The 284204-nt window shown below is 39.7% G+C and overlaps 2 protein-coding genes, 1 long non-coding RNA gene and 1 pseudogene across 6 annotated transcripts; 1 reads left to right on the top strand and 3 right to left on the bottom strand.

Annotated features, from left to right (window-relative positions):
• Nucleotides 1-58038: 58038 nt before the first annotated feature.
• On the top strand, nt 58039-184277 carry Tlk1 (tousled like kinase 1). 4 transcript variants are annotated; one of them, XM_048345257.1, is made up of 22 exons: nt 58598-58710; nt 96741-96840; nt 104919-105037; nt 114576-114647; nt 127180-127255; nt 130080-130126; nt 132624-132713; nt 136630-136719; nt 137719-137811; nt 139241-139351; nt 139496-139632; nt 141986-142177; nt 153760-153826; nt 168707-168804; nt 172116-172197; nt 173970-174061; nt 174142-174231; nt 174375-174544; nt 174700-174835; nt 177019-177130; nt 177868-177975; nt 182494-184277. In XM_048345257.1, exons 3-22 carry the CDS (start codon nt 104924-104926, stop codon nt 182668-182670), a joined length of 2154 nt encoding a protein of 717 aa, XP_048201214.1. In that variant the 5' UTR covers nt 58598-58710; nt 96741-96840; nt 104919-104923; the 3' UTR covers nt 182671-184277. The 4 variants fall into 4 exon arrangements, with proteins under 4 accessions (XP_048201213.1, XP_048201214.1, XP_048201215.1 ...); XM_048345258.1 differs by lacking the exon at nt 58598-58710 and adding an exon at nt 91944-92014; XM_048345256.1 differs by lacking the exon at nt 96741-96840 and having other exon boundaries at nt 58039-58710.
• LOC125350567 lies at nt 166729-167391 on the bottom strand. The gene is made up of 2 exons (XR_007210768.1): nt 167077-167391; nt 166729-166848 (listed from the first exon to the last, which is right to left on the bottom strand). It is a non-coding gene; the product is annotated as an uncharacterized LOC125350567 (long non-coding RNA).
• Nucleotides 184278-196214: 11937 nt separating the features above from the next.
• Nucleotides 196215-196785, bottom strand: LOC125350569 (annotated as a pseudogene).
• Nucleotides 196786-204525: 7740 nt separating this feature from the next.
• Nucleotides 204526-236432, bottom strand: Gorasp2 (golgi reassembly stacking protein 2). Its single transcript, XM_048345260.1, has 10 exons — nt 236245-236432; nt 223708-223788; nt 221587-221790; nt 220538-220624; nt 218636-218766; nt 214921-215053; nt 213227-213350; nt 208352-208438; nt 207080-207190; nt 204526-205819 (listed from the first exon to the last, which is right to left on the bottom strand). The coding sequence occupies exons 1-10, from the start codon at nt 236305-236307 to the stop codon at nt 205491-205493; spliced, it is 1350 nt and encodes a 449-aa protein (XP_048201217.1). The 5' UTR covers nt 236308-236432; the 3' UTR covers nt 204526-205490.
• Between the last annotated feature and the right edge of the window lie 47772 nt (nt 236433-284204).

Genomic DNA, 284204 nt, shown 5'->3' on the forward strand with positions numbered 1-284204 from the left:
TTAGACTTTTTGCTGGTTTCATGTTACCACTTGAACTACACCTCCACTTCTGACTTTTTTGCTGATTAATTGGAGATAGGAGTCTCTTGGATTTGTCTACCTGGGCTAGCTTTGAACCTCAGATCTCAGCCTCCCGAGTAGCTTTGCAGGCATGTGCCACTGGCACCCCTTGCAAGACTTTCTATATGGTGTTCATATGTTTTAATTATATAAACTCAAGTTCTGAGTGTTGGATTATATGTTGTTGAAACCTACATGCTCGCTATTCAACATTACGTATATGACTTATGACTATAGGAAGTTGTTTTCTATGTTTGTAAAATAGAGGATTGGGGGCTGGGGATATAGCCTAGTGGCAAGAGTGCCTGCCTCGGATACACGAGGCCCTAGGTTCGATTCCCCAGCACCACATATACAGAAAACGGCCAGAAGCGGCGCTGTGGCTCAAGTGGCAGAGTGCTAGCCTTGAGCGGGAAGAAGCCAGGGACAGTGCTCAGGCCCTGAGTCCAAGGCCCAGGACTGGCCAAAAAAAAAAAAAAAAAAAAAATAGAGGATTGGTACCTCTGAATAGTTTTTAAAGTTCCTTCTAGCTTCTAGTCTATTTTGTCTTAATGAACTCATTAAATCATGAGCTTCAGGGTCTTGATCATATGGTCTATCTCCTTCCTACAGACTTAAAGGGAAAAATTGGTTCAACTTACATCGTTTTTTTGATAGTTCCATTTTTGAGAATAGTAATTATAAGGCATATAGACTACTAACCCTATACCTGTGTTATAATATAACTTCTTTTAAATGGTTATATTCTGTCGAGAAGTTATTTAGTGTGTGTTTATTTTTTTAAGGTGTTTCTTTGAAGATACAGCTTGGCTATAGCAGATTGTAAAACTGCAGGGTTTAGCAAAGAAGTCACTTGGGCTAATTAAGAAGTGATGAAGGAGGAAGTTAATTGAGTGAATTAGTAGCTTGGTTATAAGGTGCAGACTTTGGACAGTGGTGATGAAAAGTCAATTTTGGGGAAAAATTAGGTTTTATTCTGAATAGGAAGATGAGAAGGAGAGACTAAAGAAAAGGAATGCGCCCCATCTGGCACCACAGTGACTTCGCTGCCATGCAATGAGTTGTGGACACATGGACAGAGGTAGGGAATAGCTTTTGGTAAGGCTTTCCTTCAGAAGGGAGAGAAATTAACCTTTCTGAATGTTTCAACATTGCTGGAGCTGGGGCAGCCTTCAGGTGAGAGTAGGTGAGAGTAGGAACACCAACACACTAGGAATAGAAAGGGACAAGAAAATAAGGAAAGAGGAGGTGGAGCTCTGGCTCAAGTGGAAGAGCGCCAGTCTTGAGTGGAAAAAGCTGAGCAAGAGCGTAAGGCCCTGAGTTCAAGCCTCAGTACTGGCATAAAAAAGAAAACAGGGAAAGAGCCAGATTCTTTGATGACACTGTTAACTTGCAAGTTAGTCAATCTGTAAATTGGTGACTCCAGAATTCCTGTGTGGAAAAATAAATTCTTACTGTTTATGCCCCTTGTACGTGGGTTTTCTGTTCTATACAACCAAACAAGTTAGAATTGATATTTGGGTTCTCACCTTGTCAGCTTCCCAAGAGGAAATAACATGTTTTCCAGGAAAATCAGGTTCCTTTGTTTTATAAAGAAATAAGAATGAAAATGTTAGGGTGTAATAAAATCAACTACAGTACTCTAACCTCAGAATTACCTTGACCTCAGGATTACCTAGTATCTTTGATGAGCTGTCCCATGTAATCTGATGCCTATCCAGACTTAGCTCTAGTCCATATAAGCAGATGTGCATCTCTTTACAAGTACAGACAGCCTACAAAAAATATACACATATGCTTTTTTCCCACCTTTTCAAAGCAATCTCATTTGCCAATGAGACAGACACAGACATTTGAAATGCATTATAGCCTTCACAGCCCATGTGGGCATCTCTCATTTGGAATGCCATCTGCTGAGCTCTTCCAAAATTGCTCAACAGGTAATTCGATCTACGAGGAATGTTTTCAACTGACACACAGTTATTGGGTTTCTCTCGACAAGAATGAAGATGTCTATCTATCTAACTAACCTATCTATCCATCCATCCCACATTGATATCTTCCTTTTATATTTTTTCTTTACTATACACATTGATCCTTAAATATATTGTATGTGTTGCTTTAATTTTTTACCTTTTTAAAATGTCTATACTTATTATAAAAGTTACAATTTCATTCTTTTTTTTTTCCTTTTGACAGTACTAGGGTTTGAACTCAGGTCTCAAGCTCACTAGGCTGGCTCTGTTCCACTTGAGCCACACCTCCAGCAGCTCAGTGAAGACCAGTACTGACTGTTGACCCTAGGAGATGAGTTCTGAATGCACTTGAGACTCTATTTAGTGAAGAGCCAGACTTTGAAGTCAGGCCCCACTTTACCACCAAACCCCACTTTACCACGGGAAGCTGAGATAAGCAGGCCCTGTGAGCAAACCCAGGACAAGCTTATTAGGGCCTAGCCGGTCAAGAACGCTAACCACTGGGAATGCTTAACTCTAACTGCCCCCAGAATGCCTCAAGCCCTGAGCCAATCAGATTTGTACCGTATCCTAATCTTGCTTGCTTGAACACCTGATTGCTGTAACTTTGTTTTTTGTCTTGCTTGAACACCTGATGGCTGTAACTTTTTTTGCCTTTATAAGCCCTATGCAATCGCAGCTCGGAGCTTCCTCCTAACCTCCGCTGTGTCGGCGGGTAGGACGAGGCCGGAGTTGCAGCTCGCCTGAATAAAGTCTTGCCTTACTTTTGCATTTTGAAACGTCTGAGTCTCGGTGGCCTTCTTGGTGGTCGTTTCGCGACTTGGCGTAACATTTAGTATCCCAAGAATAGTAAATACATATAGTTTTACTAAAAGCACCATAATAATTGGCAGTAGCTTAAAGACGAAAGGAAAAAAATCTTCAAAGAGAAGGAATAATGACTACTGTCAATCAATAATTAGACAACAAAACACAAACAACAAAATGGAGATCAGAAGCAAATGAGCTAATGCCTTAAGAGAGAAAATGCCTATCAAAATATAAAAATATATAAAATATATAAAATTCAATAATTCAAAAATATAAAAATTCAAAATATAAAAAAATGAAAAACAAGCCTGGCACCAATGGCTCATACCTGTAATCCTAGCTACTTAGGAGGATGAGATCTGAAAAGCATAGAAGTCCGTGACACTCTTATCTCCAATTAACCAGAAAAAAAACTGGAAGTAAAGCTGTGGCTCAAGTGTAGAGCTCCAGCATTGAGCAAAAAATAAAATAAAATTACACATAACATGCAATATATTATACAAGATTAAATATAAATATTATATAAGATTTATATAATTATATAATATATTGCATATATTATATACTAATATCTAATATAACATATATATCCATGAAAAGAAGAAAAAGGAAGACACAAAGGAAAACCAAGAGTTTTCAGGAAGCCATCAGAAGCCAGGAAAGATACACAGAGCCAATGGATTCTCCCTCAGAGCCTCAGAAGGAACCAACCCAGAAGCATTAGGTTCTGGGCTACAGAAGATGAACCAGCATCCATCCACCTAAACAAACTGGCAATGAGCTGCAATGCCTTGCAGCAGGGATTAGACTATGAAAGACCTGAAAGTAGATTATTTCTGGTCACATGTGTGTCCTTTCAGCTCAAGAATCTACTGCTGAGTTGAAATTCCCAAGTGAGTGGATCTAATTACCTTGACCCAGCCATGTGCTCATTTCTGGTCCAGGCATCAAGGACTTTTGGAGTCAAATGGGCAGGTATGATAGGAAGGTCTAGCATTACATAAGCAATGCAGAATATTCTTATTACAAAGTTACGCCACTAAATGTGTGTGTGTGTGTGTGTGTGTGTGTGTGTGTGTGTGTATAGCTGAGGTACAAAATACTCTTTTCATAGATAGCTCAGCACAGCACAACACAGACTTTGGAGTGAACAGGCATGAATTTGAACACTGAGATGACTCAGTACACATGAACTGAGTCACCTTGGAAAATTAATATCTCTAAGCCTAAACTCCCTCATCTGAAAAGGGCATAATAATAAGAGTTGTACATACTAAACAATTCTTGGGACAAAGTCAATGCTGTTTGAAACTTTACTAACAAGAATTAGCAGTATTCTTTCAAGATGTTTAGTATTCTTCAGGATATTGTTCTCTAAGGTTTGTGAATGATTAAGGATTCTTTGGGAAAACATACTATATTTTGAAGAAATTTCATTTGTGCTATTTTGCTGGTTCAATGACTTAAGTCATTGACATAAGAACAGAGAGGACTGTAGTATTCTTCTGGCTGGCTGTTCTTAAATAGTGAGTGCAGTAATCAGAACTCTTACAGTTTCTAAGGCCCCCAAAATAAAAACCATGTAGCCTAAACAAACAAAAGAAATTTACTGATTTATGTAAGTGAAAAATCCCAAGAGGGTTGAGAACTTCAAAATTTTTGAGATCCGATTACCCAAATGTTGCTTTCCTATGGTGATAGTATTGTCAGACAGGATCTCCTACAGTGATAGCAAAAGTGCCAGAAGGAACTCTAGGCTTTCATTCTAGCCATTGGAAAGAAAGCATCGCTTCTTAATAGTTTTAGTAAAAATTGGAGTAGGGTTGTCTTTGCCCCCATTGGGTTACATACCTATTTCTGAACCAACCATGAAGACAGGCAATAGGGTATTCTAATTAGCCTGGTAATTTCAGATTATCAGCAGATCCTAAAGCCAGACTGGGGTCAGATTCACCTAAAATACATGAAAGGATGGCAGGAGACTTAAAGTATTATTGAGACATTTTTACCAAAAGAAAGAGTAGGGCAATGGTATGCCAAAAAGGCATACAAGTGAAGTAATCCCTATGGAGAAAACTGCAGCTCTAGGAAGAAAGGTTTAAATAAAAAGAAAAAGGACTACACTCAACTTTTATGTGTTACAAAATGAGTACAATTATCTCTCTCTATCTTCAGGCTCTGTATCCAAGATTCAATCAATCCTGGTGGAAACATCTGAAAAAAAATCCAGAAACTTCTAGAGAGAACAGGGTGTGGTAACACACATCAGTAACTCATCATTCAGGAAACTGAGGCAGAGATCAGTCTGAGATCAGCTTCGGCTACATACATAGTCAGATGCTTTCTCAAAAAAAAGTAAAACTTGAATTTCCACAAACTAGGCTGAATCCATGAGAATGCAGTGTTGTATAGGCACAGGGGCACCCTGCTGTTGTTTTTAGTCATTTTATCCATCCTCCGTATCTCCAGTACTTGGTGTTTAGATAGTGTTCACCTAGAGTCTCATTCAGGTCCTGTGTTAGGCATACAATAGTTGTGTCTGTATTGAAGATTTAGAAATTGTTTTTTCTTGTCATTACTACCTAAACAACACAGTATAACATCTATTTCCATTTATATTGCATTCAATATTTGTGATTTAAAGCATATAAAGGAATGTGCATAAATTGTATACAAATACTCAGGCATTTTGAAAAAAGGACTCCACCATCTGCAGATTTTTGTATTATCAGAGGTGGAGATAGAGAGGTCCTAGAATCAATTCTTCAGGGACCCCGAGGACTGACTACATCTCCCTCCAAGTGCATTTTCTAATTCCATTTGTTGTGTGCTTTGTTTTGAGCCAGAGTCCCTCTTCCCAGACCAGAGGAACATTTAACCTTCCTGCCTGTTAATATTACTGGTACTCATTTACCACATCTGGCTTCTAATTTCATTTGAGAGGAATTATGTAAATCTGACCAATAATGTACCAAAGCTGAAGCTGATTATATGAAGATTAACTTATCATCAGCTGAAAATAAATTAATTCCTTTACATAAAAGTAGTTTCACACTATCTGGATGATTTTTGTGTCTCTGACCACTATCCTAACCAGCTCATCTATAACAAAGGAAATCGCCATCTGTCACTTTGCTTGTATGAAATATTTCTGGAGGTGGCTTGCCAACTTCAGCCAAAATTATAAAACTAATGAGTTTTTAGCTACCATATGCACAGGGTGTAATAATAGTAGGTTCTAGGCAAATGTTGTCTCCTTGCTTTTGGAAGTGCTTTCCCTCCATGATAGGAGCAGATGCCCAAGGCTCTATTAAGAATTCTGTTTTCTTCATAAATCTGTACAGTGACATGGAGTCCCACATTCTCGTGAAGTGATTTTTATTTGGAAAACATGGCCCTTGTTACCTTGTTTCTCATGAGGTTTTCAATATCTGTTATTACAGAATGGCCCTTAATTAAGTCAGAATTGAGGACCAGATATCTCTCAGGAAATTTGACCACTTTTAAATTTCTAATTGGTCTTCTGCTGTTTTGATTGATGTCTTGATGATATATGTGAAAGCAAACATGATTTAAATTTCTTGATACTTCTTGCTACTTATATTAAAATGACTATCTATACCTAGCCCTGTGCTTTGTGCTATGATAGCTGTAGTCATAACCGGTCCCATTATACAGCTGTAACAAATGATCCTGAATATCAATGGTTTCTAACAATAACAACTATTTTTCTCATTTTTAAATGTATTCTACCACTTTCCATACTGTGAGAAAAGTAGTTTGCTTTCTTTCTGTTAATCTTGTGAAAATTGTTTTTCTGAAGGGTTCCTGCTTTGGCCAGGTAGCTTGGCCCTTGTTAATCACATTTTAGTTACAAACATCCTGTTCCTGAGCACTTTAAGACATCCTTTTAGAAGCACCTTGAAATTCAGTTACATCCTGTAAATTAAGCTACAGTCTTTTGCAGATTTTGAACCTGAGCTCAGCCAATGTGAACAGAGGGGCAAGGCTTGCTGAATTAGGGATTAAAAAGGGAGCAGCCTGCTTGCTCTGTGTGCTTACTTGCCAAATTTTTGGCTGATGGTGCACCCTTTTGCAAAAGTAAACTGTCATGCTGAGTTCCATTTGAATTGGTGTCCTTATTCCTATGCGATGCTCCAGTACAACAATACATGCCATTTTCTTCCTCTGGGCTCTAACCTGTTTTAACTCTACAAAGAAAACCCCAGAAATACAGATTACTAAGTGATCAGTAGGAGAGTTTGTGTAAATTTCTAAGTTGTATAAGTTTATTTTTATAAGTTTATGTTTTGATTTAAACTAATACCAGAAAACCAAGCTCGTTCCATTGACATAGCCCAGTAGCAATGAGTACACCTAATGCCTGGATCTTGGCTTCTAAACACCACCTGCCAGTGATGAAAGAAATCTATGTTCCTTAGAGAAATAGCTGGTTCTAGGTTTGGGTCCGGGAAAAGGCCATATCAGAAAATAAAAAAGTGTTAAGAAACTGAAAAGAAACTGTATATCCTCTCAAACCATTGATAGATAATTGGATTTTCCCCTCTATGAATAATAATGTATAAACAATTCATGCACAGTTTTTTGTGGGCATATGTCTTCAATTCTCTTTGACATGTACCATGGACTGGGAAATCTGGGTCATTATAAATCTGAATTTTTACCAGTGTTTTCCAAAGTGGCTGAAGCATATTATATTTCCACCAGCAATGCTTCAGAGTTCCCATTTCTCCACTTGGTATTTTCCCTTTATAACGGAAATGCCTTTACTTACAGTCTTTGGGCTGGAAGTTTGAAATACTTGTAGGACTGAGCTGGGCCTCCTCTAAATCCTTTAGGGATTAGCTTGCAAAAGCATAACTCATAACTTCTCGTTTGTAGGTACCTGGCAAATTGCTGTGTGTCTGTCTTCCCTGGTTGACTTAAGGGTCATAGGACTCCATTATGATGCCAGATTAATTAATTGCATTTGCACTGATATTATTTCCAAATAAGATCACAATCTGAGTGACTTACTAAAGGTCTTTGAGAAGGAGGGAGTGGCATACAATACAACCCACTACAGGTTTTAATTGGCAAAGTAGTTAAATAAAACATTTGGATTCTGGGTTTAAATAGTCTAGAGAGTTTTTGTTCTCTGTTGCTCTTCATGGTGGTAGTGTTTTGTTTTGCCACCCAATGATTAGTGTGCAACTCTGGAGCCAGAGCTACACTGTATTATGTTAGTCAGGAAGTATTCTGGGGCCAATTAACTAATGCTTTATGCCTCAGTTTCCATATTTTTCAAATGGAAATAATAATAGTATGTATGAGACTTATAAAGATTGAATAGATTAATACCAGGAAAGTCTTTATAACAATACCTGGTACACAGAGAATTTTTTTTGTTGGTCCTGGGCCTTGAACTCATGGCATGGGCACTGTCCCTGAGCTTTTTTCACTCAAAGCTAGTTCTCTACCACTTCGAGCCACAGCGCCACTTCTGGTTTTCTGGTGGTTAATTGGAGATAAAAGTCTCATGGACTTTCCTGCCTGGGTTGGCTTCAAACAGTAATCCTCAAATCTCAGTCTCCTAAGTAGCTAGGATTACAGGTATGTCACAGGCACCTGACATACAGAGGGTGTTAATGCATATTAGCTAATCTTACAAAAGTGAATGTCTATAGTGCTTAATTAAGGTGCTAACTTGATGGAATTAAGTAATGCCTAAAACTAGAGAAGCATTACTTTGGATGTCTCTGGGAATGTAAACAGTGGAGGTTAGTGTGTGGGTCTGAATGGATAAGGTAGAACCAATAAGCCTTTGACTTGAGCAAGCACCATTCAATCAGGTGGGAGTTTGGGGAAAAAATATATAGTAGGCAAATTGATTTCTACCCTTCCCCACCCTCACTTTACCACACTCCTCATCCTAGAGCTGGGACAAAAACCTCCGGCCTTAGACCTCAGAACTCTAGGCTTGTGGACCTCTGGATTTGGAATTTATACCAGCTCCCTCTTCTCTGGTTATCAGGCTTTCAGCTTAAGACTGAGGGTTATACCATTGTAACTCCATTGGCCTTCCTGTCTAAGCCCCTCAAAATTTAGCCTGAGCTTGCTAGTGGAATCGCTAGCCTGAAGATGGCCTGTCTTGTGACTTCTCAGCTGCCATGATTATGTGAGCCAGTTTCCCTAATAAATCCCCTCATGTACAGTTATATGCACATTCCATTGGCTCTGCTTCTCTGGAGAGCCCTGGCTAACATGATACCCATGAGTTGCTTATTCATGAATCCAATTCCATCAGAAAGAAGAGATTGTAGCTTAAAAAAAAAAAAGTAGGATGCATTATTCCACCACAGACCTTCACCTGTAATAGTCACCCGAAGACGTATAGGACCTGCAGTGGCTGAGAGAATCTCCCCAGTGCTCTTCTTGTGTAGGTTGGTGATGGTCTTTCTTGGCCTCTGACAAACTTGATAGCCAATATACTTCCAAAGCCCTCAAAGAACTCATTCTTTCTTCTGGACAACCAGCCTTTGAAGAGCAACTAACAGAAATATTTTCTGAGAAAATACTTCATTATTAGAAAAAACTATATACATAAATTAAACTTTCTTTGGTTCCTCAATTTAGGATGACCTGTAGTAAGACTAATATATCTTCAGGACAGTTATGACTATTCTCAGGATGTCTTGAAAATCTTTCTTTCTTACTTTTCTTTCCTTCCTCCTTTCCCTTCCTTCCTGCCTGCCTTCCTGCCTGCCTGCCTGCCTCTCTCCCTCCCTCCCTCCCTTCCTTTCTTCCTTCCTTCCTTCCTTCCCTCCCTCTCTCCTTCCTTCTATTTTAGGGAGTAGAGCTGACTCCATCTGATTAAAGAAACATGGTAACAATTGTTAAAATGACATTAAATATTAGGTCAACCTGACTGCATAATTCTGCTTGCTTAACTTGTTTGTTGCTTGCTCTACCACCTGCGTCAACCTCCTCCTGCGTCAACCTCCTACATCTGTGCTACACTTTTACCTTTATAAACCCCAGCTCAAGGACTGTTAACTGTCAGTGTTAGCTCCCCAGTCCGCACTGTGTCCCTGGCCAGTCAGCCTGTTTTCTACGGTCGCAGTTTCAGTGACCAAGTCTATGCTGCATCCCTGGCCAGTCAGTTCACTTTTTACTTCCCCAATAAACCCATCTTTTTACTTGAGACTGTGTCTGAGTGGTGGACTCTTGGAGGGACAAGGAATCTCCTCCCTTGAGCCCCATAACACCAGCCTTCCTTTCTATATATGTGGTGCTGAGGAATTGAACCCAGGGTTTCGTGTATACCAGGCAAGCACTCTTGCCACTAGGCCATGTTCCCAGCCTCCCAAATCTTTTCTGGGCTAGGGGATTTTGTTTTTCTTTTTTCTTTTTCTTTTCTCTTTTGCTAGTCCTGGGGCTTAAACTCAGGGCCTGAGTACTGTCCCTGGCTTCTTTTTGCTCAAGGCTAACACTTGAGCCACAGCGCCACTTCCGGCTTTTTCTATATATGTGGTGCTGAGGAATCGAACTCAGGGCTTCCTGTATACCAGGCAAGCACTCTACCACTAGGCAACATTCCCAGCCCCTCTTTTCTTTTTTTTTAAATGGAGTTTTGTTCTTCTTGCCTATACTGGCCTTTGACTTCTACCCTCCTACCTACACCTCCTATGTTGCTGGGATTACAAGTTCAGTCCAGAATGCTCATCTTATTTATTGAGTTAGAATCTTACTACTTTTTGTCTGGACTGGCCTCAAACTATGATCCGTCCCTGAGTAGCTGGGATTACTGACATGTTTCACCACTCTTGGCCTATTTGTTTGTTAGTTTTTAATTACTGATTCATTTATTAGCTGTAGTAACAGTTCTATCACTAATAATGGTGACTAACTGCTATATATTAGGTAGGACATTAAGTAAAATTGGCATGCAGCTGTCACATTTTGGCCTGTTGGATTTTGAGATAAAGCTTCACTACCTAGTGCAGTTAGGCCTTGAATTTGTGATCCTCCTACTTTAGCCTTTTCAATGATTTAGACATTCTTAAAAGAAAATTTTCTGTGCCTGGAAGATCCACCAGCTAGAGATATTTAAAACAAAAGATGTCCATTGTAATCAACAAAATGCAGAAAAGAATGGTCTATGTTCTGTGGTCATGAAGGAAGCGGAACACAGTATGACAGTCTTATCTCCTATGAAACTGCATGTTAGCTTTTGGTATGGCGGAGAGGATATTGAAACACTGAAAAAAAAAGAAAGCATTGAAGGAAGATATTATTGCAGAGGGAATTGAAGCATTGAACAGACCCATTGTCTTGCCTCATTTAAACATCATAGAGGTTTTTATCTGTAAGGCCCTTGAGAGGTTATTAATTCAGCAGATGATCCAAAATGTAGAAAGTAATAGGTTATAATAACAAAAGTGTAGTTTGTGATTGACAGATTGACTGATGGATAATAATTCCAATAGATGCAGTCTTCATCATTCAGTAACTCACAAAGGGAGATGCTGCATCACCTGGGAACTTAATAGAAATTTAAAATGTTAAGCTCTACTCCAGACTTACTGAATCAAAAGCTTCCAGAACTTGTGACTTCCAGGCAATGTTGATGTCCCCTCCAGTGTGAGAACCACTGTTAATGTGGCATGCATTTGAATCACTTGGCATTCATGGGAGCCTAATCAAGGGAGAGTGTCAGGGGGGAGGTATACAACTGGTGCCTGGGGAATGGGCTGTGAAAGTGTCCATGTAATTCTTGAATGTCTCATTAAGAGAAAAGGTGAACAATCGTGACCTCGTTAGACTCCATCTATAGAAAAGAAATCTGTGGTGCAGAGGGATAAGTGGCTTACCCAGGGCATGGGCACCACTAAGCAGAAAGATGAGAAAACCTTTTTATTTTGGTGAAAAGCATAATTTTACAAAACAATATCTTCTATGGACATAATTTCATAAAAGAAATGACACAAATGAAAGTATATTAGATAAGATACAGGGTAGAGTGTTAAAAATTATTTAAACAAGTATAGCTATTTGGGGAGGTGGCAGGGAGGGGGCTAGGTTTTGAGCTCAGGCCTTATGCTTATTTGGTTGGAGCTCTACCACTTGTCCACCCTTCTACCTCCATCTTTTGCTGGCTTATTGAAGAATTGGAGATAGAGTCTCACAGACTTTTCTACCTGGGCTGGGTTAGAATCTTGATCCTTCAGATTTCACCCTCCTTAGGATTAGAAACCTGAGCCACCATTGCCTGACACCCATCTCGCTCTCTTTCTCTCTCTTAAAAAAAATCAAGTTTTTGCTTTATTTCCTTGTTTCCCCATCAGAGCACTGAAGCTTTGTGAATAATCATCTGAGGCTATAGTGTCCTGCTTTAGTCCCTGATGAATGGGTCCAAGGCTGCTCACCTTGCCCTGCAAGCCACTGTCACCAAGTAGGCATTTGATGAATGTTCCTTGATAATAAAAATGATGAAGACAGAATGGATTTATGATATTTCTTATAGTTATGAAACTACCTGCTAGAGGTAAAGGAGACTTAAATTGCTTTTCCAAGGTCATACAAGTAGTTATAAAAGCAGTTGGTAAGGGAATTGGAAGCTTCTATCCCCTGGTTTAGAATCCTGTTTGCTCCAGATAGTTCTCCCAAGGACTTGGAAGAAACAAGCTTATTTATCCTGGCAAAAAAGATACAGGAAATCCATGGTTGAGACTTATTACCATATGTAAAGAAAACATCAGCGGAAATGATGTCATTGAATTTGGGAATGGTAGGTTCAAATGTCAACAAGACAGCCTTCGTAGGAGTAAAGAAACCTGGGGGAGCCAGAAATGCCTCTCTACAATGACATACAACTGCTAAAGAGGCAGACTACATTCTGCAGACACTAACCAAATTATGCAGCTCCAAGCTAGGAAGGATCATGAGGCATTTGCCCTGAGCAAAGAGAGAGAGAGGCATCCATTTAAGTCAAGTACCACTGGATGTATTCGCGAATTCTAGACTGAGTGTGGTCAGTGGAAAATAGCCTTGCAATTTTAAATGGTGCACACATCCATGTGGTCCCCTTACACACGGTATCGCTTGTGTTTTAAAATATGGGGCAACCAGACTACAGCAACTAAAAGAGCTTAAGTATGCAAGCAAAGGAAGAGGAAGTAAATTTACCACAATAAACTTTGAAACAGCTCCTGGTGAAAATGGAAAGTTTTCCCTACAACCAAAACCTATTCTAGGTGGGCTGGGGATATAGCCTAGTGGCTACACTAGGATACACGAGGCCCTAGGTTCGATTCCCCAGCACCACATATACAGAAAACGGCCAGAAGCGGCGCTGTGGCTCAAGTGGCAGAGTGCTAGCCTTGAGCGGGAAGAAGCCAGGGACAGTGCTCAGGCCCTGAGTCCAAGGCCCAGGACTGGCCAAAAAAAAAAAAAAAAACCTATTCGGGGGGAGGGAGGGGGGCATGAGGGACAAGGCAACAAACAGTACAAGAAATGTATCCAATGCCCAACGTATGATACTGTAACCTCTCTGTACATCAGTTTGATAATAAAAATTTGAGAAAAAAAAAAAACCTATTCTAGGAAGCAAGCTTGTAAAACGAAGAAAATAATACTTGGGACTGGGCATGTGGCTTAGTGGTAGAGTGCTTGTCTAGCATGCATGAAGTCCTGAGTTCAATTCTTTAGTACTACATAAACAGAAAAGGCTGGAAGTGGCACTCTGGCTCAAGTGGTAGAATGCTAGCTTTGAGCAAAAAAAAAAAAAAAAAAAAAAAAAAAAAAGCAGAACAGGGACAGTGCCCAGGCCCTGAGTTCAAGCCACAGGACTGGCCAAAAACAAAAACAAAAACAAAAAAAAATAATAAAGAAAAGAATACTCATATTATGCTTTGTTTTGCAAGAAAGGATCTGCAGCAATGTAAACTGTGTTATGGGGCCTGGCTACCTAGTAGGACTTGAGTTCTCTTGAATTGCAAAGCTGTCTTCAGAACACTTATTAGTTTCTAAGAACAGTGACATGGGGCCGGAAGTAGAGAAATCAACCTGAAATGAGATTTTCAAGTGCCAAAAGGATGTCACCACAAAGATGTGAGGAGATAAGGTAGCAGTGTGAAATATGTTCTGGGCCCATGGCTTGTAGCTGCTGTTGCTGATCCAGCTCTACAGACCAGCAGGGGAAAGTTGGAAGCTTCCCTTCTCTCTGCAGCTCACTGCCTCTTAACCTTCCATAGCATTTTCAATGACTTAAACTTGCCCCAACTTACCCAGATTGACAGTTTTCTGTGAAAATCATCCTACTTTGTGTGGGTGTACGTGTGTGTGTGTGCACGCACATATGTGTGTGTGTGCCTGTCCTGGGGCTTGAACTCAAAGTCTAGTCAAGGCTATCAACTCCACCAATTAAGCCACAGCTCCACTTTCAGTTTTCTACTGATTAATTGAAAATAAAAGGCTTAGAGCCATGATCCTCAGATCTCAGCCTCCTTAGTAACTAGGATTACAGGCATGAGCCACCAGCACCTGGCTGGTTTCTTTTTTTTGTTTGTTTGTTTTTGTTTTTGAATCCTACCTTTTAGTTAGAACCCAAAGTATCCCTAGACTTTAAGATCCAAAGGTTTTGTTTGGCATTGTTTTGGGCATAGGAGAGTTGTTTGTGTTTACTATGGCGCTCAGCCTGTTGATATTCTCGTGATGGCAATTTTTCTAATTGTTTGTAGGATTGAAATTTTTGCTTTCCCCAAATATTCACCTAGGTGTAGTCTCAGGGAGCTCAGGGGGAAGTGATATTAAAGGTGGACACAAAGCAGTGGGATTGAGTCCTAGAGGAGGTGAAAGAGAGGTGGAAGGAAACACAGCCAAGCTGTTCCACAAAAAAGGACATTGATCCTAAGAGTGTGGGTGACATTGCAATTTGGTTCTTCCTGCAGGGAGCTTCTTTCCACTTGAATCTATTCCTCCAAGAATAATCATTTGGTTCACAGATTGTGGTATTCCTGCCATTCAAATTTAGAAGACTAATATGACTCTTTCTCTCTCTCTCTCTCTCTCTCTCTTTTTTTTTTTTTTTTTTTTTTTTTTTTGCCAGTCCTCGGCCTTGGACTGAGGGCCTGGGCACTGTCCCTGCACATCTTTTGCTCAAGGCTAGCCCTCTGCCACTTGAGCCACAGCACCACTGCCAGCTTTTTCTGTTTATGTGGTACTGAGGAATTAAACTAAGGGCTTCGTGCATGCTCAGCAAACTACCACTAAGCCCCAGTCCCAGCCCCTAATACAACTTCTTTATTTATTTATTTATTTTTTTGGCCAGTCCTGGGCCTTGGACTCAGGGCCTGAGCACTGTCCCTGGCTTCTTCCCGCTCAAGGCTAGCACTCTGCCACTTGAGCCACAGCGCCGCTTCTGGCCGTTTTCTGTATATGTGGTGCTGGGGAATCGAACCTAGGGCCTCGTGTATCCGAGGCAGGCACTCTTGCCACTAGGCTATATCCCCAGCCCCTAATACAACTTCTTAACACAAGGAAAATGTAAATAAATGCAAATAAAGATAAGATAACCTATTTTAACTCACCTAATTAGCCAGCAGAAGGTATGAACGAGGCATTCCTATACATCGCTAATAAGGACAAGTCTGTGGATATTTTAAGATTAGATGTCAATAGTGAATTGTTTGCAAGTACCGCAAACCAGAATACAGTTCATACACTGTATTTTAGTATGAATTGTATTCTCACAATTCTAGAGGCTTGAAGTCCAAGACCAAGGTGTGACAGTGTTGGTTTCTTCTGAGATTTCTCCTTGATTTATAAGTGACATTTACATGTGTCTTTACATGGTCATCCCTTTGTATGTACACCATTTCCTCTTCCTCTAAGGACTTGTGATATTGGATGGGAGGCTGTGGAATGAGCTCATTTATTTGCCCTGTTGAAGACCTACATCCACATAGAGTCACAGTGTGAGATACTGGGGGCAATGACTTCAATAAATACATTTACAAAAGCATATTTTGCTGAATTGTTCTACTTCTAGGAAATTATATTAAAGAAATAATGAAAATTCTCAATTATAGGAAGTTACCATCTTTATGACCTATTTTTATCTTATATATTGTGAACATTTCTCTGTATTTAAACACCTACAACATCAATTTTAATCAGCAGTATTTTCACATACATCACAATAATTTAACATTCTCTTCTTTTAGTTTAGCTTTTTAAATAAGGAAAGGATTTGTATGTTTCAAAATGAAAATACATGAAAAGTAAAACTGAACAATCTCATGCTCATACCCTGTTCCTCCTAAGTTACCCATTTTATTAGTTTCTTGTGTTTCCTTCCAGTGTTTTCATAGGCAAGTAAAAGCAAATGCAAATACACTTTCTTATTTCCTCACTTGCTTACACAGAAAAGAACATGCTATTTTCACTGCTTTACACCTTGCTTGCATTTCTGAAACTTCTGCATTATCAGTGCAATAGAAGCTCACCATTCTCTCTAGGACCACAAAACAGTCATCGTGGCTGCACCATAATCTATTTTGCCAGTGTTAATCTTTTTTTTTTTCATTACAAATAAAGGGAGAAAGAACAAAGTCATACACTGTCATTTGGTTAAAGTGCAGGTGTATGGCTAAGATAATTTGAAGGAGTGGGATTACTGAGTTAAAATGCATTCGTAATTTTGATTGACATCCTGTGTAGAGGTCACTTCATGTTGCAGCCCACCTGCAGTGACCAGTGACTGATTCGTCACAGCTTCTCCAATAGGAGGAGTTGAAAACCTTGGGCTATTAGTCAAAGTCAAATAGGTCACAGTTGAACATTTAGATTGTTCCCAGTTTGGCCACATTTAGCAAGAAGAAGATTAATGCCTTTTTAGTTATTTCCTAAAGAAATTCTTGAAGTGGATGTGGCATGCTAGGAGTGCAGGCGTCTTTTGAGTTTCTAATCTCCAAGTCTTGGGAGATTTTAGTGAGAGAGAAGAGCCTTTTCTATACCTGTCAAGTAACTAGTGTTTTATATTCAGAAAGCTAAAAAATGAAACTCAGAATAAAAATCACTTTTTGTGACCATTGAAACAGTGATTCTAAACTCAAAATCATGCCAGTAGCTTCAAATTAGAAACTTAATATGAAGCATTATTTAGAGTATTTTGTTGGTTTTTTGTGTTTGTTTATATTTAGAAAATTTTGAATGCCCTAAACAGCAATGATAACAAAATTTATACTTACCCCTTTAAAATAGCAAACTATGAGTTTAGTTAATGATTAAACATTATCTCTATACTTGCTCAAGGTTGTGACTGTACTTCTGTATTTTCCCAGGGTTGTAGTAATTTTACCAGTGCCAAAAATTAAAAAAAAAAAGAAAAGACCAGGGCATACCTATAGTCACAGCTACTAAGAAGGGTGAGAAATACGAATCCTTCAAATTCTTTTCATGTCTTCCTATCCCATCCCTTTTAAAATATACTTTCTTTTTAGAGCACTTTAAGGTTCACAGAAAAATTGTCATATCCTCTCTTCCCTTTCTTTTTGTTTTTAGTTGGTCATGGGGCTTGAACTTAGGGTGTGGACACTGTCCCTGAGCTCTTTTTGCTCAAGCCTAGTGCTCTACCACTTTGAGCCACAGAGTCACTTCCGGTTTTCTGGTGCTTAATTGGAGCCAAGGGTCTCAGGGACTTTGCTGTCTGATCTGGCTTTGAACAGCTATCCTCAGATCTCAGCCTTCTAAGTAGCTAGGATTACAGGTGTGAGCCAACTGTGCCCAGCATCCTTTCTTACATATGTATAACCTCCCTACTGCCATCCCTATCCTAACAGAATGACACATTTGTACCAGTCATTTATTGACATACAGTGTTCAACTAAAGTCTGTAGTTTGAGTAGGACTTGATCTTAGTGTTATATATTCTATGGGTTTATATTTGTTGGCTATTGTAGTATGATACTAAGTATTTTCACTGCCCCCCCCCCCAATCCTCTGGGTTCACCTATTCTTTCCTCCTTCCCACTAAAAGGCCTGACTTTTTTTTTTATAGTTTTATCTTTTCCAAATTGTTAGAGAATTGTGTAGTCTTTTTTTAAAGTTTATAGCCATTTTAGTTCCTTCTTTCAGTAGTAGTAGTAATATGTACTTAGATTTCCTCCACATTTCTTTCAAGGCTTGAGTAATATTGCATTGTCTGGATGTACCATATTTTATACATTCACACACTGAAGGACATTTTGGTTGTTCCCAGTGTTTGGTAATTATGAAGAAACCTGATTTTTAAAAATCCATGTATGGGGTTTTGTGTGAATTTAAATTCTCAGTTCATTTGGGTGAATATCAACAGCACAAATGTTTGGATCATACTGTAAGAGTTTAGTTTTCAAAGTCTTCACTTTCAAAATGTCTCCATTGTTTTTGCAGCCCTACCATCAACGAATGAGAGTTCCCGTTGCTCCACATCTTCATCAACATGTGGTATTGTCAGTGTTTTTGGATTTCCACCAGCTTTTTTGTTTAGGTTATTTGGAGATAAGAGTCTCATGGAACTTGAACTTCAGATCTCAGTCTTTTGAATAGCTAGGAATACAAGTATGAGCCACCAGTACCCAGTGATAAAGTACCCTTAATAATAAGTAGATCAATGGTAACAAGGGTCTCTGCCCTCTTCTGTTGTCAGTCCTAGCTGAAATAAAGGCCTGCAATCACTTAAGCAGTAAACACATACACACACACACACACACACACACACACAACTTCAGTGTGATGGAGCAACTCTTGTGAAAGAACAGAAGAGTGTAAGTCAAAGAGTTACTGAGATTTCTTCACAGCTGTCAGAACATAAAATTAGAACCAGAGTTGGGAGAGTGTCTTAAAATGCAGCTTTTAAGCGTAGCTCACCCTAATCTTAGCTACTGGGTAAAAATGTTCCATAGACTCTATCTCCAAAATAACAAGCCAAAAACAAGGCTGGAGAATTGGCTCAAGGGTAGAGTACCAGCCAATAAAGCATGAGACTCTAAGTTTAAGCCATAATGCTACCAAAAAGATTAAAAATTTAAAAATAGAAGCAGCTTTCTAATCTACTAAAGCAGTAGGCTATATGATCTCCTGACAAATATGTCATAAAGGGTCTTTTCTAACTGAATGAATGTACATATGCCCCAGCTGTCCTTTCAAAGCATTTGAAGTGAATCAGGTAGGGTAAGAAATTTGCTGATATTCTCTCTCTCCAGCCAGTAATTTCAAAGGAAGTTTGATGATGATGAAATATTAACTGTAAATTGTTAAATAATGAGGTAGCATCTAAACTATAATTAACAAACATTGGTAAAATGAATTTAAATTTAATTGCAACCTTTACCAATGTGAAAGATTTAGTGATAAACTTAAGAAGAAAGACAGATAAATATAAAAATAGAGTTTCAAAGCTGAGGATGTAACTCAGTGAAAGAGTGTATGTTCTAGGTCTGATCCCCAGGTTTGAAGCCAGCCCAGTTAGAAAAGTTCATGAAACTCTTAAGTCAAATAAATGACCAAAATGTTGAAGCAGAACTGTGGCTCAAGTGGCTCAAGTACCAACCATGAGCAAAAAAGCTCAGGGACAGTGCCCAGACCCTGAGTTCAAGCCCTAGTATCAGCACAAACAACAACAACAACCCAACCAGAAACAAAGTTGTTCTAATCCATGATCGTTGACTAGATCAAAATTTGAAACATTTTAACCATTTTATTTGTTTTGTTTTATGCTTTGCAAGTCCTGGGGCTTAGACTCAGGACCTGAGCACTGTCCCTGAGCTTTTTTGCTCAAGGTTGGCCCTCTACCACTTGAGCCACAGCACCACTTCTGGCTTTTCTATACATGTGGTGCTGAGGAATCGAACCCAGGGCTTCATGCATGCAAGGCAAGCACTCTACCACTAGGCCATATTCCCAGCCCCCATTTTTAACCCTCTTAAGGGGTGATATTACTCAGCTGAACTATATTAATGCAAGACTGGGAGGACAAAACAGAAACAAATAAATGAACAAACAGAAACACCTGAAGGATAAACTGAAGCAGGTTTTGGGTAACAGTTAATTATGAAATGCTGAGCGATGACATTTTGGATGGGAGGAAAAAGTGGAAACTTCATTATTATTATCTACAAATTTCCCAAAGAAGCAATGATTTTATTTGTACATTTAAACAGGGCTTTATTTTCTAATAGGATTTGATCTGATTTAACTAGAGGGAAAACAACTTCTTGCTCCATTGGCCTTTTATTCCAGTCTCCCTTGTTTTCACAATGGTTCCCATGTTTTCAGGACAGGGAATCCATGAATCATCACTTTTATGGTAAACTGTGTCAAAGGTGTGCCATCTACTCAGCAGTTACCAAGTATCCATTTAGGACTAGGTTCTTTTCTCCCTCTTAGATTTATCTGCTTAAAATACCCATCAAATTTTAGGTTATGTGTTGATCAGTATTCTGTACAATGAAGACTTGAATTTAAAAAACCTCATGTTCCATAATTCTTGCCTCATAAATCCTTTACTAGGAAACTTGCCTCCCACATTTTCAGATTCTGTTTGAAATTTGACCCTTGTCCATGATCAGATACTTCCCAAGCAAAGTCATCCACAGAAATTTAGTACCTGACTGTGTCCTAACCCCCTGTACACACATGAAGAGGACCACAGCCTAAGGGCCTGTGAATATCAGAGGGATTCTGGGATTCAGGACTCATAGCTGGAAAAAAAAACCCAGCACCATTCCTTAAGTTCTGATTGTAGAGTGACCTTGATCTTGTGGCCTAACCTAGAAAACCCACATGACAGACTCACACGTCCATCCCTAAATAGAACAATATTCTAAGAGAAATTTCTCCTAAGTAGCAAACAACTTAGTGGCAGAGAACCTTAAAAAGTAACCCTTCCAATATTTTAAAAAGTAACTATTGGGCATATGACCCTCTCACTAGAAACTTACTAGATGAAAAGGAATTGATGTTTGTATATTAAGAATTTGTATTATAGGGCTAGGATATAGCTCAGTGGTAGAATTCTTGCCTAGCATGCCATGGGTTCAATCTCCTGTACTGCAAATAAATAAATCCATAAAGTCATGATATATAGGACCCAAAAACTTGGCTCTGATGCTGTCAGAGCCATACTTTGTTATTTTTTCTTTTTATTGTCAAAGTAATGTATAGAAGGCTTACAGTTTCATATGTAAGGCAGTGAGTACATTTCTTATCGAACTTGTTACCTCCTCCCTCATTTTTCTCCCATCTTCCCCCTTCCTCAATTCCCTCCCCTCCCCCAGTTGTAAGGTGGTTTTCAGCATATTGTCTTGTAAGTATTGCTGTTGCATTGGTTCTCCTTTTACCCTTTGTCCCTCCATTTTGATGTTCCCCTTTCCTTCCCAAGATCCAATACCCAGGGTACCAAAAACAGTTACAATGATATCATGGATAAAACCATAGGAAAGGAAAATAAAAGACAAAGGCATAATTTTGCATGTTATATTGCAAATAACAAAAGCAATGATAAACTGCTTATTTACATAACTTGGAGTTCATTTCATTTAGCATCACCTTATGTGTTTATATGTACATAGCTATTGAGGTATTGTGCTCTTCTGCTAGGACTATCCTAGTCATATACTAATTATTACCAATGAGGGAAACCATAGATTTTGTTTCTTTGGGTTTGGTTCACTTCACTTAGTATGATTTGTCCCAAGTCTTTCCATTTCCTTACGAATGGGGCAATGTTGATGGGAGTGCAAACTTGCTCAACCACTCTGGAAAGCAGTGTGGAGATTCCTCAAAAGGCTAAATATAGAGCTGCCCCACTTTTGAACATTTTTACCCAAAGGATCACAAGCAAGACCACACTAAAGCTACCAGCACATCTATGTTCATTGCAGCACAATTTACCACCCCCAAAATATGGAACCAACCCAGATGCCCCTCAGTAACTGAATGGATCAAGAAAATGTGCTCTTTTTTTTTTTTTTTTTTTTGCCAGTCCTAGGCCTTGAACTCAAGGCCTGAGCACTGTCCCTGTCTTCTTTTTACTCAAGGCTAGCACTCTGCCACTTGAGCCACAGTGCCACTTCTGGCTTTTTCTATGTATGTGGTGCTGAGAAATCCAACTCAGGGTTTCATGTATGCAAGTCAAGCATTAGGCCATATTTCCAGCCCCTTGCTTTGTTATTTTAATCAATATTGTGTTCGTTTTAAATAAAGCACTTATATGGAGAAATGTGTTGTACATTTAGTTTAAAATTGGTTGGCAGGTAAATAGATAGGAAAGGCTTTACATTATTACTGATGAAGAACAAAAACAAAATATTTGCTTAGCTAGTAGGTTGGAGGATACAATTATTTGTCAGATTTTTCTTGTCATGCAGGACTTAACGGCCATTTATAATAATTCCTTATTCCTATTCTTGAGTCAATCTGACCTATTTTCTAACACATCTTTGGTTCTGAGTCTAACTTCCCATTCTCATGACTGCCAACCAACCACCAACTCTATTTGGACCAGCTGCTCTCACAACCTGCTAATTGAATACTCACAATGGCCCTTTTACATCTATCCAAAAACACCAGTCTCTACATTGGCACAATCATTCTAAGAGGATTTTTCCATTGCACTTTTAAATGTGCTAATTTTTGCACTGGAAGTTATTGCATCTATAATATGCAAATAATTTACATTATTTTTAATTGAGATATAAAGGCCAAGTTGATCCACTGATATTTCTTAAATGGTGCTTCATGCTGTAATTAATTGAGCAGGTATACTTTTAGCATGTTAATTGAGCTTACACATTTATATCACACATTAAATATGCACATCAATATATTTACACTGTATTTCCAGCTGGCTAGCCAGAGTCCTTTGTCTTTCTCCTTTTTTTTTAATCTGCTCTCATTTCCCCTTAGTAACTACACAACACAGATGAAGGCTTTCCTTAGGTTAATGCTGAGTTTTAAGTTATTATTAGGAGAAAGACCACGTTCCCCAAGGAAAGACTACCTCTTCTATATGAATTGATCACATAGCATTATTTGCCCTGGGACAGACCCTAGGCTAGGCACTGAGGGTATAAAAATAAGCATATCAGGTCTACCCATGAGAAACTTTGGTACAGTGGTTCTTACCCCCTACTTACCTTTTCTCTATTTTTATTTTCTATAACCTCTATTGGGAGGAGACATACTGGAGTTTGAACTCAAAACCTTGAGCTTCCTAGGCAGGCTCTCCATCACTTGAGCCACACCTCTAGCCCAACCTCTACTATTTTTAATATTCGTGTGAGGGTCCCAAAAAAAAAAAAGGGAACTCTGTAGTTCCTGTATATCCATTTTTTTATTTAAAATTTTGGAATGGAGTCTAAGTATCTATGTTTTAGAAACTTTCCAGCTGATTCCGATATAAATTGACACTGCTTTGAAAATACCACATTAAATATTACCAAATGTTTTATATTTGTGTTTGTAGCCTGTGTTATTTGAATTATTTAAAACACATTTAAAGGAAAATGCTTTCTGTTTCTCGTCAATAACTGTTCTTCTGTTCCCTTCTTTAGTGTGTGTGTGTGTTGCATTGAACCCAAGACCTTATATGGCTAAGCACATGTCTTTCTACTATTGCCAATTCTTAATCTTTAATTAAAAAAAAACTATTCAGGGCTGGGGATATAGCCTAGCGGCAAGAGTGCCTGCCTCTGATACACGAGGCCCTAGGTTCGATTCCCCAGCACCACATATACAGAAAACGGCCAGAAGCGGCGCTGTGGCTCAAGTGGCAGAGTGCTAGCCTTGAGCGGGAAGAAGCCAGGGACAGTGCTCAGGCCCTGAGTCCAAGGCCCAGGACTGGCAAAAAAAAAAAAAACAACAAAAAAAAAAACTATTCAGATATTACCAGTCATGTATACAAAGGCTTAAAGAATAAATGCTTCACTAAAAACATAGAAGTGTATTGTATAATTTCCTTATTTTTTACTATTGTTAAACCATAAAATGAAACACCTTGTAACACTATTTTATGAAATTTTAGATTTCAAACATTAATACTCTAAGTCTGTTCTTTCTTCACTTTTCCTGTACTTAGGTCTCTTGCTTCTAGGAAGAAACATTTAGTTTTCCTAGTGTAAATTAAGGCCCAAATTATAATTTATTTAAGATGCAATTTCTAGTCATATGTCTTCTACTTAGAAAGAGACTCTGAAAATAAGTTTTAGCAAAGCAAAACATGAAATATCACCAAGTAAGCTTTTAGAGCCAAATTTACACAGTAAAATTAGGTCCTCCTTCTTTTCCTCTTCCTTTAAAAGGTTTTGTGATGTGGCTGGGCTGGTCCTGTGCTCCTTAATTCAAGCAATTCTTTTGCCTCAGCTTCCAGAGTAACAAGACTACAGCCATGTAGCATTAGTTAATTGGATTCTTTCCTTGATCACGCTTATGCTCAGTGCCCAATCCCAGACTTAAACTCTTTTCTAACTCATTGTGAAGTCTCATGTATAATGATTCTGAACAGTGGACTCCACACTGCCACTTTTAAGTATCACATTGGTGTTAATATTTCAGCTGCAAGGTGCTTGGTTGTTTGAGAGCTGTGGAATGTTTGCCTTACCAAGAGGAACTCCCTTCTTTTCTGGCATCTCCATAGTCTCGGTCCATGAAGCCAGTGGGAGCTGGGGGCAACAATGACATAGAAAATACCTAGAGACATCATGGCTTTGCCTAAGAAGCCAAGTGACTATGTCAATTTTTTTGAGATCATTAAAAAAAAAAATCCCTGTGGGTTCTATGTTTTCTAATTAGTAAGAGGCAATTGCCTACATTACACTTAAAGAAAATGAAATTGTCCCACTATGACTCTCTGAAGGCAACTATGATGCCTCTTAGCTTCTTGAGAGCTCAGTGGGTTTCACAATGATGTTCACTTTTAGGTGATCATTTATATGCTCAACGAACAACAAGAAGGCAGTGCCTTACAAAATGAACAGTGTTGATTATTCAAGGATAATATGCAGAATTTCAAGACAAGGATATGTTTTGTTTTTATTACCCATTGGAAAATAATAGATATTTAAATTTAGAACATATTACTGGTAGATCATTTATTATACTGTCTGTGTTCTTCTTAGTGTCTGACATCTTGTTGAGAAAAGGATGTTTTCAGTTGTGAAAAAGATTTCATGCCTTTAATGTCAAGGGATGGAAGAATTTCACTAGCTCTATCTCTACTGTCAGCAAATATATGAAATATATGAAATGCATCTCAGGGAAATCTTGCTGCTGACTCTGACACATCAGCCTAGACTGTCTATATTTTGAACTGACTGAGGAAATAGTATGGTAGGAAGGAGCAAAGACTGAGCAAAGTGACATAGGGTTGCTGCTTTAAGCCTCCCCTTTTTTTCTAATATGATGGCATAGATTTTTTCTCTTAATAGAAAATAATTGCAATGGTTCTCACTTCTTATTTTATACAAATTTTATTTCACTGAACCTTTTTCAAATCAACCATAAAAATTTACTGTATCCTATGATAAAGTGTAGAATGTGAAGTTAATATAATGACCTTGCTCAGATATTAAAAAGAAAAAACCCACAGGATTTTATAAAATTCTTTTACATACCTCTCTTCTTCAGTCAATTTATTTCAGTAGGTGTGGAAGATTTCAACCCAGGGCTGCTGTGTATAGATGTTTGGGTTGTGTATACCTCAACTTGCACAACCGTATGTGGCTTTTCTAACAGTTAAGGCTCATTTTCTTATACTTCCTGAGTGTTGCATTTACATATGTTAATATGAGTAGAGATCAAAGAAATGCAGTTCTTCAATGGCAAGCCTCACCTATGTCCTCTATGTACTGTCATGTAAGCCATTGGCTTTCAGCATAATAAAAGGGAAAGGAATCCACACATGGAGAGAGCAGGAAATCGCATTATTAAAGCAATATATAAATAATATAAGGCAAAAAATAAATCACTATGGAGATGTATTGTACGTGATGGAAGACACAAAGTTTTGAGGTTTATGAAGTCCCGGTGAGAGTAATTCTACTCCTCATGAAGTCGGACTTTCATTCACTCTTAGTCTTCATATTTCTACATATGACTGCTGGCTTCATGCATTTAATTTATGTCAGCATATGGTTGAGCTCACAGATTGCTTTTTTTTAAAGCAAATGTGTGGTTACCAATACTATGCAAGTTTATACCTGAGCAGAAGGACTTAAAGAGCTAATTTAAACAAGATTCCTTATAAGTCCTTAAAGGGCTTTATTATTAGCTACAAAAAATTAACAGGCTTTATGTCTTTATCACTTAACAGATTCTGTACCAGAAAACTAAAAGTATATATACTAAAGTTTATTGATCCACTAGTCTACTAATTCCAAATCTGATAATGATACCATGGAAATGTATAACCAGGGAGTAAATAACTTATTCAGTGTAATTGCTTGTTATGGACAGGCTCAAGACCTTCCTTTTCAACAACCAGAACAATGAGCAAGATGTCAAATCTGCAGCATTTAAAATCAGCTGGTTTTTCAGCTACTTCTAACTCGTTGGCCATGATACCTCAAAGTACAATGTACAAAGTACAATAATTGGTTTCTTTCATTACCAAAAGCTCTTTACAATACAAATGATCTTTGCAGGCTTGTCACTTATATGAGATGATGATGATGATGATGAGCCCATATATTTAGACCAAAAGTTCTCAAAATATGTGGTAAAAATAATACTAGGAAATGCTGAGTCAAAGTTAACCTACTTCTGGACTTTTTTAAGTTTTGAAGATTCTAGCAAGTATTAGGAATCTTTAGAGAAGATTCTAGAATGCAGCATTTCTCTTTGTAAAGGATCAGACAAAATACCCTGAGGGTAGTATACTGGCCTTTGACAGGGTAAACTCCTCTCTATGTCCAGGTAGAATTATTGTTAATGAAATTTGGGGCGTTTTAAGGAAGCAAAGTGACCAAGGAGTTTCATTTTCAGTGGAAGGAAAAGGGGACTTAAGATTCAGTTCTCTTGTGCTTCTAAGGAGTTCTCCTGGCTAGAATGAGATGTCCAAAGATATCCATCTTTCACTTAGGACTGTGAAATCAATCTAGAGTGTGACTTAGGAGAAAGGAGATGCTCAGAGATGCGTGAATGAGCATCTCCGTCCAGCTGATACAGACAGGAGAGCAGAGTAGTACTCTTCCTTACTCCTCCTGCTCCCAAACACATGGAAGTAGATCTGGAAGATGTCTGAGATTGCCTTTGCTAGGGCTCATTGGGTTCCTGAGGTGTGAGGGCAGAATCTAGAGTTTTGGTGCCTGAAAGCTACCCAGTTTGGAGATGGGGGTATTAGTTGAAAAAAAGAAAAAATTAGGACTAAAGGTAACTAAAGTGAAGAAAGAAATCACCTCAAATTAGACTTTTGCTAACTGACAAATACCATTAACCTCCCATAAAATTTCAGAAAAACAGCATACATTCTTTTTTTCTTCAAGATTGAATGTTTTGTTTGGTTGGTGGGAGTACTGGGGTTTCGTTTCAGAGCTCCGTATTTGCTCGGCAGATGCTTCACCTCTTGAACCATGCCTCTAATCTCTAAGGTTTTTTTGTTTTGGGTTCTTCTTTTGTTTTTTTGTTTTACAAATGCTTGTTGTTTGCTTCTTTGCATGTTTGTGTAGTCCCTTTTTTTTTGCCAGTCCTGGACCTTGGACTCAGGGCCTGAGCACTGTCCCTGGCTTCTTTTTGCTCAAGGCTAGCACTCTGCCACTTTTGAGCCACAGCACCACTTCTGGCCATTTTCTATATATGTGGTGCTGGGGAATCGAACCCAGGGCTTCATGTATACGAGACAAGCGCTCTTGCCACTAGACCATATTCCCAGCCCCAGCTTCTTTGCATGTTTGAAAGAACATTTGACATAGAACAGAAAGACTATGTAGGCGTTCCCCAGTATTTGCTTCAAACTTATATTTTATTATTGATAATTTTAGAAACTTAACCATTATTTTCTAAGCTTCTCTTAGCATCAGCCCTAATCTATTTTGTGTTGCTCTAACAAAATACATAAGGCTTAGTGATTTATGAAGAAAAGAGATGTATTTAGTTTTGAAGGTCTAAGGGCATAGCATGGTATCAGTCTAGCTTCTGATGAGTGCTTGTGACAGATGATGTTACTTCCGATGGAGATTTTACACACACACACACACACACACACACACACACACACACACACACACACACAGCTTTACCAAGTGGGAGAGGAGGAGGAAAGAGAGAATAAGAGTCAAAACACCACAAATAATCAATCTAGTCCCAAGAGGCCCACCTAACTCCCAAGAGAACAAATCTGCTCTTGAGTGATCTAACCTAAACCCTTGAAAAAGATGATAATCTCTGAGGTTGGAGCTTCCACACTAGTTATCTCTCAACACTATTACATTGAGAATCAAATTTCAACAGGGGCAAATCATAATTTCTGCATAACTTATTGGAAATGCCATGTAAAATTTTTCAGACTAATGTGTAGTTTTAGAAAACGTTTATCAAATTCATTTTATTTATCGATTTCAAGGCATTTGAAGTGTTCTGGATGATGACTGATACAACTCCCCTGAGTCCAAGTCACTCATTGAACAGTTTGTCACCAATGTACACTTAATAATGAGCCTTATGTTGAGTCCTAGTCCTGCTTCAGTGGGGGCGGTCCAGATGTTCCTTGGTTTTCTTTGCAACATCTAAGATTAGGGCATTGCCCAGTTGTAGCAAAAGAACAACACAGGGTGGGAACATAGTAAAGATAGTACAGATAGATTTGTTACAAAAACACAATTATTACTTTGAGGGGTGATGTGGGAAGTTTGGGTAAAGATTGGCTGCTGGGAAGCTGAGGGGGAACGGAGTTTCATCCAATAGAGTGGGGTTAGCAGATGGTGAAAAATCAGCGTCCTCTCCTTGTGGCCCTCTCCAAATGGTTTAGCAACTGTGCAGAAGCTGTCTAGGTGTGAGGAAGGCCTATGCCTGTGTATTTGATCCTCCTTGCCCTTCTAATCTGATCTTTTCTGCCCGTCTACCTTCTTATGGGCTCCATAAAGACGAAAGACAATTTGCTTAATTGGTGGCCCATGGTGTGAGCCACCTCAAGGTTTTAGAATGGAATATTGTCACCCAGAATATTACCTGTTTCTGCTTATGTCTTTTTATCTGCCTATAATCTTGGGGGCCCAGTGACTTAGCACAGTGGGCAGCATGTGTATTCCTTAAAAAAAAAAAAAAAAAGAAGATTCCCATGCCTCAATGTCTGACTCTAATTCAACTACATAGAAAAGTGACTTCAAACTCTCAGATACATCTCACTATCAAACTGAATGAATCCTCAATGTAGCTTTTCCTTAGCTTGATCTCCCAAATAGCCACTCCATCTCAAAGATATTCACCTTGTATTGTGAAAGCGGGGAAGCCAGAGTGAAAACAAAGAGCCAATCTTCCAGCTTAGTTTTTCACTAGTTATTTGGAAGATGGAATTCTGCCCAAGCTGACTTTGAACCACCATTCATCATATATCAACCTCCAGAGTAGCTAGGATTACACACTGGCACCTAGCTCATAGTGGATTTTAAAAGGTATGAATGCTGAAAGCAGTGACATTGACCAAGACACATTGTGTTCATAAGCTGCTCTTTGAATGACAACTCATTTGTACAACTATTTAAAGATAATAAAAAAATAATAATAAAATGTACGAGGGTTTGCTGGGTGCTGGTAACTTATGCTTGTAATCCTAGCTACTCAGGAGGCTAAGATCTGAGGATCACTGAAGCCAGCAGGAGCAGAAAAGTCTGTGAAACTCTTACTCCAATAAACCTCTCAGACGAAGCTGGAAGTAGCACTGAGGCTCAGTGTTAGAGAGCTAGCCTGGAGCACACACAGCTCAGGGATAGCACCCAGACCCTGAGTTCAAGACCCAGGATGGGAGAAAGAAAAGGTATGAAGCTTCTTCTTGCCAATAGAAAATCAAAGAAAAATGAAATCAGATTCTTTTATTTTTGGGGGAGGGCAGGATCTCTAGTTCAGTCTGGTCTATTTTGTAATTTATTTATTAATTAAACACAAATTTTTTGACAAGGTGTTGTGCACATAGGGTACAGTTACATAGTAGGGCAGTGTGTACATTTCTTGTGATATCTTACACCCTGTTTTTCTTTCCCTTCCCTAGGTCAGGTAGACATATATACAATACACAATATACCAAGAATATATACAGTAGCCACGTGGCCTACGCCCAAGAAAATTCGCCTAGGGCTTTAAATGTAATATCGATATTAGACAAGTAGTCTTATATGAATGTACATACATAGCTTTTGAGCTATTGTATTCCACTGAGAGGTCAATTTTTTACCTTTATGTGTTGAGTAGTTGTTTGGTTTTAGTTACATAATGTTGGGTCGCTGACCCAATCCTGTGGGAAATACCACTTGACAAGCAGTTTTTGGTTTCACAGACCTGGTCTCTACTGTCTCTCCGTCACCCTTTCTTAACAGTCATATATCAGGGAGATCATGCCCCTTTGTTTTCTGTGTTCTAGGCTTGTCTCAATCAACATTATTTGTTCAAGTTCTAACCATTTCCCTGCGAATAACAGTATTTCACCATTCCTAATCGCTATGTAGCATTCCATTGTGTATAGGTACTATATTTTTTTGGATCCATTCATCTGTGGAGGGGCATCTGGGTTGTTTCCATATTTTGGCTATTGTGAATTGTGCAGCGATAAACATGGAAGTACAAATGTCTTTTTTTTGTGTTTTTTTTTGCCAGTCCTGGGTCTTGGACTCAGGGCCTGAGCACTGTCCCTGGCTTCTTTTTGCTCAAGGCTAGCACTCTGCCACTTGAGCCACAGCACCGCTTCTGGCTGTTTTCTGTATATCTGGTGCTAGGGAATTGAACCCAGGGCCTCATGTATACGAGGCAAGCACTCTTGACACTAGGCCATATCCCCAGCCCCCTACAAATATCTTTTTGATATCTTGGGACCTGCTGTTCAGGATAGATGCCTAGGAGTGGTATGGCTGGGTCATAGGGCAGGTCTATATTGAGCTTTTTGAGAAATCTCTATACTGTTCCCCAAAGTGGTTGTACTAATTTGCACTCCCACCAACAATGGAGAAGGGTTCCTCTTTCCCTGCACCCCCTCCAGCATTTGTTGTTGCCTGAGTTCAGAGTATTCTAACTGGAGTGAGGTGGTATCTCAGGGTTGTTTTTATTTGCATTTCCTTTACTACCAGGGATGTTGAACATTTCCTCATATGTTTCTTTGCCATTTTTATCTCTTCTCTTATGAAGTCTCTCTTTAGCTCCTTTGCCCATTTCCTAATTGGTTTATTGGGCTTGGAGGGGCTTAGTTATTTGAGTTCTCTGTAGATGACAGATATTAGGCCTTTGTCTGTTGCTGTGCTGGTAAAGATCCTTTCCCATATGGTTGGCTGTCCTAGTTTAGTGGCTATGTCTTTGGCTGTGCAGAAACTTTTTAATTTGTAGTAGTCCCATTTGTCGAATCTCTCCCCTATTTGTTGTGCCCCTGGGTCACAGGAATTTTCTTCCTGTGCCTATAAGTTCTAGCGTCTTTCCTTCAGTAGTTTCAAGGATTCAGGTCTGATATTGAGGTCCTTGGTCCATTTTGAGTTGATCTTGGTGCATGGTGATAGGCTTGGGTCTACTTTGAGTTTTCTGCATATGGCTGCCCAGTTCTCCCAGCACCAGTAGTTGAAGAGGCTATGTTTATTGCATTGTATCTCTTTAGCTCCTTTGTCAGCTGACTGTAAGAGTGCGGTTTTATTTCTGGATCTTCAATTCTAATCCATTGGTCTTCCGGACTGTTTTTATACCAATACCAGGCTGTTTTTGTAATGATGGTCCTATAGTAGAGCTTGAAGTCTGGTATTGTGATACCTCCTGCACTGCTTTTTTTTTGCCTAGAATTGCTTTAGCTATTCTAGGTCTTTTGCTGTTCCATATGAATTTATGGATTGCTTTCTTTATTTCAGTGAAGAATGTAACTGGGATTTTGATAGGGATTGCATTGAATTTGTATAACAATTTGGGCAATATGGCCATTTTCACTATATTGATTCTGCCTACCCATGAGCATGGGAGGTCTTTCCATCTCCTTGTGTCTTCTTTGATTTCCCTTATTAGATTTTTATAGTTCTCATTAAATAGGTCTTTCACGTCCTTGGTTAGGTTGATCCCTAGGTACTTTATTCTTTTTTTGGCTACTGTAAATGGAATTGTTTCCATAATTTCTTTTTCTGTTTGTACATTGCTGGTGTACAGAAAAGCTGCTGACTTTTGTGGATTGATTTTGTAGCCTGCTACTTTGCCAAAATAGTTTATTAGGTGTAGGAGTTTGGGGACTGAGTTTTTTGGGTCCTTCAGATATAAGATCATGTCGTCTGCAAATAGGGATAACTTGATTTCTTCCTTGCCAATGTGGATCCCTTTGATGTCCTCCTCTTGCCTTATTGCTATGGCTAGGGATTCCAGCACTATGTTGAAAAGAAGTGGGGAGAGTGGGCATCCTTGTCTTGTTACTGAGTTTAGGGGGAATGATTTAAGTTTCTCTCCATTTAATATGATGTTAGCAGTTGGTCTGTTGTATATGGCTTTTATTGTTTTGAGGAATGTTCCATCTATTCCTGTTCTCTCCAAAGCTTTTAATAAGTATGGATTTTGTATTTTGTCAAAGGCTTTTTGGGCATCGACTGAGATAACAATGTGATTCTTGATTTTAGTTCTGTTTATGTGATGAATTACATTGATTGATTTACGAATGTTGAACCATCCTTGTGACTGAGGGATGAAGCCTACTTCGTCATGATGTATAATTTTCTTGATCAGTTTCTGGATCCTGTTAGCTAATATTTTATTGAGGAGCTTTGCGTCTGTGTTCATTAATGATATTGGTCTGTAGTTCTCTTTTTTTGTTGGGTCTTTGCCTGGTTTGGGGATGAGTATAATATTAGCTTCATAGAATGAGTTTGGGATTTCTCCCTCTGTTTCTATTTTGCAGAAGAGTTTGAGGAGTATTGGTATTAGCTCCTCACTAAAGGTTTTATAGAATTCGTTGGTGAATCCATCTGGGCCTGGGCTTTTCTTTGTTGGGAGGTTCTTGATTACCCCCTATATCTCGCTGTAAGTTATTGGTTTATTTAGTTGATTTATTTCTTCTTGGTTCAGTTTGGGCAGTTTATACTTCTCTAAGAATTGATCCATTTCTGTAAAATTATTGTTTTTCAGTGAGTAGAGGTTCTGGAAATAGTTCCTTATGATCTTTTTAATATCGTGTGTACTTGTTGTAATTTTTCCAGTGGAGTCCCTAATTTTGCATATATGAGTCTCTTCTTTATTTTGTAAGTCTTGTGAGGGGTCTGTCAATTTTATTTATTTTCTCAAAGAACCAGCTTTTAGTCTTATTTATTTGTTGAATGGTCTTTCTATTTTCAATCAGATTTATCTCTTCTTTAATCTTTGTGATCTCTCTCCTCCTAGTCATTTTAGATTCTATCATTTCTTGTTTCTCCAGTTGTTTTAGTTTCATCATGAGGTTATTCACCTGCTCTGTTTCCATTCTTTTAATGTGAGTGCTGAGGGCAATGATCTTGCCCCTCAGTACTGCCTTAGCTGTGTCCCATAGGTTTCTTTGTGATGCATTTTCATTGTCATTGTGGCTTATGAATTTGTTGATTTCATCTTTAATTTGGTATGTGGCCCAAGTGTTGGATAACAGTGAGGGGTTTAGCCTCCAAGAATATGTATAGCCTCTGTGGTAACCGTTGTTATTGAGGGTTACCTTTAATCCACTGTTGTCAGATATAATACATGGGATGACGTCAATACTTTTGTTTTTGCTGAGGTTCTTTGTGTGGGCTATGACATGGTCTATTTTGGAGTATGATCCATGGGCTGCTGAGAAGAAGGTGTATTGGGTCTCTGTAGGGTGGAAGATTCTGTATAGATCTGTCAGATCCATTTGGGATATGGTGTTACTTAGGTCCTCAGCTCCCTTGCTGATCATCTGGGTGTTGGATCTGTCTCTTGGAGAGAGTGGGATATTAAAGTCTCACACTATGATTGTGTTTGGGTCTATCTTGTTCTGTAGTCTGTGAGTATTTGCTTGACATATGTAGGGCCTCTTTTGTTCGGTGAGTATACATTTATCACCGTGATGTCTTTTTTTTTTTTTTTTTTTTTTGTTGTTGTTGTTTTTTTTTTTTGGCCAGTCCTGGGCCTTGGACTCAGAGCCTGAGCACTGTCCCTGGCTTCTTCCCGCTCAAGGCTAGCACTCCGCCACTTGAGCCACAGCGCCGCTTCTGGCCGTTTTCTGTATATGTGGTGCTGGGGAATCGAACCTAGGGCCTCGTGTATCTGAGGCAGGCACTCTTGCCACTAGGCTATATCCCCAGCCCCATCCGTGATGTCTTGATTCTGGATTTTTCCTTGTATTAAAATGTAGTGTCCTTCTTTGTCTTTTTGAGTTGATTTTAATGAAAAGTCCACTTGTCTGAGATCAGGATGGCTACACCTGCCGTTTTGGTAGGTGCATTTGCTTGGTTGATTTTGTTCCATCCTTTCATTCGGAGCATGTTTTTGTCCCATGCTGTAAGGTGGGTCTCTTGTAGACAACAGATGGCAACTTTTTGTTTGCAGACCCATTCTGCCAGTCTGCGTCTCTTTATTGGAGAGTTTATACTGTTTATATTCAAAGAAATCAAGGATAAGAGTTTTTTTTCTCCTTCCAGTTTCTTGTTGGGCTGTTTTTCCTGTTTTTTTTTTTTTTTTCCTTGTCTTTAGTGAGCTGCTCTTTTTCTGTTGGGCTCTGGCTATTATAGTTTCTTTCTGTTTCTGTCTGTGTGTCCTGTACAATTTCTGTTGGGTGGGAGTCCCCTCTTAGAATTCGCTGTAGGGCTGGTTATTTATTCACATACTCCTTTAGATCCTCTTTGCTATGGAAAGATCTGGTTTTCCCTTCGAATGTGAACTCCAATTTCGCTGGATATTTAATCCTAGCTTGCATATTGTTGGCCTGTAGAACTTGGATGGTGTTCTTCCATTCACTGCGCGCTTGGTAGGTTTATGTGGAGAGGTCTGCTGTTATTCGGATCCTCTTCCCATTGTAGTAAATTTCTTTCTTCGTTTTGGCTGCATTCAAAATTTGCTCTTTATTCTTAAGATCTGAAGTCTTGAATATTATGTGCCTTGGCGTGGCTTTTCTGGGGTCTGGCCTGCCAGGTGTCCTATAGGCTTCGATTACCTCGATGGGGTCCCTTGTGAGATTGGGGAAGTTTTCTGCAATAACTTTATTGAAAATATGTTGAAGCCCTTTGCTCTGGTATTCGGCTCCTTCTTCTATTCCAATTATGCGCAGATTATATCTCTTGTCTTTGTCTACTAGCTCCTGGATTAGTCTGCCCTGAAGCTTCACCGTTTCTTGGAGTGTGGTAATTTTCTGGTTGTTATCAGCTGCATCATCGTCCAAGCGAGAGATTCTGGATTCCATATGGTCAATTCTTTGTGCTGTGGATTCAATTGCGGCGTTTATGGATGTCAGAGGGCTATTTATGGTTGCCAGATCAGCTCTGATCGTGGAAAATTCTTCCTTTAAAGAGTTGTATTTTAAATCTATTTTTTCATGCATTTTACTTCTCAGGATGTTAAGGTCTTCTTTAATGGAGGTTTGCATTGTATCCATTTTTGCTTCCATTTCTTTCTTGGCTTCCTGGATGTCCTTCAAGATTTCTAAACTCCTGGAATTGTTTTCTGATTTCGTTTCTAAAGCTTTCCATCATTTCTGCTAACATGGCCTCAGTTGATTTTTTATTCTCCATCTCCTCTTCAGTCGTGCTGCTTTTTGTCGCCAGGGTCCCGCCCACCTGTGTGACAGGTGCCCATTACAGCGGGCGCTACCGCTGTGGCCCTGCCCACCTGTGCGGGGTACGCCTACCAGAGCAAGCCCCGGTTTGTTGGGGTGTGCTTGCGCCCTGCCGCGAGTCCACTGTGGGGGGCGGTATGTGTGGGCCCCAGTGGGATCAAGTGTCTGCGAGGCCCAGGTGCCTCAGGCGGGGCTTGCAATGCCTGCCTGCCCCAGGCCCCTGTTGGGAAGGGGGTGGGGCTGGTGCGGCCGGTTCAGGCTCCTCTGCTGCCTTGGCGCTGCTCCGCCCTTCCCCTGCTAACTCCTGTGTCTTCCCAGAGCCTGATGGGATCTTGTCACCTGGTTTGGGGGTTCTTTGTTCCCTCAGGGTGGGGAGGGGGAGGGAGGGAAATCTAGCTTCTTTGTAGGGTTTGGGTCTCTGATAGCTAGTCTCCCGTTGAGGGAGGGGGCAATAGGGGACTCACTGGTCCTGGATTGTGTGTGTGTCCCGCACTGCCATTGGACCTTCATGGGTGGAGTGCTGTGGTGTGGTGAAAGGTTGTGGTGGCGGCCCCCGCTCTCCCCTTCTGCGCCGCTCGGTTCCCTCGCCGCTCACGTCCGATCCCCGCCTTGCGGTCCCGAACTTCCTGTTGCCGCCGTGTGTCTTGGTCCACACTTTCCCTGGGGTCCATGGAGTCTTGCTGTCTGGACTCTGCCCTCCCAGTGTGGGCTTTCGGCAGTCCGTCTGCCATTCGCTGGGTCCCCTTTCCCAGCCTGGCCCTGTTCGGGCCAGGGTCGGCTGGTGGGAGGAGGGTACTCGGGAGATTCTCCAGCTCCATGCAGGTTATAGGCTCTTCTTTTTTTGCTCCTTTTTGTTTCCTGCGTTTCTCCACTGCTTCTGGCTGCTGGGTTCTTGATGGTGTGTTGGGTGCTGGAGTTCCCAGCTCTCTATTCATTTGGAGCGAGTTGGGGTGCCTCCCTACTGTGGTGGTGCCATCTTCCTCTCTTCCAGTCTGGTCTTGAACTTACAATCCTGCTCCAGTCTCTCAAGTGCTGGGATAACAAGCATATGTGACTACACACAACAAGTCAGGTTCTTTTCTTTAAAACAATTTTTTATTGTTATTACAAATGTAATGTACAGAGGGCTTACAGTTACACAAGTTGGGTAATGAGTACATTTCTTTTTGGACAATGTCACCTCTTCCCTCATTCTCAGTTTTTCCCTCCTATCTCTACCCACAAGTTGTATAGTTCATTTTCCACATAGTGAGTACCACTGCTGCTGCATTTGTTCAACCATTGTTCCTCCATTTCTGTGCACTCTCTTGCCCTCCCACAAACAGATAAATGGACAAACAAGATAAAAAGAAAAGTAAACAAAAGCAAGGAAAAAAACCTCTTGTTTCTATTTTCTGAAGAAGTCAGGTTCTTAATGGAATCAATGTGAAAAAATTGGGCAGAACATTTCTTGGTTGTTTGGGGCTATCCCTACATATATCAGAAGATATTTAGCATGTCTGACCCTTAGATATTCTTGACAGGGTCAGTTCTCCCTTCTCATTATGATAATCAAACCAGAAGTTTCCTGAGACATCCCTACCAGAGAGTTACTACTAGCAATGGAAGAGAGGCTTCATAGTGTGTTACACTTCATGTTTATATCCCATGCTGTGGAGCACAGTGGGGCGGGGGGTACCCCCACTAAATCTGCTAGTTCCACAGGAATTTGAATAAGGGTATTACAGTCAAAATAACCCAACAATGTCATTCCTACTCAAACCATTGAGAACTTCTCTTCTGGGTTTACTTTTAGAGCCGGAGGCATTTTTTTTTTTAATCTGTTAAATGGAGGAAACTTTATTTCTTTGGAAACATCCCAAAGTCACTGTAGCCAAGCCTTCTGAATAAGATGAGTGAACAAGCTGGACAGTATTATTTTTAGTTAAGAACATTTCACAGAATGCAAAATCATGAGATGACACTTAGCAGTTATTGGATTAGGAAAAGCACTTAGTCTCGTTTGTTTTGTTTTTTTGGTTTTTTTTGCCAGTCCTGGGCCTTGAACTCAGGGCCTGAGCACTGTCCCTGGCTTCTCTTTGCTCAAGGCTAGCACTCTACCACTTGAACCACAGTGCCACTTCTGGCGGTTTTCTATATATGTGGTGCTAGGGAATCGAACCCAGGGCTTCATGTATACGAGGTAAGCACTCTTGCCACTAGGCCACATTCTCAGCCCTAGTCTCAGTTTTAATAAGACGTATTAGTTCATTACTTTTCATATCATAAAGTTGTCAGTGTTCTGTTAGGTACTACAGATATAGAAATGAAACAAACAAACAATTCCTGCATTTAAGGAGTCCTCTATGGGGTAAGAGAGATAAACAGGGAAAACAGTAACTGTAATAAAATCTTCAATTCATGCTAGAAGAGGTTTACTATGTTGCTATGGAGTTCACAGGAAGGGCTGTAGCTCAGTCTAACAGGAGGACCTTGGTTTGGTGAGGGAATTGATGTGCTACCTGATATTGAATGTGGAGTGTTAACTGGCTTAGATGAAGAGTAGAAGACATTCTAAGCAGAAGTGGCAACATATCCAAAGATAAAGGATTCCAAGTGTGATATGCTTTATGAGCTTCACGTTATTGGATATCTAGAGCAGACAGTATCTGTTAGGGAGGGGCAGGAAATGACACTGGCAAGTAGGCAGGGTCATTTTTCATACCACTTTTATGTGCCAAAGCAAGAAATTTGGACTGTGCATTGAGGATGAAGAATGGCTGTGAAGGATTTAAAGGGTAGAAATCTGATGATACTCGCATTTTAAATAGTTATAGCAACACTGTGGGTAATGTACTGGGAAAAGTTCAATGAAAGATAGGAGAAAGGATGAGGTTCTAAATAAAGAGACAGGAACAGAGATAAAATGGAGAGGAAGAAATAAGCAGATATTAAAAATCATTTGTAAAGAAATAGTAATTAAAGTATGACAATAAGTCAGGAAATGAGATCCATTCTGATGAATGGTTCAAGATAGAGAGAAATTGGTAAGAATATGGGATAGATGGAGAGATAGGGAGAAGGGGGTATATAGACAAATGGGTAGCATTCTTAATAACAAATGCTATTTAGAAAGGCATGTTGGTTGCCTAATTAACAAATTACCAAAAATCTGGCTTATTAATTAAGAAGTTACCAAAAACTTGGATTCTTCAACATTACAGAAATGGAACTAAGTTCTTTGTGCATTTCAGTGAATGATCCATGATGTCAACTTACCCCATTTCTGGTGACATTAAGCCAGTCAGCTGATTAAGACAGTCTGTAGGTTTTTCTGCTGAAAAGTTACTTCCCTGTATATTGTAATTAATAAATATTTGGGGGAAACACTTGATAAAATCTATTGTTCATTCTATTTTTATCCACTAATATCCATTGGTGCTTCATCTAAAATTTTACTATGTAAAGAGATGTTCTGATTTCATCTATCTTTTCACATTTATTAGTACAGGCAGTGTGATTTCCTATAATCCTCTTCTCAGAGATATCCATCACTAACATAAACTTCTGTTAGTCTGAGGGTAGTTTTTCCTTAGAAGTTCAAATTGGTAAGAAGCCAGTGGATTGACCCAGAGTGGGTTCAGTGAATGACTTTCCAAAGGTCTAAGAGTTATGTGGCTTGACAAGAGTAGGGTTAGAAGGATTCATTATAGGGTCTATTGGGATAAGGAATGAAGTAAAGCCCACTAAAATATTACAAGGCACAGAGAGACATGAGGACCTCAATGATGCTATTGTGGTGAGTGGGTGGCTCTGGAGCAGCTCAGAGACATCAAAGCAAGCACTTGGGTAGAGCATCAGAGCAATCACTTGGCTTTAGGGTCTGGCTCATTGTTTTGGTTTGGATTTCTCAGATGCCCCCAAATGCTTTGGAACCTTTATATTTACATCACATTGTTTAATTGCATGAGGTTGGTTCACAGTGACTGAAATAAAGATAAATATCAGCATTGCCTTTATTTTTGAGTCAAGACAATTTTGGGGTATTGGTGATAGTGTTATACCATTCTCTGTGTGTATATGTGTGTGTGTGAGTGTGTGAGTGTGTGAGCCAATACTGTGACTTAAACCGAGAGTTTCACCTCTCCCTTAATTGGTGCTCTACCACCTGAGCTACTGTTTCTAGCTCCAGGATTTTGCTGGTTAATTGGAGATAAGATTCTTAAGGATTCATCTGCTTGGGCTAGCTTTAAGTCTCAATCAATCCTCAGATCTCAGACGCCTCAGTAGCTAGGACAGGAGTGAGCCACTAGTACCTATATACACTACCAATTTTGAAGTTCTGTTTCAAGGTCATAAAAGCAACACTATGTTTTGTTTCAATGGTGCCTTTAAATTTTTCTTGCTTGTTAATAATGAAATAGGTAAAACAGAAAATAGTGACAATTGTCAGACCTAGACCTTCTTCTTCCTCTTTTTCTTCTCCTTCCTTCTTTCTCCAGAACATTCAACCAAAACCAAACATTTTCTCTAATAAATTCAATGAGATGTTAATTCTTCCAATTTCTGCTGAAGAATCTGAATAAATGGAAAGTTTTTGGTTTAATTCATAATCAAAACAGTTTCTTGCAGTCAAATTTACTTACAGATTGAATCTATTCTAAATTTAACTCATCAGTCATCACCAGAGTTAATCATATTTGAAAATTTTTACCATTTTTATTAGGTTTATAGTTGTATATCTTATGAAAACCATCTTCCAACTTTGTATTGAAGATTGAACATTTTTCAAATCATTGTTTTATGCCCACATACCCCTAATACAGCAAATGACTCATTTGCAGAATTTATATGACGAAGAATTTAGTCTCAAACTTTGGCTGAGTAACAGTCCTTTATTTTTAAGCCAGTGCAGAAAAATCTCCTGTATTACTGAAACTGAAACTTAAAATGTATTGCAAAATTCTCAGTTCAGACAGTTTCTCCTGTTTCCAAGAATCGCAGAAGACAATAATCAATCTCTTTAGTCTGCAGTAGTCCTGTGCTGATATTCTGAGATTTCATTTGCCCATACGGAAGAAGAAATACTCATGTAGACAAAAGAATTGGTGATGCACTAAGGTTTTATTTCTCACCAAATAAGCATTTGCATTTCTATGACAAACACTTTCATTTGAGACCCTGGCATCTGGAAGACAAATTCTCTCTTCTGCTCTTTAATGGCTCCTTTAAATATTTTTTAGTTGTGAATAATGAAATTGATATACAGAGAAAATATCGTCAGCTTGTCAAACTAAAATGACTTCCGCTTCTTCTCCTCTTCCTTTTTTTTTTTTTTTAGTACAAGGAATGGAAGGAGCTAGTTGCTTAAATGTCAGACTCACAGCAATAAAGAGGCTGCCTGTGTTTCAAAGCCTCTCAAAGATGTTTAGAGGACACCTTCTCTACCCTATTTTACCTCTTAACAGAGATTCCAATTCATATTTATCTGATTCTCTTAGCTATTTGATTATGAAAAATTAGGTCTTTGAAATGAGAATGAAAAAGAAAAAAATGCCATCATGTATATTCATTTGGTTGGGAAATAAAATGGTGCCTTGTAATTTAGAATAAGAGACAGGATGACTCATTACAACAATGGAGGTTATTAAGGAAATGAATAACTCGGTCACATCACTCCAACTGTCATCACCATAACATTGCCAATCTTCCTATGATGTTGGTAATTGCTAGTCCACGTTTTCTCATGTGGAATAGAAGGCCCTTTCCTACGTAACAATAAAGTCTTCACATTCATCATTAGGTGGAGCTATAAAAAGCTGTAACTGGAGCAGGTGGAAACTACCTCAGAGCCACTAAAAATTACAGCATGAGGATGCACTGACTTACCCAACACAATAAAAACTATGTGTAAAATTTAATAGTCATCAGTATAAAAGGCCATAATACTTGAAAATTAAGACTGTTTAGACAATGTTAAGTTAAATCGATCACCCAAACCAGGAAAATGGTACAAAGCCTAAACTCACACTTACATTTCTTCAGTTTAATAAGTCTATAAATGCTTAACAAAAAGAGTGAAAGCCGTATACATGATAGCTGCTTTGTTTGACTATATTTAGACAAGGAAGAGCATCAGCCTCTCTGTAGTTTTTCTTATCAAGCTGAATCCACTTCAGTGGAAGAGCTGCTTGATAGGTCTCAGTTACTTTGGAATTCCTGTTCTGCTGCTGTTTGTGCCTGTTAGCTAGCCTAGCTTACTACCTATTGGCACCCATCCTAGCTTGTTCATGCCCAGTCAACAAAGACAGTGATAGTGGGGGGGGGGGGGGGCGGAGCGGGGAGAGTGAGAAGCGAAAGAGCACACTCCCCTTCAGCTCCTGCCTGATACTGAAAGCACCGTGACATTTCATCCCTAAATCAAGCAGCATATCTGTAAAAACAAAGAAATAAAAGACATGAAAGTGAAAACTGCTTTATGCAGTCTTGGGTTCCAGTTCTGGTTTCTCTCCTTAATTCCTCAGTAACCTTGGATAATTTCCCTCATCCCTCCAAATCTTATTTCTCTCATTTCTTATTTCTTCCCCCCTCTTCTCTCTCTCAAATGAAGATAATAGTAGCATCCATCTCCTGAGCATTGTTAGGATCACATTAGATAATGCATATAAATACAGATGGTAAGCATTCAGAAATGCCAGATAAAGAACACACTGATGCTATTAATACACAAATATATGTATTTTTTAATGTACTATACCATTAGTAGGATATGCTGCCACATCCTTTTGGGGGCTTTATGTAGCCATGATTTTGAACTTAGGGATTAAATTGCTGAACTTAGGTCAGTTTGTTAGTTGAGAAAGAATCAAGTTTGTATTTGATAGCTAATTCTGTTTCAAATTAGATTTATATTTCCAGTGATAAAGGAACTGGTGATACACTAAGGGTTTCTTCTCATCAGATGAGCACCCGAATTTCTGTGACAAACACTGCCCTTCGAGACCCTGGCACCTGGAAGGCAAATTTACTCCTATTCTTTAGTGGGCTCCTTTAAATATTCCTTAGTTGTGAATAATGGAATTGATGTACAGAGAAAACATCATCAGCTTGTCAAACCAAAATGACTTCTTCTTCCTCTTCTCCTTCTCTTCCTTTAAAAAAAAAAATACAAGGAATGGAAGGAGCTAGTTGCTTAAATGTCAGACTCACAGCAATAAAGAGGCTGCCTGTGTTTCATAGCCTCTGAAAAATGTCTAGAGGACAAATAAGGTGTGCAGTGTGTGTGTGTTGGTGGGGGGGGGGACGATTCTGCACTTAACATTGCATGTGAAATGACAATCATGAAGAGCACTTTGGCAGACTGAAAAACTGCTCATATAAAAATAAGATGGAAAAGCGGTGTACTCTGTAATTATAAACATGTAGAAATGTGATCCCCAAAGGTTTTCCAGCCAAGAAAGAGCTGACCTGAGTCTTGGATGATCAGCCAATGAAGGAATGGAATTCTGTGCTGGAAGAAGGCAAGAGGAGTGAAACCCAACATACAACCTGTTTGACCACTATAATAACTTTGGTGTGGCTGGATTGTGGGATTATCTGAGGGTGTAACTAGATGTGAAAACTGGAAAGACAAGCAAGTGATAACAAAATAAAGATAGATAAAGAAAAATCATGTAGTGCTAGAAAGTTTGAACATTACCAGTCACCTAGGAGTTGCCATATGAAAAAGCATGCGCATATTTGGTATTAGAAACACAAGGGAAAGCACCCAGGCCCTAAGTAAGTTCAAGCCCCAGAACCAACATAAAAGAGAGAGAGAGAAAGAAAGAGAGAGAGAAAAGAAAAGGAAAGGAAAATAATGAAACATACTCATGGCTTTTGAACTAAAATAGGGCAAAAATGAAGGCAGGAAAACTAGTTTGAAAGCTGGTTCAAAGCTAGATGCAATGGCTCATACCTAGCTACTTGCGAAGCAGAGATGGGAGGATTTCCAACTCAAGAACAGCCCAGGTTAAAAACAAAACAAACAAAAAAGGTAGAGACCTATCTCCAACAACAAGCCAAGTGGGTAATACTTTGCTTTGGGCCTGGGCACTGACCTTGAATTTTTGTGCTCAAGGTTAGCATTCTACGACTTGAGCCACAGTTCGACTCCTGGCTTTTCTTGGAAGTTAATTAGAGATAACAGTCTTACCGGCTTTCCTGCTTGGGCTGGCTTCTTTGAACCTTGATCCTCAGATCTCAGCCTCCTGGAGTAGCTAGGCTTACGAATATGTGCCACTAGGTCCAACTCCTTCACATTTTTAATCCCAGTTAAGCAAGAGGCAAGATTGTGGCCCAGGGTTAGGAACTCATGAGGCCTGAGAGAATGGAAAATGGAATATGGAGGAAACACAAATGACTCCCAGATTTCTGATTTTAATAACTGGGTCCTTACTGTAGCCCTTATTTCTAGCCATTTTTACCCAGAATAATCAATAGCAGAGGAAGAAGTTAAGGTACCTATTGAACATGAAAGGGAAATGGGTAGTGACCATTCTGACTATATTGGAACTCAGGAAGGATGTGGACTCAGGATACAGATTTAAGCATCATCATTACATATGTAATCCTTAGAAACAAAAGAGTGAGTGAGATTAGGCAGCAAGTTGTGTATGAATCATTTGCTTATATTCCTATCTAGTTATCTTATTCCCTTTACTTAGCTATAATAGTTGTTTGCACAATAAGCCTATCTTACAGATTGCATGTGGTTTTGATCAAGCATGGTATAAATGAATGAATAAATGCAATTTGTAAAAGAAAAAAAATTTAATTCCCATGTGCATTATACAGTCTATGTGGAGAAGCTCTCAGCCAATTTCAAGATACTGTCAATTTCATTTTAAATCACTGGTGTGTTGTCTTCTTTCCTTAAATTTGTGAAAATACTCATCCTAAAAAGCAAGTGATATCCAGAAAGTAAGATAAAAGTTAACATGATGAATTTAAGTGATACAGTGAAACTTTAGATATGTTGAAGATGGTGTATCTAGTGGGAGTTGGGTGGTGTTACGGGAAATAAATCAAGAAACACAGTACAGAACTAAACTGTCTACATCCTGGGCATTCATAGTTTCCTCAACTGTGCTCTTCAGAATCATATACCTGAGAATGGATCGAATGTATGTAACTTTCTTTTTCCTTGTTTGCCTTACATTATACCAAAAGTTTTTGTGATATTGAACCAGAACTTTCAAAGCAATCATAACTGTGGATGAATAATACTGAATTAAGAAATATGGTATAGTTATAGTTGAAGTTAGTGATATGATTAATGTTGAAAGATTCTCAGAAATAAGAATATATATGCTATATAATGTGTATTATACATACATATTCAAAAGACTTTCCAAAATGTTTACATCAGTTTAACTGGATACTTATCATAATGGAATGTGCATAATGTTATTATGTATGTTAAAAGTTTTATTGAAGTATAACATACATGCTTCAAAGTATACAAACCTAAATATATAGTGTGTTGAACTTTCACAAAGTAAACATTATGTAACCTGAGCCTAAAGCAGGAAACAACCAGTTCTGGGGACAAAGCTCAAGTGACTACCCAGCAAGTTAGAGACTCTGACTTCAAATCTTCCTATGGTCAAACAACAACAAAGACAAAAACCCAGCATCTCAGAAGCCTCACTTCTTCACTCTCAATGCAAATGCCTGTCATAATTTCTAATTGATATAAATGGAATTACACAGTACAAATTTTTTCTATCTTTTCTTCAACATTGTGTTTACACAGTTCATCTACACAATTGTGACCAGTTAATCCTTTGTATGTATATGGGTGTGCCAGTACTGGGGCCTGGGCACTGTCCCTTAGCTTTTTCATTTAAGGCTGCTGTTCTACCACTTGCTGGTTAATCAGAGAGAAGAGTTTCATGAGCTTTTTTTTTTTTTTTTTTTTTTGCCCAAGGTGCTTCAGATTGGGATCCTCAGGTCTCAGCCTCCTGATAGCTAGAATTTTAGGAATAAATCACTAGTGTCTGCTTAGTTCTTATATCTTTACACTGTTGCACGGTGTGAAAATTCTAGTTCTGGGCTATTATGAAGTTCTTTTTATGTTCTCTGACATATCCTTTGTGAATACATGTGTTTCTGTTGAGTACATACCTAGAAATATAATTAATGGCTTGGAGAAATGTTTATGTTAAGCTGTAGTAGTTATAGCTACCCTTTCCCCAAGGATGCTAATTCCCACTCCCACTAGTGTGGATGGGACTCACAAATGCTTCACTTACTTTCTGGTGTACAGTATTGTATTTAGCTTTAACTTATATGTTCTTGTTAAAGATTGTAGCATATTTTCATGTTTTTAGGCCATTTATTACTCTTTTTATGAAGTAACTATTCAAATTCCCCCCACCACTTTTCTACTGTATCATTTATCTTTTCTGTAATGATCTGTAGGTTTCATTTATATTTTTTACATATTCAGAATACAAGTTCTTTGTCAAATATATTTTGCAAATATCATCTCCTACTGCTTGTGTCCACTGTCTTAAAAGTAAGTTTTTTAATGATCAGAGTTTTTTCCTAATTGTACTTATTTTTAATTAATTTTTATTATCTTTAAGTAGTTTTACAGAGACCTCACCATGTCAATTTATAATCAATGTAACCTCTTTAATCAGTCTCCCTCCACCTTTCCAGACTCCACTCATCCCATTTTCCTAGTGCTATTTTCACACACACACATACATATACATACACACATTCATATAGTTATATATATATATATTTCTATTTCTATTTTCTCACCTATCTCTCCCCTTGAGACAGGATTTCATATATATATATATATATATATATATATATATATATATATATAAAGAGAGAGAGAGAGAGAGAGAGAGAGAGAGTATTATGACTACATTCTCCTACCCTTTCTCTCTTCATTTATCTCTCCTTTCCCTTCTACATTTGGTTAGCCTGTCAGTTGTTCAAAGGAGTTACATCATTGGATCAGAGTTTTGGTTGTGTGTGTGTGTGTGTGTGTGTGTGTGTGTGGTGTGGTGTGTGTGTATGTGTGTGTGTGTGTGTGTGTGTGTGTGTGTTTGCTGTACTGGAAATTGAATTCAGTTTGCTAGACAACTACTCTACCACTTGAAACATGCCCCAGTTCTTTTGTTTTGATTTTTCAGATAGAATTTCTTTTCATTATCCTTAAGTAGTTGTCATTTAACAAAGCAGTTTATGAATGCAGTGCATCTTGATCAGTGTCACTCCTTTCAACATTCTCACTCATTCCTTTCCTTCAGATAGAATTTGTACTACCTTTCTCCATGTTGATCTTGAACCTTGATCCTCCTGTCTCCATCTCTTGAGCTGCTGGTATTACAAGCAAATGTCACCATACCTGCTCTTTATCATAATAAAATTCAAACTGTCAGATTTATCTCTATGGTTAGCATATTTTACATCCCGTTTAAGAATTCTTTGCCTAACTTAAGGTTATGGAAATATTTTCCTATATTTTCTTCCAAGCATTAAAAAAATGCCCATTTAGAGCTAAAATCCATCTAGAATATATTTAGTGTTCAGTACGAGGTAGGATCATGGTGCATATTTTTTCCATGTGGCTATTCATATGACTCAGCCTCATTTATTGAAAATATTATTCCTCCCATACTGGATATTAATATTTTAAGTTTTTTCCATTTATCAAGTGGAAATTGGTAGTTCGTTGTTTAAATTGAATTTCTTGGCTATTTGGACAATACTGAGATAGAATAGGCAATTCTGTAATAGCAAACAAAGCATCAAATTTCAGAGGCTTAAAACAACATGGGTTTATTTTCTACATGTAAAGTAAGTGCCAGTGGGCCATATTATAAGGTACCTCCTCTCTCTTGAATGACTGAAAAATCCACTTTCATTTTGTGACTTCATATTAGTATATGGAACACTATGTTATAACTATCAGTGTGTTTTATGTAGTCAATATGTGCAGTATGTATATATTGAAATTATTTCCCCAAATGGGTTCATAATTCAAGCAGATATTATGGAAGGAATTTGATGTGTTGTGCGGACTGGATTATTTTGCAGTACTGGGGTTTAAACTCAGAACTTCACACTTGCTAGATGTTGAGCTCTGTCACTTGAGCTATACCCCCTGCGTGCTGTGTTGACTCTTAATTTAGCCTGCAGGAGATACCAAGATTCTCTCACATTCACTTATTTATACTTAGTACGAGGCCAAGGAAGTATAGTTTTTTGTTTGTTTGTTTTTGCTTTTTGTAGAAGAAAACTAAGCTGGGTGCAGGAGGCTTATGCCTGTAATCCTAGCTACTCAGGAGGAATATATCTGAGGATTATGGTTCAAAGTCAGTCTGGGCAGGAACGTTTAAGGAAGTAGAGCTGTGGCTTAAGTGGTAGAGCGCTAACCTTGAACAAAAAAGCTCAGGGAAGGTACTTGGGCCCTGGAAAAAGAACCAATAAGCAAACAAAATTAAAAAAAAAAAAAGAGGAAAACTAGATGCATAGAGGTAGTGGTTCCATTGTACTCATAATTAGCTAATTGTATTTTCCATTTTGTGAAGGTTTTTGTTTCAATGTAGTTTTTGGTGGGTGTATCTAATGTTTAGTAAATTAAAATAACCTTTAAGATTTCTTGCTTTGAACTCTATTTTAATACATTCATTGCAGGCTTGCTTACTACATTTTTACCTATCTATCCTTTACTCTGTAGTCTTTTTGTGTTGTTTTATTTACATGTATTTTTATACTCCACGAAGCCTTGGTTTTAATTTTAACACATTCAGAGAGGTCTTTTCTATTAATAGGAAATCTAAATTTAATAACTAAATTTACCTGGCTTAGTTCACTACTGCCTTTGTTTGTGCTTGCTGCATCTTTTCATTTTTGTCACTTGCTCTTACAGACTTGGTTTTCCTTGTTCTTCTCTACTATTCATCTGTTGATCAATCAACAGATGAGTTTCATTTTTGTTTTTGTGCTAGTACTGGCGTTCGAATCCAGGGCCTTGCATTCTCACTTGGGTTTTTTCACTTATAGCTGGCATTCTACCACATGTGCCATAGCTTCACTTCCGGCTTTTTGCTTGTTTACTGGAGAGAAGAGACTCATGGACTTTCCTTTCCAGTCTGGTTTTGAACTATGATTCTCAGGTCTCAGCCTCCTGATTAACTAGGATTACAAGGGTGAGCTCAGAAAGTATAATTAGAAGGATGTGGTGAAGTGAAGGAGGGCTCAGGCAAAAAGCTTGACATCATTCTTGGATAAAAAAAAAAAAGAAAGAAAGAAAGAAAGAAAAAGTGAAGCCAAAAAAGAAAAGGGTCATTTTTTTTTCGGGTAGATCCCTAAAATGAAAAAAATGGTTAAAAAAAATACAGAAATACATTCTTAAAGAAACTTTTGATTTATACTACTAAATTGCTCTCCCCTCAAAAAATCCCATATTATATATAATGTAATTTATGTTTCTTATGTACTACATAAATACATTATACTATCATACTATAACTATATTATGAGAATTTTAAACTTAGAGCACTAAGTCATCTCTCATTATTAGTGTATCTATTAACTTAATCTATAGCGAAAGTGTGTTTTATACATCTCTACCACCTCTTTTAACTTTAATCTTGCAAATCATAAGTTCTTTTTATGGTTCAGTGAGTCATGATTTTATGATTCACCGAATTATGTCAAATCTGTGAATGTTCCTGATATGCTTTTTTGTCACCAATAAATTTATGCTTTATTTAATCTAATTAAAATGTTTCTTTTCTGTATTTTGAGTAGTTAGATGACTTGGTTTCACTGAGGAAAATTATGTTTTCTTACTGATGTCCCTGTCCTCTCCTAACCCATTGCATCTTTGGTGCATGGGCAAAAAAATCATTTATAGGAGAGATTTGAAAGTGAATTGAAGTCTTTACCCAAGGTAAAAAGGATGAAGATTGAAATAGGAGCTCAAGACTACATGAAACTTAGAATGTGGTTAAAAATAGAGTCTAAAGTTGGTGTATGGAATGGATCCCAACTCTGACAGATAATGGAGAAGTTTGGGATCTTGAAAAGGAACTATTCTTACATTTTCATGGCCCAGATGAAATAGCCCCTCACTTACGACACTTATTTATCACCTTCTGAATTCTTCCTTTTACATGTTGCTCCTGGCATGGATGATAGTCTTTCCTCACCAGCTTGAAGCTTCCTATGCTTTGCTCTCCCACAGGACCAGGCAAACCACTTTGCTCAGCACAGATGCTCAACAAGTATCTCCTGCAAAGTATATTTATTAGTCCACACCTATTTATATAATTGATGCATATTCAGGTTACAAGTCACGACCATACAACTGTCTTCACTAAATGTCCAAAGTGAAATAATAAATTAGTAGGTAAATATTGACTCCAAGACTTTCTCATAATGATAGTTATGTATGTTCCTTGGAATTTTTGTGGCATTGAGGTTTGAACTCAAGGCTTCATGCTTGCTAGGTATGTACACTATCATTTGAGCCTCCCCTCCAGCCGTTTATTGCCAAATTGTCTTTTCCTGTTTTTTTTTCTTTTTATTATAAGAGTACAATTTGTTATATCTTCACAAACTGAACACATTTCTAACCTACGCCTGGATCAAGGGAAAAACAGTACTTGCGGCTAAAACTCCTCTCTCTTACTTCATAGTGACATTTTGACTGCTTGTCTTTCAGATGAGGAGGAAGAAATTCTCATCAATATTTGATATTTCTGCATTGTTCAGAAGTTTCTAACTATATAAAGGTTTTATACACAAAGATACACACATCTTTTTATATTTGCTATGAATCTTATTAAGACAGATGTGTTGAGGTGGGCATTTTGGTGTGTGCGTGTGCGTGTGTGTGTGTGTGTGTGTGTGTGTGTGTGTGTGTGTGTGTGTATGTAGTCGGAGATAGTTGGGAAGCTGAAGTAAGAACATTGCTTGAGTCTAGGAGTTCAAGGCCAGTCTGAGTAAAATAATAATACCTTATCTGGTGTGTGTGTGTGTGTGTGTGTGTGTGTGTGTGTGTGTGTGTGTGTTTTTCAAGCCTTGGACTTGAACTTAGTACCTGCCACTTTTGCTCATTGGCTGGTGGTCTACCAAGTGAACCATGCTTCACAAAAAGACAGCAAGACACTTTCTCAAAAATAAAAAATGTGGGGGCTGGGGATATGGCCTAGTGGCAAGAGTGCTTGCCTCGTATACATGAGGCCCTGGGTTCAATTCCCCAGCACCACATATACAGAAAACGGCCAGAAGTGGCGCTGTGGCTCAAGTGGCAGAGTGCTAGCCTTGAGCAAAAAGAAGCCAGGGACAGTGCTCAGGCCCTGAGTCCAAGCCCCAGGACTGGCCAATAAAAAAATGTGGTCTCAATATATATATGAAGGATGCATCCCAATAAGTTAACCTTGATTAGTCCAGAAGTCCTTATTTCAAAAGGAAAAGGAGGAGTGAGAGTTTGGGTTCACACCTGTAATCTCAGCTATTGAGGAGGTGTAAGATCATGGTCTGAGTCTGACACAACCCTATTTGAAGAAGAAACAAAATAAGAACATCTGAGAATATCAATGAAGTGGTAGAGTACTTGCCTAGAAAGTTTGAGACCCTTAGTTCAAACCCTAGTACCATAAAGAAAAAAAAGTTGGATTGACCTTTTTTTTAATGCTGGGATTCAAACTTAGGGCCTTGCACATGCTATGCATATACTCTACCACAGAATTATTTAACTCCAGCCTTGTGTTTGTTCTTTTTTTTTTTTTCCTTAGGAAAAGCATTAAATAATCCTAAAACTCTTTCAACCAGGGAGTTGGAAAGAAATGATCAAAAACACAAAGGTGTTTGATGTTATTTTTCATGAAATATCAATGTCTTTGTCTACAGAAAATTCATGCTTCAGCAACAAAGACTAGGCTAAAATATTGGCATATTTTGTTTTTTTCCCCTCTAATCTAATGAACATATATTTTAGTTTTAACAATAAAATTTAGCATGAGTAAAGTATAACACTCTTTTTAGTTATTATTAAGTAGTTGAACAAAAAGGTTACAATCCCATAAGTCAGGTTATGAGTACAATGCTTCTTGGTCAATGTCACCCTTTCCTTCATGTTTTGTTTTTTTTAATGTTTTCTCAATTGCGTTTTGAAGTTGCCTGCTTTGTTAAATGGTACATTGTTGATTTACAATCTGCTATATGAGCACTGTTTGCTTGTTGTACTTTGTTTTTGCAAACATTTCACAATCCTAGTGTCCTTGGAGGACAGCTTCTAATGCACTTTTGGGGGAGGGGATATTATTGTTCTGAAGTTGGTTATGACTTTTTTAGCCTCAGGCAAAATGAACCAATTTTGAGAATCTTGTAGTTCCGGTTTTTGTTATTTATGGACTAGGGCTTTCTTTTCCCCACATGGGTTGACAAACAAGGGAAACCATTGCTGTTGTTGGAGAGCTCAAAGGAAGTGTAACCCAGACTATTATGTACATACCAGGGAATGATCTTTACAGGGATTTGGACACCTGATCCTTTGTGAATTGTACAAACCCACTCAGAGCTGAAATGACAGTTCTCACAATCCAGTGTACTGCAGGCATTTGTCTAAGCATCTAATTAGAAAGGTGACTGAGGTAACATGTTGAGACGGTGGGCAGACATCTCCAGAGCTCCTATTGATGTGCACACAGTGGACAAAGAAAGGAGTCAAAATATAGGTTGAGTTACGGGGTGTGTGTGTGTGTGCTGTGTTGGCAACTCATTTAGATAAGAAGCAAGAAGGGCCAGGACTTCTCATTTTCCTGAATGTCAGATATTTCACATCTGCAAGGGTGGATCTAAAATATGCATGTGGTTGGAAGAGAAAAATAGGAGAATAGGTATATTCCTACCTAGTTTAGCAAGTAGTGCTATTAAGAAGGCCTTTGAGATCAGTATGCCCCCCACCCATTACATCCACCCTTTTCCCTGACAGAGGTAACCAGTATGATCTTGGCTTCTCATTCCCATTGTTTTCCTTTCTAGTTTAGACACACACACACACACACACACACACACACACACACACACACACACTCGTTTAGTTGTTTTCAAATGTCTTATAAATAATATTGTGCTGATTTATCCTTGTTACTTCTTCTTTCTCTTTTCTTCTCCTTCTCCTTTTTCTTTTCTTTTTCCCTTCCCTTCCTTCTTGGCTGGAAACTCTTGGACTCTACACATTATTTTTCCTCAGTTTCCCAAGTAGCTGGCAGTATAGGTTTGTGCCACTGCAGTGTTCTTAACAACTTGTTCCTTTTAATCAGCATTCCATTTATTTATGTTTATGTAGATTTTCATTGCTATGTAGCATCTCATTATATGAACACATATAACTAGTTCATTCATTCATTCTCCTGTCAGTGGCTATTTGGGTGGTTTCCAGTGTGGGACTACTACAACTACAAACATTAGTGTTCTGCACATTCTGCTTATGTCTTGATGCACATGAGCAAGAATGCATGTAGGATCTATTCTGTCCTTTGGAATGGAATTGGCAAATCTCTGTTAAACTTGAATATTAAATAATAAGTAAAGTAATTTTAGTATAGATATGGCCCACATAAATTTATATTTTGTCTGGCAACCCTACCAAGATCAATGATATTTACCAAACCTCAAACATTTGGCCAAGCAAGGGTGAGTGTGAGCACTTGGCCCTTCCTCTCTCTGCTAAGAAACCCAGCTGCTTATGAGCAGATTATCTTAGGAGACTCAAGTGTTTGCTACCCAGTTGTGTGGTAAATTTTTTGGCTTAACAATATTTTGTTGTTGCTGTTTGGTGCTAGAACTGGGATTTGAAATTGGCCTTGAGCTTTTTTGCTCATGGCTGGCTCTCTACCACTTGAGTCACACCTACAGTTAGGTGGCATTCTTGCTGGTTCATTGGAGATAAGAGTCTTAAAGACTTTTCTGCCCAGGCTGGCTTTAAACCTCTATCCTCAGATCTCAGACTCCTGAGTAGCTAGGATTACAGGTATGAGCCTCAGGTGTGTCTTGACTCAACAAATATGTATCACCCACTTTGTCAGTCAAATGTTAGATGTTGGAAATATAGAAGTAAACATAACAAATCAGCAACTTTGTCATCACTAGGTTTTTGTTTTTAGGAAAGGCAGGGAAATGGAAAACAGAGGACAATAATAAATGGGCTATGAGAGCAACTATACTAGTAAATGCTTAATAACTGGCTCTAATAGGAAGAAGCCTTGATTTGTAGCTTTTGCTCACTTTGGTGGTGTAAATAGTTCCACCACAGCTGACATCAAGCTACAATTATGACATCACTGAACATTGAGTTGGGAAGCAATGCATACAATTAGTTCTCAGGGCAGTAGAAACTGGTGCTAGTACTCTACTGTATGGGATTTCTTACAAAAGACACAGTTCTGGACCCATTTCTAATTATGCATTTTTATAACCTAAGACTAATCACTGTTAACTTATTGGAATACATTCTTCCAATATACATATGTATATATATATATAATTGAGACCACATCTTTTATTATTTTTTTAAATTTTTATTGTCAAACTGATATACAGAGAGGTTACAGTTTCATACGTTAGGCATTGGATACATTTCTTGTACTGTTTGTTACCGCCTCCCTCATTCCCCCCTCACATTTTTTATTTTTAAGTGTCTTGCTGTCTTTTATGCTGTTGCCTTGTTCTTTTTTTTTTTTTTTTTTTGGTCTTTTGTAGTTTTTTGTTGTTTTTTTTTCCAGAGCTGAGGACTGAACTCGGGGCCTTGCACTTGCCAGGCAGGCACTCTTCCATTGAGCCAGATCCCCAACTCCTTGCTGTCTTTTTATGAAGCCTAGGCTGACCTTGAACTTGTGATCCTCTTGTTTTGTCTCCCAAGTCTTAGGGTTTTAGATTTAGGCCATCATTCTACCTTGTTTGGTACTTTTCAAAGACATGATTTTTTTTTGGGGGGGGGGGCGGCCAGTCCTGGACCTTGGACTCAGAGCCTGAGCACTGTCCCTGGCTTCTTCCAGCTCAAGGCTAGCACTCTACCACCTGAGCCACAGTGCCCCTTCTGGCGGTTTTCCATATATGTGGTGCTGGGGAATCGAACCAAGAGCTTCATGTGTAGGAGGCAAGCACTCTTGCCACTAGGCCATATTCCCAGCCCATGATTTTGTTTTTGTTTCTATGCTGGTCCTGGGGCTTGAACTCAGGATCTGGGTGCTGTACTTGAGGGTTTTTGTTTTTTTTTTAAAGCTCAAAGCTAGCACTCTACTACTTGAGCCACAGCTCCACTTCTGTTATTTCTTGTGGCTAATTGGAGATAAGAGCCTCACAGACTTTCCAGACTGGACTGGCTTCAAACCACAATCCTCACATCTCCGACTCCTGAACAGCTAGAATTACAGGCATGAGCTACCAGCACATGGTTCCAAAGATATGATTTTAAATGAGGGCTTTTTCAAGTTAAACCATGGAGTGTTTAATGAGCTACTTGCTGATAGAGACATCTTTAAAAGTCATTTATCTTTATCATGAGCTAAAAGAAGGCAAGAATCAAACATGTAATTGTTTGGTTTTAGGCAGCACAATCAAAATATGTAAAGTAACTTGATGATGTGTATGCTGTTTTTCTTTAGTTACTATTTAAAACTAACAATCTAGTCTGCAATGCAGTTGGTATAAAGGATATTGAAAGCTTTGAAAATTTTTTGGAGGAAGATACCTAGGGTCATCAAACCTCTAGTTGGCCTTTATTCTTGAGGTCTCCATAGTCTTGGAATTTGTAGGAGTCACTAGTGACTCTAACTTTCTCATAGATGATGAAATTGAAACATTAAGTTACATGCTGTGAATAATACTCAGGTCTTTTGGGGCACCATGGCTCATTCCTATATAATCCTAACTACTTGGAGGCCCAAAGGAATGATTATGATTGGCAGTCTGGGCAAAATAAATATTTGTAAGCCCCTTATTAAACAAAAAATAAGCTGGACATCTTTGTGTGTTCCTGTCGTTCCAGCGATGTGGGAAGCTTAAATAGGAGAATCAAGGTCCAGACCAACTCTGCAATTCTGACTTAAACAAGAGATCTTACTAGAAAAATAACTGCAGCAAAGCATGGCTCATGTGGTAGAATGCCTACCTAGCAAGTGCAAGGTCTCAAATTCAAACCTCAGGGAAAAAAAATAGTACGCTCCCCCACCCCAGGTTTCCTAACTTCTTTCCTATCTTATGCTCTTTTTACCACAATCTGCAGACTTTGCTTACTCTTAAAAGTGCAGAAAGTGAGATCTGAGGATCTGGGTTCAAAGCCAGCCCAGGCAGGAAAGTCCATTCATCTCTTATCTCCAATTAACCACAGAAAGTAGCATGATGGTTTAAGTGGCAGAGCACTAGCCTTGAGCAAAAGAGCTCAGGGGCAGCTCCTGGCCCTGAGTTCAAGCCCCATGACCCACCCCCCCCCTAAAAAAAAAGTGCAGAAAAATGGGCTGGAGATGTAGCTCAGTGGTACGGCATTTGGAATGGTACATTTGCAGTGGCACAGCATACACAGCAGCCTAGGTTCCATCCTAGCACATAAAAAAGAGGATAAAAAGCACAAAGTATTGCACAGGCATGCACCCAGAAGCATTATTCCTAACAGCCAAAAACAAGAAAAATGCAACTGTCCACCAAAAGTTGAAGGGATAAAGTAGGCACATTCCTATAATGGAATACTACTAGACAATAAAAAGTGAGAATGGATAAATATAATGTGGATGAATCTTTAAAAAAGGCTGAACTGAAAGACACAGATAAAAGAATTCACGCACTATATGTCCATTTACCTTAAAATTGTAGGAAATGCAAAGCACTCTGTAGCAACAGAAGGCAGATCTGTGGGTACTTTGGTTTGGGAGTGGGTGAGGAGGAACTATAAAGGGGCAGAGGTACCTTGGAAGGGTAATAGTCACTTTGATTGTAGAAATGGTTTTAGGGCTGTATATACATCAAACTTGCCAACTTCTCTACTTTAAATATGTGCAGCTTATTGTGTCAATTATACCTAGGCAAAGCTACTGAATTTGTGAGATCTCTTCCAAGTTTGAAGAATAACATGTGAAGCACAAAACTAAAATTACTTCAGATAATGGACAACCAAGTTTCTATTCCAGTATGATAGCTTATCTGAAGAAAACATTACTATGAGAAATGTAAAGTCATAAAAATAAATAGAAATGACATTTTGGTCCCCCTGGTAATCATACCATTTCCTCATGTCTGTACAGTTGCTTTATATTAGGATCTTCTTAGTGCTCTGTTCCATTTGGTTTTTGGAAGAAAGCAATAACCTTGTTGTGTTTCCCTGAACATATTAGGCTGTTCTTTTATGTACAAGATGGCCTATGGCTGGTGTGTATACGTGGGTGGGTGTGTGGAAAGCTACACGGTATATAAATTTTAACAAATGCTGTAATTTGTTTTGGGATTTTTGTAGTCAGGACTCAACAGCGGCACTGGAAGCAAGTTGGAATTTTCTAGAAGCAATATTTTTTTTTTAAATCTCCAAGATGAACACCTTAAAAGAATGTGAGTTGAGTGATCAAAATTTGCTACTTACATTTCCCAGTTACTGTTAAAACAAAGGATTGTTACGACACATATAGTCTACAATACTGGTAGCATTTTTCCATCCATTTAAAAAAAGTTTTATTTTCCAGCCCCTCCCTCTTCTTTCCAGTCATTACTTCCATTCTGCAGATGGGTAGGCGCACACAGTTTCTCTTTTTCTTTCACCGTGCTGCAGAAGGGCAGGCAAGGAGAGACTCACAACTTTCCAGTTCCATTTTGAGCAAGGATCAGGTCGAACTCCAAGAGACTCGGCCGGCCGGGAGCGGCCGATTTCTCAGCTGCTGGGGTGTGGGTCCCGAAGGCCGGCACGCTTCCGCTGGGTGGGTGCGGGGTGGTGGTGGGGGGGAGTCAGGTGGCCGCGGCGCGGGAGCCGGGACGGCGCGGCGGGGGCGCGCCTCCCTCCGGCCGGCGCGGGAGCCGGCTCCGCGCACGCGAGTCCGCCGACCCCGGGCAGCGCGCCTCTCCCCTCGCTCCCTCCCCTCCCCTCTCCTCTCCCGCCAGGGGCTTGTCACCCCCCTCCCCCCCCCTGCGCGCCTGCTCCCGTGGCCGCCGCCGCCGCTACCGGAGGCGCAGGAGCCTCGCGATAGTGTTTGCACAGGCGGCGCGTGACGCCGCCGCCGCCTGTAACTGATGCAGAGGTTACCCCGCCGCCTCAGCCGCCACCCACCGCCCGCCCGCCGCTGCCGCCGCCACCCGGGCGACGCCGGGGGCCGACGCACTGCAGAGGTGCCGGCAGGTTCCGCCCGCGGAAGTCTCTTCAGCGACCGGCGCAGCCCGCGCTCCGCCCGCGCCCCGGCTCCAGCTCCGACTCCGACCCCGACCCCGGCGGGCGCCCCCTCGACGCCTCCGCAGCGGCCGCGCTCTCTCCCTCCGCCTCCTCCCGGGCGCGCCCGCCCGCTCCCTCGCGGCTCCCCCCTTCCCTCCTCCCCGGCCCCTCTCGCTCCCTCACCTCGGCCCTCCCCACCTCCCCTCTGCTCGGCTTCCTCCCCCATCCCCTTGACTCCCCCCCTCCCAGCCCTCGCTCCCTCGCTCGCCCTCAGCGCGGCCCCCGCCATGACGGAGGCGGGTGCCCGTGCCGTTGCCGCCGCTGCCGTCGCAGGGGGGGAGTCGGGTTCCCAGAAAGTAGCTTGATGAGTGTCCAAAGTAGCAGTGGAAGTTTGGAGGGGCCGCCATCTTGGTCCCAGCTCTCCACGTCTCCAACCCCGGGCTCGGCGGCGGCGGCCAGGTCCCTGCTGAATCACACGCCGCCATCCGGGAGGCCCCGGGAAGGTAAGCGCCGCGACGCCGCTCCCGCTCGCGTTCGGGTTCCCGAGCCTGCCTCCCTTCACCCTACCTCCTTTCCGCGTCGCGACCCCGCGCCCCTCGCCCGCCCCGACCTCGGCTGGCTGCGGGGGTGGCGCGGGGGACTCGAGGCCCGCGGGCCGCGGGGAGGTGCTGCACTCGCTTGCTGGTGGCTGGCGGGTGGCGGAGGGGACGGACGATGGGCGCGCGCCGGCGGGGACCGGGAAAGGCGCAAGGACACGGGCCCCCCCGTCCTGCGAGGGTAGGAACCCTTCCCTTCCTTCCCTGGACTGAGCCCCCTTCCTCTCCATTTGTCACTCCGCTTAGCCCTCTTAACCTCCCGGCCTCGGGTCTCGGGTAGGGCTCGGGCACCAGTCGGAGCTCTCCTCGCCGAGCCCCCTCCCCTTCCCCGCGCACTCCTCCCCCCCGGGGGCGGGCTTCGCGAGACGAGGTGGGCTGCCGGGGACCCGGAGGATCACTGGGTGCCCCCGGTATTGCGGGGATCGCTTTCCCGGGAAAGGGATCTAGGCAGACCTCGTTCCCGAGCGTGGCCCCCTAGAGCAATTCAAACGACAGGCGGACTCGTGGGCTGGCTGTTGGAACCACCTCTCCAGATGGTGGCAACTTTCTCTCCTTCGCCATCGCCTCCTGCCCCTCCTGCGTGTCGGTGCGTTGTCTTCGCCGGTGCCCGTAGGCTGCTGCTGCGTTTTCTGCTTTGACGCGGTCGCGGTGGTGGGTTTTGTGGGAAATAGCTGCGGGAAGGTTTCTGCAAACACGCACCAGATCGATAGCAATTGTTTTCTAAGTTTTCTGGCTGCTTGCAGGCAAGTGTGCCACCACCAGATGTAGCAGTTACACAGCTAGCTAGTAAGGCACCCGAGTGCTTTTGACTAAAATTTCAACTTGGCTGTATTTTAACTTTTAAGTATACGACCGAAATAGGAATTTGGGCGAACACTCGGTTTACGGGGTGGGGGGTGGGGGGAGAAGAAATGTGCATCGAATCTCTCCTAACGCCCTTTTGTCTGAGAAAATGCGTCACGGTATTCATCAGCAGTTGGTACAAGGGTTGTTCACTCCCAGTTGTCTTGAAGGATTATTATAGGCACGTTTCAGAAAAACGAAACAAGACAAAAAGAAAACGTGTGAAAGTCCATCCGCCTAGTGAATCCTGTGCAGAAATTTAGAGCTTCGATTTATGTAGGAATCGGTAGGATTTATTGATTTTGAAAATAGTATGTTGCTGTGTACTATTCAGAGCCTGGTCAATTGTTAAGTGTTTTGTGCCCCGAATCCAGTGGTTCAGGCAGAGCATTCTTTGTCATTTTGTTCATATGATCATGTGTGAAAGTGACAATAGGCTCAAAGATTGGCATAAATGTCCTCTAGAAAATTCATGGAAAGGTTTGATTTATGGCATCCATTTAACACACCGGCTTCATTGACAGACATTTCCCCTTTCATCTCACCTCCAAAGCTGGTGGTTCCCTTATTAGAAGAGAAAAGCTTTATTTATTGAATCATTAAGATTAAATACACCTGATGAGTTTTCTTTCTGCCACTTGGAACTTGCTAAGTGGATGTTTTAAAATATATTTTGTAAGTAGATCAGTTGGTGCTGTTAGCATATTTTTACTTTTGTCTGTAGTTTCATTAAGATTTAGTCTCTTGATGGGTTATGAGTTGAGGGCCATTATTTTTTGAAAGACCCCTTCTGATCTTTAACATTTTTTTCTCAAGTATTTATTAAGCCCATCACCTGTCCTAGATATTGAGGACATAGAATTTTGTTGTCAGTATTGAGAATTTGGGAGCCACAAGTTCTAAATTGAGAGTTTTTCAATAGCTGCAACTCTAAACCCATTTGTGTGTACTATTCTGCACTTTTCTTAGTTTAAAAACTTTTTTTTTTTTTTTTTTTTTTTTGCCAGTCCTGGGCTTGAACTCAGGGCCTGAGCGCTGTCCCTGGCTTCTTTTTTGCTCAAGGCTAGCACTCTGCCACTTGAGCCATAGTGCCACTTCTGGCCATTTTCTATATATGTGGTGTTGAGGAATCGAACCCAGGGCTTCATGTATACAATGTAAGCACTCTTGCCACTAGGCCATATTCCCAGCCCCTAAAAACTTTGATAATTAAAAACTTCGGATAATTAAACTTGAATTTTCAAATATCCAGAAATTTTTTCCCCAGCAAGCTTAGTTTACAATAGATTCTTTCGTTGTTAACTCATAGTAATCATGCTTTTTGTGAAAGTTTTACTTCACACCAAGTTCCTTTTTTCTTTTCTTGAGGAGGAGATGTTTTGGTGTGTTTTTTGTGTTTTAGCTTTTGGGATTTTCTTTCTTTTTTCCTTTTTGGTGTTGGGATGGAACTCAGCAAACACTAGGCCACTGAGCTACACTCACAGCTTCACTCCAGGTACTTCGGTGTCCAAAGTGGGGATATTTCTTCTTGACTAAGCAGCATGTAAGTAAAACCATGTTAATCCTCTAGGGGTATGTATTTGCAGGCTTGGAGCTGTACTCTCAGATTTCACTATTGCTGACAGGAATTGTATATAAGAAGCTCTGAGTATCAAGATGGAGGTGTTTTGAGTTGAGTGGAAACTCAGTTTTTATTTTAACAAGTGTTATCACCTTTTATAGGTAGGTGTGTTAATATGTTGAAGTTGGAGAGATCCTTTGGCTTTAGGTGACTGCTAATAGGAACTTAATGAACAATGAATGTAGGAATCAGAGAACAAACCTAGTTTCTTGAAAACATTGAGGCAATTTAAAATACAGTACTAAAAAATGTAAGTTTTAACATATATAAATGTTTATGATAAACTCTTCTTAAGCAAATTTAGCATTGAAATTGGGTTAAAAATATGCCCTGAAGTGCTGGTAAAAGTTTCTTTCATTGAAGTTTTTCAAGTCAGTCGACATATTTGAATAAAACAAATCTAGGATTCTAGTTTGATTGTGCAGGGGGAGAGAAGGGGAGAGGTGTGGTATGTTATTTATTTGCTTATTTAGTTACAGTGCTAGGTATTGATCCAAGTGTTCCACCCCCCCCCCGTTTTTTTTGTCCGTGGCGGGGGTTGAACTCTGGACCCCCAGCTCTTCAGCTCAAGGCTAGCGCTTTGCCACTTAAGCCACAGTGCCACTTCCGGTTTTCTGGTGGTTAATTAGAGATAAGATTCTCACAAACTTTCCTGCCTGGGCTGGCTTTAAACCATGGTCCTCAGATCTCAGCCTCCTGAGGAGCTAGGATTACAGGCTTGAGCCAGCAGTGCTCCGCAAGCCCATTATTTTTAATATTGTGTATTTTGGCTTTGCTCTCTTCCTCCCTTTGTTGCTTAATTGCTATGATCATATTTATAATTTGATTTGATTTGCAAATATAGCTTTAAATAGGAGATTTGGGAATCTATTAGAATTTAGGAATGTATGTGATAAATATAGTACAGGTTATTTTCTTTCCTCTGGGCTCCAAGTCTTCTTCATTAAAGTTTCCTTAGAGGACCTCAGCTGTATAGCTTGAGTGTTTCTGTTGGATCTTGTGAACCTGTAATCTCCATTCCCTTTGCCTTCTATAGTCCTATATTAAGGGAGGTGGGAGCTAAGTTTTCTGGTAAGGTCAGTTTTTCTTTGTTGAAGTCGAGGAACTTAGTGTCACATTAGCTAGATAAGGTTGGTTTCTTTTTCTTTTTTTTTTTTTTTTGCATGTCAGTATATGGGCACTTTTTGAATGGTGTATGCTTCTAATTGCTAATATGCTTCTAACTTAGTGTTGCATTAGATAAGTTTTGTTTATTTTTTCTTTTGCATGGACACTTTTTTGAATATGCTTCTAATTGATCATACAAATCACTTGCACTTTCTTCCCAGTTTCATCTTGCAAGTTATAAATGCTTTTACCTTTCTGTAAACAGTGGGAATATTTTATTCCAAAAGATGGCATCACAGTACAACTAAACTATTGCTGTCTATTCCCATACTTGAGAACTGCATTCCTTAGATGAAGTGTTTGACTTATAATGGAGTTCCTGTAGGGAGATGTTACAAGTAAAAGTGCTACAGGTCCTCCTGCAGGTCTCTAATTTCTTGAGTCATTAGATAGAGTAGGATTGGGTTATATGTTTTAAGAATTCTAGCACATTAGTGGAGTTATATTTGCAGGATAGAGGTCTGGAAATCAGCTCATGAGAAATAGGGTATATGTTTTAACCTTTTTGGTCTCAGAACCCTCGTAAATATTGAGGACCCCAAAGAGATTTTGTATATGTTGGTTATCTTTAATCATATTTGCTATATTAGAAAATTGTGCAGGGCATTGTGATTTATGTCTAAAATCCCAGTTACTCCTTGGAGGTGGGGATTGGGACTATAATCCTTAGAGGCCAGCTTGAGGGGTTGGAGGGCGGGGGGAGTGAGACAACATTCCATCAAATAAGCTTTTTAATTCCAGCTACTCTGGAGGCATAGGTGTGAGGATGGTGATCCAAAACTGGTTGAAAAATAAGTATAGCAAAAAGTACTGGGGCATAGCTCAAGTGGTAGAACACCAGCTTAGCAAGCAGAGGCACCTGTTTAGCACAGGGCCCTGAGTTCTATCACTGCTACCTCCAAAATGAAAAAGCAATAGAGATTTTGAAAGCATTATAAAAGTAATAATCTGATCATACTTTAATAAAATTTTGTAGGAATATGTTCTGAAACAAAAGTTTAGTGCAATTAGTGTAATTAGTTGTACTTTATATTATTGGAATTATTCTTAATAATGATTTATGAGAAGACTGCAGGATTTTGCTTCTATTTTCAGTCTGTTGACACATGCACACACAACACTACATACACATATATATTTTATTGGAGTTTAAATTCAGTGTCACATGCTTTCTTGGCAACTGCTTTACCACTGGAGTCATGCCCCCAACTCTTTTCTTTCTTTAGTTATTTCCTATGTAGGGTCTCTAGATTTTTGCTCAGTTGACTTGGGACCTATGGCTTCATCCTGAGTACCTGGGATTACTGGTATGCACTATCATGCCCAGCTTGTTTGTTGAAATGGCTGTTTCTCTATAACTTTTTATCTGGGCTGAGATTACAAGGAGAAAGGCCACCTTGTTCAGACTATTGTGATATATTTTGATTGAATGAAGTATGTGAATCATACCTCATATGATGGAAATAACGGAGTTTTAAAGACAGTGGTAGTTAATGAAATTTTCAGAGTGACTCCTGATACTATCCAAAAAGTCAACAAGTGGCAGTGTTTTAAAAAAAAGGTTACTTACCTTATGGAACTACTTTATACTTGAAAAGTGTCACTAGAACTGACAAGAATCCTGTGGACCATATATTTTGCCTATTGAAGAGACTAAACAATGGGAGACACTGGTGGTCTTCAGATAAGTATTTCAGGAGCATAAATAGAAAATAGTAGATTCATTCTATTTTAGGAAGCAGACCAGCAGGTGGATTAGGGATGTAGATTTAGTGTAGTGTTTTGAAAAGAATGTAAGAACTGTATAGACCTTTCCAGCAAAAAAAGTATTTAGCTGTAAGAATTTAAAGTAGACTATAGGAACAATTTTGAGGAAAAGTGGACTTGGATTCAGTGAATTCTTATATTCGAATTATTAGCGACTTTAAGGTTCCATCTAATTTAAAAATGTAGATATTCCATGATTCATTGGAAATCTCTGAATATAGTTAAACTGAGTACTTACATATCTATTAGCATTTTTGGATAATCTATCAAGTCAGTAGTTTGACACTGTTATAGACTTGAGGAATTCTTACTGTGCTTTTCCTCTGAGGATTTTCCTGTATTTTTTGGAGTCGATAAGATCAATCTTCCTGAAATGTTGTTAAATTCCTTGTGAAAACTAATAAGTTTTGAGAACATTTCAGGGAATCAAATGCTGTTTATGGTACAGTTTAGTGGAGTAATACATTTGAGTACAGCATTTTGGAATACTATAAGGGGGGTCTAATTTTCATTTTTGAAAGAGAAGCTATCAACATAGTCTATATAGTCTTTTATTTGTAATGGCTTGTGATTTTGAAAGTAATATGCTTGAGCTGTTCTGGCGTTTTTAAAGCTAGAGTCAGAAAAAAACAACAACAAAGGGACAGTGTATAAATCGACCTTTTGAATTAAAAACATTAAGCTGAGTGCTAGTGTTTTACACCTGTAATCCTAGCTACTCAGGAGACTGAGATCCAAGGATCGCTATTTGAAGCAGACTCAAAATCTCTTAATAAGCTACTCTGAAAAAGCCAGAAGTGGCACTTTGACTAAGGTGGTAGAGCACTATCCTTAAGCAAAGAAGCTCAGGGACAGAGCCCACACCCAGAGTTCAAACTTCAGGATTGCACCCCTCCCCCAAAAAAGAATGCACATTAAGCTAGGCACTGGTAGCTCACACCTGTAATCCTTAGATATTCAGGTGGCTGAGATCTTAGGATGACAGTTTGAAGTAGGGAAATCATGAAACATCTCCAATTAATCACCACCAAAAATCTGAAAGTAGAACTGTGGTAGAACCCTTGCTTTGAGCAAAAAAGCTCAGGGACAGCGCTGGGCCCCGAGTTCAAGCCTCAGTACCTGCATACACACAACACACACACACAGTAATTATAATTGGATAAAAAATAAAGAATTTTAATTCTTAAATTATGCCATGAAATACTCTTGTAATATTTATCATTGCTTGTAAAAATTCATATTTTATATGAAACAGTCTCTTCTGTGAGTTGAATTTTTAGGTGGTATGAAGTTAGACAATATATTCTCAATGCTTAAGGCCAATTTACTAAATGTAGTGATACCCCAGCTTAAGAATTCATGTGCTTGTTGCATTTGGGTTTATAGTCCATTTTCTGTAAACAAAAGGCAACTCATTTTGTTTCATAAACTTCATTTCTTGTGCTAAGATTATAAAGGTCTTAGAATGATTGGTGTTGTTTTAAAGGAAAAGAGGGATAGTATGTATAGATGAGAAAGTGATTGCAATCTTAGTGTGGCCTCTACTTTGCTATTACTGTGTGACCATAGGCAAATTGTCCCTCTCTGCTTCATTTTCATAGGATAAGGATTATATAGCTGGAGGGTACTAGCACCAATTTATTTACCATGAGGAAGTTTAGTTTGCCTAGGCTTTCACTGTAAGAGTGTTGCAAGCAAAAGTCAGTGTTGTGAGTCCCAGGGCAGTAGGTTTTCCATTACCTTTTGCAACTTCTTTTCTTCTGTGAATGTGTGTGTTTGGGCGTGATCGTGGAGGTGGGGTCAGAGGCAGTGAAATGTCTCTTCCATCTTACAAATTCTTATGATGAGCTGAGCTTGGTGGAACATGCTTGTAATCATAGTCTTTGAGAGGCTGAGACAGGAGGATTAGAAGATCAGGCAAGTTTGGATTACTTAGTATGTTCAAGGCCTGCTTGAGCTACATAGCGCGCGACCCATCTCAAAAAAAGAAAGAAAAGAGAGAAGACATTAGGAGCACTGTAAATAAATGTACTAGTAGGTGGTTGTGTTTTAAAAATGATCTACCTATTAAAACACTTATGAATATGATGTAAAACCATGTGATATCCTGAAATAAAATAACTAGATAATTGCTCCACTGAAAGTATTTCCTGTGTCTGTCATCTGTTAGATTTCTATGCTCTTAGCATTCCTTAGGATTGTCTTATTCCCATTGTACCTGCATCATGCTGTTACATAGTTTCATTTATATTACCAGTAGATAGAAAGTTCTTGAATTGAGACCTTTCAATTCCATACTTTCAGTGCATAATAATACTATGTCTTAAAACTAGCACTCAACTGAAAGTTTTGTTGCAGGTCTGTCTCCCTCTTTTCTCCCTCCCCCATCTCTACACACACACAGTAGATCCAAGAACGCACTTGTTTTACTAACTGGCAAATTATATTTTAGAGGATAATATGGATAACAGTAAAAATTATAGCCAAAATTTATTGAATTTGCATGCTCATTCATTTAATTATATAACCCAGTGAGATATATTCACTTATTACCATTTTATAAATAAAAAAACGTGAAGCTCAGTGTTACCTAGCATATGCTAGGCTGTGGTTTGAAGCAACTCTCTATTTAAACACTAGGGTATATTGCCTAAGATGAGTTATTTTGAATAACTTTAGTTGTTTTTGCTTAACATTTTACTTTACAAATTTAGATTGTCTGTACATTTTTTTTAGTGGTACTGGGGATTGACCTCAGGGCCTATGTTTGCTTGCTAAACAAGTTCTCCATCACTTGGACCAGGCCTTGGGTCCTTTTCCATCCCCCACGCCCCCCATGGTCTCTCACTAACTTTGCCAGACTAGACTTGAACTCTGAGATCCTACTGCTGTCCCCCAATCCCCCAAGTAGCTGGAATTACAGGTGTCAACCAGCACACTGGTCTTGTTTTTGAAATAGATTCCCACTATTTCTAGGTTAGGTCTCCTTAGTAGCTGGGATAATAGACGGGTGTCACCAGGCCTGGCTTTCTAAACTTCATTGAAATATTTTGACCCATTGTATATGGGTAAGATGGCAAGAGTGCTTGCCTCGTATACATGAGGCCCTGGGTTCGATTCCTAAGCACCACATATACAGAAAATGGACAGAAGTAGCGCTGTGGCTCAAGTGGCAGAGTGCTAGCCTTGAGCAAAAAAGAAGCCAGGGACAGTGCTCAGACCCTGAGTCCAAGGCCCGGGACTGGCCAAAAAAAAAAAAAAAATTACGTTTAAAAAAAAAAAAAGTGGGCTGGGGATATGGCCTATTGGCAAGAGTGCTTGCCTCGTGTACATGAGACCCTGGGTTCAATTCCCCAGCACCACATATACAGAAAACGGCCAGAAGTGGCACTGTGGCTCAAGTGGCAGAGTGCTAGCCTTGAGCAAAAAGAAGCCAGCGACAGTGCTCAGGCCCTGAGTCCAAGCCCCAGGACTGGCCAAAAAAAAAAAAAAAAAAAAAAAAAGATTCAAAAAACAAGCACCCAATATAGAAAGCTGTACCAGGTCTGCATAACTTATATTTCAGTTTTTTAAAATGAGTCCCTATATGGAAGATATTAGCAGTACAGTAGTGAAAATAGTCTTATTTTCATATTTGGTAATCTGATTTGGAGTTCCATTTATCTTAATATCTTGACCTCATAAGCCCCCAGAGCCATAGCTAAACTTTAGAATTTGAACCAAGAATTTTCCATTGTTGATATAGAAGCCATCCAGTGTTGTTGAGGCTTTATAACACAGTGCATTAGGCTATGTACAAGATTAATAGTATGGATATTTGGTGTATCTTTGAACTTCTACTAGTATTTAGCATGGTACAGAAAAGTAGGCTTGGTATGAAATCTAGCTCCTCTGTAAGAAGTATTTTTAGAAATAGTTTTCTTTCATTGCCTTAAAAACATCTATTGGTGGGGCTGGGAATATAGCCTAGTGTTAGAGTGCTTGCCTCATACACATGAAGACCTGGGTTCAATTCCTCAGCACCATATACATAGAAAAAAGCCAGAAGTGGCGCTGTGGCTGAAGTGCTAGCCTTAAGCAAAAAGAAGCCAGGGACAGTGCTCAGGCCCTGAGTTCAAACCTCAGGACTGGCAAATAAATAAATAAGTAAAAAATTTATTGATAACTTGTAAAGATATTCACAGTGAATTCAGGTGGCAGGTTGTGAATCTTGAATTAAATCTTCCCCATGTTGCTTCCTTGTTAGGTTTGAAATACTGTGAATTTCAAGAAAGCAAGTTGTTTCTGTATTTAAATAAAGGTGATTATATTCTTAAGATTTATTAGAAAGTCAAGTAAATATGAGTGGCTTCTTAGAATGACTTGTGATATTTGTTCTTCATATGATATGGATTACTGAATTGGTTATGCTTTAAATTTGTGCCTCTCTTGGGAAACTAATTAGATGGTGGAAATGACAAGAATTTTTAGATTTAAATTCTTAAGCCTTATCTGGCAAAAGTGCTGGTGTCTTTAAATGTGATACATTGTGTAAATTCAGGATTTCCTACTTGCACTAAGGTCAGAGAGGTTTGTGTAAAACTAATCAGATTCATACTATTGGATGAGATCTATTGCTTTTTTTTTGATGTATGGTCTGTGCTTCTTAAGAAAAGTTTTTCCCTTTTCCTGAACATATTTTTTTAATTATCAGTGTAATTAGGCAATTTAGTCAACTTTGTATACTTTTAAAACTAATTTCATTTAAACAGTATATACTGACATGTGCGGGACCATTATAGCCTCTGTGTAAATAGCTCATTTGTTTTTGGAAATCGTATGAAGTAAGTATTACTATTATCTTCATTTTGCAGATGAGGAGGTTGAGGTACCGGTTAAGTAAAGTAAGTACTCAAAAATACATAGAGAAAATGTAGCAGAACTAGGCCAGTGCTATATAATTGAATGTGGGTGTACTATATATAATTAGCTAGCCGTTCTTTAATGTTTTTTGTTGTTGTTTGTACTGGGTTTGAACTCAATGCACCACAACCTGAGCCACACACTCAACCCTTTTTTGCTTTTATAAGTCAGTGCCAGCTTTTTGCTGGGGGCTGGCCTCCCAACTGAGCTTCCTATTTATGGCCTCCCTAAAGTCAGGATTACAGGTACATACCACCATGCCAGGCTTGTTAGTTGAGACAGATTATCACCAACTTTTTGCCAAGGCTGACCTTAGACCTTGATCCTTCCATCTCTGCCTTCTGAGTAGGTGAGATTATGGATTACTGGTGTGCATGGCCACACTCACCTTTTTCTTTTTTTGTTCCCTTGAGCTGGCCTTCAATTCACTTTGCAACCAAGATAGTGCCAAACTAATTCTCCTGCCTCTGCCTCCTTAGTGCTGGGATTACAGATATGCGCACCACATCTGGCTTCATCATTATGTTTTGATTACATGTGTTTAAAACTTATCACAGCTTTTTTTTTTTGCCAGTCCTGGGGCTTGTGACTCAGGGCCTGAGCACTGTTCCTGGCTTCTTTTTTGCTCAAGGCTAGCATTCTACTACTTAAGCCTCAGTGCTACTTCTGGCTTTTTTTGTTTCTTTATGTGGTGCTGAGGAATCAAACCCAGGACTTCGTGTATGCTAGGCCACATTCCCAGCCCATCACAGCTTTTTTGAGCTAAAAAATAGGTGCATGAGCTTGTTGTGTCATTTACACCTGTTATTTTAACCACTGCTTTAGTGAGATCCAGATGGCTGTAGTTCAAGGTAAGCCTGGACAAGAAGTTGGAGATCCTGATCTAAACAGAAAAGGCTGGGCACAGTGGAGCATGTTTATAATTCCAGCTCTGGATAGGGGAGCATAAATGGGAGGACTGAAGTCTGGGCTGAAAAGAAAGGAAAAGGAGGGAGGGAGAGGAAGGAGAGAGAGAAAGACAGAAGAGGAAGGGAAGGAGGAAAAGAGGGAGAGGGTAGACGGGAGGGGAGATGGGGAGAGAAAGAACCTAGAAGGTAAAATGGGCTCTAGATGTGGCTTAATTGGTAGAGCATCTGCCTAGCAAGCAGGAGACTTAGAGTTCAAATCTTAGTACTGTCCCCCCATACTCTCCTTTTTTTTTTTTTTAAATTTTTATTGTCAAACTTATGTATAGAGAGGTTACAGTTTCATACCTTAGGCATTGGATACATTTCTTGTACTGTTTGTTACCTCCTCCCTCATTCCCCCCTCCTCCTCCCCTTTCCCTTTCCCCACACTCTCCTTTGAAAAAGAAAGGAAAGCCAGATCCTGTGGCTCAGGCCTCTAATCCTACGTACACTGGAAATGGAAAGAAGAGAATTGGGGTTTGAGGCTACTCAGGGCAAAAGTTAACAAGACTATCTCAAGGAACAAGTCAGCTTGTTAGGTAGGAGGAACAAAATCCAACGCTGGGTTTGGCACAAACCTTATCTGAAAAAAAAAAAAATTTAAAGCAAAAAGAGGGTTGGGTTATGGCCCAAGTGGTAGAGATCATGGTAGACCCTGAGTTAAAAAGAAAATACTTGTTCTGGTAATTGTTTGTGGAGGAAGATGGAATGGCTTTGGAAACAATTAGATCCCAAATCTCAGATATCATCAGTGGAGGTCTCTCTCTACTTCTGGGTTTTTCTAGCTTTTTGCTTCTGGATCCTCAGTGTGTATCTGTAGCTTAGCAACCACAATTGAAAGACAACCTCTTCCTAATGTCCACATGTCATTTTTGGGTTAATATCAATCTATTTGAATTGTCAGTTCCAAACCACATATTAGAATCTGGGAGTAAAGGTTCTAAGGCTGTAGGTAGAGTAAGAAAGGCGTGACTGGCAATTCCTTTGAGACTGCATAGATGGAATGAGGTATAGTTCTTCTGACAAAGCCAGAAAGGCTGCCAGAAACAAGTGATATGGAGTTTTTTTTTATTGTTTCTGGCAATTGTATTTTTTCTTTTATGATAACTAAATATAATAATATGACAATCTGAGTAAAAGCTTTTAAAAATAATTATAAGGACTAGATTCTCAGTGCAAATAACATAGAACAATTTTAGAGGTTTTGGTAAATATTACAAAGTTACTTATTTGAAGGTTTGTATTTAGTGTAAATGCCCACAACGCATGGGATAGGCATATATTTATAAGCCAGTTAAGTTTCATCCCAAAGTATTGTTTACATATGCCTGGCACTTAACTAAAAGGTTAAAAATTTGGCAGTGAGCAAGTACAATTTATCAAGAGTTCTATTCTCTCTCTCTCTCTTTTTTTTTTTTTTTTTGGGCCAGTCCTGGGGCTTGGACTCAGGGCCTGAGCACTGTCCCTGGCATCCTTTTGCTCAAGGCTAGCACCCTTTTGCTCAAGGCTAGCACTCTACCACTTGAGCCACAGCACCACTTCTGGCTGTTTTCTGTATATGTGGTACTGGAGAATCGAACCCAGGGCTTCATGTATACGAGGCAAGCCACTCTTGCCACTAGGCCATATCCCCAGCCCCAAGAGTTCTATTTTCTTTTAGGTGTTTCTAATTGTATTTGAAGATTTGTAGTTTTAAAAATAAAACCAGAAGACTAATAAATGGCAACACCTTGCAGGCGCCTTCTCTTTGCTACCAGTGTTTCCTATTTCTCTGATCTAGTTGACAACATTATGTAGTTCTGACCATTGAGAGACCACATAGAACTCTGAATGATGGTGTTGCCTTCGCTCTCTTGGTTTGTCAAATTGGCATAAGGCTGCAGAAGTCCTAAATGGTCTAAGAGCATGTTTTTTTTTAGGTCATCTACATTAAGGAATGCATGACTCCACTTACTTTTTGGGTATTGATTCCATGTGTAAAGACTATTTATTACATAGAAAGTTAATATATCAGATAGATTTCAAGTATATACTTTGTGTTGGACCTGTGTTGCACAGTTTAGGCAACTTACTGTAAGTGTGTACTATATATTTTTAAATGTGGGTTAAGTAAAATGATCTCTGTGTTACTGTTTTTCAAAATCTGGTATAAACAGATGAGTTAATAGTATATATTTGTAGCATCTGCTGTAGTAAGGTGCTATGTTCATTCATTATTCATTTGCTAGAAATAAGCTTAAGGAAAACAGATAGGTTATAGGGCTGGGTATCTCTTACCATGCAGATTGGAAAGTGGAGATTCAGAGCACTAGTGTCTTGTGGGATATAGAGCCACCCTTTACCGTACGGAAGTACAATTGTCTAAAGAAAGGCATTTATATTTCTGTCAGGGAGATATGAACAAAGTGCTCCCTCGAGAAAGGAATTATACTATCTTCCTCCAGTTTAACTACTATTAAATGGCTTATTTTAATTGATATGTGTTGTTTGCCAGTGTGATTGAATTTAATATTTGTATCAAAATTCCTTTGCTGATTTTTTTTTAGTTTATATATTAGACATTAGAAAGTATGATAGTGATCTCAGGCCTTGTTATAGTTGATGGAACCATTTCATGTTTAATCTTTTTATATATTTGTATATTCTCCATTGTATAAGGTTCTATTTTTTACTGAATTAAGTTTTTCTTTCTGTTACTTTTACATGTGTAAGTCTTTGAAAGTTATTCAAGTATTCCTTTGTAATTATGTTTATTTTTAAAGTTTTGAATAATATTTTACCTTTCATATTGAAGCACACAAATGCATACAGATAAAGTAATGTTCAGTGAACTGCTATAAACCCTAAGCTATGTAACTACTGTTCAGTCAAGAAATAGGACACTGGTAGCCTTTGTCCTTTCACCAGGTATACACTTCTATCTGCTCTCCAGTTAATCATTATTCTAAAAGTTGGGCTAGTTTTGAACTTCATATTAATAGACTCAGTATGTATTTAGTGTCTGTTCATGTAATACGTATACAATTCATGTTAATTCTTGAAACCAATTCATCTTTATTACTCCTAATATTACTTTGCATGAATATACTAATTTTTACACAGTCTGTCAATTGACGTTTGGATTTTGTTCCATGATTATTAATAAATAATGCTTTCTATCTGGATGCTGTTGGCTCACACCTGTAATCCTACCTAGTCAGGAGGCTCAGATCTGAAGGTTATTGTTTAAAGCCAGTATGGGCAGGAAAGTCCATGAGACTCTTATCCAATTAAACCCAGAAAACCACAAGTGGAGTTGTGGCTCAAAGTGATAGACCATTAACCTTGAGCAAAAAAAAGCTCAGGGACAGTGCTCACACCCTGAGTTCAAGCCTTAAGAATTGCAGAAAAGAAACAGAAAAAGAACTAATGCTTTCTACTGTTAGAAATAGCTTGGGATATTGGGGTGTCTCACAGGAATAAGGACACCAACTTGGAAGGAACTTAGCAAGGTAAAGTTTATTCCTGCAGAAGAATCAACCATCAGCCAAAAATATGGCAAGCAAGCACACAGTGCAGCAAACAGGGTGCTTCCTTTTTATCCCTAACCCAGCAGGCCTTGCCCCTCTGCTCAGATTGGCTCAGCTCAGATTCACAATCTGCTGAAGGATGTGCCTTAATTAACAGGATTTAACTGAAATTCAAGGAGATTCTAACAGGATGCCTTAAAGTGCTCAGGAAAAGGATGTATATAACTAAAATATAACTAACCAGGGCCAAGCCACCTGGCCAAAGCAGGAATTTGTTTCAGAAAAACAAATCTCTCAAGATTAACAAAAAGGAAGCAAACTACTTTGATAGAAAAGATGCTTTTCTCACATATTACTGGAGCTATGTATCCAACTCTACTAAGAATGACTCTTTTCTTTTTACTCTTTTATTATTATAAAGGTGATGGACCAGAGGGGTTACAATTACATAAGTCAGGGTAAAGAATATAATTCTTTTTGGACAATGTCATGCTTTTTTTTTTTTTTTTTGTAAATTTCTGGTGCTGGTCATGAGGCCCAGCTCAAGCGAAGTGCTCTAGCACTTGAGCCACAGCTCCACTTTTGTCTTTTTTGAGTGGTTAATGAGAGATAGTCATGGACTTTCCTGTCAAGACAGCTTTGAACCGTGACCCTCAGATATGTTTTATGAGGATATTTATAATTGTCTGTTCATGCACTATTAATATCTGTTGAATATATACCTACAGTAAGTTCATTGTTATAGCTTAGGTTATTTGTGTTACCTTTTAATGTAGATACTGCTAGTTTCCCAAAGTGATTGTAACAACTTATGTCCCCACAAATAGCATGAAATTTCCCATTTTTCTACATCCTTACCATCATTGGAACTGCTGGTATTATTCATTTCAGCTATTCTAATATATGTGAAGTAAGTATCTCTTTGTGGTTTTACTTTGCATTTTCCTGGTAATGAAAATTATACCAGTTTTTCATAGTTTATGGGAATTATGAATCTCATAAAATATCTGTTCTTTCCTTTATTTGTTCTTTGTGTTGTCTTTGAAAAATATATTTGAAGGTAGCTTAGGGGTATTGCTCGGTTGTAGGTTGCTTGTCTGGAATGTTTGAGGTCTTTGGTTCAATCCCCAGTAACGTATGTGTGTGCGCAAACATGCGTGTGTGCACGTGCAAACACATGCATATATATGTGAAGGAACTCTTACATTTTAGATAAGAACACTATTAAAATGTTTTCCCTTATTCTATGCCATGGTGTTTATGGTGTTTAAGAAGACTTTCCTGGGGAGCAATGGGTGACTCACACTTATAATCATAGCTGTTTAGCAGGCTGAGATCTGAGGATCACAGTTTGAAGCCAGACCAGGCAGGAACTTCTATGAGACTCTTTTTTTTTTTTTTTTGGCCAGTCCTGGGCCTTGGACTCAGGGCCTGAGCACTGTCCCTGGCTTCTTCCCACTCAAGGCTAGCACTCTGCCACCTGAGCCACAGCGCCCCTTCTGGCCGTTTTCCATATATGTGGTGCTGGGGAATCGAACCGAGAGCTTCATGTGTAGGAGGCAAGCGCTCTTGTCACTAGGCCATATTCCCAGCCCAACTCTTATCTCCAATTAACTACTCCCCCTCCCCCCCCAAAAAAGCTGAAAGTGGAGCTGTGGCTCAACACACACAACTTTCTTTTTCTCATTCACACACACACACATTTATTAAATTCTTAGGAGTATTTTCTTGCCTCTTAAACATTATCTTTAAATAGTTGTACAAAGGAGTTGACATTCAAAAATAAAGTTTATGAATGCAATGCATCTTTTATCAGTTTGCCTCTCTTCTTTTTTTTTCCCCCCGGCCAGTCCTGGGGCTTGAACTCAGGGGCTGAACACTGTCCCTGGCTTCTTTTTGCTCAAGGCTAGCACTCTACCACTTGAGCCACAGAGCCACTTTTTCTATTTATGTGATGCTGAGGAATCGAACCTGGAGCTTCATGTATATACGAGGAAAGCACATTACCCACTAGGCCATATTCCCAGCCCTCAGTTTGCCTCTTTTTAATGTAGTATTTATATCTGTAAATATTCCCTCTAGACATTGACTTAGTTGGTTTCATAGGTTTTGAGTTTCTTCTTTTTCTTTTATCTTTTTTTTTTGTGTGTGTGTGACAGTCCTAGGGATTAAACTCAATCAAGGCTTGAGCTCTGACCCTGAGCTTTTTTGTGCTTAAGGCTATCATGCTACCTTGAGCCACAGTTCTACTTCTGGCTTTGGTTTTAATCTTTTTGTTTGTTTTGCTTTTCTTCATAGCAGATTTAAAAAAAATCCTTTTTGATTTCTTTTGACCCATTACTTTTTTAGGAATATTCTAATTTCTACATAATTGTGAATTTCTTACATTTCTGTTAATAGTTTCTAATTTAATTACATTATTGTTGGAGAAAAAACTTTGTATGTTTTCTATTTCCTTTTCTTTTTTTTGCTTGGCAATGCTAGCTAGCATTTGAACTTCAGATCTTGTGCTTGCCAGGGAAGTGTTCTTATCATTGAGCCACATCTCCAGCTGCTTTCACTTATTTTTAATTTGTTGATTTTTGCAGAATATGTGGTTCAGCATGTATGGTCTTTCCTGGAGATGTTTTCATGTGTGCTTTTGTGAATGCTTTTACTGTTTGGTGACTGCTCTCTAGATTTGTTAGGTCTTCTGTAGTTGATTTCTAATCTTCCTTGTAGATTGACCCTTTCTTTTTCTTTGATGCTACTAGGGATTGAATTTGGGACCTTATACTTGCTAGACAGGTGCTCAGCTTGAGCCATGCCCCTGGTCCTTTTTACTTTAGTTTTTCAAGTAATCTCACAAGTAACTGGGATTATAGGCCTGCATCACCATGTTCAACCCATATCCACCCTTAAATTGTTATAAAATGTCCCTCCTTCCTTGTTGATTGTAGGGTTTGGGGGCCTGGACACTGTCCTTTTTTGCTCAACGTTAGCACTTTGAGCCACAGCCACAGGTTTTCTGGTAGTTAATTAGAGATACAAGTGTCAAGGACTTTCCTGCCCAGGCTGGCTTCAAATTGCAATCCTCAGATCTCAGTCTCCTCAGTAACTACTAGGATTATAGGCTCATGGTGTGAACCACCAGCACTTGGCTAAAATGTTCTTTATTTCTGAAACGTTCTTTAAACTTTTAATTTTTATTATAGTAGTATATCTAATTTAGCTCTTTTATGATTATTTTCCATAAAGAATTATTTTTTCCATTCACTTTCTTCTATTTATTATTTTTGTACTTGTAAGTCTAATGTTTCTATTTTTTTAAGTGTCTTCTGCCCTGACTGGCTTTGAACCACCATCCTTGGTGTTCAGTTTCCTGAGTAGCTAGGATTACAAGTGTAATATATACTGGTTTTGTTCTTCTTACATGTAATTGGATTATCTGTTTCTTGACTGCAATGTTAAGCTAGTTACATGTAATTTTATTGTTAGATTCATGTCTGTTATTTTGGTTTTTGTTTTCTGCTTGTCTCTTTCTTTGTCCTTTTGTTCCTCCTTTACTAGTATATTTTGAGAATTTAAGTACTTTAAAATTTATTTTAATGACTTAAAGATTATTTGTTTTTTAGTGATTGCACTATGGTTTATATTATATATTGTGGCTTAACAGCATTTACAATTTATATCAACTCAGTGATATGTAGAAATTTTACACATATGTCTAATCCAGTCCCCTCTTTTGTTATACATACTGATGTATGCTGCAAAAAACAAAATCATATTTAAAATTATTAATCTGGTTTTATGTATTTTATTTGTTTTGTGGAACTGGTATTTGAGCTTGGGGTCTTGTGCTTGCTAGGCTGGTGCTCTACCACTTGAGCTATGCCTTTATCCCCTCCTCCCTCTTTTTCTTTTTCTTATTTTTTATTTTATTTTATTTATTTATTTATTTATTTTTTGGCCAGTCCTGGGCCTTGGACTCAGGGCCTGAGTACCGTCCTTGGCTTCTTCCCCACCCAAGGCTAGCACTCTGCCACCTGAGCCACAGCACCCCTTCTGGCTGCTTTCCATATATGTGGTGCTGGGGAATCGAACCGAGAGCTTCATGTGTAGGAGGCAAGCACTCTTGCCACTAGGCCATATTCCCAGCCTCTCTTTCTCTTTTTCTTTTATGTTTTAGTTATTTTTCCAATAGAGCATCAGGTTTTGCCCAGGGGCAGCCTTGGGCCATGATCCTCCTATCTCGGCCCTACTAAAGAGTGAGGATTACATTTGTCATAGCTAGAATCTGGAACCAACCCAGATGCTACTCAGTAGAAGAATGTATCAGGAAAATGTGGTACATATACCCAATGGAATTTTATGCCTCTATCAGAAAGAATGACATTGCCCCATTTGTAAGGAAAGGGAAGGACTTGGAAAAAGTTATACTAAGTGAAGTGAGCCAGACCCAAAGAAACATGGACTCTATGGTCTCCCTTATAGGGAATAATTAGCACAGGTTTAGGCAAGTCACAGCAGAGGATCACAGGAGCCCAATAGCTATACCCTTATGAACACATAAGATAATGCTAAGTGAAATGAACTACATGTTATGGAAACGATTGTTATATCACTGTTGTAACTACTTTCAACGTGCCATATGTAATTGTAGCCTCTATTATTGATGATCTTCTTGTATCACCTTCCTGTGGTTGTACCTATACTTTCTCTGTATCTTATCTGAGTATATTTGGAAACCGGGTATATTGGTATTAGAACTAGGAAATTGGAAGCGAATACCAAAATCGAGAGACACAGGGTAAAAAAAGACAAACAACTACAAAAGCAATACTTGCAAAACTGTTTGGTGTAAATGAACTGAACAACTCATGGGAGGGGAGGGAAAGGGGGATGGGTGATGGGGGAATGAGGGACGAGGTAACAGTACAAGAAATGTATCCAATGCCTAATGTATGAAACTGTGACTTCTCTATAATTCAATTTCATAATAAAAATATATTTTTTTTTTAAAAAAAGAGTGAGGATTACAGCTGTGGACCACCAGGCCTTATATTTTGAAATAAAGTCTTGCTAATGTTTTGCGTGGGCATAGCTTTGATTTCCCCCATCCTTGCTTCACTAATAGCTGGGATTACTGGTGTGAGCCACTGCCCCCAGTAATTTTATGTCTTTTAAACAAAGTCAGACTGGGTATGTACAAGTCTATAAACCCAGAACTTCCAGCTATTGGGAGGCAGAGACAGGAGGATTACTGAGTTTGAGGCCAACCTGCGACATATATTGCGTTCTAGGCCTATCTGGCTATATTGTAAGACCTGTCTGAACACCCTCTGCCCCCAGGGGTGGATGGGGGGAATAAATAAGAAAGGAAAGAACATTCATATTTATAGTTTGTTGCAATAAGTTTATTACTTGTCATTTTTAGTTCTCTTTATTGCTTCCTGTAGATTTAGTTTGTTACAGTTTGGTGCATTTCTATTTTTCAGTAGTGAAATGATAAATATTATAGGCCTTATATATAGTATGTATATATAATATGTTCATGTGCTATTCAATTAGTTGAATAAGACTATTCATTTATACTGCCTTTTATATTTATCTATGCAATTACCTTTAACACTGTTTCTTGTGTGTAGATTTGAGTTATCTTTTGGCATGGTTAGGACTAATTCTAATTCTTCTGCTAGTTCTAATTTACTGTTCAGCTACTCTAGGAAATTTTTAATGTTCTTTATTATGATTCAACTTGAGAGCTTTTGTTATTATATGTTATTAAGTAGTTGTACACGGGTTACCATTCAACATGTCAGTTTATGAATACAATGTATCTTGATCAATAGCACCCTTTTATTATTTTTTAAAATTTTTATTCTTTCATTGATAGTCTTTATTTGATGGGGCATTATCATCTTCCTGTAATTCTTTTTCTTTTCTTTTTTTTTGGTCGTGGGGCCTGGGCATTGCCCCCGAGCTGTATTGCTTAAGGCTATAGCGCTCTACCACTGTGAGCCACAGGACCACTTCTGGTTTTGTGATGGTTAATTAGAGATGAGAGTCTGGTGGAATTTCCTGCCTGGGCTGGCTTCGAACCATGATCCTCAGATCTCCAACCTCCTGAATAGCTAGGATTACAGGAATGAGCCACCAGTGCCCATAGTTCTCTTAGAGAGCTTTTTTTGTTGGTCTGTTTTTTGAATTACTGATAATGGCTGCTTTGAGCTCTTCTTTGAATCCAATGCTTGGGCCCTTTTATAGGCAAATTTTGTTGTGTTTCACTGCCATGTAGTTTACACTTTTCCTCTTCCTTTGAATGTCTCACAAAGTTTTGTAGAAAATTGAATACTTAAGAGAGTCTCAGCCCTTGAGAATTGTTGCTGTTACTTGTTCATTTATTTAATGGAAAAGTTGAGCCAAATCTTTTCCTCACCCATGTATGAAGGTTATGGGACTGCTTTGTACAAGGTACTATTTGGGACATATGCCCTGCTTGCCTTTCCTGATACATCAAGGTTTTGGCAGGCTGACATTTGTTGCTGTTTTTCTCAGCTGTCAGCCTTCACTTAACATCCTCGGGCTTACATTGCTCCACAGTTTGATCTTGTTAATGTAGGCCTTTTGGCTTTTATACTTGTGATTATATTGGACGGACTCTTCCTACCTTTCTCTGTGGTACTCTGTTCTTTTTGTTAAACTTTCTAGTACAGCTTTGCATGTTGCTACTACTATTAGAACTGCCAGCTTCTTCTTAGTTGTTCACTCTTAAAATACCCAGTTTCTGACAGTGCTCTTGGAAATGAACTTCCCCAATGCTCTTGAAAATCTAGTTCCCATAGGTGGAATTACATAGCTGTTTACTTATTTAATATTTATATAAATAAATGTCCATGAATGTTTATTAATTTTTGTTTAAATTATAAATAAAAGTTAAAACAACTTTGATTTGTGTTTTATATATTTCTTGTAAGTAGAATAAATACATATTTTTTAAAAGTTTGTCCATATTTGTCCTTTGGATATAAAGATGAATATGCTTGCATTAAATATGCTTACTGATAAATTTGGGTTTAAATTGATATTCCTGGAGCTTGGACTTAGGGCTTGAGCACTGTCCTTGGATTCTTTTTGCTCAAGGCTAGCACTCTACCACTTGAGCCACAGCACCACTTCTGGCCTTTTCTGATTATGTGGTGCTGAGGATTCGAACTCCAGGCTTCATGCATGCTATGCAAGCACACCAATATTCCTAATAATTTCTACATATGTTGTTGGTTTGAACTTTGTTTTTCTGCTTTCTTTTAGTGTGTCTCTTGCTAGGTACACACTATTCTGTCGAATCTTACCTCTAGTCCTTTTTTGCACTGGTTATTCTTGACCAGGTGTGTGCCTGGGTGATGATCTGCTCAAACTGACCTCGAGCTGAGATCCTCCTAATGTCAGCCTCCCAAATAGCTAGGATTATAAGTGTGAGCTACTAGTACCTTAATAAAAACAAACAAAAAAACCCTAATTACTTAGCGATTAAGTAATGCCTCCTTGACACATGAAAGTGTAATATAAGTCAGTATTCTTCCTGATGAACGCATTAACTTAATTTGTTTGTTCATTCATGTGTGCTAGTACCAGTGCTTGAACTCAAAGAGGCCTTGCGTTCTTGCTCATGGCCAAGATTCACCCACTTGATGTAAACTGCCAATTCAGCATTTTGCTGAGTTTGGAGAGAAACCCTTGAACTTTTCTGCCTCGCCTGACTTCTCAGCCTCTTGAATAGACCAGACCAGGTATGAGCCACCATCAGGGAATGCATTAACTTTAGAAAATGTTGATGGTACATTTTTCTCTTTGGAATTAAATGTTATTACTGGGTAATCTTGTTCTCTATAACCTCCTATGGAATAATAATGTTTTATATAATAAGACATTTAAATTTATCTATATATTTACATTTCTTATTCTTTGGTGCATCTCCAGACTTCTAGTTGGGCTGACTTTGTATTTATTTCTACCTAAAAATGCCCTTTAGTGTTTTCTGTATTTGGACCTGTCTGTGCACAATTCTATTTTTTTTTCCTATGATAATGCATTCTTTCATCTTTATCTTTTTGTTTTTGTCTCATGACAGTATCTTCCTATGCAGTCCAGGTTGGCCTTGGACTTGTGATACCATTGCCTCAGCCTTCTGAATTTATGCTTTATAGGTATGTTTTACTACACTTAGGTTCATTTTTTTTTCTTGAAGGGTTTTTATAGTGCCAGAGTAGTAGAGTGCTCAACATAGAGTATCTAGGTATGCAGTTATCTTCATTTAGTATGTTGCTCTTCAAACCAAGTTTCTTTTGTCTTTGACATTTTTATTAGGCTATGTGTAGAACTCCTTAGGTCTGTGACATTGTTTCATTCTAACAAGTTCTTTCTGATATCACCCATGTGCCGAAGGGAACTTTTATCCTGGTTTTGTGTGTGCGTGCCTGTATGTGCACATGAGCATATATGCATGTGTGCATGTATTCATTCATTAGTGCCATTTGTGTTCCCATTCATAGTGGGGCTCAGAATCTTGAGTTCTCACTTGGTTTTTGCTTATCAAAGCTAATGCTCTACTACCTGAGCTACACTTCCATTTCCATCTTCCTGCTGGTTATTGGAGATATGAATCTCACAAAGTTTTCAGCCCTGGCTGATTTCTAACTGTGATCCTCATTCTTCACCCTCCAAGATAATTAGGATTATGGGTTAGCCAATAGTACCTGGCTCACCCTGTTTTTGAGAGTTCTCAAACCATATAATTTAAAATAGTACACATAACTATTAACTAGTCTTATTTCTTTCAGTTAGGTATTCTGTTTCCCTTTGTGGGGGTGGGCAGTCCTGGTGCTTGAACTCAGGGCCTGGGCACTGTCTATGAGCTTCTTTTGCTCAAGGCTAGCCCTCTACTACTTGAGCCACAGCGCTACTTCTGGCTTTTTCTGTTTATGTGGTGCTGAGGAATCATACCAGGGCTTCATGCATGCACTAGGCAAACACTCTACCCTTAAGCCACACTTCTAGCCCATCTGTTTACATTTTTAAAATTTTAGTTTTCTTCTAGTCACTAATTCTATGTCCAGTATACAGTCATCAAACTCATCTTAGGTTTGTTGTGTTTTTTTTTTAAGTGCAGGAATATAAATTTGTTCATATTATAGTTTCAAATTCTGTTTAATGTTTTAAAATCTTGGTATTCAACTCAACACAGTTATTTGCAAGTCTGTGATTCATCATTTCATTTTTAAGTGCCTTCTGGGTTTTGTGCCACATTTTATTTGTCTTTCATTTTTGGATTTTTTTTCTGATTTTTCTTATGTTTTGACATTTATATGAAAGCTATAGAAATAATATGGGGTCTAGAACAATGGTAGCCTTCTGTGATAGATATTCACATTTTAATTTGGCAGAAATATAGGCAAAGAAAATCTTAGATTTTCTTAATTTACAATTAAAGATTGAGATTATGCAGAATCTAAGCTCTGGATCTCATTTTTGCCTGCCTAGCCCAAGGCTGTCCTGTGTTTTGGTTAGTAGTTCGACCTCACTGTTACTAGTTCTTGAATCAGCTGATGCTTCTGAGGAAGAGAAAGTCCACTTAAGACACCAGACTCCCATTTCTCGAGTTTTCTTCTTTTCCTAAATTGTGTCATGGTTTTCCACTGCTTTCTACCCAAACACAGGTTTTTCACTAAGTCCAACTTCCATTGAGCAAGGTTAGTCTAATTCATCTAATCACTAATTGGTTTTGAATTTTTGGTGAATTTGAATTTTTAACTTCTCTCACTACTCCTTTCAATTCTGTCTTTGTTTTAAATTGTCAATTAGTTCTCTAGAGAGTTTGAATTAGAGGCAGAGTGTGTGAGCTATTTAGAGTTTCACGTTTACTACTTTAAAAGAGAGATATTTTGCCTTCCATGTCTCAAAGACATAATTTGTGTAGTTAATTTTTGGCAACCAAATAGTGCCAATATAAGTTATATTTTTGTTCAAATAAAATCTTTATAGCTTATGTGTATGTGTACACACATATGTATGTAGCTCTTTTCTTCATGAGGTAGTTATGATGCTGATTATAGTGGACATGATGCTGAGAAATAATATTGAATCATGAATTATCATTTACAAGAATTTGTGCCTTGATATTTGTATAATGTGTTTGGCTAAATAGTGTAAGATTCTGCTCATACTATGGAGAACCCTATAGCCTTCTTGATTTGGGGAAATTTTAAAAAACTAGCAAGGATTTTACTATACTAAAACTTAAAGTCCAAAGAAATGGGAAAGAAACATCTCGGGGCTGGGAATATGGCCTAGTGGTAGAGTGCTTGTCTTGTATACTTGAAGACCTGGGTTTGATTCCCCAGCACCACATATATAGAAAAAGCCAGAAGTGGTGCTGTGGCTCAGTGGTAGAGTGCTAGCCTTGAGCAAAAAGGAGGCAGGGACAGTGCTCAGGCCATGAGTCCCAAGCCCCAGGACTGGCCAAAAAAAAGAAAAAGAAACATCTCCCGCTCCTGCTCCTCAAGTGGAAGTGGGAGTTATAGACTCAGAGAGTGTGTGTGTGTGTGTGTGTGTGTGTGTGTGTGTGTGTGTGTGTGTGTGTGTTGGTCGGTCCTGGGGCTTGTACTCAGGTCCTGGGCACTGTCCCTGAGCTCTTTTGCTCAAGGCTAGCACTCTATCACTTTGAGCCACACTGCCACTTCCGGTGGTTAATTGGAGATAAGGGATTTATGTACTTTCCTGCCCAAGCTGGCTTTGAACTGTGATCCTCATATCTCAGCCTCCTGAGTTACTAGGATTACAGGTTTGAGCCACCAGCGCCCAGCAGAATGCCAATTTTTTTGTATAGTTTTATACTTTTTGGGCTAAGGGGAATACTTGTGGTCATACTTGTACTCTAGCAACTCTTAGTCCTTAGACTCATTTCTAGTTTTGAATGGGTATATGCTATGAGGCCAGTCCAAAACACAGAGAAACTTTAGGTTCTTTTTGGCAATTGTGTCCTTTTATTCTTTCTGTCTCTGTCCATTCATGGAGTTCCCAAGTTTTTATTGTTTCAAAGGATAAGACAGTTTTAGATAGTTTTAATATTCCTTCTCCTATCTTGTGATCTTATTTAATTTAGCATTAAATAAGGAAGTGTTGGTGGAAAGTTTCTAATGCTCTTAGTTTACTTTCTGATTTTAACTTCTGAGTCTGTTCTTCTTGCTATTTTTTTTTTTGGCCAGTCCTGGGGCTTGGACTCAGGGCCTGAGCACTGTCCCTGGCTTCTTCTTGCTCAAGGCTAGCACTCTGCCACTTGAGCCACAGCGCCACTTCTGGCCATTTTCTGTATATGTGGTGCTGGGGAATCGAACCCAGGGCCTCATGTATACGAGGCAAGCACTCTTGCCACTAGGCCATATCCCCCCTGGTCTTCTTGATATTTGTTAAAAATAATTTTGCTGTTTCTTCATTTACCTTACTTTATTTCCCCCCTAAACAACTTTGGTTTCCTTTGGTTTTAAAAGGGGTGCAAAGAGTTGATGGTCCATTGTCTATATCTGCATTCTGCTGACATTGGCTCTGCTTGGAAAAAGGGAAACAACAATTCGTTTCCCTATCTAATTTAGGGATGTAACATAGGAAGTTCATTTGACAGGCTGCCATGAACTGGACCAGAAGATGATAGTGATTTGTTATTCTTATCTGTTACTATCATGACAAGTTATTCTTAGAACTATAAGAGAAGGGATAGTAGCGAAAGCCATCCTTTAAAAGTAAACAGTGTTTTCTTAAAAAGAGTTAGTCGGATTTTTTTTTTTAAGGAACCATAAAACATTAAGGAATTGCAAGATTACTTAACATGTTGAGTATACCTGTCATTCACAGAAACAGTATAATAGGTTGATAGCTGTGGTAGAGATGGCAAACTATGTTTTCTGTTTCAGATGTAAAAGTTGTCTGTTATTCTTTTTGAAATAATTAAGTAGTTTTACTGAGGAGTTTCAATAGAACTTGTTCAGGAGTACAGTGCATCTTGATTAATGTCATTCATCAGTTACTGTTTTGCTTTAATACTGAGTGCATCCTGGAAAGAAGAGGTTGATGTTAAATCTTTTTGTCACTCACATGAATAAGTTCATTTATTTTTTGTTCGTTTTGTTCCTAGATGAATTTGATTCTGTTTCAGGAACTTAAGAAAAATAGGTTTAATGCCATGCCCTGTCTTATAACTACATATAAAATGACTCAAATTTAGTTAGTTCCCCTGGAGTTACAATGTCAGCTAGCTAATGTTACTCTTTGTTGAGAGTTATGTCTTTTGTAGAAATTTGGTCTCTAACAGAACTCAGGAAATTATCTGCATTCTGGAGTAAGACTTCACAGTTTATAAAGGTCTTAATTTCCTTGATAAAGTGGTTTTTGTTTTTGTTTTGTTTTTGTTTTTTAGACAGTTGTGGGGCTTGAACTCAGGGCCTGAGCACTGTCCCTGGCTTCTTTTTGCTCAAGGCTAGCACTCGGCGACTTGAGCCACAGCGCCACTTCTCGCTTTTTCTATATATGTGGTGCTGAGGAATCGAACCCAGGGCTTCATGTATATGAGACGAGGACTTTACCACTAGGCCATATTCCCAGCCCCTTGATATAAAGTGTTTATTAGTTGCTTAGCCTCTGATATGTACTACACTAACCTAGAGAGAACAGTTTTATTAATCTCCTTGGTTAGTTTTAGCATTGGGTTTAATGTTACCCCATATAAAACAACAACCAAGATTATAATAGTTAAAGAAAAAACAAAACTTGTCCTTACTAGAGTAGTTTCTACATGAGTTTGATCACAAATTCCTTAAAGAGGGATCTAAACTGTAGTTGACAAACCTAGACTATTTTAACTGGCGTTAAAAATTTGAAAACAGGCTGGGAATGTGGCTTAGTGGTAGAGTGCTTGCCTAGCAGGCATGCAGCCCTAGGTTCAACTCCTAGCACCACATAAACAGAAAAAGCCGGAAATGGCACTGAGGCTCAAGTGGTAGAGTGCTAGCCTTGAGCAGAAGGAAGCCAGGGACAGTGCTTAGGCCCTGAATGCAAGCCCCCAGAACTGGAAAAAAAAAAAAAAAAAAGAAAAAGAAAACAGCTTAGCAATTGACAGAAGTCTTTTGTTTCTATTGTGTGTCACATTTTAGGATAATCATTTTGATTGTCAGCATTATACCAGCACTATCAAGCTTCTTGTTACAATAAGGAGCCTAACTCATTTAGGAATCACTGAAAAAAAGTTTCTTTTTTCCCCCCTAAGCTTTGCATTTTAGAACTCTTACATATTTCTGGAACAAAAAAGTGTATTTAACATATACAATAGCTACCAACAATTAGAATCATATTTGTGTATTTATCACACAAATGAACTTTTAACTTCAGGAGTCAAATTTAAAATCTTTGACTAGGTACGATATATTTGCAACACTAACATTTAAAAGTTTTAGTTAGGGAGACTGGTCAGTGAACTCAAATTTACTTGTTTTTATTGCTTCTCTTATATACAACAGTGTCCATTTAACTCAATGTATGTTGTACAGAAAGAGTACTTCCTCAGTCATTTTGCCTGCATACATATCCTGTGAATTTTTGCATAAGACTTAAATTAAATAAGGCTTAGGCATGTAACCCCTATATTTAGTTGGGTCTGAAATTTTAATCACTTCATATAAGACTTACATAAACAAATACTTAAGTGAACTCTGATTTAATTAGAACTCAATTTCTTATGTAGTAGAGGCTGGATAAAATAAGCAGAAAACAAGTTTTATTTTGTGCGTATGTGTGTGTATATGTGTGTGTGTGTATATGTGTGCATGCGCACTAGCACTGGTCCTGAGGCTTGAACTCAGAGTCTGGACCCAATTTTTGTGTGCAAAAGATTAAGGCTTTATCATTTAAGCTATTTCTGGCTTAAAAAAATTTTTAGTAGTAGTTGTTCAAAGTCAACTAAGCAGTTTATAAACATAATGCCTCTTGATCGATGTCACTCCTCCCTTCCACTTCCTCTTCCCTCACTTTTCTTTCTTTTTTTTTTTTTTTGCCAGTTATGGGGCTTGAACTCAGGGCCTGAGCACTGTCCTTGAGCTTCTTTTTGCTTAGGCTAGCACTCTACCACTTGAGCCATAGTGCCACTTCTGGCATTTTCTGTTTATGTGGTACTGAGGAATCGAACCCACGGCTTCATGCACGCTAGGCAAGCACTCTACCACTAAGCCACATTCCCAGCCCCTCACTTTTCTTATTATAAGATATGCATTGAATTTTTTTTTTTTACTGCATTTCCTCTTTTCTTCTCTTCTTTTGTCTGCTCTCAACCCTTGACACCATCCCACTCCTTTCAAGTTGTACAGAGGGGTTGCAATTCCATAAGTTAAGTAATGGGTACAATTCTTGGACAGTGTCACCCCTTCCTCCTAACCCTGTTTATAAGTTACATAGTTGTTCATTTTTTACATAGTATATATTGAATACCATGACTACATTTGTTTTCCCTCCCTGCCTTCATTTCTGTGCCTCCACTTTGCTCCCATAAAAAAATAGCAACATAACAAAGCACCAAAAACAACTACACCAATACTAACAACCATAAACCATGTTTCCATCTCCTGAAATTCATTTTTATAAATAATGTCTTAAATGTTCAGAAGAGTTAGGCTTTTGATTCCTTTTCTAAGAATATCTTCCTGTGATCTCTTTGTGTGTTAGTTCATAGAGCGCTGTGTAAGTTGTCATGTCCAGTTGTATTTTAGATCTAGCTTCTACATGTGGGAGAAAAATTTTCATTTGTCTCTCTGAGCTTGGCTTAGCTCACTTAGCACGCTTTGTTCTAGGTCTATCCTTTTCCCTGCAGATTACTACTGTTGTTTCTAATGGATAAGTAAAACTCCAGTTTTTGATCCATTCTTCTGTTGTAGTCCATCTGGTATGTTTCTATAACTTGGTTACACTATTGAGTTCTCTTAAATCTACCATATTTCTGTAATATACTTGTGTATACTTGCAGTCCTCCCAAAGTATTTAGTTATATATTTATAAACTAATTTTAGGTTTGGGAATCTGGCTTCATGGTAGGGTGCTTGCCTAGCATTCTTGAAGCCCAGGATTCGATTTTTCAGTACCACATAAACAGAAAAAGCTAGAAGTGGTGCTGGGGCTCAAGTGGAAGAGTGGTAGCCTTGAGCAAAAGAAGCTCTGGGACAGTGCTCAGGCCCTGAGTTCCAAGCTCCATGACTGGCAAAAAAAAAAAAAAAAAGAAGGAGGGGGGGAGGAGACAAAATAAACGAAGTTTAGCTTCCTCATGCAGAAAACAGAAAACATGTAGCCTTTGTCTCTCGGGGCCTGAGAATGACTTCACTTACGTTCTTTTTTTCCAGTTTCTTAATATTTCTTTATAAATGATGCAATATTGTAATGGATGAGTAAAATTCCATTGTATATATGTATATATATATATATACATATATATATATACATACACATATATATCTCACATTGTCTTAATTTACTTGTCCATTTAGGAGCATCTGGGTTGATTTTATACCTTGGCTATTGTGAATAGTACAGCAATGAATGTGGTTGTGTTGGTGGCTTTTCTGTATTCTAGTTTGTAATCTTTCAGATAAATGCCCAAGAGTGGGATTGCTGGATCATAGGTTTGGTTTTTTGAGTAACCTCCATACTGCTGTCCTAACAGCCATCTAGTATTTGATAAAGGAGCCAAAAACATAGACTGTAAGAAAGACAGCCTTGGGCTGGGAATATGGCCTAGTGGTAGAGTGGTTGCCTTGCACAAAAAAGATAGACAGCCTCTTCAACAAATAGTGCTGGGGAAATGGATTATTCACATGCAGAATACTGAAACTGGGTGCCGTCTTATCATCAGTACCCATTCAGAATGGATCAAAGACCACAGCATAAGACATGAAACCATGAAACTATTAAAGGAAGGAGTAGAAGCTTGGCACTGGCAGGATCTTTCTGAGTAAAGACCCAGAGGCACAGCAAATTAAAGACATGATAAATGGGATTGCATGAAACTAAAAGGTTTCTGCACAGCAAAGGACATAGCTAAGAAGCTAAAAAGACAGCCTACAGACTGGGAGATTTTTGCCATCTGTACATCAGTGACCCTGATACCCAGAATACAGAGAGAGAACCAAACCCTCAATCATGAACTCAATTACTAAATAGGCTAATAAGCTAAAGAGAGTCTTCTCAGAAGTAAAAATGGCCAGTTAGACACATGAAATGGTCAACATTTCTGGTCATAAAGGAAATACAAATCAAAGACAGATTTCACCTCAACCCAGTTAGAATGGCCATTATCAAGAAAACAATAACAGATACTGGTGAAGATGTGGCCAAAAGGGAATCCAATACACAATTGATAGGATTGTAAACGGTCCAACCTCTTCTGACTTTTTGATGGTTAACTGGAGATAATCTCAGGAACTTTCATGCCCAGGCTGGCTTAGAACCGCAGTCTTCAGATCTCATAGCTGAATAACTATAATTATAGGCTCTCAGCTTCCACTTAGTTGTGATGGATAATTAGGTTGCTTCCATCTCTTAAGTATTGTGAATAGTGCTTCAGATATGTTCAAATATGTGTGCAGCTATCTCTTAGAGACCCTGTTGTTAATTTTTTTGAATATATACCTAAAAATGGGATTGCTGGGACATGTGGTAATTACAGTTTTATGTTTTTAAGTATCTTGTTTTTCCACAGCAACCATTTTGCAAGGGTTCCAGTATTTTCATATCTTTACCAACACTATTTTTAAATTTTTTTAGACAGCAGCCATTCTGCTGTGTATTAGGTGATAACTCATTGTGGTTTTAATATGCATTTCCTTAACTAGTAGTATTGAAAGCATCTTTTCATTAATATTTTAAGTGGTGGATAATTATTTTAACTTCTAAATACATTGTGATATTTTGATCTATGTATACAGTATGGAATGATTCAGTGAAGCTGACTTAACTTCTATCACCTTATTTTGAAATTTAGCCATTAACCGAAACTTTGTACCCTTTGACTAACACTCTTTACCTTCCTTATCCCCACTACCTCTGATAATGATAATCACTATCCTAAGATATTTCTTAAGGCTGATAGGATTTCATTGTGTATATATTACACATTTTCTTTCTTTCCTGGTTTGCTGATAGATACTCGTTTCTGTATCTTGGGTATTATGAATAATGTAGCATTGAACAAGAGAGTACAGATGTCTTTGATAAAGAGTTTAGTTCCTTTGGGTTTATAGAGGTGTGGTTGTTGGATGTAAGCATCTTCATAACTTGATGACCATTTACATATCTCTAGAGAAATGTTTAAGAGGAGTGTGTGTGTGTGTGTGTGTGTGTGTGTGTGTGTGTGTGTGTGTATACTGGGGCTTGAACTCAGGGCCTGGGTGCAGTCCTTTAGACTTTTCAATCAAGGCTGCTGCTTCTGCCTTTTTTCTGGTTAAGTGGAAGTAAAAGTCTTTCCTGACTGGGCTTGCTTCAAATGGTGATCCTCACATCATTGCCTCCTGAGTAACTAGGAAAACAGTCATGAGCCACCAGCACACCTCTTGTAGTCTTTATTTTCTATATATGGGGCTTTGCTTTCTTTGTACCATTTCTTTATCTTTTTTTTTTTTTTTTTTTTGCCAGTCCTGGGCCTTGGACTCAGGGCCCAAGCACTGTCCTTGGCTTCTTTTTGCTCAAGGCTAGCACTCTGCCACTTGAGCCACATCACCACTTCTGTCCATTTTCCATATATGTGGTGCTGGGGAATTAAACCCAGGGCTTCATGTATACGAGGCAAGCACTTTTGCCACTAGGCCATATTCCCAGCCCCACCATTTCTTTATCATCTCATGCTATTTGCTAAATGACAGTTGAATTATTGACAATATAACAGTCCTTTTATTGAGTCTCAGTCTACACTGCTAGGTAAATAGAATAAATAAGATCTAAGGATGAAAGTTATTGTCTTTTGTGCTTGATACCCTTAAACCAAACATTGTCTTTAAAAACTCCTATACACTATGTGGAGAATGAACTAGGCAACTTGTGAGCAGGGACAGAAGGAGGAAAGTAGGGGAAAGCAGAGGAATGGGTGATACTGTTTTAAAAGAATGGTACTCATTACCTGTCTTATGAAATGGTAATCCCTCTATACCACACCTTAATAATAACAATAAAATTAGATTTTAAAACCCTTCTGGTGTTCTCCCTAAACAAGAACTTTGAAATATCCTTCATTTTAGTGATTATTACTACTAACTATCCATGTATTTGCAGATAGGTTTTCCTTTCTCTTTTCAAAATCACCGAATTTGTTTTTTTGTTTCCTAGATGGCCTGATCTACTACTGCTCCAAGCTACTGTTTTCTCTTATCCGGATCACTGCAGTGGCCACCTAACAGGTGTCCATATATCCTCTTTGAAAATCTATTAGGCAGAAATCCAGAAGCTACATAATACTTTCTCAGTAACAGGATCTATTTTTTTTTATCTGACTAAAGTAGTTTGGCTTGTATACTTTATTTATCTAAATTGTTGAACTCCAAGAAATTATACATCATTGATATTATTGAATTATTAAGTGTATCTTATAAGCCACAAAGAATTTGTCCATATGGAGTGTTGCATTGATCTTTATGCTAGTAAATTAGACATTTTGTTTCCTTTTAGGAATAAGGAAACTGACAGTTATTAAGCAGTGGGACTAAGATTCACATTTAATTTTCTTTTTTAGAGAAATAGCTACAATTTGTGACTGACTGAAAATACACTTTTATTCACTTGAAATCCTTATTTAGAGGTTTCCTACATCTCAGGTACTCTTTGAAGCACTTTGTATTTCAGCGAACAAATAAGGTAAAAAATACTCTATAGGAGCTTTTAGTGTCATGAGTAAGGAGATATACTGGCTTCCCAGTGCAACTCAATTTCAGAACTCTGAAACACTGATCTAGAACAGAGGTGTTAAATTTAACTTACAGGGCTAAGTCTCCAATAGCTGAACAATTACTAGGTCTTGCCTAGGACCATGATCATCATGCATCACTGATGGTTACGTGTTTGTCTATTTTGGGGTAGTAGAATGTGCTGTAGATACTTTGTCAAGTTTCCTCAGGACCATCCCCATGTTCAGATAGCTACTAGCAGGACTCAAGGAGCTCAGCATATAGTATACTCAAGACTGAGGCACATTGCAGTGATGTGATATAAGGATTCACAACAGGATTTAATGAAAAAGGCATGGGTAGACTCTTGATGAATTCTGTCATGAACTTAAGAAAGAGGCATCATAGAACTTAATCAGCATGTGCGATGTGACTATCTGGAGAAGCCCTTTATGGAGTCTCAGTACTCAGAATGATTTTGAGGGATGCATCTAGTATGCACTGAAAGTTGGCATATGCTGAATTGTTTGTATACACAATGAAAGCACAATGAACCACACAGAGGGAAAGATGGAAATTCTTTGCACACATACCTTTCAAAACGTAGCACCTAACATTGACCTATTGTGGTTTTTTTTTTTATGCACACATACACATTAGCTCTGGCTGGAGATTCTAGAGTGGATCCAGGGAGGGATAAGTATCACTAGTACTTATGTGCCTTATTTATTTATTTATTTATTTAATTTTATTTGTCAGTCCTGGGGCTTGGATGCAGGGCCTGAGCACTGTCCCTGGCTTCTTTTTGCTCAAGGCTAGTACTCTACCTCTTGAGCCACAGCACCACTTCTGGCCTTTTCTGTTTATATGGTACTGAGGAATTGAACCCAGGGCTTCATGCATGCAAGGCAAGCACTCTACTGCTAAGCCACATTCCCAGCCCCATACATGTCTTATTTTTACCATGTTTTGGGAGTCCTTTTAAGGAACTTCAAGTGAAACATTTTGGGTACAAAGCTGTTTGTTGCAGCACTGATTTTACTTAATTGCAGTAAATTAGAAACCACATGAATCACCTATATTCTTCACACCCACTTATTGGAACGTTAGATAGCTGTGAAAATATGTCACAATATGGAGTATTGCTTATGGATAATAAGGAACAAAGATACAGAATAGCAGTTGGTGTGGACTCTTGATAGTATTGATGGCTGCCAGACAACTTTCCTAATTCTGAAATTTGCAAATGACTTTAAAAATGACAGGTTTCCTAAAGGAAACATTGGAAAAATATAGTAAGTTTTAAAATTTTATTCTGGAAAATTTCAGAGATTTGTTGAAGTAGTGTGAATTTGGTATAAACTAATGTATCTATGACACAGCTTTGACAGTTACCCATTTTAACACATAAGTATAAATATCCCTTCAAAACTTACACTTATCTTAGAAAGCGGATATTTGAAATGAAAAAATCAAAATTGTATTAAAACATAGCAACATTACTATATTATTAGTAATATCAACATGTAGTGAACTTACACAAATCTCTATGTTAATAATTTATCTGAATGTGTATGTGCATGCATGTATGTGTGACTCAGGCTTTGTGCTCCTGTTTGGCTTTTCTTGAGCCACATTTCTGGCTTTTTGCTGACTAATTAGAGGTAAAAGATTTATCTTCCCAGACTGGTTTTCAACCATGATTCTCAGATCTCAGCATCCTGTGCAGGCTTATAGTCATTGAGTCACCATGACCTCCCTGGTTCTCAGGCTTTTATGGTAAAGAACTGCCACTATTATTTTCACTCTTAAATTAACATTATTAAGGTTTTTTTGGAAGGGAATAATACGTTTTTGTGGGGAATGAGTGGGTAGGTTGAGATAATAATCATATGTTCCTGAACATAAGATTATCAGTTAAGAAAAATAAAGGATTAGCTGGCTAGAAGTTATATGTAAGTTCATTTAGGAGTACTTCAGCAAATGATAAATTCGGGGGTTTGTGTGTGTGTGTGTGTGTGTGTGTGCGTGTGTGTGTATGTGCACGTGCATGCATGTGCAAATGATTAAAATTGTAATTTTTAAAAACATCTGTAAAACATGATCTTAATTGTTAAAAGTCTGAAGAGAAAAGAATGAAAGAAAAGAATAAACTAGGAAGTTAATGTTGATTAACTTTAGGTTGTAGGGTTGTGGGTGGTTTTTTACTCTATAGGATTTTTTTCTACTTTCTCATTTTCTATTACTAATGGAAGTTTGGGTTCATTTCTTTATTTAATTTTTTATTGTTATTATAAAGGTGATGTACAGAGGGGTTGTAATTACTTAGGTAGAGAGTACATTTCTTTTTGGATAATGTCACCACTTCCCTCACTCTGGGGTTCATTTCTAAGCATAAAAAGTAAAAGTCAAATTGTTTTTATTTAAAAAATACCTAGTCATTTGTTTATATATGGAAGATAAATCGGCATTGAAGAAAATAATTATCTCCAGGAAGTTATCAAATATCAGCCAGGGTGGTGGTACATACCTGTAATTGCAGCAGCTTCAAAGGTGGAGATAGGAGGGTCATGGTTGGAGGCCAGCCTACGCAAAAACAAGCTAGGTGTGGTGGCAGGCACCTGTGGTCACAGCTATTGAGAAGGAAGAGTTTAGGCCAGACTAAATAAAAGTAAGGAAGAAAGGGAGGAGAGGAAGGAGTTAGTTATTAGAATCAAAGGAAAAGTTGATAGTATGTGTTTTAAGGTGATTATAATTTACTGAAAGACCATAGTATAAATTAGAGGACCAACCAGACTTAGGACTATAAAAATTTACATCTCCTACCCTGTTTTTACAGCTTTTAGATCATACATGCATACACAAAAAAAGAGAAACGAGAGCGAGAAAATTCACAATTTTGGGATACTATGCAAATTGGCAGTCATTTGTGGAAATTCTAAGTGATTTATTTTAACTTAGGATGTTTTGGTCACTAAGTAGTAGATTGAATCATATGAATCTATTGAAGTAGTTTGATTTTTCATTGATTTACATAGTATTTACTATATCTAAGGTTATAGATTTATATTTGCATTAAGGTTGAAAATAAAGACTGGATTTAAAAGTTGGGGTTTGGGGTGATTTGATCGTTAGAAATTGGTCTTTCCAGGGGGATTTTTTAAAATTTATTTTTTGCCAGTCCTGGGGCTTAGACCCAGGACCTGACTACTGTCCCTGGCTTCTTTTTGCTCAAGGTTAGCATTCTACCTCTTGAATCACAGTGCCACTTCTGGCTTTTTCTGTGTATGTGGTGCTGAGGAATTGAACCCAGGGCTTTGTGCATGCTAGGCAAGCACTCTACTGCTAAGCCACACCCAGCCCTTATTGGTATTTTTGTTGTTGTTCTCGTTCTTGTTCTTGTTTTTTGTCTTTGGTGGTACAAGGAATTAAACTCAGGGCATCACACATGCCATTTGAGCTATTTTGTCACTATGGAGAATCTTATGGGGATGTGGCTTAGGTGCAGAGCTATATCTAGATTCTAAACTTCTGACAACTTCTTGAGTTAAAGCAATTTATATTTGGGAGGAATAGTGAAAGAACATTTTTTTTCCATCCAGCCAGGTAATATGTGTTAAGATACATTTTATGTGGGCAGATAGAGTTGCCTGTTTTGTTAGAAATTGTGTTGATTAGATCTTTTTCTTCATTATTGGAAACTTTTGGCTAGATATACAGAAAGAGGAGTAGATTGGAATGTGTAACTGTCTGCTAATAAGATCCTTTTGTTTTCTCTTCATGTCACTGACTGGACACGTAAGTTTGGGCAATTGCTTATTTTCTTGGGACCACATAATAAAATGTAAAAAGTATTTTCTTTATATATTCTAGTAATCTGCCAAGAATATATGTGTTTACCTCATAATTCACAGTGTAAAATAACCCATGACCTCCTTAGAAACAATCCTGTAATATAAATAGTTATTATCAGGTTTTTACAATGAGGAGGTCATTAGCAACAGAACTATGATTTGAACTCAAGACAGTTTGGTTTTGGAACCCATGGTTTTATAGATAATATCTATAGCAGTCCATTTTAGGAATTTTGTGAGGATGATAGAGGTGATAGCAATGAAGTAATGATTGTAGCATAGAATATCGATGAATGAACATTTATACTGTTCTGCCCTTGTTTATTAAAATACACTGTTTTGGATTTCTTACATATGTTACATGCAGCTTTCTTCCTTTCCTGCTACAGATGGACTGTAAGAAATAAAAACTGTGGCCCTTCTCTCACCCTGCATTATTGGGATAGAAGGCGTACCATGGGGCAGTAATCATCACTGTCCTTTTTAAAGGTACATATCTACCTCTGAGGAGTGGGGTTTGGGAGATAGGGGAGTACTGGGACTTTTCACTTTTATATTTCTATGTTGTTTATTACAACAAACACTCATTATGTCAATAGTGAGGAAAAGCCATGAAACCCAAAAAGAAGCCTAAGTAATTAGACAGGATACCAGTGGTAGAGTAACTCTATAACTGATGGAATACAATGTAAGTTGACATTACTTAACTAAGCATATACCATAGTATGTCACACTCTCAGAAGAGTAACCAAAATTAGAAATTTTACAATGAAATATATTGTAGCATATCTTCCTAAACATAAAAATGAATGAAGCTGCCACCAAAAACAAGTTTCTAGCAGACTCATTTGTTAGCCAAGTAAAGAGATCCATTTACTGATGCTAATTGAGTTGTATTTGATAGCAGCTGTTAAAAAAAAATTATGTCCAAAGAAAATAGACTTGTTTTACGTTATTAACTTTTTGGCAAGATGTTGATTTAAGAGGTGAGGACATTTGAAAGAACATCAGTAGTCAATTAAGACATGATTTAGAGTGGTTTTCCTGGGCTCTTCATGAGTTGACAGATGTTATTGATACTATTCTTTTGTTGTGTATTTGAAGACTCATTGCCAAGTTTGAAGTGGTAGAAGAATTAACCTTATGAATATTCTTAATGGAACAACTACAGACAAGGATATTTTCAAAGCTGAGGAAACAGTAAGCACAATTTGAAATGGGCTCCACTAAGATGTAGTGCAGTGAATGCTGATAAAATATGTGTAGAACAAAACAAAACAGTCTTATTTGTCCAAATTGACAAAAGTGGTAGAGAAGTGTAAGGTGTTCAAGGTCAATGATCATTCACTAGTAGGCAATTTGCTGAACATGTTCGAATCTATTGTGTTCATTGAGCCAGTACTATGAACTGTGATTTTTTAAATTATTTTTTAAAATTATTTCTTGCTAGTGAAGTTAAACCAGTATCAACTATGTGAGTTTTCCTTAAAATAGGCTGATAATCCTGATGGATTCTACACTGGTAGGGATTTTTCCCATTTGTTTGAGGTAAAGACTGACATTAAATGACACATCTTTTTTATTTTTTATTTTTTTGGTACTAGTTCTAGGGCTTGAATTTAGGGCCTGGGTGCTGTCCCTGAGCTTTTTTAAGGCTAGCACTCTACCATTTTGAGCCACAGCTCCACTTCTGTGTTCTGTTCTGTATATTTGAGGAGATTTTTACATGAATTTAGTAGATTTTAATGGTTATTGTGGTGACATCTGATGTTTGTCACAAGTAATAGCATCCTGTGTTGTATTATACTTTTCATGCTGTCAAAGAAGGTATATCTTCATTCCCACAAAATTTAAGTAGATGTATTTTTCACTTCCAAACTATAGTTCTGGTAGCATTTTTGAGATGTTGATACAAGTGCAAACAAAGTTTCCATGTTTTGTAATCCACTTATTATGCAATTGAGCAACATTTCTTTCAATTACAAGTAATTAATTTGCAGTGTGATGACATGAAAGGCAAATATCAAAAGAAGAATCTAATAGAATCCATACCTGCTTTTCAAGTTAAAAAATACACCCAATTAAAAGCATATGATTGTAGATTGGTGTCACTGTTTGGCCATATATCTTTATGTGTAAAGATATTTTCAAAGATATAGTCTTATTACAGACCAGTGTTTCCAGATGAATATTTACAATATATTTTTTTTTTTTTTTTTTTTGGCCAGTCCCGGGCCTTGGACTCAGGGCCGGAGCACTGTCCCTGGCTTCTTCCCACTCAAGGCTAGCACTCTGCCACTTGAGCCACAGCACCGCTTCTGGCCGTTTTCTGTATATGTGGTGCTGGGGAATCGAACCTAGGGCCTCGTGTATCCGAGGCAGGCACTCTTGCCACTAGGCTATATCCCCAGCCCTATTTACAATATTTTTGATGATAAGAAACTCCACTAAAGTAAGGTATAACTACCCCTTCCCCCAAATTTCATTTTTATTCTCAGTCATTTAGTATCACTTGAGATTTTTCCTATAGGGAGTTAATAAAATTTTGTTCTGTTAAAACATCTACATGGTTATGCCTGTTAGATTTCCAGGACTAAATTACTTGCAATTTGTTTGTATAAATAAAAAGACTATGACAGTATTTCTCATGGTGAAGATTAAATGAAGATTCTGATTTGATGGGTCTGTGAGAGACCCAAGATTACGCATTTCTTTTATTTTTTTTCCCCCTTTCTTTTTTTTTTTTTTTTGGCCAGTCCTGGGCCTTGGACTCAGGGCCTGAGCACTGTCCCTGGCTTCTTCCCGCTCAAGGCTAGCACTCTGCCACTTGAGCCACAGCGCCGCTTCTGGCCGTTTTCTGTATATGCAGTGCTGGGGAATCGAACCTAGGGCCTCGTGTATCCAAGGCAGGCACTCTTGCCACTAGGCTATATCCCCAGCCCCCTCCCCCCCTTCTTAATAATACTGAAATTTGAACCTCTGGGCTTTGTGCTTGATTGGCAGACATTCTACCACTTGAGCCACATCCTCAGCCTTTTTCGTTTTCGTTATTTTTTAGGTTAAGTCTCAGATTTTTAGCCAGCATGGGCTGTGGTTCTTGTTCTTCTTATACCTCCTGCATGACTGGGGTGACAGATATGAAACATCATGACCAGCTTTTTTGTTGGGATGGTGTCTTGCCCAGACTGGCACTGAACCTCAGTGTTCCTGATCTTTGCTTCCTGAGTAGCTGCAATAGATAATGACAGTAACATTTGTTATGCACCTGTTATGTGCCAGATATATATTGATTCTTTAAATGCTTTTTATAACTTTTTAGAAAATGTTTAAAGAATTAAGACAGGATTGGGTGTGAGTTTGGGGCTAGAATGTTGTTTTCCCCCTTGGGTGTATGCTTTCTTGTCAACCTCATATGGGAGGACGGAACTTCTAAAAGGAACTATATAGATAGTTTCTGATAGAAAGTGAGAAACAAAATACCTATTACTGGTTGTTCCAGGTCACAGTAGGACCTTATGTCCTCATATTTCTAAAATCTAGTGTGCCATTAGCTAGTTATCAAGTCCGAGAGTGGGCATAGTATATAGCATATACATGTTTAAAAACTGTTTTCTCCTCCTAGCTTTTTGTGTCTTTTTTCATCTTATAACGGTGTTTTGAACTAGCAAAGTTTAAAGGTTTTGATGAAGTCCAGTTTATAGTTTTAATTAGAAAAAAAATGTAATATGCAAGGCATACCTCTATTAATATGCTCATACCTGTAATTCTAGCTGCTCAAGAAGCTGAGATCTGAGGATTGAGGCTCCAAGCCAGCCTGGGCAGAAAAGTCCATGAGATGAAAGTCTTTATCTCCAGTTAACAACAACAACAACAAAACTAGAAGTGGAGGTGTGGCTCAAATAGTTAGCTTTCAGTGGAAAAAGCCAGTTGAGAGTGCAAGGGCCTGAGTTTAAACCCTAGTAATGGCACACAGAATAATTAAATCTAGTAAAAATAGATATAAAATTGCCCATTTTTTGTTGCTTTTTAGGTTTATAGTTTAGTGGTGTTAAGTACATTCACATTATTGTATTATTATCACCCTCATTCATCTTTGGAACTTTTCCATCTTCCCCAGCTGAAATTCTGTGTACTAATTGACACTAGTACCCTATTCCAGCACATCTGCTAAGTGCTGACAACACTATTCTATGTTGTATCTCTGAACTGGCTACTCTGTCAAATGTTATACTCTGTCAAATGTTATAGTATCTGACCTACAGTATTTGTCCTTTTGTGATAGTTTATTTAGTCAGTATCTTCATTTTTCTCCACATCGTATCATGCATTAAGATTTACTTGATATTTGTCCAAATGATATTTTATTATACGTATATACATTTTGTTTACCCATTCATCCAATGGGTGCTTGGGTTGCTTCTACCTTTTGGTATTATGAACAGTGGTTCTATGAGTGTGTATGATGAATTCCTCTGTTGAATTCCTGCTTTAACTTCTATCAATTATAAACTCATAAGTGGAATTGCTAGGTCATATGTTAATTTTTAATTTTTTGAGGAACTGCTAAGTCATTTCCACAGTGGTCATACCTTTTTATACTCTGACATTGCAGAAGGGCTGCAGATACTTGTGTTATTTCTGTTATTGTAATAAAATACAAAAGATAACCTAAAAATAGGAGCGTCTTATTTTGATTTATGACTTCAGAGGTTCAGGCCATCTTGCTTAGGGCCTGTGGTAGCAAAGCTGTTCACCTTGTGGTGGCTGGGAAGCAAAAGAAAGAAGAGGGACTCAGGCCTCAATATTCCCTTCAAAGGCACACCTAACTTCTCACTACTATTAGATCTCACCTTTTAAAGGTTCACCTTCCAATAGTTCACTGGTTTAGGGATCAAGCCTTGGAATACATGGTTTAGGGAGTTATTCCAGATCATTACTTTAAAAAGTAGCACCTAAATGGATGTAAAATGATAGTACATTGTTTTGATTTGCATTTCCTTAACACCTTTAATGTTGCTGACCATTTTGAATTTACTGGCCATTTGTATCAAAATCTGGACCCATTTCTATTCTTGTCTTTTGCCCATTTATAAATTGTTGCTCTTTTTTGTTGTTGTTGTTGCTGAGTTGTAGTTTTTTATTCTGGATGTCAGTCCTTTATCATACTTGATCTGTAGGTTTTTCTGTGGTTTGTTCTCTCTGTTGCCTCTTTGACTTATAAAAGTTTTAATTTTCCAAGCACCAGTGGCTTACACTTGAAATCCTAGTTACTCAGAAGGATGAGAGCTGAGGATTGCTATTTGAAGCCAGTCCCTGAGTCTCTTACCTCCAGGTAATCAACAAAAAAATAAAACAACAACAACAACAACCAGAAATGGACTGTTTCTCAAGAGTAGAGTGAAACCTTGAGCTAAAAAGCTCAGGGTCAGCTCCCAGGCCCTGGAGTTCAAGCCCCAGGACTGGCGAGTGTGCATGGGTACATGGGTACACACACACACACACACACACACACACACAGTTTTAATTTTACTGGTGAGAATTTATATTATTTATTTGTCTCTAATTTTTTAGCTCTTTATTAGCTATATTGTTCTACAAATCATTGCCAAATTCAATGTCATAAGGCCTTTCTCGGTATTTGATCCATTTTCATGTCATTTTTATAAGCTATGAGTCCAATAGTCTACCATAATTTTTTTGCATATAGATATGTGTGGTTTTCCTACTGCCAGTTAAAATGACTTTTTTTCTTTTTTAATTTTTATTTCTTTATTGTTATTATAAGGATGATGATATAGAGGTGTTACAGTTATGTAAATCAAGTAATGATTTCATTTTTTTGACAATGCCATACCTTACAGACTATTTTTTTCCTTATCGAATAGTCTTGCTGCTATTGTCAAAACTCACTGCATCTGGGCTGGGAATATGGCCTAGTGGCAAGAACCGCTTGCCTTGTATACATGAAGCCCTGGGTTTGATTCCCCAGCACCACATGTACAGAAAACAGCCAGAGCGGGCACTGTGGCTCAAGTGGCAGAGTGCTAGCCTTGAACAAAAAGAAGCCAGGGACAGTGTTCAGGCCCTGAGTCCAAGCCCCAGGACTGGCCAAAAAAAAACCAAAAAAACTCACTGCATCTGAGAGTTTATTTTCTGTATTTTCCTTATGTCTTTAAATAACACTACGTATTCTTATTTCCAAAATGCTACTTAATGTTTTCAAAATAACCGTGTGCTAATGAAGAACTGCTACATTTTTTTTTTTTTTTTGGCCAGTCCTGGGCCTTGGACTCAGGGCCTGAGCACTGTCCCTGGCTTCTTCCCGCTCAAGGCTAGCACTCGGCCACTTGAGCCACAGCGCCGCTTCTGGCCGTTTTCTGTATATGTGGTGCTGGGGAATCGAACCTAGGGCCTCGTGTATGCGAGGCAGGCACTCTTGCCACTAGGCTATATCCCCAGCCCCGACATTTTTTTAAATATAAAGAAAATATATTATTTCAGTAGATTGCTACCTCCAGTGCTAAGTGGTGGTTAAGAGCCATCCAGATTGATACGTAATAAGTATTTGATTTGAGATTCCTAAATTTGAAGTAAAAAAGGAGTCTGAAAAGAGAACAGAAAGAAGATCAATGATTTACCAATCTGGAATAGTCACAATTCACAGAGAAAGGAGTAGAGGGACAGAAAAGGTCTAGTAAATTTTTGGAAACCACAACTATGCAATTTTGTAATTTCTGGTTTTTCCTCCAGTCAAAGATAAGTAAAGGTTTTGGTATATTAGTAGGATCAGAAAAGAAAAAAAGGAAGCAATGATGGTGCTTCCATAAGTAGAAAATAACTAAATAGTAATAGTAATGTGGAATTCAAGCTGAGGTGGACATTTATTTATTTGTATGCTGTTGAATGACTGGATGTTGTTTTGAATCAGGGTCTGGTGATAGACTGGCCTCTTAATTCAAAATCCTGTGCCTCAGCTTCCCAAGTGTTGGGATTATAAGTGTATGCCATTGCATCCAGCCTTTAAGGTATTTTTTTAAAAGGTAAAACAAACAGAAGAGAATAAGGAGTAAGATCCTGTGGATGTTGACTGAATACAATCAAAAGTAAAGGTTAGACTTCAATTTTTAAAAAGGGATATTCTTTTCTGGGAAGGAGAGGGAAAGATATATTCAGGATACCAATAGTATGGGAGGATGTTCTTTATCCATATGAGAGATTTTAAAAAGTAGCATGAACAGTTGTTAAAACTTTAGGAGTAGTATGTTATGTAGAAAAGGCTAGCAGAGTTTGAACATGTTCCCTAAGTCATTATAGATTTCAATAATACCCTCCCTGCTATTGTCAAGAACCAGTCTTTATAGTTCTAGTGTTCTATAAATGAAGAATTAGCAGCCATAAATTTTTTTTTTTGCCAGTCCTGGGCCTTGGACTCAGGGCCTGAGCACTGTCCCTGGCTTCTTTTTACTCAAGGCTAGCACTCTGCCACTTGAGCCACAGCGCCACTTCTGGCCATTTTTCTGTATATGTGGTGCTGGGGAATCAAACCCAGGGCCTCATGTATATGAGGCAGGCACTCTTGCCACTAGGCCATATCCCCAGCCCCCATAAAATATTTTTTTTTAAGAATTTAGTTGAGTTTTAACTAGGATTTGTTTTTAATCTGAATAGTTACAAGTACCTGACATGATAACTTCTCGCCCCTTTCCTACCCCTATGTTTTTTGGAGTATTTAGTTGGCTCTCTTTGTCCTTAGGTTCTACATTCATGACTTCATGACTTCAACTAGCTATATAGAACTTAAAATATTTGGTAGGAAAGCATATACAGGCTTTCTTCCTTGTTATTATTCCCTAAATAATATAGAGTAACAACTATTCTGATAGCATTTATACTTCATTAGGTTTTAGGAGCAATGTAGAGATGATTCAAAGTACATAGGGAGAATTGCTTAAGTTATATTCAAGTAACACACTTTTTTATGTAAGAGACTTGAGCGGCTGTGGATTAGGTATTCATGGTGGAACCAGTCTCACATGTATAGAGGGAGAAATACCAAAGGAGAAAGGATGTGCCAGTGTTAAAACAATCCCTCTGAGCTTAAAATATAGTCAGATAAGGTATGCATAAATTAAGACAATTAAGTGGTAATGTCACTTACTGCCTAAATTCTATATAAACTTAGAATAGGGAGATTATATTAATGAGAAAATTTTTTTTCCAGTGGTGGACTTGTGCTCTGTTAATAACTTGTGAAATCAGCCCCTCCTGCCATAACAGATTAAAACAGTCATTTATAGGACTCATTGCTGTAGTGCAGCAAAAGTTGCGTTTTGTGACACTTATGTGTACCGAATTGGATATAGTTTTTACTTTGAGTTATAATCCTACATGTTGTAAATTTACTGTAGGATGTTTTGATAAGTGGGTGTGGACATTGTAAAAACCTTACAAATGTTTCTTAATTTCATCTTGTCTATAGCATTCATTTATGAATTTGTATTGCCGTCCTAACTAAAAACATGTGTATGTACCTTTCACATGTCTTCTCTCCTCCCCCTTTTTAATAGGTGCAATGGATGAGCTTCATAGTCTGGATCCAAGAAGGCAAGAGTTATTGGAAGCTAGATTTACAGGAGTTGCAAGTGGGAGCACTGGGAGTACTGGTAGTTGCAGTGTTGGAGCTAAAGTGAGTAATTCTAATCTTTTAATAATCCTTCTTTGTATTGAATAGCCTAAAAATGTTTTGAAAAGGAACCCTACATATGTATTTAACAGCAGATCATTACATCTATGCCTTTCATAGTGTATACAAGAAACTAGAATCAGTATTTACAGACCTGATTTTATTTTTGGCATGGAGAGATCAAACTCATAGTAGGCAAGCACTCTACCAGTGAGCTACCGGCAGCTCTATAAACCAGATTTCTAACACAGCATAATATATTTTAGGGATTTTAGGGTTATAATACAGTATAATATATTTCAAGGGCTCATAGTACTACTGGAGTAATTAGTTAAGGGCCTCTCCCAGATAATCTGGGATAATGTGCTCAACTCTAAGTCTTTACATTTAAACACATCTAAAAAGCCATCTTTGCCATTTAATGTAACCAGTTCATAGTTTCTAAGCATTAGTATGTGGGTATCATTGGTGTTCATTAATAGTCACAAACTACCATTCTTTTGCATTCTTATCTTAATTGTTTTTATAATTTTAATGTGACTGAAAATAGTTGATGAACAATGAAGTAATTCCTACTTTGATGTTATAACAAAATATAGAAAAACAAGATCAAGAAGATGTCATATTGCATTTTAGAATTATGAAAGGATCCAATTGATACTTGATAGTTGTAAGATAGAACAAATTTTATTTTTGTTCTTTGTGATCTTTAAGAAAGAATAAATGAATCAAATATCAGTTTTTGTAAATACTGCATTTTGAATAGCTCAAAAAAGAAGCCCCCAAACTAAACTTGAGTTCTGTACACATCTCATATTCTGACAACTACAGATTTCTTCCCCACTTTTAGGCCACAGAATTACTCTGTGATTTCTTTTATTACTTTACAGTTTTACCATCACATTTTCCCTTCAACTCATGTAAAGCATGGGTTAAGCATAATATATGTAGTAATTTGGTTTGATTTTTCCTCCATCTGTTGGCTGGTTTTCTCTACGATACTCCTTAACCATCCATTTTTCCACTATTTTGTGGTGCTACTTTTATCAATATATGATTTACATTTCCATTGTGTCATTTGTTACATAGGAGATAAATATATACCAGTATGTGTTGGTGTATGATTAACATGTGTACATGTGGGTCTTTGTGTTCTTGTGCTAATATTACATTAAAAATTGAAGTGGCTCATGGCTCAGTTTGAGATTCTTCTGCCTTAACTCGCAGGTTACCATATCTGATTTTATATTGTAATCTTACAACATTGTTATCTATGATCATAAAGTTCTTTAGATTTGTTTAGGTGCTTTCTTTTATGATATTTTTAAATTTTGGTGCACAGGTCTTTTATGTACATTTTATTTTGTGAAATTCAGCCCTAATTTAAATAATTCTTTTCAACAATATTTTAAGTGGGATTTTTCTTGTTTTTTTTATCTTTTAGTTGCAGTTGTCTTCTCTTCTTCCTCGTCCTCCTCTTATTATTATTATTATTATTATTATTATTATTATTATTATTATTATTATGCCAGTCCTGGGGCTTGAACTTAGGGTCTGAGCACTGTCCCTGCCTTCTTTTTGCTCAAGACTAACACTCTACCACTTGAGCCACAGTGCCACTTCTGGCTTTTTCTGTATATGTGGTGCTGAGGAATCGAACCCAGGGCTGCATGTATGCAAGGCAAGCACTCTACCACTAGGCCATATTCCAGCCCCTGTTTTCTTAATTTTATTTTCAGTTTGTTTATTGCTGTCATATAATTGAATTTTTGTGTGACTCTTGGTCCTGAACTTGCTGAACTTGCTTATTAGTTTTGAAAGTTTATAGTCATGTTATTTTTAGAATTCCTTGGTGTTTTCTAAATGCACAATACGGTTTGCAAAAGTGATTAACTTAAGTCTGCTGTCAGTTATCTTTAAGCAGTTCTGGGACTGGTGATCTTCACAGATTTGATCAAAAGGCCAGGCTTGTTCCTACTTCTCTGTTCTATATTAAAAGTTCTCTTAACCTTGTTAACAGTGACACTAAAATGCTATTCATTTGTGAGTGGAGTCATTTTTGTGGTTGAGATTTTTTTCTTAACCATTCCAACTTTACTTCAACTTTGCACTATGTCACAAAGAAAGAATAGAATGTACACATTAGAGCTGTGTACATTGCTATTGAATTTTTACCGGAGTGGAATGTGTACTTACGCTGTCATCTTCCTAGTTTGATTTTTCTAAAATCATACCTGATTGCCTACTCTTTTGCTTAGAAATTTTAAAATAGTTTTACGTAAGTTTTTAAGTTTAAATTATTTAGCATTATAATGCTTTCCTGATTCTTGACTTACCTTTATGCCCCAGTTTTATGCCCCACCTCCAATCTCTTCACATTCATATTTTCTTGTAGTTATTATAACAGACTGTTTGTGGTTCCAAAAATAGATACAGATTTTTACTTTTCCTTTTGGACATACTGTTCACTTTGCTTCACATGCCTTTATCTCCATTTTTCTTTAGACTCATCACTGTTTTGAGTGCCAAAAGTAAGATGAGTAGCACTTTAAGAATGTTACTTTGACAAGATTGCCCAAATCTTGGGCAGTCCTATGACCTTTCTTTGATACTTGGGTATATTCAAACAGAATTTATCCTATTATTTTTACTTATTTCTGACTAGACTACTAAGATCTTAAGGCTAAAGGATTTATATCCTTATATCTTGGCTCCTCATGAGGTTTTGGGAAAGAAATAACCATAAATAGTTAAGAGTATGCCTTGATTTTAATTCTCTCTTGAAAACTTTAGAGACTGAGACAATTAGAAGGTTAGTTTTGAGATTTGCATATATTCTAAAGTTAAATGTTGGAGAAAGTAATTTGAATTGCATCTGGAGTTTTCATGGACTCATATGATCCTTGTGAACATGTTTTATATTTTGCTGTTAGTGATGGTTAGAACCAACAAGCTCCTTGCAACTGAAAATAGAACCAACATTTAAATTACTCATCTGCTTCATTTAATGCTTTTGATTTCAGACAGTAAATACAATTCTTGTGTTAGATATTACAGTCATTCTAGTAATAGCTAAAGCAAGTTAAGCATAGTTAGGTTATTTCTAGATGGAGATGCCTTGGTTTCTCACATTTATCATCTAGTCCATGAAAAAATTCCTATTAAAACATGAAGCATTCTAACTAAATCCATTAGCATAAGCTTTTGGTATTTTGAAATATTGTTATCAGTGAACTAAAGATGTTTGGGGAGATGTGAGTGGTGATACTGTTTTCTTTATATGCGTGGGTACAACCTAACATCTAAGATCTTTGATTAATATTTAGAATTAATTGATAATTAACAGCAGAATAATGAATGCTTAATTGGCAATTAACAGAGCCCAACAATAGAATAGTGGGTAGGGCTGATTGAGGTTAGGGGGGGAACCACAATCTCTATTTCACATTGCTGTTTAGAACTGGTCTTAGTTTTAAGTATTTGGTATACCACCTTAAAATTAAATGCAGTAAATGGAAAAATCATTTTTATCTTCAAAGACAGTGGCTTTGTTTTCTACTTTGTCTACTTCATATTTCTTGCCAAACCATTGTAAAATTATTTTGTATCAATGATTAGACTTTATTTGCAGAAGAATGAATCAACTCTAGCCATCTTAATGAAGGAAGATATTGGCAGAATATGGAGCAAATTCAAAAGATGGCTCAGAAACTGGAAATACCAGACTTGAATAGGAAGGGGGTAACTGCTCACTTACATTCAAACCAACAACACATTTTTCTGTCTCATACGTATATATCACTGTCAAGACCCAAAATACTGGGGAGAGAGTTGATTAGTATTGATGTTGTGCTTTCCCATTGCTTTCTTGGGTAGAGAGGATATATAGGAAAAAGACCTTCCTTAGAATTTCATGTAGTAAGTAGGCAAGTTGATTTATAGTCCCATATAAAATAATAGGACAGCACTGTTCTCCAAAACTATATGGTTTCTGCCTTGAAACTGGAATGAAAGCACATCTACCAGATATGAAGTGTTTTGTATTTTTTTTATTATTAGACTTGAATTTCAGATAGGGAATTTAAGACTGCTTTTTAGGGAAGCACAGTTTTTATACTGTGGTTAGGTGGGGGCATCTATTGGTGAAATACAGCATTGCACTCTTGGTTCTTTCTTCTCACCCCCTCTTTTTCTTTGTCTCTCTAACACATACATAAACACACACACCTGCTTTTTCTTTTCATAGGGTATCTAGAAAAGTTGGGGTAACTTTTTCTGTATAGGCAAACTACTTAATGTCTGTGGGGTTTGTGGTATCTCTCAGAACTTTTCTACACAACTGTTATAGTAGCATTCAACTTAAGTAGCTATAAGCTATATGTAAAGAACAAGAGTGGCTCTGTTCCTGTAATCCTTTGGGGGGAGGGATAGTTAGGTTTGGGTTAGTTAAAAAAGTTGAGGACCATAGTTTGCTGACTCTTGGTCTGTAGCTACTATGTTCAATAGAATTTTGTGATTTACTTGTTTTACACTACTAAAGACTTAAAATGTGACCAGTGTAGGCATGATAACACATATCTGTAATCCTAGCTATTCAGGAGGCTGTAGGAGGATCTCCACTTAGTAAGATTGTCTCAAATAAACATTTTATAAAGGGGGGTAGGGAATATGGCTCAGTAGTGAAGTGCTTGGCTAGCACACTCACATAGGTTTTTTTTTCTATTTCTTTTCAGAATTTACGTCAATTTTATCAATGGGTAATGTTTTTCTGAGAATAGGTGTTCTGATATTATTGGGAGAGTATGTATGTGCAATAAAAAATAGTATGGCATGAATTCATATCTTTTATTTACATGTAGGGCTAGACTGTTTTTATTTCTCTGCATTTTTTTCTGAGGATTTTGGCTCCTAATAGAATTACAATTTTTCATAGTTATTTAATCTTTATGAATAAGTAAGCAATATTATTGCTTGTACCACTTGCTTTATCTTACTTGTCATTAGGAAGGGCTTCTTGAGTACTAATCCCTGAATTTGTTCTGGTAATAAAATACAGTGATCTCTCACTTGTTACAGAAGTTATGTTCCAGAGACACTCGTGATAGTAGCAGCATTATATTTAATTATTTACATATATTTTAAGGCTTCATAAACTCTTTCCACTCTCCTATAAACCTTTCCCACTCTTTAACCTTTCCCACATTCTGTTATTTATATACACTTCATATGCTCTTAAACACTTTCTATATTCTTAAACCTACATAATTTTAACAACATAAAATTCTGTGTGTGTGTACTTAGCAGTGAAGTCCACGACTTGAATGATGAAGATCATGGATTATGTAGCTCTGCAGTACTGATGGTAATGAAGGTGGTGGTGATGAGATGAATGTATTCTGCACAGCCAAGAAGAGCACTACAGCTCTTCTGAAGGCACCACTGCATCAGGTGTAGATCAGGTAGTACACTATCTTTGCCCTGGGCCATAACTTCTATTTCCACTGAAGGCGTAGGTGTAACTGATCTCTCTATCAGAGTGACAAATATAGTTATGGGGAGTTGCTGCTGCTGCTTTTTCTTCTGAATGTGAGAAGGTTTTTATAAACTGACATGCCACTCTTGATTGTATTTATGAACTGCAAAGAATAAAACATCTGAGGGTTCCATTTTTCAGCCACTCGCTGAAGTTGTTTGGTCATTTTGACCATGGTTGCAAGACGATTGAAGATGATAGAGTGTTAGGCCAGCCTCATCCTCTTCAACCCATAATTCATCTTGTTCTTCATCCTCTTCTTCACTTGCTACTCATCTCATTCATGTTAAAAACTTGTTCAGGCTTATAGCCCTCCTTCTCAGTGATGGATTTGAACATGTCGTTCACGTCTTCCTTGGCTCCGGCTTTATCCACAGAGGCAGGCTTCTCTGTGCAGAGAAATGCACTTGAGGTCAAAGCATCTTTAAAATTTGTCAAACCAGCCCTTTCTGGCATTGAATGGGGTTGGTCTGGTGGAAGAAACACTCAATTATCTGCTTCTGCATCATCATCCTCATTTTCCTCCTCATCACCATCATGAACTTGTGTGCTTTTTGCAAAACACTCATAAACTTTTTTGGCCTTTTTCTCATCCAGAATTGGTATCCAGTGAGATCTTCTTCTTCCTGCTGCAGGAAGTGACCACCCTCTTTGAAGTCTTGTTAAAAGTTATCCTTGCCGTAGACCTAATATTCTTCTCATCTTTACGCAGTGAACAGTAGATTTGTTGATCCTATAATGGAGGCTACAGCTGGGTAGCTTTTGCCTTCCTTTAACATGTTGAGTTCCACCACTTCTTTGATGGTAAGCATCTTCCTCTGGAGCTTGGGGTCACTGCCAGAAGCTTTAGAAGGTATAGAACGTTTGGCTGGCATCATAGGGCTTGAAATAAATTCAGACTTTTACAGAAATTTCACAAAAACACAACACTGCAGAGCGATACTACGTGCAGCAATCAGACATCAATGTGAAGTGGACAAGGACAGCTGTATGGGCACAGTGCAGGAGAGCAAACAGACCAATGCTATGATTCCTGACCCAATCAGCACCCAGAATACAGAACACAGTGCTGCAGTTGGTCACCTTCCATTCCATCAGCCAGTAGGTGTGCTGTGTACAGGCTCTTGTTGGCAAACTTGCACAAGCAGTTGTAGCATACAGCATCCATTGTGTATAGCACCGTATGGTATTCATCAGCTGATGAAATACATGCTGTATTTTATTTTGATCCTTTTAATATGTTTGAATAAACATTTTTATATTTTAAATTTTTAGGCAAAAATAATTAAAATCATAACTATTATAAATACCTATATACCGCAGAATCCCGCAATGTAGCAAAAATTCCCCTATACAGAATGAGATATACATATTTTTTTAAAACCCGTGATACAGTGAAGCTGCAATAAGTAACACGACATAATAGTGAGGGATGATTGTAGTTAATGTGTTAAAGGTATTTTGTTCATATTGTTCCTTGAATATCTAAAATAAATTGTGGTTTTTGTGGCATATAATGTTGCTTTCAAACATTCTGATGTTGGCTTTCTGTGTCTGTTGCTCTTTTACGCGGCAGTTTTGTGGGGTTTTCTTTCTTGCTGTACTGGGAATTGAACTCAAGGCTTTGTGCCTGTTAATAAGTACTCTACCATTTGAGCCATGTACCAGTACAGTAGGTTTAATTTTTAAATTTTTTTATTTTTTTGGCCAGTCCTGGGCCTTGGACTCAGGGCCTGAGCACCTTCCCTGGCTTCTTCCCGCTCAAGGCTAGCACTCTGCCACCTGAGCCACAGCGCCCCTTCTGGCTGCTTTCCATATATGTGGTGCTGGGGAATAGAACCAAGAGCTTCACGCATAGGAGGCAAGCACTCTTACCACTAGGCCACATTCCCAGCTCGGTTTAAATTTTTTTTTAAGTTCAGAGATGGTTTCTCTAATTTTTTTCCTTTGGTTGATCTTTAAGGAATGTCTTTTATCTGAATATTACATCTTGTTGCTTTACTAGTTGTTATTCTCAGATCCTTTCTATCTTCTTTCAATTTCAAAACATTTCTAATAGTTTACAATTTTTACCTATTTTGTAGAGGCATATGTTTCTGATATGCTTTTATTATTAACTAGGATATTATTCTGTACCATGGCATTGAGCTCCACCATTTTGTGGCTTTAGTGTTTTGAAATCGAATGTTCCTTATCTCGAGATGGCTCCTGATGACTTGCCTCACAGCTCTCCCTGCTTTTGGTTTTGAGCTCATTTACTTTCTGAGATTTTTGTTTCCTTTGTTTACATGGACAGTCTCCTTCCTTTATCATCATTGTATCTGTTGTGTATCTTTGTGCTGTTTTAAGTCCACACCCAGTAATATATACTCAAATTCACTTCCCTGTATATTTCCAGAGTTCTTCTTAACTTTCAAAACTGTGGATTACTTGCACTTAGTCATTTTTGAAATGGTAAATCCCTTCCCAAAGATAGTTTCTGTACTCAGATTGGCTGCTTTCCACTGTTTGACGAGTATTTTGTTTTCAGTTCTGACTGGCATCTTTTTCTTTCTACTTCTTCCTGTGCAGATAATCAACCATGCAGATCATGTGGTTGGTAGTGATTTGTTCCCACATGCTGGGTTGTTTGTTTGGGTTTTTTTTGGGTAGGGGGAGTTGGGGATTGTGAAGATTTACTGTCACCTAGATTTGTGTATCTATGAATTTTGGTTTACTATTTAGTTTTGCTCATTTTCATTAGGATTTAGGAAAATATTGTCAAAGAAACAAGCCCTTGAGCAAAGTGATTAGGATAATCAGGATGATAGACTGTTTCTGAAATGATAAAATCAAAACAATACTTCCTAACATGTGGGTGTTAGATTTAAAATTCAAGGAGATTAATAAAAAGGAAACAATACTCAAGATACCAATATATAGTGAGACCAAAGAGGACAGTCTGAGGAGAAAAGCACCAAATAGTAAGGTCCAAGCACCTCTTCACATGTACACAAAATAATTTACAGACAGAAAAGAACCCCAAAGAAAAAGAAAGGACCTCTTCTGAAATTGTATTATTATTTTTAGATGACTCTATGTTCTTTACCATATGGGGTATGCCTGTGCACATCTGAGGGAAGCCTCAGGAGGGCACAGAATGAGTGGAAAGCAGGTTAAACAGCAGAGGGCCCCATCAGCTACATTGGTGAAGGGAACTAAACAGCTCAAGGGTGGTGATGGGAGGGAGGGAATGAGAAAGATGGAACAGATGAAACTAAAGGAAAGAAATGTACATATCACCCAATCTGGAAGAAATGGTTTTATTGTTAAAGCTCGTAGAGTTCATAAGCTTTGTATATTAGAATGATTGATGATTTTCATCATTGTGAAGGTTAAAATGTGTAATGTGAAATATATATAGTTACTTAATTTCAATTAAAAAATCAAAACAATAACAAAAGAAAGAGTAGCTTATTAATATGGAGAAAGCAAAATGGTTTATATGAGATATGCTGGAATTTGGTAATTGTGCAGGGAACTGATAAGCACAAGTAATACTTTTGTCAATGATGATTAATTCACTTGCTTTTTTTTGCCAGTCCTGGGCCTTGATCTTAGGGCCTGAGCACTGTCCCTGGCTTCTTTTTGCTCAAGGCTAGCACTCTGCCACTTGAGCCACAGCACCACTTCTGTATGTTTTCTATATATGTGGTACTGAGGTATTGAACCCAGGGCTTCATGTATACGAGGCAAGCACTCTTGCCACTAGGCCATATTCCCAGCCCATTCACTTGTTTTTTAACTGAAAAATTAGCTAATAGAAATATGTTCACAAAATAGGAATATGAACTTGATCAAACTTTCCATGACATTTATTACATTAAGAAGTTGATTTTTCTTATTTTGCTTCATTTGGCTTTCTGGCTTAAATAAGTCACACTTTACTGGCAGTTCTAAAGATAGATTGTTGTAATATGCTTATTTAAAATTACTCCTAATTTTTACCTCTTGAAAAATCTTTAACAGGCATCAACAAATAATGAAAGCTCTAATCACAGTTTTGGAAGCTTAGGATCTTTAAGTGACAAAGAATCAGAGGTAAGTAATTTCACTTTAAAAACAGTATTATTAAAGTATAAACTGGATTCAACTTTTTAACTAATAGTTTTTGGGACTTTTTGCCTTTCATCAGTGATGGTGCTAAAAGTCAACAATTTTAAAGTTCATGTAGGAGTATTTTTTTCTGTCTTATGAAGCACAGCATTCAAATTAAAGACTGTTTGGCATTAGAAAGAAAATACAGTTTTATGATTATGTAGATGAATTTATAAACATACACATTAGTGTTATATACATATTCTTAGTGGATGACAGTAGTCATTCATAATTTTATGAGACGACAGTAGTATTTGAAATATGTTATATTTCACAGTTTTCTGTTACTCTTTTTGTATATCCTCTTACTTCCCAAGTAAGGTTTTATGTGCTTTCCTAGATACAGATGTACATATTTAGTTATATGTTCTTTCTAGAATTACTTTCAGATAATATTTATTGTTTTCACTTTGCATATTCCAAAAAAAATGTGCTGTATCCCCTTCTCTACCACTGATTTATTGACCATACCAAGAAAATTCAGGATGTTTTATAAGTAGGCATTTGGAGCCACGGTATTTGTTTATTTTGAGCATGGTGTATTTGATGGCATCTTTTAAAAATGGGTATAGACAGTATTTTCTTCAATTTTTAGTGTTCATTTGTTGATGATTTAACTTCACTTTCTGTAAAAATAGCCTTTCCTTGGATTATATAGTTCTGTCACTTAATTTTTACATTTGTGTGTATGTATGCTTATGTATGTATGTATGTATGTATGTATATTTCTTGTCAATGAAAACTTACTTGCTCCATTTTAATCTCTTTTTTTTTTTTTGCTACTTGCGTTAATACAGATATATCATCTTGATAATTTTGGTAGGCTGTTAATGCTTAGGAACTCTCTTTAGCATTTGGTTTCTGTATTGAGTGGAAAGAAAGATTCAAAGGTGGACATATTTTAGCCCTTTGTTACTGAGTATCTAGGAATCCCTAGATGAGCAGTTGTGCACTTCTGTACAGGCACCCTGACATTCCAAAGGAGTGTGGCATAGGGTTCTCACTCATCAGGCTTTCCCTTCCACAGAGACAACTGGCAGGCAGCTGAAAGGACTGTGCAATGACGGGACTTTATCTGCAGTAGGTTCCCTTGAGGTAAGCGTTAGTAGCCCCTATAGCACCAGAATTCACAGGTTAGTTTTTTTGTTTTTGTTTTTGTTTTTCCAAATTAGCACACTTGCATGTTTAACTCTAGTCACAGTACAGTTTTTCAAAAACTGTATCACGAATATTTTTACTTTATATTTTCTAGACTTTTGAAAAGTCTTAATATTTTCATAGAATTGGGTATATTCAATAATTTGATGTTCCTCTTTCATAGTCTTGTGCTATGAAGGATGGTAAAATGATTTTAGATATCTTTCTTTTCTCTTCACCAAATATGGTGGTTTTATTTATTTTAGTGGCACTGTTTATTTTAAACCCAGCCTTACACTTGCTAGACAGGCACTCTGTCACTTGAGCCATGCCCCCTTTTTGCTTTAGTTATTTTGGGGTAGGGTTTTACACTTCTGCCTAGGCCAGCCAGGTCCATGACCTTCCTATTCTTCCCATGTAGCTGGACTGACAGGTACATTTCACATGCCCAGCTATGGTTGAGATGGCATTTTGTGAACTTTTTGCTTGGGCTGACTTTGATCTGTGATTCTCTTCATCTCTCTACCTCCTAAGGAGCAGAAATGATAGGCATGAGCCACAGTGCCTGATCAGTTCTGTTTTAGTTTTTAGGATAAAACCTAGTGTAAATTAGATCACTTTATGGCACTTACTTGTTTATGATGTTTGTAGGCAACTGTATTCTCATTATAAATTGTAGATTTAGTATTTTTTGTCTTTCAGAGGAAATTGGTCCATAAGAAAATTTCCTTTCCCTTTGAAGAAGTCCAAGTCTATAATTTTAGTTTAAATGCTTTTGGTTTTGTTTTAAGACCATAGTTACATTTGCAGTGAAATATCCTTGGGTAAGCTTTAGATATGCATACCTTTATTTGTATAGAAGCTTTGACCTTTGGGGAAGCCATAGAAAAATTTGAAAAATCCTTTAGCCTTTTGCTGTCCAATGGTCTGAAAGTTTTACAAATGAATAGGCAAATCTAGTGACATGTTATTTTGGAAATTACTACCAGTTGTATACTTTTCCTGAAGCATTCAGAATTATAACTTTTAATGTTACTGTTTCATCTTTCCATGTAAGAAGTTGCCTGTCTTCTGGAAAATTAGTCCCTAATTTTATCTCTAGAATAGGTGTCTTAGTTAATGAATTTGCCTGGGATGAAATTTCATCCATATCAAAATAACAGGAGTTGATAGATCATTAACATTGTTGAGAGTATTCTGTTGTAAATGGGTGTGTACTACTTCCCCCGGTACACTTAGCAGTAAATTTAAGTTCCAATTTCATTGTCTTCTGGTACCATTTATTGTTTTGATAATACATTCCCATGTCTGTTACATATTTTTAAATGACAAGTTTTGTCTTTGTGAGTAAATAGTCGTAGGTTTATTTTAAAAAAACAACAAACTAGCTGTCTTTTAGTACCCATCTGTATTCACGTTCAATTCTTTAGCTTTTCTTCTTGGTAGTATTTTTTTTTTTTTTTTTGGCCAGTCCTGGGGCTTGGACTCAGGGCCTGAGCACTGTCCCTGGCTTCTTTTTTGCTCAAGGCTAGCACTCTGCCACTTGAGCCACAGCGCCACTTCTGGCCATTTTCTGTATATGTGGTGCTGGGGAATCGAACCCAGGGCCTCATGTATATGATGTAGGCACTCTTGCCACTAGGCCATATCCCCAGCCCCTTCTTCTTGGTATTTCCTTTTTCCTTTCTTCTTTTCTCCTTTCCCCTTCTCCCTCCCTCCTCCTCCTCCTCCTCCCCCTGCCTCAGAGCCTCCTTCCTTCCTCCCCCAACTTCTCTCCTCCCCCTCCCCTTTTTGGTGTGAGTATGTGAGTGTGTGTGCCCGCGCATGCTGGTACTAGGGCTTAAACTGACATCTTATTTGGCTTTTTTTCCCCCATCTGGCACTCTACCACTTGAGCCATACCTCCAGTCTAGAAATTTGCTGTTTATTTGCAGACAGTCTTAAAGACTCCTCTGCCTGGGCAAACATCAAACCTCAGTCTTCTAGGTCTCAGCCTCCTGAGCAGCTAGGATTGCAGGCATGAACCAACAACACCCAGCTTATTTCTATATTTTATTTTATTCTATTTTCTAAATGAAAATATTTATCTATGTAGTGCCAATACTGAGACTTTTAGTTGGAGCCTTAGTACTGCTTCTTAGCTTTTTCCTTCAAGGCTGGTGTTCTACCACTTGAGCCATACCTTCACTCTGGGCTTTTTGCTGGTTAATTGGAAATAAGGCTTTTTTGCCCTGGTTGGCTTTGAATCACAATCTTCAGATTCCAGCTTCCTGAATAGCTAGGATTACTTCTGTAATCTTACTACTGTAAACTTACTACTTAGCAATGCTACTGAATTACCAACACTCAGCTATTTCTGTATTTTTATAAAAATAAAATTCACTTGGTTTTGATTTATAAGTTGGACATTAATATTTTGACTCCCTTTATAGTATTTCTGGGGTTTTTTGTGTTTTTTTTTTTAATTTGCTAAAATGTTACTCCCTTCTCTGCTTTGTACATTCTAATGGTGTTTTTAGACACCTAGAATCTTATTTTCTTCTGTCTTTTTACTCTTTAAAATAAAAAGCATCTGATATGTTAGGGTGACTGAATCCATTTCAACTAACTTTTATTTCTGTTCATACATGAATTACTTTATATATGAATTTAACTTATTGTGAACTGTACAATTGTAGAATAAAACATTTTCCTCTTGCTAGTGAAGCTGCCTGGTAGATAGGATGATTCTAGGTTTTTATATAACTAGTACGCATTCTAGTCTGAGTGTGCATAGGTACACACTCATATATATACATATTTTTCTAGATTTATGTCACTTTGGGTCTATTAAATATACTCTAGAAATTCAATGTTGTTTTCAGTAAGCATTTATTACATATCAATTATCTTCTCCCTGTGCCCAAACGCAAATGTAGATGAATAGGATACAGTCCCTGACTTCAAATTAGATCAATGTGTGGAAAGAAAGACATTTAGACACTGTTTCCATAAACAATGTGGGCTTTATAACAGGCTTAAATAATCATTAGGTACTATGGGAACAAAGAGTAAGCAACCTCAAATTTCATCTGTCTGCTGGAGAAAATAGGCAAGGAGGTCTTCTTTTAAAATGAAGATGATACTTGAGTTACTTAGAAAGGGTATGAATTCATCCTTGACACATAGACAAATTATAAAAAGCTGGCAGAAGAACTGCAATGAGTGTTGGCTTTTATATGGAAACATGACAAGTAGTTTGGTTCTGTAACAAGAGGATAATGATTCTCTCAGCTCTTAATGTGGTTTAGGTTGCCTGAGAAGCTTTAAAAAAAAAAATCAGCTGGTGCCAATGGCTCACACCTGTGATCCTAACTACGCAGGAGGCTGAGATCTGAGGATTGCAGTTAGTTCAAAGCCAGCTTGGGCAGAGAAGTCCCCATGAGACTCTTATCTCCAGTTAACTACTCAAAAAACAACAGCAGCAAAATGGAAGTGGCTCTGTGGCTCAAAGTATTAGAGTGCTAGCCTTGAGCAAAAGAGCTCAGGGACAATGCCCAAGCCCTGAGTTCAAGCCCCACGACAGCAAAAAGCAAAACCAAATGAAAAAGATCAAGCTGTTTAGGTGAGTCCAGTGGTTGCAAACTTCTGGTTTAGTGAGATGTATAGGAATGGTGATAGGCAAACTGGAGATTTTGAAGGTGAGATGTTATTGAGATTATCTCTACCAAGTGCCATGCTTCTCAAACTTAAATGTGAAAACAAATCACTTTTGTTTTAATGGTGGCAGGTCTAGATAGTATTTGTGGTGTTTTTTGTTTGTTTGTTTTTTAAATAAGCTTCCCTATTTACTGTCAGCAATGTTTTTTGATGGTGGATAAAAGGAAAGAGGAGTCTGGGATGACTTACTGTTAGCCTTAGTGCCTTTGGCAACATGGAAGGAAGCCAAATAAATTTGACATAGAAGGTAATAACTTGAATTCTGGATAAGACTGAGTTTAAATATTTATGGAATGATGGTATTGTAGGCAGCAGAAAATACCTGGAACTCAGGGGGAAAGTCAGTATAGAGAGATAGACCTAGGAGTCTTTGGTGTAGGTGTTAAAGACTTGAGTATAGATAACCACATCTAAAAGTATAGTCTGAGGATTCCTAGAGAGTTTATATGCTACTTTTTAAAGGAATCTACAAGGTCAGAATAGTTTTATCTATTAAATAACTGTTATTTGGCTTTTTTTTTTAATCCTTCATTTTGTTTACAGATAATTCCCAGAGATTGTGGCACATGAATTCAGGGCTTCAGTTTGGTAGGCAGCTGTACTATCATCATTCTACCAGTCCTTTTGTGATTGGTTATTTTTTTTTTCTTTTTTTTTTCTTTCTCAAATTTTTATTATCAAACTGACATACAGAGTGGTTACAGTATCATACGTTGGGCATTGGATACATTTCTTGTACTGTTTGTTGCCTTGTCCCTCATGCCCCCCTCCCTCCCCCCCTTTCCCTCCCCCCCCAGGTGTTCAGTTCACTTACGCCAAAGAGTTTTGCAAGTATTGCTTTTGTAGTTATTTCTCTTTTTTTACCCTGTGTCTCTCGAATATGGTATTCCCTTTGAATTTCCTACTTCCAATACCAGTAAACACGGTTTCCAATATACTCAGATAAGATTACAGAGATAGTGTAGGTACAAACATAGGAAGGTGATACAAAACATCATCAATAATAGAAACTACACATACACATAGGACGTTGAAAGTAGTTACAACTGTGATATATCACTTGTTTCCATAACATGGAGTTCATTTCACTTATCATCATCTTATGTGTTTCTAAGGGTATAGCTATTGGGCCTTGTGATGCTCTGCTATGGCTTGTTTTTGTTTTTGGCCAGTCCTGGGCCTTGGACTCAGGGCCTGAGCACTGTCCCTGGCTTCTTCCCACTCAAGGCTAGCACTCTGCCACCTGAGCCACAGCGCCCCTTCTGGCCGTTTTCCATATATGTGGTGCTGGGGAATCGAACCGAGAGCTTCATGTGTAGGAGGCAAGCGCTCTTGCCACTAGGCCATATTCCCAGCCCATTGTGATTGGTTATTTTTTGAGATGGTGATCTCACTTTATGTCTGAGTAGCCTGACCTTCCATCCTTCCATTTGTGCTTTCTTATGTAGGCAGGTTGACAGATGTTGATAACAGTGTTTTATCCTTCAACCACAATTTCCCTGAGCTCTACCTCCCAAGTAGCTAAGATTATAGGCTTGAGCTATCATACCTGGCTTTAATATTTTGTTCTTTAGTAGAGTTCGTATAACATTTAAAAAATATATTTTTATGTCAGGAGAATACAGTGAATATTTTACTTTCTTTAAAATTCTTATTTTCTAAAATAACCATGACAATCCATTGGACTTGTTATAGCATGTTAAAATTTTTGTGGTTCTTCTCAGTGGAAGAGATTTTGTGGTATAATAAGTATATGACATAGATAGATTGGATGGTAGACTGTTCTTTATCCTAACATCAAAATTACTACTGGAGCTTTTTTAGAAATAAAGATTAATTTTGCTGGGCTCTGGTGGCTTATGCCTATAATCCTAGCTATTCAGGAGGCTGAGATCTGAAGATCATGGTTCAAAGCAGCCCAGGCAGGAAAGTCCATAGGACTCTTATCTTCAATTAACCATCAGAAAATCAGAAATGGTGCCGTGGCTCAAAGTGGTAGAGTGTTAGCCTTAAGCACAAAAGTTTAGGGACATCACCTAGGACCTGAAATTAAGACCCAGGACACACACACACACACACTCTCTCTCTCTCTCTCTCTCTCTCTCTTTCCTGGTAGTAAATAATTGTGTGTGTATTTGTAGTGCTAAGAATTAAACACAGGGCTGGGAATATGGCTTAGGGGTAAAGTGCTCAACTCATATACATGAAGCCCTGGGTTCGATTCCTCAGCACCACATACATAGAAAAAGCCAGAACTGGTGGCTCAAGTGGTAGAGTGCTAGCCTTGAGCAAAAAGAAGCCAGGGACAATGCTCAGGCCCTGAGTTCAAGCCCTAGGACTGGCAAGAAAGAAAAAAAAAGAATTAAACACAAAGCCTTGGTTATGCTAGGCAAGTAGTCTGCCACTGAGTTATATCTTTTCAGTTTGAAAGTTTCTGGGAAGAATATTTGAGTTGTGGAGAAAGTTGAATTTCCTTCTAATAAGTTAAAATCTTACAGGAAAAGCCAGAGAAGGCAAATGCCAATAAATAGTTATGCTACATAATGATAAAATCTGACAAAAATCACTCTTCTGTATTGAAACTTACTATGCTTCTTTAAACATATCAAAATGCAAATTTAAATGATCCAAGTTATAGGAGCCTAATTTAGAATGTGATAGAAGTAACTGCTGAAAATTGAGAATAACAGTAATTGTTTTAGTATTATTCTTTTGGTACTGATAAGCTTATGGATTCTGAATATGTATGAAGAAGTTCAAATCTTCAGTCTAAAAAGTAACAACTAGCGGGCTGGGAATGTAGCTTAGTGGTAGAGTGCTTGCCTAGCATGCATGAAGTCCTGGGTTCATTCCTCAGCACCGCATAAGCAGAAAAAGCCAGAAGTGGCACCCTGGCTCAAGTGGTAGAGTGCTATACTTGAGTAGAAAGAAGCCAGGGACAATGCTTAGGCCCTGAGTCCAAGCCCCAGGACTGGCAAATATATATACATATATATATTACATATTACATATATATTACATATTAATATATATATTATATATATATATATATATCTTCAACTAGCATACTTGAAGTTGACCTGAAAGACAGGCTGCATTTTAGCTGGTGGTTACCTATGTTCTTGGTATGCTACCTCTAATATTGTATACTGTTAAGTAATAAAGATAATACCACAGAAAATATACTCAGTTACTGATGTGTTGATTTCATTTGTTTAAAATTTTGATGGTAGTATTTCAAAATATAGCATGAATAAATGTGTGTTTGTGTGCGCATGTGCACACACACATGTGCAGATGTGCCAGTCCTGCAGCTTGAACTCAGGGCAGGACGCTGTCCTTGAGCTTCTTTTGCTCAAGGATAGTGCTCTACCACTTTTGAGTTATAGCTTTACTTTTGGCTTTTTTGGCAGTTTATTAGAGGTAAGAAGAGTCTTACAGCCTTTCCTGCCCCATCTGGCTTCAAACCTCAGATCTCAGCCTTCTGAGTAGGTAAAATTACAGGTATGAGCCACCAGCACCCAGCTATGGATAAACTTTTAAAAATTAAACATTGAAGTCCTCAATATATCAAATCTTTGAGGATACAAAGGTTAAAGCAAGCTGAGAGCTTCTACAAATTTTCTCCTAAGTTTCAAATGTCCTAACAGGATAATCAACAAACTCAGGAGAATTGGCAATGTAGGGCTTCAGTAGGAGGGGATGTTGTGGTTGTTTTAGTTTAGTACAGTTGTTTCACAAATTATTCAAATTCAGAATTGATAAACTATTCAATGCACATTTTCATAAGGGTTGTTGGTAGTCTAAACCTCAGGTTCTGTGATCTGAATTCTAGAATATAATCAAGTAGAACCTTAAAAGGGACAATGTTGCCTTTGTTTAAGCCCTATATGTTATTGGTAAACTATTTGGGAAAAGCTGCTAATCCCTATATATAATGCATAAATGAAGCTTTAAAACATGAAATACATATATATTTGAAGTGATAGTAGGATAGCCATTGACATAAGAGATTGAATGCTTACTGATGTATTATTGCTTATCCCCACCACACTGCCAGGTACTGTGTTCTAAGTATGATTCTCATTTAATCCCACAGTTTTACTATTCCTATATTATTACATCTTAAACCGGTAAGAAAATGGATTCTTGTTTTGCTTTGTTTGCCAGTCCTGGGGCTTGAACCACGGGGCCTGAGCACTGTCCCTGGCTTCTTTTTGCTCAAGGCTAGTACCACTTGAGCCACAGCACCACTTCTGCCCTTTTCTATATATAGTAGTGCTGAGGGCTTCATGTATACGAGGCGAGCACTTTACCACTAGGCCATATTCCCAGCCCAGAAAATGGATTCTTGATTGGTTATACTGGAAGCAAAGTTTGATTATCATTCTGTTTGATATTGTAATCCATTTGTACTAATAGAACAACTTTAAATGTATCCATATAGATGGTGTATGAGGTGAAAACAAAATGAAAAATCAACACCAGCCAATAATAATTAGGACTACATGAAAAAGAACAAAATTCTTAGGAGGGGAGGGACATAAGGTCCTTTTTTTTGGCCGGTTGTGGGCCTTGGACTCAGAGCCTGAGCACTGTCCCTGGCTTCTTTTTGCCCAGGGATAGCACTCTACCACTTGAGCCACAGCACCACTTCTAGCCATTTTCTGTATATAAGGTGCTGGGGGAATCGAACCCAGGGCTTCGTGTATGTGAGGCAAGCACTCTTGCCACTAGGCCATATTCCCAGCCCCTAAGGTTTTTTAAAATTTCAGGTTTGTGAGGTAAAATCATATAATTTGTAGTTATATGGATTATAATCATAATAGATCTATTGAAATTTTATTATAGGAAGATTTTGAGATATATTTATATAGTTGATTCATATAATTAGTTCTTGAAGAAGGGCATGTGGCATGTCAAGGAAACATTTAAAGAACATTTTAACCTTGAAAGTATACAAACTGAATTTGATTTGAACCTTGGGTAGCACTGTATTTAGTATTTATGTATTTATCAAGTAATAACTTGCATATTATGTGCTGAATGGGAAATGAGGCGGAGAGAAGATACAATGCTCATCTTTTAAAGTGTTCAGCCTAGCCATTTAGGAGGCTCAGGTTTGAAACCAGGAGGATTGAGGTTTGAAGCCAGCCTTGAGCAAGGGTCTATCAGGAAGATTGCAGTTCCGGCAGGGCCAACTCAGACCAAAAAAAAAGTTCATGAGACCACATCTTAACAGAAAAGACTAGACATCATCTCAGCTTTGGCAAAATAAGAGGATCAGAATCCAGACAAAAATCGAGACCCTAACTCAGAAATAACCAGAGTAAAAAAGGGCTAGAGGCATAGTTAAGTGGTAAAGTGCCTGCCTAGCAAGAATTGAGATGTGGTAACATTCAGTACAACTTTTCTGAATCTGTTAACTTGTTCATAGAGTGGACGTTGGAGGAACTTAAAATTCCCAAGATACCTGAAGGAACAATATTTGATAACTTAGAATTAGGTTATGTATTATTTATGCTGTTGAATCACATAACTACTGAGATGTAAAAATGTGGATTAAATTCCTTCCTTGTGTATTGACCACAGTGCCTTAATAGATATGTTAGTTATTTTTTATGACTTTTTTTTTCCCCTAGTGGTCCTTGAGCTACTATGAAGTTCAGAAATTATTCTGGCACCAGAGCTGTTTATTTGCTTATGAATTTAGGGAGCTGGAGCCATTATTTTGTGCCTTTGGCTCTTAGCTTTAACTTTTGATTAAGTAAAACAGTTTGTCAGGCTCCACAAAAATTACTGTATTAGCTTAGTGAAAGTGCTTGCTTTGTGTTCAAGGAACAAACATAATTTGGGAACAGAGTTACTATCTAGAGCAGGAGTCTGCTAACTTTTCTCTAACAGAACAGATACTTTAGCTTTTATAAGCTGTATCATCTTTGTGGCAGCTGCTGTAAAGTGAAAGCAGCCATACAAAATACTTAACCATGTGGCTGTTTTCCAATCAGACTTTTATTCTGAAATTTGTATTTCTTACAGTTTTTCACATCACAAAATGTTCATTTGAGTTGAATAATTAAACATTTGTGTGTGTGTGTGCACACGCATGTGTATATGTACTATTATGGGGGCTTGAACTCAGGGTGTTGTGCTCTTGCTTAGCTTTCTACTCAAGGCTAGTTAGTACTCTACCACTTGAAGCCACTTTACTTCTGTCTTTTTTGGTGGTTAATTGGAGATGGAGTCTCACAGATTTGTCTGCCTGGGATGGCTTCGAACCATGATCCCTAGGTCTCAGCCTCCTGAGTAGCTAGGATTATGGATATGCGTCACCAGCACCCAATTAGACGCTTAAAAATATTTAATCATTTAAAAATTCAAAGGTTGGGCCAGATATAGTGTTGCAGAGCTTTAATCCCAGATCTTAAGAGGCCGAGGCATGACAGTTAATGAGTTTGAGTCCAGCCTGAGTAACAGTGACCTATTGTCACAAAACAACAAATATTTTTTTAAAGCATTGGCAGAGTAACAGTGAGGATGGGAATGTAGCTCAGTGGCAGAATGTTTACTATGTGCAAGTCCTCAAGTTTGATTCTCAATGCCAATAAGTAAATAAATAAATTTAGTGAGTAAAAGCAGTGCTCAGATTATGTATTATACAAAAACAGATGGAGAAACATACTTTCCTTGCCCCTGATTAAGAATATATATAATATGTACAAATATACTATAATTGTTACTAATCATTGCCAGGCATTTAAGTGAATGATCCTTTTTTAGTAGGGAGTGAATATGTCAGCATTTGTGTTATGCCCTTTTTTCCTCATCTGAGTTTTCTCTTACATACTGAATATATATGTGTAGTAGAAAATTAACAGGAAAAAGTTTAGGTGAATTTTTTTTTTACTCCCAGTAAGGGGGCTTGAACTCAGAGCTTTATGCTTACTTGGTTTGCTTGTTCAGTTGGCATTCTACCACTTGAGCCACACTCCCAGACCAGCTTTTTGCTAGTTATATTGGAGGTGTAGTCTCTTGGACTTTTCTTCCTGGACTGGCTTGGAACTGTGATCTTCTGGATCTCAGTGTATTGAGTACTAGGATTACCGGCACAAGTCACTGCCACTAGCCAGTCAAGAATTTAGAGGGTGGATTACTATCATATTTCTGATCAACTTAAAGTCAAATTCTATAAATATGAACTTATAGAAGATGTACAAGATCTACTTCACTTGAAATTTGTGTGTGTGTGTGTGTGTGTGCATGCTAGTACTGGGGCTTGAATTTAGGACGTCATACAGTCTTTTAACTCTATCCTTTGTGACTGACTCTCTTAACACTTGAGTCATATTTCCAGTACAGCTTTTTTGCTGGTAAATTGGAGATAGTTTTGTTGACTTTTCTGTCTTGGCTGCCTTTGAACCAAGTCTTAGACCCCTGAATAGGTTACAGATGTGAATCACTGACCCTTGGCCTATACATAATTTTTTAAATTATAATGGAAAGTCTTTTAATAATCAATAACTACATTTACATCCCTGAGCACTGTTGGACACTGGTCTTAAAAATAAATTTCTTTTGATAGTAAAATGTTTACATATTAAAACTGTAGCTTTAAATTATGTTAACTTATTTTCTGTAGACACCAGAGAAGAAACAATCGGAATCATCCAGGGGAAGAAAGAGAAAAGCAGAAAACCAGAATGAAAGTAGTCAGGGTAAGCACAGAAATATTTTCCTTCAGAGACCAGTAGGCATTTACAATGAACTATTTTGATTTTTAATCGATTAATATTATAATTATTTAAAATGTGATTTCATGTTTTTGTGGATTCTATAGCTCTTATGTAACTTCTGCATTTTTCTGTCATGAATTATGATATTGAAATGTCTTCTTGATTTTAAATAAAAACTTTAACTCTCACTGTAAAACAATTACCAAAACTTTTTTAAAACAGCATATGGGTAGTGTGGCATGCTCCTATAATTCTAGCTATGCTGTAGGCATAAGTAGGAGAGTTGTGATATGAGGCTCAATGACAAAACATGAGACCTTATTTGAAAAATAACTAAAGCAAAAGGGACTTAGGACATGGCTCAAATAGTAGAACACCTGCCTAACAAGCATGAGGCCCTCTGTTCAAACCTTACTACCATGAAAAAAACTATATAACAATAATTTGCAAGTATCTGTTTTTCTTAATACCCATTTCTTTTTTTCTTTTGCCAGTCCTGGGGCTTGGACTCAGGGCCTGAACACTGTCTCTGGCTTCTTTCTGCTCAAGGCTAGCACTATAACTTGAGCCATAATGCCACTTCTGGCCTTTTCTGTTTATGTGGTGCTGAAGAACCAAATCCAGGGCTTCATGCATGCTAGGCAAGCACTCTACCACTAAGCCACATTCTCAGCCTCAGTACACCCATTTCTTGTGTAACTACATTTTGTGATAAATGCTAAGAAAATTACTTAGATTATTAAAAACTTAAAATAATAGATAACAAAATAGTACTGTTTAATCTAGACACTCAAAATGTAATATGCTAAATTAGGCTCTTAAATGTTGTATATTGATTTTATACATAGTATTACATGCTTTAGAGCCAATGTTAGCTGTAAGATTTCGGGAAATGAACCCATGGCATATCAGTTTACACATAGTACTAGAATCAAGAAATATACTGTAGCATCTGATTTTGTTAGGAGAAAAGGGGGTTAGGTAAGGGGCTTTTCTTGATGTGTTTGGCCTTTTCGCTAGTTGTTTAGTACTGTACATCTCACTTTGTGTCATACTATAGCTTCTCCAAGTTGTAGTTAGTAGGCCAATAACTTATCAAATTAAAAGTACAATTCTTTCCACAGAAGATTAAGAAAAACTCAAAATGACCCCAGATGGTAGGAGGACTTTTGGGTTAGTTGAGCTAACCTGTCTTTAAGATTCTTTTTTTAATTTGACTGTGATCTGTCATCCACTGATCTGTCTGATTTTCTTCTGGTTTAGAATGGCTGCCTAAATTGGACTTACTTATTTCTACTTCCTTACTCAATATTTGTTTTAGAGAGAAGCTAGTTAATTTTTTCTCTCCACCTTGGAGTAAGCTTCTTCAAGTCAAATAAAATTCATGTCATGTCATGTTTCCATTCCAAAACTAGTAATGTCCAACATAAGTAGCATTGCCCTTGGATAATACAGGCCCATTCTGCCAAACTGAAGGTGAAGTAGAATGCTTTCCCCTTAAAAAAAATATAGGCAGTATGTTGAAGGGCTGATACCTAATAAGGAGGGGAAAGAGACTGGGAGTGTGGACTGGGGAGGAGCCAGCTTCCTTTGAAACTATATATGTGCTATGTATAGAAAGCATGTATTTCCACCTTGCCACCAAAAAGCTGAAAGTAGAACTGTGTCTCAATGGTAGAGTGCTAGCCTTGAACAAAGGAAGCTCTAGGATAGCACTCAGGCCCTGAATTTTAGCCCTAGGACTGGCACCAAAAAATGGGGTGGAAAATGAAGCATACTTTATAGGACTAGGGGTGTGGCTCAAGATAGAGCACTTGCCAAGCAAGGGCAAGGCCCTGACCTCAAACCCCAGTAATACCAAAAAACAAAAGTAAAACACATTTTCTAATTATAACATTGATAAGTATGTTGTCAGTTTGATAGAGATTGTGTTTTGGTTTATTGTGTTTTGCCATGGATGAATGTTTATCACTTCTCTTTTACTTCTTATGCATTGATTGATCTTCTAAAATGAGAAAACATTAAACAATATTAATGTCTTTTAAATAGGGATCCCTTTCCTAGAGGTAGAACTCATTATTATTAGAGTATATGCTTAACATGAGTGAGGCCTCAGATTTAATATCTAGGCCTCCTTCCCACCACAAAACAAAACACTCCATGAGATGTCTTTTTAAAAGTTTCTTTTATTGTTGTTATAAAGATGATGTAGAGAGGACTTACAGTTACATAGTCAGGTAAAGAGTGCACTTCTTTTTGGACAATGTCACCCATCCCCTTGCTTCATGAGATTTTTATTTATTTTTTATATTTTTGGTTATGGGTCTTGAACTCTGGGCCTAGGTGCTGGCCTTGAGCTTTTCAGCTGAAAAGCTCTACCACTTGAGCCACAATGCCACTTCTGGTTTTCTGGTGGTTAATTGGAGATAAGAGTCTTGTGGACTTTCCTGTCGGGGCTGGCTTTGAACTATGATTCTCAGATCTTAGCGAGGATTACAGGCGTGAGCCACCAGCATCGGCTTCATGAGATTAATAATGTCATTTGTTTATCTAATTTTGAAATTACTAAGACTTTGAATTATTAGCATGTTTTTATTAAAATGGAATTTGATGGAATTTTTAAAATGTGACTTAAGGACTATTAATATTTTTAATGGTCATCACAACCCTACTAAAACATATGCTTTTTAATTAAACATGATTTTATATGCATTTAGGAAATTAAGTTAGGCACATTCTTTTTCTGATGTAATATGTGGTAGACAATTATAACTGGCTTTTAAATCTATACTTTCTTTTTTTTTAGGAAAAAGTATTGGGGGACGTGGCCACAAAATTAGTGACTACTTTGAAGTAAGTTCATTGGGGATTATTTCTAGTTCTTAATTTAGTGTAATTCTTCTGTGAGCTGAAAATTGTTTGAGTACATGATCCACTTCTGTGCAGAGCTTTAGTACTGTGTGATATCCTAAGAACATTAAAATTTACTACTATGACACATCATAATTTCCAAGGTTCTCTCTCACAAAGTAGGCAAATTAGTGTTTCTGTTTAACAGGTGATGAAACTGAGAAGGAAAGATACAAAGTAGCCTCCCTAGAGGCAAATACTCAATATAGAACAAAGAATAGAACTTTTACCAAGTCTCTCTGCTCACTAGTAGCAATTACAGACCTTATTGTATGAATGGCAACATTGAACTGATAGAGAGGTGAATCTAAGATTCTCTGGGAAAGTGACTCATTTAGAGTCTTCTACATAGAAATATATATATGTATATATATATATATATATTTTTTTTTTGGCCAGTCCTGGGCCTTGGACTCAGGGCCTGAGCACTGTCCCTGGCTTCCTTTTTGCTCAAGGCTAGCACTCTGCCACTTGAGCCACAGCGCCATTCTGGCCGTTTTCTGTATATGTGGTGCTGGGGAATCAAACCCAGGGCCTCATGTATATGAGGCAAGCTCTCTTGCCACTAGGCCATATCCCCAGCCCTACATAGAAATATTTTGAGCTAACAGTTTTATAGTAGAAATCAATATCTTTGAAACAATCAGTGTTATCTGTTCCATTGAAAAATGCTTACAATTTGCTTTCTGAGAGTGAAAACAGAATGTGCTGATTAGGGGAACATCTGTTTTGTTTTGTTTTGTTTTGTTTTGTTTTTTGTCCAGTCCTGGATCTTGGATTCAGGGCCTGAGCACTGTCCCTGGCTTCTTTTTGCCCAAGGCTAGCACTCTACCACTTGAGCCACAGTGCCACTTCTGGCTTTTTCTGTTTATGTAGTACTGAGGAATTGGACCCAGGGCTTCATGCATGCTAGGCAAGCACTTTACCACTAAGCCTTTTCTAGATATGTGGTGCTGAGGAATCGAACCCAGGGCTTCATGTATACGAAGCAAGCACTCTACCACTAGGACATATTCCCAGCCCTAGAGGAATATCTAAAATAAAAACTTTTTAGTCCTCTAGTACTTCCTTTGAGTTTACAGAATCTGAGATAAAACTTTTGCTAACCACAAATTACCAACCTTCCTTAGTTGCAGTTAGTCATTCATGCTAAGTTTTGCTAAATGTAGGATTGAAACAAACAAACATCTCTTGAATATCCACTATGCCCTGGGCATTGTCTTAGCACTATAGATAAAATAAGTGAGATAAAGTTGTTAAGTTGCAAGTTTAATAAACACACTAAGCAAGCTTTCCTCAAAATTAAGTGACTGAATTTAGAAAAAGTTATATAGACAATAAACTAGACACTCAGAAGAAACCACTATCAACAAATTATTTTCCATTCTTTGTTTTTTTTTTTTTTTTGGCCAGTCCTGGGCCTTGGACTCAGGGCCTGAGCACTGTCCCTGGCTAGCACTCTGCCACTTGAGCCACAGCGCCGCTTCTGGCCGTTTTTCTGTATATGTGGTGCTGGGGAATCGAACCTAGGGCCTCGTGTATCCGAGGCAGGCACTCTTGCCACTAGGCCATATCCCCAGCCCCTATTTTCCATTCTTGATACAGAAACATGAGATTGGCACTATAAAACAGATTGTTTTCTCTTTCATATACAACTAAGTCATGAACTTTAGTAGAAAGAATTGACTTTTAAAGGTTTATACTGTCCTATATAATTATTTTCTATAGTGCTGTGAACATATGAGTGCCTAATATAGCTTGTAAATGAATCTATTTTAAGATAGTTGGTTCACAGGGTAAATATTTTCTAATTTATTGATTCAAAAAACATTTATAGAGAAGTGTGTAAAGCTTTGAGGGAAGAAATAAAACTTGTTCATATGTGTGTCAGCCACAACAACAAGTTCTAATAGCTAATATAGCAGGCTGGGAATATGGCTTAGGGGTAGAGTGCTTGCCTTCCATGCATGAAGCCCTGGGTTCGATTCCTCATCACCACATAAACAGAAAAAGCCGGAAGTGGTGCTGTGGCTAGCCTTGAGCAAAAAGAAGCCAGGGACAGTGCTCAGGCCCTGAGTCCAAGCCCCAGGACTGACAAAAAATCAAAACAACCTAAAACTATAAAGCAATAAGGATTTTAATATACACTTTTGTCGCATTCTTATGATTAATAATCCCTTGTTAGTGTAGGTTTGGGCTCTGATTGACCTTAGTTTTTTCTGACTATTTAAATAACAACTTGATCTGATTTTAAATAAGATCCATATAGGATTAGGGAAATAGGTCAGTGGTGGAGTGCTTGTCTGACAAGAGTTAATGTCCTGGGTTTGATTTCTCCTCAGCACCAGAAATAAAGCAAGGTACATTTAAATTAATTTCTTAATGTATTTTAATCTAAGCTTGCTTTAATCAACAGCAGTTTCCTTGTTCTTTCTGTCAGTATCAAGGTGGAAATGGCTCAAGTCCAGTAAGAGGCATACCTCCTGCAATCCGTTCTCCTCAAAACTCACATTCCACTCCTTCCTCATCTGTAAGTTTCTACCTTTCCAAGTTTTCATGCATAGTCTTTGTCTAAGAAGTTAGGTACATTGGATAATTTTTATAATTTATTGTTTTATTGAGAACTTCTGTATAAATTGCTATTTGTGCTTTTGTTTTTGTTATTTTGTACATGTGTTTGTTTTGGGCACTTGTAATTTAAACTTTGGACTTTGTACTTGCTAGGCAGATACTCTTCCACTGAGCCACACTTCCAGATCCTTTTTTCTTTTTTTTCTTTAACACTGGACTGTGGTCTTCATAATTTTTGTGTGTTTTGAGCAATATTGCAGTTTGAACTTGGAACTTTGCACTTGCTAGGCAGGAACTCTGCTAATGAGCCATGCAGCTCTTTTTTTCACACTGATTAAACACCTGGCCCATGATCCTCAAGTTTTATGCTTTGCTGATGTAGATATCGGGATGACAGGTGTGAAACACCATACCCAGAATATTCAGTTGAAAATGGAGTATGGACTAGTTTAGAACCGTTGATGCACCTAGTCTCAGCCTCCAGCATAGCTGTGATGACAAGCAGATTCAACTGTGCCCAGTATTTATTAGTTGAAAGGGAGTCTTGAGAATTTTTTGCCTGGGTTGGCCTCAAACAAAGAACCTCCTGATTTCAGCTTCCCAAGTTGTTAAGATTACAGGAGTATTTGTGGAGGGAGGGTGTTGTTTTTTCTTAAATCATTTCTGAGCTGGGTGCTGGTGGCTCATTCCTGTAATCCTAGCTTCTCAGGAGCTGAGATCTGAAGATTATGATTTAAAACCAGCCTTGCATACCCCAGGTGGTTACTGTATATGATTTTGGTACACTGGATATTGTATATATGCTTGCCTGAACTAGAGAAGGGAAAGAAAAATGAGAAAGGGTGTAACAGATGTAACAAGAAGTATACTCACCACTTTATTCTGTAACTGTACTCCCTCTGTATATCACCTTGTCAATAAAATTTAATAAAAATATAAAAAACAGCCTTAGCCCAAAAGTCTATGAGACTCTTATCTCTGGTCACCAAAAAAAAAAAAAAAATAGAAATAGAGCTATGATTGAGTGGTAGAGCACTAGCTTTGAACACAAAAGCTCAGGGATAGTACCTGTGCCCTAAGTTCAAGTCCCAAGAGCTGCACCAAAAGAAAAATAATTTCTGTGAGGCAAGTTGAATGTTTGTAGTGGCCCAGTACTACTAGAAATTTATTTTTGAAAGTGAGCTCCTTAATTGGAAGATTTTCTAAATTAATTGTATGTATACAAAAAGTACTGTTTTTTTCCCCCTGAACTTCAAAAGGTTTTACACAGGAGTCACAATTTAAAATGTCTGCCTAAGTGTCCAGTGCTTCTTTATCAGTTGCCCCTTCATCATTCTTCTTATCTCTTCTGATCCCTCCACCCAGGCTCATTTCACATTTTCTACTTCCTTTATCACATATATACATTGAGTATTGTGGTTGTATTTGTCTTCTCCTGTTCTTTTTCATTAATCCATTCCCCTCTTAATAGCTTCTTTTTTTTTTCTTATTTATTGTCAAAGTGATGTACAGAGAGGTTATAGTTTCATACGTTAGGCATAGGATACATTTCTTGTACTGTTTGTTACCTCCTCCCTCATTCCTCCCTCCCCCCTCCCTTCTTTCCTCTCCCCCCATGAGTTGTTCAGTTGGTATACACCAAACAGTTTTGCAAGTATCTTTATAGCTTCTTGATAAACATTTTGTTAAAGTTTTTTTTTTTTTTTTATGCTCGTCCTAGGGCTTGAACTTAGGAGCCTGGGCTTTGTACCTGAGTTGCTTCTGCTCAGGGCTAGTGCTCTATCACTTGAGCCACAGTGCCATTTCCAATCTTTTCTGAGTAGTTTATTGGAGAGGAGAGTCTCATGGACTTTACTTCCTAGACTGGCTTCAAACCACAATCCTCGGGTCTCAGCCTCCTGAGTAGTTCAGGATTACAGGCATGAGCTACCAGCATCTAGCTAAAGTATTTTTTAAGAGTTCTGTTGAGCCTGTTGGAACAAAGATAAATCCTCTTGTGTCAATTTGTACTTCATTGGTTGATTTCTGTCATCAATCAAAAGGCTCTTAACACAGGATTAGTACTAGGCACAATAATGCATGGCCAATAAGTAATAGTTAAATTTCTTCACCACAAAAATGTAGCCAGAATCATTTCTGAGAATACCAGAGAAAAAGAAAGGCTGTTGAGTTTAACATAGAAGTAACTTGGGTATAAATGTATAATATAAAAATTAACTTTTTATTTGTTCCTAAAAGTTGAAGACATAACTCTTTTATGTAGTTGTTTTCCATATGTTAGACCTTAATTTTTATTTCTTTTTTTTTTTTTTTTTTTTTGCCAGTCCTGGGCCTTGGACTCAGGGCCTGAGCACTGTCCCTGGCTTCTTCCCGCTCAAGGCTAGCACTCTGCCACTTGAGCCACAGCGCCGCTTCTGGCCGTTTTCTGTATATGTGGTGCTGGGGAATCGAACCTAGGGCCTCGTGTATCCGAGGCAGGCACTCTTGCCACTAGGCTATATCCCCAGCCCAATTTTTATTTCTTTTCATTGTGTGATGTTCAATATGTAACCAGAAAAATAAAATTAACTTTCAGTTAAAGGTGAGCTATAAACTTCTGAGTTTAAGGTTATTCAAATTCTTATTATTCAAGTACTCTCGTTTTCCCTATATTCTCTTGTACTTGTTGTATTTTATTAGTTTTATCCCTTGGGGTTCAACACATTACAGTGCACATAATAATAATACATAAATCTCAACTTTAACTTACATTGTTAATGTTTTCAGTGAATATGTTCCTAAACTAATGAGTAGTAAGCCATAAAACTAATTAATAAGTTGATTTCAAACTACTATGGCATGTGGTACTGTCCCAAGTACTAAAAATCTATGGTCTCCCTTATAGGGAATAATTAGCACAGGTTTAGGCAAGTCACAGCAGAGGATCACAGGAGCCCAATAGCTATACCCTTACGAACACATAAGATAATACTAAGTGAAATGAACTCCATGTTATGGAAATGATTGTTACATCACAGTTGTAACTACTTTCAACGTGCCATATGTAATTGTAGCCTCTGTTATTGATGATCTTCTTGTATCACCTTCCTGTGGTTGTACCTACACTTTCTCTGTATCTTATCTGAGTATATTGGAAACCGGGTATATTGGTATTAGAACTAGGAAATTGGAAGGGAATACCAAAATCGAGAAACACAGGGTAAAAAAAGACAAACAACTACAAAAGCAATACTTGCAAAACTGTTTGGTGTAAATGAACTGAACAACTCGTGGGGGGGGAGGGAAGGGGGAGCGGGGAGAGGGGAATGAGGGACAAGATAACAAACAGTACAAGAAATGTATCCAATGCCTAATATATGAAACTGTAACCTCTCTGTAATTTAGTTTGATAATAAAAATATATATATAAAATAATGTATTAAGAACTTGTGTGTTTCTTTTTTGAAACATCAAAATTAGTTAATTTTTTCTTTAAGTTCTATTTTATGACACTTGATTGTAAGTTCTATGAGGTCAAGGAATTAATGCTTGTAAGTTCTCACTGGGCCTTATGTAGTAAGTATTCAACAATTCTTGTTAAATAAATAATAGGCTTAATAGAAGCTTGGGCATAATAGTGCATTCAATTGCTGGTAATGGAAGCCATAGGGAATTGGAGTCGGGCCAGCCTAGGCTACCAACAGAGACTCTTTCTCAAATGAACACAAAGGTTTAAAAAAAAATCAATTATGTGAATTATGTTTTAAGTCAGATATTAGAAGGTAAAACCTTCCTCAGAAATAGTATTAAATACTAGGTGCTAAGTAGGAATCTTTTCTGTTTGCTAAGATAAAACTTTTTACATATAGCTAAAATGTACATGTTTATTTATTTAGGTTCGACCGAATAGCCCTTCTCCTACAGCATTAGCTTTTGGGGACCACCCTGTTATACAACCAAAGCAGTTATCCTTTAAAATTACTCAGGTAAATAATACATTTTTCTCTGACCACTAGGAAACCCATGGTCACCTTTATACTAAACAACTAAGACAACATAAAGTAAGCCAATTTATTAAATAATAATAGCAACAACAAAAATCAGTTGATAGATCAGCTTGTTCTTGGATATGTACTAACAAGTGCATAGATGCTTAAAGCAAATAAAACAATCAGTACAACCATAACCAGTAGCTAATTTGTAACCAATTTGTAACCATATAAGTATACATATGTGGTTTATGTTTACTGATAAGGTTTACTGTAAACCCTGTTTACTGATTATTAATATCCAAGTATATACAATTGATAACTTTTTGATGATGCTATGTTTGTTATAAATATTTAGGTAGTTCATTTGAGTTTATGTATCAGTTTTGAAAAAATCATATTAAAGTTGAAATCTTTTATACTTTCTATATAATTTATGAATTTTGAATATAGACCTTAAATTTTGTTTCTTTTTTTGTTGCTGGGGATTGAACCCAGGGTCTTGGGCATGTTAAGTATATGTTCTCACTACTAAGTTACACCTTCATTTTGTACCAAATTAATTTTTTTAAGTTTTAACGTGCAATAGTTTCTGAATTGACAGTTTTTAGGACTGGGGGTTGGGAAAATAGGCTTTTGCTTGACCACCTCGGTTCACTGGTTTATTTCTGTTGTACTTTGTAAGCATAGTATTTTCCTTTGTAAAGTTGAAGAATCAGTAGTGTATAGAAGAAAACATATATAGGAATATATTAATATGTGGATATATTAAGTTCTGATGGAACATCACGATGCTATAATTTTTGTTAGTTTGTAGCACTTATGCTTCTGAAGTTACTAAAGCTTAGAATTGCATTAGGACTTTTTACGATACCATTCACACACACAAACTCAGATTTTTCTTTGCTTTTTGAATTTGGATAAAATCTAATTTTATGTTTTATGTGGCAATATATATATATTAAAAGGGATTAAAGTAGCTTTTTTTTCATTTAGACTGATCTCACAATGCTGAAATTAGCAGCATTAGAGAGTAATAAAAACCAGGACCTGGAGAAAAAGGAAGGTCGTATAGATGATTTGCTCAGGGTAAGTAATAAGTTATGGGGGGGGGGGGGGATCAAGTAAATTAATTGGAAGCAAACTGTTGAGAAAGGCTAGAAAAATATTCTGTGACTGGAAAAAAATAAACTTTTTCTGGTAGCATAAGTACATGATTGAAAATACCAACTTCAGGGGTTGGGAATATGGCCTAGTGGCAAGAGTCCTTGCCTCATATACATGAAGCCCTGGGTTCAATTCCCCAGCACCACATATATAGAAAACGGCCAGAAGTGGCACTGTGGCTCAAAAAAAAATACCAACTTCAGAGTGTAAAGCTAGGCTGGGTGCAGTGATAAATACCTGTAATTCCAGCTGCTGGAAAGGAGATCAGCAGATAATGTTTTGAGGCCAGTCTGGGCAAAAAAGGTAACAAGATTCTATCGCAAAAAAAATAAGCTGTGTAAGCTTAGTGTAGTATGCACTCACTGTGTGGGAAAAACAATTGCTTTGGCAAAAGTAGAAGACCCTTTCTGAAAAAGAACTAAGCCAAAAGGGTTAGAAGTGTGACTCAAATATTAGAGTACGTGCCTAGCAAGTGTGAGGCCTTGAGTTTAAACCCCAACACCACCAAAATTGTGCTGCTTCTATTTAGAAATAAGAAAACGGAACTAGATCACTTACATAGCCAGTGTTATGTACCTTACAAGCATATGGATGTGAATGTCAAAAATATGTATACAAGTTTCATATACTTTCTTAAAAAATTTTAAGTTAGTCATTGTTAAATTAAAAAAATTTAGTATCTGTGTGTGAGTTCTCATACCTTAAATGATAATAAATAGTGGTTAATAATATTATCTTATGGTAAGTAGTTAGCTTTTTAAAATATACTCAAATATAGCTAGGCATTGTTGGCTCATGGCTGCAATCCCAACAACTCAGGGGGCTAAGATTTGAAGATCACAGTTGGAAGCCATCACGGATAGGAAATTTTCTCGAGATTCTTATCTCTCTTTTTTTGGTGGGGGGCGCGGTATTCCTGGGGCTTGAACTCAGGGCCTGAACAGGGTACCCTGGCTTCTTTTTTTGCTCAAGGCTAGCACTCTGCCAACTTGAGCCACAGCACCACTTCTGGCCTTCTTTTTTTTTTTTTTCTATATATGCGGTGCTGATGAATCGAACCTTGGGCTTCATGTATACGAGGCAAAAACTCTTGCCACTAGGCCATATTCCCAGCCCCGTCGAGATTCTTATCTCTAGACATCAAAAAGTCAGAAGTGGAGCTATGGCTCAAGTGGTAGAGCACTAGCTTGAGCAAAAAAGTTCAAGGATAACGCCCAGGCCCTGAGTTCAAGCCCCAGGATAAGCACACAAAAAAAAAAAGTAATTAAAAATATATATATATATATACATAAATATTTAATTTTTTCTATGAAGCCTATCTTTACAGTGTACTCAAAATGTTACATTGTAGGCTAACTGTGATCTCAGACGACAAATAGATGATCAACAAAAATTACTTGAAAAATACAAAGAACGATTAAATAAATGTATATCAATGAGCAAGAAACTTCTTATTGAAAAGGTAAGTTAAAAAAAAAGACAGTTAAACTCATTCATTTTATCTCTTTCCCTGTAAATTTTCCTTTTACTAGCCCCTTTTTGTCTTCTATACTTTTTTAAACTTAAAGGAATAAAACTTGATGATTTTTTTTTCTCCTTTTTTTAGAGTACGCAAGAAAAACTGTCAAGCAGAGAAAAGAGTATGCAAGATAGATTACGCCTTGGGCACTTTACAACAGTTAGACATGGCGCTTCATTTACTGAACAATGGACAGATGGCTTTGCATTTCAGAATCTTGTTAAGTTAGTCATTGTTAAATTTTTAAAATTTAGTATCCATTTGCATTTTCATAACTTAATAATTATAAATTTGGAATTATGTTCAGTATCTTATTAGTATTTAAAATAATAAATTTAGCACATATGAAAGGAATCTGAAACAGGTATTATGATCTTAACCTCAGTAAACTTATTGATTAATTAACATTGATCTGTAGAGTGAGTGAGTGTGTGTGTGTTTGTGTGTGTGTGTGTGTGTTTATATGTTTTGTTTTGCTTTTTGTGCCAATCCTGGGGCTTGAACTCAGGGCTTCAGGGTTTGAACACAGCTGTGCTAGGTGTTAAGCTTATTGTGTAACTAAAGACTCCTTCCTTATCCTAAGGAGTTTGGGTTTCAATTCTGTGGTGAATGGGAGTTATAACAATCTTATATGTAGTGGCCAGAATTAAGTTACAGAATAACTCTAGTAATGTGGAAATAATATTTAAAAAAAGAAAAGGTTGACACATGGAGAAGAGATCCAATTTCAGCACTTATTTGTAAGCTAAGATACTAACAGGAGAGTACAGGAAATGGATTTGAGATAGAAACCATGCTTTTTTGTTGTTGTTGTTCAAGACTAGCACTTGACCACTTGAGCCACCGTACCACTTCCAGCTTTTTCTGTTTATATGGTGCTGAGGAATCAAACCCAGGGCTTTGTGCATGCAAGGCGAGCACTCTACCACTAAGCCACATTCCCAGCCCAAACCATTCATTTTTAATGTTTTGTGAGCAGGACCCAAATGAGGAAGGTTTTCATAATTAATATACATGATCTAAAATATTAGTTCTTCAGTAGTTTCTCTGTTGAGCTGTCAAGAACAAAATTACCTGTGTGCCTTAACTATCACTAAAATGGTTTACTGGGAACTTACTATGTACTGTTGTGTATTTTATATCATGTTGTTTATAACCCCAAGGTGGGGGCAGAAGACTAGAAATGAACAAGTAAGAATTAATCATGTTAATAATGTCACTGGAGGCATGGCACGACCATTGATACCTATTAGTTTTAGAATCAGAAAGCTCTTTAACAAATAATTTTCGATTCTTGAATAGGAAATTCTAACAACTTTACATTTATTAATTGCCCATCTTTCAAACCCATGCATATTTTTTGCTGTTTTATACTTCCCCTAAATTGTCAAAATTGCTTTATTTCCCCTAAATTTTTAAGGTAAATTTTTGTTTCACTTTGATGTATTAGTTGCATATTTCCAAATCTTGTAACAGATAAATTTAGAAGTAACAGTGCTCATATTAAGTTTGTAATTGCATTTCATAAGATTAACTGAAAAAAGTGGTGAAATGAATGTGTAAAACCTGGCCCAGGGGGCTGGGATGTAGCTCAGTGGCAAAGTGCTTGCCTAGCAAGTGCAACGTGCTGGGTTCGATCCCCAGTACCAAAAAAGAAAAGAAAAAAATACAGTTAAAAACAAAAAAAAGAAACCTGGCCCAGGGGCTGGGAATATGGCCTAATGGTAAAGTGCTCATCCCGTATACATGAAGCCCTGGGTTCAATTCCTCAGCACCACATACATAGAAAAAGCCGGAAGTAGCACTGTGTGGCTCAAGTGGCAGCATGCCAGCCTTGAGCAAAAAGAAGCCAGGAACAATGCTCAGGCCCTGAGTTCAAGCAAAAAGCAAAACACACAAACAAAACCTGGCCCATACTTAATTCTGACTGGTTTTCTCTCTCTCTCTTTTTTTTAAGCTCATTTATATATTCAACAAATAGTTATTGAGCACTTCTAGTCCATGTTGATCACTATGCTAGATATTTGGATATAACTATATAAAGTAAATATGGTCTCTCTTCTCATAGAGTTATATAGACTAACCAAATACATTATGATAAGCTATCTAGAAATGATATTTGCTACTGTGAGATTGTATTAGGCAACATATTTTCCCCTAGTCCAAGGATTTGAGGAATATCTCACTTAAAAATGAGACAGGAGGCCTGATGCTGGTGGCTAATGCCTATAATCCTAGCTACTCAGGAGACTGAAATTCGGGGTTCAAAGTTTGCCTGGGCAGGAAAGTCCATGAGACTCTTATTTCCAATTAAGCACCAAAAAAACTGGAAGTGGAGTTGTGACTCAAGTAATAGAGTGCTAGTCTTGAGGGAAAAAAAGCTGAGGAACAGAAGCCCAGATCCTAAGTTCAAGCTTCAGGACTGGCAAAAAAGAGGGGGAAATGAAATCTGAAATGAGTACATATTGTGACCAAAAGGTTAGAGATTCATAGTATATGATTTTTTATGCTTTATAATGTATTTTTAATTATGAAAATAGTATGTTTAATGTAGTTTTTTGCTTTGTTTCTACACAGGCAACAAGAATGGGTGAATCAACAAAGGGAAGAAATTGAAAGGCAAAGGAAACTTCTAGCCAAACGTAAACCTCCCACCACAGCTAATAATTCTCAGGCTCCTTCTACCAACTCTGAACCAAAACAAAGAAAAAACAAAGCAGTTAATGGAGCAGAAAATGACCCCTTTATTAGACCAAATTTACCACAACTGTAAGCCTCTATTTTACATTTTCCTTTCTTAAATTGTTAGTAGTAAACATTATTAAGTTGTTTATAATTAAATTAATGCTTGCAAAGCAAAAATAAGGACCAGGTAGGAAAAAACTGTTGAAAAATTCTTTTTAGATTCAGAAGCCCCAAATATCAGTATTCTATAACTTTTTAAATTTTTTGTTCTGTTTTGTTTTTTTGCCAGTCCTGGGGCTTGAACTCAGGGTACTGTCCCTGGCTTCTTTTTGCTCAAGGCTAGCACTCTACCACTTGAGCCTCAGCGCCTCTTCTGGCTTTTTCTATATATGTGGTGCCGAGGAATCAAAACCAGGGCTTCATGTATATGTGGCAATCACTTTACAAACACTAGGCCATATTGCTAGCCCCTAACTTTTTTTTTAAATTCTTGACCTGGGCGCTGTTCCTGAGCTTGTTTGCGCAAGGCTAGTGCTCCACCACTTGAACCACAGCTCCACTTCTGGCTGGTTTTCAAACTGCTATCTTCATATTTCAGCCTCCTGAATAGCTAGGATTACAAGCATGAGCCACCAATGCCAGGCCCTGTTCTTGGTTTTTGACAAAAGGTCTGAATGCTGCCACTTAGTCTTCAAATTTAGTCTTCCTACTTGAGTATTCCTACCATTCCCTCCCCTATGCTGGATTTACAGGCATTCACCTCTTATGGGGTCCAGGCAATGAGACACTCAGATTAGAAAAAATTTAAAAAGATTTTATTGAGCGAGATAGTGCTGATGGGTCAGGTGCCAATCAGGTGGACTTTTAAAGCATTCCAGCTGGGGCCAGGAGAAGGGGGGATAAAAGCATACGCCCTAAAGGCTCTTTGTTTGTTTTAGCTCTTTTAGAAGTTTGTCTAAGTTAATCAGAAAAGAGCAGGAGCAAAGTTACAGAAGCTAAAACAGTTTGTTATCAAACAAGTCTCTTTCAGAGGTAAAGGTGGAATATTCCAGGTGAGGGTTACAGTTTAGTTTTATAATTACAATAGAACAGCTGTAATCATATTTTAAAAAGCATTTAATTTTTTAACAAGCAGTGACTTAATTTTTAGTATGCTGGAGTATAATATATAATCTCAAATACTGTATTTTATTCTCAATTTTTTCTCATTACAACACACCACCATGTCTTTCTACATTTCTTTGTTTTGTTATTTTTTGTGTTAATGAAGTAAACTTCATAATTCAAAGAAAAAGGTCATTTTAAGAAGTTAACATGATTGTAGAAAACAAGAAAGAGAATAAAAAAATAATCAATTATGTATGATCCCAATCTACAAAGAGTAAGTACTATTGTTAAAATTTTGTTGTGCAGAAAAAATCCAGAGTTAGCTAATTTTTCTGTTCCAGAATTTAAATTTATGTAAGTAAAAAAATATGCTTTTTGGGATGGGAATATGGCTTAGTGGTAGAGTGCTTGCCTTGCAGGCGTGAAGCCCTTGGTTCGATTCCTCAGCACCACATAAACAGAAAAGGCTGGAAGTGGAGCTGTTGCTCAAGTGGTAGAGTGCTACCCTTGAGCAAAAAGGAAGCCAGGGACAGTTCTCAGGCCTTGAGTCCAAACCCCAGGCATGGCAAATAAACACACACACACACACACGCACGCACACACGCACGCACGCGCGCGCTTTTTGATGTTACAAGTATATTTCTTTTCTCCTCTGTGGAAGAACAGTGCTTTGAATTTTATCCCCACTACACAATTTTGTTTTCTGCTGGCAACTTCCTTTCATAAAATATATGTAAGTGAAAGAAAAGAAAAACTTTCAGTTAAGAATCTATAACTTCCCTTTTAATCCCCTCCACATACATATCTGGCACTTGTTCTATGCTTTCTCTACTGGCGAATGGCACTCCATTCTGGCTGTTACAAAATCTTTTTTCTTTCCTAATTTTCTTATGCTATTGTTAGTTTCAATTAAAACATTTGACTATCGATATCCAAAAGGAAAAAGGGGCTTTATCTACCAAATTATTTTGTAAATTAGTAACTTTTTTGCTTAAGGAATGGATGAGTGAGTACTAGTGTTTCCAAGTGTATGCTAGCTTTAGCTCTACCTTCATTAATCCTTTCTGTAAATCCCCATTGTAGTTCTAAGTAACTTTTTGTTAGTTTTATAGTCACATTCTCTTTAACTTTAGTCCTATTTTCTTTTCTTTTTTTAAATTTATTTATTTATTTTTAAATTTTTTATTGTCAAACTGATGTACAGAGAGGTTACAGTTTCATACATTAAGCATTGGATACATTTCTTGTACTGTTTGTTACTTCCTCCCTCATTCCCCCCCCCCCCTATAATCTATTTTCATGTTGCAATCACTCATTTTCTCCTTATAACTTAATAGTGCTCTCCATTATGTGAACAACATGATCCAGAAGTTTTAATATGGCCTGTAAAGCACTGATTTGGCTTTCTTTGCCCTAGCTAACCTCATTTCTATCATTACTCAGACTTCTCCCTGAGATCCAACTTTTAAATCCTTGTCTTAATTTGTTTTATCTTTTGATTCCTATAATATGTATTGCTGCCACCTCCTGAAAGATGTTCCCTACCTCTTAAAAGTAATTATCACTTTGAGGAGTTGGTATGGTATTTACATCTCTTAGTTATCAGCATCATCATTTACTTAGTTAATGAGACTGGTACCTTGGGGTCATCTTACATGCTTCCCTTTCTCTCATTGTGTCTGTTTGCATAACTGGCATATCTGTTCAGTGTCTCCATTTTCATGGCCATGGTCTCAGTAGAGGGATTCTTTATTTTATGTTTTATTTTTTACATAGAATAATATTTCCCATGTTGTCTCATCTTGTGGCTTTCATGTTTATGCTCTGTTAATAGCCTTGAAGATGAAACTCATCTATGGAAGATCCCTTTGTAAATCTCCATTTTCTCTCTAACCTGATTTTCCAACATATATCCAACATTGAACTCCAACATTCCAACATTAAATGAGTTGTGCTTTCTCTTTGTGACTTTATTCATCTGTTGCATGCCTTTTTTATCTCTCTCATTTCCTGTTTATCCTTTTGTACTTTCTCAAATACAGTACTAACCTACTTTAGTAGAAGCCCTCTTAACCTTTTTCCCCCACCCCCGGTTTATCCCCATCGCCCCTCAGGTGTCCATGACCTTTTCTATTAAGTTACAATTCATAAGTAAGTGCTGGGTTTAATTTCATTTTCTTTCTTTTTTTTTTTTGATAGACTTCTGGTTTTCAAATATGTTTTACTTAGTACTTCTCTGTTAAAGTGCTGATTTCAATTGTAGTTGAATATTCATATTTCTGTCTCATTGCTATTGCATTCCATTGTATATATTGACTTTAAATCTGAAGTGATTGAATCCTTAGAAAAGCAGATCTAAATGGAGGAAAAGAATCTCAGAAGCACGCACACACACATCATCACAATTCATTGCTTTTGTAGCACAAAGTTTTAGCAGTAATGTTCTGCAAATATCCTCTTAAGTATATCTTTTGAGTAACTCTCTAGTGGAAACTAAGCTTTGCCTTGTATGCATAATGTTTAATATAATTATTCTATGCATTATGAATCTTTTACTGTTTTACTTTAAAGTGTACTTTTCTTTTAACAGTAGTCTTTCAGTTCATAAGACATCTTTTCATTTGTATCTTTTTCAGATTCTTTAGAAATAATGTATAATTCTCCATATACAAGTATTTTGCTTGCTGAGTTAAACTTACTCTGGACTTTGGATGCAATTGTAGATGGAATTCTTTCCCTAATATTTTTTAGATTGTTTATTTTTGGTATATAGAAACACAGCTTTTTGTCCGTTAGTTTCATGCCTTATTTATTAAAAATAACTCTGTGGTGGGGTTTTAAAATATTATGTGTTGATTTTTATTTGTTTGTTTGTTTGCCAGTCCTGGGGCTTGAACTCAGGCCTGGACACTGTCCCTGGCCTTCTTTTTGCTCATGATTAGCACTCTACCACCTAAGTCACAGTGCCACTCCGACTTTTTCTGCTTATGTGGTACTGGGTAATCGAACCCAGACTTCATACATGCTAAGCAAGCACTCTACCACTAAGCCACATTCCCAGCCCTGTTTATTTTAACATAGTCCTATCATCTGTGAATACAGATAATTTTACTTCCTCCTTTATAATTTGGATGCATTTTCTTTTTTTTCCTTACCTGCCTGGTCTGGTAGGACTTCCAGTAGAAATAGAATAGTAGCAGTGGAGAGAGTGAGCATTATAATTTGTTCCTGGTGTTAGGGAGACTGACTCTTTTAGCCTTTCACTGGTGTTTAAAATTGCCCTTTATAATGTTGAGGAAGTTCTTTTATTTCTAGTTGGTTTGAGCTGCTCGAAGTTAGAGTAGTCTTAGTTTTTCCATTACCTACAATTCATACTAAAAATGTGACCCACCTCACATGGCTAAATGTTTTGATAATATAATAAACAAGAAGGACTATACTAAGTGCCTATTAATGGTCTGTTTACCATAGCTTCTGTTATTTACTTTGATGCTTCAGGTTAGTTTTCTACTTAAAGAGAGGTTTGTTTTTTTAATAATTTATTTATTAGTTAAACCATTTTTTTTTTACAAAGGTGTTGTGCAAAAGGGATACAGTTACATAGTAGGGCAGTGTGTACATTTCTTGTGATATCTTACACCCTGTTTTTCTTTCCCTTCCCTAGGTCAGGTAGACATATATACAATACACAGTGTACCAAAAACATATACAGTAGCCACATGGCCTACGCCAAAGGAAATTCGCCCAGGGCTTTAAATGTAATGTCAACAATAGGGTTTACTTATCCTTGTCTTATATGAATGTACATACATAGCTTTTGAGCTATTGTGATACACTGAGAGGTCTATTTTTTAACCTTTATATGTTGAGTAATTGTTTGGTTTTGGATACATAATGTAGGGTCGCTGACCCAAACCTGTGGGAAATACCATTTGACAAGAAGTTTTTGGTTTCGCAGACCTGGTCTCTACTGTCTCCCCCTCCCCCCACCTTAACAGTCATATATCAAGGAGATCATGCCCCTTCGTTTTCTGTGTTCTAGGCTTGTCTCGCTCAACATTATTTGTGCAAGTTCTGATCATTTCCCTGCGAATACCAATATTTCACCATTTCTAATCGCTATGTAGTATTCCATTGTGTATAGGTACCATATTTTTTGGATCCATTCTTCTGTGGAGGGGCATCTGAGTTGTTTCCATATTTTGGCTATTGTGAATTGTGCAGCGATAAACATGGAAATGCAGATGTCTTTTTGATATCTTGGGATCTGTTGTTCAGGATAGATGCCTAGGAGTGGTATGGCTGAGTCATAGGGTAGGTCTATGTTGAGCTTTTTGAGGAACTTCCATACTGTTCTCCAAAGTGGTTGTACTAATTTGCACTCCCACCAACAATGGAGAAGGGTTCCTTTTTCCCTGCACCCCCTCCAGCATTTGTTGTTGCCTGAGTTCAGAGTATAGGCCATTCTAACTGGAGTGAGGTGGTATCTCAGGGTTGTTTTTATTTGCATTTCCTTTACTGCCAGAGATGTTGAACATTTCCTCATATGTTTCTTTGCCATTTTTATCTCTTCTCTTGTGAAGTCTCTCTTTAGCTCCGTTGCCCATTTCCTAATTGGTTTACTGGGCTTGGAGGGGCTTAGTTTTTTGAGTTCTCCATAGATGATAGATAATAGGCCTTTGTTGCTGTGCTGGTGAAGATCCTTTCCCATATGGTTGGCTGTCTTTCTACTTTGGTGGCTATGTCCTTAGCTGTGCAGAAACTTTTTAATTTGTAGTAGTCCCATTTGTCAAGTCTCTCCCCTAACTGTTGTGTCCCTGGGACTCTATTCAGGAAGTTCCTTCCTGTGCCTATAAGTTCTAGCATCTTTCCTACTCTGTCCTTCAGTAGTTTCAAAGATTCAGGTCTGATGTTGAGGTCTTTGATCCACTTTGAGTTGATCTTGGTGCATGGTGATAGGCTAGGGTCTACTTTGAGTTTTCTGCATATGGCTGCCCAGTTCTCCCAGCACCAGTAGTTGAAGAGGCTATGGTTTTTCCATTGTATGTCTTTAGCTCCTTTGTCGAATATCAGCTGACTGTAAGAGTGCGGTTTTATTTCTGGGTCTTCAATCCTATTCCATTGGTCTTCAGGTCTGTTTTTATACCAATACCAGGCTGTTTTTGTTATGATGGCTCTATAGTAGAGCTTGAAGTCTGGTATTGTGATACCTCCTGCACTGCTTTGTTTGCCTAGAATTGCTTTGGCTATTCTAGGTCCTTTGCTGTTCCATATGAATTTTTGGGTTGCTTTCTCTATTTCAGTGAAGAAAGTAGCTGGGATTTTGATAGGGATTGCATTAAATTTGTTTAACAATTTGGGCAATATGGCCATTTTCACTCTATTGATTCTGCCTACCCATGAGCATGGGAGGGTCTTTCCATCTCTTTGTGTCTTCTTTGATTTCCCTTTTTAGATTTTTATAGTTCTCATTAAATAGGTCTTTCACGTCTTTGGTTAGGTTGATCCCTAGGTACTTTATTCTTTTTTTGGCTACTGTAAATGGTATTATTTCCATAATTTCCTTTTATGCTTGTATATTGCTGGTGTACAGAAAAGCTGCTGACTTTTGTGGATTGATTTTGTAGCCTGATACTTTGCCAAAATGGTTTATTAGGTGTAGGAGTTTGGGGACTGAGTTTTTGGGGCCTTCAGATATAAGATCATGTTATCTGCAAATAGGGATAGCTTGATTTCTTCTTTGCCGATGTGGATCCCTTTGATGTCCTCCTCTTGCCTTATTGCTGTGGCTAGGGATTCCAGCACTATGTTGAAAAGAAGTGGGGAGAATGGGCATCCTTGTCTTGTTCCTGAGTTTAGGGGGAATGATTGAAGTTTCTCTCCATTTAATATGATATTAGCAGTTGGTCTGTTGTATATGGCTTTTATTGTTTTGAGGAATGTTCCAACTATTCCTGTTCTCTCCAGAGCTTTTAATAAGTATGGATGTTGAATTTTGTCAAAGACTTTTTGGGCATCGACTGAGATAACAATGTGATTCTTGATTTTAGTTCTGTTTATGTGGTGAATTACATTGATTGATTTACGGATGTTGAACCATCCTTGTGTCTGTGGGATGAAGCCTACTTGGTCATGATGTATAATTTTCTTGATCAGTTTCTGGATCCTGTTAGCTAATATTTTATTGAGGAGCTTTGCATCTGTGTTCATTAGTGATATTGGTCTGTAGTTCTCTTTTTTTGTTGGGTCTTTGCCTGGTTTGGGGATGAGTATAATATTAGCTTCATAGAATGAGTTTGGGATTTCTCCCTCTGTTTCTGTTTCGCGGAAGAGTTTGAGGAGTATTGGTATTAGCTCCTCACTACAAGTTTTATAGAATTCGTTAGTGAATCCATCTGGGCGGGCTTTTCTTTGTTGGGAGGCTCTTGATTACCCCCTGTATTTCGCTGTAAGTTATTGCTTTATTTAGTTGATTAATTTCTTCTTGGTTCAGTTTGGGCAGTTTATACTTCTCTAAGAATTGATCCATTTCTGTAAAACTATTGTTTTTCAGTGAGTAGAGTTTCTGGAAATAGTTCCTTATGATTGTTTGAATATCGTGTGTATTTGTTGTAATTTTTGTGGTGGAGTCCCTGATTTTATGTATATGAGTCTCTTCTTTTTTTTGTAAGTCTTGCAAGGGTCTTGTCAATTCTTTTTATTTTCTCAAAGAACCAGCTTTTGGCCTTATTTATTTGTTGAATGGTCTTTCCATTTTCAATCAGATGTATCTCTTCTTTAATCTTTGTGATCTCTTTCCTCCTAGTCATTTTAGATTCAATCATTTCTTGTTTCTCCAGTTGTTTTAGTTTCATCGTGAGGTTATTCACCTGCTCTGTTTCCATTCTTTTAATGTGAGTGCTGAGGGCAATGACCTTGCCCCTCAGTACTGCCTTAGCTGTGTCCCATAGGTTTCTTTGTGATGTATTTTCATTGTCATTGTGGCTTATGAATTTGTTAATTTCATCCTTAATTTGGTCTGTGGCCCAAGTGTGGTAGGTTTGTGTGGAGAGGTCTGCTGTGATTCAGATCCTTTTCCCATTGTAATAAATAGAGGTTTTTAACACAATGAATATGAAATTTCGTTAAAAATCACTGTTCCCTCTGGCTGCCAGAGGCTACCTGTGTCTTAGTTACTCCAGAAGCTGAGACCTGGAGGATTGACATTTGAAGCCGGTTCAGGCAAGAAAGTTCATGGACTCTTTATCTCAAATTAACCTCTATAAAGCCAGAAATGGAGCTATGTCTCAAATAGTAGAGCCTTGAGTGAAATATCTAAGGGATAACACCTAGTCTCTTAAGTTTGAGCACTAAAAAATAAAGAAAAATTGAAACTAAAAGCCATTACAGAAGATTGTTCTATTTCTTTTATTTAAATATATAAATTTAGGTGGCTTATACCTGTAATGCTAGCTACTCAGGAAGCTGAGATCTGAGGATTGCAGGTCAGAGCCATCCTAGGCAGGAAAGTCTGTGATACTCTTATCTCCAATTAACCACCAGAAAACCAGAAGTGTCACTGTGGCTCAAGTGGTAGATCGCTAGCCTTGAGCTGGAGAGCTCAGGGACAGCGCCCAGACTCAGAGTTGAAAAGACCCATTACTGACAAGAATATAATATATATGTATTTTAAAACATTTTTCATTAATACACATGGACAGATATCTAGAAAGCTCTACTGTGTTAGGTACTTCCTAATTGGAGATGCACAGAAATGTAAGAAATGGCTTTTTGCCTTGTTAAGATTTCTATGACAGTTGATGAGAAAAGATGTTGGTATTGGAACTTTTCTTTTGTGCCAGCCCTAGGGTTTAAACTTAGGGCCTGGACACTGTCCCTGAGCTTTTTTGCTTTTAAGGCTAGCACTCTACCACTTGAGCCACAGCTCTACTTCTAGCTGTTTTTTGGTGGTTAAATAGAGATGAGAGGCTCATGGACTTTGCTGCCCAGACTACATTCCTCATATCTCAGCTGCCTGAGTAGCTAGGATTATTAGGTGTGAACCACTGGTGCCTGGCTTTATTGATGTCTTGAATCTTAAAATTATTTATATGCAAATTTTTCTGGAGAGAGTAATGATTTCCTTCATTTTTAAAAATTATATATATATATTTTTTTGCCAGTCCTGGAGCTTGGACGCAGGGCCTGAGCACTGTACCTGGCTTCTTTTTTTTGCTCAAGGCTAGCACTCTACCACTTGAGCCACAGTGCCACTTCTGGCACTTCTGTATATGTAGTGCGGGGGAATTGAACCCAGGGCTTCATGTATATGAGTCAAGCACTCTTGCCACTAGGCCATATCCCCAGCCCCCATTTTTAAAAATTAGATATCTGATTCTAAAATGTTAAGTATAACTGCCCTAGAAGGTCAGAATCTTAACAAAAGAACATCCTTGTCTCCAGTTGCAGAAATTCCAGCAATATACATGTGTAATAACCTTGCCACTTTTCTTTTTTTTTTTTTTGCCAGTCCTGGGGCTTGGACTCAGGGTATGAGCACTGTCCCTGGCTTCTTTTTGCTCAAGGCTAGCACTCTGCCACTTGAGCCACAGCGCCGCTTCTGGCCGTTTTCTGTATATGTGGTGCTAGGGAATTGAACCCAGGGCTTCATGTATCGGAGGCAAGCAGTCTTGCCACTAGCCCATATCCCCAGCCCTGCCACTTTTCTTGATAGCCAAACTAAGTAGAATATTGCTTCAAATTTTTTAGGAAACTGTGACTGTCTACCAGGTGCAGCCCTGCTGAATGCAGTATCTCAGTATTATATTAAAAATAAATAAATGGGTACATAAATAATTTTTTTCCAGTCCTGGGACTTGAACGCAGGACCTTGCCACCATCCCTGAGCTTTTATGCCCAGTGCTTGCATTCTAACACTTGAGCCACAGCTCCATTTCTGGCTTTTTAGTGGTTAATAAGAGGTAAGAGTCTCGTGGACTGTCCTTCTGGGTTGGCTTCAAACTGCTATCCTCAAATCTCAGCCTCCTGAGTAGCTACAGGATTATGTAGGTGTGAACCCACTGGCACCCAGTTCTAATTTTTGTTTTTGAATACCTGATTTTGTATACCAGATTGTAACTCAGTAAAAGGTAGTATATTCTTTTGTATAAAAACAGCCTATAGTTAATTACTTATCTTAAAACTAATTTAAGAAGAAAATAGCATGGCTATATAGGTAATATATACAAACACACACTTGTGCACACTCACCCCCCCCCCCACTACATATATACACCCTAGAAGCTATTTCTTTTTTTTTTTCTTTTTTTTGGCCAGTCCTGGGCCTTGGACTCAGGGCCTGAGCACTGTCCCTGGCTTCTTCCCGCTCAAGGCTAGCACTCTGCCATTTGAGCCACAGCGCCGCTTCTGGCCATTTTCTGTATATGTGGTGCTGGGGAATCGAACCTAGGGCCTCGTGTATCTGAGTCAGGCACTCTTGCCGCTAGGCTATATCCCCAGTCCCCTAGAAGCTATTTCTACAGTTGTACTGAACTATTACTTGAAATATGAATACTTGTTTCCAAACCTTGTTTTTTCTCTTGTTTCCTCTTCTTTCTCTAAATCTACATTCATATTTCAATAATTAATTCTTTTTCTTATTTTATATTTTTGTATTGTGAGACAAAGCCTTGTTATATAGCATAAGCTGGCCTTGAATTCATGATCTTCCTGCCTCAGTTTCTCAAGTTCAGGGAATTACTGTAAGGATTATAGATATGTACTGCTATACCCAACTACAATAATTGATTCTCTAAATTTGTTATAACCACCTGTAAGAGCTGTCAATTATGGCTAAATTTAATGTAATGTAGTAGTTCTATTACTCTAAGACTAGGGAAAGAGTGTTCATTTAAAATGCTTCACTTTTTCTCATTCTTAGATGTTGGTAGTGGAATACTAAATAGATTTTGTTTGTTACTTTTGAATATTTAAAATGAGTAACTATATCATCTAGCTAAAGGGAAATAATCTTGACACTAATGTTGCTGAAGGACCTGAACCACACCTGAATTAACTTTATCACACATTCTTAGAACATTTACGTAAACTAAGAATTTTGGCTTGACTGTGATAGACAAAAGAAGTTCTTTCAAAGTTAGAGTATGAAATGAAAGTTTTTTATATATCAGAATGCAGAGTCTCTTTTCTTATGACATCCCATTGCTGGCTTGGAAGTTACAAGTGTGTGCCATCATACTTGGCTTCAAATTATCTTTTCATTGTTTCTTTTCTACCTCTTTGTCCTCATTATTGATTATAAACTCAGACAAAAATATAAGGAGAATTTGTCTTATTTTCCATAATACTTAAGTTCTAAATTCCATAGTACTCATTAAGTTGCTTGTTTGTAAGTATTAAGTTTATTCTGAAAAAAATCTTAAAAATATGTTGGATTTTGTATTTTAGACTAAAACCAAGTGTATTTTAGTATTTCCATTTGGTCAGTTTTACCGTTTTGTTGTTAATAAGAAATAATGAGTATTAATTTTAATATATGATTAAAATTTTGCTTTTGACAGGTTGACTCTAGCAGAATATCATGAACAAGAAGAAATTTTCAAACTTAGACTAGGACATCTCAAAAAGGTATGTGAGTATATGTTTAATTTGTTGCTAGAATTTGTGGTGCTTTATTCTGTCTTTATTTTAGGAGCTGAAACATAAGAACTAAACCAAATTTAGAATTTTCAACAGAAAAATGCACTAAAGTCACATTTCATGCTGAACATACATCTTTCTTTAAGATGCTACCATTTAGTTTCATGGATTACGTTTTTTTTTTGGCCAGTCGTGGGCCTTGGACTCAGGGCCTGAGCACTGTCCCTGGCTTCTTCCCGCTCAAGGCTAGCACTCTGCCACTTGAGCCACAGCGCCGCTTCTGGACGTTTTCTGTATATGTGGTGCTGGGGAATCGAACCTAGGGCCTCGTGTATCCGAGGCAGGCACTCTTGCCACTAGGCTATATCCCCAGCCCCCATGGATTACGTTTTTAAGGTGAAATGTGAAATCTCGTATTATTTGTGTAGATTTCATAAGTTGAAATGATTATACATATCAAAGTTACTTCTTTGGCTTAATAGTTTGTTGAATGCTTGCTAAAATGTTTTGGTTAAAATGTAAATTTATGTGGAGCTGGTGCTGGTGGCTCATGCTGTAATCCTAGCAACGCAGGAGGCTGATACTTGAGGTTTGAGGTTTTAAGCCAGATGGAGTAGGAAAGTCCATGAGACTCTTTCCACTAATAAACTACTCAAAAGGAAAAAAAAAACCGTAATTGGTTGTGGCTCAAGTGGTAGAGTGCTAGATAGACTTGAGCAAAGGGACAGTGCCCAGGCCCTGAGTTTAAGACCCAGAACAGGCCCCCCCACCAAAAAATAATAATAATGTACATAGGAAAATCTAAGAGTGCCTGTTATAGTGTAAAGTGATATAAAATGTATAGTTTTGTATTACAGCTCTGAAATTGTAATCATTTCATTGTTTTTGTAGGTCTTACTTTTAATTGAATCTCTTCCAAGAATTTGAAATAGGAGTTGGTTTTTCTTTTCAAAATGGAGTTACTAGCAGATACAAATTATTTTTCTTTTACTCAGTTTTTATACTCTGCTTGCCAGATTATCTTAAAATATTTAATAAGCTAAAATAATGATAACCTTGAATCAATGAACTGGGGATTATGTCTGTAATGTCATCTCTCTGGGTAGGGTGTAAGACAGAAAAGCCCATTTAGCAGCTAGCCTCACATTATCTTAAATTCCTTTTTATTTTTATCAATATGCCATTTGACTACAGAGAATAGAAGTATATATATGAGTAATTATATTATTTGTATTAGTTGTCCTTTACTATGCCATATTTGTGTTTGCCACTGTTCAGAAAGCTTCAACTAGGGCTGGGGATATAGGCTAGTGGCAAGAGTGCCTGCCTCGGATACACGAGGCCCTAGGTTCGATTCCCCAGCACCACATATACAGAAAACGGCCAGAAGCGGCGCTGTGGCTCAAGTGGCAGAGTGCTAGCCTTGAGCGGGAAGAAGCCAGGGACAGTGCTCAGGCCCTGAGTCCAAGGCCCAGGACTGGCCAAAAAAAAAAAAAAAAGAAAAGAAAGCTTCAACTAAAATTATGGAAAAACAAATCCCAGAATGATTTATTTTGGTCTTGTTTTTTTTAAATTAAGTCCTCCAGTACTATTGCGATTGTTGAGTATTTTAGCTATATATATGCTCTTGAATATATTAGGCAAGTTTAGTCTGTTTTCTATAGTAGATAGAATTAAGGAACAAAAATAACAATGGGCTGGGCACTTAGCTATTCGAGTGTCTTGGGACCTGAGGACCAAGGTCTGAAGCTAGCCCAGGCATGAAAGTCTGTGAGACTCTTCTCTAATGAGCTTCCAAAAAAAAAATGCTCAGGGATAGCACCCAGGCCCTGAGTTTAAGCACACCAATATTTATGTGCTCACCTTAACTTTTTGCAATGAATGAGTAAAGACCTATGCTTCGTGCCCTATGTAAAAATCTCTAATTATTTTCTAACCAATCACTGGTGATAAAGGGATATTTAGTATATACACTCAGTTATACTGGTAGTAATATGGCTATGTATATACTTACCTGATACTAAATACATTTTAGAACTTTGCCTAGAGGTTATTATTTTCACACATACTACCACATTTATTATTTTAATGATAAATTTTGCATCTGCTACACTTTATGAAAATCAATTCATAAAATCTAATATTTTAAATGTAGTCAAATTAGAAATTGACTATGTTGCAGGAAATATACTTTGAAAAGCCTTTAGAAATTTGTTTTTGCTTTGGGTTGATTGGTAGTTGGTTGATTTTTGTTTTTTAAGCTTTCTTGGTACTTTGAAAATACTTGGTTTCTATGAAAAATGCTTTTAGTTTCCAAAGTGAAGTGTACTTATATCTTCAATTATTACATAAAAAATTTGTGAGCTGTTACAGAATACCTTTATCTAACCTCCATATTATCTTCTTTCCCAGTGTTTAACCTGTACATTTTACATATTTACTCAGCTCTTCCTAAAAACTCTATTTTCCATATTTTTTCATGGTTTTCCCCTCAGCTCTTATCCAAGTTTCTGTGCAGTCTTAGATTTCTAACTTTTTCTTAACTAATCTTTTTCCTAACTAATTTGTAAGATAACTTTTCTTTGATCTCAGTTATGGAATATTTTGGGAATAGATCAACTAATACTGAAATATACCTTCAGGTCTTAAATACTCACATATTTTTCTGAGAGACTCATCTGAATGTGAAGAATGAATGCATTTATAAAGTTATTACTAGTATTTGTAGAGAAAAAAGTTGATTGAGTACTGTCACCTCAATGAATAACCAAATAGCAATTGTCTGCTTACAACTAGGTCTTTATTTTAACCTATACAATTGAAAAAATAATAAGGGCTGGGAACATGGCTTAAGTGTTAGAGCACTAGATGAGTAAGTACAAGGCCATGAGTTCTATCCTCCGTTTGGGCAAAAAATAAATAAGAATAAAAAATAAGCAATATTTTACCTATTAGGTTTTTTTTTTTTTTTTTGGCCAGTCCTGGGCTTTGGACTCAGGGCCTGAGCACTGTCCCTGGCTTCCTTTTTGCTCAAGGCTAGCACTCTGCCACTTGAGCCACAGCGCCACTTCTGGCCGTTTTCTGTATATGTGGTGCTGGGGAATCAAACCCAGGGCCTCATGTATATGAGGCAAGCTCTCTCGCCACTAGGCCATATCCCCAGCCCCACCTATTAGGTTTTGAATGCATAGTTGAAAAATAGATTATCTTGTTTTCTAAAAGAAAAAGAGAGATTGGACAGCCTTTTTTCTTTTTCTTTTTTTTTGGTTGTGGAGCTTGAACTTGGGGCCTAGATTCTGCCCCTCAGCTCTTTTGCTCGGGATTTCAAGGCTAGTATTCTACCATTTTTAGTCACAGCACCACTTCCAGTTTTGGGAGTTAACTGGAGATAAATCTCACAGACTTTCCTGCCTGGCCAGGCTTTGAACCGAGGTCCTCAGATCTCAGCCTTTTGAGTAGCTAGGATTACAGGAGTGAGCCACCAGCACCTGGCTTAGAGTTTTAACAGGCTTAATTCCAGAGAAAGAATGTTACCACCTTCATTCTATCAGCTCCCTATTGACCTAGGTTTATTAGGATGATACAAAGTCAACACTAACTTGTAAGTATATAGTTTCTACCATAAGCTGGATCTGATCCAGTCTGATCTATATTTGATCCACATGGAACCTACATGGTCAATAGGCTGTCAGTTAAGGGTCTGGATTGGGAACATGGCATGAATTAAAGACCAGTTATCTACCTGCCTGTCTGCCCCCTCCCTCCCTCCCTCCCTCCCTCCCTCCTTCCCTCCCTCCTATTTTCCTTTAATAAACTTTTTACCAAGCCAAGCACTGGTAGTTCATGCCTGTAATTCTCACTTAGGAGGTTGAGATCTGACAAGTACAGTTTGAAACCACACCAAGCAGGAGAGTCCATGAATCTGTTACCTTCAATTAAACAAAAAGGCCAGAAGTGGAAGTGTGACTCAAGTCCTAGAATGCCAGTGGTACAGCAAAAAAGCTATAGGACAAGGCCTATAGCTTGAGCACAAAAAAGTAGATAAACTTTCAACATAAAATAGAATTGGTTAATAGATTAAATTTGTTAGCACTGAAGTGTAACACTTGCTTCATTGAGGAAGGAAGCTCAGGCCATATGTACTTAGAAAAGTAAAAGATCAGCTGGGCACCAATGGCCCATGCCTGTAATCTTAGCTACTCTGAAAGCTGAGATCTGAGGATTGAAGGTCAAAGCCAGCCTGGGCAGGAAAATCTTTGAGACTCTTATCTCCGGTTGACCACCAGAAAACCGGAAGTGGCGCTGTGGCTCAAGTGATAGAGCGCTAGCCTTGAACTGAAGAGCTCAGGGACAGCGCCCAGGCCCAGAGTTCTTTTTATCCACTATATCAAAAAGTTTTAAATATTTACTGTTTTAGTTCCCAGTTTGTGTAGTCATTGCTCACTTGTTCAGAAATGGCACATTTTCCATGCTCTGCCTAATATAGCCATTATTCAAGAACATTAAATAGAGTTTTATAGACTAGTTTTAACTAGTTTTGAATGAGCATTAATATTAACTTTTTGAATGCCAAGATCTCTTACGTATGTTTTTGTGTGAAGTAATACAGGTAGTACGTGACTGAGTCACAGTATGAACATTTTCTTACTCCTTCCTGCTACATCACGTGTTTCTTTTCTAGAATTGATTCTCTATATACAGAACAATTAATTCACTTATAGTTTGCATGTCTTAAGAGTAGTATTTGCTGTCAAGCACCAATGATGGCTCATGCCTATAATCCTCACTACTCAGGAGGCTGAGATCTGATACTCTAGGTTGCAAGCCGGCCTAGATTCCATGTGACTGTTGCCTCTAACCACCAGAAAAGCCAGAAGTGAAGCTATTTTTCAAGTGATAGAATGCTGGCCCTGATCACAAAAGCTCAGAGGCAATACCTATACTTTGAATTCAAGTCCTAGGACTGGCACAGAAACAAACAGGAAAAAAAAGAGTAGTGTTTTCTACAACCTGATGATTTGAGGAATCATGCTATTTTATTTCACTACTGATAAAGGATAACATTTAAGTCAATTGTTTTCACATGTTCTTTTTTCTCTCTCATATTTCCTTGCTTGAAGTGGGCTCATGATTATTGTATCAGCTAGACTATATCTTTATTACTAGCTAGTACATTGATTTCAGTCTTAATTTTCTTTTTTAAAAGTTAGTAACAAGTGCTCCTGCACTTGTTTGTAAAACATGTAAACGCTTTCAAATGTTTTTTTTAAGGATTGCATAAAAGAAGTATTTGTTGGGCCATGCTTGTAATTCTAGCTACTTGGGAATTGGAGGCAAGAAAATCTCAAAAGTTTGAGCCTAGCTTGAGAAGTTAATGAGATCCTGTCTTAAAACCAGAACACAAACAAAAAGCTTATGGATGGGGCATGCCTCAAGTGGTAGATCCCTGTCTTGCATATACTTGGCCCTGGATTCAATGCCCAGTACTTGAGGGTATGGGGAATTTGGTGTTCCAAGTTAAAACAACTAAGAACCCGTTTTATATATCGTCCCCATGTGGAATCTAATTTAAAGAAACTAACCAGATACCATTTGAACCTGTTCAAATACTAGCCTTTGATAAATTCTAGTTATGGGAAAATAATTTATTTTTGAGGATTTCTGCTGGGCTGTTGGTATAACAAAATCATTAGTATGGAGCTGAAAACAACTATGAATGTTGTCATAATTCCCTAAACGGATGATTAAATTAAAATTTTAAAGTTAGTAGGACCAATAACTAATTTCTTGATGTTAAGTTTATGCTATAAATAGTATGTAATGAACAGTATGCAGATATGTGTCACTGTTTTCTAGTCTTCAAATTTTGTGTCTTCTTGATTTTACACATTCAAATATTTGTTGAGAATGTTTGATATCTCAGTATCAAATGCTAAATAGTATAGTAGGGGTTGGCTTTAATAAGTGTGTTTTGGAGTATGTGTGAGACAAAAAGGCTGGGGAGAGGGAAAGAGAAGGGAATATATTTACTTGATATGTAAGCCCTAAATATAAGCTTATGCCAGAAGTTTTATCGGAGAAATATAACCAATTTGTAATTGAAACAGGATTAGTCAAGAATCATCAGCACCAACACCAGTTTTTCTTTGCAGACAGAAGGAAATTAGCTAAACAATTTACAAAGTCATCTCAGTCTCTACTAGAACAAAAATCACATCCAACATGCCACCTGACACCATTTCTTTCTCTCTCTCTCCTTTGCTCCTTGCGATGTGGCATTCATCTCTCCTTGTGCCTCCGTTCTGAAGAGATAACAGTATAGCAACAACTCTGCCACTGAAATCCTGTTCTGTGACTGATATTGGCACCTGCAAAGAGAAACAACCAGTAACAGGCAGCGGCAGCATCAGTATTAATCTTCCATGATGAAATCTTTACAGGTCAAGAACAAGTATACAGCTCTTTCCTCACCCCTTCACAGTGGACCATGCAACTAGTTGAAATGGAAGACAATGAATGGATTGTCTACAAGTCTTTTTGAGCAGTGGAGAATACAGGGAGTTGATTTTAGGTGACTTGATCCCCAAACATTCTTAAAGTTTTGTATCCCTTTTAGGTTTTCTTTTTAGAATATAATGTCATCTAATTTAGCAAACCCTTATTATGACCACAAAAAATAAGTTTGCATATGTGACATTTCTTGTCACTTTAGGTTTAATTGAAAATCTACTACATAATGCTAGAGGGCATAATCTTTAAAATGAATCCAGAAGAAATCTTTCAAGAATTCTTCCCTCTTTCAAAGCGAACCTCAATGTATACATTGTTTCTATACAATGTAACATGAGATGCTACTTCTGTAGGTAGTTTTCAGTATAATTCTAGCAGAAATGCACTGTACTCAAGAAGATCACAGTTAATCCATAAAGAATATTACGAAGTTCCTGACTTCTTGGTGAATGTAGAAAAGAAAGGTGCTTAGAAGAATGTTTGGAATTCTTCACAACCTTTTCTCCTTACAACAGCTTCCTGCTTAAAAGAGTAATCTATGAAAAGATGACTTGCTGCAAGAATATGAAACTAATAGAAAACAGGAGACTCTGAATTGTTTATATTCTACCTCCTTCTGACATAGGCATACAAATGTTCCTGGCTCTGGGTTTCCTCATTTATAATCAAACACCTTAACTAATATTAAGTGATCTTAAAAGTATTTCCCCAGATTGTAAATATCAATCCATTTGAATAAGCAATGAAATACAACATTTGGGGAAAAATTTAACAAGCCATATTTCCCATCACTTAAGGCAGAGTTTGTTCAATTCAAGTTCGTCTAGTCAAGAGATTGCTCTTTCATAAAAAAGCAAAGAAAAAAAGTTTCTTGGCCACTAGCCTTTCCCAGTCAGAAACATAGGTTTATGTCATTTATGTGTACAGTGCATAGTGAGAGTGTAGAAAACTAATAAACTAGATATTCCCATTATACTGTTTAAAAAAGAAAAAGAAAACAACTATATAACCCACCAACATCCCCAAAAAAGTTTAAAGGATGTAGAATGCTGGGAAAAAAGACCACAGTATACTGTCCTGAAATGTTCTGCCTAGTAGATGCTAAATTTGGCATTAGTAACTCAGTAAATGTTTTAACATTAAGGAATATTGTCTGACATATCAGTATATAAAAAAAATACTAGGTAAATTTTTCCAATCATTAGACTTTTAGATTTCTTGGTTGCAAGTGATGTAGCCATTTATTTTGTTTAAGTATAATGGAGGAATTCTCAAAGAATTAAAACCCTACCTTATTTTAACAGCCATTTCCATTTAAGGATTTAAATGTGTTTGTGTATGCATTTGAAGATAGTAAATGAGCCCTTCTTCTCAGAATGAAGTGTAGAGAGAGGAAAATACCAGTGAAACATTTGTAATGAAGGTTCTAAGGATAATATCTGAGATAGCCTTATACACTTGTGAGTTTCAGGACTATCAGTAATGACTGGTTTGATGATTGGAGGTGAGAATGGAGGGAACATTTAAAAACACAAGAATTGCATAAATAACTTTTGTCTGTTCTCATTCCCTTCTTCCTCTTCCTAATATATATACACTCATACTTAAGCGAGAATATGGTTATGGGGCAGCAATTTTATAACAAATAAATACAGACCTGTTTTTCTTTTATGGGTTTATTTTCTGTTTTTTTTGCTAGTCCTGGGGCTTGAACTCTGGGCCTGGCACTATCCCTGAGCTTCTTTTTGCTCAAAGGTAGTGCTCTACCATGCCACAGTGCCATTTCCATCTTTTTCTTTGCCTAATTAGAGATACGAATCTCTTGGACTTTCCTGCCAGAGTTGGCTTCAAACCTCAATCTTCAGATCTCAGCCTCCTGAGTAGCTAGGATTACAGGTGTGAGCCACAACGGCCTGGCTAATGCAGACCTTTTTACTTTGGTGTTTTGTTTATTGTTATTGGTTTGTACTTCCATCATGACCATATCAATGAAATAATATGCAATAAGGACAAATTTGAAGTATGTAATTTCCTCCTTAATTAGTCTGTTCTTCTTTTGGCACTGCTCTTTCATTAATTGTTTTTTGTTCTTAGAGTTGTTTTTTGTTTTTTTGTTTTTTTTTTTTTTGCCAGAGTCTTGCTATGTGGCCAGATTGGCTTCAAACTCTTATAATCTTCCTGCCCCAGCCTCCCAGGCTGGGATTACAGGTATACATCACTATCCCAGGCTTCCATTGTCTTAAATAATACTTTTTGTTACTTTCACCTTTTACTTTTTAGGGTGATGAAGTGTGTGTGTGTGTGTGTGTTACTGGAGCTTGAACTCATGACCTTAAGCTTGTTGTTTTCCACTTATATGGCTGGTGCTTTACCACTTGAGCCACATCTTTACTTCCATCTATGTGTTACCAGCATATAGTTAGATATACATACTCTTGCAGATTTGTATGCTGAGCTTTGAACCTTGGTCCTCAAATCTCTGCCTCCTTGTATAGGTGGAATTACAAGCATGACCCACTGATGCCCAGCTCCTGATAAACTTTTTTTTTTTTTTGCTGGTCCTGAGACTTCATCTCTGGGACTGAGTGATGTCCCTAAGCTCCTTTATACTCAAGGCTAGTACTCTACCACTTGAGCCACCGTGCCACTTCTGGCTTTTTCTGTGATTAATTGGAAAATAAAAATCTCCTGGCCTTTCCTGCCCCAGCTGGCTTCAAACCATGATCCTCAGATCTCAACCTCCTCCTGAGTAGCTAGGATTACCAGTGTGAGCCATGGGCTCCAAGCCTGATAAACATTATAAATAGTTCGTGAAATTGAAACAGTTGTGGTTTTTTTTGAAACAGTTTTTGAGCAGTTAGCATTTTTCATTTTACTAAAATAATTTTAATAATGAAATTTTTGAAGTCTCATTCTGAACTAACTTCCTTTTTACTTTTTTTCTTTTTATGCTGCTCCTGGGACTTGAACTCAGGGCTTGAGCATTGTCCCTGGGCTGTTTTTTTGTTCAAGGCCAGAGCACTTGAACCACTGTTCTACTTCTGGCTTTTTGCTGGCTTTAAATTTAAATCTTCTGTATAGCTAGGATTACAAGCTTGAGCCACTGGGCCCTGACCGATATTGAACCATGCATTATTGTTATCTATCTATCTATCTATCTATCTATCTATCTATCTATCTATCTATCTATCTGTGCAAGTATTAGGGCTTGAACTCAAGGCCTGGGCACTGTCTTTTAGCTTTTGTTCTCAAGGCTAGTACTCTAGTTAAGCTACACCTCCACTTCCAGCTTTTTGGTGATTAATTAGAGATAAAAGTCTCATGGACTTTCCTGCCTTGCCTGGCTTTGAGCTGAAATCCTCAGCCTTTTGAGTAGGATTACAGGTGTGAGCCACTGGCACCTCACTAGCATTGTTATCATGATGCTGTTTAATAGCCTATACCACCTATAAGCTTTGGTTGCTTTTATCCGTTTTACAGTGCACCTTAAAGAAATACTTTCTTTTCACAAACTTTCATAGATTATAGGTTAGTAGAGAAAACTATATCAAAGTTTTGGGGAGCTGGGAGTAGAACACTTGCCTAGCCAAAGGCCTTGGGCTTGATCTCAAATACCACAAAGAACAAACTAGAATAGCAAATTATTCAGTTTATTTTGGCTTTATAAAATGTCAGGTTTTGGAAATTGCGTTTTTTGTTCTATGCATGCAGGATTTGCTAAATACCTCATAGACAAGTTGTTCTCTAAAGGATGTTTTGGTTTTACATGTAAAAATGCATTTTTATAACTGTTTGGTTGCTTCAGTGCTTATTCACACTACTTTTATTTTCATAATTGACATGAAGATTTGCTGTTACAAGTTGAGTACCGGCAGGAGGCAGAGATCTGAGGATCGCAGTTTGAAGCCAGTCTGGGCAAGAAAGTCTATGAGACTCTTGTTTCCAATAAACTACTCAAAAAAGCCAGAAGTGGGAACTGTGGCTCAAGTGGTAGAGCGCTAGCCTTGAACAAAAGCTCAGGGACAGCATCCAGGCCCAAAGTTCAGGTTCTAGTACTGGCAAAGCAAACACAAAATTACAGTAAATGGCAAAAACAACAACAACAACAACAAAAAAGCCTCCAAATTCATCTAACATTTTCAACTGGAATTTTTAACAAATTCTGCATTATTGCAACTTACCTTTGACTTAGAGCTGAGTGAAAGGCATATTGAGTTACCTTTACCAGAAGATATTTTGATTACAAATAGAAAACATTTCTATGCATAGATCTAGTCAGAGACAAACTATTCTGGTAAAGTTGCTATGGGGTTTATCTTCCATATAATTTTTTAACTAAAAATATTGAAGGTGGTATTTTTTCAGATTGAACAGTAGGGTCATATTGAGATACATTATACACTACTTGAATAACTTGTTTTTTTATATAAGTAATACAGAATATATGAGTTTAAAGTACTGTTAAAACTGTTGGTGTGTGTACTGTTGTCTATTTTAGTTTAATTTAAATGAGAAGAGCTATGTCCTTCCATCAATCACTAAACCTACCTCTCTAATTCAGTTTGTTTTTACTTATGTCCCTTATGTATTGTAATTGCCTACAAGGACCAATACATTTCCAGAGACATCTCTGTTTCTTCTAGATTCTCTCTGCCTTAATTAATTACTTAGCTACAGGATGAAGCCAGGAGCGAAAATTGGTATTATTACTAAGTGCAACTTAACTAGTCAGATTGTCTCTTGCTTATTTTACTACCCTGGCTTAGTTTTGCCATGAATTTGAGAATTCCATTTCAAGGTTATTGTGAGCCAAGGTCTATTTTACTTTAGGTCTTTATTGAAAAAAATTGTGAGGATGCTTTCAGAGGGCAATGTCAAGCTCAAGCAAAGAGCCTACATGATAGACCTTTGGAAATGACCTAACCAAAGATAAATTAGCTGTTCAGACTACTACTTTCTGTGCAGCCACAGCAAAACTGAGCCACCCCTCTTTCTGTGATGAGAGAGTCCATTAGATAGTGTTGTTCTTTGCATTTACTTAAGGATTCCTATTTAGTTATAGCAGACCCAGCAAAATACCTAACTGAGCTGCTTAAACAACAGAAACTCACTGTCTTACCCACCTTTGGAGTATAAAAGCACAACATCACAGTCTGGTAGAATTTGATTTCTGGTGAGAGTTTTCTTTCTATCTTAGACATGGTCTTTTCTCTATTGACCTGGAAAGGTGGGAAGAGGGCTTTTCATAAAGTCACTAATTTCATTATGAGAACTCCATCCTCATGACTTAATCTAACTAATTCCCAATGGCCCTGTCTCCAAATAACATAATCTCAGGGGATTAGGGCTTCAGGGTATGAGTTTGGAGGGAATACAGATATTTAGTCCACAATGGTATATATGCTTTTTTCTCAGTGGGATTTGAGAGAAGTTAAGAGTTAACAGAATATTTCCCCCTAGAAGTATGACACTTTGTTTTGAAGTCTAAAGATACCATGAAGTACTAATTACAAGATGAAAGATGTAAATGTATTTTACTATCTGTGATGGGTTTATGTCTATCCGTATGTAAGAGGCTATAATTCCTTCTTGTGACATTTTCTCCCAAATACTTAGAATTCAGCTTTTTCCCCTAGTGCCTTTAACATTCTATTTTTCTAGTAAACTTAGAAATTCAAACTGCATGCGTGTCTGTCTCTGCTTTTACTTTGTAGTATTTTTTGTGGGACATACTTGTTATGTTTTATTGGAGATGGACATGCTTCTTAATTTAGTGGCACATTTTACCTTAGTAAATACTTATGTTGTAATATGGGTTACTACCATTGTATTGATCTTCAGATTATAAAACATAATTAATGTGTGCTTAACAATGTAGTTGAATGTTATATACTTATGACTCAGCAAAATTTAATTTCTGTAAATTCACTGTTAAAATAGTATCCCAATGACATAATTTTAAATCAGAGTTAAAACGAACATTTTAGCTAGTGTTTTAATAATGTTTAAGCAATTTTATCAGATTTAAACATTTGACCAGTCTTCCAAATGTTAGTAATATAAAGAGCAAAAGTTATTACTTTTTGGATTGTATAGTGTAAGTGAATTCAAGTTCTATACTTCTGGGCCTTTCTTAGATGATCAGGTTTTATTTGTCCCGTAGTGGGGCTTGACCTTAGGGTCCTGAGCTCTTGCTTGGTCTTTTTTTACGTAAGACTGGGGGTCTTCCACTTGAGTCACACCTCTACTTCTGGCTTAATTGGAGATAAGTTATGAATTTTTCTGTCTGGGCTGGCTTTGAATTGTAATCTTCAGATCTCAGCTTCCTGAGTAGCTAAGATTACAAACATGAGCCCCCAATGCCTGGCTTGGCCAGTTTGTTTGTTTTTTTTAATCCTACCTTAGATGATTAAATAAGATAAATAAACTGTTTTGAGTTTATTGTTGCAAAGTTTTTAAATTATTATCCTGCTTTTTTAATGAATCTTTGATTTATGAACCTCTTTTTTTTTTTTTTTTTTTTTTTGGCCAGTCCTGGGCCTTGGACTCAGGGCCTGAGCACTGTCCCTGGCTTCCTTTTGCTCAAGGCTAGCACTCTGCCACTTGAGCCACAGCGCCACTTCTGGCCGTTTTTCTGTATATGTGGTGCTGGGGAATTGAACCCAGGGCCTCATGTATACGAGGCAAGCTCTCTTGCCACTAGGCCATATCCCCAGCCCCTTATGAACCTCTTAAGATGTCACTTTACTTTTATTATGATAAGACATTCTGTGCCAGGTAATAGCACACATCTGTAATCCCAACACTTGGGAGACTGAGCCAGAAGGATGTGAAATTTAAAGCCCACTTGTGTACTACATGAGAATATCTCAATCCTCTAGTCCTCCAAAAAAGATAAGAACTATTTTGACAAAAATTGTATTAAATGTGTATGAAATTTCCATTAAAATAAAGTTGGAAATGTAGCTCAATGGTAAAGTACTTGGATAGTATTCACAAAGCACCTAGTAGCTTATGCCTGTAATCCTAGTTACTCGGGACACTCAGATCTGAGGATACCAGTTTGAAGCCAGCTTGGACAGGAAAGTCTGTGAGACTCTTAATCTCAAATTAAATCTCAAATCAAAAAGCCAGACGTGGCCATATGGCTCAAGTGGTAGAGAGCACTAGTTTTGGCAAAAAAGTTCAGAGACAGCCCCAAGTCCTGAATTCAAGCCCCAGGACTGGCACAAAAAAGATTACAACAACAACAAAAAACCCTTAAAGAACCAAAGAGGATAGAAATAGCATATTTAGATTTAGTTTCCTAATCTAAGAAGACTTTATTTTTCTTTACAATAATTAAAATAGGCCTTAAAATGTAAGTGTTCGGTATAATTATAACAGACTTTATATCTCTATCTATATTTGAATGAAATGATGGCACTTAAATTTTCAAAGTAAATTTTAGATTTTTTGAGGTAGTCTTTATATTGAAATATAGCTAATTCTGAAGAAATTTGAAATGTGTAATATTTAGAAATAACATGATCCTCGTCATCTAAATGTATAATTATATTCATATCAGACCAAAGTAATCTACATTTACCTAAATACTCAAAAATACTTTATTTCCAAAAATTTCTACCTACATTTAATATCTGTTTAAATAATACTTAGATTGTATTTAAATATGTATGTGTGCAAGAGAGACATTAGTGACTTGTTTGCTTATCTGCTTTGGTGTCTTTTTGAATTAAATACTTTTAAAGTACATTTCCTTAGGACTTGCCTACATCGCTCTGATAACTGAGGATCTACTACCATAGTCCATAGATTTTTTATTTTAATGTCTCTTTAGGATTATAGTGGGTTTTATCCAAGTGAATGGTGATACTGTGTGTGTGCATATTCCAGATCTTCTTAAAATACTCAGTAGTTGTCTTCTTCCTTTCTTCATCTAATCATTACAAAGTAACTTTTTTGTAGTAGTGGTAAATTATTCTTTCTTAAAATCCAAATGGATCAGAAAAGACATTTTTAGTTCATTTGTGTAGTAAGTAAGCCTCAAATGACTGACTACATACCTCACAGTCATTTCAATATAGGCATTAAAATTTTATCTTACACTACCTAATAAAATCCAGCATGTCATTAGGTATAAATTTTTATGTGAAGGATAGTGTCTTGAAATAGGCTTATTTTGGCCTTATCTCTCTGTCAGGCAGTGAAAAGAACACTGTGGCCTTTTAACTCAGTGGTACTTTATAATGTACTGTTCCTTCCCATCACTGTAAAAAAAAGTTGATGCATGGGTAAAAGTACCTTTTATATCACAAATAAATTGAGCTTGTTATAGTATCTTCTCCTTATTCTCAGGAGGAGGCAGAAATCCAGGCAGAACTTGAACGTTTGGAAAGAGTCAGAAATCTTCACATACGGGAGCTCAAAAGGATAAACAATGAAGATAATTCTCAGTGAGTATTTGTTCTTCACTGCTGATAAGTTTGAACCCATTCATCCCTGCTCCCTGGAAGAGCATAAATACCACTTCCTTGTTGTTCATGTCATCACACTTAAAAAAGAGCTTCCTGTGCTAGAGGACCTTGTGTGCTATAGTCACCAGCCATCTCACCACCATCTCTTACCCTCTACTTGCTGAATGTCATAGACATGCTTACTTCCTCAGACATGTCACACACATTCCTGTCTCAGGCTTATTGTGCATGCCATTTCTACTGGCTGAATTGTTCCTTTTCTAAACATATGAGTGACTTTTTATTCCATTCCAAATTTTTATTAGGGAGGCTGTCCCTTATACCCTACCTCAGCTCCATTCCTTGCTTTAGTTGTCACAATTTGCTTTTCACATTTAGTGTTTGGTTATTTGTTTGTCTCTCCCAGCTAGATTGTAAACTTCATGAGAGCATGGACTTAGTTTTAATTCTTGTTTTATTGTCAGCCTAGACAAAGGCACTTATTAAATGCTTGTTGACTGGTGCCAAAGTTAGTTAACATTATAGCAGTGAAGGAGACTAACATAACGTATTTGGGGGAATGGGAGAAAGAACTACATGTTACAGTTCATTCTTAATTTCTAGTTATCAAGATGAGGACCATAGGTACAGTATATGTTAAAATCAAAGAAAACTATCTGTGAGTTTGTGGGAACATTATGAAGATAGAAATTAATTAAGCAAGGCACTAGATTCAGTTGGTATAAAAGAGAATTGGTAGTGGGATAACTGTGGCTCATGCCTGTGATCCTAGCTACTCAGGAAGCTGAGATCTGAGGATCATGGCTGACAGCTAGCCCTGGCAGGAAAGTCCAAGATGAGATTTTATCTCCAATAACAAAAAGTTGGAAATAGAGCTATGGCACAAGTGGTAGAATGCCTTGCTGAGTGAAAAAGCTAAAAGACAATGCCCAACTCTGAGTTCAAGCCCCAATACCAGTACACACACCACACACACCACACACACACACACACACACACACACACACACACACACACGAGGAATGGTGTCTGCTTTCACTTTTCATCTTTAAGTCTAGTGACTTAATTTAAAGCCTCATGACAATATGCGTATCATAATTGGAAATCGCCTATTTCTTCTTCTTTTATTTTGTGCCAGTCTTGAGGCTTGAATGCAGGGCCTGAGCACTGTTCATGAGCTTCTTTTGCTCAAGGCTAGTGCTGTACCACTTGAGCCACAGCTCCACTTCTGGCTTTTTTTTTTTTTTAGTAGTTTACTAGAGATATGAATCTCATAGACTTTCTTGTTTGAACTGGCTTTGAGCCATGGTTCTTGTATCTCAGCCTCCTGAGTAGCACTGTGTGAGCCATCGGCACCCCACGGGAATAACCCATTTCTGTTGTAAAATATAATTATTTTGTTTAGAAAAAAGGCCCATTTGGGATGATTAGTGTATGTATAATTCATAAATATGAAGATCTAATTCTATTGTGTGAGGTAAATGAAATAATACAGCTAATTTGTATCAGAAACCCATGGAAAACTAACTTAAAATTCTGGAAATGAATTTGTGGTTGTGTCTAACAATGATTAAAATAAAATCAGTAGTTAAAAATGTGCATTAAAGCTAAGTAGGTAGCTCAAGTTTTCAAGAAACCCTTTATTATTAAACCTAGTTTTAGTGATTTTTGAATAACATTATAAAACACAGTGCATCTGCACTTAGAAATTTTGGAAGCTGTTGTCTTATTATGCATGTTTTGGACCTAACCATGTACACGGCTAAGCAATTTTTTTTAACATTCTCTGTGTAGCAGTTCCCTTATCTGTAAAACAAACAACAACAGGTTTTATTTCATAGGATGGATGAGAATTAAATGAGTTAATAAATGTAAGTACTGGGCTAGAATATGGCCTAGTGGTAAAGTGCTCGCCTCATATACATGAAGCCCTGGGTTCTATTCCTCAACACCACATATATATAAAAAAAGCCAAAAGTGGCTCTGTGGCTCAAGTGGTAGAGTGCTAGCCTTTAGCCAAAAGAAGCCAAGGACAGTGCTCAGGCCCTGAGTCTATGTCCCAGGACTGGCAACAAAAACAAAGTAAATGTAAGTACTTAGTGTCTACAGCTACAATAAACATTGTTTATGAAAAAAATTTTACGTTAATTTTTTATACCAGTCCTGAGGCTTGATCTTAGAGCCTGGGCACTGTCCCTGAACTTTTATGCTCAAGGCTAGTGCTCTGCCACTTGAGCCACAGATCTACTTCAAGCTTATAAAAGTCTCATGCACTTTCCTGCCTCAGATCTCAGCTTCCTGGGTAGCTAAGGCCAGGTGTGAGCTGTACTAGCACCAGGCTCTAAAATGTTTTTTGCTTTTTAAATTAGAGATTAGAAACATTTCAGAGAAGTTCAAAGACAGATTTAGTCGTGGGCAGAGGACATTCAATGAATAATTTACTTAAAAACTAAATTTTTTTCCATCTGGGTATTGGTAGCTCATGCCTGTCTAATCATGAGGCTGAGGTCTGAGGACTTCATTCAAAGTCAGCCTGGACAGAAAAGACTGTGAGACTCTTATCTCCAATTAACCAGCATAAAGCCAGCTGGAAAGTGGAGATGTGGCTCAAGTGGGAGAATGTTGGGCATTAGCAAATTGAAAGCACAGCACCTTGAATTAAGCCCCAGTATCAGCATTCCCCCCCCCCCCAAAAAAAGTATATTTTTCCAAGAGAAGTGATTTCTGAAGAATAAGGGATTTCATATCAAGACAACAATTTTTTTTTTTTTTTGGCCAGTCCTGGGGCTTGGACTCAGGGCCTGAGCACTGTCCCTGGCTTCTTTTTGCTCAAGGCTAGCACTCTGCCACTTGAGCCACAGCGCCACTTCTGGCCATTTTCTGTATATGTGGTGCTGGGGAATTGAACCCAGGGCCTCATGTATATGAGGCAAGCACTCTTGCCACTAGGCCATATCCCCAGCCCCAAGACAACAATTTGAACTGGGTGTGGCAGCACTGTATTTAATCCTAGCATTTGACAGTAATTGTTAGGTATTTAAGAGAATTCTGTAATTGGCCATTGAACATGAATATTAAGCTATAAAAGTTAAATTTTATGTGTACTATTAGTCTTAGGTGGTATTTGTGTAAGTATGTGGTAGAGAATGAAAAATTCTGACTGGAATTTGAAATTAATATTAGAATAACTGAGAAAGAAATTGCTAGAAGTAGAATAAGAGAGTAGAATTTGTACAAGGAACTTTTTGTATCTTTTAATGTGCCTGAACAGTTTCTCCCCCTTTCTTAAGGTTCAAAGATCATCCCACATTAAATGAAAGGTATTTATTACTTCATCTGCTTGGAAGAGGTGGCTTTAGTGAAGTATATAAGGTAATATATTTTTTCTTCTTGCTAACATAGGAATAAAGCAGAGGTGGTTAAGAAGTATTTTATCTTTTATTTATTGATTTTACACGAATTTTTATGTCCTCATATAGAGTTTACTGTGGTTTATGTTATGTTTTCCTCAAGTTCTAAACACTGTTCTTGTATATAATCTCCATTTATTTAATCCTCTCAGCTCTTTGTTTTGTTTTGTTTTGTTGGTGCTGGTACTAGGGCTTGAACTCAGCCTTATGCTGTCTCTTGTCTTTTCACTCAAGGCTTTCATTTTTCCACTTGAGCCACAGCTCTACTTCTGGATTATTTATTTATTTATTTTGCCAGTCCTGGGGCTTGAACTAAGGGCCTGAGCACTGTCCCTGGCTTCTTTTTGCTTAAGGCTAGCACCCTGCCACTTGAGCCACAGTGCCACTTCTGGCCATTTTCTATATATGTGGTGCCAAGGAATCGAACACAGGGCTTCATGTATATGAGGCAAGCATTCTTGCCACTAGGCCATATTCCCAACCCCTACTTCTGGATTTTTGATGGTTAATTTCAGATAAGAGTTTCATACATTTTTCTATTCATGATGGTTTCTAATCAGGATCCTCAGGTCTCAGCTTCCTGACTAGTTAAGGATTACCACTAGGTTTACCAGAGCCCAGCTAATTTTCTCAACTCTTAACTTTATAAGTAAGACTGAGAGGCACAGAGAAGATGCTAATGTTCATTAGCACAGTCACTCAGCTATTAAGTTCATTATGTGACTCCAAAGGAAATATTCTTTTCTTTATTCTTTGTGTGTGTGTGTGCATACATGCACAACACGCATGTGTGCACATCTGTGTCTACATTTGTGTGTCTGCTGTGTGTGTTTTATTAGCACCTAGGAGATTACAGACATGAGCCACCAATGCACAGCTCATTTTGTGTTTTGGGGGTTTTGTTTTGTTTTGAAGGGTGGTGACTTGAACAAATCAAGTGCACTTTTTTTTTTTGAGACACTAGGGGAAATTGAGCATAGATTGGGTATTAAGGGAGATCAAGGAATTATACTACTGATATAGTTAGGTCTAAAAATAATATTTTGTCTTAAATGTGCTATTATTTCTTAGAGGTAAGTACTGAATGATTCATAAGTGAAATGAAATATTACCAGGAGCCAGGTATTGGAGGCTCATGCCTGTTTATTCTAGCTACTCATAAGGTTGATCTGAAGATTGAAATTTGAAGCCAGCTTGGGCAGATAAATCTTAGATACTCTTATCTCCAATTAACCAGCAAAAAGCCAAAAGTGAAGGTGTGGCTCAAGTGGCAGAACGCCAGCTTTGAGGGAGAAGCTAAGAGAGAGTATGAGTCCCTGGATTCAAGTCCCAACACCAGCACTTGAAAAAAAAATCACAGGGAAACACATAGAAGTGCTTAGTGGCAGAGCACTTGTCTAGTATATGCAGGGCCCTGTCTTTGATTTGTAGTGCTGCATTCCCCCAACAGAAAAGAAAATACTGAGTAGAGAACAGTTGAGAAAGATGAAATAAGATTGTCAAAACAGGGTAATTTTAAAAACTGGATAGTGGGTAAATCTTTTAACAACAAAGAAAGAATTTTTACTTTACTTTCATTATATGCTACATTAACATTAAAAAATGTAGTGTTTGATCTAATCCTATAGTATTGCAGAAATTATCACCAAAAAACTGGCTTATTTGTTTGTTTTTTAATCTCTTCAGTTACCTGGTTGTTCTATGGGCTTAACTGTTCTTTGGCTTTAATCCTAGGCTTTTGACCTTTATGAACAGAGATATGCTGCTGTGAAGATTCATCAGCTTAATAAAAGCTGGAGAGATGAGAAAAAAGAAAACTACCACAAGTAAATAATAGTACTTTATAGTTTTAATAAATTGATTTCTTAAGTTGATCATAGAGAATTAATATACTCTTTTCCTATAGACATGCCTGCAGGGAGTACAGAATACACAAAGAACTGGATCATCCCAGGATAGTTAAACTCTATGATTATTTTTCCTTGGATACAGATACGTAAGTAAATATAAGGATTTAACTTTTAAGAAAACACATTTGTTTTTTACTTTCCTTATCCTATAGTGATAATTCTTCATTTTCTATTGCAATTCTGAGTTGCTGCATAATAATAATGTCTTTTTCCTCCTTTCCCATTGTAGGTTTTGTACAGTGTTAGAATACTGTGAAGGCAATGACCTGGATTTCTATCTGAAGCAACACAAATTAATGTCAGAGAAAGAAGCTAGGTCTATTGTAATGCAGATCGTAAATGCATTAAGATATCTCAATGAGATCAAACCTCCTATTATACATTATGATCTTAAGCCAGGTAATTAATGAAAGCTGTCTAATAATTTAAGCTCTAAGAAGTATAGTTTTAGAAGGTCATATATATCATGTCTGACAACAGGGTTTACTTTCCAAACGCTAGTTTAAATAGTAAAGATAACATGCATTATATAAAGAATCTTTTATATTGTTTAGGAAACATCCTTCTGGTAGACGGGACAGCATGTGGTGAAATCAAAATCACTGATTTTGGTTTGTCCAAGATTATGGATGATGATAGCTATGGTGTAGATGGAATGGATCTAACCTCCCAAGGAGCCGGCACTTACTGGTATGTGTATTGCTAAACATATCAAAACTACCTAAATTCGTCTCGTGTTTATATGGGAATGTAAATTTATTTTCAAGTAGCTTTATTCTCTTTGCTTGCTTTTTTTGCTTATGACTGGCACTCTACTACTTGAGCCGTGATTATTTTTGCAAGTTAATTGGAGATAAGAGTCTCCTGGAGGGGCTGGGAATATGGCCTAGTGGCAAGAGCGCTTGCCTTGTATACATGAAGCCCTGGTTTCGATTCCCCAGCACCACATATATAGAAAATGACCAGAAGTGGCGCTGTGGCTCAAGTGGCAGAGTGCTAGCCTTGGGCAAAAAGAAGCCAGGGACACAGTGCTCAGGCCCTGAGTCCAAGGCCCAGGACTGGCAAAAAAAAAAAAAAAAAAAAAAGAGTCTCCTGGATTTGTCTGTAATTCTCAGATCTCAATTTCCTGAGTAGCTAAGATTACAGTTTTAGCCACTAACACCTGTCTTGGATTCTCTCCTATATATAATGTTAGAGTGGTATTTTTTATCCATATAAATATTTATGTAAGTACATTGCCTTTATTATTACAAATAAACTGTAAACGGATAGCCAATGTTCTCTGTCAGAGTTTTTTTTGTTGCTGTTGAAGTTTTTGAAAGGTAGATGTTACTGATTTCAGATGGGAGATAAATTTTTGGTATATTCTTGGTCTTTAGACTTGACTCCCCAAAATTAAAGACTTCATATAGGTCCAGATCTAGATTGAATCAGTTCCTAGATAGAAATATAGTTTAGTGTTGTCCCTTCATGTATCTGGGTGTTTAAATATGACTTAAGGATTCCTAGAGCAGTTTTTGCACAGTTCTCCTAGATCCATAATGACAATTTTCCTCATGATGTTACAGGTCTATATGAGTTTTATTTTCATGGATTCTTTTAAAACTACTTTAAAATTTCAAATTCAACTGTGTCATTTCTTAGAAATAAGATATGGGTAATATAACAATATAAGAGTTTTAGTGTATATATTTGAGATTATCATTCAGATAACTTCCTAAACCTTAATAGTGACAATAACTAGTCTTTAAACTTTTTCTTTTCACAACTAGATAAAGTAGACACTTTTATTGCTAAAACAAGTATCACTTTTTACTTGATTTAGGGTATAAGAAAGAATTTCTATCAGAAACAAGTTATTGTTTATCTTTGGTAGTTCTGCTTTAAGAAAGTTTCACGTGCTAAATACCTTGAGCTTTCTGAATCCTCAGTGATTTTTGCATAGTGAATGTAAAACTCAAGTTTTTTTGTTTGTTTGCCAGCACATTGGGACTTGAACTCCTGCCATTTGAGCCAGTGTTTCAACCCTAAAACTCAAATTTTGTGGGGTGGTTTTTTTTCAGTTTTTATTTAGTAGAATCACCCTTTTTCACAATTGTTAGTTTTACCTAAAATTTTATTTTAAGATGCTAAAGTGAATCTTTTTTCATAAAATCTGAGGTGACAAATTATTTTTCACCTTTGACTAAGAGAACCCTGCCACTCCCTTAGTCTAGTGTGATAACTGTTTAATGCCATTGTAGAGGTAGCCATAGCACCCTGCCCTAACAAGAGGAAGAAGCACAGTACTATCCATCGAGCAATGGAGAAGGCTCATGGAGGTAAAGTCTTGAAGAAGAAAAGTTGCTCATCAAATGAGATGGAGTGGTTAAGAAGAGTGATAAAAGATTTAAGAAAAAGAAAGAGAAAAACAACACAGGATAATGGAACACAGTTTGCCAGTGATGAGGGGTCATAGTGAATACAGACTTTGAAATGTATGATATTGACTGCGTTAGGATGTATCTGTGTTACAGAAAGAGATATGCAGTCTTGTTGGCAATAAGTATTCTCCAAGTGGTTTAAACAAGAGAACCATATGGTTTGATGCATATTTTAGAAAGGGAATTGCCTACAGTTTGAACTGTATGTCTATATTTGCAGATTTAAATAAATTACCGTTTATTACAAAGTTTTTGTATTTTGGCTTGAGAGTCAAATGATTCAAAAAGTGTAAATTTGTCAATAATTGGTTTCCATTGATGAACATGCTTACGTTTTTTATATAGATAAAAAAGCATTCTAAGACTGAGAATGTTTTAAAAGATTTTAAGTTAAAGGCTATTAATTTGTTGTTGTTTTTTTTTTCCTTTTTTCTCCCCATACAACTATAGGTACTTACCTCCTGAATGTTTTGTAGTTGGAAAAGAGCCACCAAAGATTTCCAACAAAGTTGATGTGTGGTCAGTTGGAGTCATATTCTTTCAGTGTCTTTATGGTAGAAAGGTAAGTTAAGGTATATCAGCTTCATCTGTATAGAAATAAATTAAATTTCTCTCAGAAATGCAAAATTCACTAATTGAAATAAATGTAGATCCTTAGGGAAAGCCAGGCTTCTGAATTTCTTTCTTGCATCAGAATTACTTTAATGTCATGCCAGTTTACTTGGATATGCTCCCTCCCACAGTTCATCTGTTTGTCTGTCCATCTGTATTTATCTGTCTTACCTATCTACCTAACATTTTTCTGCTATTAACAACACTGGCGTTCAAACACATTTTGTTCATTGTTCGTTTTCTCTAACACCCACCACAGTCTCACCCTCCACAGAGTTTATAATGGGCATAATTCCTCCTGTCACTCCTTAGAGAAATACCATCAAACATAGTCAGAAGTGTAGGTTGCTGCAGATAATATTGAGATTAGGGACTTTTCCAGAAATTCACAACATGTTATGACCAAACCCAAACCTCTTAGCTCCACATCTAGGGCTGTTTTATCTTAAACTTACATTGCAACATTACTTTCTTTTACAATGTTTCATCTTTGTTAATGATTAGATAATTTCATAAACTTTATCAGCCTGCAATCAATTACAATCTTGTTTCTCTGAGAACTGCATCCTAAATTTTATATAACGAAGGATAAGATTTTAGTACCAAAATCATTTCGTTTGGAAACTCACTTGTAATTTCTTGGTTTTGAATATTTTTTGAGATAAACTTCTCAACATTTTTTTAAAGCCATTTGGTCACAATCAATCTCAACAAGACATTCTTCAAGAAAATACAATCTTAAAAGCCACAGAAGTCCAGTTCCCTGTAAAACCAGTTGTAAGCAGTGAAGCCAAGGTATTAAACTCATCTTAAATAAGTCGTTGAAGTAACTTTCACTTGTGCTTACAGTGTGGTAAGTACTTACAAGTAAGTACAGTAACTGGAGTCACCACTGCAGGGATCTGAAATCACTAACTCAGGCTGGTGATTTCCTCAGAAAAAGGAGATTTTTCATCTTTCAAGTACCCAAATTTAGTTTCTGATTCTTTGTGCATGTCAGCTTTCAAAATTAGGTTTGGGGGAAACCCACAAGATCTGGTAGCCTTTATGTCTTTAGTAGCTCATGTTAATATTGATATTTAAGTATAAAAGAAAGTTAAAGGAATAATAACTAAAATTATATGCAACCTTTATGAAATATAGATACTGTAGTTATTCCTATTTTGTAAAGTGGGATAACAGCCATGCAAGCTACTTTGTTCAGAATCTTGCCAACTAGGGAGTGGCGAGTAGCACAAATGTGGCTCACACTATCCATGCCTGTTGACAGAGTCCCTGTCCTGGCATCTTCACTTGTAACCCATTTCTAATCCCATATATGTCTATAAGTTAACATAATAGGAAATAGTATGGGTTAATAATAAAATGTTTCTTATGCTGGGCATTTTCATCCTTTGGACTTTGATTTTTGTATTTTTGCTCCTACTTTGTCATACTTGTCACAAAGTTCACCTCTCAGTGACTCTGTTAGAGTTTTCACTTTTTTAAGTCCCATAAAATTCTTAAGACAAACTAATGAAGTTTCTGTTTTTCTGGTGCGAATACACCAGCCCATAAGAATACTGTATAGGCAAGCACAATATAGTTAATTTATGTATGTCCAATGTGTGTGTGTGTGTGTGTGTGTGTGTGTGTATCAGTGTGTATCAGTGTGTATCAGTACTGGGGTTTGAAGTCAAGCCTTTGCACTTTCTAGGCAGGCAGTCCCCCAATTGAGCCATGCCTCCAACTTTATGTTTTTATTACTTCTTTTTGCCAGTCCCAGAGTTTGAATACAGGGCTTCACACTTGCTCACCTTGCTTGCTCAGCTAGTGCTGTATCTCTCTAGCCCTTCTTTTTGCTGATTATTTTGGAGATAGAGTCTTACAGACCTTTCTATCAAAGCTAGCTTTGACCCACAATCCTTCAAATTTCAGCCTTGAATAGCTAGGATTACAGGCATAAGCCACTAGCACATGTCTTCTGTTTTTTTGTTTTGTTTTGTTTTGTTTTGTTTTGGGGGGGTTGGCCAGGCCTGCGGCTCTAACTCAGAACCTGGGCACTGTCCTTGAACTTCTTTTGCTCAGGCTAGCCACTGGAGCCACAGTGCCACTTCAGGCTTTTGCTGTTTATGTGATACTGAGGAATCGAACCCAGGGCTTCATGCATGTTAGGCAAGCAATCTACCACTAAGTCACATTCCCAGCCCTCTGCTATTCTTTTTTTTTTTTTTTTTTTTTTTGGCCAGTCCTGGGCCTTGGACTCAGGGCCTGAGCACTGTCCCTGGCTTCTTCCCGCTCAAGGCTAGCACTCTGCCACTTGAGCCACAGCGCCGCTTCTGGCCGTTTTCTGTATATGTGGTGCTGGGGAATCGAACCTAGGGCCTCGTGTATCCGAGGCAGGCACTCTTGCCACTAGGCCATATCCCCAGCCCCCCTCTGCTATTCTTAAGTAGTGTGAGTAAGTACTGTTAAGTGTTTACAGTCATAGTAGCCTTTGTAATTGAAGATGTACTGGATTTTATGTCATCTATTTTGTTTTTATAAGTTATTTAGTGATGGTTATAATATTTTGGTAAATAAGAAAATGAAAGTACAATTATCTTAGGATATATTGACTGAAGTCAATTAGTTCAAACCCTACTACCATCACCATCAAAAAAAAATAGGTAAATAATTGGTAAAATAGGGTACATATGACTCCTTTAAAATAATCTTAACCATTCCAACATGTTTTTTCCCCTGTTTTGCTTCAATGGGAAATAAAAACAAGATCCATTTGTGTGTTTGTGTGTGTGTGTGTGTATGTATGTATGCATTATATCAATTGATAGATAGCTATAGATATTGATATATAAAAAGAAATAGCCCTGAATGAGTGGAGCTTGCCACAGGGTGTGGTTGTATGGGCGGGGCGAGGGGGTGGAAGGGGAATCTCTTTTATCCATCTCTACTTCTATCCTTGGGATCTTTACAGGTTCCACACCACTATTTTAGACCTGGAATCCAGGAAAAATTGAGGAGATTTCCACATGCTTGTTTTTGTTTTTTATTTGGTCAATTATTTTACCTTACCTAATATGGATGTCTGGACTAGATTTACTTGCTGTGAGTAAATAGTTTTATTCACACACACACACACACACACACACACGACACCTTGGAGTCCTCAGAATCTTGTAAATCTTTGGACTTTGATTTTTGTATTTGTACTCAAATTTTGTCATACTTATCACAAAGCTCACTTCTTGGTGACTCTTGAGTTTTTGCTTTTTTAAGTCCCATAGACAAACTAATGAAATTTCTGAGCACTGAAGATTTCTATAACCTGTGGTCTATAACCTTTTACATCCTCAAATTCTGCTTTACAGCATGTCAGTCACCTTTAATTTGTTTTATCATTTTAAACCTGTGTGTGCGTGCCAGTAGTAATGGGGATTGAACTCAGGACCTGGGTGCTATTCCTTAGCATTTTCACTCAACACTGGCATCCTCCCACTTGAAGCACAGCTCCACTTCTGTGGAGATGAAAGTCTTAGACTTTCCTGACTGAGCCAGTTCCAGGATTCTCAGCCTCCTAAGTAGCTAGGGTTATAAGTGTGAACCTCCAGTGCCAAGCCTCAAAGAGACTATTAAAACTTTGAGGGCTGGGAATGTGGCTTAGTGGCATATTGCTTGTCTAACATGCATGAAGCCCCGGGTTCAGTTCCTCAGTACCACATAAACAGAAAAAGCCAGAAGTGACGCTGTGGCTCAAGCAATGGAGCACTAGCTTTGAGCAAAAAGAAGCCAGGGACATTGCCCAGGCCCTGAGTTCAAGCCCCAGGAATGCCAAAGAAAAAACAACTTTAGGGGCTGGGGATATGGCCTAGTGGCAAGAGTGCTTGCCTCCCATACATGAAGCCCTGGGTTCAATTCCCCAGCACCCACATATACAGAAAACGGCCAGAGGTGGCGCTGTGGCTCAAGTGGCAGAGAGCTAGCCTTGAGCAAACAGAAGCTAGGGACAGTACTCAGGCCCTGAGTCCAAGCCCCAGGACTGGCAAAAGAAAAAAAAAGAAAAAACAACTTTATTTGATAATAACCAAAAGATAAGGCATCTTAAGAAATCATATAGGGCTGGGAATATGGCTTAGTGGCAAGAGTGCTTGCCTCCTACACATGAAGCTCTCGGTTTGATTCCCCAGCACCACATATATGGAAAATGGCCAGAAGGGGCGCTGTGGCTCAGGTGGCAGAGTGCTAGCCTTGAGCGGGAAGAAGCCAGGGATGGTGTTCAGGCCCTGAGTCCAAGGCCCAGGACTAGCCAAAAAAAAAAAAAAAGAAATCATATAGACTTTTGATACATAGTAAATTAACCATAGTAAAATGAGAAAAAAAAATACATGTTTTTAGAGAAAAGTTTTCTTTTAATGACTTTCAAAGTAAAGAAGGTACAAAGAAGGTACAAAATAGCTTTGCTGTGGTAATGAAACATCTATTTAATAATATGTCTTTGTTGCATTTTTCCCTATACATGTTTTAATTTATGAAGCAGTTAGAAATTTAAAAAGGAAACATTTTTGGTGGCAGCATTAAACAGGGGCTTTTTTTAAAATCAATTACCACTTGAGAAAATTTTATCTGTTGCCAAGTCAATGCATTTCACAAATACAAAATTGAGTGAAAGAAGCCCATCAAAAGATAACAATCTATAATTCTACTTACAAATGAAAACTCAGTTATGGTATTAGATGTTGTGAAGGAGGTTACCCTGCTTGCGGTCTGAGCCAGTGCCTGGAAGGTAGGGAGTGGCCTATGGAGCTTACGTATCATCACGTTCTTTTTGTTGATTGTTGGTTACATAAATGTATTCATCTTGTGTTACACATTTGTAACTTGAGTGCCCTTCTAAAAATATACTTTAGTCCATAAAGTTAGTTTATAAGGAACTATTTTCAAATAACAAACAGTGGGGAAAATAGTGACTATTCCATAGTTTCGTTTTGTCCAAATTATAATGATGCACAGAACTGGACTGACCAAACAAAACCATAAAGGAAGGGTCATTTTAGGTATTTCTACCTAAGGAAAGTAGTAGAAAAATATACAATGGCTAAAAATTGCTGATAATTTACCCAAACTAAACTGATAATAAAATGGAGTGTTAGTAAGTATATTATTTAGCAAAAGAAAAACTCAAGAACAAAAAGTCCTAAGAATTTGTAAGCAAAATACAAATCTCTAGCAGTAAATTCAAAGGGTAGCAATTAAAATTTATACTCTAATGTAGCACTGAAAATTGTGGGTGAAGAGTTGCAATTGGCACAAGAATTCTTTTTTTTTTCCTTTAAGGCCTTTATAAGACGGTGTTTGGCATACCGAAAAGAAGATCGATTTGATGTACACCAACTGGCAAATGACCCATACCTTCTCCCACACATGAGAAGATCAAATTCTTCAGGAAACCTACACATGGCTGGGCTGACAGCATCCCCTACACCCCCTTCTTCAAGCATAATTACTTTCTGACTTGCCTCCAAGATTGGCATGATATCTTTGAATTTTTTCCAGATGCATTCTTGAGTTTGAGAGCATTTGAGTGTTTTTGTTTGTTTTGTTTTGTTTTTTTTACAAAGGACATGGATAAGAACTGTTTGTGAACTGAAGTTCTTTGTAGCGTCATTTGTATGAGAGTGGATCATGGACAGTGAATAATGCACACCTCTTACTCTGATCTTGAGCAGTGAAGGATGGCTGCCTGTTGTGCAGAAACAAGAGTACCATGTTGAGATAGATAGAAAAAAAATGGGGAGTTTGTTTATTTAGGGGAACATTGTAAATAACGTTTATAATACTTAAATATATTTGATTGTTACTAGAGAGTTCTAATATGAAGGGTAGTTTTTCATTATTAAAAACACATGGAAAAATAAGAGACATATTTCTAACACTAGAACTACAGTGCCTGGATACATCTTCAGCATTTGGCAGTTAATCTGCTGAAACCAAAGTAAGAACTGAATGACAGTGACCATTGTATTGAATGTGGGAGTTGGAATCTTTAGACAAAGGTTGGCTTTGTCATTAGTCTATTCTGGCTTTTACCAAGTTGTACCTCGAAACCATTTGTCCATTTTTTTCCACTGGTTATATAAAAGAGAGCTGTTATTCCTAGATAGTTCACACCTTTGACACAAAGAGCTGCTTATTTTGAGATCAGTTGAATTCACTAAATTATAATATCTCCAATGTGCTTTCAACATGTTAGAATTGTTAACACTTTTTTTGTTACCAGGCCTTGTTCATTAAAGCAAGAGACAATATGTGACCAAAAGCAGTTCTATGCAGGATAATGATAAATTCCCTTCTAGCTCTTATTGTAAATTGTTGTACAGATGTCCTATTTCAGTTACTAAGTTTCAGCAGCTTATTCTTGTACAAATGTTTAAAAATATGGCTTTTTAAATTGGATATTGTATTTTTTTTAAGTCTTCTTGAAGGCGCTTTAATTGCTGCTAAATGATGTTGCTTCTTTGCTGAAAATCAAATGACCTCCTTGAAGGTGCAAGTTGACTGTACATCATAGAGAGATATTAAAGCAAGCATTCATTAACAATCAAGGCATGTAAAAGTGATCCATGTTGGGCATACTGAGTTCTTCAGATCAGTTTCTTGGGTTCTAGGGCTGTGGAGCACATAGATACTAGATTTATAAATTGTTTGTTGTTATTCTACATTTTTAGAAGGTTCTTATCATCAAGGTGGGATGATGGTCCCATAAATAAGTTTCTTGTGATTTGTACAGATTAGTTAAAAATGTGAACATTTTCTAATTGCTTTGTATGGTAGAAACCAATATTTTTCAGGATGTTATTTCACTCCTGTAAAGACTTTTTCTTTATTGTCACGTTCATAATGCTAGTACTTACATGTGTAAGTTGTCCATGTTGCAGAAAATGGAGGCTATACCTACCACAGATTCCCTTAATATTGTACATTTTAAACTGTGGCTTTTATTTCTGATGTTGCAAGCCATTTTGTTGTTTTCATTGTACATAGACACATTGTCTCTTTTAAGATGCTGCTGAAATTGTAGAGAACGTAGACAAAACATAATAAACAATGACAGTTAAAATTTAAAGACTATGAAGATTACATTCAAAGACAGCTTTCAAGATTTAGGATTCTGACTTTAAGAATAATACTTAAGAATCTGCTGGGAAAAAAATCGTTAAGTATACTTGAAGAGAAATATAAAGTATTTCAAGCTGTTAAACTTACCGTTTATCAAAGCTAATCCTGGGTAAGTAACACTTAGCTATATCAGGAGAGGCTTAAAATATATACCTGTACCTCTGTATATTAAGAGCAAAGTTCTGTAAGATCACTGACATAGGCATGAAATGTTAGCATTGGTTGAGCATTTTGAGATACTGCCTGCAAGTTTTTCAGTTTTGAGTTTACATTTTTCTGAATCATAAAGAACTATATTCATAAAGTACCTGTTATTTAAGTCCTGAATTAAAATTCCAAGTTTGGTTTAAAATTTTGCCTTAAGTATAAAGTGAATGTGTTGCTAGGCATCATGGTGTGTGCCTGTAATCCCAGCAGTTAGGAGATGGCTCAAGAAAGAGTTTGAGGCCAGCCAGGGCTACATAGCAAGACCCTATCTCAAAAACAAACAAATAAACCAAGGGCTGAGGATGTAGCTCAGTGGTAGAACACTTACCTAGCATGCACATGGCTCTGTATTCACTCCCTAAAACCTCACACACAGGCAAAGTGAATATATAACAATATGACCTCCTCTTCCTTCTGCTTCCTCCTTTTTTTTTTTTTTGTCAGTTGTGGGGCTTGAACTCAGGACCTAAGCACTATCCCAGAGCCTCTTTGTGCTCAAGACTAGCACTCTACCACTTGAGCCACAGAGCCACTTTCTGTCTTTGAGTGGTTAATTGGAGATGAGTCTCACAGGGACTTTCTGCCCAGACTGGCTTTGAACCAAAATCTCGGATCTTAGCTCCCTGAGTAGCTAGGATTATAAGCATGAGCCACCAGCACCTGTCTCACCCTGTCATTTTCAAATGAACAAGAGTAACTGCTAGTGTCAAATGCAGGTAAGAGTCTTAGGCAGGCAGATTACAAGTTCATGGCCATCCTGGACAACATAGTGGGAGCTTGTCTCCAAAAAGGGGAAAGAATACAGAATAGGGCAGTGAGATGTGCAGACATAAATTTCATTTTAGAGTTTCACTGACGTAAGTATTCATTTTAGAGTGAAGTGTATAGGAGATGAATGAACTCACAGACCTTCTTGATCAATGTAATCCTTTCCTTTGCACACATACCTCATTTTACACCTCCCATCTCTACTCACAAGTTACATGGTTTATTTTTTCACATGGTGTACATGTATATTGACTGCATTTACTCACTCTTCCTCCATTCTAGTTTGCACCTCCCAAAAACATGTTTCCGTGTCCACGTATTGGTTAAACTAGTTGGATAAACTAGTTGTTTATTAAGTTTTTGGATTCCTCCCCTAAGTTGACCCTCCCTTAGTGAATTGTTTATGTATAAATGCATAGCACCCTGTGTATGTTATCATGCCTAGTTGTATTTTACATCTAGTTTACACATATGAGAAAAACATGCACCATTTGTTGCACTGAGCCTGGCTGGCTTCATTTAACATTTTTTTTCTGGGTTCATCCATTTCCCTGCAAATGACATATCGGTAAATTCCATTGTGTATGTATACCACATTCTCTTGATCCTCTCATCTATTGTAGAGCATCTGGACTGTTTCCATAACTTAGCTATTGGGAGTAGTCCAACAGTGAGCATGGATGTGTAAGTGTCTTTATGATATCCTGGCTTGTGATGTTCTGGGTAGAAGCCCAATAGTGGTATGACTGAGTCGTAGTGAAGATCTATGTTTATGTTTTTGAGGAACCTCCAAACCACTTTCCAGAGTGGTTGTACTAGTTTACCATTCCATCAGTGGTGTAATAAGTAGAGTTCCTTTTCTCCTACATCCTCACCAGAATTTTTTTTATTGGCCAGTATTACTGAGGTAAGATGGAATCCCACTGCATTTCCTTTATGGCCAGGATGTTGAGCATTAACTCAAGTGTTTATTGCACATTCTTTCTTCTCTTGAAATGTCTCTATTTAGCTCCTTTGTCCAGTTATTGATTGGGCTATTAATTGGGGGAGAGTGGGTAGTATTTCTGATATTAGGTCCTTGTCCAATCTATAGGTGGCAAAGATCTCCCAGTATGTTGGCTGTCTTTTTGGTTTTATAACAATTCCTTTGCTGTGCAGCACCTTTCTAATTTGGTTTAATCCCATATGCCAACTGTCTCTCTTGTTTTGCTGTGCCCTTGGGACTCTCTCCAGAAAGTTCCTGCCTATGTTGATAGGTTCTAATGTTTCTCCTACTCCTATAGTAGTTTCAAAATTTCAGATCTGACATTGAGGTCTTTGGTCCATTTTGAGTTGATATTGGTGCAAAGTGGCAAACAAGGACCCAATTTTAGTTTTCTGCCATGGATATCCAGTTTTACCAACACCAATTATTGAAGAGGCTATCTTTTTTTTTTCCACCATACATTTTGGCCTCTTTGTCAAATATTGTTGACTGTAAGTATATGGATTTATTTCCAGTTGTCTTTTTTTTCTATTCCATTGGCCTTCAGGCCTGCTTTGCCTGTGCCAAGCTGTTTTTGGTACTATAGCTGTGTAGTAGTAGAGTTTAAGATCTGGGATTGTGGTACCTGCAGCATTGCTTCCCCCACCCAAAAAAAAAAAATTGCTTTGGCTATTTGGGTTTTTTTGTTGTTCCATATGAATTTTGGGATTATTTTCTCTATCTCAATGAAAACAACATTGGAAGCCAGGTGCTGATGGCTCACACCTGTAATACCAGCTACTCAGAAGGCTAAGATGTAAGAATCACTGTTTGAAGCCAGCCTGGGCAGGAAAGTCTTGTGAGACTCTTCTCTCCAATAAGTTACCAAAAAAGCTGAAAGTAGAGCTGTGGCTCAAAGTGGTAGAGTGCTATCCTTGAGTGAAAAACCTCAGAGATGACGCCCATGCCCTGAGTTCAATCCCCACAATTGACAGAAACAAAACCAGCATTGAGATTTTGATGGGAATTGTGTTTGTAGATTCTACTTGGCGGTATAGCCATTTTGACCATTCTTCCTATCCATGAACCTGGGAAGTCTTTCCATTTCCTGTTGTTGTCTCTTATTTCTTTGGATTTTTGTTTTGTTTTAACTAGTCCTGGGGCTTGAACTCAGGGCCCGAGCACTGTCCCTGGCTTTTTTTTGCTCAAGGCTAGCACCCTACCACTTGAGCCACAATGCCACTTCTGGCTTTTTCTGTTTAGGTGGTGCTGAGGAATCAAACCCAGGGCTTTATGCATGCTAGGCAAGCACTCTATCACTAAGCCTCATTCCCAGCCCCTTCTTCAGACTTTTATAGTTTTTGCTATAGAGATCCTTCACTTCCGTGGTTAGGTTTATTCCTAAAATTTTCTTGAGTCTATTGCAGATGAATTGTTTTTCTGATTTCCCTCTCTGTCTGTACATAGTTTGTGTACAGAAAAGCTACTGATTTTTGTGAGTTGATTTTGTATCTTGCTACTTTGCCGAAGTTGTTGATCAGCTTAAGAATCTTAGGGGTGGAGTCTGTGGGATCCTTTAGATAAAGAATCATGTCATCTACAAATAGGGATTGTTTGACTTCTTTCCCTATTTGAATCCGTTTCATGTTTCTCTTGCCTTATTGATCTGGCTGTGAATTTCAGTATTATATTGAAAAGGATTGGAGAGAGAGGACATCCTTTCCTTGTTTCTGATTTTCGAGGAAATGATTTTAGTTTTTCACCACTTAGTTTGATGTTGGCTATAGGCTGTCATATATAGCCTTTATTATATTGAGGTATGTTCCTTGTATTCCTAGCATCTCTAGAGCTTCTCAGTTGCATTTTGTCAAATATTTTTTCTGTATCTATTAGCTCTTTTAATGTGGTGTATTTATTGATTCACAAAATCAACTTAATGAGCAGATTTTATTATTGTTGAACTCTGTTAGCAAGTATATAAGAGCTTTGTGTCTATGTTCATCAAAAAGATTGGTCTATAGCTCTCCTTTATTGTTGGGTCCCTACCTGGTTTGGGGATGAGGATTTGTCAAGGCTGTTGTTCAGTGTAGGAAAAGAGTTCAGTTGTGATATCGAGCAGTGATCTGAGAGTTCATCTATAAGTGGAAAAAATTAAGGTTCTAAGAACTCAAGGGAAGGGTGGAGAGGAATAGTTTGCCAGAAACTCAAAATTATAGAGTAAAGAAGGAAAAGATGACATGGAATGAGAGGAAAGAAACACTATGCAGTCTAGTTCAGTAAAGAAAACACTGGGAAGGGAAGCGTCCATTCCTAAGCAACAATGCAGCCAACTCAGAGCACCCTAAGCCAGGTGCCAATGCTTATTTAAGCTCCCTTACACTTTTAAAGAGAAAAGAGGGTGGTTTTCTTGACTTAACAAAACAAACGACCAAATTCAGGCGGTACTCTGTAGAGATTTGGGGTTTTTTCTGTACTCCCACCAAGTTCTTTCTTGAAGAGCCTGCCTACACTCTGAGGCTCTGCTCCTTAAATAGTTTTGAATAGGTTGCAAGGCAGTGCCTAGTGCATCAGGGAACTTCCGCCCCCTTTGCCCCCTGCAGGCTGTGGGGGAGAGGGAGGTTGCTCACCTTTGGCTCAGGCTGCTAGTCCCCTGGTGCTAGGCAGGCATCCTCTACTCATGTAGTATTGGCATGTCCCTCTCCTGCGCAGGCTGCCCTGGGTGTCTTGTGCATGGGATAGTATTTTTTTTGCTAGCTTCTCACTATATTTGTGGGAATGAGGGGTCACACTCTGTGGACTCAGTATTGGGGACACTCACCCCCGTTGGTTAGTAGGGGTCAGCACTATTCAGGTGTCCTCTGGTGGCTTTGTCCCCTGGAGGAGGGAGGGACATGAAGGTGCAGGATTTTTTTTTTTTTTAAGGCTGAGACAGAAGTGACTGGGTGTTTCCACTCAGCTTTGTGATAGCAGCAGTTTGGAGTCTGCTTAAGTTTTTTTTGGGGGGGGGGGAGTTAAGCTTAAGATTTGATTCCTCTTGGTTGGCTCTTGAGTCTGATCCTGTATAGACTGTCTAGTGACCTCTCCTGGACTGGATTTCTCTGCAGAAGCCCTGTACCTCTATTTGATTGGAGGAAACTCCTTTTCTGTCACCCTTTTGTCATCTTCCCAGAATCCCTGATTATTTTGCGTGGGTTTTTTTGGTTTGGTTTGGTTTGGTTCTGGGACTTGAACTCGGGGCCTCTTGTTCTTGCTTGTCATTTTTGCTCTACATTTGAGCCATACATCCACTTCTGGCTTTTTGGGGTTAACGGAAGAAAAGTTTCAATGTTCTGCACATTTAATTTAAAAACTGCTTTGTTCCAGCTACTTTTTAGGTTGAATTATTGGTTTGTTTTTTTGTTTTTTTTTGGCCAGTCCTGGGCCTTGGACTCAGGGCCTGAGCACTGTCCCTGGCTTCTTCTTGCTCAAGGCTAACACTCTGCCACTTGAGCCACAGCGCCACTTCTGGCCGTTTTCTGTATATGTGGTGCTGGGGAATCGAACCCAGGGCCTCATGTATACAAGGCAAGCACTCTTGCCACTAGGCCATATCCCCAGCCCCTAGGTTGAATTATTGGACTAAAGCCCTTGGGTTTCAATTTATTCTACAGTTCTAGAATTTATATACAAATCTTTTGATTCGTATTGGCTCTTTTCCCCAAAAGATTTATTTTTATCCTCTTAGTTTTCCTTCCCCTTTTCTTGTTCTGAGGATTTCACCTCTAACTTATTAAACACATGGTTTAAGTCCTCTGTTTTTTCAGAACTGTGATTTGAACTTGGGACCTTGCACTTGCTAGGACGATGTTCTCTCACTGAATCATGCTTCCAGCCCTCTTTGCACTACTTACTTTGGGAGAAGGTCTCATTTTTTTGCTCATGCTCACATCTGCCTGTTTTAGGCTTCCCATCATAGTTTGAATGGCAAGGGTACATGTCACAGTCCTTAGTTTCTGACTAAGATAGAATCTTAGAAACTGATTCTTTTTGTTTGTTGGTTCTAGGTCTGTTTTATTTTGCCTAGATTGGCCTGAAATGTCTATTTCAGCCTCCCACATAACTGGGATGGCAGGCACTCTGCACTGCACCTACCTATTGGTTGACAAAGGGTCTACACCTAGCCTGACATCAAACTACCATCCTGCCAATTCAGCCTCCCAAGTAACTTGATAACTGGTCTGAGGCACCAGTGTTCAGCTGAAGGCTTGTTTGTTTGCCTCTAGCTTGCTCATAGTTGGAGCACTGTTGCTTGAACCATGGCTCCAGCCACACTTTGTACTAATCAGTGGGAGATAATGTCTTTCAGTCTTTGCTGCCCAGGCTGCTTCAAACTGAGTCTCTGGTCTCAGCCTCTTGAGTAGATAAGATTATAGGCAGGAGCCACTGCTACCTAGCTTAAAAAAAGAAACAACAAAAAACAGGAAAAATTAGAATGTGTGTAAGCCAAACTTTTTGGTCTAAGACTTATTTCACAGTAAGACCAAAATATATGGCTTTCCACCAAAAGTGTTTGCTTATTTAAAAGGATGTGGGTTGCCTGCCTACGTATCACTGTTGTTAAAGAGAGTTACGAATTCAGATTTTTTGGAACCATGCTCTTTGGATTCAGATGTTGACAACCGTCTACCACCAGTGATTCAGGGTCTTCATCTGGCAATGAAGATAATAAACTACCTCCTTGCAGAGTAAAGAGTAAATAAGTGCATCTGTTTAAAGCACTTAGTTCAGCACATAGTAAGGGCCATGTGTGAAAGCTGTTCTTAAGCCAGTAGTGTCTCATGCCTGTAATCCTAGCTACTTCAGGAGGCTGAGACAGGAGAAATGAGGTTTGAAGCCAGCTTGAGCAGGAAAGTCTGTGAGACCCTTAACCACCAAAAAGCTGGAAGTGCAGCTGTAGCTCAAGTGAGCAACAAACTCAGGGAAAGCACCCAGGTCCTGATTTCAAACTCTAGGACTGACACGTGCGTGCATGTGCACACACATACACACACTTTTCTTTTTTTAAGTTTTAAATTCTTCTGCCTCGTGTATAAAGAGTCTGCTTCTGGTTCCTGTGGCAATTTTAACTTCTGGAAAAGTTTTAATTTGAAATAACTTAAACTGTAATTAGAAAAAAATAGTAATTTGATATGTACAGTAATTACCAAAAGGATCCTGCTAGAACCATTTATGATGTTTCATCAGTAGTAATTCTATACATGCCCGAGTTTTTTATACTAGTAACAACCATCTAAAATAAGATGAGTGGGTTGTATAGGGTGCATACTTAGGTAAAGCTGCGTGTATGTTGCAGGATTGGAAGTAAAGCAGAACTTTGGAATCTTATGTGATGTTCTTGTCATGTTGACATTTACATCTCACTGTCATAAACTGAATTAAGTCTGTTAATCTCCAGTGGTGACAGACATCAGGCTGAATAGCTACAGCATGACTCACCGTAAAACAGAACATGTCAAGAATTCTTTGTGTGTTGGGTAAGGAATGCCATCTGAGCTGAGCCCTAATGGCTGTGGGCCTAGTTGTCCCAGGCTCCTAGATAAGGCACAACAGAGGGTCACGGACTGCTTCCTCTCCTGCATTCATTGCCTTTGGGAGGGGAGTCCATCAGTGAGCAGTCCCTTCCTCCTTCCTTGAGGACAGGATCCCTGTCACCTTGGCTTTGACAGGAACACAAGTAGATTCTTGCTCCGCTCTGCTGGTGGTCACTAATTGTTAATCATACCCCTCAGAACGGTCTCTCCAATGATCTTTAAGACACAATGACTTGCATGATGTGTCCAGTGCACTCACTGCATACCACACATGTAATCTTGGCTGCATGAGTGGTATGTGAGTGCGTGTGTGTGTGTGCATGCACACACATTTAATTGGATATAAGTCTCATGGACTTTCTTGCCTGGGGTGGCTTTGAACCAAGATCCTTAGATCTCAGCCTCCTGAGTGGCTAGGATTGCTGGCACCAGGCTTGAGGAGCTGTTTTCATTAAGAATCCTTCTGGTGTATAGTTCAATTTTCTCTTAGAGTACATGGTTCATTTTCAACAGAAACCTCAAGAGTGTTCTGAAGATGTTGAGACAAACATGTACAGTCATATTTTGGGTGTTGGAAATATCACATCCTTAGACCATCTTTTAGTCTGCCAGTGATCAAATCCAAGGCTTCCTTGTAAAAAGTTTCAGAAAGTTTGCAAATTGGGAAAGTGTGCATTGGGGAGTACTAGAGCTTGGTCTCCAGCTTTGTTACTTAATAGTTGTATGGCTTTTGAAAAGTCAGTACTTTGTTTGAGGAGGTTTATGTTCCACATCTGTAAAATTCTAATAGCACCTACCTCCAAGTACCTAATAGCAAAACATGGGCTCTGCAGTACAGAAGAGAGGCCCAGAGGGGTCCACCACCCTTGTGAGGAAGGCCCCGAGGCAGGGATTGCCTGAAGGGAGAAAGTACTCAAAAGCAGCCACTTATCAACTGGTTTGGACATCTTCCAATTTTAGCTCATACCCGGACATAGCTACCTCTTAGGAGCCCTGCCTGCCAGAGGACACCTGGCAGGCTCTGTGTGTCTCTTCCCCCCATCCTGGCATGCGCAGTTGTGGGGAAAGTAGCAATCTGCCATCCATCACAGCAGCACGACTGCTGTGGGATGGTCTCTGCTCCCAAGCTGCTCCTGTTTAGAGAGAAGCCTCTTCCTCCATTAGGGGTACGAAGTTGGATCTCAGAGTAGTTTCTGCTCAAGCCAACTTTAATTTCTGGTGCAGTCTGGCCTAATAGAACAAAACTTGCCAACTAGCAGTGGTTTGGTTCTGAAGATGGTAAGCTTCCTTTCCCGAGTCACCAAACATTCACATTCACAGTGCTTAATCTTCAAAAGAAATAGAAGGTGTGGGCTGGGGATATGGCCTAGTGGCAAGAGTGTTCGCCTCGTATACATGAAGCCCTGGGTTCGATTCCCCAGCACCACATATACAGAAAATGGCCAGAAGGGGCGCTGTGGCTCAAGTGGCAGAGTGCTAGCCTTGAGCAAAAGGAAGCCAGGGACGGTGCTCAGACCCTGAGTCCAAGGCCCAGGACTGGCAAAAAAAAAAAAAAAAATAGAAGGTGGAAGAGTGACCAGGACATTATGAGGTGGTCCTGTGAATTCAGGTAAGATGAGAAACTTTAAATATGAAATAGCATGGTGATATGGACAGAACTTTTTTTGTCTAATGTTTTTAATTCCCAAACATATTTATCTTTACGTTTTCAATTTCCAGGAGAGAGGGAAAGAACCTTTAGGCAAAGAGAGCTGTGTTAAAGTGCAACCAAAGTATTTTACAAATTGCTAAGTTTTTGGAAAATAAGTTACAAAATAAAGTAGTAAATTTTAATAGCCTTATCTAATAAATATAAGGAAAGAATTAGATACATAATAGACTTTCTAGCAACATGGGTGGAAAATGTTTATTCTGCTAATGCCCATCGAAATTGCTGGAGTCAAGTTTCATGTTCCATGGAAAAAATTCTTTGTATAAATTAAATCCTCCCCACATCTCTGAAGAAAAAAGTCAAAGCAACATTCAGAGATAAAATCTGGACATTATAAAGAATCACCCTAGGAAACCTCTGTTCTACACACTCCTGAGAAGGACCAACACCATGGTATTGCTTCAGTGGCCTGGCTCTGCAACACTCAAGTCGCAACCAAGTGACTTGTTTTGAACTTGTCATATAAACCTTCAGCAAGCTCTTCCTGCAGCACAGAGCAAGGTGCTGCAACTCTTGCTTGGCCTCATTGATTGGGAGAGTTGTTGTAACTGAATGAAAACATTAATAGCTACTGTAATTTTCAGTTGCCACAGAATTGAGTGTAGTGGTCTTTGTAAGAAATACCTATGGGCTAAGACTGTTATTCTCTATCTTACCTCCTCCTGATTATAATACTATTTCATATGTAGTTAATAAAATTGAGCAAATAGTGCTCAATAGTGGATAGCCCAAAATACTAGCGTGTACAATTTTCACAAACCTTAGCCCAGATGACATCATGAAAGTGTTAGTGTTGTTTGGTTTTTGTTTCTTCATGGTTTTTTTTTCTTCCCTACAAGGGTGAACTCTGTATGATGTGGTTCTTTTTCCATCTCACTGCTGGGCTCAGCTCTACCTCCATCCGCGTGGAGGTCCTGGGCCTATCCACCTCTTCCGCGTGGTCCCCTATCGCCCTCAACGCATCCTCTGGCCAGTAGGAATTGACTGCGGGGGCGAGGTCCACGGATAGCCTCGGTCAGCATGTGGTTGCGGGACGCCCTGTCCCCTTCCCCATACTTGCCAAGGAAGACACAGGCGCGTGGGGTCCCGGGGAAGCCTCAAGGGGCGTTCTGGTTTAATAAGGGGAAGGGCAAATACACTTATACCAGCAGTGACTGTGGGAAGGGAAGGGACTTGGAGTGCCTAGCTAGGCACTAGTGATTGGCTAATGGACTGTCCATCATGGTGATGTCACAGAACTTCCCGCAGATGCGGAGACCTCTTGGCTCTGCCTCTGGCTTAGCAGGCCCCATCACCACACACGTGCTTGCCATGGAGAGGTGGGGGCTGGTTTGGCTTCTCTTCTGCTTTGGGAACAGGAAGGAGGTGGGACGGGCTAGCTGCTGGGCCAGCAGCTAGCTGCCCCAGGTCTTAAAGGCATAGCCATCCCCTACATCTCACTCTGAAGTGGTGTGATAAATACACTAATCCTGCTAACAAGTCACCTACCACCACCATATCCCACTCCCAAAGAGAAAGGTCAGTCCATTCATGCACCATGCATGCTTCACTCTCGGGCTGCTTTCATCTGTGGATCCTTTCACACTCACCTGTGGCCTCTGAACGAGGGCAGCCTGACTTAAATGCCTCAGACCACAGGTGTCATTGTTGGCTACAGTTGAGACATGACACCCAATAACTTCATGGGAGATATTGTATCTATACCCTCAATAATGTGCATGACAAAACAATCCAGTTTTAAATGTAATCTGTTCTTTTTTTGGTAACAAAAGACTTTTTTCCTATTTAAATTTTATTATAAAGTTGATGTACATAGGTTACACAAGTCAGTTAGTGAGTACATGTCTTTCTGAACAGTGTCACCCCCTCCCTCATTTTCCCCCAGTTCTCCCCCTCTTGACCCCCTCCCACTCCGAGTTGTAAAGTTCATTTCCAATATAGCCTTGAGCGAGTATCACTGCTGAATTGATTCACTCTCTGTTCTTTTTTTTTTCCTGACTTTTGAACATTTTTATTTATATTTTGGTATTACAAGTGATCATCTTTTAAATGAATATTTTCTCTAAGACTGTAAAGCACAAAAATTTGCCAAATATCTGATTTGCACAAATCCTTAAGAAAGGTTTTCTGTGTAATCTTCATAGACACAAATCTTTGTGTATGACCCATTCTTAACTGTAGATCTCCACGCTGTTTTCACAATAGTGAAGCTACAAAGTTATTCTGAAGGACACTCATTAAAATCTAAATAATATTTCTACTAAAAAAAGTTGTGGAACACAAAACACCAGAGGTTCTGAGGAGAAGGTAATTTGTTGAGGTTCAATTTATCTTACTTCCTCTATAGTTTTCTGTCATTTTTGAAAGAACACATAGCACAATAGGCATATTCATCTCCATTACCTCTTCCTCATTTAGAAATCTGTTGTTGATAAAACTTGACCAACTATCAAACTACCATTTGCATTTAACCACAAGCCTGTTACACAAAGCATTTCATTAGAGGTATCAACAAATGCAAATGGACCGAAATTTAGAAAAAGTAGGTTTTGTGAAGCTTGCTCACTCTTACATATTACATATTATGTAAGAGTGCTGCACCTCAATTTCTTACTAGATGTTTAATGCCTCACAGTGAAAGGCTGATCGATGGAGGATGCAAAACAACTTTCTAGGTGCTGTAATATTTCATTTGATAAAGGCAACAAAACGATAGGATAAAATTTAAGCAAGGTTTATTTGCACTCCAATTTTTCACTGAGAAATTCTTCCACACTATCCATGTTCCATTTGAGGATGCTTAGCTCTTTGGCAATGTTCCTGTTGTCATCCAAAAGCTTTAGTACAGGATCTGAACCACGAGCATACTTGATTTTTAGTCCTCAGAACAGTTTGGGCTTATCACTTCTGACAAAAGCTTGGACTTGAGGGAACCTCCCAAATTTTTATCCACAGACTTCAAGAATAGCTCCTGCATAAAGCTTTTTGGTTTCAAATTGTGCTTCCTCCTGACAGCACCCTCTGCAATCAGGATCCAGCTGAAGTAGGCTGAATTGTCCAAGTAGATCACAAGAGCTGCAGAGTAAGTTGCTAGAGAAGTCCAACTCTCTGCATGCCTCTGATGAGAACTCTGCCCCCAAAGCAGACACCGCTTGAAGCACAGTCGCCAACAGCAACCTCAACCCAAACGCCGGCCCGAGCCACCCTCCCTGCTGGGTTGCCATCGCTCCCAACTCTCACTCTGTTCTTAAACCTCAAATTCAGATCCAGTCTGGCTCAGAACTTAAGTCAAATTTCAAGAGTTGTATGGAACAGATTGTGGGTGGTGGGGGGGGGGGGAACAGAACTCATTTACTAAGATGTAGTAATGGGGTGCAGGGTGATAGTTCAGCCCAGGCACACAGCCAAGCATTTCTCTGCTCATTCGGAGCCTGGCTGTGCTTTCTAGCTCTTCATAAACGGCATAGAAGGTTACTGTGAGCTCTAGTCCCCCGCTGAGTGGTGTGTGAGCCAACGGAGCTCACTCCACTTTGGCATGCCCTTTCCACCCTCCCTCTCCTGCCATTCTTCATGGGCTCCAGGGTTCACCAGTCTGCATTGGAATTGGCTTCCTGGCTTCCACATATGGGAGAAAACACAAGGTATTCATCTTTCCCTGGTTTGTTTTACTTAACATAGTGGTTCCATCCATAAGGCAGTGGCAGATCGCCCTCCTTCTGGCTGGGAACCCCTGTGGGGCCATGCGGAGAGGAGGAGCCAAGCAGAACTGCCTACCAGTCTCACTTTCGCTCCATCCCATGTCCTCGAAGGACAGAACAACCAGGGCAATTTGCTAGACACTATGCACCAGGTGCTCTCGTGACATTTTCTTGAATCTCCTACCACAGCCCTGCAACATACCCATTTTGTGCCCATTTTATAGGCACAAACTGGGAGAGACTTCATTGTCTGCTAAGCTGTTAGCTGACAACAGCAGTTTCATTTAGGCCTCCTGCTCTCTCCCCCAGCGGGACTCAGCTAGAGGAAACATTGCTAGTTCAGTTCATTAGCACCATCCTGGCAGAATGGTCACTAAAGTTCTCAGACATTTTCCAGCGTCAACTTCGTCCTTTTCTTACAATCTTGTGTTTGTGAGCCTTGAAAATGGCAGAGCAGTCTTCATGTATGGGGCAATGTTAAGGAAATACCTTTTGGGGTTGTGTGTGTGTGTGTGTGTGTGTGTGTGTGTGTGTGTGTGTGTGTGTGTCATTCCTAGGGCTTGAACTCAGGGCATCTCTGCCCAAGCCCAGCACTTTACCACCTGAGCCACACTTCTAACCCTTTGCTGGGTAGTTGGGTGAGTCTCTTGAATTTGTCCATCCAGGCTGGCTTTGACTAGCAATCCTCAGACCTCAGCCCCCCAAATAGCTAGGACTGGGGCTGGGGATATGGCCTAGTGGCAAGAGTGCTTGCCTTGTATACATGAGGCCCTGGATTCGATTCCCCAGCACCGCATATACAGAAAACGGCCAGAAGTGGCGCTGTGGCTCAAGTGGCAGAGTGCTAGCCTTGAGCAAGAAGAAGCCAGGGACAGTGCTCAGGCCCTGAGTCCGAGGCCCAGGACTGGCCAAAAAAAAACAAAAACAAAAACAAACAAACAAAAAAAACCCAATAGCTAGGACTGAGCCTCTAGCATCTGGCAAGAAATAATACTACCTTTGACTTCTGTGGATCACATTTACCAGAGCTTTTTGAAATATATAGCTCCTTGGTAATTCTCATAGTAGAGACAATTCTGTTGGGGAGCTTTAAGGATCAAGTCCTAAAACATCTATTGTGATCACCACTTGCACCCTCCGAGCTGGGTGGTGAAGGACGGGAGACAAAGCTTTGGGCCTGGATGGCAGAGGCTGAGCAGCCCTTGTCCCTACGGGTCACTCTTGATCATATTGCACAGCCGCCTCCCTGAGAGACAGGGAAGTAAGTGTGTGATTTGCCAAGCCATGGGCAGCCCAGGGACGGGTGACCCTTCTTTGCAGGTTGTCGTTGAGGGTTCGAGGATGCCCCACCCTGAAAGGAAGGCAGGGGGCCTGGCACTTGGTAGCCCTCCAAAGCTAGGAGCTCCTCCCTCAGCCTGTGGCTAGATGGCTGGCCTTGCTCCAGGCTGCTCTAGTGTTTTTAATCTATGATCTGTTTCTAAATCTATGGTCCGTATATTTTGCATCAACTTTTCTTTTGAAAGACTTGTGCTGGCTGCCACGGTTTTTTGGACACCGATCAGATAACCACAGCCTCCCGGGCTGGGCGGTCGGAACATCTTAGCTTGGCATTCCAGGCCTTGCCCCCGCGGGCCTCCCCGCTTGCGCCAGGCCTCTGCTCCTCCATCACCCGGGAGAACCTCCACCCGCCTCACAAAGCCTTCCTCAGCTCTGATGGAGGAATTGCCTCCTGGCGGCCATCTCCTTGGGTTCAAAATTCTTGTCCCGACAGCCCCTTTGGGTTTGGGGGCGCCGGGGGTGCTCCAGCTGCTCCACGTGGGCGCTCTGAGCCTGTATGTCCAGAACGCAAGCAGCGGGCGGCACTCGGGGGACGCGAGGCGGGAGGCGGGCTGCTGAGAGACGAGGCACCCAGCCTCCCGGGGGGCCCGGAGAGGTGGGGCGGCAGGGGAGAGGGGGGGGCGCAGCAGCCACCAGCTCTATTCTAACACCCCAGGTTTCTGTTTGCTGCTATGGTGCAGCAAAAGGGAGCTCTTCTGGGTGAGTGTACCCAGAGGCGCCTCTGCCTGCTTCCCCAGCTAAAGTCTCAGCAGGAGGCGCAGTGGGGTACCCGAAAGCAAAGCGTCCCCGCCTCTGGGGCTGCTCCGGCAAACCCCCAGCCCCGCCCAAGGGCCCTGCCAGACCGGCCCGGAGACCCCGCGGCCTCCTCCGGGGCGTGGCTTTCTCAGACTCGCAGCGCCACCTGGTGGTCTGCGGCGCGCATGGCGGGTCTTGCTCTGGAGCGCTCCTTAGTCACGAGAACAGCGTTCCATAGCACTGCGGGCCAGCAGGTGCACCTGCGTCCCCGCCGTGTCACCTGCAGCGCCCGCAGCCTGCTGGAGGCCTCGGGACACCAACATCTCACAGGTCAGTTGGTGAGAATTCGGAGAAAAAACGTCCAGCATGGCGCCTGCCCCTCGTTCTCCACCACCAAAGTTTATTTTTGAAGAAAACGACTGTAGCCTTATCCAAAACGACCATTTCCCTCCATGTAGCACACTATGAGTAACAGCTGACCATACCATGGGACCACGTACAAAGCTTGAGCCTGGCATAGTGTCTCTCTCCCTCCCTCCCTTCATCTTTCCTTTCATTTTTTTTTCCATTTTTGCCTAGTAAACAGAATTTTTGAAAAAGGATTTTCATCGTCTTTGAGGTTTTATGCCTTTTTAATGTCTTGTTATCCTGGAGGTGGGTGGGGACACGATACATTTGGCAGAAACCAAAACATAAAAATGCTGCTGCTCCTCCCCCCCCCCCCATAGTATTTTTGCCAGTATCGGTGCTTGAATTCAAGGCCTCGCAATCTCACTTGGCCTCTTCTGCTCGAGGCTGGCATTCTACCATTTGAGCCATATCTCCACTTCCAGCAGAAAAATGCCTATTCAAACAAGCAAGTATCAGAATGAGCTCTGAGGCGCCTGGTCTCCATCAACAGGAGCCTGTTTCTTATTGCTTCTTTTTACCTCTAATGAGACAGGAGGAGCTTGCTGAAACATTTCTGTCCCATCCTGCCAAGCCCACATAGGCCATTCAGCAACTGATGTCAAGTGAACCAGTGTCAGAGCTGTGTATACTTCATGTACCTGACAATTCACATTAGTTCCGGAGACCAGAAGGCCCTCACAATGAAACAGTGCTTAGACACAATGTAGACCCTTGCTATCCCCACTACTCAGGAACATTTCTAACCAAAGCACTTCAACACAGCCCACACTGCAGCTGATTCACAGTACAAGGGTGGAGGGCTCATCACCTGTTCTTATCTAGGGCAGGGCCAGATATTTCTTTTTTTTTTTTTTTGGCCAGTCCTGGGGCTTGGACTCAGGGCCTGAGCACTGTCCCTGGCTTCTTCTTGCTCAAGGCTAGCACTCTGCCACTTGAGCCACAGCGCCACTTCTGGCCATTTTCTGTATATGTGGTGCTGGGGAATCGAACCTAGGGCCTCATGTATATGAGGCAAGCACTCTTGCCACTAGGCCATATCCCCAGCCCCCAGATATTTCTTAGTAGAGAGTTTCTGCCTGCTATCTAGGAGCGGCCCCAACATGGGGCCCTGAGATGCAGCTGGGGTGTTAGCAACAGCTTCCCTCAGGAAATCTGGGCTTTAGAGGACCAAGAATAAGGGTACCTCTATTCTCCAAGTCTCTCACTTCCCTCCTAGATAGAAATAATTCTCTTGTTGTGCTGACCAAAAATTAAAATTGCGGTGAGCTGGGGCTATAGTTCAGAGGTAGAGCACTTACTTAGTATGTATTTGGCTTTGGGTTCAATCTTCAGCACTATGTAAAGAATATAATAATTTTGGTACTACAGACATGTATAAAATAGACATTCCTACAACCCTGTCCCAAGGGCTGTAATTGGAGGGCTTCTCAAAGGTGCAGGTACAAACCCTTGGACTTCTGAGTACCCATCTCAAAGCTAGGCTGGAGCTGGGCAGCTGGTGTCTCTCACCAGGAAGCAGAGCCACGAGTGGAGGGTAAGAAATCCATTCAGGGAGCTGTGCTCAGGAGGCTGAGGCAGAAGGCAAAATGCTGTCAAATCAAACAAAACCCCAAAACCCTATTTTAGGATTCATGAAATCTCAATAAGAACTCTTTAGTCCCAGGATAAATTTCAATAGAGTTGGCAGTTGCGGCATATTGGAGGCTAATAAAACTCAAATTCTTATCACCTCCCTCTCATCGTCTAGAGAACAGTTTTCTCCAGCAGGTTTATGTTCTAAGCAACTGCTTTGAATTTGTCAACCTATTGCCTAGTCCACCGTGACTCACTGCCTTCCTGAGAATGGAGTCCAGGAACAATCTCTCCTTTAATCCTCCCTTTCCCTCTCCCCATTCCTTGCGCCCTCCTCCTTTTCTTTGTTGTTTTGAAATTAGAAAAAAACAAACACATGTTTTTGAGAGACAAGGCCTCACCTCACTCAGGAGGGCCTACATTTGTAACCCCTCTGCCTCAGACTTTTTTTTCTTTTTTGCCAGTCCTGGGGCTTGAACTCAGGGCCCGATCACTGTCCCTGGCTTCTTCTTACTCAAGGCTAGCACTCTGCCACTTGAGCCACAGCTCCACTTCCAGCTTTTTCTGTATATGTGGTGCTGAGGAATTGAACCCAGGGCTTCATGCTTTCTAGGCAAGCACTCTACCACTAAGCCACATTCCCAGCCCCTGCCTCAGATTCTTGAGTGACAACTTCGTTTTCTGATCCTGGCCCCTCCCATGGGTGCTGGGTCTTCAGGTGGGTGCCAGCCTTTGGACACATCTCCTGACCCCAGCCTTACAGGGTGACACGGGGCACTGCAAACTCCAAGCCTTACAGGAACCAGGAAGAGCTTGGGAAACGGGCCAGGTGGACTGCCGGGCTGGGGGTGCAGGGCTACGGTGTGTTTTCTATGGGCCTGGCCTGGCAGGCTAGAGACTTCCTAGGAGAAATCAAAATCTGAATTTGCACTAAAGTTTATTTATTTATTTTTTTACTGTTGGACAGATCCAGGGAGGGCAGTGTGAAGGAAATGTGGGAGGAAAGGAGAGTTGCTCGGGGTTGTTGGCTCTGGCTCCCATCCCTCACTCCATCACCCCCACTTCCCCCAGCCATGGTGGCTTTGGGGTGCAGGCTTGTGTCTGTGGTGGGAGATGTGCTACCACCACCCCTGAGAGCCCCTGGTGCCCACCTCCACCAGAAGCTGGCTTGATCCTGCCCCTTCCTGAGATACCGGCTTCTGCTCAGCTCACCCCCAGCTGCATGGGCGCACACACAAGTCCCAGGACCTTTGCTGTGGGCGGCGTCCTGTGAGCACCTTCTCTCTGCCTGTCCCCTCTTGCAGGGGCAGCCAGCTCCGAAGGGGGTTCCACTTGCACCGTCCTGGCCTGTGGCCCCTGTAAACTCTCCAAATCATCTGGTGCACAATGGGGCCACACATGCTTCTCATCAGCTACCTGCATCACCGTATGGCCTGATGGGATGCTCTCGACATCCAAATGGCACACGCGCGCGCACGCACACACACACCTGCACTGCTTAGCTTGATATGCATGAGGCCTACTAAAGAACCCCGAGGAGCCCTGCATGGCTCTTGAGGAGAGGGTGTAAGCCCTAAAAGAAAAAGCCTTTGACACATTGTTAAAATAAGATGTATTTTATTTTCTAATAAAATAAATGTGGTGTAGGTGACAGATGAAGTTACACACAGCGAATCCAGCCCTGGGACCTGAGCCTGGGGCTCACCAGGGCTTGGGGGGGGGGGGGCGGAGGGGAGACTTCGCCCAAGAAGACACTGTGGTCACTCCACCCCACATCTGGGTCTTCGCAATCTGCAGCAACAAGCTTGGTGTAGCCAACTGGGTGGGCGCTCTCCAGAAGGTGCGCTGGTAGTGCCCGTCCGCCATCCCAGTCTCCCAGGACACAGGGGCCTGGGGAGACTCACCTCTGCTTCAGCGCCGGGGCTGCTTCCTCAGATCTCGGGCGGGGGCTGTGCGCACCCCTCCAGGACCCCATCTGGCTACTTCTGGTCCCCCTGCAGTGATTCCCCTTCATTGGTGGCCTGGATCCTAAGGCTCCATTTCTCCCAGCCTCCCCGTCTGGTCGAACAAGGTTGGAAAGGCCAGGCCGCCGCTGCCCGGAGACCATGTCATGACCTTAGAGAAGCACCCACACCCAGCGGGACCACAAGATAAAGCTAAGGTCCCTGAAAATCCTGAACCCCGGGGTGCAGACCACTCCACCGCCCAGGGCGGCCAAGCAGCTCCACTGCCATGACTACAGGGCACTGATCTTGGGGCCACGTCCTAAGGCCCGGCCCTGGCGTGGAGAAGCACGGCCTCTGGGGTGTTGGGGAAGTGGCTGAGGGATGGGTTGGCAAGTGTGTGTCCACGGAGCAGACACAGAGTGCGAGGTTCCATCCCCAAGTGCTCAAAGAAGAAAGCGAACAGTGGAGGGCTGCTTCGGGGAAGTTCAGCAAACGGACCTAAGCCAAATCTGGGCCCACTTTCCTCCCTGAGTTGTGTTTTGTGCACACTCTAGGGCACGCCCCATGGGCCGTGTGGCCCGCAGCCAGTGCCCGCAACCCCTGCACTGGGCGCGCAGCGTTTTGGAAAGCTCGCCAGTTAACTCGCCTCCCATGGAGGGGTCTCCATCATAACATTTTAAAAATGTCAATATCTTTTCCCCATCCTGGGAAGAAAGAAAATTATTCACGTTTAAAATGTATTTGCATTTTCCTTTCCTGCTGTCTCTTTGAAAAGAAAAAAAAGTGAAAGAATCTAGAAAGACTTCTCATGAGAACAGAAGTCATGAACAGCTGGAACATCTGGAGGAAGTGGTTTAGTGGCCGCGCAGACTCTGCCGCACGGGCCTTCTACTGGGGAGGAGTACGCAAGGGGCGGCAAGCGCCCACCGGCTGAGTGGACAGCCACGAACGCTGGTCCCCTCCACACTGCCACTGCAGCGGGATCGATCACTCGGTCAAAAGAAAGCCAATAAATCAAGGCGGGCACTGGCGGCTCCTGTCTGTAATCAGGGAGTTAAGAGTATTCCAGGATTGTGGTTCAAAACTAGGCCAAGCAGGAAAGTCCGTAAGATTCTTATGTCCAATTAGCCACCAAAAAGCCAGAAACAGAGCTGTGGCTCAAGTAGTAGTGTGCCAACCTTGAGTGAAAAAGCTGAGGGGCAGCACCCAGGCCTTGCACTCAAGCTCCAGTATTGGCACACACAAACACACACACACGCCAATGAACTGCTTTCACCTTATTTTAAAAACAGATATAATATGCATTTAATTCCATTCAATCAACCAATTCCAGTTAACTTACCATCTCTTAGAAAACATAGGAAAAAAGGAAGCATAAATCATAAGTTCTCAGAGATGCAGAACGCAGACGAAAACCAGTGCACACCCACGTGGCGAGAGCGCTGTCATTTAAATGTAATGCAAGAAGAAAAGGAGAATTACTAATTTATTGCTGATCTATGCTTCCCCTGGGGACTGGACTATGAAGGAGCAGAGTGCCACCTTCTGGTTTAAAGTTGTGCAACGCATCCTTTATTTCTCCTCAGATGCCATCTTATGATGGATGTAGAAAGCAACTGCAGCAGTTACAAAATGTTGTGTGAGTAATTCTGGGAGCTCAAAACAAGAATCTGTGCATAGGCTGAGTAAAAAGATGTTCAATTAATAGTGCACACTGTATAACTTAAACATCTTCAATGGGAATTTTTGTGTAAACCTTAATAGAGATGGAAAGCAAATTACCGTTTCCAGAGCGTAGTCAGGTGGTCCACATTCTTGCAAATGTTTTACAAAGTACAAGAAATGTTGCACCTGTGTGGAGGCCCAGGCCTAGAATAATTCCCATTTCTTAGAGGAGCAGTAGGGGACCAGGAATGGAGCAGACACTGCCACCTCTGAACTCAGACGTACACCTCAGAATGGCAGTGGTCACCTGGCAAAAGCCATCTTACAATTTTTTGGTTGTTTAAAATACAAGCACTTTCTGACATGCCCTCCCAGGCTGTGCCATATGCTCCACCCGACCCAGGCAGGATAAAAGCCCACATCCTCTTGCTTATTTTACTTTTTCCCCTTAGAATTATTTACAGGATGCCTACAGATATGGTACAAACTAGTATGAAATTAATGATCGTTTGCATTTCCAGATGCTGTGGTTGAATAAATACACCACGCCGACTCTGAAGGACGGTTCGGTTAGGGTGATTCGGAAGTGCCGACTTCCGTGGCGGCAGCGGGCTTCTCGCTGGCTGCGGGGGAGTCGCTGACTCTGTCCTCAACAGTGGAAGTGGGGGGCGACCCCACCGCAGGGAGCAGGGCGGCGGCTTCTGCCTTTGCAGTAGTCGTGATGGCGGGGTTGGAAGGCAGGCTGCCAGCAGGCGGGAGGTGGGACAGCAGCTCCCCAGGGCTGGCTGCACAAGAGCTCTCTGGAACCACAGGGAATGCGGGGAGCAGCTCGGACGGCACGGCGAGAGGCGCGATGCCGGGCAGGTTTCGGGGAGGCAAGGAAGGAAGAGGTGGTAAACCTAGGACAGAAGTGGTAGCAGTTGGTCACACATCCTCCAGCGTCTGTCACGAGCCCCTGCAGGCAACGGGGGAATGCAGAAGCAGGCCTTGGGCCTTGGGGCAGCCAGCCTGGAACAAGGCTCACCCCGCGGGGCTCCGGGGGCCTCGGGGAGGCCAGCCTGGGCCAAGGCTCACCACCCGGGGCTCGAGGGCCTCTCAGCCCAGCACCCAGGAGAAGTGCTGTGAGGAGGACCCCAGCCCTCTGGAGGGCCAGGAGGAGCCCGCTCCTGCAGAGGATCTGGGACCCCAACTGCTACAGCTGCCTCTTGCTAGACACGGTGAGAAGAGGCCGAGGGCCCACCCGAGGGGCTCGGACAGCGGCCTTGCACGGTTCCTTGCGCCTGTACGGTAGGGGCCCTGGAATCTGCAACTCGGTATTAGCATCAGCGGGCTGGCAATGCCGGCGACTTCACAGCCCAGAAGGAGGAAGAGAGTTACCTGAACCACAAAGGGTAGGCCGCTTGCTAACACTGATTCAGGGGAACCCTGGCTTGTGACACCCTCATTGCTACAGCCGTGTTCAGAGAAAGCTTTCAGGGACCTAGGACACCATCAGGAGAGGAGGTCCACCGTTGCTCCTCAACTTCACGCTGCTAATTATAGTGAGGGAGGGCTTCCTAGCGAGCATGGCCAGGTGCACAGCTGGAATGGGGGCAGCAGTGTGCACTCCAGGGCCACTGGGCCACTCACCACACAGTGACTGCGTCACTGGCAATGCCAGAGCCAACCTGTTGGAGGAGCTGCTTCATTTCCACCCGTGCACTGCACATTTACTCTTCACTATCTGCAGCTAAAACCTCTCGCAGTTCTTATTTTACAAACTATTTGTTAGACATGGTGGAACAGGCCTGCAATCCAGCCTGTGTTCTACCACTTTGAGCCACAGCGCCACTTCTGGCTTTCTGGTGGTTAATTGGAGATAAGAGTCACAGGAGGACTTTCCTGTCTGGGCTGGCTTAGAACTGCGATCCTCAGATCTCAGCCTCTGGAGTAACTAGGATTATAGGTTTGAGCTACCAGTGCGTGGCATCACAAAGATACTCTTTCTACCTTTTTTTTTTTTTTGAAGTTTTTTCTTTTTTAATAAAAAGATCAATATTTGAAGGAGCTGGAATTGGTTAAACTTACTTGTCCTTTCAGAAAAAAACCCTAACTAGAGAAGGGCTCTCCAGAATACAGCTTTCCATGAGCAGGGTACTAGGGGAGTACATGCAACATACCAGGGTTCACAAGCTCCGGCAGACCGACCCCTGGCATGATGTGTGGTGCAGGAAGGTTGAGGTTGGGGAGATTGGGGAGGTTAGGCAGTCCTGCTGGCAAAGGCATCAGACCTGAGCAGAGGGCAGGAGAGAATGAAGAGGTAAGCAAGGCCTCCCAGGGAAGAGAACTCCTTATGTAGCACCCACCTCAAAGTGTGAGTACCAGGCATGTTTAAAGTATGGTGATTAGTGTCAGCTTACCAAGGCCATAACAGGTTCACACTGAATGGAAGTATGTCTCTCTACCTACATGATCAGGCAGCTAAACGGGTAAAGGTTAAAACAAATGTTTCTAAAAATCTAGACAAGAGCCATCTCTGCCCATGCGCTGGGGGTGGGAGGGGGGTGAGGCTGAGTTATTTTTAGCAGCTATGTAGTTTTCCTTAATGACTGAGGTTCATATTGGCTTCTTTTGTGTTTTTTGTTTTTTTTTTTTTGGTGCTGATACTGGGTCTTTTTTTTTTTTTTTTTTTTTTTGGCCAGTCCTGGAGCTTGGACTCAGGGCTTGAGCACTGTCCCTGGCTTCTTCTTGCTCAAGGCTAGCACTCTGCCACTTGAGCCACAGCGCTACTTCTGGCCATTTTCTGTATATGTGGTGCTGGGGAATCGAACCCAGGGCCTCATGTATACAAGGCGAGCACTCTTGCCACTAGGCCATATCCCCAGCCCCGATACTGGGTCTTGAACTCCAGGTCTAGATGCTGCTGTCTTAGCTTTTTTGCTCAAGGCTAGTGCTCTACTCCGTGAGCCACAGCTCCATGGCTGGCTTTTTAGTGGTTAACTGGAAGTGAGTGTCTCACGGACTTTGCTGCCCAGACTGGTTTCAAACTTTGATTCTTAGATCTCAGCCTCCTGAGTAGCTAAGATTATAGGAATGACCCTTGGTGCCCAGCTTGGCTTTTGTTTTTATTCTCAAGTAATTTCAGGCTTACAATCATAAACACAGTAATACAAACCTCTATGTTTCTATTGCCTTAATTCCTCACTTGTTAACCAGTTCCATCAACACTTGACCCATTACTGTGTGATGTGCACATACGCACTTTGTAGCTCACTATGCTTGTATGACAGCTTTATAAAGGACCTTCTAGGCAGTGAACACCTCGGTTTTCTTGTTAGCTAAGGAGACCTGCCACTTGCTTTCCTTTATCACAAAGCTAAGGTAAGCAAAATGACTGAAAGCCCTGAGCTGTTGTCAGATGCAAACGCCATCATCACATACATCTTGCTTACTTGGTAATGTAGTAGCTGGGTTCAATGGCGGCACAGTAGCAAGGGACTGGTTTATTTGTGGTGGTAACAATGGTACTGTTGGTACACCTAAAATAAAAGCACATTAAAGGAAAAAAAATATATCAAGTTCTGCTGACAAAGAATTAACATACTGTAATAGGACCGTCTTAAGCACTTCGCCTCAGTCAGGCCTTGAGCCCCAATTTCTGGCTGCATCCCTGTCTACTACCTTCCTAAACCGACCCACTCACTGCCCACACCTTTACAGACTACAGCTGCAGCCTGTTAGTGGGTAGAGGCTGAGGAATCAGCCTGGCTAACCTCACTAGAAAAGAGGTTCACACCTGGCTTAATTAAGCATGACAGAAACTGTCTGAGAAATGTGCAAACAGGGTACAAGGACTTTAGTCAATTGCTACTGGGCTACTGAACCAGGAGGCACTGGTGATCCTGAGGTCTCAGGGAGCCCTATGTGAAGTAGTAACTAACTGCTGCTCTGTCACCGAGGACAGTAATGAAGATGCTCACAGTCAAAAGAGCACAAGAGGGCTGGGAATGTGGCCTAGTGGTAGAGTACTCGCCTTGTATACATGAAGCCCTGGGTTCTACTCCTCAGCACCACATATATAGAAATAGCCAGAAGTGGAGCTGTGGCTCAAGTGGTTGAGTGCTAGCCTTGAACAAAAAGAAGCCAGGGACAGTGATCAGGCCCTGAGTTCAAGCCCAAGGTCTGGCAAAAACAAAACAAAGCAGAGCACAGGAATGTTAGAGGTAGAGAGAAGGACTTGGCTTCTTGAATGTTTCCTAAGGCCCAGGTCCCGTGGTACTCCTGTGCACTGTAGCACATCCCCACTGTATGCATGGCTCCTGGAGGTTCCATGCTCCAAATGCAAGGGACTCTGAAAAAGAACCGCTGACAATGCCCATCTCCTACTCAACTGGGAGGTTTTCTGATGTTGAAATAAAAGTAACAGTGAGTATTCTTAATCTGAAAAATCTAAAACTGGAGACATTCATAAATATAAAACTTTTTTCCGGGCAGATAGGAGTACATAAGTCACTTATGTGGAGTACAAATCATACTGCAAATAGACTAAAACACTGCATAAAATTATCTGCAGGTTGTGTGTATAAGCTATATATGAAATGTGAATGAATTTCATGTGTAGACTTGTGTTCCACACCCAAGATATCTCATTATATATATGCACATACACACTTCCAGTTCCAAGCACTCTGAATACTGCACACACTCTAAAATTCTGTCTTCTAGAGCTATGCTTAAATATGTCTACACACTGTTCCTGAAAGTATGAGCCAGCCATTTTCAGACCATCTTACTTATTTATCTACTTTTCTACAGAGATTAGAGGCATGCAAAAAACTAAACAATGAATGAATGAAAGGAAAAGCCTCACCCTGACTGCATAACCTGATGTTGGTAACTGTTCTTTATTCGGTACCTATGTGTTAGAAACCATGTGCTGTTAGGTACTCACACACAAAAGCAATGGAAAACTATTTTATATTTCTATCTTCAAATTTTGGATTAAAAAGAGAACATCCCATACTTGTTGAAAATTTCCTTTGAGCCTAATAAAATCTTCCATATAAGTTTCTTTTCATTTTTATATGGTAGATCCATTCATTGTTTCAAAAACTATTAACTAAAACTCACCAAGAATAGCATATGTAGGGCCCATGAATGGGCTTCTTTAAATCGGAAGGCTCTTAATAGATAGCACTTTTTGTATGTTTTTGAGACAATAATTCTTTTTTTTCTAAGATTCTGAAAGGAGTTGGATAGTTAGTGTGTTCATTCATTTCTGTTTACTGTATGTGATGCACTGTCTGGCACTGATAAATTACATCGGGAAGAAACAGAAATCTCAACCTTCAGGAAACTTACATTCTAATGAGAAGCAGGAAAAGCAAGTAACATCCATAGCATGGGAAATGGCACTAAGTTCTCTGCAGAAAAATCAAGCAAGGAAGGGGGACAGGGATGGGGAGGGGTTTACCAAAACGGTCACACTGACTAATGTCATTTTAAAAATCTTCATTTCCTAAAAGTTTCATAACCCCCAAACTTTCGTATCCACACAGAAGTTTCCTTTAAAAAAAAAAGTATATTTTCATCTTTCTCCTGTTTGGGCTATTTTACAAACACTACAGTTAACACTGAAGATGGAAAAATAAATATCTAACAAAAGTTGTTTGGTATCTGGGTATGGTAGCAAATAGCTACAATCCTGGCACTCAGGAAGCTGAGGCAGGAGTATAGCAACACCAAGGCCAGTCTGCCCCCAAAACAAGAGTTAATCTCTCACATGCTCCGATGCTAGAACATGTTCATTTTTTTCTCTGCAGTATGAACTTGGTGATCTCAGTTATTTGCTTTCAAGACAATTCAAGTATAACTATGATGCAAGTAGGAAAGACTTATTAATACATCAAAGAGAAACAAGGGACAGGAGCCATGGCTCAAGTGGTAGAGTGCTAGCTACAGAAAAAAGCTGAGTGAGAGGTGAGGAACCAAGTTCAAGTCCCAGTACTTCTAAAACAAAACAAACAACAATACAACTGGAACTTGAAGAGAGATAGATGTTTGCTTTCTCCTAAAATCAGAAGAGCTGCCATATGGCAATGAACACTCTTATTCTAAACTGGTAAGTACTGCTCAACCACAGAACAGCGTGCTGAATTGTGAAGGACCCCGACATGCTAGGTTCTCAGCAGAACTTTGCCAGCTCTACTTAGGAATGAATTAGACATGCCTCAGATAGGATGTAAGAAAATACCATAGTATTATAAAAAGGATTCATACCTTGCTTGGAGTTAAATCCAAGATCCCTTCCAAATGTGTCTACAATCAGGTACTAATACTAAGAATAGTTTTCTTCTACAAAATGTTCTAAAACCATTGAACTGTGCTAATGATTGCATAGCTCTATATGCTAAAACACTGAGATGCATACTTCCAGTGAGTTATTTTATGGTATGAAATTTATATCTCAGTGAAGCTGGAAAAGAAAGTAGTAAACAGATGATGTAAAGCTGGGTGATGGTTTCTTTCATATATTCCATCATTTTTGTGTCTAAAACCTTACATTTCATCTGGAAAAACACATCTTTGGGAAATAAAACCAAGACTCTGAAAAGACTGGGATTTGAACCCAGAGGGAAAACTCCAGATGTCATGATTGTCCCCTTATTACTCCTTCTTCTATGTGAAAGCTATCCGAGAACAAAGTGGAGTAAAATTTAAAATATTTAAAAGAGCAAGAATAAAATTATATAATTTCATTTGATATGAGAATAATTAAAACATGCCAGTATTCTATTCGCTTAATCACCATTTGTTGAATATGCTTTTGGATTGTGAAGGATGAAAACCAGACAACAGGAGACTAAACAGGAAGATGAAAAATAAAGCCCAACAGTATCTCAAATTAATCACTGTATTATAACCTAGAAATTTGCACTCCAGGGATACAACCCAGAGAATGGAAAATATATTGCTACAAAAGCTTGTATAAGATTAGAGTGGCATCATTCAAAAGAGCCAAAGGAAAAAAGAAAAGAAATATCCTGGCTGGGTGCTGGTGGCTCACACCTGTAATCCCAGCTTCTCAGGAGGCTGAAATAAAAGAAAGGATCGTGGTTTGAAGCCAGTCTGGGCAGAAAAGTCTCCATGAGACTCTTACTTCCAATTAACCACTCAAAAATCAGAAGTAGTGCTGTGGCACAAGTGGTAGATTGATAGCCTTGAGCACAAAGAGGCTCAGAGACAGCACCTAGACCCTGAGGTTTAAGCCCCAGCACTGACCCCCCCCAAAAAAAAATCCTAAATATTTCTCAAGTGAGTAATGAATAGATAAGAAAAATGTGGTACAGTAGAACCATTATTTAGTAATAAAAGGAATGAAGTATTGATATATACAACAATGTCAATGATCACTAAAACTACTAGGCTAAACCAAAGAGAGAATTCACAAAAGACCACCAGTTATGACATGTCCAGATGAGGCAAATGCCTAACAAAAGAAAGTTGATCAGTAGTTACCTTAAGGCCTGGTGAGCCAAAGATTACTAGGGAGTGACTCAAGTTGGGTATAAAAATTTTTTTGGGGTAATGACATGTTCTAAAATTACCTGAGGCACTGGTTGTACAACCATATAAAAACACTAAAAGAAATCACTGAATAGGTACTTTAAATGAATTATGTGGTAGGACAATTCTATGTCCATAAATCTGTGTTTGAAAAACCTCCTAAAACAAACAAAAAAGACTAAACAAGAACAAGGAAAAAGCAGAGAATATTGGACGCTGATGGTTCACATCTGTAATCCTGGCTATTCAGGAGGCTGAGATCTGAGGATCTTGTTGGAAGCTAGTTAGGCAACAAGGAAGGTCCTTGACACTCTTATCTCCAATAAACTACTCAGAAAAAGCCGGAAGTGGTGCTGTGGTGCAAATGTTAGAGCACTAGGCTTGAGCAAAAGAAGCTCAGGGCCAGTACCCAGGCTGTGAGTTCAAACCCCAGGACTGGGGGGAAAAAAAGCAGAGAACAAGGTATGAATAACAAGTTATTGATACTCAGCCTGAAGTGAAGAACAGTATCCTGCTTATGTCTACTTCTTAGGAAATAGTGAGCATCTGGGAATAAACAGAATTGGAAAGGGGAATCCCAACTCTGTAAGTTGTATTCTGAAACATTGCAGAAGGGAGATTTAAGTGCTGGCGTGTGGATTAATGAGACAGGTCGGAGCAGGTTACACATCTCAACACACACCGGCATTAAGTTTAAAATGCTCTGTAAAATAATCATATAAGACAAAAAGGACTGAAAACATTGAGCCATTCATTCTCACCTGTACTGAGAACATTACTGACAACTGGTGGAGTTGAGCTAATAGAAAGCCCAGACAGAGCCTGTTCAATTCCTGCAGTTCCTGGTGGTGACAAAGGTGGAGGATTTACTGAAGACAGCTGGACCTTTCAAGACAAAAGGAAAAACAGAGAAAGGAAATGACTTAAGACTGCTTGAAACAATAAATTCAGCCCTCACCTGCCCTGCAGATACATACTTGCATATACTGTCCAGTTTTGCCTGGCACTTCTGCTTCCAACACTTCTTCTTGATTTTGACATATCCAAAGACCACAGCCTGAAAACATCTTTCCATCCATTCCCCTTCCTCTTCTAACACATGGCCTCCAGACCTAGTTCCCTACTGGTCAAAGTCCCTCAACACAGCTCTAAGAGGGTCTACTTGTTCTTTCTTCCTAGAACCACCACTTCCCTCTCTGAATTGTCATCCAGGTTTTTTTTGGTAAACTTCCATCTCATTGTTCATAGAAGAAATGAGCTGGAGGCCTTAACACCATGATAAACTTCTTAAAGTTTTTCAGTATTTCTTTTTGTAAAAAATTATTATCTTTAATAGTTGTACAAAGGAACTGCTATACAACAAAGTAGTTTATGTATACAGTTTGTCACCCCTTTCAACTTTCTCATTCATCTCTTCCAAACCAATTCTTCCCTCTCTTTTCTTAATTTTTTGAGTTTCTCAAGATTTCTAACCTGATTCTGCTTAATCTTTTCTCATCAGGGAATGGAAGTGGCACCAAATCTCCACCATGAACTCCAGAGTCACCATATTCAGTGTCACTGTGGAATATGCCAACTTCTGCTGGCTCTTAGCATCCCAACAGTGTCTGGCTGTTTCCCAGGCTGCTATTTTGTCCTCTGGTCTTGTCATGTGGAGCAGAGAGCACGGATTCCAGGGCAGGAGCAATGACAGTGGCATCAAGGTGGGAACTACACTGGCTCTGGCCTGAGCCCACGGAAGGGCTGGGAGTTGGGGAGTGCTCAAACTACCAGGGAGAATTCTCTTTGAACTGGGGATGGCTAAAATGTGTACCATACATCCACAGAGGCAGGAGCCCCCTGTACCCATGTTTGGTTTTCACTTCATTTTGCAGACAATAGGTAATTGTCCTGGGATGCCTGCCCTAATATTTAACTCCTGTTGCTTTGCAAACAAGCCTCTGGAAGTAGTGAGCACCAGCTAGCTTCCCTTCACTCACCAGCATTGTCCCCAGTAGGTAACTGTTCCTCCCACCAAGTCTCTGAATGAGCTCTCCTACAGGGCTTTTTGTTCCTCTCCCCAGTCCTCTGCTGCACAGTGCCTCGAGCATACCCTTTCCCTGAGGCTTTCCTCCGAGCTTCCCTTTCAAGATCCTCTTACTTTGTCCATCCACATTTTCATGATTCTAATTTCAGTCCCCTGATTCATGCAGACCTCATTCTTTGGCAATTTTTATCAATATCCCTTCTGTCAAATTATCTTTGCTTTGTTAATTATTCTCAAATCTCCTTCTCTAGCCCTGTGCTCACTCAAGTCCAGCCCCATACACCTAACCTCCATCTGGCTATCTTAGAGGAACCTCAAATCCAAACTTAACTCACCATCTGCCCTATCTCAAGTAATGCTACCACCATGTACACCAACATAGGGGAACTGTTTTGCAGGAAACCTCAGCAGGCCATGATGTTTTCTTACCTCTGTAAATCCATCTTTCAGAGGAGTAATAGGTGGGCCAGTCATTTGTCCTGGAAGAGAAATTTTCTTGCCTTCTTCAAATGGGCGTGTAGGTATTCGATGTAAATAACCATATCCAATGCCACATCCTAGGCTATAAAATTTATTCTTTTAAATGATGCCATCTTATCAAGTCTCCGCTGCCTATCCTGTATGAAATAGTGTACTACTCTCTCAACACATGGTCACACCTAGATTTTACTTCAATCAATTACCACCACCCAATACATTGCATATTTATCGTTTGCTCTGTCTCCCTCCATAAAATGTAAAGGCCTATAAGAAGAGGGCTGTTTGCTGCTTATAGTTCTGAGCTGAATGAAAAATAGTCTTTCCAATTAAGAGCTTTTTTTCTTTTTTTGCCAGTCCTGGGGCTTGAACTCAGGGCCTGAGCACTGTCCCTGGCTTCTTTTTGCTCAAGGTTTGTACTCTGCCAACTTGAGCCACAGCGCCACTTCTGGCCTTTTCTCTATATGTAGTGCTGAGGAATCAAACCTAGGGCTTCATGTATAAGAGGCAAGCACTCTTGCCATTAGGCCATATTCCCAGCCTTAATGAAGGACTTTTTTTATTGATATTATTTGCACATCCATATTTTTATTTCAGAACTTATCAGAAATCAGTCACATACATATCCGCAATCCAGGTTTCTAATTCATTCAGATACTGCCACCAGAGGCATCTCTGAAAAAAGATGTGACCACACTGCTTCTTTCCATTGTCTATTAGCTTCCCAACAGACTTTCTTCTTTGGGACATTACTTCTCTGTAGTTTCTGTGTGCATGTTGGTGGGCCTGTAAGCAAGGATGCCTGCTCTGCCTGATCTAATGGGATAGTTTGTGACCAAAGCTGGGACTACAACCTCTCTTGTCCAGGGCTGTGCCCCCTTACCTGCCAATGCACACAAGATCTCCATGGGTACCACCACCAAGAACTAGAGTGAAAGCTAGGTACCAGTGGCTTAAGCCTGTAATCCTCAGGAGGCTGAGATCTGAGAACTGAGGTTCGAAATCATGTGGGTAGGAACTTTTATCTCTAACCATCAAAGAGCCAGAAATATAGCTGTGGCTCAATTGCTAGAGCACCAGCCAAGAGCAAAAGACCTAAAAGACATTGCTCAAGTTCAGAGTCCAACCCCTCGCCCCACACCAAGAGCTAGGAGGGTAGGCAACTTCAACTCTTCCTTATTTAAATCTAATGTGCACAATGGTAATTTATATTATGAAATAACACATTCCGTCCTCACCATTACAACTACAATACTCAGTGGATTGAAACCTCAAGTTTAGAAGAACAAAGAAAGATGCTGAATTTTTGTCAGTATTAGGGTCTAAAACTTTTGAGCTTGCAGCATATGCTCTTCTACTGAGCCATGTTGCTAGCCCAAAGATTAAATAACCTAATCAATGATATAGCCTTTCAGGCAAGCTACATTCCAAAACATTTATTAATCCAAACTAACAGCAAGAGCCTCTGCAAATTTAAAGTACCCAAAAAATGTAATTAAGAAAAGTATACATGTGGCTGGGCATTGGTGGCTCACACTTGTAGTCCTAGCTACTCAGAGGCTGAGATCTGAGGATCATAGTTCAAGTCAGCCCAGGCAGGGAAGTCCTTGACACTCTTACCTCTAATAAAACTACTCAGAAAAGGCTGGAAGTGGCGCTGTGGCTCAAGTGGTAGAGCGCTAGCCTTGAGCACAGAGAAGCTCAGAGACAGAGCCTAGGCCCTGAGTTCAAGCCCCAGGACTACCAAAAAAAAAAAAAAGACATGTGGTCAGCAACTGAGGAAGAAATGAAAACAGCTGGTGATATTGAGTTCACTGTCAGAGCAGATGCAGTAAAGGCCTATCGAAAGCAATGCTGATCAGTGGGATTAAACTACATCCAATGAAAAGGATAGTTGCCAGATGTCTACAAGAACAAGAATATAACAATGCTTATCTGAGTATATTGGAAACCGTGTATACTGGTATTGGAAGTAGGAAATTGAAAGGGAATACCAAATTTGACAGACACAGGGTAAAAAAAGACAAACAACTACAAAAGCAATACTTGCAAAACTGTTTGGTGTAAGTGAACTGAACACCTCGGGAGGGGGGGGGAGGGAAAGGGGGAGGAGGGAGAGGGGTATGAGGGACAAGGTAACAAACAGTACAAGAAATGTATCCAATGCCTAACGTATGAAACTGTAACCTCTCTGTACATCAGTTTGATAATAAAAATTTGAAAAAAAAAAGGAATATAGCAATGTTCAGTCAATAGGATTAAAAATGAAAGACCGGGTTGGGGATATGGCCTAGTGGCAAGAGTGCTTGCCTCATATACAGGAGGCCCTGGGTTCAATTCCCCAGCGCCACATATACAGAAAACGGCCAGAAGTGGCACTGTGGCTCAAGTGGCAGAGTGCTAGCCTTGAGCAAAAAAGAAGCCAGGGACAGTGCTCAGGCCCTGAGTCCAAGCCCCAGGACTGGCAAGGAAAAAAAAAAAAAAAATGAAAGACCACATCATGTTCTTTGCTTTAGACTTCATCATCCACAGAATCTCTTCCTTATACTTGGTTCTATGCTCAACAAGTACTATTGTGGTACTATTAATTTAAGGTAAGTATTCATCCAACTTTTGTATTGTGAGAATTTGCCAGTTAGATGGAAATGCAAATTTAGTTCATTTGGGGCAGGTCCTCTGAAATGAATTGATTTGGGATGTTTTGGGGACATCATATTTCTTTTTTTTTTTTTTTGGCCAGTCCTGGGCCTTGGACTCAGGGCCTGAGGACTGTCCCTGGCTTCTTCCCGCTCAAGGCTAGCACTCTGCCACTTGAGCCACAGCGCCGCTTCTGGCCGTTTTCTGCATATGTGGTGCTGGGGAATCGAACCTAGGGCCTCGTGTATCCGAGGCAGGCACTCTTGGCCACTAGGCTATATCCCCAGCCCCGGGACATCATATTTCTGAGAGGTTCAAAGGAAATAGCAGGGGTAATCTGATTAAATACTGCCACAGACAGGCCAGATTCTTGGAGGATACCCCCATCTTACTTTTCTTGAGTCACAGTCAGAATTGTGATGGCGAAACATGTTCAGTGGAGGGCCTCAGGCACTGGGGTTATATAAAGAAACTGGGGGTGCATGGAGCCTTTCCTACTATCAAATCATCCTTTTCCCAGCAAGGGTTACAACGTTTACCAAACATCTGGAAAGTCTATAATATAACTATGGCTAATGTTCAATAATTTCTCTAATAAAAAAGTATGGCTAGTTTTTTTTACATCACTACAGAAAAGAAATATAGTAAAAATACTTTGTTCCTTGGATATGTGTTTTTTAAAAAATAAATGACTGGGGCTGGGGATATGGCCTAGTGGCAAGAGTGCCTGCCTCATATACATGAGGCCCTGGGTTCGATTCCCCAGCACCACATATACAGAAAATGGCCAGAAGTGGCGCTGTGGCTCAAGTGGCAGAGTGCTAGCCTTGAGCAAAAAAAGAAGCCAGGGACAGTGCTCAGGCCCTGAGCCCAAGCCCCAGGACTGGCCAAAAAAAAATAAATAAATGACTGGTTTCCATATTTTAGGTTAACATTTCATAGGGCCTTGTAAAAAAATAGTAACTTAGTCAAAGTAAAAGCAACATAACACATTGACTGGTGAGTTTAACTTAGTCTCAAATAATCTTACCTGCCTTCTCCACCCCAGGCAGAATTTGGTGTAATAATCACTTCACGACAGTTATCAGTGTCTGTGTTATACACATAAAGCTTCAGTGGTTTTGCTTCATGTGTTTCAATAAGACTGAAGAGATCTTCAGACTGCACAAGCATCAAAGGAATACAAGCATTTCAGAATAGTGGCTCTCAAACCTAGGTCCTCTCAAATCATCTAGAAAACAACCTTTAAAATTCAGTTTCTCACTAGATTCCAGTGGCTCATGCCTATAATCCTAGCTACTCAGGTGGCTGATATCTGAGGATGGGAGTTTGAAGCCAGACTGGACAAGAAAGTCCATGAGACACTTATTAACTCCAATTAACTATCAAAAAGCTGGAATTAGAGCTGTGGCTCAAGTGGTAGAGTGCTAGTCTTGAGCAAAAAGCCCAGGGATGGCACCCAGCCTCTGAGTTTGAGCTGTAGGACAGCATATAAGAAAAAAAAAAATCAGAAGGATGAATGGGATATCTGGCCAAAGGAAGTTTTAATGTTACCCATGTTTTCAATGGGTCTCACCCATCTTACCCATCCATAATCATTGTCTAAAGATTTAAAGTTGCTGTGTATCCTCAAATTTTCCCAGCTCAGAAAGTACAAAGGCTACAGATAGGAACCACCACTTTGAATCTTTGACTCCCATTTCTTTCATGAGTAGCAGGAAATGTTGTTCCCTGTCTATGCTTCCATACTTTAACTTTATCATACTAAAAGAAATCCTCGCTTCAAAAAACAAAAAACAGTTTCTGGAGATGAGGGAGGCTCAATTTGTAAAGTTCTTGCCTATTAAGTGCAAAGGTCTGGCTGGGTTAAAACCCCAGTACTGAAAAAGTAAATAAAATGAGAAAGAATTCAGTTCTGGGCCCTACTCTGAGTACTGAAATCACTAGTTAAAAATCAATGCACCAAAAAGTTCAACTCAAGGTACAATTCAGCATATTAATTCAAGCAAGGCTGTTAGGTGTGAGGCTGTGGGCCTGATTCCTAAAGACTTACTCAACACTCACTGACTCTTCTACCTGCAAGTTTTACATATTCTTTTCTTCTCTATTATTACAACCATATCTAGTCACCTTACTTTTCTTTCAATTTGACTTAACCATATATTTCTACTACTAATGGATGAGGAAAGGGGTCTAACTAATACAACTTAGCTAATCTCGTAGGCAGGTAATGCCCAATACCACCCAAACTTTTTTTTTTTTTTTGGCCAGTCCTGGGCCTTGGACTCAGGGCCTGAGCACCATCCCTGGCTTCTTCCCGCTCAAGGCCAGCACTCTGCCACCTGAGCCACAGCGCCCCTTCTGGCCGTTTTCCATATATGTGGTGCTGGGGAATCAAACTGAGAGCTTCATGTGTAGGAGGCAAGCACTCTTGCCAACTAGGCCATATTCCCAGCCCCAAACTTTTTTTTTGTGCCAGTTGGGGAGCTTGGACTCAGGGCCTGAGCACTGTCCCTGAGCTTCTTTTTGCTCAAGGCTAGCACTCTACCACTTGAGCCACAGCGCCACATCTGGCTTTTTCTATATATGTGGTGCTAAGGAATCGAACCCAGGGCTTCATGTATACGAGGCAAGCACTCTACCACTAAGCCATATTCCCAGCCCCCCACACAAAAGTAAAAGGGGTACAATAAAAAGAAATCAACGATGAAAATGAAGTTTTGGTTTAGCTTTTGTCGATCACACATGGAATTTGTGGCAAATGCCAGGTGTATATGGGTCTGCTCACATATATGCTACAATGATCCTCTTAGAAGTCCCACTGAACACCCTCACACATAAGCTATTTAACTCTAAATGTAAAACAATTAGATATCCTTCTAAACTAAAACATAGGCAAGGAAATATTATATCATTTCCACACTCTCATTACCTCATTCATGACCATATCTGCTCCAATGATGTAATCACTATGGGGTCGAAGCCCTGCCAGCGCTGCAGGAGAATTTGATTCTACTTCCTAGGAAGACACAACACAAACCTCAAATTTAGTATGTGTAAAGTTAATATTTGTACAATAACTGTCACAGTTCTTAACTATAGTAGTTAAAAACTCCCCCATATCTCTGTCTTGTTAAAGATGTTACATATACGAAATGAGGGGGCTGGAAATGTGGGCTTAGTGGTAGAGTGCTTGCCTAGCATGCATGAAGCCAGAAGTGGTGCTGTAGCTCAAGTGGTAGAGTGCTATCCTTGAGCAAAAAGAAGCCAGGGACAGTGCTTAGGCCCTGAGTCCAAGTCCCAGTACTGGCAAAAAAATTAAAAAAAAAAAAAAAAAGGAAAGAAACTAGGGAGCCAGTGGCTCACACCTGTAATCCTAGCCACTCAGGAGGGTGAGGTCCTAGTATCATGGATTGAAGCCATCCCAGGCAGGGAAGTCCATGAGACTCTTGACTCTTATCTCCAAGTAACCACCAGAAAACTGGAAGTAGAGCTCTGGTAGAGCACTAGCCTTGAGTGAGAAAACCCAGGGACAGTGCCTGGGCCCTGAGTTCAAGCACCATGAGAGAGAGAGAGAGAGAGAGAGAGAGAGAGAGAGAGAGAGAGAGAGAGAGAGGAGAGAAAAAGGAGAGGAGAGAGAGGAGAGAAAAGAGAGAGAGAGGGAGGGAGGGAAGGGAGGGAGAGGGAGGAGAGGGAGGGAGGGAGGGAGAGAGGGAGAGAGAGAGAGAGAGAGAGCGAGAGAGAGATCGATCTAGTTCAAGGCCAGATGGGGCTATATAGTGGGACTCTATCTCAAAATCCAAAGCATATTTCATATTTAGGCTTCTGTATTTGCTTCTCTTCTTCAGGTTTTGCAATGGATGCTGATGTTCAGAAACTAAAACTGGCCCAATAATAGTACCTGTACACCTGCCAGTGCAGGCCTATCACACTTTCCTACAGCTTCTTACACTGCAAATAACAGTTAATGTCAATACTTACCAGCACATGCCAAACATTTTCATTTGCCCCATCAAAGCTGCAGAAACGAATGCTCACTCCCAGCAAGCCCTGGCCGCCCCACAAGTTGCTTGGCGTGACTGAAGTCTCCCGCAGCTCTAGGGTTTTGCTGCTATAGATGAGCATTTTTACAGGCTTTTCAACATTTGCTTTCAGTAAGTCCTTAAGAGTGTCATTATCTTTATTCTGTGGACACACAGAAATCATTATTATATTGCTTAAGAAACAAATCATAGCTGGGAATATGGCCTAGTGGTAAAGTGCTCGCCTCGTATACATGAAGCCCTGGGTTTGATTCCTCAGCACCACATATACAGAAAAAGCCAGAAGTAGTGCTGTGGCTCAAGAGGTAAAGTGCTAGCCTTGAGCAAAAGAAGCCAGGGACAGTGCTCAGCCCCTGAGTTCAAGCCCCAGCACTGGCCAAAAAAAAAAGAAACAAATCATACTTTTATTGCTTAATACATAAAATTTCAATGCTAACTATGCTTAGAGAAAGCATCCTATAATCGCATAAAAGTAATATTAATAATCATTATAATAAGACATTCATCAGGCAAAAGTTTCATCAACATTCAAATGTGCCTCCATGTAAAAAAAAAATGTCCGAAATTAAGATAACTATGTTTGCAACAACTTAAAGCTGACTATGGAAATAGAACCTGTGTAACCCAGGATTATTTATGAGTAGTGAAGAAGCTTCAGTGATTAAAAACAAAATGTTATAAGAAGTCACAGCACTAACAAAGGTACAGTGGCATTGATTCCAAAATCAAAATATATTTTACTTCTAAGTATATATTTTATTAGGAGCTAGAAGGAAAAGGATATGGAAATAAAATGTTAAATATATTTCATTTCATAAAGAAATAAAGGCCATTGTGTCAGAAATGTTATTATGTAATGAAAAAACAACTCAGTCACTACTCTCATAATAAAAAAAAATTTTCCTTTAGAAAGGGGTGCTGCCAGCTCAAGATGGCAGCTCACGCTTGTAATCCTAGCTACTTAGGAGGCTGAGATCTGAGCATTGTTGTTCAAAGCCAGCCTGTGAAGGAAATGAGACTCTTATTACCAATTAACCACCAAAAAGGTGGAAGTGGAGCTGTGGCTCAAGTGGTAGTGCTAGCCTTCAGCAAATAAAGCTCAAGGGCAGCACTCAGGCCCTGAGTTCAAGACCCAGAACTGGCAAATAAAAAACAACAATAATAACAACAACAAAAGCAATCCAGTCACTACTGTCATAAAAAATTTCCTTTAAAAAGTTGGGTAGCAGTGGCTTGTTGCTCAGTCTCAGGAGGGTGAGATCTGAAGATCATAGTTTGAAGCCAGCTTGGGCAGGAAAGTCTATAAGACTTGTCAACAATTAACCTACAAATTGTATAAAGTGGAGTTTTGGCTCAAGTGGGAGAATATTAGTCTTGAGCAAAAAAGCTCAGGGACAGCACTGAGGCTCTAAGTTCAAGCCCCAGAATACACAAACATACACACACATTCACTCTCTTCTGTTACTCCTTTCTATAGGATTTTATTATGGGTAAATTGAAAAAAATTATAAAATGACACCTGTCTGATCCCATTTGTCAATAATTTATTTATAACAGCCTGACATTTTTAAAAGGCAATCTTTTTCACTTCACCTTTTGATTCTGCTTCTAAAAATTAAATATTTAACATACACAGGAAAGTCTTCAGTGATTCTACTTTTCTAAGATAATCACTGCAGTATGAGTAGTAGCATAGATCTGACTTTTTTTTTTTTGGCCAGTCCTGGGGCTTGAACTCAGGGCCTGAGCACTTTTTGCTCAAGGCTAACACTCTGCCAACTTGAGCCACAGAGCCACTTCTGGCCTTTTCCATATATGTGGTGCTGAGGGATCGAACCTAGGGCCTCAAGTATACGAAGCAAGCACTCTTGCCACTAGGCCATATTCCCAGCCTAGATCTGACATTTTTAACGTTTAGTAAAACATGGTTATTTCTAAAAAAGTGACATCATACTCTATATGATGTTTGTAATGAAGTAATACCCTCCCCCAGATAATCTGAAAAATTCCATTTTCAAAAGATTATTAAGTTCTATATATAGACAAAGGCTGAACTTACTAATCTTGAACCATTAATAGAAACAATGAAGTCAAAGAAGGGCTCCAGTCCAGCTCTATGTCCTGGGGAATTTTCCTGTACCTGTGAAAATAAAACAGCAAAATGCAAAGTGCACAGTTTAATGAGAAAGTGTTACCTAAATTTCAATAGCTACCCCTTTTCAATAGAAGTAGGTTAATTTCCATACTAATGAAATACATAGAAACACGCTAAATTTCTCCTTTTCCTTCAGTCTCTCCCAGATCCCTAAATTCTGCCCATTCTTTATGTTCCTTTTTCAGTGGGGCTTTCCCTCTGTGGTTCATCACCTTCTCCTTTAGGGGAGGGTCAATCCTCCTAACACCAAGCAGAGAGAAGGCAAATAGTTAATAATTACCAGGCACTGGTGGCTCAAGCCTACATTTCTAGCTATTTTATTCAGGAAGCTAAGAGTTGAGGATCTGAGGACAAAGCCAATCTGGGCAGATAAATCTTATCTTTAATTAACCAGAAAAAAGGCTGATGTGGAGGTGAGGCAGGTACCAGCCTTGAGTGAAAGAGCTGAGTAGGAGTCTGGCCCCAAAACCAACATACTCCTTCCACATGTGCGCGTGTGCGCGCAAACACACACGCGTGCACACACACACAAAGATTTAGAGTGGTTATCTGTAGGCTATGCAAATAATAGCACACATCTATCCATAGAGCTACAGCTATTCACAGTTCCTAATTATTCTTGGATTAGATCATTCCCACAACCAATTTCCCTACAGTATCTAGATTGCCAATTAATTTCACTAGTTTTACAATTTTATTACTTTTACATTAATGTTACCTTTTATCTATTTTCAAGCCAAATCACAGAGTCACTGTCCCAGAAGAACAAAAACTAGGTATTCTTTTTTGGTCAGTCCTGGGGTTTGAACTCAGGGCCTGAGTACTGTCCCTGGCTTCTTTTTGCTCAAGGTTAGCACTCTACCACTTGAGCCACAGTGCCACTTCTGGCCTTTTCTATATATGTGTGCTGAGGAATCGAACCCAGGGCTCCATGTATACGAGGCAAGCACTCTATCACTAGGTCATATTCCTAGCCCCCTAGGTATTCTTTTTTTTTTTTTTTTTTTGCCAGTCCTGGGCTTGGACTCAAGGCCTGAGCACTGTCCCTGGCTTCTTCTTGCTCAAGGCTAGCACTCTGCCACTTGAGCCACAGCGCCACTTCTGGCCATTTTCTATATATGTGGTGCTGGGGAATCGAACCCAGGGCTTCAGGTATAAGAGGCAAGCACTCTTGCCAGTAGGCCATATCCCCAGGCCCCTAGGTATTCTTTTGACAGTAAATACTTGTCCATTAGAAAGATGGTTTGGCACTTACACTATTGTTTGATCTTGTCTTTATGTATGTTTGCCTGAAATTTTTGAGACTAAATCCTTTTTATAAGTAAATTAAATATCAAAGGGATTATTTATTTATGTAGGAGTTTGGGTTAGAGTGAATGATGTCTGTTTTTAGCTTTTTTTTCCATATAGGAGCTCACGTTTTGCCTGGGCCAGCAGACTGAGATCTTCCTGCCTCCTCCTTTCAAGTAGCTAGGATTACAAGCATGAGGCACAACTGACTACTTTGCTTTAGAGCCCAGAATAACTTTGTATCTGGGCTGGCTTATCCCACAATCCTCCTGGACTTTGCCTCCAAGGAGCTGGGATTTTATTCAAGCACCACTGTGTCTGGCTGGGAGTCATTATTTGAAGTTTTAGTTCTAGCAAAAATAGCCAGTAAAATTGTTGTGTTTCTTTACACTCAGTTTACTTAAATGGACGTTATTTCTTATCTTATGTGCTATCCAGTAAAATATCTAGAACCCCAAATATCAGACAGACTTCTCGGCCCCAATGGTAAGTCTGAAAGGTAAGTGATGGCTGGCAGGAGCTATTATTAGAAAAGTGAAGTCAAGTCATAGCTAGCTGGGAGAGTCACACCTACAAGGTGTGAAATGACTGGCCCATAAGCAGTAATCAAGTTAGCAACTAGATGTGAAGTGCCTCCAAGTGAGAAGAGACAGATCCTCAGGAGCCCCTTAGAGTGCAGTCTCTCAATGAACAGTCTCTTTCCCTCTCTGATTACCTAAATATGAGTACTTCTAAATGACCACTAATGACCATCATATTTTACCCAGGAAAAAAACAAAACAAAACTAGTCTACAGAATGATTTTCAGATTTCTCCTCTGACTGATAAGTTTACCTTTTAGTGAAAAACCCTAACAACAGTATTTCTGTAATATTATCATCAACAGAGGGAGCTGACCCCACACTCTCAAGCAGAAAGGTTAAAATATTTGCCTGAAATGGAAAATTTCCAATATTATCAGAGTATTCTTCCTGTAACTCAAAAAGAATTCAATAGCTGTTTGTATTCTAAATAAATAAACTTCAATAATCCTTTCCTTGACTCTATTTTTCCATTTCATTTGCTACATCGATTTCCTCTCTGTTTCTAATGGACCTTGAAATTAATTTCTTCCTCAAATTTATTTACATCATTAGTAACCAGTACAATTTTGTCAAAATGGTGCTTTAATTACTGCTAGGAAACCAGCAGGGGGAGCCTTAGAAAAATGCTATCTTTGACTCCAATACCCTTAAAGGAAATTCTTTGTATTTCACAGTATGGAAAGGCCCACTACACAAGCAGCTAAACACCACACAGGTAAGCTTCTCTTGCAATACTATCCACTGGCAAGATCTCTCAGGCTCCTAGCATCACCAGCATCGATTACTACTTAAGCACTTTCTGTCCCTTATAAGATCTCTCGATTTCTACCTTCTGCTCCCTTCAACACATCTCAATTAGTCTATATATACTTAGTTTCATAGACCATTTAACATTTATTACTGGGCCAAATACCATAGCAACTTAAGATGAACAGGTTAACTCTAAAACTTTACAAACATTTAGGAATATATATATATGCACACACACATATATATATATATACATATATATGTATGTACTGTGAAAATGTAATAGTTTAGAGCACACTGACTTGGTTCTAACCATGGTTTGCCCTCTTAGCTGTCTGAGCTTAGGAAAGTTCATCTCTTTGGACTCAGCTTTTTTTTTTTCAAGTATGGGATAATGGCACCTATTCAATGTGATAAAATGTATGAAATATCTGCTAAATCTCTAGGCTATGATAGGAGCCCACAAATCCTAAATTGTTCCTCTAAACTGCAATCATCACCTGAGGGTAAGTCTTTATGACCAGCTGCTATCTTCATAGTTTCCCCAGTAATGTATTAAATTCCTCCAACCCTTTACAAAATAAAAAGAAATATACTAGCAAAGCATTAGATGGGAAGGAGAGAAAAAAACATTTCTTTAAAATGCTTCTACTTAAAAATCAGTTTCATGGTCAGAGCCTGAACAAATGATGTTGAGCGAGACAAGCCTAGAACACAGAGAACAAAGGTGCAAGATCTCCTTAATATATGACTGTTGCGGGGGAAGGGGGGGAGAGAAACAGTAGAGACCAGGTCTGCAAAATAACAAACTTCTTTTCAAATGGTATTTCCACAAGTTTGGGTCAGTGACTTTACATTATGTATCCCAAACCAAACAACTACTAAACAAACATAAAAAGGTCTAGGACAGACCTATCAGAGGATCACAATAGCTCAACAGCTATGTACACATGAGTATATAAGATGAGGATAAACAAAAAGATCTCCAAGAGAAGGACACAGGAGGATTCTATTGTTGTTGTTACGTTTAATGTTCTAGGTGAATTTCCTTTGACGTACCCTATGTGGCTACTGTATATGATTTTGGTAAACTGGATATTGTATATATGCTTACCTGAACTAAGGAAGGGAAAGAAAAATGAGGGTGTAACAAATATGACAAGAAACGTACTCACTACCTTATTATGTAACTGTACCCCCCCATGCACATCACCTTGTCGATAAAATTTAATTAAAAAAAATCAGTTTCAGATGGACAGCAGATCCAGTGGTCAAATTAACTACCCAACAGCTGGAAATGGAGCTGTGGCTCAAGTGGTACAGTATTAGCACAAAAGCTCAAGGACATTGCCCAGGCCCTGAGTTCAAGCCTAGAGCTGGGAAGACTTTCAAGAATGCAAAGACTTCCTAAAATGGTCAAAAAAGGTAGTAATTATCAAAAATAATAATAATAAAACCCTGATCTACTGCACTATACTAAGAACTTGTGCTTCCAAAGGAAATGATCCATTAAGATAGTAAAAAGATACAATACATATTTTGAGCAATTAAGGCAGTGGAAAAAGATATAAAACATATCAAACGGTATTGATAACAAGAATAAGTCATGAATGATTATAGATCATTAAGGATGCACTAAAAGCAACACAGGCTGCTACTTCTCATCCACTACAACAGCAAGTGTTGGCAAGGATGTGGAGAAACTGAAACTCATACACTACTGATTTCTGGACCATTCAAGTTTAACTAGATTTAACCTCTTCCCTCTTTTCCTCCCTCCTTCTTACATACCTCATTGTTATTTTACTTACCACTGTGACCAAACATTTGGCCATACAAGTTAAGGGAGGAAGGATTTATTTTTATGATGGAGGTGTCAGTCTATCATAGCAGGCAGGAGCTCTGCTAGAGCAGTCATGTCATAGAATATAAGAAGCTGACAAAGGGAATACAGCACTCAAAGGCACACCACCAGGGACTCAGGTATCTTTTACTACCTCCCAATAATGAAATCATGAGCCCATGAAAGAATAAATCTGTTCATTAGGTGAGAGACCCCATAATCTATCCCTAGAAATCCTCACAGACACTCCCAGAAACATGCTTTTCTCATCTAGCTGTTTCTCAATCTAATCAAGATAAACCATAACAAGCTGAGTGCCAGTGGCTCTTACCTATAATACTGAGGAGGTTGAGATCTGAGGATTACAGATCAAAGCCAGCCCAGGCAGTAAGTCCATGAGATTCTTATCTCCAATTAACCCCCACCAATCCCCTCCCACACATAAAAAAAGCTGGAAATGGAGCTGAGGCTCAAGTGGGAGAACACTAGTCTTGAGCAAATACACGAAGAGTACTCAGGCCTCAAGTTCAAGCTCCAGTACCAACACCAAAAAAACGAAGATTAACCATCACAGCATCCATCTCTTTTCCAGAATTGAGTTCAAATAATAGTCCTCTGAACTACATTTGGTCATTTCCCACCAACCCTTTGCTCTTTTTAATTCTTCAATTGGAAAAGGAGGGATTACAGAAAGAAAATTCTGTGCTATTTTCTGAACACAGGAGGCTAAGTGGAGTTTTGCTATGTCATAGGTTCTTTCTCGTAACATATAAAGTCCTTTGAATGACGTTTTCTACCTCACCATCTCTCAATAGCACTATTCACACCTTTGCCCGTTCTTTAAAAGCAGTAGAGATGCTAAAAACAGGAGTAAATAAACTCAACATAAGTAACACCTAAATGACTCCAACTATATACAAAAACTCTCATGTTGCCAGGCACCAGAGGTGCACACCTGTGATCCTAACTCATCAGGAGGCTGAGATCTGATCACTGTAGTTTGAAGCCCGCTTGGCCAGGAAAGTCTGTGAAGCTCCAATTAACCATCAAAAAGCCAGATGTGAAGCTATGGTTCAAGTGGTAGAGTGCTAGACTTGATCTTAAATAAGCCCAGGAACAGCACCAAGACCTCAGGACCACTCAAAGCTGAAAACAAAAAACCTCTCGTGATATAATATGTGCATGATCAGGTAATCAAAATGATGGGAAAAGATCTGGAAATGGGGTGCAAAGAAAAATCAAACTTCAGCTAGAAGTTGGTGGTTCACACCTATAATCCTAGCAACTTAGAAGACTGAGATCTGAGTATCTTGGTTCAAAACCAGCCTGGGGCAGACAAATCCCTGAGATGCTTATCTCCAATTAACTACCAAAAAGCCAGAAGTGGAGCTGTGGCTCAAATGGTAAAGTGTCAGCCTTGAACAACAACAACAACAACAAAAAACCACATTAGTGATAACACCCAGGCCCCGAGCTCAAGCCCAGTACCAGCACAAAACAAACAAAAGAGAGGATCCTTCAAAATTAACAGGCACCACATGATCTCATTGGTGTTAGAAAAAAACATAGGTGATGGAAAAGGAGGGAGAGAGAGAGAATATAGGCCCAGCACCATCCTTTACAGGCTGTGGTAAAATGAAATGAAGAGTGTGACTTTAAAAAAAGAAGTAAGTCATCTCACCTGATAATCGTACCTCCCTAAGCAATTTAGCCAGATTTCCAAAGCACATTACAAGCTTTCACAAATATTTTCCAGTTCAGACTGTTAATAATTTATTAGTAAAATTCAGTCAAAATAATCTGATCCTTGTTGTAAAATATTAAAGTCAGCAAAATAAATGTACTGATGTTAGTGATTACTCAATCTCTATGAAAATTTCAGAGGCACTATCAGAAAGCCCTGTTACAGGTCTGGTCCCAAAGCAGCAGAACCAGTCCTGAGCATCTGCTCCTCACTGCGATCAAGCTCTCTGTGAGCATCCTGAGGATGGTGGGCACTACACCATGGCCTGTGAACAGAAAGCCCATGCTTAATGATACAGTTCCTACAAGTGTCCTGTAAAATGCTCATCTATACACTATTCCCTGGCTCTAATAAATGGATTTTCACTCTTGAAAATAATTTTAAAGAACAGGTATTGGGCATAGAGCAGACCCTTCAGGCAATGTTTGTTTATAAAGCTTTTAAGAAAACAACATCAAATAACCCTACTGCTTTTTTTTTTTTAAAGTGGCTTAGAACATTTATTATCCTGCAATTATAGAAGTCAGAACTTGGGCTTTCAGGAGTGGCACCTGTCCTGGGACTTGATGAACTCATGGCCTGGGCGCCATACCTGACCTCTTTTGCTCAAGGCTGGTGCGCTCCCACCACTTGTGCCACAGCACCACTTCCTCTACTGCTAAATATATATATATATATATATATATATATATATATATATATATATATTCTTCCCAGGATGGATAAAAAGGAAGATGTATTAAAATTTTTTAAAGTTTTTTTTAAAGAATAAATGAGCTGAAAAAGTTTGGGAAATACTGTATGAAAGAAATAGGAGGAGCTGGGGATTTAGCTCAGCGGAAGAGCGCCTGCCTGGTAAGCGCAAGGCCCCGAGTTCAGTCCTCAGCTCTGGGGGGAAAAAATCTATAAAATAGGAAAAAATGATGACTGTTGCTACTCACATGCAGTGGAGCAGAAGGCTCCTCAGCTCAAGGTCTGCTTAGGCTACATATTAAGACCATGTCTCACAAACAAGTGCTGGGGATGTAGCTCAGTGTAGAATGTTGGGTTCAATTGCCAAAGCAAAAATAAACCTCAAAACAATACCCCCCAGAAAACCACCCAAAACAGAACTATCCAATATTAGGAGATCAATTTTTTTCAAATAAGTATTAAATTGAAACTCTGTTGCAGCAGGATTTCATGTAGATTAGTTAGGTACTATTAAAAAGAACAGTTTCAGTTGATGGAAGAAATCTTTTCTATAGCAATGATTCCACTTTTCTACTGCCCAGGCTTGCAGCAAATGGCTGCAAGCCATTCAGGGAATGAAGACCTGTTATTATACTCGAGTCTCACACCTCATGACTCTTCCTTCAAAACATCCATCATGTCAAAAATCTTTCCTGGAGGGGCTGGGGATATAGCCTAGTGGCAAGAGTGCCTGCCTCGGATACATGAGGCCCTAGGTTCAATTCCCCAGCACCACATATACAGAAAACGGCCAGAAGTGGCGCTGTGGCTCAAGTGGCAGAGTGCTAGCCTTGAGCAGGAAGAAGCCAGGGACAGTGCTCAGGCCCTGAGTTCAAGGCCCAGGACTGGCCAAAAAAAAAAAAAAAATCTTTCCTGGAGGAACTACAAAGAGCAAGCCTGAGAGTTCCCACATTATTGGGAAGACTGGCTCACTAATATCTTCAGTTATCTCCCATTTCAGGGTGTTCAACATAGAAAAGAATTTGAATATTTTTAAATTAAGAAATAAAAGGTCCTATTATGGGCAAAGGTGTGATTTTTGGGAACAGTCTTTTGGGGCTCATTTGAGACAAAATGAAGCAAGAAATCTGTTTTTAGCACACTTCAACTTAGGAGCCACTTACAGTGACTTCTAGATAAATTGAAAAGCAGAGGACCTGAATAAAAGTGGCACTACAAAGAACATGGGTTATGACCCACTGTACAAAGGAAACTGAAGCAGGATTTTAAAAAGGCTTCTTGGAACACATTATTTAGTCCAGGATCGCCTCAAACTCAATCCTCCTGCCTGAGTGCTGGGATTATAGGTGTATATGATGTGCTCATACACATGGTGAGAGTGGAGGGAGGGGGCAGCTGCACAAGCAAGCGTGCGCACACACACGATGTTAGAAGCACAACTTCACTGAATGCACAGTACACCAGTCAATTATCAAGCCTTAATTCATTTAACAATAAATAGAGTAGCTGTTGGATATTTAGGTTGGAAAGATAACATAAATTTGTGTGTGTGTATGTGTGTGTGTGTGTGTGTGTGTGTGTGTGAATACTAGGGCTTGAATTCAGTCTTACCCTCATACTTGGCTTTTTCCTCCCTACTCAAAGCCAGTGCTCTACCACTCGAGCCATCACTACTTCTGGCACTTTGCTGGTTAGTGCTGGTTAATTAGAGATAAGTTTATCTTGGATTTATCTGCCTGAGCTGGCTTCAAACTGGGATTCTCAGATCTCAGCCCCCTGAGGAGCCAGGATTACAAATGTGAGTCACTAGCACAAGTTAACCTTTGGCCGTACTTTTTTTTTTTTTTTTTTTGGCCAGTCCTGGGCCTTGGACTCAGGGCCTGAGCACTGTCCCTGGCTTCTTTTTGCTCAAGGCTAGCACCCTGCCACTTGAGCCACAGCGCCACTTCTGGCCATTTTCTGTATATGTGGTGCTGGGGAACCGAACCCAGGGCCTCATGTATAAGAGGCAAGCGCTCTTTCCACTAGGCCATATCCCCAGCCCCTTGGCCATACTTTCGATACATAGGTAAGGGGTAAAAAATTATTTCAAAAGTTTTAACCTCTAAATAGTGGAGTTACAGACAACTTAGGTTCTTTGTTGTACTTTAGGAACTTATCAAAATGTTCTCTAGTGAACAGATAGAAAACAATGTAGCATTTTACTAAAACAAAGATCAATATTTACATAAATAAGACCTTATAATTCTGTAATTTGGGGAAATGCACACATGTATATATATATATCTGTGTGTATGCACGCACACATGCGCGTGCACACACACGGTCTCAAACTTGAGATCCACCTGCCTTAATTTCCCAAGTGCTAGAATTACAGGCATGTAACACCACTCAATGAAAAATGTATATCTTAAGTGAAAATAAAAAGTAAAATTTAAGATTGCTGGTACTACTCGCATAATAGTACAAGACAAGAAAAATAAAGAGTCAATCCTAGAAAATGTCACTTAACCACATTGTGATACCACAGACCATTATGAAGCAAACCAAAAGCATAGGCAGATTTCTATATGCTGCTCTGGAAAGACTGCCAGGTTCACTCACCAAATATGACCAAGGTGTGTGATGGTATATACTACAGGCTACCAAAAGTTACAAAAAGAAATATAACAACAGAGAAAAGATAAAAGTGCTATAGGGGCCTAAAACACTTTTGAAAGGTCATGTAAGAAATATTCTCTACAGCTAGCTCTGGTGAGAGGATAAGGAGATGGGGACACACCATGATCGTGACCACATGGAGATGTGCAATAACATGTAACATACATAATACATAAAGAAGGAAGTGCTCAAAGTCATTTCTGGATCCACTCCAAAGTTATCCTCTGAAAATTTTTAGAGCTGAACCTATTAGGAGAATTCATGAATAACAATGAAACAGCAGTGGATGAGTATCACTAAAGAAACTGGGAATGTGGCTAAATGGTAGTGATTTTTAAGGATACATAGGCCTTTGGGCCCCATCCCCAGGACCTCCAGAGAAGAAAAGAGGCAGAAGAGGTTCAGAACCCAGAAACATTCTCCTAAGCTAGATGCTTATTAAAGCTCCCTTTAGAATCCTGGTGCAGACTGATAACTAAGGGTCTCACTAGCAGCCCAGGCTAGCCTGGAACTGAAATTCTCCTGTCCTAGATTCCCAAGTGGGGGAATTACGCATGCCCCACTTTGAGCTTTGTCCCTAATGTTCCTAAGAATCAGTTTATAAATAACACATATGCACTATTGAGTATGTGTAAACGCTGATTTCCCAAGGTGTACCTACCTAGAGAAAAACTCCAAGATAGGCTTCAATGGCTCAGACCTGTCATCCTATATTCTTTTTGTTTTTGTTTTGCCAGTCCTGGGGCTTGGACTCAGGGCCTGAGCACTGTCCCTGGCATCTTTTTGCTCAAGGCTAGCACTCTGCCACTTGAGCCACAGCGTCACTTCTGACCATTTTCTATATATGTGGTGCTGAGGAATCGAACCCAGAGCTTCATGTATAGGAGTCAAGTACTCTTGCCACTAGGCCATATTCCCAGCCCCAGGCCTGTCATCCTAGATACTCAGGAGGCTGAGCTTTGAGGAGTGTAGTTCTAAGCCAGCCAGTAAGTCCATGAGACTCTTGTCTCCAATTAACCTCCAGAAAACCAGAAATGGAGCTTTGGCTCAAGTGGTAGTGTGTCAGCCTTGGGCAAGAAAGCTCCCTGGCCCTGATTTCAAGCCCCAGCACTGGAACAAGAGAGGAAGAGAAGAAAGAGAAAATCCAAAGCCTTGTTGATGTGTAGGGCTATCCTTTTTCTGTGTGAGTTCTGGGGCTTGAACTCAAGGCCTGGACATTGTCCTTGAGTTTTTTCACTCAAGGCTAGCACTTTACCACTTTGAGCCACAGCAGCACTTCAGGTTTTCTGGAGCTAAGAGTCTCTAGGACTTTCCTGCCAGGGCTGACTTTGAATTGTGATCCTTGGATCTCAGCCTCTTGAGTAACAAGGATTACAGGTGCAAACCCACCAGAGCCCAGCTCCATAGGACTATCTTAAGAAACGCTCTGATTTTTTTCCTACTCATTAACACTAATGTGTTTTACTGAGTGTCTATATTATGCAAGAATCATAAATCTCCAAGGATTCAAGGCCAGGACTAGTCACTTGAAAATTAGCTGTTAAGTGGATAATATACCCCATAGGAGACAACTCAAAATCCAACCAGGTAATAGAGAGCACATCACTGTAACTGCCACGGATTTCAACTTCCTTTCTAGGCTCTCACCAGTTTCTCCCATTTCCCGAATCAGTGGAGCTCTTGGGAGTTTGGTTAGCTGAGGAGAGCAGGTAAGTATTACAGCTTTTTATGGACTACTTTTTCTGGGAGGGAAAAAAAAAATCATTCCTACCCAGAGTGTGGATTCAAGAGGGATCTTTAGTGGAACAGGCAACCAGACAGATGACCAACTGTTACCCTATGACCCAACTATTTGGGGTATCTGAGAAATGTAGCTCACCTCAAACATGAGACCTGGGGCTGAAAATTGGGGTAGCACCAGGAAGTGCGCTGTCTCAATGAAGATGCTCCGGCCTGGGAGGAACTAATATCTACTGACACTCTATTCTGCCCTTAAATGGCACGGCAGACTGGGGCAATCTTTCCATCGTTTTACCACTCACACAGGTGTCACCGAACGTAACCATCAACGCGGCTCGTAAAACCTCCAGGTTCCCGGTGGGGAAGGCTGTGCACGAGTTAGTGGCCTCCTCACAACCTGAAATCTGAAGATGCTTTTTTTTTATCTACCCAAGCTATTTTAAAACGTCCCTCCCTATTACCTCTTTCAACTCCAGGACATCTAAACCTTAATCTCCACCACACGCTCGGCCGTCTCAGAAAGAAAAAAAACAACAACAACAGATCGAGTCTCGGAAAAATAGAACAGAACTCAAGTTTCCTCTCCGGGAAGCGTGGGAGAGAAGGGTTGGAAGGGTCGGGATACGGGAGTGGAAAAGAGTTGTCCAAAAAAACAAAAAAAAAAATCAATGAAATTTAAATCCGCCAAACCTCATCCGGGGCCACTGGTCTGCCTGCCCCAGCCACGCTGGTCTTTTCCGGACCCCGAGGCGGCGCCGTGGGGAGGCACCCTCTGCCGTCCGACCCCGTCCAGCCAGGGCTCAGGACTGCGTTCCCGGGGCACCCCAAAGCCCGCCTCACCACCCCCTTAGGCACGGTGCCCCCCAAGCCCTTCCCAAGTTTGGAGGCGAAGGATGCGGGGGGCGCAGAAGGCCGCCCGCGGGGGTGGAAAGGAGCCGAGGCTCCTGGGCCGGTCCTGCCTGGTTGCGGCCCCGGGCTCGGGCTGCTCCGGGCAGGCGAGTCGCGAGCGGGGACCCAGACTGGCCTCGCCCGGGCAGCGCTCCGCGGGAGGACCGGGCCCAGCTGGGCCTCCGCCTCCCCGCGGCCGGACCCCGCCTCCAGCCCCGCAGTTGCCGGGTCACCGTCGGAGCCCTCACCCGCAGGACGTGATAGCCTTCCGTGCCGCCGCCAGGGATCTCGACGCTCTGCGAAGAGCCCATGGCGGCGGGCGATTGCTGCGACCGAGCCGGGCTCCGCGCTGCTCCCCGCCCCGCGCGCCGTCCGCTCCGCTCCTCCGCGTAGCAGCACTTAGGACGTGGCACTCGCAGCCGCCCGAGCGCCGGGCCGCACAGCCCGCCGGGAGATCGTCGCCGGGGCAGCTGGCCCCGCCGCGACGCCGCCGACAGCGCCCCCTGCCGTGAGCCACCGGGAGGGGCGGAAGCGGGCGCGAGCGTGCGAAGGAGGGGCGGGGCGGGGCCCAGCCACGCTCGCGAGAAGCAGAAAGGAGGCCACGCCCTCCTCGACGCCTTGCTACGGGATCCTAAGTGGTACAAGAATCATCCCGGTCACGTTCTCGAGCCGCTGAAAGAAAACTAGTTTGCTTGCAGCGTCCCCTGGTGGCCAAGGGCAGGGCAAGAGCTGCTGCTTAAAGAAAAGGAGCAAAAGGCGAAAGACACCAGGCTCTAGGTTTACACAACTGAGGCTGAGCTGAGATGGAGTGGCCCTCTGCGGCCCACTCTTACAAAGGGAAACCTTACCCGCAAAGATTTACGGATCATCCACTGAATTCTTTAACTCCTCTCAGTGAGAACAAGTGGAAGGTATCATTCACGATTGAGGATTTGCTTAGATTTCCTTGGGATTCCACTCAACCCCACTCCATTTAGGTAGTCAAGGTTGGTTTACACCTGTCCTACTCTGTTGCTTCTTCGGCCCTTTTGTTTCCATGTGCCCTCTCTAAAACCCCTAGTTATTGACCATCAATCACTGACGGTGTGTCAAACAGAGATGGTTGTCTTGTCTTTTGACGTTTTGCAACAGTAAACAACATATCACTCATCAAGTATTCTAGGCCAAAAAAAAAAATATCTCTTTTACATCTTTAGCTAGATCCTCTAGTTTAGAGCACAAGAGGAAACAGTGTAATTGACATTTCAAGGAACCAGAAGATGGGCCTTTCTTTGGGACCACGTGACCAGGTCTCTTCACTTAGAACTATGAGGAGTATGATCCATGAAAAGAAATACAATGGACACAAACTGTGAAATGCAATGGAGGTCTCGTGGTTAGGGACTTTTAGGGTTTGGATCTAGTATGTTTTCCAAAGACTCATGTGCAAAAGGCTTGGTGGACTATTGGGAGGGATAGAACCTTTAAGACATGGAGCCTGGTTAGGTCATTGGGATGTGCCCTTGAAGCAGATAGTGGGACCCCGCCATCTCCTTTCTGTCTTTTGGTTCCTAACTGCTAGGAAGGGAACAGCTTGTTCTGCTTGGTGCTCCCAGACTAGATGAGTTGCCTTGGAACAAACCAACATCTACTAAAATCTTTTGAAATCAGGGCCAAAATAATTCTTTTTCTTCTTTAAGATGATTATCTCAGGTGTTTGGTCACAGCAACGGAAAGTTGAGTAACATAAGGCTTGATTTGGAGACATTAGCTGATTTCACTATGAAGGACTTCCTTTTTTTTTATTTTTTCCAAATGTTTAACTTTTTGTTTTTTTATTTTTGTTTTTGGTTCATCATGGGGCTTGAACTCAGGGCCTGAGCACTGTCCCTGAGCTCTTTTGCTCAAGTCTAGCACTCTACCAATAAGACTTTCTTTTTTGAGCCAGGGTTTCACTGTGTTGTTCTTCCTACTTCAGCCTTCCAAGAATTTGGGACTAAAGGCATGTGCCACTGTGTTTGACCTGGAAAAGATATTTTTGTCTCAGTAGAAGTATGAATATGTCCCGAGTTTTAGAAGAGAAGCTTTTATTCACATGAAAAAGTGGAAATTATTGACTGAAAAAACAGTTACAAAACAGGATGTATGTAGACACATGAAAATATTTTGTTAAAATACATACTAATATGTATGTATACTGATAAATATGTGAGAGAATATGAACCAAGGGTCATAGTGGTGATCTCTGGATATTGGACAGAGATGTTTCATTTTTTTGTGTGTGGACCAGACCTATATTCTCTTTCTTTACTTAAAAAAAAATGATACTGAGTTTTGAACTTGGCCTCACATTTACTAGTCAAGTGCTATACCACTGGAGCAACACTTTGAGCCTTTTGGTCTAGTTATTTTGGGGATAGGGACTCACTTTTTGTCTCACTTTGTGGCTTTTTTGTCATAAATATTTAAACAAATGAACTCTTTAGCTATTAGGTTCCTTAAGAGCTAAGAATATGGTAAAATTGGCTTCAGTTTCTAATATTTACCAGTATGCCTGGCCACTAATTCAACAAATTAATAAATTTAATGCAAGGGAATAAATATAGGACCTAGATTTGAGGGTAATAAATATAAGGACTAGATTTGTTCTGCTTGGCATGGTGTTTTCATAGGCTTTTGCTATGTTAAGTGGTCAAAGTTTTTGGACCATATTTTTTCCACATGTGTAACACCAGCCAACCAAGACAGTGTCTTTGGTGGTCTGTAAGCAACTCCAACCCTAGCTTACAGCTGAACTATATGTTCAGCACATCGATTGACTACTTACTATCCCCCCCACACTATCTACTTCATGTTCTTCATGCTAATTCCTCTTTCTTGAACACATTTTCCTACATTTTCTCTTAGAAAAATTATAATGGTCCCATAAGACCCATTTCAGATGTTGTTTATTTATTCCTAACTCAGTTGGACTTCCTGGATCAATTAGGTCCTTGGTGCCTGTGTTTTCACCATTTATGAGCCATTCATTCAAGGTAAGAATTCTGATTTGGGTGGAATGGGTATGTAGTTCAGTGGTAGAACATGTCTGGTATGCATGAGGCCTAAAGTTTAATCCTCAGCACTGCAAGATTAACAACAAACCAACAGACACACACACGCACGCATGCACACACATGCACACACACATACACACACAGTGTTTTCATCTTAAGTCCCCAGTGCATGATTGGAACATAGAAGTAACATTTATCAGTTTGAGAGCTGAGATATGGCTCCTTGCTAGAGTACTTGCTTAACATGTAAGAGGCCCTGGGTTCAATCTCCAGTACCACATGTATACAAGAAGATTTTCAACTTGGATTGAACATATATAGTGAATAGTTTCAGAGCTTTCTTTCTTTTTCCCGGACTCAATAAATTACCACTGTAGCTACTCTTTTGTGCCTCATCAAAATGTGTATGATTTCTTTTTTTTTTTTTTGCCAGTCCTGGGCCTTGGACTCAGGGCCTGAGCACTGTCCCTGGCTTCTTTTTGCTGAAGGCTAGCACTCTGCCACTTGAGCCACAGTGCCACTTCTGGCCGTTTTCTATATATGTGGTACTTGGGAATCGAACCCAGGGCTTCATGTATGCGAGGTAAGCACTCTTGCCACTAGACCATATTCCCAGCCCCAAAATGTGTATGATTTCTTTAGTGGCAATTGGTAGAGGATGAGGTACAGGAGCCATTTGATCTGGAAAAGAAAAATTTGTGATATGCAATGCTCCAATTTCTGCTGCTAGCTGTCTTCCTCTTTTAGAAAATATTCCCAACCAGAGGACAAAGAATACAATCCCAAGGATGTTGCCAAAACTAATTTAAATAAATATACTGTGATGGAGGGGAACATGAGAGATGACTATCTAAGTCAGTCTCAATTGCAGTAGGAATGTGCTGCCAGCAAGTTGACATTTTGAAACACCAGAGGCAGCAGAAAAGCAAAGTCCAGCAAAGGCAAATATCTGCAAGCTAAAAAAAGAAACCAAGCCAGAAGCGATTTATTTTTCTGGAACAAGCCTTTTTATATGTTTTCTGAGTTTCATGAATGATCAGTTCTCATGAATAAGTCGTTGTGATGGAAGGCTCATTTCTTGTCATATTGGCTAGTGCAACTTTATCTTTTTGACTCTAGTCTAATCTGGGAAAGATTTGTCCCTGCTCTATTTGGATGGTTACCCCATTGGTCAAAACAGGGACCCTTCCTAGCATGAGTTTTTTATACCTTGGATTGTTTTGTTTCTAAGAAAAACACTCATAGTATGTACTGTGGAAGGAATGCCACCCATTGGCTGGGCAAGAAGAAAACTCATAAGCCAAAAGCAACCAATGTCTACCATGATGTGATCTTTCAAGAAAAGTTCTGTCCTCTGTTGTGGTCGCAATAGCTAGGCCACATGGATTTTGTTTTTGGGAACTTGGAACAGGAAATCACAAGGAGAAATAAGAAAAAAAAAAAGGAGAAATCCAATCGGTGTGTATTTATTTGCATATAAGAATGTAAGCATGATGAGGGATAGTCTTTGCTTATATATTTATTACTTGATATACTTAGTACTGTTAAAAGGTTGGCATAGAAAAACTGCTGAGTAAGTCATTGTGGAATGAATGCCCCATCTTGTTAATAGTCCTGTTAATAGAAAGCACAAGAGCAGCTTCTTGATGCCTGGGCATCAAGAAACATAACCAGGATATTTTGTAAAAATGAAACAAAACAAAACAAAAATTCAAGTAGTAATCTACTTCAATAAGCTCGGGAAGCAGTGAGCTTCAATAATTTCCAGACAATTCTGATCCACATAAAATTTAAGAACTCCCATACTACAGCAATGCCTAGTGAGCTGCTTTGTGTTCACTCAGATAATCAAGGAGTCTGTCTTGTGCCAGTGGGATTTTCTTAGTTATCAAAAGTCCTTGAGGCCCAAATTGTACTGATAATCTTGTGGTTCTTTGATGGTTCCTCATATTTATTGCCCTTTTTCCCCCTTGGAAACAAGTATCTACCTCTGGCTAGCTTAATGAGTTTGAAGTTATGTATGCTGGAGAGGGGAATTAAATTCCATATCCTGAAAGGTATAGCTGGATAATTTAGAATATTTTTTCTAATAGGAATTGTATCCCTTCTTTTCAATGTATTTATTTATATCAGTATAGTGTTCTGCATGCTTATTTCTAAAACTTTGGTTAATCCTTGCTGGCAGAGATACCAAATGGTATGATTTGTTGTTCAAGTTCAATCGTTGACCCTGAAAAAAGTCATTCCTTCCTTTCAGACGAGATCGGGCGTGTTCAGGGTGGTATGGCCGTAGACCATTCCTTCCTTTCAGATGGGCAATATCTAAGCTTCCTTCCTTCCTTCCAGTTTTGCCTTTTCCAGAACATTGTATAAGCAAGGTCACAAGACATAGAGCCTTTTGTGTTTAACTTCTTTCACAGGAAAATCATAAAGATTCAAGGGCTGGGGCCAGGAGTTTGGCCTAGTGGTAGAGTGCTTGCCTAGCACGCATGAAGTCCTGGGTTCAATTCCATGGCACTACACACACAGGAAAAGCTGGCAGTGATGCTGTGGCTCAAGTGGTAGAGTGCTAGCCCTGAGCAAAAAGTGCTCAAGGACAGTGCCCAGGCCCTGAGTTCAAGACCCAGGACTGGACAACAAAAAAAGATTCAAGGGCTGAAGGTCTGGCTCAAGTGGTAGAGTGCTTGCTGGCAAGCATGAGATGCTCATGGGCCATTTATCCTTAGCACTCCCAGAAGTTAAAAAACAACAACCCAAACTCATGCATGTTGTGTGAGTTTATAGCATGCTTATTACTGAACAATATTCCAGTTAATAGATGAGTCACACTTCATTTTTCCATTCTAGTGTGAAAGATACCAAACTTGTTTCCAAGTGTTTGCAATGATCAAGACAGTTGCTATTCACAATCATGCTTAGGTTTTGGTGTGGGTATGTTTTCAGTTCACCCAAGAAAAAGCATCTAATCAGGCACATTTTTCTGGGTTGTAGGTGTGTAATATGTGTATGTTGTCTATGTTTATGTTGAACTCTGTAAACAGCTGCAAACCTGCCTTTCAAAGTGGCTGTACTGTTTTGTTTTCACCAATAATACATTATTATTTCAATTACTATTCATCCACAGCAACAATTTGTCAGTTCTTAATTTTTTTCAATGTAGGGAACAAACTCAGGGCCTGGCACTCTACCACTAAGTTATATCACTAAGTAATAGCCCATTGTTTTTTTTTTTATTTAACTATTCTATTAGATGTATAGTAATATCTTTCTGTGGTTTTTAATTTCTATTTCCCTAATGATAAGTGCTATTGAACGTCACATGCTTATTGACATCTATATATCTTTGTTGTTGAAGTATGTGTTTGGATTTTTGCCCATTTTAAAATTGGGTTGTTTGGTTCTGTGTTGCTAAGTCTTAAGAGTTGATTAAATGAATTGCTACCAGATATGTGACTTACAAATGTTCTTCCCCAGTTTTCAGCTTGTATTTTAATTCTCTTAACAGCATCATTCATAGAACAAAAGTTTTAAGTTTCCACAAAGTCTAATTTATGACATTTAATGGACCATGCTTTTGGTATCATATCTCAAAACTTATCACCAAATCTAAAATTATGCAGATTTTCTCTTAAATTTTCTTTCAGAAGATCTGTAGTATCCTCCTAGAAGGTCTATAGTTTCCTTCTAGAAGGTCCACAGTTTTACTTTTGTGGGTTAATTTTTGTGTCAGATGTGAATATGTGTTAATGTCCATTTCTTCTGCAATGGGGCATCCAGTTATCCCAGTGCCCGTGTTGAAAAGACTCTCCTCTTTGTCTTCTCATTTTTGTCACAGAGAATCTCTAGAGCTGAGTGCAATCTTCCTACCAATGAAACCCAACAACAAGACCCAAATGAGATTTTTTGACATTTATTTATCATCCTTATGATTGCTTTATCATACCAAAAACGTTTAAATGCAAATATCCTATCCCCCCAAATTTTTTATTAGATGAAAGAATCTTCCTATCATAGTCCCCAAGTCTGCCTCCTTTAAACTCTTCCTAGCAGCTGAATCCTTCTATCAACTTTGGTTGTGCCTAATTTTAGGGAACAATGCTTGTGTTGATTATTACCTGTGGGTCCTTTGAAGATGAAAAGTACTGGCATAGCCTAGTAATTAATGCAGTAAGAACTCTATTAACCTTCTTCTGATATCCACTTTACTTGCTTGATGAACTTTTTATTTTATTCCTTGATATTGTGGAGAGATGGAAAACCATGAGCCACATCAAATTACTTCTTCAGAATATTTTTTATTTATTTATTAATTGAACATAAATTTTTTACAAGGTGTTGTGCAAAGAGGGTACAGTTACATAGTAGGGCACTGTGTACATTTCTTGTGATATCTTACGTCCTGTTTTTCTATCCCTTGTCTAGGTCAGGTAGACATATATACAATATACAATGTATCAAGAACATATACAGTATTCACAGACTTGGTCTCTACTGTCTCTCCGTCTCCCTTTGTTAACAGTCATATATCAGGGAGATCATACCCCTTTGTTTTCTGTGTTCTAGGCTTGTCTCGCTCAACATTATTTGTTCGAGTTCTGACCATTTCCCTGCGAACAAGAATATTTCACCATTCCTAATCGCTATGTAGTATTCCATTGTGTATAAGTACCATATTTTTTGGATCCATTCGTCTGTGGAGGGGCATCTGGGTTGTTTCCATATTTTGGCTATTGTGAATTGTGCCGCGATAAACATGGAAGTACAAATGTCTTTTTGATATCTTCGGTTTTGCTGTTTAGGGTAGATGCCTAGGAGTGGTATGGCTGGGTCATAGGGTAGGTCTATATTGAGCTTTTTGAGAAACCTCCATACTGTTCTCCAAAGTGGTTGTACTAATTTGCACTCCCACCAACAATGGAGAAGGGTTCCTCTTTCCCCACAGCCCCTCCAGCATTTGTTGTTTCCTGAGTTCAGAGTATAGGCCATTCTAACTGGGGTGAGGTGGTATCTCAGGGTTGTTTTTATTTGCATTTCCTTTACTAGCAGGGATGTTGAGCATTTCCTCATGTGTTTTTTGCCATTTTTATATCTTCTCTTGTGAAGTCTCTCTTTAGCTCTTTTGCCCATTTCCTAATAGGTTTATTGGGCTTGGAGGGGCTTAGTTTTTTGAGTTCTCTATAGATGACAGATATCAGGCCTTTGTTGCTGTGCTGGTAAATATCCTTTCCCATATCGTTGGCTGTCTTTCTATTTTGGTGGCTATGACCTTAGCTGTGCAAAGACTTTTTAATTTGTAGTAGTCCCATTTGTCGAGTCTTTCCCCTATTTGTTGTGCCCCTGGGACTCTATTCAGGAAGTTCCTTCCTGTGCCTATAAGTTCTAGCATCTTTCCTATTCTGTCCTTCAGTAGTTTCAAGGATTCAGGTCTGATATTGAGGTCCTTGATCCATTTTGAATTGATCTTGGTGCATGGTGATAGGCTTGGGTCTACTTTGAGTTTTCTGCATATGGCTGCCCAGTTCTCCCAGCACCAGTAGTTGAAGAGGCTATGTTTATTCCATTGTATGTCTTTAGCTCCTTTGTCGAATATCAGTTGGCTGTAAGAGTGCGGTTTTATTTCTGGGTCTTCAATTCTAATCCATTGGTCTTCCGGACTGTTTTTATACCAATACCAGGCTGTTTTTGTAATGATGGTCCTATAGTAGAGCTTGAAGTCTGGTATTGTGATACCTCCTGCACTGCTTTTTTTTGCCTAGAATTGCTTTGGCTATTCTAGGTTTTTTGCTGTTCCATATGAATTTATGGATTGGTTTCTCTATTTCAGTGAAGAATGTGGCTGGGATTTTGATAGGTATTGCATTGAATTTGTATAACAATTTGGGTAATATGGCCATTTTCACTATATTGATTCTGCCTACCCATGAGCATGGGAGGTCTTTCCATCTCCTTGTGTCTTCTTTGATTTCCCTTATTAGATTTTTGTAGTTTTCATTGAATAGGTCCATCACGTCCTTGGTTAAGTTGATCCCTAGGTACTTTATTCTTTTTTTGGCTACTGTAAATGGAATTGTTTCCATAATTTCCTTTTCTGTTTGTCTATTGCTCGTGTACAGAAAAGCTGCTGACTTTTGTGGATTGATTTTGTAGCCTGCTACTTTGCCAAATTGGTTTATTAGGTGTAGGAGTTTGGGGACTGAGTTTTTTGGGTCCTTCAGATATAAGATCATGTCGTCTGCGAATAGGGATAACTTGATTTCTTCCTTGCTGATGTGGATCCCTTTGATGTCCTCCTCTTGCCTTATTGCTATGGCTAGGGATTCCAGCACTATGTTGAACAGAAGTGGGGAGAATGGGCATCCTTGTCTTGTTCCTGAGTTTAGGGGGAATGATTGAAGTTTCTCTCCATTTAATATGATATTAGCAGTTGGTCTGTTGTATATGGCTTTTATTGTTTTGAGGAATGTTCCATCTATTCCTGTTCTCTCCAAAGCTTTTAATAGGTATGGATGTTGTATTTTGTCAAAGGCTTTTTGGCATCGACTGAGATAACAATGTAATTCTTAATTTTAGATCTGTTTATGTGGTGAATTACGTTGATTGATTTACAGATGTTGAACCATCCTTGTGACTGAGGGATGAAGCCTACTTGGTCATGATGTATGATTTTCTTGACCAGTTTCTGGATCCTGTTAGCTAATATTTTATTGAGGAGCTTTGCATCTGTGTTCATTAGTGATATTGGTCTGTAGTTCTCTTTTTTTGTTGGGTCTTTGCCTGGTTTGGGAATGAGTATGATATTAGCTTCGTAGAATGAGTTTGGGATTTCTCCCTCTGTTTCTATTTCGCGGAAGAGTTTGAGGAGTATTGGTATTAGCTCCTCACTAAAGGTTTTGTAGAATTCGTTGGTGAATCCATCTGGGCCTCGGCTTTTCTTAGTAGGGAGGTTCTTGATTACCTCCTGTATCTCACCGTGAGTTATTGGTTTATTTAGTTGATTTATTTCTTCTTGGTTCAGTTTGGGCAGTTTGTACTTCTGTAAGAATTGATCCATTTCTGTAAAATTATTGTTTTTTGCTGAGTAGAGGTTTTGGAAATAGCTCCTTATGATTGTTTGAATATCGTGTGTACTTGTTGTAATTTTTCCGGTGGAGTCCCTGATTTTACGTATATGAGTCTCTTCTTTTTTTTGTAAGTCTTGCAAGGGGTCTGTCAATTTTGTTTATTTTCTCAAAGAACCAGCTTTTAGTCTTATTTATTTGTTGAATGGTCTTTCTATTTTCAATCAGATTTATCTCTTCTTTAATCTTTGTGATCTCTCCCCTCCTAGTCGTTTTAGATTCTGTCATTTCTTGTTTCTCCAGTTGTTTTAGTTTCATCGTGAGGTTATTCACCTGCTCTGCTCCCATTCTTTTAATGTGGGTGCTGAGTGCAATGATCTTGCCCCTCAGTACTGCCTTACTGTGTCCCGTAGGTTTCTTTGTGATGTGTTTTCTTTGTCATTGTGGCTTATGAATTCGTTGATTTCATCTTTAATTTGGTCTGTGGCCCAAATGTTGGATAGCAGCGTGGGGTTTAGCCTCCAAGAGTGTATATAGCCTCTGTGGTATCCTTTGTTGTTGAGGGTTACCTTTAATCCACTGTGTTCAGATACAATACATGGGATGACGTCAATACTTTTGTATTTGCTGAGGTTCTTTGTGTGGGCTATGACATGGTCTATTTTGGAATATGATCCATGGGCTGCTGAAAAGAAGGTGTATTGGGTCTCTGTAGGGTGGAAGGTTCTATATAGGTCTGTTAGATCCATTTGGGAAATGGTGTTATTTAGGTCCTCAGCTCCCTTACTAATCCTCTGGGTGTTGGATCTGTCTCTTGGAGAGAGAGGAGTATTAAAGTCACCCACTATGATTGTGTTTGCGTCTATCTTGTTCTGTAATTCTGTGAGAATTTGCTTGACATATGTAGGGCCTCTTTTGTTCAGTGAGTATACATTTATCACCGTGATTTCTTGATTCTGGATTTTTCCTTGTATTAATATGTAGTGTCCTTCTTTTTCTTTTTGAGTTGACTTTAATGAGAAGTCCAGCTTGTCTGAAATCAGAATGGCTACACCTGCCGTTTTGGTGGGTGCATTTGCTTGGTAGATCTTGCTCCATCCTTTCACTCGAAGCCTGTTTTTGTCCCTTGCTGTAAGGTGGGTCTCTTGTAGACAGCAGATGTCAACTTTTTGTTTGCGGATCCATTCTGCCAGTCTGCTCCTCTTTATCGGGGAGTTTAAACCATTTATATTTAAAGAGATCAAGGATAAGGGTGTTTTTTCTCCTTCCATTTTCTTGGTGGGCTGTTTTTTCCTCTTTTTTTTTCTTCTTGTCTTTAGTGAGCTGGTCTTTCTGCTGGACTTTGGCTATTGAAGTTTCTTTCTGATTCTGTCTGTGTGTCTTTTACGATCTCTGTTGGGTGGGGTTCCCCTCTTAAAATTCGCTGTAGGGCTGGTTTTTTATTCACATACTCCTTTAGCTCCTCTTTGGTGTGGAAAGATCTGGTTTTCCCTTCGAATGTGAACTCCAATTTCGCTGGATATTTGATCCGAGGTTGCAAATTGTTATTCTGAAGTACTTGGATGGTGTTCTTCCACTCACTTCGAGCTTGGTAAGTTTGTGTGGATAAGTCGGATGTTATTCGAATCCTCTTCCCATTGAAGAAAGTTTCCTTCTTCGCTTTGGCTGAATTCAGAATTTGCTCTTTAATCTTGAGGTCTGTAGTCTTGAATATTATGTGTCTTGGGATGGCTTTCCTGGGGTCTGGCCTGCCAGGTGTCCTATAGGCTTCGGTTACCTGGATGGGGTCCCCTGTGAGAATGGGGAAGTTTTCTGCAATAACTTTATTGAGAACATGATGAAGCCTTCTGCTCTGGTATTTGGCTCCTTCTTCTATTCCAATTATGCACAGATTATATCTCTTGTCTTTGTCCATCAGTTCCTGGATTAGTCTTCCCTGAAGCTTCACCTTTTCTTGGAGTGTGGTCATTTTCTGGTTGTTGTCGTCTGCTTCATCATCCAGGCAAGAGATTCTGGATTCTATATGGTCCACTCTTTGTGTTATGGTTTCAATTGCGGAGTTTATGGATGTCAGAGAGCTATTTATGGTTGTCATATCAGCTCTGATCGTGGAGATTTCTTCCTTTAAAGAGTTGTATTTTAAATCTATTTTTTCATGCATTTCAATGATCAGGATGTGGAGATTTTCTTTAAAGGAGGCTTGCATTGTATCCATTTTTGCTTCCATTTCTTTCTTGGCTTCCTGGGTGTCCTTCCAGATTTCCACTCTAAACTCCTGGAATTGTTTTCTGATTTCATTTCTGATGCTTTCGATCATTCCTGTTAACATGGCCTCATTTGCTTTTTTAGTCTCCATCTCCTCTTCAGTCGTGCTGCTTTTTGGAGCTGGCGAGTTGGCTTGCCCTTTAATGAACTGAGTTATGTTTCTTTGTGATTTGTGCATCTGGAGATCTGTGTAGGTCTTCCCTCCCTCCTGTGTAGGCGTGTCTACGGCAGCAGGTGCTGTCGCTGTGGCCCTGCCCACCAGTGCAGGGTACGCCTACCAGAGCGGGTGCTGTCGCCGGGGGCCCCGCCCTCCTGTGCGCTGTGCATCCACTACAACAGGCACTTTAGCGGGATATGCCTCCCAGAGCGAGCCCTGGATTGTTGGGTTGTGTTTGCGCCCTCCCGCGAGTCCTCTGGGGGGGGGGCGGTATGTGTGGGGCCCAGTGAGATCGGCTGTCCAGGTGTGGGTTAGCACCCCCAGACCTCGCCTCCGCTGCGAGAGGGGGACGTGATCAGGCCCAGGTGTCCCTGCTGGGCTGGTATTGCCCACCAGCGCCTGTGATTTTATTTGTAAGTGTCTGCGAGGTCCAGGCGCCTCGGGTGGGGCTTGCACTGCCCGCCGTCCCCCGGCCCCTGTTGGGAAGGGGGCGGGGCTGGTTCTGCCAGTTCAGGAACCTGTGGGGGCTTGGGGCTGCTCCGCCCTTCCCCTGCTAAACTGACTTCCCAGCGCCTGATGGGAGCTCCCCGCCTGATTTGGGGGTTCTTTGTTTCCTCGGGGTGGGGAGGGGGAGGGGGGAGATCCAGCCTCTTTGTAGGGCTTGGGTCTCTGATAGCTGGTCTCCCGTTGGGGGAGGGGATAATGGGGGGCTCACTGATGCTGCTTTGTATGTGTGTCCCGCGCAGCTGTTGATCCTTCAGGGGTTGGCGAAGTGTCGTGGTGGCTTCCCCGGTTCTCTCTTTCTGCCGCGGTGGGTTCCCTTGTCAGAACCCGGTGTGGACCCAAACTTCTCGTCGCTGCCGGTGTGTGTCTTGTTCCGCACCCTCCCCTGTGTCCGTGGGGTCTCCCGCTATCTGAATTCTGCGCTCCTGGCAGCCTGTCTGCCGATCACGGGGTTCCCCTTTCCCAGCCTGGCCCTGTTTGGGCCAGGGTCGGCTGGTGGGGGGAGGGTGCCCCGATGATTCTCTGGCTCCATGTAGGTTTTCGGTTCTTCTTTTTTGCTCCTTTTTGTTTTCCTGCGTTTCTCCACTGCTTCTGGCTGCTGGTTTTGCTGGGTGCTTGATGGGGTGATGGGTGTTGGAGTTCCCAGCTCGCTATTCAGTTGGAGCGAGTCGGGGTGCCTCCCTATTCTGTCGGCGCCATCTTTCTCCTCCACTTCTTCAGAATATTGAAGAAGATGGTGGAGTTTCCATATGGTTCTAGGTGAACCATATAGAAAGGTGCCTCTATACATGGAAGAGCCTATCATACCTAGCAATTTAGTTCTCTCTGGCCCCTTTTCTGTGGTTATAGGACACTGTTGATCTTGTTAAAGTACAATGTATACAGTTCTGTTACAAGCTGATTGGTGAAAGTCTTTTGTCTAAAGGTCACAGTGTGTCGAAGGACTTGAGATTCACAATAGACTTAATAACATGTAATTTCTCACTTCTGAAAGTTGCCCCAAGAGGATAGCTGTGGTTTATGTTATCATAAACTCATATCTCCCGTGACATTATACACAAATGATTTTTTACTTGGGGGACACATACCTGCAGTATATCTAGTATTATGCAAAATTCTCTTTGATAAACTACTCAAGTTCCTTCTTTTCTTTTTTCTTTTTTTCTGCCAGTGCTGGGGCTTGAACTCAGTCCTTGAGCTTCTTTGTACTCAAGGCTAGCATTCTACTACTTGAGCCATAGTGCCACTTCTGGCTTTTTCTGAGTAGTTTATTGGAGATAAGAGTCTCACAAGACTTTCCTACCTGGACTGGCTTTGAACCATGATCCTTAGATCTCAGTCTCCTGAGTAGTTAGGATTACAAGTGTGAACCACGAGCACCCAGCTTCAAGTCCTTTCTTGAGGAAGTGTATTGAAATATAAGTAGGCGGGGCTGGGGATATGGCCTAGTGGCAAGAGTGCTTGCCTCGTATACATGAGGCCCTGGGTTCAATTCCCCAGCACCACATATACAGAAAATGGCCAGAAGTGGCGCTGTGGCTCAAGTGGCAGAGTGCTAGCCTTGAGCAAAAAGAAGCCAGGGACAGTTCTCAGGCCCTGAGTCTAAGCCCCAGGACTGGCCAAAAAAAAAAAAAAAAGAAATATAAGTAGGCAAGAGTGATGTTATCACAGAAAGATGTTGAATCTGCTCTCCTATGGTAAAATGACACTTGCAAATGTTGATGCATTATTTGTGGTGTAATATGGAGGTCAGATCTGGCCAGCACCATCATTGGCCACATGGTGAATTGTATTATCTGGCATCTTGTCTTCATGGGTATGCCTGGATTCCTAGAGGAAGGGAAATCCCATCCCCAGGTGATGGGTGTTCCTGAATCCTAAGAGACAGGGGTGGGCCTGGCCTAGAGGTTACTGAACCTGACAGTCAAGTGCCTGTGACTCGGAGTTTCCTGTGACCCAGCCCCCTGACCTGCCCCTATTTAGGGTCAGATCAGTCCAGGCACCATTACACCATGCCACATGTCTCCATGTTCACATCCTCTGTCCTGTATCTTGGCTTATCTCCTGTCACCATGGCATCCCAAGTCAGCTCTCCAAAGGAGCTGGATTGGTTTGTTCATATTGTTTTTGTTCTTTCTTCCCTCTCTTGCCTGTTTTCTGCTAGTGTTAAGTGTATTTGTGGGCTGCAGGCCTTTGTAGCAACTGGCTGCCCACAGACTGCTAATGCCCTAATAAAAACTCCAAGATTCGATCCTTCAATATGGCTTCTTGGATAATTTACCTATATAACAGTGGTAATTACGGATGGAATCAGGCGTCACAAATGCACACATCCATTGAGGTAGTAAGTTAGGGTGAGTGCAAAAGGAGTGGCTGTGGTGGGGAATGGGATATTTCATTGGACTTGCTGCTGTCCTTTACCTGATTAAACACAGAGTTGGGTTTATATTGCCAAAGTTGATTTTTCAAGAGGAGTTTGAAACAGAGTTTAAATATAAAATTAACCAGTTTTATTTAATTGCCATGATCAATTAACATTTTCTTCCTTTTTATTTTTGTATGTGAACTTCAGGATTTATTTAAACAGAAACTGCCAATCCAAATAGGAAGTGAAAGGAACTTTTGAAAATGCAACATCGATAAGGAAATAGTCAAAAAGGCACGGATGGCTATTGTGTTTTCCCCACTTGGGAAAGTGGTGACAGCCCGGAGAGCTGGTACCACCTGGGAGGCCTGCATTTGGTCTGACTTGAATTCTCATTGCACAGAATGGCCCATACCAAAATTTCTAGCCAAAATCAGCTTTCCTGAATTAAAGTATCTATTTCATCCCTGAAAGCTCAGTGGTAAGACAGCTTCACAATGTGGAATGTCATGATCTTAGTCTCTGTGGTCATCTACCCAGTGGTACCTCTCTGTGCTGGGGCCACGGATCCCAGGAGCTGCCCCCTGTAGAAGCTACTGGGAGTTGGCACTCAGTGCTCCACAGACACAAGACCGTATCCAGGCTGCTCATCTCTGCAATAGCTTATACAATCAAGGCGGAGGAGTGAGCTTCTCATACAGTTCATGTTCTGAGATGATAACAGAAACAAGTTATTAGCTCAGTGCTTTTTTTTTTGGCCAGTCTTGGGGCTTGGACTCAGGGCCTGAGCACTGTCCCTGGCTTATTTTTGCTCAAGGCTAGCACTCTGCCACTTGAGCCACTTCTGGCCATTTTCTGTATATGTGGTGCTGGGGAATTGAACCCAGGGCCTCATGTATACGAGCCAAGCACTCTTGCCACTAGGCCATATCCCCAGCCCCCATATTTAAAAATTTTTTAATGCTGGATTTTGTAAAAATTTCAATAGGTTATTGCATCTATAAAACAGTGTGAATATCACCAAGAAGCACTGCACATAAACTGACAGGCGCTGCTCCAGTTGCAGGTGACCAATAATAAATATTCTTTTAGGTCATGAAATCAGCATCTCCTGATAAACACTTTGGGTGAAGACTGCATAGTGAGGGGCGCAGTGGTGATCTCAGCACACACACCTGGAAGCAGCTAGTGGTTCTCGAGAGTTCTCCTCCCCATCTTTAATTTCAGAAATTTGGTCTATAGATTTAAGGATTTCAACAACAAGATTCAGTGTTTCTGCCCCAGAAACCAGCTGCTTTATGGATGCATGTACGCTGTTCATGCCCACATGGAGGTTCTTCAGAGCTACATTGGTGTTCTGCTTCACCACTGTCAGGATGGCACCTTGGCCTGACCGAGGGCTTCGTTCTCCCTCTTGAAGTTGGAGATCTGTGCCTGGAGCAAGTTTGTTTCTTGCTTTAGCTTCATGACATGATTTTCTGCTTTTGCAGCTTGTTTGGTCATCAGCTCGAGGTTCTGCTCTACTTGCTGGACCACTGACTCAAGGTCATGGAAGTCACTCTCCTGGGTGCTGCCCCTGAACATTTTTTGCTCAAAGCTAATGCTTTACCACTTGAGCCCCAGCTCCACTTTTTGCCTTTTGCTGGTTAATTGGAGATAAGAGTCTCATAGACTTTCCTGCCCAGGCTGACTTCTAACTACGGTCCCCAGATTGCAGCCTCCTGAGTAGCTAGGAATTACAGGCATGAGCCACTAACCAGTGCCTGGTTCTTATTCTCATTCTTTAGAGGGAAGAAGAGAGAGGTTAAGACTTGGTTGAAATCACAGAGGCTGGTCTGTAACAAAGCCAGGTAGCACCTAAGTCTGACCACAAGTTCAAAGCTTTTCTACTCAGCTACTATCTAAAGCAGTAACAGTAACTTCCTTCCTTCCTTCCTTCCTTCCTTCCTTCCTTCCTTCCTTCCTTCCTTCCTTCCTTCCTTCCTTCCTTCCTTCCTTCCTTCTTTCTTCTTTCTTCCTTCTTTCTTTCTTTCTTTCTTCTTTCTTCTTTCTTTCTTTCTTTCTTTCTTTCTTTCTTTCTTTCTTTCTTTGCCAGTCCTGGCCTTGAACTCAGGGCCTAAGCACTGTCCCTGGCTTCTTTTTGCTCAAGGCTAGCACTCTGCCACTTGAGCCACAGCACCACTTCTGGCCATTTTCTATATATGTGGCGCTGGGGAATCGAACCCAGGGCTTCATGTATACGAGGCAAGCGCTCTGGCCACTAGACCATATTCCCAGCCCGCTTCCATTTCTTGAAATGACTACTGTACCTTTGATTTCCTTGGGGGTTTTGTGTTTGATCTGTAATAATCAGAGCAGTTTTTGTAATGCCAGATAGATATTATTAAATTAATTTTACAGATGTTGGAACAGACTCCCAGAAAAGCAAGGTCACTTGCTCAAGACTCTACAGCTAGTAAAGAGGCAGATCAGAGCTGGAATGCATGCCCAGTGATTCCAAAGCCTGCTCTCCTTGGGGAGCCCCTCCTGCACTCTGACAATACAAAGTCTCCACCCCCCACCTCTGCTGCCTAGAGGAGAATCCTGCCCAGGGCTGTAGGGAGGCAGCCTGAAGGTTCCCTCTTGTTTCCTAGTCTTGTATAGGGCAGATAGGAAACCTGGAGCCAGGGACCTTAATGTTAACATTTTGAAAACCCTCAGGCTGGCTGGGAACGTCTGGGATGGGAGAACACATTTTAGAAACATTCAGAGGTTTCAGTTCAAAATATGCAAGGCAATATTTTGCTGTAGTAGTGTTTTGAAGAAATTATGGAGGGAAAATCCATCCATCTGCTTATTATAGAGGGAAAAATCCTTCAATCTGCTTACGACTCTAGAAACGAACTATATATTTTCAGTAACTATAGAGTATGGAGGATCATGATACACACAGCATGGGGGGTAGTGTACAACAAACAAACTCCATTCTGTAGGCAGCTACAGTACAAATAACCTGTCTGATTCAGCAATAAGGTGCAAGGGGAAAAAAACAACAACAAACCATGGGAGTGATAGCTGAACCCCAGTGACTCACACCTATAATTCTACGACTCAGGAGCTGAGATTTGAGGATTAAGGTTTGAAGCCAGCCTGGGCACACAAATTCAAGAGACTCTTATCTCTAATTAACCAGAAAAAGCCAGAAGTAGAGATACGCCTTAAATGGTAGAGTGCCAACTTTGAGTAAAGAAGTTTAGTGAGAGGGCAAGGTCCTGAGTTTAAGCCCCAGTATTGGGGGGGGGGGGCAAAGAAAGAAAGAAAACAAGAAAAGAGAAAATAAGGAGGTGAGAAGTTTGTAGCTATAAAATACTAAAATACTTGAGGGCTGGAGGTGTGGCTCAGTGGTAGAGCCCCTATCTAGTAAGTATGGGGCTCTGAGTTCAAACTCTAGTACTGCCAAAAAAAAAAAAAGCCTCAAAACAAAAACAAAAGCCTCCCTACCCCCCAAAAAATGTTGAGAGGTAAATCAACAAAATAAAAGTCTCTTGATTTGATAAAAACTTATTGTATAATCATGTTTGATGTAATTCATGGTTTCAGGGTGTGCTCTTTTCCTCCCTACCACACCCCTGCCTCTGCCTGCCACCTGCCATGATGTGAGGCTGGGAAGACAGCCCTCATCTACATAAAGTTTACTTCTTTACCATTTGTATTATAGTATTTTATTTATTTAGAAAGGTTTAAATCTACCTCTAGGGCTAGGGATGTGGTTTAGTGGTAGAGTGAGCTACCTCTCTAATGGGAATTTCTCTGTGGTTTCTTGTGCATTTATTAAGCTATGTGCTTCCAGGGTACCCCAGTCATGCAGATCTCTCATAACTATTGTCCAGATAGAAATCATATATGTCACTGTGTCAGTAACCAGAGAGCTGGTGCAGCTCATATATGGTTTTCTATTCTTGGTGTCAAATTCAGTGCTGAGGCTCATGAAATCTGTGTCAAATGAAGGAATAAATAATGTTTAGCAACATTTTCCTTCAATCCATTTACCTACTGTTTGCAGTCTGCCATACATTATCTTTATACCTTTTGTTCCACTGACCCCCCCACCCCCGGCCAGTCCTGGGGCTTGAACTCAGGGCCTGAGCACTGTCCCTGGCTTCTTTTTGCTCAAGGCTAGCACTCTGCCAACTTGAGTCACAGCGCCATTTGTAGCCTTTTCCATATATGTGGTGCTGAGGAATCGAACCTAGGGCTTCATGTATAAGAGGCAAGCACTCTTGCCACTAGGTCATATTCCCAGCCCCCCCATTTCTCTCTTCATTCATTCTCTTACATAAATACCATTTTTGAGTACAACATCACTAAATGAGTAAATTAGAGCCACAGGCATCAGCATAGATAGATCTCTAAAGTATAAAATTATTCCTGGAGCTAGTGGCCCAAACCTTGCTACTCAGGAGGCTGAGATCCAAGGATTGAGGTTCAAAGCCAGCCTGGGCAGAAAACTCTGTGAGACTCTTATCTTTAACTAAGGGGGGAAAAAACAAACAGAAATGGAGCTGTGGCTGAAGTAGTAGAGCACCGACTTTAAGTGGAAAAGACAAATGAAAGTTTGAGGCCCTGAGTTCAAGCCCCAGAACTAGCACCATAAAAAAGTATAAAATTAAACAAAATAGCAAGGATAGTGAAATGGTATCCTCTAACAGCCCATGTGTTAAATGCTTGGCCCTTAGGTTGGTGCTGTTGGGAGGTGCTAGAAACCTTTAAGAGGTGGGGATGAGGTAGAGGTTTTAAGTCATTGGAAGTGATCCCTCAAAGGGCATTGTGGAGGCAAGTCTCTCCTCTGTGTTCCATGTCCTGGTGAGGAGGTGAGCAGCTTTGCTTTACCACCTGCTCCTGCCACAATGTGCTGTCTCACCATAGGCCAAACATGAAGGAGCCAGGGACTATGAAATGAAATCTCCAAATTTTAGTCAAATGTTATGAGTATTTTATGACATCTAACACTTAAGACTATCTTGCTTTCAAGAAAGATGTGTGTATGTGTGTGGGGGGGGAAGGATGAGGAGAGGGTGTGGAGGGGAGGGAAAGGAAAAGGAAGGTGAAGGAAAGAGAAGGAAGATGGAGAAAAGAATCTATGGTTTTTATTTTTATTTTTTACTGCCTGTAGCTATGTTCAAGTCTCCTGCTTTTTCACCTCAAGAAGTTACTTTCAAGAAGAGAAATTGGAACAGACACGGACTTAGTAGTAGATGTCTCTAGCCAGTCACTGGTTAAGGAACACTCGCAAACGACTGAAGAGTGCTTTACTTTCACAGAACAGAAGCTTTGCAGGGACCATTGAACTTTAATTACAAAAGGTTGCAGGCAGGGAGATTCTAGTCCAGCTTTATAAGTGTCAACTTCTATCTGGACACAAGTAGACAGAGACTCCAGCTGAGGTGATTTCGGAACCAATTGATTCGTAGATTTTCCCAATCTTGATCTCTTCGTGATTTAACTGGAAAAATGATGGCACATGTGCCAAGTGCTCTGCTCTTGTCCAGAACCTGAGACTTGTTGGCTTTCTTGTGTCTTGAACACTTAGCTCTCCCCTTTTCTTTGCCTCCAGTCTGTGGGGTCTCAGGTCCACTCTGAAATGGTTAAATGGGGGAAGGAATATACCTATCAGCCAGTTAGAGCTTCCACTCACTTGTTAATTAATTTCTGCAACAATAACCCTCTGGCACCTGCCAGCTTTGCTCTGCAATGGAGCCAATGGATTTGAAAAATAATTAAAGTTAATGAGCTGCTGTTTGTGATAGGACCCAGAAAACTTAACAGCCATAATTAGAGAGAGGTGCAATGTGGGGAAGTGTCACTTGCTGATAAACAGGATTTCCTCTTCTTGTAGATATCCTGCCCATATGGAAAAGCGATGCTTTGTTGAGTCAAACAAGATGATGTTTGGGTTTACAAGGTGAAAGTGAATTGAAGGACAAGTACCAGCCTTGAAAGCATTTCCCTTGACTAAAATGAGACCCTCTCCCCAAACTTCCAACATACTTGTGTCAAAATGTTGGTAAGAATTCGTGCTAGGGCTGGGGGTGTAGTACAATTGGTAGAATGTTTGCTTAGCAAGTCCAACTATGGCAAAAATAAGGAAGGAAGGAAGGAAGGGAGGGAGGGAGGGAGGGAGGGAGGGAGGAAGGAAGGAAGGAAGGAAGGAAGGAAGGAAGGAAGGAAGGAAGGAAGGAAGGAAGGAAGGAAGGGGAGAAAGAAAGTCACAACAAATTCTTTATGAATATTTGGAAGGTTCAGAGAGTTCATCATAGCCTGAGAAGGGCAATGGATTCTGTACTACTTCCTAACAAAAATTAGCTTGAGAATTGGGGAGATGGGAAGAATTGATCCCTAAATTGACAGCTCTTCTCTGTGAGCTCAGTTTGTACAGAACTAGTGGGAATTTCTTGAAAGCAAACTCAAAGGAAGCATAGAAGTGCAGAGCTGGGATGTGCCTTTGTGGCTGGGCAGAAGTGATGGGAAGCATGCTACTGCAGGATGATTCTAAAGTAAGGAGTCAGAGTGCTTTCTCCCATTTTAATGACATTAGATTTTAATTAGCATTCAAATAATGTGATGAGCACATCAAAACCTTCATAATAGCTGGGTGCTGGTGGCTCCTGCCCATAATCCTAGTTACTCGGGAACTGAGATCTGAGGATCAAGGTTCTATGCCACCCCTGGGTAGAAAAGTCCATGAGAGCCTTATTCGCAAATACACACACACACACACACACACACACACACACACACACACACACACACACGCACGCACACGCACACGGGCGCATGCCAGAAGAAGAGGTAGAAGGCTAGCCTAAAGCAAAAAAAAAAAACTAAGGGATAATGCTTAAGTCCAAGCCCCAGTCCCAGCACAAAAACAACAATAAAAAAAAAAAAACACCCAAACAAAACCTTCATAATAACCTACTTTTCTCTTTTCAAAACAAAGATGTTTAGGTTTAAAAATGAAAAGAGTTTTAAAGTTAAATCTTAGTGCCGGCAGAACTTGGTTCTGCATTCACTGAAAATTCAGAATGTGGAGAAAAAACTCAAGATAGCTATTTTTAGAATCTCTTTGTGAGTAGCAGTTTAAAATACACCATATTTGATCAACTGTAGGAAGGTTTTAATGGTAAAATGAATTGTTACTTTATTTTCCATGAAGAAATGAGAATGTTGCCAACAAAACCACGGCACAATGCTTTCTCAGCACCTAGGATTTGTTCTGTGTCTAACATCAGCAAGCACCTTTATGGACTCACTAGGCAGCAACCTTTTTCTTTTGGCGGCAGGGGTGGGGTGGGGTGGGGTAGGGAGGTCCTGGGGCTTGAACTCTGGGCCTAGGCCCTGTCCCTGAAATCCTTTTGTTTAAGGCTAGTTCTCTGCCATTTGAGCCACAGCTCCCCTTCCAGCTTTTTTCTGTGATTAATTGGAGATAAGAGTCTTTACAGACCTCCCTGCCCAGACTGGCATTGAACTGTCAACCTCAGATCCCAGCTTCCTGAGTAGTTAGGATAATAGGTGTGAGTTACTGGTGTCCTGCCCAAGGAAATCTTTCTGAAGACATTTTAGCCACAACAAACTTCAAGTCCAGATAATGCACAGTGCTCAAGTGCAGGGCCAGAAGTGTGAATGGGACCACATCTGCTTACAAGTAGGAAGCTGCATCATTTTCTTGCTACATCCAACTTTCAAGGCATAAAAGGGTGAAAAAAACTGCATCGCACACTGACCGATATACTATACCACCTTTTTTAGGGTTCTTTTTCAAGGTGACTGGAAATTGTTTCCTTTCTATGTCCTAGGCAGAGATCAGGGACTTGAAATATGTGCTTTAGGAAGCTTTAAAAAGCCAGATAACAGTGGCTTATACTTGTAATCCTAGATAATCAGGAGGCAGAAATTTGAGGATTAAGATTGAAAGCTAGTGTAGGCAAAAAGGTCCATGAGATTTTATCTCCAATTAACCAGCAAAAAATCAGACTGGAGGCATGGCTCAAAAATGATATAGTGCCACCTGTGAGTGAAAACAACAAGTGAGAACAAAGGGCCTTGAGTTCAAGCGCCAGTAATACACACACACACACACACACACACACACACACACACACACACACAGTAACAATCTACACAGCATCAATTTTAGGATTTGACCATGAAGTGATGGTAAAAATGTGAAAGTATATGAGGCAAGCACTCTTACCACTAGGCCATATCCCCAGTCCAAAAATGTGAAAGTAGATTAAAAAAAAAATCCCCTCTTCTTTTGTGACTTATCCTATGTTCACCAATTCAGCACTCAGGAGTCCTCCTGTGTGTGTCCTACTATGTGCGAGCTAAGGGTTAAATCTAATCCTTATTTTGACCACCAAGCCCTGAGATAATATTTGCAGCAGTGGATTGCCTTGAACTGAAATCAAGTATTATGAAGTCTTGGGTCATTGTCTGGATTCTGGCAGGCTGTGTGGTAAACACTGTGATAGGAGAGTTAATTAAACCAAGGAATTGGATTTTTCTTTTCTAAAGAAATGGCCATTGAGTGTTAATCAGCTGTAAAGAAGAGAGCAGGAAGCCAAGGGAATCCATAAAAGAGCTTTGCCCTGTAAGCACAGTTACCTGACCTCTAACCTCCATAACTGAGAGAGAGAGTTTGGCTCCAGCAATGTTTCTGTGAAGTTAGCAGCTTGACTCACTGTCATGAGCAAATGAGTTTTCTCTACTGAGAATGGATTCTCCTGAACTGCTGAAACAAAGATCTGTGTTCCTGTTACTTGGAAGATGACTAGAGACACTGAGAAACATCTCCTGCTTCCCATCCTGTGCTTGGAAAGTGCAAGCTGTGATGTTTTAGCCTCTGGTCCAATAGAACAAAAGTCACAGAAAGGAGAAACTGATTGGACAAGTAGTGTGAAAATGTGAAAAGTGCCTACCCAAACAGAGCCAGCCACAGCCTGCGGAAGTAATAAAGAAGGGCCTTATTTATTGCCTATCTTGTGCCTTTTGGGTGATGCACATGACTGTACTATTGATTTTGGATTGCACTCTGCAAGGAAGTAGGGTTTCAGGGCAGAGAAAGGAGAGAAGCTGCACCTCACTAATTTTGAAATCTTCTCTGAGTCAGCTGTAATGAATTACTCAACAACTGTCACAGATGTCAGGTGTAGAAATTTCCATTTCTCTCGTCAATAGCCTGGAGATTTTTGTATTAAACTACTGTACAATATATCACTGTAAAAATTGTCCAATGTGCCACTACTACAGCTAATTTTGATATCATCACTATTCAGTCCAGAGTTTGATGAATTTGACTTTGAGGAAAACTACAGAGGAGTTGGCTGGAAATAGGGTTATATCAATTCCTCCATCCCCAAAGAGACCCTTTGGGGCATTATTTGAATTGCAGGTGTCATTGCCAGGTCCTGTCTAATGTCCCTGCTCTACAGTAATATCATATAGCACCCGTGGAAGTCTTGCATTCTGGCCATTTGCCTCATTTAGCTCCTGTCCCATTAAATGTTATATGTTCCTAACTATTTCACATCCAATGTCTATAGTCTTCTGAAAATAGACATTTCTGAAGGAACAAAAGTTACATATGTGACAATTTGCTATAGTGTACTTATTTATATGAATAAGCATTGTCCCTGACTCATAATAAATGATCCATAAGTATTTGTTAAAAACATAAAGGCATAAATGTAGAATAAAGATGAGCAGCGAGGCCCAAAATTTTGGATATAGTCCTTCTTCCATGCCATTACTTGTCATTCTCTCCTAGTCTCTCGTTCTTCCTCTCACTTTTCCTTCTTCCCTCCTTCCCTCTTTTCTTTTCTTTTTTTTTTTTCTTGGCCAGTCCTGGGCTTGGACTCAGGGCCTGAGCACTGTCCCTGGCTTCTTCTTGCTCAAGGCTAGCACTCTGCCACTTGAGCCACAGCACCACTTCTGGCCATTTTCTATATATGTGGTGCTGGGGAATCGAACCCAGGGCTTCATGTATAAGAGGCAAGCACTCTTGCCACTAGGCCATATTCCCAGCCCCCCCTCCTTCCCTCTTGATCTCAGCCTCTGGAGTAGATAGGATGGTCACTGCACCTGGCTCAGACAAGAGGCATTCTTACACACTGCTTTGGGAATTTAAGTTCACACAACTCACTGGTGGACAGTCTTGAATAGTATATGTATAACATCCTTAAAAAGGGGATAAATTGGGCTGGGAATATGGCCTAGTGGCAAGAGTGCTTGCCTCATATACATGAAGCCCTGGGTTTGATTCCTCAGCACCACATATATAGAAGAGGCCAGAAATGGCATTGTGGCTCAAGTTTGCAGAGTGCTAGCCTTGAGCAAAAAGAAGCCAGGGACAGTGCTCAAGCCCTGAGTTCAAGCCCCAGGACTGGCAAAACAAAACAAAACAAAACAAAAAAAAAACGGGGGATAAGTTGACTGGGCACTGGTGGCTCACTCCTGTAATTTTAGCTACTCAGGAGGCTGAGATCTGAGGATCATGGTTCAAAGTCAACTCAAGCAAGAAAGTCTGTGATAGTCTTACTTCCAATGAACTTCCAAAGGGCCAGAAGTGGAGATGTGGCTCAAGTGGTGGAGTTACTAGCCTTAAATACAAAAGCTCAGGGATAGTTCCAAGCCCTGAGTTCAAGCCTCAGGATTGGGGTGCATGTGCATGTACACACATGCACATGCACACACAGGAAGATAAGTTAACCCACAAAATTACAGTATTTTAAAACCCAAAGATTTCCTAAGGAATATTGAGTCCTTAGTTTTCAGGTGATACACCTGAAGCCATGGGATGGTAATGGGCTTGCACAAAGATCTTACCACCAGCCATGTCAGAGTCAGAATGTGAACCAGTCCAGAAATTCCCTGATCTTTCTAAAGCACCCAAACACTCTGAAGAGCCCAGGGCTCCCCAACACATAGGTGTTTTCCAAGAATGCTGTGGGGCTTCTGCAGTCTGGTATATGGGCACAGCTAGCAATTCCCTGCTTCTCAGGAGATCTCCAAAATGGCCCAGATTGCGGCCTGCTCAACAGTTGAAAAAGAGTCCTTTGAGAGCATGAAAAATGCTCCATCTGGATGCCTACTAGGCTGTATTTTCTCATTTGGCAGTTGACATCCTTTCCAGAAAATGCCATTATAAAGAACTCCCCTCTCCACCATGTCAGTGACACCTCTGGGCAGGTGTGCAGCCAAGTATGTGTAAGCAAGCTCCAAGCTCTAAGGGGACTAATTGGCCAGTGCCCATTCAGTGCAGGTTGACTAAATTAATAGATCAGCTGAGATCAATAAAAGGGAAGAGGAATTAAAGATTCCTACATCTTTGCCATGAGGTGAGTTCCTGTGGTGACTTCAGAGTGGCCTCACTGATTCCTCTTGGGATCCCAGTGACACTGCATTGATTCCCAATTCCTATATCTTTACATCTATATCAGAGCTCATTAGCCTGTGTGCAGGTAAAATGCTTGGCAGCCTGCCTTCCCACTTCCTTCCTCCAGTTTCCATCTTTACGATCACTTCCAGTTTCTGTTTCTTTCAGGGCCTTGGACCCAAAAATCCATTAAGATTTAAAATCATTTTCTTCTAAGCTGGCAGAGGGCCACTCTGCCATCTTTAGGTTGGTGAGAGGATATATCCACTTCAGTAACAATAACACTCTCACTTACTGAGCTGGTCTGAAAGCTGTACAGTTTTTGAACTGACTTTGTATCATTTCCTTGCATTCATCGTTTCTCCTTGCTTTCCAGGGAGCCCTGGGTTAGAAGGACTCAAGCTAACACAAAGCTTGACATTAAGCTCACTTACCCAAATGGTGAGCCCTGGTGACATTAGTGAGGATTAGGCTGAACTGCATATAACACAGAACATCTGGCTGAAGTTGAGACTAGGTCCTTCTTTGGAATTAGACCCTCTAGATGCTGCGTGAGAGCCTTGTTTCCTTGTCGTCAGGAACTTAGCTGCGGTTTTTAAAAATGTTCATCTTTAGCAAAATGACTTCTATTGTCTAGGTCCTCTCATCTTCCCAGGCAGAGCTGAGAATTTCAACCATCTTCACCCATTCCAGGCAGCAGAAGGGAGGAAAAGCAGAACTACCCTTAAAACTGCTGTAATAGACGCTTGCTTCCCTGAGAGGCACCCTGTGGTCTTCAGGTGATTTTCCCCTCCGACTCCAATCCAGAATATATTGCTTTTGCATTTAACTTTTTTAACAGACAGACATTTTCCTTCCCACTTTTGATGGAATATTTTATTATAGCCTTGAAGTAATTATAAAAAGGATTATCTCAGAATTCTATCAGCCTCTCTCCAGGTATCTGGCCTTCATCTCATCTCAAAGTACTGCAAACTGCTCAGAGCTGCCAGTGCAAAGTTATTAATCCCTAAGAAGTAGAGTAGTCCTCTTTCCCTACTTGCCTTTATACTACCTTTCCTGACAAAGGCTCAGAAGCAGAGGAAACCTGCACTTTCCTTCTATTTAACACTCTAAAGAATGTCTCTATATGTAACTTAAATTCCTGAAATATAATGCAAACCCATTGTCTTTCAAAATGGAGACCACTAGCCATTCTTATTCTTCCCCGCCCCACCCTGGTACTGGGGCATGAACTCAGTGTCTTAGTGCTGTCACTGAGCTTTTGGACTCAAGACTGGCACTCTACTACATGAGCCATAGCTCCAGTTCCAGCTTTTTGTGATTAATTGGAGATAACAGTATCACAGACTTTCCTGCCCAAGATAGCTTTGAGCCACAATCCTCAGATCTTAGCCTCCTGAGTAGCTAGAACTACAGGCGTGAGCCACCAGGGCCCAACTCATATTCTTTTAAATATGGAACTTAAGTTAAAAGATTGGTTTGAAGGATTTATTTAGGTTTTTTCCTTTTAGGAAGAGGATTACAAAGATTTCTAGTATTTAAAAACTTTTTAACAAGCAAGAGGGTATGTTAGAAAAACACTATTCTGTAAACATTGCATTTCTGAGTCTCAAAAGCTCATAAAAATATTTGTGAATCTCAGGGTGAGATGGAGTAGTTCTGACTTTTAGACACAGCTGGACTTCTGATTTCAATGTCAGGCTGATAGAGCTGACTTAGGACTCGAGGTAGCAATTCTATGCCTGGTCTTGCCTACCTGTAATAAGAATTCAAATTCCTCTTCATCGACAACAACTCTTTCCACACCTAAGATTTTAATTAAAATAGCCTTAGAAGCAAATTAAAACCAAACCAAACCCCAGGGGGCACCATACTGCAGTGAAAAAGTGTGGTGTTTGGAGACAAAGTGACTTGGATTCAAATTCTATTTGTGTCATTTAGTAGCAGTATAAGTTTGAGGAAACTGGCTTTCCTGACCCTCCGTTTCTTTGTCTGCACAATGATGACAACCATGCCCCTGAGGTAGCTTTTGTTGTCTCCTGGCCTAGAACTTGCCAGCCTCTTGCCTCAATCTCTTGAATCCTGGGATTATAGCTGCAAACAACTTCACCTGATTCTCCTGAAGATTTCTGAAGGAAAAAAAGAGCATTTTGGGAAGGAAATTGCATTGCAGATTCTATCCACTTGGTAAATACCTAAAGATGGTATATATGGTGTATAGTATATGGGTTCCTACACGCAAGGCACTGTAGGTTGCCTGAGAACTGGAGTGTGTTTTCCTAGACCTAAAGTGGTCAACCTAAAGGGACTGATGGTTGTACTGAGGAGGAATGAGACATATTTCAAACTAAAATAGAGACAGAGCTTCCCTAACTGGAATCAGGAACTTCTTAGTCAAGGAGAATTCCTTTCACTGGAGAAAAAGGTTGGGCCAAATGCTGGCCTGAGGACACTAGAGTTTAACTACAGAGAAAAATGTGTGAGAACTCTGCTTAGTAGAAGCACCCTGGCTGAGTATCGCTGGGTGTGTTTGAAGACATTGAGGGTTGAGCCTCAGTCTCAGAAAGTTTGAGTCTGTGGGCCCCAGGCATTAGATAGTCTTACCAAAAGTTTAGATGAGGGCTGGGAATATGGCCTAGTGGCAAGAGTGCTTGCCTCATACACATGAAGCCCTGGGTTCGATTCCCCAGCACCACATATATAGAAAACGGCCAGAAGGGGCACTGTGGCTCAAGTGGCAGAGTGCTAGCCTTGAGCAAAAAGAAGCCAGGAACAGTGCTCAGGCCTGGAGTCCAAGGCCCAGGACTGGCCAAAAACAAAAACAAACAAACAAAAATTTGGTGTAAACCAACTGCACAACTCTTCGGGGGGAAAGGGGAAAGAGGGGAGGGAGGATGAGGGAGGAGATAACAAGTTGAGCAAGAAATGTACTCACCGCCTTACATATGAATCTGTACTATACTTTGACTATAAAGAAAAGTTTCCCATTTAAAAAAAAAGTTCAGATGACATGAAACTGGAAATGTACAAGGCAGAATCAGTATTCAAGGAGCTTTCAACAAAGGCCTTTTTTCTCTGACCTAGCAAGAAGAGATGATTTATGTTACATTCTTTTAAATTGATTATACAACTGATGAGATCTTAGAAAAATCTGTTAACATCTTGGACTTCCACTTTCCTCATTTGTAAAATAAATGGAATTTTAAATTAGAGTTCTAGTAGTTGCAGGTAATAGACAACTCAATTTACGAGAAGGAGGAATTCATTGACTTCTTTGGGCATAGTTGGATGTAGTGGGTTTGCAGGCTGCCGGCAGGTTTTCTCCTGTCATGGGAGAAAGGACTCCTAGTAATCTTAACTTGCTTAGTTATCATACAAAACACTCCCACAGGACACCCTCTCTGTACCAATCACTGAGGCTCAGTGACTGCCTCAGCCTTGATCATGTCTGCCAGTGCTGAGGATGGGCCAGACACCATCAAGGACCACTCAATTCACCATTCTGACAGTTCCCCTGAGGGAGTGATGCTAAGTGACTCAACATGTTCAGGCAACTATCCTGCAGGTCCTCACAAAATGAGGAGGGCATGAATAGTCTTTACAATATGAGGCTGCAGGCAGAGTTAGTGTGAGATGAGTCAGGTTCACAATTCCCAGACTAGCTGGTCTCCATTGTCCAGTTTTGTTAGTCTCTAAGCTGCGTTTGTCTAGTAGCAGATTTTTTTTGGACACAATCTCTTGAATGCCAAGGCTTGGTGGAATATTTAGCTTGCTAGGTTACCTCTCAAAGCATACTGAACCTTCTGAGAGGCAGGTCTGGTAGAGGAATAGCACCCTCTACTCCTCTGGAAGTGTCTCTGCTCAGTCTTCTGAAGACCCCATTCTCAATCCTTTACTTCTTGGCTCAAAAGAGATGATCCAAACTTCTCAGAAGTGATTGTAGGGATTCGAAGTAAAAGGCAGAAAGGAAGTCCCTGTGTTCCTGGGTGTGATGGTACATGGTCCTGTAGAAGTAGGGCATACGGTGGCCTTGTTCACAGAAGCAAAGGAGTTGGGTGAGAATAGAAAAGAATAGAGAATGCAGAGGCAGAAACAGAGGCATCAATAGGTCAAGTCCTGAGATGCTGGAACAGGAAGGGCGGAGGGGAGCAAGTGTCCATAGGAGGCTACTCCCAGAGCTTACCTATGTCCTCCTCAGCCTTACAAGGGGTGAGGAAAACTCATCCTGCATGGGTCATCCTTAGGCTGTACATATGCTAAAAGGTGTATTAGAGACCTGAAGGAGTTGGGGGCAGTGTTGCTGGTACCAGACAGTTCGAGAATGCATGGAGTGTGAAGCCTTTAGGAGGAGGTTGCTGCAAGGTCTTGGGTGGATTTAGGATGACAGAGGGGAGAAGGAACTCTTTTGTGTCATGGAATTAAAGACAGGTCAGCAAGGAGATTCTGGCATTCCTAGGAAAGAAGCAGAAACGTTTCACCAGATGCAGAAATTTTTAATACTCTAGAATTCAGGGAAGTCCTGCCATTGCCCAAAGGGCTGGAAAGCAAGGCATACCAAATGCATGGGAAGATGGAGAGAACTGGCAGAGTGACCTATGAGAGCCAGAACCTTTGACTGCCATTCTGAGCTGGGCTCAGAATGGCTTGTCGATGGTCCTTGAACTGTGTGGTTATGACAACTAAATCTCCTGGGCTTAGAGGCCTTCTTCAGTAGGTGATAGCTACCTGCCCTACAGATCCTGCTGAGGAACTAAAATCACCCTGGAAAGGGCATTTGACTTACTCAAAATGAGAAAGTCAAATCTGGGTTTTTGGGTCCTTCCTGTGCCTGTGTGTTGAGCCACTAGTTATAACTTTGGTTGTAGCTCCTAGAAATCACTTCATTACAATATCTATTCCACAAATCTTTTTCAGAGGGCTTGGCTCTAGAGCTACAGAAGATAGGCAAATAAGAAAAAGTCAACCAAACAAATAGGTAACTATGTAGCAATAAAATCTATGAGTAGAGTGGGAAAAATAATGAGGCAAAAGAATGGGCTTTCTTCCCAGACTAGGTGATTGGACAAGATGTCTTCAAAGCATTAGCATTAGAGCTTATACCTAGATTTTAGTTTAAACGTTGGCCAGGCATCTGAAGTGGCTCAGTCACATGGCCGGCTGACAAGGAGAGCTGGTTTATGAGGGAGGCCTCAGTGCACAGTTGCTTGAGCATCCTCAGGAGCTGGCTGTTGGACTGCTGTAGAGTGGGCAAGGTACCGAGACCAAAGTGGAGTGGCGGTGCCTTTAAGGAAGTGACATTGCAAAGCACAAAGACTATTTCACCCCGTGATTGTTAGACATGAGTCACTAAGTCTAGACCATTAGTGGAGATACAAAGGAAGCTGAGCCTCAGCAAGGGCTAAACTCAGGTACTATGATGCTGTTTATATTTAGTTTATTCCTGTTGACTTTAGTTGTTTTTCTCATTGGACTGGTTTTCTTGCCTTTTTTTTTTTTTGGTCCATATGGTGATACCCACCCCATATTTCCTTCTTCACCTCTTGTTCCTGGGCTTGCAGGACCAAGTTTGGATCTAAGTTCCAAATTCTTGGGGCCACAGAGCGTTGGGCTGGTGCAAGCTGGTTAGGTTCTTCTTGGGTCCATGTGCTTGGGCCAGGGCAGCAGGCTTGGGGAGTGAAAACATGGCTGTGAGTGGCTCATTGTGCAGAAAGGGGGCAAGAAAGGAAGTTTCCAGAGCTAGGGAGGGCCGAGGAGCACTCTGTATCCACTTCATTCTGTCCACTATTGGTTTTGTCAGCTTGCTGTTCCATCCCTCGCAGGCAAGAGCCTTGCTACAGGTGGTGTGTCCATCCATGGGAATGAATGAGACTTAAAGCAGAGGAATTTTGAAAGTGTAGTCGGTCTTGCTTGTTAAAATAGCCTCAAGAAAGGACTCATGGAGCATTTTATGGGGTGCTTTTGGAGACTGTTAAATAAAATGGTGTAGTCATAAAACAGTTGGAGTTAATCAGTTGAATAAAAATATCGGAGCAAAAAACTATAGAGGGCTGTTTCAGTTGAACTGACTAGTGTGTCTTATTAAAATTAGAAATAGAAGTCCAATACTAGAAGTGAGACAAAGCATGAACAAAGACCTAGATAAACACATGACTGGTTTCCAGGGCAACCTACCAGTGAAAGGCAAGAGCTTTTATTTTGAAATAGCTGCTGTAGAAGATAAGGCATCAAAGACTAAGTCCTGATACTGTAATCATAATTGCTTTCAGACAAGACTTGCAGGTTGGTGAACAGTTTTTCTGGCAGTACCCATAGCTGCAAAAAGATACCTTGACAAGGTACAGCTTGTGGCTTCAGATGAGAAGTCACTGGGCCCTATTCTAGTGCTTTCCCCAACTCCAAACTTTCAGATGGAGGAAAGTCACATTCTCTCCTCAGGTTCTTTGGTTGCTATTGGACTTGCACATAATAAGCCCAATCTCAGACATCTTTCCTTCAGTTTCAGTTGTTGTTTTAATACCATTCATGAGCTGAGGCAACCCATCTAATTAAGTGTATTTGTATAGGCAGGTGTTCCCATTAGAGAAATAAAAATCAATGGAAGATCGTGTTCATTTTCTCAGCCAACACTGTATTGGCCTACTTTATTGAACTATTAGATTGTGGTCTGTTTATCTGTTGGTTACTTTTTCAAGAAAAATGATACCATCAAGGGTAATTATCAAGTAATCTTTAGGGCTTAAAAAGGAGCTTCATTCAACTCCTCAGTAATAACAGTCATTACTGTACTCTCTAAAAACAATTGGCTAGTTACTCGCAGCTCCCAAAGACTTTCCCAATCCAGAAAACTGCAAATTACAGAATAATGATTATTGAGGTTCTGGGGTAACTCCAGTCATAATTTCAATGTAATTGGTAGAGCATGAATAACTATGAATTATGTCAGAGATACAACCTCTTCACAGGGAACTCACACAGCTATTTGTGGTGTGTGAAATAAGGCAAAACCTCAATTGAATGTTAATCTTAATAAAAATCCCTTTTAAAACCTAATTTTCATCTGAATGGATACCATCTGTTTCAAGGTGCTGGCAGGGAGTAAAGTGAAATTGAATTTCAAAAATGCAATTATTTGTTGTTTCCCAACTTCTCAAATTGAATGCTGAAAGCCCATGAGTGAAATAAGAGATTTTCGATACAGTATTGTTTTCTAGGGTTTCAAAGCTTTAGCAAACCTTAAGATCCTCCCTTCCTCACCCCACCAAGGTAAGAAAGCTTTTGGATTCTGGTTGCGATTTTCAGACTTTGGACCACTGTTCAATTTTAGGATCATCCAGCAGCAAACCCTCAGACCAGGGTTTAGTCACAAGTAGTTTACATGGTGGTCCCAGGAAGCACCAAGGGAAGAGCTGAAATGAGAGCTCAAGCCAATAGGGAAGAGCATAGAATGAGCCCCACCACCAGGGGGAGCTGGAGCTTGAACTCTCAGGGAATCTGGAGACTGAGGAAGGCAGCTGAGTTATTCCTGGGAGAAGGGAAGAGAGGCAGAGCATTCACCCCCAAGACCTTACTCAGCACGGACAGGAGGGGGGTGATGGTTCTCGGAGACATTTGCTGTTCATGCCGGCTGTGAGCGTGGTGGACCAAGGGGAAATGAAGGCTGAGTCCTTCTTCATACAGAGACTCACATTCACAGTAGCCCAAGCCAAATGTTCCTCATGGAAGGAATCAAGGTGTTCAGGCAAAGTAAGAGATTTTGCAGGATAGAATATTTTAGTTGAATATTAGGCATGGCTATTGTTAAAGGTCCTTGCCATTGAACTCAGGGTTTAACACTTGCTAGGCAGATGCTCTACCTGTGAGCCTGGCTGCCAGCCATACTGGGATTTCTGAAGGACTTCATTGATGAATATCATTATGGCAAAAATCTTGTCTATAATAAATAAACAACATATATTTATTAAATGAAATTTTTAAGTGAAAAACTATTCTCCTAGAGCAGCTTCATAAATCCTTGGGCCAAAGGCAAGCATCCCACTTTATGGAATAGCAGTGTGGAGGGGCAGGTGAAATGTGCATTCTGGAGCTGGGTTGCCTGAAGTGACTCCATCCTGACACTCAAGACGATTGGAAGCTTAGGCAAGTTACAGAAACTCGATGCCAAGCCATCTGTCACCTAGAAAGTATGGTAATAATGGTATCTACATTAAAGGTTGCTGTAGAAAAGAGTGAATGAACTCTCACATGTCAAGTGCTAGGCTCAGCTATACATGTCAAGCTTCTTGTACTGAGTTGCTGTCTTCCTTCCTGCAACTTGTTTTCATGGCTTTAGTTCCTGCTCCCTGAAACACCATCAAAGGGAAGTCATTACCCATTCTTCTTCCTCAAGTCACATCCAAACAAAACATCCTGGTTTGTTCAAATACTCCCACATGCACCTTAAGTAAACATTCTCTCATCTGTGCCCTCTTTGTTGAACTCTTGTCAATATTGCCTGAGCATTCGTCCTTTCCATGTGGCTCCCAGATCGCACACTGGTCTCCACACATAGCCCACACAGGGCGGAGGACAATGGCACTGTTCTCATCTTGTCCTTCCATGCTGCTGGCTGCAGATTCCAGTAAGTACTTAGGCAGTCCTTACAATATTCAGCCACTAACATCTAGTGTTCTTCATTTTCGTTTTATCTTTTTTTTCTTTGCCAGTCCAGGGGCTTGGATTCAGGGCCCGAGCACTGTCCCTGGCTTCTTTTTGCTCAAGGCTAGCACTCTACCTCTTGAGCCATATCTCCACTTCTGGCTTTTTCTGTGTATGTGGTGCAGAGGAATCAAACCCAGGGTTTCATGCATGCTAAGCAAGCACTCTACTGCTAAGCCACATTCACAGCTCCCAGTTTTCTTTTTATCTTAAACTTCAGTATCCTCATTTTCATTGTTGCATTTCAATGTTGGTGCAAGTGTACATGTGTGTCTTGTTAGCTTGTTTCTATTAACATTATATACCATGGAGGGAGGAAGGGGGGAAAGAAAGAAAGAAGAAAGGAAACTGTCAACATGAGTACAAAAGATTCCTTCCTTGGTTCTTTTCCTTCCTTCCCTTCCCATCCCTCCCTCCTTCCTTCATTCCTTCTTCCTCTCCCTCTCCCCTCCTTTCATTCCTTCTTTCCTTCCTTTTTCCCTTTTTCCCTCCCCCCCTTTCTTCCTTTCCTGGGATATTGATTAAGAATTTTTGTGATGTCCACTAATTAGTAATTGGAATCAAAGATTATAGCAAAGACCACCAGGGAACTTATTTTACTTTATTTTTGTGTTTGTCTTGTCCAGGCCCATCATGCACAGGTAGTAGCATAAAATATAGCACGAGTCAGAGGAGAGATATTTTTTCTTGAATGAACTTTCCCTGTCTGGTCCTACTAGCTTGAGTAATAAAAACCTTCCAATATCCAGCCTCTGAAACTGATTACCAGCTTCCCGGCAGATACCCAAGGCTTCAGACTCTGCCTGTTGCTGCAACAGACAGCTGTCACCCTGGTCTGTGTTCTGTATCTGGTTCCAGCCTTTGGCTTGAGCCCAGCAACCATAGGCTCCCCTTTGCTCTCTTCCACTTATCAGGGCTCTTCTGAGCCACCCCTGTCAGTCTCAATTAGTTACTACCTCTTCCCCAATGTACTGGGCAGCCTTTAAAGGGCGAAATCACAGTTTCCACTCCTTCATTTGGCAGGGAAAGCAAGGTATAAAAGCAATGTCAACCGCTGCTGGCCAATTCCGGCTGAGTGTAAGTGGCTCATGTGTCCAGTAGGTGGCGCCTCTCGAGCTGGAGGAGAGAGGGCTTTCTTGTTAAATGCACAAAGGGTTCTTTTGATTTGCTTTTTCCCTATTGATTTCATGCGCTGCCACCACCACCCTCCCTACCCCCAATCTTAAAAGTAACATTAAAACAAGGCACCTTTCTCCTTCTCCCTCTCAGGAGGATTCAAACTTCTCAGCTGCTCCGACTCCAGTAAGAGGAGAAGTTTGTTCTTTTCTTTCACATCTGAAACTGGGACCCAAACAGTCCAATTTGCTGCCAGCTGTAATTGGAGCCCATGGAGGACAGTAACCCCACCTTACACTCCTTCCTTTCCAAGCTCTGCAATTAAGTTTAGCCATTGGTTTTCCTTCTTCTTTCCCCCCCCCCCCTTTTCTTCTTTGCTCCGTTCTTTGCTTGCTTTCCCTCTTCCCCTCTCCCTTGATTACTCTTGATTATTAAACATATTCTTACATCGCATCTGTTTTTGGCCTTCCTGCCGCCCACCTTCCTTTATGAGGACCCTAGTGGTTGCATTGGTCTTGGTTAGAGAATGCAGGACTTCAGAGCTTTAATTGCATCTGCAGAGTTCCTTTTGCCATGGATGGTAACATCTTCGTGAGACCCAGAGGTCATGGTGTGGCATCCTTGGGAGACATTACTCTTTCTACCACAAGGGCCTGCAAATAGCACCCAACATGAGTAAATGTGCACAGGGGCCAAGCACATGCTATCACACAAATCATTCGAAGAGAGGGACTATGGATGGCCCAAGGCCAATGAAGGCAGGAACAGAAATCTGTTAAACTCAGCTGCAAATATTCTGGGGACATTATCTTTTTGAAACAGGAGACCTTAATTATCCCTAAGGATGAGGGGTAGAAACATGCGAAGAGGAGGTGGTAAGGGGAATTGTTTTTGCTGTAACTGGAGAAAATTAAAAGCACAAGCTGGCATAGCTTCGGAGCCACTAACAGTAGGGGAGGTTGGGGAACAGAGTCCGGGGAGTGCCCAAAGGACTGTGATTTTGCCTAGCACTCCGTTAAAGAATTAGGCTCAGAGAATGGCAAGGGCGTCAAAGCAGTTAACTTCTGAGGCTGTTTCCCCAACTATCCATACAATTCCAAGCCTCAAGGGAAGAGAACTAGATGGGAAGAATAGGCTTTGTCTGTGCATGCCAGGGAGTCATGTTCTGTGGCTCCATCATGACCCGCTGGTCACTCCCGCAGGCCTGGACAGTGGAGCCACAGGAAGCCTTGGTGGTGGGAGGACACCGTGTGCTGAGCCAGCTCAGTGTCTGCTATTGGGCTTCAAGACACAGGTGTGGGGAAGAGCAGAGGGTATGAAGGGTACTTTTGTACTCTGGAGTAGGTTAGTGAGTGACATTTTTTTTTTCTGTTTACTCCTAAACTGGTGCTTGAGCTCAACACTGAAAATACAAGGGTGACATGTTTCCCACATTCTGAAGACAGCTGCCAGTCATTGGGTTGCAAATGACTTACTGAGAGGGTAGAACAGGCTCTTCTAACTGTTGCCATAGCCTCAAACCACCTTTCTACTCCCCCCTCCCCACCTTCTCAGACAGGAGAGAAGAGGAGTTGTTTGTCAGGATTGTGAGTTGAGATCCAGTACTTTGGAGAGGCTAGGGCCTGGAGCTTGGAGGTGAGGTACATCCTCCAGGAGATGCAAGTCCAGTTAAAGGTAAGGCACAAAGGAAGAGAAACAGAGCAATCCATAGCCCTGGCACTGTTGAGGGTTTTCTTTTCTTTTTGCCTGGGGCTTGAACACAGGGCCTAAACACTGTCCCTGGCTTCTTCTTGCTCAATGCTAGCACTCTACCACTTGAGCTACAGTGCCACTTCCAGCCTTTTCTGTTTATGTGGTGCTGAGGAATTGAACCCAGGGCTTCCTGCATGCTAGGTGAGCACTCTACCACTAAGCCACATCCCCAGCCCCATAGTGCAAGTATATAAGATAGGGCTCTTGTTCCATGTTCTGTCAGGCCCGGTATTGCTCAGGCTCAAATGTTGCTTTGTTCATGGACCCTTTACTGGTCTGTGACTTTTATACCTAGGGGATGAAGTACCCATTCCCTTGACCATACTCAAGTCAGGTGACCATCTCTGGAATCAGAATTTGGGGTTGTCCCTCAAAAACACATTAGGCAAGCATTAAAAATGATATTTTCTTGGAGGAAAGTGAGAATGAAAACAAAGAGTCAGTGTTGGAGAATGAGCAGACATGCTCACTTTGGAGCCAAGAAGGAGAGTATCAAAGTGGTTTTATCGGAATATCAAAGAACCCTGCATGTCATATTTATATTTAAAAAATCCACTCTCAGTCCCAAATATAGTGAGATCCCTCATATTAATTTGCTGTATGTCATTTGCTCAGATGAAAGGGTTGAGGATTCTAAGGGGTAAGGTTAGTGCCTGCATTTGGCTTCCTTTTTGTGTAAGACAGAACACATCCTTTAATGTCTAAAAGCAGAGCTCTTTGGCTTGACTGGAACATTTCCTGTGCAACAAAATCTGCCTTGACTGAGAGTTATTTTTCCTATCATTGAGGCAGCAAACCACCTGGATCGATGTGCTTTTAAACCAGCCTCTCAAGTACAGGAAACAAAGTTAGAGAGGGGCTATTAACAGGCTTCATTGAAGCAAAGTTCAAACACATGTAGATCAAGGAGAAAGAAAATGACTCAAATGAAAGGTCTGAGATATAATGGAGAACCATGAACCCATGTAGTGGTAACTAGATGGGTGTATCTAAGCAAAGATATGAGGGTAAAAAAAAAAAGAGACACTTAAAATACTGGATAACACTGGTGTAGATGGGGAGGAAGAGGATCAAAGCAGTCTAAGGTTCTCATGTGACTTGTGAGGAAGCAAAACTATTAACTCATAAAATCATAAAGTATTCATGCTATTACATCTGGGCTCACCAGAAAAAAATCAGTGAGAACCTGGGAGTCGAAGGGAAAACAGGAACAAAAGAGAGTCAAAAAATTAAAAAACATCCTCATGACCATGAATGCAAATCTCTGGACAAGAAAAGAGAAAACCAAAGAATGGGCAAAGTGGATCACATGGTACAAAATCAGACAGAGGAGGTAAGTCTAAATATATCAGCAATCAGAATAAATAATGGGAGTGACATCCTTCAGTTAAAAAGAAAGAAAAGATAGAACACCCCTCCCCACAAACTCCAAGTAGAGGCAAACCTAAAACTTACGGTCATAATACATAATTTAAGGAAAAGAGAATGTGTTTTAAAATAAGAATGTATATAAAAATAAGTATGGTAGAGCTGCATCAACATTGGACACATAAGACAAAAAGTTGGTTACTATGTAGCAACAGAACTTTTAGGTAACAAAAGTATAGAAACGTGTTTACTACTAAGAGGAAAAAGTTCAGAAACCATAAGGAAAAACTGAAAAAAATCTAATGTTTATAGAATAGAATGTAACAAAATATTATATACCTAAACTTATAACATATAACTAAAGAATGTCTGTAAGGGAACATGGGCTTTTTGTTTTATTTTTGCTTTTTGTTGTCATTTTGTGGTGCTGCGGCTCAGCTGCAGGGTCTCATGCATGTTAGTTATTATGTACTAGTTATCACCGAGCTATACCTCAGCCCTATTTTTATTTATTTATTTGTTTATTTATTTATTTATTTTGTTGGTCATGGGGCTTGAACTCTGGGCCTGGGCGCTGTCCCTGGGCGCTGTCCTTGAGCTTGCTCAAGGCTAGCGCTCTACCACTTGAACCACAGTACCACTTCTGGTTTTCTGGTGGTTAATTGGAGATAAGAGTCTCACCGACTTTCCTGCCTGGGCTGGCTTTGAACCACAACCCTCAGATCTCAGCCTCCTGAGTAGCTAGGATCCAGCGTCAGCTCTATTTTTTTTTTTTTTTTTACTGCTTCCTTTAAAGGAATAGAAGAAAAGCTCAAAATTATTGACCTGTCCATGCGGGCTGAGAAGTTAGAAAAAAGAATGGCAGATAACATTCAGAAAGTCAAAATAAGGAAGGAACATGCAAGGAGAAATCAATATGGTAAAATGCAGTTCTATATTTCATGGTATGGTAGAGGACAAAGCACTTTCTGGAAAACTTCGGGAGACCAGCACTCTTCTTCTGAGATTAACCCACACCAAAGGGAGAAAAGACACAAGGTAATACTAATAGGAAAAATAGGAAATATAGTTAGCTAAAAGACTTTATAAAAAGGACATGAGGGCCAATATCATGCCAATGAATCTGAAAATTTAAATGGATGCTAATTCCTAGCAAAATGCAATCTGCAAAATGTGACTAATAAAGCATGGAGAATTGAAACAGTATATGAATAAAAACACTCACAGGAAGACAAATCATCCCAATGAATGCATGGGATGTCTTTGAAGAAATTAAATATTCATTCATTTAATAAACTTTTTTATTTTATTTTTATTATTGTTAAGTAGTTTTCTAAAGGAGTTTTAATTTTAATCCATCAGTTTATGAATACACTGCATCTTGATCCATGTCACCCCTTCTACTGAAGTGCCAGACTTTGAAGTCAGGCCCCATTTTACCACGTGAACCCCATTTTACCACGCGAACCTGAGATAAGCAGGCCCTGTGAGCAGACCTAGGACAAGCCCATTAGGGCCCAGTCGGTCTAGAACTCTAACTGCTGGGAATGCTTAACTCTGACCACCGCTAGAATGCCTCGAACCCTGAGCCAATCAGATTTGTACCTGTGTCCTAATCTTGCTTGCTTGAACACCTGATTGTTGTAACTTTGTTCTTTGCCTTTATAAGCCCTGTGTAATCACAGCTCGGGGCTGCCTCCTAACCTCCGCTGTGTTGGTGGGTAGGACAAGGCCCGGGCTGCGGCCCGCTAGAATAAAGTCTTGCCTTGCTATTGCATTTCGTAATGTCTGAGTCTCGGTGGTCTTCTTGGTGGTGGTCTAAACATTTGGGGTTTCGTCCGGGATGGCCCCAGAGACCCCCGAGACCCCAGACTCTGAAGGTAAGAAAATAGCACTGTTCATTCTGTGTGTCTGTGTGATTTGTAGTTTTGTTTTCTGTTTTGGCCAGCTGCCTGAATCTGAACCTGTAGGTAGTGAAGGACCAGCCGGAGTGGACATGCTCGTATGGGCAGTCCTGGAGGACTTGGGGATACCTCAAGCCCTCCACAGGGGGCTCAGGCTTCCCACTACCACCCTGAACCTGAAGGACTGGACCGGGAGGCCCTTCTAGCGGGCGCCCGTCCAGTCCACTCTATATTCGGGGTTGTCTGGTCCGCTCCTACACAGGAACGGGAGAGAGAGAGCCTCAAGACTGTGTGGTCTGCCCCCTCAGAGGGGCAGGAGAGACACAGTGAGACTGTGTGGTCTGCCCCCTCACAAGGGCAGGAGAGGCACAGTCGAACCTGTAAGCCGCGGCTCCCTAAGTCTGTCTGTACGTGTTGTCTGGTCTTTGTGCCTGTGATTATTTTTGTGTGTTTCTTTCTTGAGCTGTGCCTGACAAACGGATGATGGGGAACGTTACTTCCACTCCCCTGGACTTGACTTTAGCTCACTGGAAAGATGTACAGGTGACAGCCCACAATCAATCAGTGAGAGTGTCCGCAAAAAAGAACTCTAGGGGGACCCCCACCCAGCCTTCTTAAGCAGAAAATTGTTTGGTGTGCTAAAATGTTTTACTAAAACTATCAAGCCCTGGAAAATGAGGCTGGAGAATGCTAAAATCATTTGTTAAAGGTTTTTGTCTTAAAATGTATGGCCGATGTTTATTCAGCACACTTTAAGATCTTTTGAAAATGTGTGTGTGTGCATGTGTGAGTGTGAACATGTTCAAGACTGCAGTATGATGCAAAACTAAGTTTAAGTTTAAATTCAAATGGTCATCAAGTTTGGGCATTACCAAATGCTTTAAAGGTATTATTGCATTGTTTTCAAGAGGAACTAGAGTTAAAAAAGGATTTCTCAGGGTTCTTTAATTAAAATAAAAAAATCAGAGCTAAGTGTCATAAATTTGGATTTATATATATATATACATATATACACACATATATATATATATATATATATATACTAAACTAATGGGGGTAGAAGTAAACTCTCATTAACTCTATGTATGTAGGAAGAAATGGCAAAATGGGCCAATGTTTCTCATTAATATATTGGAAAGCTGAATGGATAAGTATTTCTAATTGTAATTCTTGCATTAAGGAAAAATTCAAAGATCTTCATGCCATGCAGTAACTGGGACTGAAGAAAAAAAAAAAGAGGCTCTTTTGAAACAAGCAGCCCGTAGGCAAAGGGCAGCACCTGGTTTCAGAATGCCTGTGAGCTTCAGTTTTTCCAATGCAGATAAAAGTGTTTTGTTAGTGTTAAAAAGGCTTTGGAAATCAAGAATACATTTCTAGATAATAAATTTGGAACTAAATTTTTCCTAAATAATTATTGCAAAGTGAGAAAAGGAGAATTGTGGCTACCAAAATGTTTAATTGCCATTCCAGCTTCTTTGTAGTTTTTTTGTAACAGTTTCCAGCAGGCCCACAGAGAAGCACAGGTGATTCCTACAAGTTTAAGATCTAATACTGGCCCTTAATAAGTTCCAGGTAAGAACATGCTTAAAAACTACTTCTGTGTGGACCACCTTGTTGCTTTAATTGGAGTAAAGTGGCCTTTTGTAAGACTCACTGATCTGAAATCTGCGGTTCGAAGCCAGCCTGGGCAAAAGAAAGGTCCCTGTGAGAGACTTGTCTCTAATCAGCCAGCAGAGTGCTGGGAACAGAGTTGTGTGGAGCTCAAAGTGGTAGGGTGCTAGTCTTGAGCTGGAGAGCTGGGGGACAGCGCTCAGGCCCTGAGTCCAAGTCCAGTGGAAAGTCACTCCTCCTGGGACAAAAGTGATGGAGCATCCAGAGGCAGTAAGCCACTGCTTGGATGGCAGAGATGGTGTCAGAACCTAGAGTCACTCCTGTTTGGCCTTTCAAAAGTTAATCAAAGCCGGGAAGTCCTAGAAGAATAGTTGGTAAGCATGCCTTTCTAATGCCCATGTCTGTCTACTGGGCAGGAACTTGCCAGTCATCTGTGATAGTGGTTAGTAAGGTTAAGTTTGTCAAATGAGAGGATAGTTTAAAATCTCAACCCCCCGCATCTACTCAAAGCTCTGACTGGCAGTGAAAATTTTAAGCTGATACATCTGTTCAGGAAAGAAAGCTTGTAGACCAGAGATTGTGTCCTTATTGAGATCTGTTAAAGGCCTGCAAAGGTAATTTTTTTTTTTTAGGTCATCAGAGATCAGTTCCCCAGCCAGTCAGGAAAAAGCTTTTACAAACTAGAATGTTAAAAGGCACAAATTTGTAAACCTGAAGTCACCCATCTGGGCTTCATATTAAAAGAGAGCAAGCGTTGGCTGTCAGATGCACGTAGACTGTGCTGAAAATCCCTGTGCCTAAATCAGCCAGACAAGTCAGAGTTCCTGGGAACAGACTTTAGTAGACCCAGGGCCATGAGCTTTGCCTCCTGTGCCCCAGTATTCCCAAGAAGGCTTGGAGTGGATAAAGAAAATTCCCATGGCCCACAAAACCCCTGGACAGAGAAGGAAACAATGACTGGTGGAAAACTTGTGAAGGGAAACTTATCCTGCCACAAGGGCTGGGTAAGGGGATCTTTAAGAGAATCCACTGAGCTTCTCACATGGGAACCTGAAAAATGCAGGACTTGCTCCGACACTCCAAAGTGAAAATTAGACAAGGAGATCAACTTATTGAAGACATTGTTAAAAATTGCAAGGCCTGTCAGCTTGCCAATGCCCCCAATCAACAGATTACTAAAGGAGCTCGCCTCTGTGGAAATAGGCCAGGCGTGTATTGGGAAGCAGATTTCACAGAAATTACAAATATTTGCTAGTTTTTGTAGACACCTTTTCAGGATGGGTTGAAGCCTATCCAACAAAGCATGAGACTGCGAATGTAGTGGCTAAGAAGATCCTGGAAGAAATCTTACTCAGGTATGGCTTCCCATCCACCATTGGGTTGGACAACGGACCGGCCTTCGTCTCAAAAGTAAGTCAGGGAATAGCCGCTGCACTGGGGACGGATTGGAAATTGCATTGTGCTTATAGACCCCAGAGGTCAGGACAGGTAGAGAGAATGAATCGGACTCTAAAAGAGACCTTAACTAAATAGGCCTTAGAGACTGGCGCAGACTGGGTGTCACTCCTTCCTTTTGTTCTGCTTAGAGGAAGAAATTCTCCCTATCAACTTGGCTTTAATTGCTTGCTGATTTGGATGATGCTGAATTTTTGTGTAAACTCGATTGCAGCTCGTGCACAAGAATATGTGACCCCAACTTAAGGCATTATATGATTCTGCTTCTGTCCCTACCCCCCATTTGTTCAGACCAGGGGACTGGGTGTTCGTCCGAAGGCATAACCCCAAATCCTTAGAACCATGGTGGAAGGCACCCTAGACGGCATCGCCACTTGGGCCAGTTGACCCCTTTGCCCTGGACAAAGACTACCGTGGTGGAACATGGGAGGTCTCTAAGCACCCAACTCAGCCGCTTCGCCTTCACCTCAAGAAAAGAAAGTTAGACTGATTATTGTTATAATTTTCTTTTTGCCTTCTTTCCTTACTACCCTGGCTAGTGTTGTTATTTTGGCAGCTCACTACAAAGTGAGGTGACCCCCTTATTTTAGGTAGTTTTGGGCTTGCTCAGGAATATGGGTATAGCCACCTGACCCTTAGAGCACAGCTGAGAAGTTTATGTATTATTTTGTTGCTTACATTTGGATACTAAACACTATACAGCTAATAGTAAGTCTGTATAGCTGAAAGTTAATTTTCAGTTTGCAGTAATCCTGCAGTCCCTTGGTAAAGTAGACTAAGGTTATAGGTTCCTGGTTAGGTAAGGTCAACGCCCCTGAGTCAGCCTGAAGAAGTTACAGAAGATGGATGATCTTCACCCATCAGCTCCCCTTTAAAACCGAGGGACCAGAGTTGTTTTGGGGAAGATGAGGCAGGATAAACTAGAGGCATGCAAAACGGAGGTACAGAGACTGTACTTGTGAGAAATGGTGACAGGCCCTTTGGTTACTACATTGGGCCCTATTGGCCCATGCCTTATCTCTATATCATCCCCTAGACATGCAAGCCATTGAAATGGACAGAATGGAGCCATGATTGACTCCCAAGGTACCAGAAAGAAAAAGGGGGAAATGAAATGCCAGACTTTGAAGTCAGGCCCCATTTTACCACGTGAACCCCATTTTACCACGCGAACCCCACTTTAGCACGCGAACCTAAGATAAGCAGGCCCTGTGAGCAGACCTAGGACAAGCCCATTAGGGCCCAGTCGGTCTAGAACTCTAACTGCTGGGAATGCTTAACTCTGACCACCGCTAGAATGCCTCGAACCCTGAGCCAATCAGATTTGTACCTGTGTCCTAATCTTGCTTGCTTGAACTCCTGATTGTTGTAACTTTGTTCTTTGCCTTTACAAGCCCTGTGTAATCACAGCTCGGGGCTGCCTCCTAACCTCCGCTGTGTTGGTGGGTAGGACAAAGCATGGGCCGTGGCCCCGCTTGAATAAAGTCTTGCCTTGCTATTGCATTTTGTAATGTCTGAGTCTCGGTGGTCTTCTTGGTGGTGGTCTTGTGACTTGGCACAACACTACCATTCTCCTCCATTTCTCCCAACCCCATGCATCCCGTTTTCCTAGCTTCATTTCCACATGTATATGTTAAAAATCATGACTGCTTTCTCCTACCCTTCCTCCATTTGTTTACCCTCCATCCCCCACTTGCCCTCACCCCTCCTAAGTATTCATTTGGTTAAAGTGGTTGTTCAAAGGAGTTACACGCTAATACTAGGCCATATTCCCAGCCCCTAGCCATTTATAAAGACAAAATACTCCTACCAGCTGGGTGCAGGTGGCTCATGCTTGTAATCCTAGCTACTTAGGAAGCTGAGATCTAAGGACTTGTTTGAAGCCAGCCCAGGCAAGAAAGTCTGTGTGACTCTTATCTCCAATGAACTACTCAGAAATAGCCAGAAATCCTGGCACTGTGACTCAAATGGCAGAGTGCTAGCTCTGAGCAAAAGAAGCTCAGGGGCAGTGCCCAGGCTCTGAGTTCAAGTCCAAGGGCTGGTACAAAAAATACTTCTAACATATGATCTAGGAAAGCTACATCTATGTATTATCCAAATTATATTCACACAAAAGTGTTATGGCATATTTCAGGGATCCTAATGCCAAATGACAATTAGCAATAATGTAAAATAGTGCTTTTGTTACTTTAACCTTCCCCACCTGGCCTGACTCTGTGAGCAAATAAAGTTGCTAGGGAGATGAGCTGAAAGAGGTAAGGAAAGGAGACTCAGCCCAACAGCAGCCTTCCTGCAGCTCTACGCTTTCAGCCTGAAACAGTGGCAGGTTGAGGCAAGACAGGAAGGACTCTATATTTTGCAAAAGTTTGAAGCCTTGCAAAGTTGTAAGAATGGCTTGAATTTGAAAAATTGTGGGGAAAAAAAAATCATCCCATAGAAAACATATGAAGGAAGGAAAAATTTTTCTGATCACACCATGGAGTTGGTATATTGAATGCAATAGTTCTGTGTGCAGTCACTTATGCTAATTACAAATGACACTTCTCTATTTCCAATGTGTGCTAAATAGAGAAAACTTCATATGCTAAATGAATGAGGTAGTATTGATTATAGCTTAATAAAATATCATAGAACTTGGGCCCTTCTTTTTTTTAAAAAGTTATTTATTTATTGTCAAAGTGATGTACAGAGGGGTTACAGTTTGATATATAAGTCAGTGTGTATATTTCTTTTCTTTCTTTTTTTTTTTTTTGCCAGTCCTGGGGCTTGAACTCAGGGCCCAAGCACTGTCCCTGGCTTCTTTTTGCTCAAAGCTAGCATGCAACCACTTGAGCCACAGTGCAACTTTCAGCTTTTTTGGTTTATGTGGTGCTAAGGAATCGAACCCATGGCTTCATGCATGCAAGACAAGCACACTACCACTAAGCCACATTCCCTGCCCAGAACTTGGGCCCTTCTTTCTAATCTAGAGCTGAAGTATATTTGAGGAAATTGAGACCACTATACAGCATATGCAGTAAGAAGTTATGATTCTTTAATCTTCCAGGTATTTGAGCATTGAACACCCTAAGAGCCGCACTAGAAGGATTTTTGTTGTTGTGTGTGCCTGGGGTTTGAATTCAGGATGTCACATTTTTGCTTGGCTTTTCTGTTCACAGCTGGTTGCTCTACCACTTGAGCTATGCATGCAGTTCAGGCTTTTTGCTGGTTATTTGGAGACAAGAGTTTCTTAGATTTGTCTGCCAAGGCTGGCTCCGAACCAAGATTCTCAGCTCTTAGCCTCCTAAGTATTATAGACATGAGCCACTGGCACCTGGCTCTAGAAGAAAATTGTGCGTGCCATACACAGCACTGTAATCCCAGTGCATGTAACAGTGATTGATTCAAAGGAAGAAAATGGCTGAATACATGGAAATAAATTTTGTTTAACTCCAATCATAATGACTTTATAAATGAGAGGCTCAAGAATCTATGACAGTGGGTTGAGTCTAAGCTTAGTAAGGATATG

The sequence above is a fragment of the Perognathus longimembris genome, chromosome 4 (genome assembly GCF_023159225.1).
Source record: "Perognathus longimembris pacificus isolate PPM17 chromosome 4, ASM2315922v1, whole genome shotgun sequence".
NCBI classification, from domain to species: Eukaryota; Metazoa; Chordata; class Mammalia; order Rodentia; family Heteromyidae; genus Perognathus; species Perognathus longimembris.

What these genes read in the sequence shown, in the direction of transcription:
- Tlk1 (XM_048345256.1), top strand. Translation starts at nt 58,572, where the DNA reads ATGAGTGTCCAAAGTAGCAGTGGAAGTTTGGAGGGGCCGCCATCTTGG. An exon ending in GCATTTCAGAATCTTGTTAA is followed by an intron (nt 139,633 to 141,985) that starts GTTAGTCATTGT and finishes GTTTCTACACAG; the next exon opens with GCAACAAGAATGGGTGAATC. An exon ending in GACTAGGACATCTCAAAAAG is followed by an intron (nt 153,827 to 168,706) that starts GTATGTGAGTAT and finishes CCTTATTCTCAG; the next exon opens with GAGGAGGCAGAAATCCAGGC.
- Gorasp2 (XM_048345260.1), bottom strand. Translation starts at nt 236,307, where the DNA reads ATGGGCTCTTCGCAGAGCGTCGAGATCCCTGGCGGCGGCACGGAAGGC. An exon ending in CAGATATGGTCATGAATGAG is followed by an intron (nt 218,767 to 220,537) that starts GTAATGAGAGTG and finishes ATGCTTGTGCAG; the next exon opens with TCTGAAGATCTCTTCAGTCT. An exon ending in GCCGGAGCTTGTGAACCCTG is followed by an intron (nt 205,820 to 207,079) that starts GTATGTTGCATG and finishes CTTCTGTCCTAG; the next exon opens with GTTTACCACCTCTTCCTTCC.